The sequence below is a fragment of the Pseudochaenichthys georgianus genome, chromosome 21 (genome assembly GCF_902827115.2).
Source record: "Pseudochaenichthys georgianus chromosome 21, fPseGeo1.2, whole genome shotgun sequence".
Taxonomy (NCBI): Eukaryota; Metazoa; Chordata; class Actinopteri; order Perciformes; family Channichthyidae; genus Pseudochaenichthys; species Pseudochaenichthys georgianus.
The window spans coordinates 9,538,133-9,826,490 of NC_047523.1; the positions used below are offsets into that span (position 1 = coordinate 9,538,133).

General features: G+C 41.9%; 1 protein-coding gene and 2 non-coding genes across 4 annotated transcripts; all 3 read right to left on the minus strand.

The window, feature by feature from the left end:
• Positions 1–5,958: 5,958 nt before the first annotated feature.
• trnas-aga (transfer RNA serine (anticodon AGA)) lies at positions 5,959–6,040 on the minus strand. The gene has a single exon. It is a non-coding gene; the product is annotated as a tRNA-Ser (tRNA).
• A 3,866-nt stretch (positions 6,041–9,906) lies between these two features.
• On the minus strand, positions 9,907–9,988 carry trnas-aga (transfer RNA serine (anticodon AGA)). The gene has a single exon. It is a non-coding gene; the product is annotated as a tRNA-Ser (tRNA).
• Positions 9,989–31,043: 21,055 nt separating this feature from the next.
• tmeff2a (transmembrane protein with EGF-like and two follistatin-like domains 2a) lies at positions 31,044–171,127 on the minus strand. 2 transcript variants are annotated; one of them, XM_034110344.2, is made up of 10 exons: positions 170,389–171,127; positions 156,433–156,542; positions 114,195–114,324; positions 97,756–97,782; positions 56,620–56,716; positions 42,522–42,670; positions 40,454–40,501; positions 40,063–40,192; positions 35,151–35,309; positions 31,044–31,569 (listed from the first exon to the last, which is right to left on the minus strand). In XM_034110344.2, exons 1-10 carry the CDS (start codon positions 170,576–170,578, stop codon positions 31,473–31,475), a joined length of 1,137 nt encoding a protein of 378 aa, XP_033966235.1. In that variant the 5' UTR covers positions 170,579–171,127; the 3' UTR covers positions 31,044–31,472. The 2 variants fall into 2 exon arrangements, with proteins under 2 accessions (XP_033966235.1, XP_033966236.1); XM_034110345.2 differs by lacking the exon at positions 40,454–40,501.
• Positions 171,128–288,358: the final 117,231 nt, after the last annotated feature.

The window sequence follows — 288,358 nt, forward strand, 5'->3', positions numbered from 1 at the left end:
TTGAGTCATTGTGCTCCTCTTTTTGTGGAGCTCACAGTCAGCCAAGTACTCTATTGTATGCCTTGCCCACTCCTCGCTGTGGACTTCCTCCAGTGCTTGCTGCAGGTAGCTGGAGCTGTTCCCTACAGTCCGAGGTTTAAGCACGGTCACACACTTCCTGTCCAGAGCCAGCTGTGCTGTGAGAACTGCAGGAAACCCGTTCCTGTGAGCAGGATCTAACTGAACCAATAAATCCGCACTCCAAGGACACACAGGGATCATGCACTTACTGCACCGAGGATAGTCACCGCCGACCAAGTAGTACCGTGAATCAAGGTCGATGACTTCCCGTACCTTAGGGTATATCCCAGAGTGATGCATCTTCCTACCGCACTGAGCGCACTTCAGTGGAATACCCCACATCCTCATCGCTGCCTGTAGCAGTTCATGGGTTCAGGTGGAGCAGTTGTAAGTTTTGGTGGATGTGGGGGATGGAACCAGTTCTGGGAGAACTGTTGCCTAAGCTGTTCTGTGGGCTCCTGGTCGACTGGTTTGATGACCCGCTTGAACTGGTTGGGGAGAAACCTCACCAAATTCACCTCTGGCGGCCTCAGATGAACGAGAGATGGAGATGTGTGATAAAGAGGAGAAGGAGGAGGTTGTGGCTGTTGCGGTATAGGAGTCGGTTGTGTTGGTGGTGCTGAGGTGTGTTGTGGTGGTGCAGAGGTGTGTTGTGGTGGTACAGAGGTGTGTTGTGTTGGTGGTGCAGAGGTGTGTTGTGTTGGTGGTGCAGAGGTGTGTTGTGGTGGTGCAGAGGTGTGTGGTGGTGGTGCAGAGGTGTGTTGTGGTGGTGCAGAGGTGTGTTGTGTTGGTGGTGCAGAGGTGTGTTGTGGTGGTGCTGAGGTGTGTTGTGTTGGTGGTGCAGAGGTGTGTTGTGGTGGTGCAGAGGTGTGTGGTGGTGGTGCAGAGGTGTGTTGTGGTGGTGCAGAGGTGTGTTGTGGTGGTGCAGAGGTGTGTTGTGGTGGTGCTGAGGTGTGTTGTGTTGGTGGTGCAGAGGTGTGTTGTGGTGGTGCTGAGGTGTGTTGTGGTGGTGGTGCAGAGGTGTGTTGTGGTGGTGGTGCAGAGGTGTGTTGTGTTGGTGGTACAGAGGTGTGTTGTGGTGGTGCAGAGGTGTGTTGTGGTGGTGCAGAGGTGTGTTGTGGTGGTGCAGAGGTGTGTTGTGTTGGTGGTGCAGAGGTGTGTTGTGTTGGTGGTGCAGAGGTGTGTTGTGGTGGTGCAGAGGTGTGTGGTGGTGGTGCAGAGGTGTGTTGTGGTGGTGCAGAGGTGTGTTGTGTTGGTGGTGCAGAGGTGTGTTGTGGTGGTGCTGAGGTGTGTTGTGTTGGTGGTGCAGAGGTGTGTTGTGGTGGTGCAGAGGTGTGTGGTGGTGGTGCAGAGGTGTGTTGTGGTGGTGCAGAGGTGTGTTGTGGTGGTGCAGAGGTGTGTTGTGGTGGTGCTGAGGTGTGTTGTGTTGGTGGTGCAGAGGTGTGTTGTGGTGGTGCTGAGGTGTGTTGTGGTGGTGGTGCAGAGGTGTGTTGTGGTGGTGGTGCAGAGGTGTGTTGTGTTGGTGGTACAGAGGTGTGTTGTGGTGGTGCAGAGGTGTGTTGTGGTGGTGCAGAGGTGTGTTGTGGTGGTGCAGAGGTGTGTTGTGTTGGTGGTGCAGAGGTGTGTTGTGTTGGTGGTGCAGAGGTGTGTTGTGGTGGTGCAGAGGTGTGTGGTGGTGGTGCAGAGGTGTGTTGTGGTGGTGCAGAGGTGTGTTGTGTTGGTGGTGCAGAGGTGTGTTGTGTTGGTGGTGCAGAGGTGTGTTGTGGTGGTGCAGAGGTGTGTGGTGGTGGTGCAGAGGTGTGTTGTGGTGGTGCAGAGGTGTGTTGTGGTGGTGCAGAGGTGTGTTGTGGTGGTGCTGAGGTGTGTTGTGTTGGTGGTGCAGAGGTGTGTTGTGGTGGTGCTGAGGTGTGGTTGTGGTGGTGGTGCAGAGGTGTGTTGTGGTGGTGGTGCAGAGGTGTGTTGTGTTGGTGGTACAGAGGTGTGTTGTGGTGGTGCAGAGGTGTGTTGTGGTGGTGCAGAGGTGTGTTGTGGTGGTGGTGCTGAGGTGTGTTGTGGTGGTGGTGCAGAGGTGTGTTGTGGTGGTGGTGCAGAGGTGTGTTGTGGTGGTGGTGCAGAGGTGTGTTGTGGTGGTGGTGCAGAGGTGTGTTGTGGTGGTGGTGCTGAGGTGTGTTGTGGTGGTGGTGCAGAGGTGTGTTGTGGTGGTGGTGCAGAGGTGTGTTGTGGTGGTGGTGCAGAGGTGTGTTGTGTTGGTGGTGCAGAGGTGTGTGTTGGTGGTGCAGAGGTGTGTGTTGGTGGTGCAGAGGTGTGTTGTGGTGGCTGTTGTTTTTCACTCCTGCTGGTGCTCAAAAGATGGCAATCTTCAATGTGTTTGAGTAGCTCCATTGCACCCCTGGGGCCTATGCTACGAAGCTGGTTCAACCTAACCTGGATATGTTTGAGTTAGCCGGTTGGCCTAATCCAAAACATACGCGCTGTCGCTAAACTGTACTACGACGCTGGTTATCAAGTGGATCGCTCAAGCCAGCCGTGTCCTATCTAGTTAGGTGCGCGTTCACATGAAAGGGGTGGTATTTGGAGCATTCGACCAATCACAAACATGGAGAAGCGCACTGACAGCGCAGCGTCATACTTCCTGAATGAAAAGTGAACTTTAATACTAGTCAAAAATGAAGAAGTTAAACTTTAAACATCCATGACTTAAACACTTTATCCAGGATCAAAGCCACATAGCTGCACCTGCAAGGTGAATACAGCTGGCAAAAGAAAAAGTGTTTGAATGCGTACATTAACAGGTTTATGATATCACTGCCCCGTCTAAAACACGATCTGACTTCAATTACATTTGTCTCGAGTGTTTCGTCAACTTATGTGTTGCTTAAAATAATACTTCTGCATACAGTATGTGACACTGTGAGTGTTGCACGGCCAGATACGGCTCAGCTGACTCAGATAAGGAGATATATGATACATTATGAAGTGATATGCCGCGGACTGTACTTAATGTACTCTGATCCGGTTACTTATGTTGTGGCCGATATTTAAGTAAGCTTTCTTAACGCTAATGTTATAATAGTCAGATTGCTCTGAAGATGGAGGTGATATTCTATTAATGTTCACGTTCACACAGTCGGTGATTTTTGCCGGCCGTCTTTCCTGCGACGGCAGTTTTTCTGTATTTCCTTTCTCCTGTAATATGACTTGATCGCTTTAAACTCCGCACACTGAGCTCTGATTGGTCAGCAGGCGGTGCTTTCACTGAGTTGAGCTCTTAGCCTGCAACCTAACCTGGTCCCGACCAGGTTAGCTGCTTAGCATATATTACCATGGAGATCTAGCCCGCTAAAAAGAGAACCAGCTTCGGATGACCGGAAAGCCGGAGTTTTCCCTGAATTTAGCCGGCTAAGCGAAAATCCTGCTTCGCAGTATACCCCCCTGGTCTTCTGTCCACACTGCTCACAACACTGCTCTGCGTGAAAGTCAGCCAAATGCTCAAAAAAGTCTTCAGCACAAATATCCATACTACAGAGAGAGCAGTTGATATGAGTGCTTGAACTGCTCTGTGTGGCGGTGACAGCTGGAGGGCATGATGCACCTGAGTTGCTCTGTGTGGCGGTGACAGCTGGAGGGCATGATGCACCTGAGCTGCTCTGTGTGGCGGTGACAGCTGGAGGGCATGATGCACCTGCACTGCTCTGTGTGGCGGGGACAGCTGGATGGCATGATGCACCTGCACTGCTCTGTGTGGCGGGGACAGCTGGATGGCATGATGCACCTGCACTGCTCTGTGTGGCGGGGACAGCTGGATGGCATGATGCACCTGCACTGCTCTGTGTGGCGGGGACTGACTGCTGTGTCCCTGAACTTGAGCTGCATGCTGCCTCCAAGTTCTGACTTCCTGATGCAGCACCTGACTGTGGAAAAATAGAGGTTATCAAAGTAATCAAAGTCAACTTTATTGTCAATCTTCTGCTTGTATGATACAGACAGGGAGATCGAAATGCTGTTTCTCACAATCCCGAGGAATACATATACATGTGTGTATGACTACATAAATATGACTGAATATACATTTTGAATGTTATTGTTAACAAGAGTAAAGCAATTCAAGCATAGCTATTAGGGACATAATTGCAAACAATGCATTTTCCTGTGCAGACACCTAAAAGTGAATACACATTGGCTTATGGCAACAATCGTCCGTGCAGGATTAACTTAAACTGAATTATCTAACTTAAATATAACCATCACTCACCACATGATATCCACATTTGCAGAGGATTCTTCTGCCGAAAGATATCAATATACCGGACTGGGAGGTTGAATTTAGGTGTCAAAGGACAGGCGTCAATATGCTGAATGACAGACTTCCATTTCTTGGACTCCGGTCTCTGTCCCGTGCTGAACCGGTGCTTCCCCTGGGCATACTGGTGCATGATACCAGCCCAACAACCGTCAGGTTTACCTGTCTTCGTCATCACTGAAATATCAAGGAAAATGTCAGTTGGTGAAATTAGATAAATATACATAGAAAAGGATATATATACTGTAAACATGACATTGTATTGTCATTGATTTGTTCTACTTAGCAGTATGTAATTAAATAAGCGCCAGCCACATTTAGCAGCAGCAGCAATATTAATTGAAGAACACAGTAATGCATGAATAGTTATTATGAAGTGTTATAATATGTATTAAGCATATGAGAATGTAAATGCAGTACCTTTAGCTGTGATTATATTACTTTAACTGAATTAAAATATCTGAGTAGTTCTTTTCTCCACCAAGACAATACAATATGAGATATACTAGTGCAATATTGCAAATGTGCTGTAGGTGGGACAGATATTAACAGTATGCCACTGTAGCACTAACGTTATAGGCTATATAACGGCATTTTATTTTTAAGTCCGCACACTTCTAAAATAATCGTGTGTACAAAGCTACAAATTCTCCGTACAGTTACAGCGAGCAAATCCACGGTTACTACCACACAACATTTACCGCTATTTTTATCTTTTCAGAAAGAGTTCAACTTTGAACTATGTGTAATCAATAATATCTTCCGCTATGTCGGGTATCCATTCTATGCTACAATAATTATGACCGAGGTTGGTTTATTATAAATGTCAGACAGATATAAAACGTTACAGCGATATAAAACGTTACAGCGTTAGCATGAGCTAACTTTAACAACGGGAGCTAGAGATGCGGCGCATCTCGGAATAAACACGGTGACAACTATTACAAATTACTTTCCCCGGATGAAAATATCATGGCCAGCTTTCAGATAGAGTATTATCGTGTAATTAATACAAGTTAATTGTTATTACCTGTTTTTATTTTCTTCGTCTTCTTCTTGCGAACGCTCTCTGAGATGGAGAGGGGAGGTGCGAACCTTTTGCCCCATGTCACGTGTAGGGGTAGCTGCCCTGTCATTGGGTGTCGGTTAGGACCGGTTAGGACCTGGGTCGGACCTTCGTTAGGAACTGTTAGGAACTGTTCGGAACTGTTCGGAGGTGACGAATGCTACACAAATATGCTATATAATAATGCTATACAAATGCTTCCTTATTTCAGATTAATCACATAGAGACCGCGGCATATAAACACTTACAAGTGTAAATGCATAATTGCTTTACTTACCATACATGTGAAATGTATTTACATGCCTTAATAAATACACCTTCATATATAGTTGACATGTGTAAATATCTACATTTTTGTAATGTACTAAATGTATGTATTTCCGCGTTTATATGTTAATGAAGTAGATCATCACTCGAGCTCACACATCACAAAAACATCTCTGACCCTACCTCAGATTTTATTCGAAGGGGACCGTCTCTAGACGGCTTATGCATTGAAGTTTCTTCTTTGAGAAATCAAACAGAAAAGATACGTTGTCGGCAGGATTCGAACCTGCGCGGGAAGATCCCAATGGATTTCTAGTCCATCGCCTTAACCACTCGGCCACGACAACTTAATACTAAATGCGGGTTGGGCATCAATTTTAACTCGGCTCAATAATAATACCCCTAAACCGAATCCTAACAATTCCTTCCAATTCCTTCCATTTCCTAACAATTCCTAACACTTTACCGACCCAAGTCCTAACAGGTCCTAACCGACCAATGACAGGGCATTGCATCGCCACGTGACATTGAACCGGATGGTACCGCCCATTCCATCTCCAACAGTGTTAACAAGGAAATCACAGAAGAAAAAGTGGTATTTTCGAGCAAATTATAATAAACATGTATGAATATCAGCGTTATTGTAAGGGACACGTCGCTTGCAACGCGGAAGATGTTAGGATTACAGGTACTCAAATTCTTCAGTAACGATGTAGTAGCGGGCAATGTTGTGTCAGCGATTATCATGATTGGATTATTGATTGCAGATCGGGCAGTCGGTGCCATACAAATAGTACAACTTGATACCATGGCCGTCATAAAGTTGGAAGATAAACGTAGTGATAAAACGTTTTACTTCGAGTTGCTGAGTGATATTAAACTGGAAAAAATCATGCACAATCACTCACACATTTAGCTTCTAGAAATATTGCCTGGAGTGAAAAGCTGCTGTTAAAGGGAGCACAGCACCATCTAGTGGCGGTGTTTGGAAACATGTTGCTGATTAACATTCAGTGACGTTTCTCTTTATATGCACTCCACATTCAAACGTTGGTTAAAACAGCGACAACTGAACACAATATGTCGAGGCCACGATAAAACATGAATGTATATAGGATGATATCTTAACCAGTTTTGCTGCTCTCATTATTTTTGATGAAGCTATTTCCTGTTGGGTTTGTGGGGTTTTGGAAACTGAGTGTCAAAATAGATACGAAGAAACAGTGGTGGAGGCGATATGAAGAGCCTTTGCTTGGTTCGCATATCTGTAACAATATAAACAGTAATAGATACGAAGAAACAGTGGTGGAGGCGATATGAAAAGTGTTATTTAAGTTAAAGTAGTAGTTTTAGAAGTACTCAATGCAGAAAAAACGTCCTAATATAGTATGTAAACAAATAAATCATAATGTAGTATGTTGAATAAAACCAAATATAATATTAAGATAAGATGTCAAAAAAAGTATGCCAGAAAAATATAGGCTATATGTTGGGTTCAGAATTCCAGAAAAGACAGACAACTTCTAAGTTAAACTATTTACTGTAAAGAGAGCAAAAGACATAATTACTTGGCCAAGGACTCATCATGTCTTTGGGAATCACAGGCAGCAAAACTATAGGTTACTTACGTAACCCCAGGACTCAGAGTAACATGAAGTGAGATGTCTCACTATGGGATGCGCCTCATCACGGAGCAAACAGAAGCATCAATCTCATTACGCCAATCCTGATTGGCTGGTGATCTTGACGTCAGCGTCAGGGGAAATCACCCCCTATAAGTAGCCTGCGCCACGACGCATGCGTCATTCAAAATAAGCACCTCTTCTCGCTTCACCGTAGCAAGGAGGGCCGTCTGGTGAGACATCTCACTTCATGTTACTCTGAGGACTGGGGTTACGTAAGTAACCTATAGTTCTCATTCATAACACTCCGTTCGATGTCTCACTATGGGATATTGTAGCTCCCGTATTGCCAGACGAGCTTATCTCGAAGATCACCGATCAACCAGAATTTAACAGGTGGAGTCCCGACTCAACAAGGTGCCCAGCACTGCTCGGGCCACGCTTGGAGCGGAGACGTCCAGCCTGTAAAAGCAGACAACAGTGAGCGGCGATGCAGCCAGACCCTGATTTGAAAGAGCTCGCGGACCCGAAGGTGCCTGCAAACTCTGACTCACAAGGGTCTCAAAGCAATAGCCTCCACACGACAGTGGGAGAACCGTTGCTTAGTAACCGGCTTGCCCCCCTTTAAGGGTTAGCCCAGGACACCAGGAGTTGGTCATTATGACCAACACCCCTGATCTGTCCATACAGGTGCGTAAGCACAAACTGGACACAGCAAATCCCGCTGCTGTTCCCCGTAGGGACCCAGCGGCTGAGGAAATGTCTCAATATCCATTGGGTACATGTACAGACAGTGCATGAAAACATTACTGGCTCGCCTGGCGGAAGTCAGGGTCAGTAACCTCACTATATTAGAGAGACCTGGTGTAGGAATCTCTCGCACTCTGAATAGTGTTAACACCCTATGAGGGAGTCTCAAAAACTATCAGAATAAGTGTGTGGCGTTGTTCCCTCACTCTTGCCAGAGTCTGGGGAATCAAAGCCAAGGGTGGGAACGCGTACAGAAGGCCCGAAGGCCAAACGTGTGCGAGTGCGTCCACGCCTAACGGTGCGTTTAGGTCGCGCATCGAAAAGAACAGCTGGCACTGAGCATTTTCTCTTGATGCGAACAGATCCACCGTGGCTCTGCCATAACGCACCCACAGCTGGCTCACAATCCTTGGATGTAAAGTCCAGTCTGCATAAAGTGGTGTACCTCTGGACAGCAGATCTGCCCCGAGGTTCGACACACCCGGTACGTGCGTCGCTCTCAGGGAGAGGAGACGCCCGCTGCTCCATAGGATCAGTTTACGTGCCAGCATGTGTAACTGGAGAGAACGCAAACCCCCCTGGCGGTTTATATACGATATTGTCGTCGTATTGTCTGTCCTCACGAGGACATGGTGTCCTCTGAGAAAAGGCAGGAAGTGCTTTAGGGTGAGGCACACCGCTAAAAGCTCCAGGTAATTTATGTGTGCCCGCTGGAGGTCTCTACTCCAGAGACCCCTCGCCGAGCGGCCTTCATAAATACCTCCCCAACCTGTCAGACATGCGTCTGTGGTGACCACCCTCCGTGAAAGGACAGCACCCATAGGCACGCTCCGTACTAGAAAAGTCGGGTGCAGCCAGTGCCGTTACGCATTTCACAGTAACCATTACCCTCCGCGCGCCATGACGCGCGGGGTTTAGTTTTAAGGCGGCTACCCAGCGCTGAAACTCCCTCATGTGTAAGTGTCCTAGTCGTACGACTAGGATGGCTGACGCCATGAGCCCCATCAACTCGCACCTCCTCTGCATGGAAGCGAGAGCGGAGCTGAAAATTCCCTCGGGAACGATGGGCATATCCAGCACATCTTCTTTTTCCCGGTCTGGGAGGTTGGTGAGGTTGAGCCATCTAGCTCTTTCCTGCACCACCATGATCCCCAACACTTTGCCCGTGGCCTGGACGACGCAGCGTTGGACACGGAGACAAATGTCTGTGACCGCTGCTATCTCGTCCAGAGTGGCCGGTCCAGAATCGCTCGACAGATCCTCACAGAGCTCCGCTTGGTACGCGGTTAGCATCGAGGAAACGTTCAGAGCTCTGGCGGACAATGCTGCAGGCTTGTAGGCCCGTTCCGTCATGGTCGACTGGAATCGGTCTGTTTTTGCTGGTAGTGTGGGGTTCCTGCTCGGTGACGGGCCCATCCTCGGTAGGAGGTGGGCTGCCACCAGCGGTTCCATAGGCGGTATGTGGAGCAGGCCGAGCCTCTCCATACCGTCACAGTCAAGGGAGGAGGCACCCTGGATTGGGGCCTTGTTGCTAAAGGGCCGGTCTCTCCACGAGACCGACACCTCATCCAACATCTCCGGGAAGACCGGGAGGAGTTGCCTCTTCGTCCTCGTTGTTTGGAAAAACAGTTTTCCTTCATAACGGGACCTGGAGGTCTCCTTGGCCACTTCGGGCCATGGGATGTCTAGTCTGGCCGCAGCACGTTGACACACGGCTCGTAGGTCCATGCTGAGACAGGGCGAAGCTGGTGTGCTATCGCCCAGGGGACTGTAACCGCTCTCTAGACGGCTTATGTCTGGCCATTGAAGTTTCTTCTTTGAGAAATCAAACAGAAAAGATACGTTGTCGGCAGGATTCGAACCTGCGCGGGAAGATCCCAATGGATTTCTAGTCCATCGCCTTAACCACTCGGCCACGACAACTTAATACTAAATGTGGGTTGGGCATCAATTTTAACTCTGCTCAATAATAATACCCCTAAACCGAATCCTAACAATTCCTTCCAATTCCTTCCATTTCCTAACAAAGTCCTAACAATTCCTAACACTTTACCGACCCAAGTCCTAACAGGTCCTAACCGACCAATGACAGGGCAGTGCATCGCCACGTGACATTGAACCGGATGGTACCGCCCATTCCATCTCCAACAGTGTTAACAAGGAAATCACAGAAGAAAAAGTGGTATTTTCAAGCAAATTATAATAAACATGTATGAATATCAGCGTTATTGTAAGAGACACGTCGCTTGCAACACGGAAGATGTTAGGATTACAGGTACTCAAATTCTTCAGTAACGATGTAGTAGCGGGCAATGTTGTGTGATAACAAATACAGTGGCTCTGTCCAAGGTGGTGATGTGATTGAATTAGGTCCATCTACGATGGACAGCGATTATCATGATTGGATTATAGAATGCAGATCGGGCAGTCGGTGCCATACAAATAGTACAACTTGATACCATGGCCGTCATAAAGTTGGAAGATAAACGTAGTGATAAAACGTTTTACTTCGAGTTGCTGAGTGATATTAAACTGGAAAAAATCATGCACAATCACTCACACATTTAGCTTCTAGAAATATTGCCTGGAGTGAAAAGCTGCTGTTAAAGGGAGCACAGCACCATCTAGTGGCGGTGTTTGGAAACATGTTGCTGATTAACATTCAGTGACGTTTCTCTTTATATGCACTCCACATTCAAACGTTGGTTAAAACAGCGACAACTGAACACAATATGTCGAGGCCACGATAAAACATGAATGTATATAGGATGATATCTTAACCAGTTTTGCTGCTCTCATTATTTTTGATGAAGCTATTTCCTGTTGGGTTTGTGGGGTTTTGGAAACTGAGTGTCAAAATAGATACGAAGAAACAGTGGTGGAGGCGATATGAAGAGCCTTTGCTTGGTTCGCATATCTGTAACAATATAAACAGTAATAGATACGAAGAAACAGTGGTGGAGGCGATATGAAAAGTGTTATTTAAGTTAAAGTAGTAGTTTTAGAAGTACTCAATGCAGAAAAAACGTCCTAATATAGTATGTAAACAAATAAATCATAATGTAGTATGTTGAATAAAACCAAATATAATATTAAGATAAGATGTCAAAAAAAGTATGCCAGAAAAATATAGGCTATATGTTGGGTTCAGAATTCCAGAAAAGACAGACAACTTCTAAGTTAAACTATTTACTGTAAAGAGAGCAAAAGACATAATTACTTGGCCAAGGACTCATCATGTCTTTGGGAATCACAGGCAGCAAAACTATAGGTTACTTACGTAACCCCAGGACTCAGAGTAACATGAAGTGAGATGTCTCACTATGGGATGCGCCTCATCACGGAGCAAACAGAAGCATCAATCTCATTACGCCAATCCTGATTGGCCGGTGATTCTTGACGTCAACGTCAGGGGAAATCACCCCCTATAAGTAGCCTGCGCCACGACGCATGCGTCATTCAAAATAAGCACCTCTTCTCGCTTCACCGTAGCAAGGAGGGCCGTCTGGTGAGACATCTCACTTCATGTTACTCTGAGGACTGGGGTTACGTAAGTAACCTATAGTTCTCATTCATAACACTCCGTTCGATGTCTCACTATGGGATATTGTAGCTCCCGTATTGCCAGACGAGCTTATCTCGAAGATCACCGATCAACCAGAATTTAACAGGTGGAGTCCCGACTCAACAAGGTGCCCAGCACTGCTCGGGTCACGCTTGGAGCGGAGACGTCCAGCCTGTAAAAGCAGACAACAGTGAGCGGCGAAGACCCGCTTGCCGCTGCACAGATGTCTTGGATGGGAGACATCCTGGACAGAGCCCAGGATGCAGCCAGACCCTGATTTGAAAGAGCTCGCGGACCCGAAGGTGCCTGCAAACTCTGACTCACAAGGGTCTCAAAGCAATAGCCTCCACACGACAGTGGGAGAACCGTTGCTTAGTAACCGGCTTGCCCCCCTTTAAGGGTTAGCCCAGGACACCAGGAGTTGGTCATTATGACCAACACCCCTGATCTGTCCATACAGGTGCGTAAGCACAAACTGGACACAGCAAATCCCGCTGCTGTTCCCCGTAGGGACCCAGCGGCTGAGGAAATGTCACAATATCCATTGGGTACATGTACAGACAGTGCATGAAAACATTACTGGCTCGCCTGGCGGAAGTCAGGGTCAGTAACCGCACTATGTTAGAGAGACCTGGTGTAGGAATCTCTCGCACTCTGAATAGTGTTAACACCCTATGAGGGAGTCTCACTATATTCAGGTTGTACCACCCACGGGCCAGGCCCATAAGGCCAAGCGCTCTGGGTGTGGGTGAAAAATCTCACCCCCCGCCTGGGACAGTATGCCCCTGTGTAGTGGGAGCTGCCATGGCTGCCCGCACAGCAGCTGATAAATCTCCGCCAGCCAGTACATAGCTGGCCAGTGCGGAGCTATCAGAATAAGTGTGTGGCGTTGTTCCCTCACTCTTGCCAGAGTCTGGGGAATCAAAGCCAAGGGTGGGAACGCGTACAGAAGGCCCGAAGGCCAAACGTGTGCGAGTGCGTCCACGCCTAACGGTGCGTTTAGGTCGCGCATCGAAAAGAACAGCTGGCACTGAGCATTTTCTCTTGATGCGAACAGATCCACCGTGGCTCTGCCATAACGCACCCACAGCTGGCTCACAATCCTTGGATGTAAAGTCCAGTCTGCATAAAGTGGTGTACCTCTGGACAGCAGATCTGCCCCGAGGTTCGACACACCCGGTACGTGCGTCGCTCTCAGGGAGAGGAGACGCCCGCTGCTCCATAGGATCAGTTTGCGTGCCAGCATGTGTAACTGGAGAGAACGCAAACCCCCCTGGCGGTTTATATACGATATTGTCGTCGTATTGTCTGTCCTCACGAGGACATGGTGTCCTCTGAGAAAAGGCAGGAAGTGCTTTAGGGTGAGGCACACCGCTAAAAGCTCCAGGTAATTTATGTGTGCCCGCTGGAGGTCTCTACTCCAGAGACCCCTTGCCGAGCGGCCTTCATAAATACCTCCCCAACCTGTCAGACATGCGTCTGTGGTGACCACCCTCCGTGAAAGGACAGCACCCATAGGCACGCTCCGTACTAGAAAAGTCGGGTGCAGCCAGTGGCGCAGTGCCGTTACGCATTTCACAGTAACCATTACCCTCCGCGCGCCATGACGCGCGGGGTTTAGTTTTAAGGCGGCTACCCAGCGCTGAAACTCCCTCATGTAGTAGTCGTACGACCAGGATGGCTGACGCCATGAGCCCCATCAACCGCAGGCATGTTCTGAAGAGAACATGTTTGCGACGCTGGAATAAAGCGAGACAAGCTCTGAAAGCTTTCACTCTTTCCGCTGACAGGCGAGCTGAAAAGGGCACCGAGTTCAGGTGTAACCCTAGGAAGAGTATAGTCTGCGCGGGGCACAACATGCTCTTCTCTGTATTTATTATGAACCCCAGGTTGAGCAGGTGCTTTACGAGAACATTTGTCTGCGTAACAGCCTCCTGCTCCGACTGTGCGAGAAGCAACCAGTCGTCCAGGTAGGTCGCCAAGCGAATACCCTGTTGTCTTAACGGGGCTATCGCGGCTTCCGTACATCGTACAAACACTCTTGGACTGAGAGACAGGCCGAAGAGAAGTACTCTGTATTCGTAACAGATCCCCTGAAATGCGAATCTCAGATATTTCCTGTGTGGATAATATACTGGGACGTGGAAATACGCATCTTTCAGGTCGACTGATGTAAACCAATCATCTTGTCGCACGAGACGCAGCAGAGATGTGTGAGTGAGCATTCTGAATTTATATCTTTTTAGATATCTGTTCAGAACCCTCAAATCCAGTATTGGCCGGATTCCGTTCCCTCCTCGTTTGGGGACGAGGAAGTACTTGGAATAAAAACCACTCTGACTCTGCTCGGCAGGTACAACAGATATAGCTCTCTTTTCTAGAAGTGAGAGGATCTCTCTCTCTAGAATATGGGCTGACTCTCCTCGGGCTTGTGAATACAAAATGCCCGAGAAACGAGGGGGGGTGACAGCGAATTGGAGCCTGTAACCCCGTGTTACTGTCTTGAAAACCCAAGCAGATGCTGCGAGCATCTTCCACTGTGTGCTCCTTAGAGCCAGCGGAGATGTCACCTCTCTTGCCCTCTGAGACTCTGTTTGTTGTGTCATGGGGCCCTCTAGTGTCTGAACACGGTGGTACCCCATTTCAACAGTCCCCACCGTTACTGCGCACGCACGTAGCGGTGGCTTCACGGACCCGTCAATAATCCGTCCTTTGAGAGATGCCGTAGCTGCTCTCGAAAGGGAAAGGATTGACGGGCCGCTCTTTACAGCTCTAGCCGGCACTGCGTGCGCACGTGGCGGTAGTGCCCTTAAAGCCCCAACCGGCACTGCGCATGCGCGTGGTGGTGGTGCCTTCACAGACCCGTTTATTATCCGCCTTTTGAGAGAGGCCGTAGCTGCTCTCAGAAGGGGATTTATGGTTAACGGACTGTTTATTGTCTTTCTTTTCATTTTTTTGAGCTGCGCCCTTGGCCGAGGCCTGGATGCGTCAGCGAAAAATGGTTTATTTAAACAATAATGATGTGACATGTGTTTTGTGCGGACTTGAGGATGGCGTTGAGGCATCTCTCGAGGCAGCGGGAACACAATTCGAGCCGGAGAAGGAACTTCCAGCTCTGTCACAGAGGGGAGAAGGAGGGGCTGTCATGCCGCTCGCTTCTTCCTCCTTGATTGCTGGCCGAAATTCTGGGTTGGCTGCGCCTGGGCTGCGGCCGGGACCGGAGATTTTCTAGACCAACTCGCCCTCGTCTCCTGCCTGGGCTGGGGACTCGGGGCAGACTGCGACCTCTGCTGATCTGGTACTCTAGATCCAGCAGGGTTCGGAGCAGCTTGGGCGAAGGGTCGCTGTTGCGGAGGCAGCGGTTGGACCCTTCGAGGGAGACAGAGGTGGAGGGCCTCGTCTTCCTTCTTTTTCGACTCGCACCTCCTCTGCATGGAAGCGAGAGCGGAGCCGAAAATTCCCTCGGGAACGATGGGCATATCCAGCACATCTTCTTTTTCCCGGTCTGGGAGGTTGGTGAGGTTGAGCCATCTAGCTCTTTCCTGCACCACCATGATCCCCATCACTTTGCCCGTGGCCTGGACGGCGCAGCGTTGGACACGGAGACAAATGTCTGTGACCGCTGCTATCTCGTCCAGAGTGGCCGGTCCAGAATCGCTCGACAGATCCTCACAGAGCTCCGCTTGGTACGCGGTTAGCATCGAGGAAACGTTCAGAGCTCTGGCGGACAATGCTGCAGGCTTGTAGGCCCGTTCCGTCATGGTCGACTGGAATCGGTCTGTTTTTGCTGGCAGTGTGGGGTTCCTGCTCGGTGACGGGCCCATCCTCGGTAGGAGGTGGGCTGCCACCAGTGGTTCCATAGGCGGTATGTGGAGCAGGCCGAGCCTCTCCATACCGTCACAGTCAAGGGAGGAGGCACCCTGGATTGGGGCCTTGTTGCTAAAGGGCCGGTCTCTCCACGAGACCGACACCTCATCCAACATCTCCGGGAAGACCGGGAGGAGTTGCCTCTTCGTCCTCGTTGTTTGGAAAAACAGTTTTCCTTCATAACGGGACCTGGAGGTCTCCTTGGCCACTTCGGGCCATGGGATGTCTAGTCTGGCCGCAGCACGTTGACACACGGCTTGTAGGTCCATGCTGAGACAGGGCGAAGCTGGTGTGCTATCGCCCGAGAGAGCAGCCATCGCTCCAGGCTTTGCAGCCTGAGCTGGTGACATGAAGACGTCGTCTTCCTGCTCGTCCGAATCAGACAGGAGGAACTCAGAGGCATCCTCTTCGTCCTCCATGTAATTTAATTCCAGGACATCCTCCGCGGGTGAAACCATGGTGAGGTCCAGCCGGGAGCCCCAGCTTGGTATAGCGTGGGGTCCCGTTCCCGCGTCCTTTGCCGCCACCGGGGCCCGGCCTGATATGGCGCGGGAAACCGGTTCCGCGGCTGCCGCGGTTGATGGGCCCCAGGCCGTGAAGGCGAGGGGCTCAGTCTCTGCGGCGGACGCCCCCGTGTCTTGGTTGCCAGCCGGCCAACCAGTGGACATGAGGGGATCCTGTCCCGACAGGCTAGCTTGTCGTGCTAACCGTCGGCGAAGGCTCTTTATGGTGAGGCGGGCACAATGCCCGCACGAGCCGGGGTCGTCGATAGCCTCCTGGGCGTGTTCCAGCCGGAACACGCAGGGCGAGCAGACCTGGTGTGAGTCTGTGCCTGCTATCTTCAACCCGCAGTCGCAGAACCGAGCCTTCGAGTCCCTGACTCCTCTGGTGTGAGGGAGAGAGGCGTCCATGGAGAGGACCCGCTCTTAACAGGTATGTCGAAAAAAGTGTCCCAAACTGTCCTTTATCCGGAGAAAAAGGTAGTGTGGGTCTTTTCCTCTCAAAGAATATTACCTGGTGTGGCAATATTCTTTTTTAAATCCTTTTATCCTCCGGGGAAGAAAAAAGAATAAAAAACGTCCTCGCTACCGTGGTGAGGGAAAAAAGCACAAGCTAGCAACTGGTGTGTTGCTAACTTGCAAGTCAAAATCTTACCTTACTTCCAGAGGAAGAAATCGGCGAGGTTGACTATGGTACTTCTTCTGAAAGAGAATAGGGTAGCCGGCTAACGCCCGTCGACCGAAAAATTAGCTTGGGTTCAGTCTGTGGACTGTTAAGCTAGCCCGGCTACCGTTCGAGATGTGCTCTGAAGCGAGAAGAGGTGTTTGAATGACGCATGCATCGTGGTGCAGGCTACTTATAGGGGGTGATTTCCCCTGACGTTGACGTCAAGAATCACCGGCCAATCAGGATTGGCGTAATGAGATTGATGCTTCTGTTTGCTCCGCGATGAGGCGCATCCCATAGTGAGACATCGAACGGAGTGTTATGAATGAGAACTGTAATCTGTAACCACCAAATCCGTCAAGAGCCTCGAACCTCATGCGACAATACATTTTATTACACAGGGCATTGCCCGTACATTTATGATTGGTCAAGACCAGGGCCGTATCCAGGATTTCCTAAATACCGAGGTCCAAACATGCTAGGGGGGTTCGGGGGATACCCCCCGAGATTTTTGGGTGCTTTTTAAGTCCTGTGGGGGGTCACAAATTGGATAATATATTGATTTCAAACCATGTCAGTGGGCTGCAGCATACATTATTTTTAGGGATGCACCGATAATTATCGGGCCGATAATTATCGGTCCGATATCAGGAATTATGACGTCATCCCGATAAACCCGATACCAGTAGTAATAGCCCCGATAATATACAATATATTTTTTGGGTAAAAAAAAAGAAAAAATACTGCAGTGTGGGTGGATTGGGATGAGGGGCGCTTGTTTTTCACTCGGCTCCTCCCGTTTTGCCAGTACTGTGGTATTAGTGGTTTAGGAAGAGGGGAGTTCTTCACAAATCCAGCGCTCCCTAATACTTCGAACCTGATCAGTCACCTGAAACATCGCCATCGCTACGATGGTGTGTTAAAAGCGTACGAAGACAATAATACAATACTGCGTGTGTGTGTGTGTGTGTGTGTACACGCGTGCGCGCATTGGAGCTATGTGCAACTCAAGGCATATGCTCGAACCGGAGCTGCCTGGAAGCTGCAATAATGTTCATGTATCCGTGCTGAGTGTGCTGACTTTTCGTACAATATCCCACTGTCTGGCTTCCTGCATAAAGTCAAGTGCTCGGCGCAGTTGTGGCGAAATGTCGCTCCTCTGTTTTCATTTAAACAGCTCCTTATATCCGTTAGCGCAGCTAGCTAGCACCAGATGCTAACAAGAACAAGGCACGTAAGGTCTCTCTCTCGCTCGCACGGGCCACACATACACACACCCTCCCGGTCCTCCAGATGGCCAGTCGGTGCCTGCCGGTGAGCGTGGAAGTGTGGTCTGCCACAAGCGGGCGGCAGGAGCGGGGCTGTCAGCATCAGCTTGTAGATGGTATTTTACACTCGATGCGCTCTGAAACTACGGGGCGGCCAAGGAAAAAAAATACATGCGTTAAAATAATTAGTGGGGTAATTTTTTTTTTAGTATCGGTATCGGTCTTGAGAAACAGGAAGTTATCGGTATCGGTTTCAAAAAACCAATATCGTGCATCCCTAATTATTTTTGAAAGTGTAATGCATAAGAATCAGTTGATTGTTACTATTAATGATCTGGACATGCAGAAGAGGCTAAAATGATCACAAAACATTGTCAACATTCATTTTCCAGGTCTCTCTCCTTTCCATAACCTGCACCCTCTCTTCCATCGTCTTTAGTCTCTCTGTCTTCTTCCTGTTCATTACTCTCTCTGTCCTCTACTCTTTCTCTTTGTTCAATCTCTCCCTCGTTGTTCAATGTTTGCTCCTCCTCACTTGTCGCTCCTGCCAGTGAATTCAAAGCAATTCAGCCATTTAGTTAATTTCACTTGTTTGTTTGCACTTTTTGTTTTATTTAAATCTGTTTTGTTTGATTCTCAAAAGAGAACAAAGATGTAAGCAAATTGTGTTTTATACAATTGTATGTTATTATGACATCATAACTGCAATAGATGTATGTTGTTTAAAAATTATGCCTATTGTAAATGAAGACTATTGTTATAGATGGATGGATGGATGGATGGATGGATAGATAGATGGATAGATTACATTACATTACATTGCATTTAGCTGACGCTTTTATCCAAAGCGACTTACAATAAGTACATTCGACCAGGAAGACACAACCTTGATGAAAACAGAATCATATAAGTACATCAGGTTTCATAGAGCCAAACATTTCAAGTGCTGCTCAACTGGCTATAGATAAGCCAGTCCTTTATTAGTATATAAGTGCTCTGTTAGCAGTTCTTTGTTAGTAATTCTATCGGTCGAGGTGGAGTCGAAAGAGATGAGTTTTCAGTCTGCGCCGGAAGATGTGCAGGCTTTCTGCTGTCCTGATGTCAATGGGGAGCTCATTCCACCATTTTGGAGCCAGGATAGCAAACCCACGTGTTTTTGCTGATGGGAACTTGGGTCCCCCTCGCAGCGAGGGTGCAGCGAGTCGTTTGGCTGATGCAGAGCATAGTGCACACGCTGGGGTATACAGTTTAACCATGTCCTGGATATAGGAAGGGCCAGATCCATTCGTAGCATGGTATGCAAGTACCAGTGTCTTGAAGTGAATTCTAGCAGTTACCGGAAGCCAGTGGAGGGAGCGGAGGAGCGGAGTGGTGTGGGAAAATGTAGGAAGGTTGAAGACCAGACGAACCGCTGCATTCTGGATGAGCTGCAGAGGTCGGATGGCACATGCAGGTAGACCAGCCAGGAGGGAGTTGCAGTAGTCTAGGCGTGAGGTGACGAGAGCCTGGACCAGAACCTGCGTGGCTTTCTGGGTCAGCTGGGGACGTATCTTCCTGATGTTGTAAAGCGTGTATCTGCAGCAACGGGTTGTAGCAGCGATGTTTGCAGTGAAGGACAGGTTGTTATCTAGGATCACACCCAGATTCCTTGCAGTCTGAGTCGGGGAAACAACAGAGGTGCCGATGTTGATTGTCAGGTCAAGAGTGGGACAATCTTTTCCCGGAAGAAAAAGCAGTTCAGTCTTGTCAAGGTTGAGCTTGAGGTGATGAGCAGACATCCACTGAGAGATGTCAGCTAGACAAGCAGAGATGCGTGCGACGACCTGGGTCTCTGAGCGGGGAAAGGACAGAATTAATTGGGTGTCGTCAGCGTAGCAGTGGTACGAAAAACCATGCGGGCTAATGTCTGATCCGAGCGAGTTTGTGTACAGGGAGAAGAGGAGGGGACAAAGAACAGAGCCCTGAGGGACCCCTCTAGTTAATTGACAAGGGTCGGAATCGGACCCTCTCCAAGTTACCCTGTAGGTACGGTCTTTGAGGTATGAGGTGAGGAGGGAAAGTGCAGAGCCTGAAACTCCAAGTTCTTGGAGAGTGTGAAGGAGGATCTGATGGTTCACCGTGTCGAATGCAGCTGGATGGATAGATGGATGGATAGATAGATAAATAGATAGATAGATGGGGTTATTATCATACATATGCAGGACTTACACACGCCTGTTATCTAACCGACTGGTCCGCACGCAATCTCCAGCCGAAACTCTAATAAGCATTCATTCACAAACTAAATCAGGAGACCTTTAACGTTTTACGTCCAATTTGCTCCTTTTTCCTCGCTGTACACAGCTCCAGTTTGGGCTGTCATCAGATTGTATTTGTTGTTGCTGCTGTTTAGTACAATTATTTTTGATTAAATACTCCAAATCTCCACCCTCCATAATTGCACTTGCTTCAGTTGCTTGCTACTTTCTAACGGCGGTGAGAGTGGTGCAGTGACGCTATCTATCTTCTATCGATTAGATTTATGATTCGAAAATTATAAAAGTAGGGTGTGGATATTATCCGACTGAACAAAACGTGCATTTATCTAACAGGTTGGTTTTCCACTGACCTTATTTCGAGCTATTTTCCAAAATCCTATGGAGAAATCCCATTGCTTTTTTGTCGAGGGAAACATGAGGGAAACCGAGCGCAGCTTACTTCCGGGTTTTAGGACGCATCACTGCTACACTTAGTTGATGCGATTTGATTGGATTGTGAGGCAAGGGAAGCCAGCCGCCTCTGGCTTCCCTTGGCATGGCCTTGACTAATCACAGGTTGGCAGGGGCATGACGTGAGCCCTGTCTGATTGGTCAATCCCTCCATTTTTTTTCACCAAGGGAAGCCAATTTCGGCTAGCTATCCTCTCGCAACAGAGAGTGCAATCTACTGTTTCACCATAACATCTAGAGGGTCGCTGTTTGACTCTTTGTAAAATACTCAATGAGAATGGGGGAGAGATGGACCGGCAGCAACACACAACAAAGAATTTCTGAAACTAAACAAAGTGTTTTTATTTATTTATTAAAATTATAACTACAATCCGAAAAAACAGGGGAAGCCTGGCTTCTCTTGGCCTCCAGGAGAAAACGCCACTGTCTGCTGGTCATATGATGTCCTGATGAACAGAAACACAAGCAGCCCGCTGGACTCACATCTCTAGATACTTCATCACTCCTTCGCTGCTCCGATACAAGTCCGGGCTGCGGTGGTTTGTTGATACATGTCGTCTTCTTCTGTTTGCTTTAATCGAGGCTACGTAGTTATGCAGCGCCCTCATCGGCAGTAAATGGAAGTACTACAAAGAATCCCGTTTAGTGCAATTATTTCACAAGTTTTGTTATACACAGCTCGGAAAATATTACCGAGGTCCGGACCTCGGTGACCTCAATGGTGGATACGGCCATGGTCAAGACTAGCTGAAGAGATACCGCGGTTTAGACTTGGTTCTCTTTGGTTGGTGCACAGACTCAGATAGAGTCTCTTGGCAACACGATCCTCTAATCAGCATTCAGCCGGCCTGTAGAAGTCCCTCCCTACTCTGGCACCATCATACTATTTGTTTTCTCTAACATTACTTCAGATATAGCCTAGGGTCCTTCTCACTTCGGTTAAATGGATTCCTTGCATCCCTCACTCGCGTCGTTTCCGTGCGACTAGTCCCTCCCACCAGGGAAGCATGGAGAGACGCAAGGAAACCACGAGAAGCAGGGAAATGAGTTTTAAGAGCAATGGGACGTTGTTTCCTCCGGGGCGTCACGTGAAGCGACGTCCGTTTGTGATGACGCCGCACAGCTGATCGTCTGACAGCAGAGGCCTATACTACGAAACTGGATTTTCCTAACCTGGATATGTTTGAGTTAGCCGGTTGGCCTAATCCAAAACATACTCGCTGTCGCTAAACTGTACTACGACGCTAGTTATCAAGTAGATCGCTCAAGCCAGCCGTGTCCTATCTAGTTAGGTGCACGTTCACATGAAAGGGGTGGTATCTGGAGCATTCGACCAATCACAAACATGGAGAAGCGCACTGACAGCGCAGCGTCATACTTCCTGAATGAAAAGTGAACTTTAATACTAGTCAAATATGAAGAAGTTAAACTTTAAACATCCATGACTTAAACACTTTATCCAGGATAAAAGCCACATAGCTGCACCTGCAAGGTGAATACAGCTGGTAAAAGAAAAAGTGTTTGAATGCGTACATTAACAGGTTTATGATATCACTGCCCCGTCTAAGACACGGTCTGACTTTAATTACATTTGTCTCGAGTGTTTCGTCAACTTAATGTGTTGCTTAAAATAATACTTCTGCATACAGTATGTGACACTGTAAGTGTTGCACGGCCAGATACGGCTCAAGAAGCTGACTCAGATAAGGAGATATATGATACATTATGATGTGATATGATGTGATATGAATGATAATGGGACACATCGACGTCTGCACTTCTACTTATGTTGTGGCAGATATTTAAGTAAGCTTTCTTAACGCTAATGTTATAATAGTCAGATTGCTCTGAAGATGGGAGGTGATATTCTATTCATTTTCACGTTCACACAGTCGGTGATTTTTGCCGGCCGTTTTTCTGTATTTCCTCTATCCTGTAATATGACTTGATCGCTTTAAACTCTGCACACTGAGCTTTGATTGGTCAGCAGGCGGTGCTTTCACTGAGTTGATCTCTTAGCCTGCAACCTAACCTGCTCCGGAGCAGGTTAGCCGCACAGCATAAGTTACCATGGAGATCTAGCCCGCTAAAAAGAGAACCAGCGTCGTAGGACCGGAAAGCCGGAGTTTTCCCTGAAGTTAGCCGGCTAAGCGAAAATCCTGCTTCGTAGTCCAGGCCTCAGCTCTGTCTCCGTTGTTTTCACAAACACCCCTGCCTACACATTTACTGACACAAACATTTGTATCATCTGTTGTTGACCCAAATAAATAAAATCAAATAAGAACTCATTCTCAAAAAAGATAAACGCCATTCTTAAAATGTATAAACGAACATTAGTTGATTAGAGTGCACAATAGAAATAAAATAATTCAGAGAAGAAAAATAGATATCTATCAAAACCCAGTTAGATTAACATTCATTGGATTGCACTCTTTGTTTGTTTGTTTGGATATGTAGCACATTAACATTTTAATAGCACTTAATGACTGACTGAATGGAAATGACAATAAATGAAAATGTAAAACGAAAAAAGCGATCATGAAAATGTTTCCAATAAATGATTTTTGACCACTTTGTTGTTCAGATATATCACATATTTGTAACTAAATGATACATGAATTGAAACAAAACACAGACTGAGGAGTGACTCTCGTGAATTTCATGTATTTTCTTCACTCCGCTGGGAAACTGGTCTCATGTCAAGAAGCATCAGATCAGTGCATGCACTGCCTCGTTCAATCAGTGAGCGATACACAGTAAGGGGGCGGGGCGAGTGTCTGAGGATTTCATCGAAGGATAGTCTGGTGGTTCCTCGATTATAGCTCCTCCATTATCGCTCCTCGCTCCCGCTACTCAAGATGGCGCAGACAAATCAACTTCCGGTGAGACCGAGACCGAGGAGCGAGGAAATGACAAATAAGAGAAGTGAGAAAGGGCCATAGTGGGAAACCATAATGTTGCTTCCTAGCTTTGCGGGGGAGCGCGGCTCCCATACAAAGTGAAGGCCGGTGCGATGTGCTGTTCTGACTACCTCTTTGTGTTCTCTCAGTATCTGCACTCGACCTTGCTACTTTCAATATTGCAAGCTAAACACTTTCTCATGTAACTTTTCCCTTCGTTCCTCACAGCCACGTAAAATGAGCACAATAAGCTTATAATGTAATAATAAGAATCAGTCTTTTTAATGTTATATAAAAATAGACTCCACATATAACACACAACATAATAAAAAGGTGACAGTATGTCCAAAAAGATCTGAAAAAGGACTTAGTATGTCAGAAATATGATAAAGTCATAGGTGGCGTGTGAGGCTCAGGTTTGGGAAGGCTGAATAACTTGTTTTACCTGACGCTGCCCGCCTCAGGCGTCTATAGAAAAGTGATCAACTCAGTGAAAGCACCGCCTGCTGACCAATCAGAGCTCAGTGTGTGGAGTTTAAATCTCTCAAGTCATATTACAGGATAAAGGAAATACAGTTTAAACTGCCGTATGCAGAGAAGATGCCGACGTGTCGCACTTATCATTCATATCACATCATCAATCAGATCATCGATCATATAATATCATAATATATCATATATTTCCTTATCTGAGTCAGCTTCTCAAGCCGTATCTGGCCGTGCAACACTTACATTGTCACATATAGGCTACTGTATGCAGAAGTATTATTTTAAGCAACACATTAAGTTGACGAAACACTCAACTCAAATGTAATTAAAGTCAGATCCACTCGTGTCTTAGATGGGGCAGTGATATCATAAAACTGTTGTACGCTTTCAAACACTCGGTAGTTATTTTTTAACCAGTTGTTATATATTCACCTTCCAGATGCAGCTATGTGGCTTGTATCCTGGATTCAACAAGTCCTCCAACTCATACGACCAAATGGGTCGATTGTTCAAGCCCTTATTACGACCAAATATGTTGTTTGTTCAAGCACTTAATACGTCCTATAACTACGTTTTAAAGTTGTCGGCCTCGAGTGCTCACGTTGAATGCAAACGTTACAGAGGGTCGTTTATTTACAAATAACCCTCTCTGTAAAATCCTAAATTGTAGGATAGTTTGGCCATTAAAACGCTTTTTGATTCAATTTCTAGCGAGAAGTATATATTGTACTTTTAGAATCCACGTCCAGTCGATATGTAGGATCTATAGTTTGATAGATATTACGAAGATGATTTGAGGTTTCGTCAGGAGAACGTGTATAGGCCTATGCGGCAAGCTTCCATGTAAAGTTACGGGTTGAAAACAGTATTTCCGGTATCGACGTTTTCATAATAAAACCAATGATCAAATGATTTAACAGTGATATCTGCAGTAGGCCTACTCATCCACTAAAAAACATCAGTTTATCCTAGTTAATTATACGACATTTATTGGTTTAAAATGTTTACAATGCTTTTGTGTTTTTCCCATAGGTTTTTCTCTTTCGATTCTGAGAGACACATTTATTTTTTCAGAGGTTTTGATAGGCTAAAATCACGCCGCAATGCACGTCGGGATATGGTGTTTATGTGATATGAAATCTGAAAGAAACATTTCTATAGAGAGGCGAAGTCACGCCCATCTACTTCCGGCCCATGGGACCCCGGAAGCGAAAAATTAACATTGAATTCAATGGAGAGAGAACACGTATCTTTTGATCCCGTTTGAATTGTGCCACGAACTACACATATGATGTTTGTCAATCTTAAACAATAAGTTCCATGTCAAAAAAGTCACATTTTGTCGTAAAACTGTTGAAATATAAGACTATGAAAAATACGCGACTACAAAGACTACAAATCCCAAATCCCATTCTGGCTCGCGTAAGTGATGTCACAGGCGATAATTCTCCAAGTGGTTGCGACTCGTAATTAAAGCGAAGAAGAAGAAGAAGAAGATCTCATAACCGATTTATTCCCTCCAATAAATAAGAGATTGCTAAAAATAAATTCACTTTTACAAGATGCATGTGTGCTTTGTACCAGGTTGTAATCACATAAGTGATCAAACCACTTGCTCGTTCTATCGCTTCCCGTCTGATGAAAGGACCAGGAGTCGCCGGATCAGACATCTCAGGTAATATACATGTTGTGCATGGAACACAGTCAAGTTAGCTACCTAGCTAGTAGCGACGAGTAGCGAGCACGTTAGTTAGCATTACATTACGTAGCCTTGTCATTTTTAGTAGCCTTACCATGAAGTTATTATTTTATTACATGAAGTAAGAGTAAGAGTAGATGGTAAGCATTTCGTGAAACATTTGAAGAGTAGCCGACTGCGCCATCCACCGGGTGCTAGGGAAGCAGTCAGGGAGAGTCGAAGGCAGGCAGGGAGCTTTGCATGACAGATTCTTCTGGACGTGTTTCATTGTGATGACAGTAAGGGTGAGTCAATCTGTTTGTTGGAAAGACAGTAGTTGAGTGATTACTGAGAGAAAATTATTAGAAGAGATAATTATTCAAAGTGTTACTGTTGTGTTACTTTAAAGTGTTGTTACTGACCTTTTTCTCTTTTATTTCCTTTCCCTCACCTGTAACTGCTGAGACCCTGAGGAACATGCACACTGACCTGCTCTGGCAACCTGATTTCCACTGTACGTAATAGTATTTGGTTATGGTATATTATTTATATACATCAAAGGCACAATGCACCCCCCAGAGACACACATGTATTGAGTGTGATATTTTGCATAGGTCAAGTGAAATCATCTTTACATACTAGAAAACTGTAGGAGCGGCAACTTGTTTTGAAATTGAATTTTTAATATCCGAAAATGAAGTTGATCTGTTTTCTTTATTCTTCTCTCTTCCCAGCTCCATCCATCACCGTGCTCTGTTCCTGCAGGTCCTGCTTGCTAATCATTATGCTCATATGTTTTCACACAATTACAAATAAAGTCAATGTATTGTATGACATGAAGTTGTGCTTCATTCGGAGTCAATAATACATTCATTCTGCCTTCAACTGCACAATGACTGTGGACTGCACCGACATCCATTTAGCTGCCCCCAGTAAGATGAACCAAGCAAAGAGGGTCGCCATCATGCCCAAGGACATCCAGCTGCATCCGCGGAGAGAGGGCTTAGACTGACCTGAGACCAGCACACCCAAACACAACGGCTCTTTTAAGAGCCACCTACAGTTTCAAAGAGTTGCAATCCTACGTTGTTATAATGATCAAACCGGTTCATGTGTCACTTAGTTTACTGAACCGTGATGAATGAAAGAAATGAGTGAGGTAGTGGTTTACTGAAGTTACAAAGACATTACTATATGAGTAACAGGTCAGTGTAAACACAAGCTTCTGTCAATTATGGATCATTCAAACTATATACAAATAATATGTAATAAAGTTCTAAAATAAGTATTCGGTATATTCCTTGATAGCTTTTGGAGAAGGTTGTTTTTAAGTTTACTAAAAATCTATCGTTTCAACTGTTTCACTTTATAAAAAGGAACAGGTGAGTAGAGCATTATTGAGTTTCTTATTCTGTCAGTAAATTATCCAAATGAAATGTTTATCATTATTTTAGTCAACCCTAAACAAATTGATTGTACCTTTTTAATAATGACCTTACATGGTCGGCAAAGTTAAATTAACTTCAATCAAATCTGTTCTGAGAAAAAACTAATAAATGTTTAAAGATAGGAACTTGCCATCCCACTGAAGAACAGTCCGTAGAGATTTAAAGGCGTAGTTGTAGTTCAGTCCAACGTTTCATTTGGATTCATTTCGCCAACAGGCAACTATTTTCATAAAGAATATATATATTTTTCAAAGTCAACTTTATTGTCAATCTTACTCAGTTTGTGTTTATAGACAGAGAGATCAAAAAGACGTTTCCAACAATCCCAAATACGAAAAATTAAATTATACAATTTACAGATATGTAATGTATACAAATATATATATCCTATATACACCATCATGTATAATGATGGTGTATGATGTAGAAGGAAGTGTGGTAGATAACAAGTAAATATAGAGTTGCATACAATGTATGTACAGCAAAAGATGGAATAACTAAGAAACACGCAGTATAATAATAATTACATGCAACAATTAAATAACTGCTCAGCATCTCCACCACAATCCCAATCTGCTGTGTCCTGTTTTCCTCCCCTCTGCATAACACCCATCGCACATACGGAACACAACGCAGAGTCTGAGGGTGTTAAGAGTATGTTTATTTAAATGTCCTCCTCTCTACTGGCCAACACAGGGAGCATATGCTGGGTGTAGAATTGTTCCAGGAGGAGGAGATTTCCATGCCATGCAGGGTCTTTGGGGATGAGGATGATGATCGCCTCCTTCGTGGTCCACACAACAAAGTAGCAGAGACTCCGGTCTGTGATGTGCAGCTGCCCTTGGACCTGGTGCCAGTATGGGTGATATATGACCCACCCTCCTCACGGAGACAGAAGGATGGTAACTGGACTGCCTCCGCGATGGTCATGTTCATGTCACCAAAATCCTTGAATCTACACACAGCAAATAAACTCAAATGACACATCGAGATGTAAAAGGAGATCACACATACAGTATAGAATATCCTGTATAGGCGATATAAAACTGGCCGCTTCAATCTGAAGAGCAACTAAAACAAAACACGGGAGTTTACCTTGTTCTTGTGAACACTAATGTTATCCACAGCACACACAGACCACGAAGTTCTAAAGGAGAACACTAGTTACTGAAACAAAACACGTTAGTGTACCTTGTTAGCTAATGTTAGCTAGCTGACATTAACGTTACACATTGCACTCATATTACTCACCAACATCTTGTAAAGCCGGTCCCGCTGCTCTTACAGAACCGACTAACTCCCCTTTCGTGTATGTACAGCTCTCAACGTGTCCAGACTTGTAGTCACCTCGTTTTATACTTTTATTCTCATTCTGAAAGAAACAGGTGAAATTTGCTAACGTGACGGCCATCTTTGTGATGGTGACACGTATTGTGCGAGAGAGACCTGTAGTTCACTCAGCGGTTTCACACAAAAAAATGTGTAACTTCACAGTTTTACGACACATTTTAATTTTTTTGACTTGCAAAATATTCTTTTAAATTGACAAACATCATATGTGTCATTCGTGGCACAATTCAAACGGGATCAAAAGATAACCTTTCTCTCTCCATTGACTTCAATGTATAATTTTACGCTTCCGGGGTCCCATGGAGGCTCCCGGAAAGGGAGGGACTTCGCCTCTCTATAAAAGAAAGAATTATACACGTCTGTCTTTTTATGCCTTTAATAGCTACTAACTTGAATTTGTATTCGAATTAATCAATTATTTTTTATATTTTATTGTTATGTAGAGACAAGGCTTTTAGTGACAATCATGTATTGCGTTACAATTATAAGCCAAAAAACAAATAATAAAATAACAAAACAAACAAAAAAAAGTCTAAATATGAGATTTGGCCTCAAATCATCTGAGGCCTGGTGCCCCCCCTGCGACCTTTGGCGTAGGTTGGGAACCACTGCTCTAATGCAGGGGTTCCCAACCCCCGGTCCGCGGACCGGTACCGGGCGCGCACAGGAGACAACCGTTTAATTGCAGACTGTTATGTTTATGTGGGGAAATGGCAGTGCATACATTATTTGAGATATATTTCAAACTCGGACTTCATTTTAAGGACATGTCGGCCAGGGGTGTAGAGCTATATGTTTATTTTATTAGCTTTTCTTTTTAATGACTGATTTTAAATGCCATTTTCTTAATGTCTTTCATTTTTTTGGAAAGCACTTTGAATTGCCTTGTGTTGAAAAGTGCTATATAAATAAACTTGCCTTGCCTTTGTTTAAGCACCGGATTGGCAAAACAGGAGAGTAAACCAGTCTGCCTTGATCTGAATTCATGTCTGGGACTCTCACGGTATCTGCTGCCCGCAGCTGTTTTATAGAAGGACAACCTCCTTCACTTCATGAAATGGCTGCAGGCGGCATCAGGAGGCAGCGGGACGTGTAACTCCGCTTCCGAGAAGTGCAGCACCAGCGCGCCGAGAGCTGTGCCTTTTTACGCACCGCCTTCGCTGTGTTTACCTTCATCAGAACAGCGAGTGACTGCAGGCTGCTACGTGTTAACCACACACACCTCTACACACATCGAACTGCCCGATTACTCCCCCTTTTATTGTGGTATTATTAGTTTTATGAAGGAGATGTCCAGTCACCAAGGCGCATGATGTGTGTGTGTGTGTGTGTGTGTGTGTGTGTGTGTGTGTGTGTGTGTGTGTGTGTGTGTGTGCTCTGCTCAGCTCTGGGTTTGTGTCTCTCCGACACCGGCATTTGTTTTCAAATGACCATGAACAGTAATTTAAACACATCTGGCTAACTCCATAGGTAGCCTATATGCGGGTGTTCCCAAAATAAATTAGTTTAATCTTAATCTCGATGTAGTGCTAAATGCTGTCGGACGTGCACCGGAACGAACGTCACTATCATAATATCTTCTGAAAACAAATGCCAGTGTCTCTCTCACACACACACACACACACACACACACACACACACACACACACACACACACACACACACACACACACACACACACACACACACACACACACACACACACACACACACACACACACACACACACACACACACACACACACACACACACACACACACACACACACACACACACACACACACACACACACACACACACACACACACCCTTCATAATGCGCCTTCTCCTCGTTTTCCCATCACTGGATTATCCGTAAATCATACAAACAAAACCAAAACGTTGATTTATCTGTTTTCCCGTTTTGGTTTAAAAACTGAATAACGTCGGTTTTCCGTTTTTCCGAAAAACGCCACCGGTTCTTTTTTAAACGTTGTTAATATGTTTTGGATGCATATTGTTCTAGTATTTGTTCAGGCTGTTACATACAATTAGCCTCTGTTGCTTCCTGCTGGTGGTGAGTACATATTCAAATCAGTTAAAATTGACAACCGACATTTCTTTTGTAATGTATCTGCCGGTCCTTGGCACAATAAAGGTTGGGAACCCCTGCTCTACCTGTTGTTAATATGACAATAAAGCTTCTGAACATTGCATTTAGAAAAACAAGAAAAAACATGTTACCAGTAAAATTGCTAATAGCCTCTGTGTTAAAATAATTGTAAAATAAGAACAATGAGCGACACAGCATGTTACATTTCGTGATATAAATTATTTATTTACATTTACAGAAAAAATGACCCCATCAAGACAATGTAGTAATAACTATTGGAAATAGAACCCAAGATACAGAAGCTGGCGTTGCCGCCCAACAGAGAGCTCTATAGTAACATTGTGCCCTCTGTCAAAGGTCTCCTATAACACAAAGTGCAAGGCATCACGTGTACCCCCCCCCCCCCCACCCCCTACCGGACCGACAACACACCTCAGTTAAAGCCTGTTACCCTGCTTTGCACTACCCCGCTCTGCCCCCCCCCCTCATCTAGAAACGACAGACACCGGCTAGCCCGCCTCTACCAAAGCTCACACGTCTAATACACATTCACACACTCACGCTCACATTCCTCGATGACCCCCCCCCCCACGGCGCTTCATGGTTCAGTCCGTTTGAGAAACCCTGGGCGGAAGGTCCAGGAAGACACATCTGCATCTGTGTGTGTGTGTGTGGGAGGGGGGGTTGTCTCATCACTGTCTCTGCAGCACCACCGTCCTCCCCGGGCTTCATTAGAGTTCACATTGGGAGGAGAGGGGAGAGGGGGAGAGGGGGTGAAGGGGAAGCAGATCCTACAAGGAGAGGGGGGGGACATCTAACGCCACAGCGCTCCCCGTAAAGCGGAGGGGGGGGGCTCTGTCCGGTATGTGGGGGCTCAGATGAGCCGGGTGGAGGCACGCATGGTGTTCTCCGTACTGAAGTGGACATTGTTCTGCTTATGCCGGTTGATCCTGTTGGTCCGCGGGCACTTCCTGGAGAAGGAGAAGGAGAAGCATGTTACACCTGTACAAGTTCATTCTGAAGCAATTCTATTTTATGGACTGAATAAAGCCACTCTACCATTTGACAAAAAAAACCTTAACTACCAACGTCTGGCTAATAATTGGGGCTGCATGATTTGGAAAACTGAGTAGATTTACTCAAGTACAGTACTTAAGTACAATGTTGAGATACTTGCACTTACATTTGTTGCTACTTTGCTATGTCTACCACAATTCAGAGGCTTATCGTGTACTTTTACTCCACTACCTTTACCTTTAGTTGATGATGGGAAATATAATCAACTCTTAAATAAGACTTTAGTTACACCTGGAGTACATTTACAAGCTACCCTGCTGTATACAAAGTCATTAAAAGAAAATCTGATTACTCCTGCCACCTCTGGCTAAATGTTTTGCTATATGAGGAAATTATTATATATATATATATATATTTTATCAGTTTAACCTTTATTAGAGATAGATTTGAAAGGGGGATTTAAAGGAGTATCATGGTTTAAAAGAAAAATACCGTTATTCAAGGTTCAATACAATACGTATACAGCCAATAGACCAGACCACTCCCATGTGTAAAATTAAGGATCCAACAGAAAACCAGAACTTAAATACATGCAGGACTAATCACAGGACAACACACAGCTGGGGAGGGGGGGAGTGAAGGGAAACACAAAGGCACCAGGTGAACAGATCAGGTGATCAAACAGGAGGGAAAACACAGGGGGGGAAAGCTCTTCAAAATAAAACAGGGAAACAAAGACAGATTGTGACATTTGAAAATACAACAGTAAAAACACAGATTGAGACACGGGGATGAAATGCTTCATGTTCCGATTCTAGCCTGCGTCCAACTCAGCGGGGACTGACAGTATTCACATTATCATTGAAAAATGTATTGACACCATCGTGGTGGGAGTTTTAAGAGGATCTATCCCCAACAAGAATTGTATTACATTTGTAGAATACAGTTATTTTGCTGGAACTTCTCACAATACTTATTTGAGTATATTTTCACACATTTTGCCTTTGGACATTGCACTAGTCCATATTTTTAAATGATTTGTTCTTTTCTTTCTGTGGATGTGTCGACAGTAGGAAGGATACGATATTGTGGTAACAACATTATATCTCACAGTGAATCTCCTTCCAGCAGATTGTCATGTGACATGTGACTGACATGTGACAGGATGGTATAGGTGGCAAACATAGGATTGACCTTCTTCCACTTCCACATGTTTGACCTTTAAGTGAGCGGTAAGTCTTTATGATCTAACTTAAATGGAAGCCCTCTCCGTATGTCTGTCCATAACTATCCATCCACTCCACTCCACAGATAGTGGGCGTCCTGCTTTAGACCAGAGGAAGTGCAGTTTCAGGGTTGAGCTCTATAAGACATAAGTATTAGTTGTGCTTTACACTCAGTGGAGTGTTTAGAGTGGACTCTTATTAACCGTAACACTGCCAGACAGCATGCTGGGTAATGATGTGACTCGCCCTGCTAGTTCAGAACACAAAGTCAGTCTGTCCATAGGACAATAGGCACTCAAATCTACGTCTGTATAAACTGTAACGCTGCAACAATAGTCATTTAACAATTGATTACTCTTCAAAGTCGTTTTTCGTGCAAAGATCATGTTCGTTCTCTCCTCTTATATAAGGAGATGTGTTGCTTTTATCCGTTATATATAATTTCAAAGTTATTTAACTATATATTTTAGGAATAATAAGCTTCGGTCGGTTTTTTTTTCACTAACGACCGCCTTGTTGCACATCATCTCGCTTGTATCACGGCCACATACTAAATAAACCGACGACTTGACTCACAATATTGATTTTAAATGATTTTATTGACTTCAAAATATTTGCATTGCTTCTGCTAAGAAAAAAACGACTGTAACTGTGTTGAAAGCAACATAACTTAAAAAGACGGCCTCACTGATTGATGTTTTCTCTAACTGTCTGTTGACATTTTATTTCCCTTTAACCAGTCTTCAAACCATGTTCCTGTTAGTGTTTACTTCCTCTCTGTCTTCTTCTGTTGTTCCCTTTAGTGTTTACTTCCTCTCTGTCTTCTTCTGTTGTTCCCTTTAGTGTTTACTTCCTGTATGTCTTCTTCTGCTGTTCCCTTTAGTGTTTACATCCTGTATGTCTTCTTCTGCTGTTCCCTTTAGTGTTTACTTCCTGTCTGTCTTATTCTCTTGTTCCCTTTAGTGTTTACTTCCTGTCTTCTTCTGCTGTTCCTTTTAGTGTCTACTTACTGTCTGACTTCTTATGCTGTTACCTTTAGTGTTTACTTCCTCTCTGTCTTCTTCTCTTGTTCCTTTTAGTGACTACTTACTGTCTGTCTTCTTCTCGTGTTCCCTTTAGTGTTTACTTCCTCTCTGTCTTCTTCTCTTGTTCCTTTTAGTGACTACTTACTGTCTGTCTTCTTCTCGTGTTCCCTTTAGTGTTTACTTCCTGTCTCTCTTCTTCTGCTGTTCCCTTTAGTGTTTACTTCCTGTCTCTCTTCTTCTGCTGATTTATCTGAAGTCCAGTCTTTTAACCTCTTTCCTTCCCTTGTACTCTTTTTCTTTTCTTTACTAGGGACCGTTTAGCCATTAATCCAACGTTTTGTGCTCTCCACAAATATAACAATGAATGTTCAAAAAGTATTTCACAGTTTTCTATTTTTTGTCCACAACTGACGTTAAATCGACTTCTTTCTGTGGATTGATATGACTGCACATAGTCCATAAATCCTTCTTAGCAGAGGTGTGTAAGTGTTATTAACAACCTCTTGAATATCCAATTGACCAATGAGAATTGACTAGGCTGTGTAATAAATAACCAAAGCTGCTCCCTATCTCATTTGATCCTTTCTCCTATCGTCAGTTTTGTATAATATATTAATTAATTTGGCTCCACTGTAACAAGTGAGAGCAGTGTCATGTATTTATTTTACTTTTACAAGGACTATTTTTATACTCGTTGGCTTTAAATAAATATCGCTGAGCAGGAGGAAACATGAATGGAACAGTGGCTGTATTCAGTGGTCCTCTCTTCTTTTCTTTATCTCCCCTTTAAAACGTCTCTTTCTCATCTTGCCCCTCCCCTTCCTTTGCTCAAAGGAGCAGTTTCGTCTCGGCCAAAAGTCCTTAAAATCTTTTATTATAAGTCATAAATTGCTGAGGTCAGCTGGAGGCAGACAGCCGCAGGCTATATATGTGTGTGTGGGTCTTTACTGTGAATACAAAACAGATAAGAGAGTGCGCTAACCTACACAGATATCAGCATGTATCTGCGCTTGTATGTAGGTGTGTGTGACTGTGTGTGTGTGTGTGTGTGTGTGTGTGTGTGTGTGTGTTCACAGGGGAATTTGACAGTGCTTTCTCTCTGTGTTGTAAGCAAGGTGACCTTTCATCTGATTTCTCCGGAGCTCCACATTCCCCCCGTGACTCCCAAATACAGACAACATCGAAATAACTGCTGCCAGGTTCATTAGTGAGCTGTGTGTGTGTGTGTGTGTGTGTGTGTGTGTGTGTGTGTGTGTGCGTGTGCGTGTGAGGGCCATGACTCACCTGGTAATGCAGAGCACCACCACGCAGATGATCACCACCTGCAGTGCTCCGATGATGGAGGCGATGAGGACATAGTGCAGTTTGCCCGAGCCTGGCACCACGTAGAGCACGTTGTACTCTTTGATGTCACACTGGGGGCCACGGAACCCAGAGTGACAGCTGGGAACACACACACACACACACACACACACACACACACACACACACACACACACACACACACACACACACACACACACACACACACACACACACACACACACACACACACACACACACACACACACACACACACACACACACACACACACACACACACACACACACACACACACACACACACACACACACACACACACACACACACACACACACACACGCACGCAGAGAAGAAGAGAAAGAGAGGGGAATAGAGTCATTCACACTGAGAGACAGGTTAATTATTTCCGTGCTCCTAATGGAGACGTGGGTACCTGTTGAGGGGGAACAATGTGTGGCAGTGTGGTGAGTGTGCTTTTTCTTTGCCGGGACGGTGTAGATGACAGATAAGGTGGCGGTGTTAAAGGGAGAGTGTATTTGTGAAGTTAGCAGCGACATTCATCATGATTTTCTCTTGGTTTTCGGACTCTGTCAACACTACACCTGGACATATAGTTGTGTGTTCAGAGGTTGCAGGCTAGGTAACTAGGAATGGGAAGATAAATTGTGATGAATGTCCATTTTTGTTTACTGAATACAAACAGTATATCTATTACTTCATCACATGTATTGTAATATCACTTCTGTATGTTAGAGTATCATTTGAAGAGTTTTAAGCATATTTGTATTATCGGGATGATAGCGTAGATCGCAAATGTGGCTATACAAACCAGACACACACTTAACACCAGAGATAAGGAAGCTACGGCGATGCCAGCCACCGTGATTGGCTATCTTGGGATGCTACGGTCAGTAAAACACAGGACTGGTATTATGTCCTTGCAAATTGGTAACACGAATATTACGCAGAGTCTTGACCTCATATCTGTGGATAATGTCAGTATATTTTGAGGTTTTATATCTATGAGTATTTCACATGTAAACAGAATTCAGGTGTCGTCGTGACTGTATTTATCATATGAATGTGTGATCATAAAATAGGGAATAATAATATCTCTGTTCAGGAGGGGGTCACAGTTTGCCGTCTTGAATCCAAATTGTAACTGGGCTATATGAACTGCGTCACAGATGTTATGTGATGGTCCACAGTCCACAGCGTTGTTGCCTTTGGACCAAAAGAGGATGAAGAGGGAAACATTAATATTATTCAGTATTAGAGAAAAACCACCTGAAAAAGCATACCATCGCATCGGTGTTGTCCAATGTGGCCAGCATAGTGTGGATGAGATTTTAAAGACCACACACACACACACACACACACACACACACACACACACACACACACACACACACACACACACACACACACACACACACACACACACACACACACACACACACACACACACACACACACACACACACACACACACACACACACACACACACACACACACACACACACACACACACACACACCACACACACACACACACACACACACACACACACACACACACACACACACACACACACACACACAGAGAGAGACTAATGGAGATGATCTGTGTCCTCAGAGGAGCTAAAATGGCTCCCCTTTTAATCTCTCTTTCTCTCTCCATCTCCTCTCTATCCCCTGTCTTCCTGTCTCCGGGGAGGTTGTTACCCACCAACACATGCACATCCTCATTTAGCACACACACGCACACGCACACACACAGTCTCCTTCACATTCTCTATCCCTTCGACCTAACGCTGGGAAAGAGATCGACGTTGCAACCTTGTTCTGCTTGTGGTTTGTGCCCCGTTTCGCACTGTACTCGGCTTTCCTTCTCATTAGGACACACAGCCTCTAGCCTCCAGGGGGCAGCAGAGACCTTCCACACCCCTTCTCCGCTGAGCACTGCTCTGTATGCATGCAGGATGTGTGGCAGTACGAGAGAGGTTAGAGAGAGATAGAGGGAGGGAGGGAGGGATACCAGGACCCCCTGGCTGCTACACTATCAGGCTGGAAAAGACATTCAGTGTGTGTGTTTGTGTGTGTGTTTGTGTGTGTGTGTGTGCTGGGTATACCACTCCTCATTGTGCCTTTATGTAAATGCTTGTGGATTTTGTGTGAATATGTACAAGAGCTGTCATTTTCAGCTGTGAGACTGCTGTTCTGTAAGTGTGTGTGAAGTGTGTCTGAATTTGTGGCAGTTTCCAGTTTTTGTCTATACAAAACATGAACAGTATGTCCTTCAAAGTGATGACATTTTGCTGAACCATTTTTTAGAATAGAATGGGAGGGATTAAACCCGTTGTTAATGTCACACATGCAGAGCACACAGTGACATTTGTTCTCTGCATTTAACCCATCCTAGTAGTCTAGTACTAGGAGCAGTGGGCAGCTATTGTACAGCGCCCGGGGGGGGAAGGGGGTTGTCCGGTGCCTTGCTCAAGGGCACCACGACAGGGGAGGTGAACTGGGACCTCTCCAAGTAGCAGTCCACACTCCATATTTAGGTCTGTTCGGGGACTTGAACCGACGACCCTACGGCTCACAGTCCAAGGGAACTTCCAAGACTTCTCTCGACTAAGTTTAGTTCTTGTTTCTGTTTAAGGTGTGTGCCTCCATCACAGACTGACTTCCAAGCACACGGTTTCACTGCAGTGAGGGATTTCTACAGACGAGTTATATCTAAACTCTCGGTGTAGCCGAGTTTAAAACGTCTGAATATATTTTCCTTCAAAACGTTGAATGAATGATTTATTTGGTGCCAAACGGTGAGCCAACAACTGTTGTCTCCTTCAGTGAAGTGTTTTTTGTCATGCACCTGAGTATCTCTGCCAGGATGTGCGCACACTTGGTCCTTTTTTTCCAAAAAATCTTTCAAGCTCGTTTGGTGACAAGTTATCGTAGCTAAAATGCTGGCCAAACCAACAGAAGTGTCATCCAAGTAGGAATAAAGCCACAATCATTCTTAATGGGGATGGATTAAGTTTAGTACTAGAATTAGGGCTTGGTTTCCGCCAGGGTTGTTTGGCCACTTGGGAACAACGTAACAAACTGTTATCAACGCTTAGAATTGTACAATATTGTTACCAATGACGGTGGTGTGTTTACAGTCAAGTGTTATCATTGGCAGACATGACAGTGCAACACATTGTGGGTCCTCTCGATGAAATCATCATCAAATCAAAATGAAGCTTGTGTAATAAAACCATGATGTGAAGGGAAGGAGGACACACCAACATGATTCATTTGAAGCAGTGCAGAATTCCAGCCAGATCTCATACACTTCCCTTTCTTGGCTCTCTGGCTCGTATTCATTCAAGATAAACAAGCCTGATTAAAAATAAACAGGCTCTTACACTAAACGTTAAACTGACTAGCCATCCTACATCTTACATTTTAAGGAAGTAAGAGCATCGTCAAATTGGAAGTGAAAAGATAGTCTTCTTGCTCTATGTATGATTTGTTTATAGCCATAGTCAGTCAGAGATACAATGTAAAACCACTGTAGCCAATAATAACTTGGATGAATATGGTTTAATTGATTATTACATAACATTCCATGCACTGTAGCTTACAATTAGCTATTACAGATAGAGCCTTAATGATGGCTAGCTATTAAAAACCCATTCAACTAATTAAGAACTAGAAGGGCCAAGTCCGTTTCCATAAGTGAAAAGGAATGTGTGTATGCTCCCTGTGATATGGGTCCACTCCAAAAGGTCCACGGCCCACGCTACACCCCACAAGTTTTATGACGATAAGCCTAACAAGAAGAAATAATACAAAATAAATACAAAAACACCTTGGTGAATTTGCCAACTCAATTCATTATGCTAAAACTGAAGAATATAATAGAGGATATATAATGCTCCTTTTCAGGTTCATATTTGTATGTAGTGTCTCTACTGGGACATGTCTCCATGCTTTAATGTTCAAAAAGCTCTTTATTTGTCTCATACTGCCTGTGTGGAGTACTGCCATTTTTATCGCTATCTCCGACTTTTATTTTTGTACTCTATTTTATATTTTGATTTCTTATTATTATTACAATTATTTGTCTTTTATTATCTCAAAGCGTATCAGTATCTCTTGTTGTGAAGCACTTCGAGATTTGTCTTGGCAGATGAGAAGCGCTATATAAATTAAATATATTATTATTATTATGTGCTGCAGCACCTCTTTCCCCCCTCTGTCTGAAACCAGAGCCCAGTCTGCTCTGATTGGTTAGCTGGCCGGCTCTGTTTTGATAAGAAATGTCCCGTCACTTAGCTTATCACGTGTTGGAGTGCAAAGTGTTACGTAGTGATGTCATTATTTGGGATTTTGCTGAATGCACAAAAACCTTTATAACACACTACAGGAAAGGGGAAACCCCAAAGAGCATAATAGGGCCTCTTTTATGTTCTGCTTCTCATTTTTAAAGCAACCAGATTTCCCTCCGTTTTCAGCCCTGAAGCGTTGTATTGTTTAAGAAAGCCCCAAAGCTTCATAAGGATAATACAATCCAGTTTTTAAAAGGGCATGTTTCCCCAATACCACGATAGTGATATCATCCATATTCACTTTGCACCCTCCCTGCATGTGCTTTTTCTCTCCTAAGTATCATCACATCGTAACATTTACAGCAAAGGGAACAGCACAGATCAAAAGAGCTGAGTAGATTCAAATAGGTACGAATTCCAGGGTAAAAAGATTAGTAGCAGCATTATCAGAGAGAGTTTGAGTATAAAAGGAGTGAAGTAGCCAGTAATAACATGAATACATTGTAGAAACGTTTAAATTGCTCAGTGATATTTCACAGAACACTGTGTGTACCTGCAGGAGGGCTGGGCCACGATGCTGGGGAACTGACACTCGCCGTGCACGCAGTAGTTCTTGAAGTGGTCCGGACAGGGGATGTACAGGCCGATGGCCAGCCCGTTCCTCGGATCCTTTTCCTTCACCACTGCACAAACACAAACGGGACACACACCATCCATTAAGACTGAAAGCACATGTGCCCCAGGCTGCCTTTGAACATACATTACAATGCGCTGCATAAGAAAGGCGGCGGATAAGAGAGGAAGAGATAGATAACAAAGAGGTTGGACAGAAATGAAGTCTTGAGAGCAACAGATACAAAAATAATTGAGAGTCAGAAGTAATGCTGCTTTGAGTGGCAGCACATGTTATCAAGCAATGCGCCCCCGGGAACACATGCACTCACCTGTGGTGTCGGTCCTCGCGAAGTGTCCGTCTCCGCCTAGGATGTCGCCTGGAAAGGCCAAAAACACATTCAAACGGATCTCAGGGCACAACCTCTCCTGTAGCTGAAAGGCCCTCCATTAAGGGTTACAAGTGCAGAGAGCCGAATGTGAATTATTATCTCAACAAAAGGGTTCAATCGGTCGCTCGGCACCCGTCTAGTTCATGCGTATTTATGTGAACCATTCTCTTCAAAGTGAGAGGCCATCTCCCCAGAAGCATTAAGGTAGAATGGAGCAGAGCCGGGAAGAAAAGATCAGAAGGAATAATGTTTGTTTTTTTTGCTCGCCTTATTGCCGCATTGAATTCCTCTTTTCACAATGGTTAGACAACATCTCCCGTTCAATCATTAGCATTTTATAGTGATTGATTATGTTTCTCCCCATAAGCCTGTGAATGTATTGCTTCAAAAGGAGGTAGTATTTCCCAGGATTATGATGTGAATATTTCTTATTATTTATTGACTCAGACGACGATTACAATTTAGGAAACAAAGCAGTGTTTTAGCGAGATCAGAACCTTGAGTATTATATGTATTAAATACTTATTTATATTTAAAAATCAAATATGTGACTAAATTAATTGTAACACTGCTGAAAGGGGAGAGGCTAAACAAGACTACAGCTGCAAAAATGCCTTACTTTGAAAATAAAAATGTTCCTACTTTCATTTTTCTTAGCTCCACACAGCAAATTCATATTTCTAAGTGCTTTCATGTCAATTCGGCGAACATATGATACATTAAATGATCGTGAGGATGATGATTAAAAATCGTCTGAGCCGGGCTAGATTTCCTGATGAAAAAATAAACCGATTGTTTTTTTGTAGAATTGTAGTACGCTAACGTGGATTAAACAACATTATTTTGTTAAATAAAAACATGGTGAAGTTTTGTAAATGATTACATGTCTCTTATTTAGCACAGAATATGATCCTATCCGTGACATATGGATCTTAACAAAGATCCGCCATAGTAATCAGACATACATCTATCAGCTGTTTATTTCACATGAGTTCCAGTGTGGCAGCTTTTTAATCACTGCTTCCCCTGGTGGATCCATGATCCATTGCAGCTGGTTTCATTATCATTTATCAAGGGGGTTTTCCTTTCTGCGAGGATGGACTCCGTGCCGATCACGACCCCACTGCGGTAGGGACGTCCGAAATGAGGTGCTACATCTGTAGCTAACACGAGGTCTACTTTTACCTAGGTTTTAGTCCCTTGGTGTCTTGGCATTTCTTTCTCTCCCCACTGTCCCTTATTGAAACAGAATGCGTGGAGTGGATCGATGGGGGTGGTGTGAGGTGGGGGAATACAGATTTCTATTTGTGTTCCAGACCTGGTTAGCCCCGATTGCTTTACTCCCCATTACCTCTCAAAGCCTACATCTTGCTTCTCACATCTCGATCAATTGTCCTGTTGGTCCCCGGTGATGCCAAGCCAATCAAACGCTTGATTGTTCCCCTACACAATAAAAGCCCCCCTTCACTGCCTCCCTTTCCACCAGCGTTAGCTAGATTTCGTATGAAGCCAAATGAGTCCATATTAAGATGTTGGCTGATCATACCTCAAAGCAAATCAAATAAAAAACATCCTCAAAAGAACAATGTGCCTTTGACTTCTCCCATGTGCATTAGCAACGGGACTCGGTTGAGGGATTTAGCGCACAGAGATTATTAAAATAACATTATCCCCGGAACAAACAAAAACCGCACCCAAATAAAAGATAGTACACTAAAAAGGGTGGATTACCTTTCAGTACAATTATCAATATACATAGCAGAGGAGGATGTGGGATTTGGGGATTATCTTCGCACGCTATTCCAAAACATAATTGAGTGGAAGTGTAATTTTGAAATGTGTTTGGAGCTGCAGTTTGAGGGAAATATAGGGTGTGCTGCCTGTGTGTGGTCCCGTCTGTCTCCACGGCCTCACTTCACCCCGAGTGAACACCTGCCAGATTAAAGGCTTCCGCTGAGTGTTTGCAGGTGTTGTTGTGACTTTGGCAGTGATTGTTTGGGGCTCTGACCTTGGCATCGGCCCAGGTGCTTGACCTCGATGCGCTCCTGCTTCTGACAGGACGCCTCCTTCACCTGGCAGGGGTTGTCGTAGGAACGTCCATCTGAGGCACACACCTGGTTGAAACTGATGTGGGAGCAGTCGATGTTGCAAACACACCTGCGGAGCAAAGAAATCACGTCAGAGTGGTACGCTTCCTGGAGTTTTATTAAGTATCTATGTCAAAGTCAAAGACGCAATTGGGATATGTGAAATGGAACACCCACATTCAGATTTTGCCTGAATCTATGGAGTGCTTTATTCAAGGGGTTTTCAAACACATGACCAAACATAATCAATCACGATTGAGTTTGTGTTTGGGCCATGGCTCAGTTTGACATTTAAAGCAACACTTAGAATGTTTTCTCTGGCATGATTTGACATAAGATGATTTCACTATTTTTCAGAGTGATGTTTGTTCGTTGTTGTCACCTTTTAAATTAAATACCCCAACAACAAAACTAGTCCAACTGCTTAATGGTCCCAAATTGTGATCAGTAACATCGGTCCTTAATAGTTAAGATATAATAAACAATGAGACGTTAAAAGGGAAAATAAAAGGTACAAACTAAATGCATTTAATAAGAATAAACTTATTCAGAAGTTGTCAGTCATTTAGTTCTTGATTCTGACAGAATTGTGTGTTTGTCTTTTTAAGACCATTTTTGGAGCCACCAGTGAAACAGAGTTGAATGGGGTAGACAGAGGGGAAGACGCACAAATGGTCCTGAGGTTGGATTTGAACCCGGGGCCTCCGCAGCGGGGAGTGGGGCGCCAGGTCAACCGAGTGAACTATATGGCTGCCCGACTTGTGTGTTTGTCGGACTGCGAGGGACATAGACTGAAATTCGTTCGAGGATTACAAATGAGACCAACAAGAAGTAAACAGTACAGCTTGCACTCAGTCAGGACGTTGGACCGTTCATACTAGCAATCCTGTGCAAACTGGGTTTTGGCACATTCAATCTGACACAATAGCAAAATGGATTTAACTTTGCAAAAAGCGACAGGCTGCACAGAGGGCTGGATTGACAAATGATGTATTCCTACAATGGCAGGAAGCAATTAATAATGAAAGAATTGTAGATAACACAGCTCCACATTTTGTGTGTGTTGCAGAGTGAATTCTGGCCTCAAAACAGCCACCAGTCTAAAGCTGTCATTTATTTTAGATAACATTGAAAATAGCTTAAATGGAAAATAATAACTTAAGGGTTAATACTATCATAGTTCGCACTGAAACAGCTTGATGGAAAACAAAGTCAGTGAAGATTGCAGAACAGCTTGTTTCTGCTTTTACACTGTTTCCTTTTAATGTCCTTCGACAAAACCCACTCGTCTGAGACATTCTAAAAATGATCTGGGAGAAGACGAGGACGCTTGCAAAGCTCTGGCTTCGAGGCCACGGGCATGTCTGGTGTATTATTTTGGGAGCTGCGCACTAAAGTGTGGCCTACATTACCTTCAAATGGAATGGAAATGTAACATGCGCAGTTATTTCCACAAGCTAGTTATAATTACTGATAGCCTGTTTAAAATGCATTTGCTTCTCTCGACCTATGATTACTCTAAGTGCAAGTTGTTCGATTTAAAGTTTAAAAAAAGTCTAAAATGAAAAGTGTGCTCGTTTTTTGTCTTAGCTCCTTACAACCATATCATTTGTCTCCTCTGTAAATTGAATCAGTTACCTCCCTTTCCATGAAGCGGATGTATCTGGTGTGATTTAGAGACAGACTGTAATACATTCATTCATCAGTGACACCAGCGCTTACTTGATGCTTTTAGCTCTCGCAAATTAACCAGGCAATTTGCTGTCGCATCACCATTTTCTGTGAAATGTAAGTGTGACACATTCTGTATGTCTCTGTGTGTGGGTTTCTCACAACTGCACAAAGGAGAGTTAGCACGTGCACCTGCGTGCATGTGCATCCACGTCTGTGTGTGGCAAACATGTAGTGTGACCCTTAAGTTTATGTCAAGCCTGATCAGCAGAAATTACACCCAGATTGCCTTCCCTCTACAGTTGCTGCTGAGTAGCGCTCAATGCTAGATTCTGTAATTATAAATCTGTCATTATTCTCCCGGTCTTTTCATTTTCCCATGGTGCCTCCATCTCAGTAAAGCACAGGCATTCCGCTGTCTTACAACGGCATTTGCATACACCCCACGTGGGCTGCCACCGACTCAAAACAGTGTGCCCACACACACACGCAGACGCCTTCTCAATCAGCCATGATGATTCGTACTGCTGACATTGACATTGATTGAAACGGCGTGCAGCAAAGCGTGGCAGTGCTCAGCTACTGTTGTAATGATGGATCAGCAAAGTAAGAATGATGTGAAGAAAGGCTTCGTTGTGCCTCAGAGGAGACACAGAATGACCTGCCGCTGCACAGGGTCACACAAAGAGACTCTAACAACACAGCTTAAAGGGTCAATTCACCCACAACATATAAAACATATACTTCTTCTTACCAATTTAATGCCAGTTTTATTTGAGAGGTTTTGAGATATTTGCCCCAAGACCTCGCTGTCAACGGGTATATATGGAAAAAGAGAAATAGTCTGAATTAACTGTCGACGGCATTTTCTGTGTATTATCCTGAGAAAAGAGGATACTGTCCAGTGTTTCCCCCATTGTCTTGGAGGGCCATTCTGCACATGTGTTAAATGCGTTAAATACTTTAACACAATTAATTCAAAAAATTAATTACCGCCGTTAAGGCGATCATTTTGACAGCATTAATATATATATATATATATATATATATTTATAAAATGGACAAGTCAAATCAAGCCATCTGATTGGTTCTTAGCCGTGATATACTGAGCGTATACCACGGGTAGAATTGTAAGTTACTTTTCACAACAAGTCAGTATCCCTCCGCGCCTGAGAAAAACAGTATACAGTTGGGCTGAAAAGCAAACCGCATCGCGTCGGGCCGAACCACGCACATTAGCTGTGATATCATGAGCATATACCACGGCCTGTCGTGAGCTATTGCTTAAATATATATATATATATATATATAGCACCAAATTGCAAGTAATCTATATCTACTGTCACTTTTCACATTTAACATGTGCTCTTTTATTAAATAAACTAAACGCTTTCATTTGAAGTTGTGAGTTTAGTGTTTTTGACCCTAAGAAACACTGATGCATTCATCAATACCAATAATCCACAGCTCCTCTCTCTGCTCCAGAGGATTAAAAAAAAATATCCCAATGCCCCCCACCCCCAAAATAAAATTTTGAATGAGATTTAGTGGAGCTGTAAGGATATCCCAGCCTACAAATCATATTCTACAGACTTAACAAAACACACATTTGAACCGAACACATTTGGTCGGTACAGATCCTTATATTATATATACAGAGAATTATATCGCAATTGCAAAATCAATTGAAATAATCACAAATCATACAGCCCCAATTCTTTTCCCCACAACTTATGGCTTTACAAATTGCACACATTCACATTAACTGCCCAACTAGAGGTGTACAAATGACTTAAATAATTGGCAGCACTGATACCTAACCACATATCCAACACAAACTCTTTGTGACACATGGCAAAAATTGATTAAAAAAAACAATATTTTCAACACTCTCACTCCGTGTTCCTCTGCTTCTCATGTGTTTGCCACAATCTTTTTTCACAAATGCCTGCCAAGGTTTTATCCGAAAAGAAGTCCTTCAATTAAAGTAAGCTCAGACTCTACCATGTACAACACAGCCTCACATGTTTCCATTCAATTCTCAGCGTGCAAAACACTTATTGTGAAAATAAATGTACCGCTGGCAATATACATCCTGCAACAGGTGATTCCCCCTTAGAAGTTAACCGTCTCCTTACTCCAATTGGTTCAAGTCATATATTGAAGCCCTAAACTATTTAATTTTCAAGGACCTTACATATAGCAAACATGTACACATGCGAAACTCAGGTTTGTGACCTGGGTAGATCGACACAGTACTGATTTTGCAGGATTTAGGCAAAAACAAGTTCCCAGTTAACACTCCTTATGTTTATTAGGGCTGTAGCGATACACAAATCTCACGTTACGATACACGATATTCAGTCAACGATACGATATATATATCACGATATTCAGCCAACGATACGATTCGATATAATTCGATACACTTATATCATTGTCTGAAAGATTTTAAAGGGACAGTGTGATTTTGGTGACATTTTGTGAGTGTTCCATTGACTTGGATTGAATTAATTCAACTGAAAACTGAAAGCATCAATTATACAATATATGGCTCTGACTGACAGAGAGTCTCCAGTTTGCAAATGCTGGACAAAATGAATCAAAAGATGTGGTGAGAAAATTAGTTTCATTTATTGAAACAGTGAAACTGTAGCTTACAAGCCTTTGAAACGTAAAGTGCAGTATCACAATGGACAATGGAGAATTAAAAGGTGCAGCAGGTGGCGGAACACGGGGGATTTGAATGGGACTTGTTATAAATTAAAATCAATGTTTTGATGGCATAAAGTACCATAAACATACAGTACCGTCAGTTTAAATGCTGTTTTATACTGAAACACCAGAAGTTCTTGTGCACAACCAGTTGTTAAGCTTTTATTCTGAAAATCCTTCATCTCCGGTTAGCATTTAGCATGTGGCTAATATACCATTTACTATAGAGGTGAATTTAGTAGCGATATGAGACAGTGTTGCACACCGAAACCTACTGATTTCAACACTACAACTATAGACGTCGAGATATTATTATTACTGAATATTAAATGAAGGTACAGTTTATTTGAATACGTTTGTTTACAGACGTGGGTAGCATGAGACAACATTCGGAACTACCGGAAATGATACCAGCCGTGAGGTATTTTTGGAGTATTGATTACAGCGTTTAAAATGTATTAAATGAAAAGTCATGAAAGAGATAAGGAGGAGAAAAGGCGTGTTTAGTTATATATTTAATGTACAATGTCTGAATCCTCTGTAATGCGCAACAACGAACATTGGAGACGTGGAGGGCCGATCCCCAGCAGCGCCAACCGGCCCACAGAGGATATTTAACAGCTGGAAAGGTGGAGCTCGCTCTCTTCCCTTCGCTCACGAGAGCCAGAACACAGCTGTTTTTCTGACTGAACCATCTTCTGCTTCTAACATTACCGCGCTTTTTATTAATTAAAGTATACATTTGAACATTCTCAGAGACTCAATTAGTCTCCTTTTTAAAGCTTCTCTCCTGGACGCGAGGATAACGAACACAGTTATCAGACTTAATGTATCGATACCCGCGGCTGAAATATCGATACTTTCTCGGAAAACTAAATATCGATATATATCGCAGGATCGATTAAATTGCACAGCCCTACTGTTTATGGTTTACAGTGTCACAGTAGACATACTTTTCTTGAGTATCTCTCATTCAGTATTTGATTAAAATACAATTTAAAACATAATTTTCTCTTTGCCTTACAGATTCTGCATGGTAAAAATATAAACGTGTAGTTTGAAGGCAGCTAATTGGTTGATACGAAATTGGCTTTAAATCTCAATATATTGTATTGTTGCCTTAGACAAGGATGTTATGTTTTTGGTTGGTTGGTTTATTTGTCTGTGAGCAGGATAACAAAGAAACAGCTGTCTCCATTTTCATGGAACTTGGGGGAAGGGTGTATCATAGACTAGAGAGGAACCAAGTGTGGAGCAGATTTAAAATCAAGGGGATACACAAATGATGTATTCCTTATGGAAATGGCCCTGGCGGGATCTGCACTCTCCAAGTGTTCTTCAACAAAGGTACCTACTATCATTTTTGTATCACTACAGTATATCTAGAAAAGTATAAAATCCTCTAAGAGGGATACATCCCACGTCTCCCATTGTATTCGGGTGGATGCAGATACCACACAGTAAAATCCCAAATGATCTGCACAGCTACTTACCAGGAGGCAAGTGCGATTTCTAACCTTTAAAGATTATAAACCACAGACTCAAATTTTCGCAACAGCCACCCTCAAGACTAGATTAGGCATTTAATTAAAGTCTCTGCGTTATCATAAAAAGTATCTAAATTAGAATAGTTTTATCATGAAAGGCGGCAGTGAGAAGAATTGTGAGGAACTGAGAATCAGAGGAAGACATCTTAAGAGCTTCTGAGCTAAAAGGAAATGTCCACACAGGGGGTATAAGCTTTGTACTACACACATGTACATGCATATATGCACATCTCCCCCCCCACAGCTTCCCCTCGTAAAGGGCTCTCAGAGTCTCGGCCCATCCCAAGAGGCCGCTGTTGGTCGGTGGATGATGTCTGGGCCTAATACATTTTTAATGAGGCCTCTCACTTTCCCCACAATATGCACTATCGCGCTGGACTGCAGTGCGTCAACACATCCTAATGCTACTCGCACACACGTCTGAACACCTGCAGACAGGCGTGCACAGACATATACATGCACCGCTATGTGCTAAACCTCGTTTTCCCAAATCACACTCCAAATCATTCCTTCACACATTCTGCTGAGAGAAGAGAAGTGTTAGGTATGTGTGTGAACGTGTGTAGTATCTATCATGGTGTGTGTGTGTCACATGTGCGTGAGGATACTGTCTTAGCAGGATGTGTTGTATTGATTAGTTCACTGCAATTATTCCCCTCCCATCAACGCCCCCGCGCCCCCAGACTGTCTGCTGGCTACCAATGGAAAAGGCCCCTTTACACACATGTAAACATCACGCACACACACGCACGCACGCTGAGATGTTCATCATCCTTAGCCTCACATTTCACTGTAATACTTTGAGTGAGAGAGAACAACAGAAAGAAAACATTATATTTATTCACATGATTTAAGGAAGGACACATACCAACACACGGAAATAATGCTGGGGTGATTGGTGGAACTAAATGTTGTGAAATCAGGAATCATCGTAGGAGATCTGTTCTGTCTACCGGGAATGGACCCTAGGGCCAAAGGGGTCAGGGGGTCTTGGCCTCTGATTGAATTGACTGTTGCTGTAGCATTTATTGTTGGAAATGCAATTAAATGACTACAAAGAGACCCAAAACAACTACAAAGAGACCCAAAACAACTACAAAGAGACCCAAAACAACTACAAAGAGACCCAAAACAACTACAAAGAGAACCCAAAACAACCGAAACGAATACCAAATGAGTACAAAGAGTCATAAATCAAAACACAAAGGGATGTAATAAGACTACAAAGAGATGCAAAAGAACCTCAAAGAGACTTAAATGAGTGCAAGATGCCAGAAAAACAACTACAAAGGAGTGCGAACTGACCAAAGAGAGACAAAACAACACTGAAGACATGACGAATAAGCAGAAAGAGACACAACAAGTGAAACGAGTCTACGACAAAGGGATGAAATACAACCATCAAAAAAGCAAAAATACCGTCAAACCACAACTTCAAAGAGACGTTAAATAAGTGATGAGATTCAAATCTTACACAAAGGAAACAGGAAATGACCACAAAAAGACGTTATTCAAAGAAATGCAAAATGGATTAAAAGAAAAGTCTAAACTACCACAATTATTTATTGGCTCCTTGTTTATCAGTAGCGTGTTGTGCATGTCTTAGCCCATTGTCTCACAATGTGAATGTCAGTAATGTGAGGAGGGCTTCCAGTGTGTGTGTGTGTGTGTGTGTGTGGCTTCACCCAACTCAACAACAATAAAGGCAGTCTCCCTACTCGCCTGTTGGCCTGTGACTTGTCGTCTGTCTGTCTTTTTATTGAAATTCCCTTTTGCCCTCCATAGAATGAGCTTTAATAAGGACACAGGTGCCAGCTTTCAAAGGCCCTCCGCTCTTTTTCTCTGGAGGAGTAAACCCAGCGTTCACACAGCCCATCTCTTTGACTGTCTCGCTATTTGCTCCTCTCCGGCTTTAATTATATCAACACTGATGGGTGCTATTGATGGGTTTGAAAGCATGGGTTTTTCTGGGTAATTACAGTTTTACACCACAAATGGATCTAAATGGCTTTTGGCGACACTTTATTGATCCTTCAGGGGTAAATTGGTCTTTTTTGTCCAACTGAGTACACACAGCTACAGAAGGATGATGTAAGGATAGCAACGCTTCGCCACAGCAGGGGGGCACAAAGTGGTTCAACTTACATAGACCCTTTTCTTCACATCACTGAGCACATTTTTATTTTTCTTCCAATTTATATCCAGATTGTAAGTATTGAATGATTGCTATTATTACGCTGTTAAATGACAGACCATGGTACACATTTTTTTTAAATGATGATTGCACTGAAGAGTAGAGCGATGGTTTCTTTCTTTAGCGACAATATAAAATGTTGTCCATGCTACCAGCAGTTACAAGTGTCTTATTTTGAAAAGTAAGGCATTCATTTCATGTTTTTTTTTTAAAGTCCTTTGAGCTGTGAGCTGCTGCCCACATTTTAGAATAAATTGAAAAAGTTAATGTTGTGCTCAATCAGTCAATCAAAGCTTTTAAGGTGGGACAGGTCGTTTTTCTGTACCAAAGACGAAACAAATTGCCATTAAAATGTTGAAAAGCGTTGACAGAATCAACATTACATTTAATTTAGCTGACACTTTATCCAAATCAACACACAAAGTGCAATCAATTAGGACGCAAACAAAATACAGCGTTAAATAAGCCAAACCATTTTAAGTGCACAAACAAAAGGAGACATTTGTCTTTTGTAAGATTTGTATTGGCCAATGGAAAATGTGTGCTTTTATCAATGGCAAACATCGTGTTTAAATCATCAATACAGCTGCAAGGGTCCTTGTTTTATATACAATACTATACAAGGCAGGGGTGAAAGTCCGCTTCTCTGATGCACACCAGACCACAGTTTGTTACATTGTTTCATTTTTCAGAAGGTTCGGTTTGCGTTCACACAAAACTCAAACGGACTATAAACACAAGTCATGTGCTCGTAAATGCTGTTCAACCATTGGTCAGACATTAAGGGGGTAAACACGCAAATCCCGGCAATTTCTACCGGAGCCTCCGCCATGGAGCATCGGCACTTTCGGCAGGTTATTCTCATGCTGCTGTTAATCTGGAGATCAACAGACACTAGCGATCCGCGCATATGATTATATAATCAGACAACGTCCGTTAAAAAAACATTATAACGTAATGAGAGACGTTCTGCAGTAAGGAGGGGCGTTTCACCGACGACAGGTGTTCTTCTTTTATGTAGCTGACGGCCCCGTCTCAGGTCGACTATTTTCATTTCCTCGCTCCTCGGTCTCACCGGAAGTTGATTTGTCTGCGCCATCTTGAGTACCGTCCCATGGCACTTATTTCTGCCGGAAGACCGAGGTCCGAGGATCGAGGAGCGATAATGGAGGAGCGATAATGGAGGAATCACCAGACCATTCTCCGATGAAATCCACAGATACTCGCCACGCCCCCTTACTGTGTATTGCTCACTGATTGGACGAGGCAGTGCATGCACTGATCTGATGCTTCTTGACATGAGAGCAGTTTCCCAGCAGAGTGAAGAAAATACATGAAACTCACGAGAGTCACGGCCCGTCCACACAGCGGCGTTGGAAGAAGCTTCTGCCCATTCACTTTGAATGGGGTGACGTCACTTTTCGCCGAACTGCATTGTGGGAAGCAGAGCGGAGCTTTCCTGGTGTTTCAGGCTGCAAAAGTTGAGCAATGTTCAACTTTTTAAGCTTCTGAAGCTTTCGGTGGAAGCGTCAGCCAATCAAATCATATGCCAGTACAAGCTCTAGCCAATCAAACCGCTACTTGTGTGTCAGGGGCTGGAGATTCATGTGATTGGTTGTTGATCGAGCTTCAGACATGCCCAGCTCCAAGCTTTTTTTGAAGCTGCAGGGTGGACGGGCCGTCACTCCTCAGTCTGTGTTTTGTTTCAATTCATGTATCATTTAGTTACAAATATGTGATATATCTGAACAACAAAGTGGTCAAAAATCATTTTATTCATTTATCGCTTTTTTCGCTTTACATTTTCATTTATTGTCATTTCCATTCAGTCAGTCATTAAGTGCTATTAAAATGTTAATGTGCTACATATCCAAACAAACAAACAAAGTGTGCAATCCAATGAATGTTAATCTAACTGGGTTTTGATAGATATCTATTTTTCTTCTCTGAATTGTTTTATTTCTATTGTGCACTCTAATCAATATTAATCCAACTATTGTTCGTTTATATATTTTAAGAATGGCGTTTATCTTTTTTGAGAATGAGTTCTTATTTGATTTTATTTATTTGGGTCAACAACAGATGATACAAATGTTTGTGTCAGTAAATGTGTAGGCAGGGGTGTTTGTGAAAACAACGGGGACAGAGCTGAGGCCTGGACTACGAAGCAGGATTTTCGCTTAGCCGGCTAACTTCAGGGAAAACTCCGGCTTTCCGGTCATACGACGCTGGTTCTCTTTTTAGCAGGCTAGATCTCCATGGTAACTTATGCTGTGCGGCTAACCTGCTCCGGAGCAGGTTAGGTTGCAGGCTAAGAGATCAACTCAGTGAAAGCACCGCCTGCTGACCAATCAGAGCTCAGTGTGCGGAGTTTAAAGCGATCAAGTCATATTACAGGATAGAGGAAATACAGAAAAGCTGCCGTTGCAGGAAAGACGGCCGGCAAAAATCACCGACTGTGTGAACGTGAACATTAATAGAATATCACCTCCATCTTCAGAGCAATCTGACTATTATAACATTAGCGTTAAGAAAGCTTACTTAAATATCGGCCACAACATAAGTAGACTGAGTGCAGATGTCGATGTGTCCCATTATCATTCATATCACTTCATAATGTATCATATCTCCTTATCTGAGTCAGCTTCTTGAGCCGTATCTGGCTGTGCAACACTCACAGTGTCACATACTGGATGCAGAAGTATTATTTTAAGCAACACATAAGTTGACGAAACACTCGAGACAAATGTAATTAAAGTCAGATCGTGTTTTAGACGGGGCAGTGATATCATAAACCTGTTAATGTACGCATTCAAACACGTGTTCTGTTGCCAGCTGTATTCACCTTGCAGGTGCAGCTATGTGGCTTTTATCCTGGATCAAGTGTTTAAGTCATGGATGTTTAAAGTTTAACTTCTTCATTTTTGACTAGTATTAAAGTTCACTTTTCATTCAGGAAGTATGACGCTGCGCTGTCAGTACGCTTCTCCATGTTTGTGATTGGTCGAATGCTCCAGATACCACCCCTTTCATGTGAACGCGCACCTAACTAGATAGGACACGGCTGGCTTGAGCGATCTACTTGATAACCAGCGTCGTAGTACAGTTTAGCGAGAGCGCGTATGTTTTGGATTAGGCCAACCGGCTAACTCAAACATATCCAGGTTAGGAAAATCCAGTTTCGTAGTATAGGCCTCTGCTGTCAGACGATCAGCTGTGCGGCGTCATCACAAACGGACGTCGCTTCACGTGACGCTCCGGAGGAAAGGACGTCCCATTGCTCTTAAAACTCATTTCCCCGCTTCTCGTGGTTTCCTTGCGTCCCTCCATGCTTCCCTGGTGGGAGGGACTAGTCGCAGGGAAACGACGCAAGTGAGGGACGCAAGGATTTCATTTAACCGACCTGAGACGGGGCCCTGGTGTGAACGCAGTCCGCACCAAAACATAGGAAGCGTAGTATTTACCTGTCACAAGAACGCGGATGTCTTCAACAATCTTTAGCAAAAGAGTCTTTCAAGACATCCGCGGTTTTTTTTTTGGATTTGATTTGGATTTGATATACTTTATAATCCCCGTGGGGAAATTTTGTCTCTGCATTTGACCCATCCTAGTGTTAGGAGCAGTGGGCTGCCATTTTGAACGGCGCCCGGGGAGCAGTGTAGGGAACGGTGCCTTGCTCAGGGACACCTCGGTAGTACTTGGTCTTGCCGGGACTTGAACTGGTGACCTTCCACTTGCCAAGCCAAGTCCCTATGGACTTCGCCACCACCACCAGTTGTTTAGTTAAAGAGTGAAGCAGAATGAAGTGTTGAACAGTGTCGTGTAAAGTAAAAATGCTCCGTCAGCTACATAAAAGTAAGAACACCTGCCGTCGGTGAAACGCCCTCCTTACTGCAGAACGTCTCATTATAATGTTTTTTAACAGACGTTGTCTGATTGTATAATCATATGCGCGGGCCGCTATGTCTGTTGATCTCCAGACTAACAGCAGCATGAGAATAACCTGATGAAAGTCCCGATGCTCCATGGCGGAGGCTCCGGTAGAAATTGCCGGGATTTGCGTTTTTACCCCCTTAATGTCTGACCAATGGTTGAACAGCATTTCTGTGCACATTACTTGTGTTTAAAGTTTATAGTCCGTTTGAGTTTTGCCCGTGTGAACGCAAACCGAACCTTCTGAAAAATGAAACAATGTAACAAACTGTCGTCTGGTGCGCACCAGAGAGCGGACTATTAGGTGTGAATGCACCCTTCAAATGTCAACTCCTTTATAACAGAATTTAAGTTAATTTCTCTTCTGACACAGGTTCTACGTCAGTTGTAAAAAACATCGAGAGGAGGGATATATCACTCTCAACTAATTGGTTAAGGAAAATGAAAAACTGCTCTCCAACAGAACACGACTGACTTGGATACAACGCGAGTCTGAATGATGAAGAGAAAACAAAATTGTACTTCGGTCTGATTATCAGACTTCTTTTAGTTCTACATACCCTAAAACACTCAGTGTCTGAAACATCACTTTCCCGTCACCTTGCTTTTGATTACAGTCATCTCTCTCCACTCATTCTTTGATTAAGTGACGGTTTTGTTTGATTAAGAATCAGCTTCCGCCTGATTGGAATAACCTGTCATTTTAATCAAAATGATCCTACGCTACGCCAGCGGTTGGCTGCTGTTTGATGAAAATGACCTGCTGTTGGTTTGCAATCACATGTCTGATTGTTCACCAGAAACATTCTTGTCAAAACACCGTGGGGCCTTTGAAGGATTAAAGCGTAGTTTCCATTTTACATGAAGGCATGCTGAAATATTCATACATCTGTTTATGTGAAATGCTTTTTTAACAAGACACATCATTGACTTTGGCTGTCTCTTTTTTCTTATCCATTGTTTTCCATTGGAGTAAATGTTCTTCTGTATATATTGTGTAATTGTCTTTGTTCCATTTATGCTGCACATGCTTGAGGCTCCATTTTCTTTTATGTTTTCCGCTTTGTGTTCACCCATCAGTACATCACACTGTTTGTGACCTTATGAATTCTACCTTGGGGGATTAAAGAATGATCAATAAATCCATTCCTGCGTTTTAGGAGAATATTAAGGCGCATTTGTGAAAGTGGGTGGCATCAAGAGGAGTGTACTCCAGCTGTTTGGTATTTGCAACAAGGCTCAGAAAGCATCATGAAACCGTTCGTTGGCATTACGGTTATTGCACACTAGGGTACATTATCTTTCCATTACATCAGGCAGTTTGATAGAGTCATACTCTCAAGGCACTTCTAATTTATGGCGGTACAACTGGGATTTCTTCCTTTTGCTGATACCAGCTGATCCTTCTTCCACAACAACTCAGTAATGTTGGTTCATTTAAGCTTCATTCATGCTGTACAAGGCAAAAACACTGAAGCTACGGTCTGGAAACAGTTCACCAGTTGAGCCTTCATTTAATTGGACGCTTCCCCCCGCGGGAGCCGATAACATTACTTGCATCTGTTTCATGTGCAATAAATGGTTAAATCCATGACAAACGTTATTTCATCGCTGAACTAGTTTTCCCCCTTGTGAGTCAAAGTCATTTTTGGCCTGACATTGGCGAGTCCTGTAAGGATAGTAATTGGATTTCCAGAATAAGCGAAAATCTCTTTTCTCTCTGTGTCCTGCTCTAGTAATTGGGGTTAAATGAAATGGTCAACCATGCACTAAACCTCAGTGGGTGTTCAGCAGTGAATGTCTTCCGTATAAAAAGAAGAGTTCTCATCTAAATTCTTAGTGTGCAAACTCACTAAAAAGTCTCAAATGACAAACAAAGGAGGTATTTATTTTATAGAACAGGTTAAAAAAGATGTCTCAACATGACCTTGACAAAAAAAACATTTGTGTTGAACTCACCAAACATCCTCTGCGTCCACATCGCATTCAGCCCCAAACTGGCAAATATCGCAGGTGGACGTTTCCTTCTGCGCCGTTTCAGCTGAGCCATCCTCTCCTAGAAAAGGCAGAAAGAGAAACTCGGTAATCATTTGAGACAGATTTGTTAGAACGCATCTGTGACTATATTTGTCTTTCGAGGTTCATTCAGAGGGACTCCAAAGTAGTAACAAAGGCCCCTTACAATGCGTCTGTCAAAATGCAAAGTGACCGTGAGAATCATCCTTGGACAACTCAAGCACATTTATATTCTGCCATATCCCGCCATAATCCCACACAAAACCATCTCCTTCATCCTTTCACTCTTTCCCCTCTCCTCCACCCTCCACTGCTCTTCGCCTGACTCTCATCCATCACTCCCGATATCCCCGCTGATCTATCTGGAGTCCCTCTTTTATTTCATCACGCTGATTTCCTTGCGCTGTGAGTGTGACGACTCCTTGGCCGCGGTGAGGGTACTGGCATCAGGCTTATGGCGGCTTAGGGACCCCGCCGGTGCATATCACGCCTCATGAGCGGCCAAAGGTGGAGAAGGAAGAGGGGGAAAAAAAGCAATCTGGCCAATCTCAAATTGCATTCTCATACCACGGAGGACTCCTCAAGTCTCCGCACACTTCCGCTCTTCTTCGCTTTCCCCTCGGCACTCTATTTTTAAATTTAGTAGGGCCCGTGAGGACTACTATGGAAAAGAAGACAAAGAGGTTCTACTTGGCATCATTTCCACATGTCATATCTTTAACAAGGTATATGCAGGAATCCTGAAGTCAGATGTAATACCTTTTAAGACCCTTTCCATACATTTTAAGACCTCATCGCCACTTTGAGTTTTAACCGGTTACCTTGGCGACACACTTTACCTCACATGACTATACACAGTATTGATTGTCCTTCCTCCTTATCTTCCAACCATTTGGACGCAGACTTGCATTTCCCCATAACGATGTTGTTTAACAACCGGCGTAAACGGAGCTTCGCGCTATCGAGCAGTGAGCGTGCGATGTCCTGTTCAGATGACGTCAAACCCAACGGGATGCCATAAATAAACTACACAGAATCACACTACACACCTACGCAATGATTACATTCAGGCAGACTGTAGAATACTACCTCTTTGGACCATTTATATACTTATTGAAACAAGATACAAAATGTAATACCTTGGAAAATGCCGTTTAATAGTCTTAATTTTCGCTAAATTGATTGATCAACTTTTAATACTTTTTAAGACCCCGCGGACACCCTGTTTAATCTCCCCAACATACTTCGGCTACCATGCATTGCTCCCTTGTGTGGCCTCTTTCATTTCCCCTGCTGAAGCTTTTGTTATTTCTTGTGATCCCTGGTGACATGCTGGATGAATTGTAAAGAACTCTGGTAGAGAGGTTTAACCTGATCTTCTGCTGTCTAGCTTAAGTCTGGTTTGACTCTTATTTTAGGGTGAAAGCCGGTTAACGTGTCTTAGCTGTCGTTCACAGTTGAATCCAGTTTGCTTGTGACTTTCCTCTTCATAACTCTTGGCTGTTGGGTCAGATAATCCCAACAGCTTCATTCGATCTTTTTCAGCCCAAACTCACAATGCTGCCTATAAGATTGAAAAGTGCCTTTGTCGAAGATATTAAGCTTCATTCAAACGTCCAGCCTTTGCTTTCAATGTCTTTTCATTTTGAAGCTGTGTCTGAAGCTGCAGGTGTTGGAAGGAAGCCATGGCGGTGAGGCATTATGTCCTCTGAATGTTGAACATTTGCAGTTAGGCGGGGACATGTACATTCTGTATTCACAGCTTTGGGTCGCTTTACCTTCAGGTCACAGTACTACGAAGGTGTGAAAGCTGCGTTGGCACTGAACGCCTAATCATCTGCAAAAAGCAATTTCTGCAAATACTCCCATTTAATATTCTAGAGTCTAAGCTACTCAAAGTTTCACTGGAGCTTTATTTGTTTTCAAAATGTGACATTTTCCCCCAAAGTTTCCCTTCTCAAAAGATAACTAGCTGCTTTTTGGCAGAAATGAAGGTAAAGGTGTGAAGGCGTCTGAAAACAATGGCCTTTTAGTTATAAAAATAATTATGGCTTAAAGTTTCACGGCAATGTAGAGGTAGGTTTTAAATTCTCCTCTGTCCTTGTTAACTTTTGTATTTATATATATATATATATATAGTCAACCACATCATGTTTCTTTTTAGTCAAGTGTTAATTGACTAAAATGTGGGCATTATGTTCTTATCTTAGTCAAAGAAAACCTTATCAGTTTGAGTCTTTTATTCAAAGAAAATGATAAATGATTGAGTCATCAGATTATATTTAACATTCGAGTAAATCTAGTCTAGCAATAATGATTAAAATACATTTGTAATGTTTGGCAATTTTTTTTTAATGAAAGATGCATTGTATACTCCTGAGTCCTCATGACTGTGGTCATTAGTGATGAGCGGCGAGGCGAGAAACAGTGAGACGTTTTGGTGAAAAAATAACTGTATTATATTCCTGCTTTGTTTTTCACAGTTAGTGTTTAATGACATCGGTGCTGTAATGAACACAATGGTGTTATGTTCGTGAAATTAACACTAAGTGCAGGCAGGAAGAGCAGCAATTGTCTGAGCTCTGAAACATAAAAAAGAAGGAAATCATGTTAATATTTATGCTGTTGAAGCTACACTGAACACAAATATAAACGCAACACTTTTGTTTTTGCTCCCATTTTTCATGAGATGAACTCAAAGATCTAAAACATTTTCTTTATACACAAAATAACCATTTCTCTCAAATATTGTGTGATAGTGAGCACTTCTCCTTTGCTGAGATAATCCATCCCACCTCACAGATGTGGCATATCAAGATGCTGATTAGACAGCATGATTATTGCACAGGTGTGCCTTAGGCTGGCCACAATAAAAGGCCACTCTGAAATGTGCAGTTTTGCTTTATTGGGGGGTCCGAAAACCAGTCAGTATCTGGTGTGACCACCATTTGCCTCACGCAGTGCAACACCTCTCCTTCGCATAGAGTCGATCAGGTTGTTGATTGTGGCCTGTGGAATGTTGGTCCACTCCTCTTCAATGGCTGTGCGAAGTTGCTGGATCACGCTGTCGTATACGCCGATCCAGAGCATCCCAAACATGCTCAATGGGTGACATGTCCGGTGAGTATGCTGGCCATGCAAGAACTGGGATGTTTTCAGCCTCCAGGAATTGTGTACAGATCCTTGCAACATGGGGCCGTGCATTATCATGCTGCAACATGAGGTGATGGTCGTGGATGAATGGCACAACAATGGGCCTCAGGATCTCGTCACGGTATCTGTGCATTCACAATGCCATCAATAAAATGCACCTGTGTTCGTCGTCCATAACATACGCCTGCCCATACCATAACCCCACCACCACCATGGGCCACTCGCTTCACAATATTGCCATCAGAAAACCGCTCACCCACACGACGCCACACACGCTGTCTGCCATCTGCCCTGAACAGTGAAAACCGGGATTCATCCGTGAAGAGAACACCTCTCCAACGTGCCAGACGCCATCGAATGTGAGCATTTGCCCACTCAAGTCGGTTACGATGACAAACACGAGTCAGGTCGAGACCCCGATGAGGACGACGAGCATGCAGATGAGCTTCCCTGAGACGGTTTCTGACAGTTTGTGCAGAAATTCTTTGGTTATGCAAACCGATTGTTGAAGCAGCTGTCCGAGTGGCTGGTCTCAGACGATCTTGGAGGTGAACATGCTGGATGTGGAGGTCCTGGGCTGGTGTGGTTACACGTGGTCTGCGGTTGTGAGGCCGGTTGGATGTACTACCAAATTCTCTGAAACGCCTTTGGAGACGGCTTATGGTAGAGAAATGAACATTCAATTCCCGGGCAGCAGCTCTGGTGGACATTCCTGCTGTCAGTATGCCAATTGCACGCTCCCTCAAAACTTGCGACATCTGTGGCATTGTGCTGTGTGATAAAACTGAACATTTTAGAGTGGCCTTTTATTGTGGCCAGCCTAAGGCACACCTGTGCAATAATCATGCTGTCTAATCAGCATCTTGATATGCCTCACCTGTGAGGTGGGATGGATTATCTCGGCAAAGGAGAAGTGCTCACTATCACAGCTTTTCAGATTTGTGAACAATATTTGAGAGAAATGGTTATTTTGTGTATATAGAAAATGGGAGCAAAAACAAAAATGTTACATTTATATTTTTGTTCAGTGTAGTTTATCTTATATCACCTAGAACTCTAGACCTGCACTTATGATAATGTAGTGTTTTATGTTGTTAGACTCTCCCCTTTAATATAAATGTCCTCAACCTTAAGCAAAATGGGTACAATTCCCCTTCTAAACTCACGAATGCAACAAATACTTACAAACCCATGTTTTCTAATTCATATACTTTCAAGGTGTGTTGTCAGAGTTGTTCAAGTCTTCGGATGTACATGACAGTTCAATTACTTGGGCTTGTTTTGTTGTGTCGCATTACAGTTTAAGGTGCTGTAGACTCTGGGACTGCGGATTGAATAAGCCAGCTGGGACACTTTGACCGCTGACGTAAATGTAATTTCCCTCATTTCCACCCGTCATGTATTTTGCGGTGTGTGAAATGTTCACAGGGCTTTGGCTGGCACCGGAGCTAGTCAGTCTCTTGAGCTGTTCAGTGCTGTCAAATGATCAGCTCCACGAAAGGCTTGTGGGTAGGCAAGCATGTAAGCTCTCCCACGACTCTCCCCTCCTACGAGAAGCTGAACACGATTCTGTAACGCCTGCTTGTATATCCTTCATGTGTGCTTCTACAAATGCCAACGTTGTCTTCTTTCTCTCTTTTTTGTTGTCCTTTGCTCTCCAACGCTACATCTCGTATGCAAACTCTCACACACCCTCTTCCCCAGATCCCCGTGCTGCAGGCACAATTACCGGAGGTGACTGGGGACAGGTAGTGTTTTCCACTCCTCAAATCCCTGATAGAGTCTCCTGTAGCACTAACACAACATCTTCCCTGTTTCTGCACTTGCTAATCCCTGGAATCAGGAGACACGGCCGGGTAATGACTGAAATGATTAGCCCATCCTCTGCCCCCCCGATCAAACCCCCACCAGCTCCGTAACATCACCCAGTATCGATCTGCGCTCGGGCCAGACCGGCGGACGAGCCTCCTCGGTGACTACCGTCCTACAGCCTCACCTTCATCTCTACCAAATCATGTCCTGCCTTTGTTCCTCCCCTGTCACGCAGTTCACTTTGATAAACGCTTCTTTAAGTGTATAGATTTTCAACAACAGGAAGAAGGGAAAAGAGAAAGCAAAAGAAGATGAAGTCACCCAATAAGAGATCAGAGTGAAATGATGTTTTTAAGGGGAGATGAGCGGGATAACAGATAAAACGACAGAGTAGCAAAAAGTAGTGGATCATCCACATAGAGCTTCCTCCAGGGGTTAAAGAGTGACTTTAATCCCCTTACTGGTGTCTGGAGCTCGGACATGCTGTTAGGAGGAGACACCCGCGGTAAGTAGAAAAAACATACACTATCAGTGTTCTGAAATGTTAAGTTTAAATATATAAATAAGGCCTTACAGTATCTTATGAAATATGTTCTAAATTGCACAAAATAGAAATGTTAACATTAGTTAAAGCTTGTTGCCCTATTATGGCGGATTTCCACTGCAGCCGTTTAAGCGTACTTAATCGTCCTCAAGCGGCCAGGCCAGTTTTTGGTGGCCTTTCCATATAGCGTAGCACCGGCTAGCGGGTACTTTTTCCCTCTTTTTCCGGCCCCATAAAATCGTGGTTCTATCTGGCCAGGGCCAGGGCTGAACTAGTGACGTCAACACTCTCGACTGCTGATTGGTCAGAGAGAATCGTCACAAGATCACGGGCGAGATCATCCCTAGCGTCGCATATATATCTAGAAGCAAGCTGGCAGCATTTTTATACACAGCATTTTTGAAACGGAGGAGCTACAACAATGGCAACGTCAAAGAAAAGCACACCGTGGTCGACTGAGGAGGTGACAGCGGGAGCTCGACGGAACAACAAAGCCGATCGCTTTGCTACCCCAGGTCCTAAACTGTAATGGAAATGCGCCACGGCCTCGGACGGCCAGCGAGGCAGCCCGAGGCCTGAGCGAGGACGCTGAGGGATGCTTAAACGGGGCTACCCCGCTGCAGTGGAAATGTGCCATAAGAGTCAAAGATTTCTACAGAGGGAATCATTTATAATATATTTTTTAATCACTCCATAAGAAAATACTGTCTAAAGCAAAAAATACATCTATGTGTGTCATGATATTTTTAATCAAATGTTCTTTAACTCATGATTAAATTATCTTTTATAAATCTACGGATGCAAAGAAAATAAGTAAAATAAAAATGTTGACATGTATCTTGGACGTTTTCTTTTCACTAGAAGGAAGAATGTTATGGCAGCAAAGGCTTTTGAGCAAATCATGAAATAAACAAGTTTTTGCCAGGGGTGTAAATATTCATATAAAACACAACACAATTCAACACTGTGACATATAAGGTTTTTCTCTACCACTTGAAGTTGTAAAATAAAAGCAGGGATGGCCACTGTACTCCACAAACTATAAACATTTCTGTGAATATGTCAAATCATTCAAATAAATGCATTTTGAAAGATACAAGCAACACAGGTGCCCTTCTATATGCAAGTACATAATGCACATATGTTAGCTAGTGCTGTTAGCTAGTTCACTTATAAACAATCTCAAGGAACTCAAATTATTTATAGAACCGTCCTCCAGACTTCTCTTTTATTTGTATTTCCATACATTGAAGAATTAGGGTCATAGAGCCTTGGGATGAGTTTAAACAACTCAACTCCAACTCGATTCTCTGCACGCCGCCCACCAGGAATTTACTGTTCATGTCCGCCCATGCATTTGCATCGACTTTATCTGCAATCACAGCATGCATTGAGTCGGAACACACCTTGACACGAGTTAATAAAAAGTACCAACAGAGAACAAGGATGTCAACTACATCAAAAAATGCATTCAGAGGGAAGACGTTGTGTTAGAGCTTCTCATAAGTCATCATTTTGATATAAAGCATGGCTTTAAAATGAAGAAAAGCCACTGAATTGTATCAAGACTTTAGTGGGCTAAGATAAACAAATTGTAAAACTACATGACACGGCAGTAATTGTGCCTGAAGCAAACCCACAAAGAGCATTGGCTATTGAAGTAAAACTGTGCGTATTGGGGGTACACTTACATTAAACTGCCAAAAAGACTTAACATTTGGAAACAGACGTCTGTAAATCAGCATATAATCGTATTGAAATAAATAACTACCCAGTAACAACGCTTTTATAGCCCTGATTTAAATTAATAGGTTCAAAAGTTCTAAGATGTCCTGAAAGCCGAATCCAATATTTTCACTCTCCATTCATTTGACTGGCTCAAGAGGCCACGCTCTATGGGCCCAGATACAGTATGCGTATCCTAAATCTACAGTCGCTCCATTTTGGACTTTGCCACTGAGCAACCCTCATAGGAACGAACAAGGCCCCACCTCCGACACTGTACCCAGTTCTCTTTATACATCCATGGCCTGAAGATAGCATCAAGCCACTGTTGCCAGGGTGATTCACCTGTCACCTGCTTTCGGGCTGTTTCTATGCTCTAATGAAACCAAAATAGATAGTATCAAGAGTTCAAATTTCCCAGTCCTCAAGCAACCTTTCGCAGAGAAGAATGGGGGACTAACTGCAGTGTCCAATTCGTCCCCAAGCTCATCGACCTATTGACATAGACTCAAGGCTGTAACTGTTGCCAAAGGTGCCTCTACTGCATTGACACAAGGGCTGAATGTTCTTGTCTTTCTACGTCTTTGTCTTGCCCTTTTTTTTCCTCATCTCATCTTGCACAGGATATTACAGTTTATATTATGAGAGTACAGCATATTGTTTCTACATGAAGACACACGGTGCTGTGCTAGCAAGACTCCCTGCATGCATTTACATCAATACTTACACGCAGAGAGCACAAAGAACAAGAGAGAGTTTTTTCGGAGAGAGACAGGAAGAGAGATAATTCATTTGTGGCAGCATACGGAGAGAACGAGATAAAATGTCTTTGAATGAGCACACACCCATAAAAAGACACACACCCAAACACAGACAGGAGATTTAGGGCACTCTAGCATGCGGCTATCATACGAATGATGAATGAAGCCCACACACCCCTGAAAAACAGAGCAGGACCACTACGACCTTGGTTGCAAACACACTGGGGAGAGGAGGAGAAGATAACAGAGTGCTAGGGGGGGCTGAAACATCCTACCTGTGGCTGTGTGTGGCCGCTAAAACAGAGACAGTGTAAACCCCACATGGCCCTATTGTTAGTGAACCGCCCTTTAAAACCGGTCTATGCTAGGTTCACAATAAATGTTTTTAACAGTGATTTATACTAATTCCCTGAAGCTACGACCGATTGGTTTGGTTCATATGAGCAAGTGTTATAGCTATTATAACAATATGGAATTGGAAATGCAATAATTCAGCATTTTAAGCGAATAGGGTTATTGTACATGGAAATATCCAATTTACAAAAAACGATCTTTAATGATACGATTAATCAATATAGAAACACTCATGTCAAAACGTCCTTTATACAGTATTATATTGCCTACCTTCATTGATATTTATGACACAAATATTGGAAAGCCCTTTTAGTATAACAGCAGAACCAATGACCGTAAGGTTGAATCAACACTCTTTTTGTAGGCTGTTAGATTGGAATGCATTAGTTGTATCTGTGTGTGCCGAATACATTTCCCCTATATCTATACCCAATTACATTGAGTGTCCCGATAGAGTTGTACACAGGCTACAGAATAATTGTATCATACCAGCGATATAAAATGATGCCTATTGGCAGCTGTGATAAATCTTACCGAGCTCTGTTTTCTTCCCGTAAACGGACATGTGATCCCTGAAAGGTGATACAGGAAGCCATTAACATGAGCCAAATAGCTGATAATGGCCCGGGATGATGATACTGAATCCATGATACGGTCACATTGTATCTTCATCACACCGCCATGCAGTTTGAACTCTTGACTTAGATATAGTCTTCTAGTTTTGCGTGGAGCTCCATTAAAAGAACACTGCTGACAATTAAACTATGAAACCCATCAATCAAAATGGCATTATCAATGGGCCACCGTCCCGAGTGGCCCATCTGACAGGGCGAGCTGGGCCACAGAACACAAGAGTGCCAAATAACACATACACATAATGGACATCAATATTGAAAAGATGACAGATGAAACTGCCGACAGAGACCAGGATTCAATTTCTATCCTTTTTTCTTTGTGCGGGAGAACATATCGCTTTTCACAAAGTCATTCGTCAGCCATGAAGCTGTTAAGGAGAAGGTGAGCCTCTCCAAAATCTGAGCCAAGAGCTGTTGTTCCAGTGACGCAAAAGACACAATTAATCAGGCATGGGGCAATAATGACCAATATAAATAATCGTACTATTACAATTCTTGGTGGTATTGGCAGGGAAACACAAACTATGTGTCCTTGGGTATATGAAAGGCCTTGGGTATACATTTAAGTAATCAATATTATTCGTATTATTATGTAGCAGCTCACTTTTGACCAAAATAAAACCCATCCAGTCGTATTTCAAAAACGCTGGAGAGCGAGGACACAAAGCCCTTTTTATTCATTATCCTTGGACAAAAAGACGTCCAATATTGACTAGTTATTTGGACCAAAATGGATTAAACCATTTCAATCGGAACTTTGACAAGTCAAAGAGCCGGCTTTTTCAATGCCCAGCCAATTATGGTGGGATTGACCTCTCATTCAGATCATATTGATTGTAAATATCCTTCTCTATAACAGCACATTCAAATAAAACAAGCAGCAGAAAAGCAGGGTTGTGTGCCGCAGAGAATGAGTTATGCTATTGGCTATGTTTGGCCTTAACACATCATAATCAAGGGTTAACCTCAGCAGGGTGGATTTATTTTATCCACTTTATTTTAAATATTCATAAGGAGACTGAGCTTCTGAAATAAACTCGGTGGGACCTTTAGAGAAGTATATTTAGGAGAACACATGTTCAAATGAATTTGACTAAATGAGAATGCAACTGTTCGACACTAGCTAATGTATTTTGCACACAGCAGCTCAGACTTCTGACAAATTTGGCCTTTTGAAACTGTAGCCACTTCATTTTCAAGATGTCAGCTGTCCGGGCAGGTAAGCAGTCAGTGAAATACCTTGATGAAATACCACAATGAGCATGTACATTAGTTTCAAATTGACAAGTTTAGGCTACAATGTTTGTTAGCATTTCTTTGTGCGATGGATCTTCGGGATGCTAAATCAAGATGGTAAACTCAGGAAAGATCAGCTGTGTTCATGAATGTTGGGCTGAAATCCTGGATGATCCCTGAACAATCCAACGTATCAAGGTGTAGCTTCAGCCAGGTACAACCAGCATTGGTGGCGTGTGGCTGTTAACGAATCAACGAACGAGGTCCCCAACAGGGTCAGAGCCTTTCAGAATGGATTAAAAGGAGGAATTATGGATTTGAACATTCATCTTTCCCAGCTTAGAGAGGATTAGACCATGCATTCTGCTCTCCTCTCGCCTGGATAGCTCTGTGACTGTCTTCCAATGCTGTCACCTATCTGCAGTCAATAAGAGCTGTGGAAAAGTGTGTTCAGGTTGCTCAGAAAACTTTTTAAAAGCACACTGTGTCTACACTGTCTGTTTTTTTCATTCCGAACCAAGCATGAGAGTCAGAATGTGGTATACCTGTAGTTCTCACCATTAATAATATACAAATTATTATATTCCAAAAAGGTTAAATTCAGAGAAACTAATTGTTCCACGAGAAACTTTATTGTGTCCTTATGGCTGGAAATTGTAATATATTTGAAACTTGTGCAAGTTAAAAATAAATTGTTTGTTTTGTTTTACCGTTTTGGTAGAGATTAAACAAGTGACGTATGTGTTTATAAGTGAGTTTAAATGTGCTCGTATGCTTTTTTTTTAACTGACTAGTTGTTTCCCCTCCTCTTTCCAGTCTTAGTTAAAGGGGACCCATCATGCAAAATGCACTTTGTGATATCTTTTATATATAAATATGTGTCCCCGGTGGTTCGGGGAACTCACGCAGCGTCAGAAAATACAACCCTCTCTCTTTTCCTCCGTACCCAAATCTTTTAAAAACGGATGTACAACGAGCGGATACAGATTTCCATCCGAACTGACGTGTTCATCCGTGGTGACGTCGGCTGTGGACCCACAGAAAGTTGCTATCAGAAACAATGCCTGACGTGTTTTGGACGTAATCTCGTCTTTGTTTACATTAGCAAGCCTCGCTAACACTCAGAGCTAACTGTCACTACCCGATCCGTCCCCCTGCCCGATCGGTACTGCGCATGTGTGAGATGGTCCGCCATATTGGACAGCTCCGGACGGCATCCCACGATGGACACTTGACACAGTGGCTTTTAGCAAAGCTCAAAAAGAAAAACCGAGAGAGATGAGTTATTGTTATTACAACGTGACTTCACTATTATTTAACAACTCTTTTTATTGTGTTCTTTTATTTGGGGTTAAGTACATTGTCAGAATAAGTGAGAAATGGATTTAACTTCTGTTAGACAGCCATATGCCATACATTTTTGCATACATTCACAGTAAATATTTATTCAGTATGATAGCTGTCTAACAGAAGTTAAATTCATTCCTCACTTATTCTGACAATGTACTTAACCCCAAATAAAAGAACCCAATAAAAAGAGTTGTTAAATAATAGTGAAGTCACGTTGTAATAACAATAACTAATCTCTCTCGGTTTTTCTTTTTGAGCTTTGCTAAAAGCCACTGTGTCAAGTGTCCATCTCGGGTTGCCGTCCGGACTTCCGGACTTCCGGACTTCCGGACCATCTCGCACAGTACCGATCGGGCAGGGGGACGGATCGGGTAGTGACACTAACCTGTACTGGAGAGCACATGTGTTTAAAAAGCAGGAAATAAAAAAAGAACTCACCTTGTGATAAACCCGCAAGAGAAAAAGCATTTGAGCTCCATACTGTTTCAGAAATAATCCTTGATGGTGGTTTAAACAGGATTGCGTTTTATCACAACCAAAATTAACATTATCTCCGGTATAATTCTGATCAGGCATTAGCTCCGCCTCCTCTTATTTTATTTTTTTTAAAGCTAAGGACCCAAAATCTGTGTTTCTCTAACAGGGCTTCAAAAGAGGGGTTTGAGCAGTATGAGGCACGGCTACAATGGGTGTCTGTTTGGTATTTAAAAAAAAAAACGTCACAGACATGTTTTGTATGTTTTTGTAGGTATGGCCCTATAATATATTTTTCAGATATAGCATGATAGGTCCACTTTAAGCTAATCTAATCACGGCCTTGCAATTACTGAGAGATAATGGCGTGACGTGATTGATATTGATCTACCTATCTGACTCTTTGAGTTTTGTTACAATTATATTGTATTATATTATAATAATATATTATATAATTTACTTTTTTTTCTGAGAAAACATTACATATGTTACATAAGTAAACAATGACAAATGGTCAGTATTTAATGTAGTCTATGCTACCCATAGAAAACATAACCTAAATGATTCAGTGTTAAATGTAAAGAATGATGTTCTATGGTATCTCGACCTGGGCCGGAAAATGTTGAATATTTTTGAATATGTTCACACGCAGCAAAGAGCAGACCTCTGCAAGTTTGATCAGAACATCAAATACCAAACAAGTCATCCATAATTTCTTGCTGTTTCTGCTTTCAATCCTAGAGAGATATCAGAGTTAGTTTCTTTTTATAGTATAGAAAGAAAAATCACAATTTATGCTCTGTGTTAATGTTGATTTATAGCATATCAAATACAGTTTATGAGCTAAGCATAGGGCATATGCAATTTTGAACAGCTCAGGTTTAAACTAAAAGCATTTCACAGTGCCTTGCTTCAACAACAACAGGGTGTGGAATCAGCCTTTGTGCCTTTTTCTCTCCATATTTCCGTCAGCCCTATTTATGAACAGTCCCTTCCTGTGTTGTGTACAAGACAAGATTCCTGTTTTAATCCGGAAATAAGCTGAAGCAGCCTAAAGCAAGTCACATTGGACTTCAAACAACACAGAGAGAAAGCAACGCAGGCTATTCCCTTCTCTATTCCCTAAAGAGGACACCCTCCTATTTAAAGTCTGACTTTACCAATGCATAATGGCAAAGCCACCGCCCTGGCCCACAGCACGCTCTGTCTATTCAACTGGAAAAATTAATAAACTGCACTAAATAATTCACGCCTTTGTTTCTTCCTAATTTCAAGTCTATTTAATATTAAATGAATGTTGAAGATAGCACAACCAAGAAATCAAAATGCAACGGATAACCATTATTTGGTCAATGTTTTTCTTTTTGTCTATCTCTTTACTACTACATCCTTTACTACATTTATGTGTCCCTTATATACAGCTCACAAGGATTTTGCATGTCCAATCCATATCTCACATCAGCATGCTCATTGGAAATGCAATTAAATTCCCTCTCAGCTCGCACTAGCAGCTAGGCCTCTATAACGTTGGCATATTTACTCTCCGAGCCCCTGCACAATGTGAGGAAAATACAGGAATGAGCTAGCAGGGAGTAACAAGCATCCTCTCTTTCTCTGCCTCCATTGTTATCCATTCGCCCTACTGGAAAATTGTGATGGACTCCTGTTTGCCGAGTGGTCCTTCTGCAAAAACATATCCTGTGCCATATGGGCCGCAAGTAGCACGTCTTGACCAATGTAGATCCTTACTGGGCCGACACCTCGTTGTACTGACTGTGTGTTGAACATATCCACAAAACTAAGCAAATAATGAATTAAAGTTGTCCCAGGAACACTTACACGGATAGTGAGAGTTATGCTATTTAGAAATGACATGCGCTAATGTTTTCACCAGAATGTAACTCAAATACACATTTGGACATTTTAGAAAATGTCTTTTCTTTCTCGTTGAAAGTTGGATTGGAAGTTTGCTAGTCTCATATCTTGGCATTATGGAGTGCTGAGACGATAAAATAGCATAGCTTAAAAACGAGAAGCGAGGTAAGCTAGCTAACATGTTTTATCTAATTCCGTTCACCATCCGATATCTTAAAATGAGAAGTTGTATGGAAAGCTACCTGAAGTCTTGTGTCATTGTGAGCAAAGCTAGGCTAGCTGTTTGTCCACTTGTTGTGCTATCAATATCTTATGGGGGTAAACTTCTACGAAATGATCCTTTATTTAATTTTAAATGACAAGGACTCAAATGTTACAATTAGAGTTGTGCATATCAATCCAGAGCAGACCCAGTACCTTTAAGTATGTTTAAGCTTTTAAAAAAAGCAAAATAAAAAAAGGCCTTTATGCAGAACCACCTTTTTGAATGAAGGCTAGGTGAAGCACAAGTTATCTTTGAAACTTGAATAGTTGTATTTTTTTCATTTCAACAAGTGTGGTTGCTATCCATGTTGCTGGTTCTGGTGCTTCTTTTGTCAAGGTGGTGCTGGTGTCTATATTAATGGCTCAAAGTTCAACATAAACAAAGACCCCACTCTAAGTAGAAGCTGAGGCATATCTATATTTTGCGGCTTACTGGTTCCTAGCATTCAGCTGTGAACACAGCAGACCCCTATTCCTTTCTTTGCAGATGGTGAGCCCACATGGCAAACGAACAAGACAGAAGCTGACTAATGACTGTAAACTAATGCTACGTTTGACCAGCAAAGTAATTATGTACCGTGTCATTTGCTCTGGTTATTACTGCTAAACATGGCTAGCGTGGCTGCTTAATAGCTAGCCCTCAGAGCACATTTGGGGATTCAGACAATGTTTCAAGTGGTTTCCAAGTAGCCATTGCTCGAATTGTGAGTAGCTAATCATCACAGCAGTACAAAAGAGTCATATGTGTCCATCAGGGTTTCCATTAGCCGGTAATTACCGGTTTTTAGCTGGTAAAATTTATTAAAAACCGGTAAATTCAAAACCTGCCGGTCAACATGTCTGGTAATAATTAGGGAGGCTCCGATCGATCGGCCGCGGGTCATTATCGGCCGATATTCACTCTTAATAGTTTGATCGGTGCTCTCTATAAAGGCCGATCAGGAGAGCTGGGTCTGAGCGATATGGACATAAACGCGAGTGAAGTATAACCGGACGAGAGAGAGAGAGATCAGATCAGCTGCTGAGTCAGACGGAGACAAGCAGCTCTGCATAATCACCTGAAGCCCCGCCCTCTGTTTAGCGAGCTGCTTGAGAAACTGACGTGCTGTCAGGAGAGAGAGGGAGGGAGAGGGGAAAAGAGAGGCTCCGTTTCTCCCGTGTTATTATTCAAATGTAATGTAAACTTTTTAATAATGTACGTTATCTACTACAAGTAGTTTGTTTGAATGTAATAATTATGTTGTTTGTTGTTTGTGGAATCATTTATTGAAAAATGAATCTGAATTTTTCGATCTGTTACGATTATAAACTGAAGCAATATAAAAATGAGCCCGTGAACTGAGTTTTAAACTGAAGCATATCTGCTCATAGTCCGGTAATTACCTGCTAACGGCAACTCTGCTACAGAACTATTATTATTATTATTGAAATATGACCGGTAAGTTTCAAATTAGTCCGGTAAAATAAATTCTGCCCGGACATTTGACCGGGAGAAAAAATCCTAGCGGAAACCCTGGTGTCCATGTGCTCAAGTACTGCATCACTGTCAGTTAGTGGCGTTGAACTGTATCATCTTGTAGCAAAGATGACAAAGGTCAGACGTTTTTCTCTTTACTTTACCTTAACAAAAGCCTGGGCTGAATATTGAAAAGCAGCCAAATCGACCCTTCAAATAAATATATCCATCTTGCATAATGAAAAGTCTTCAGAATGACGATAAACGGGAGCAAAAGCATTGTGCGTTTGAGGTTTGTGTGTAATTCTTCATAGGAATTAAGCCAAGATTATATATGAGAATTAAAGTAAATGTATACAAGTGTCAATGCTCTTCACAGTTGAAATATAGGGTTAAGGGAACATCTTCAAAGGTAAAGTAATATGAATATATGGGTTAGTGTGAGTAAATGTGTTTTTCTGCGTGTATTATCAAGGCATATTCTTATGAGGGCAAGAATGTGGCGACATGATGCATAACATGATAAAGGGATTACAATTCAATATATTTGTGGCAATACAATTAGTTTCACAGGGATTATAGTTTGACATATATTTCCATACCGAAAGAAAGGCGATATATTGTAATTACTTTGCAGAACAGCAAAAGTCTAAAGAAATGACAGTACCACTTATAAGACTACCCTTATAAAGGATTCATAAAGGGTAGGGATGTCCCGATCACCTTTTTTTGCTCCCGATCCGATTCCGATCATTTGATTTTGACAATCTGCCGATACCGATTTTTCTCGATCCGATCTTTATGCAATGCATTAAGAGAAAAAAAAAAGGTAACAGATAACGGCTGGTCATCCAACGCGATACATTCAGCTATCTTGGCTGTTATTGTGTTGGCCTTTTCACTGTTCTGGGGCAGTTTCTCTTTCCTTTTGAAAGTCTCTGAAAGTGTCGGTTGTTTCAGTGCCGTTACCTGAGTGGCCGCTGTGTACTCGCTGTGTTGTTGTTGGTGTTTGTTTCTCAGGTAGCGTATTAGATTGGTCGTGTTGAACGTAGCTCTGTTCTTTCCACCACGCGGAACCTCTGCCTTGGAAACATTGCATCTGGCTGTTACACTGCCTTCGCTTTCAATTTTATAATACTTCCAAACTCCTGACATTTTCTCTGTCCCGACTCCCGAGTCACCAGCTGAACGTAGCCTCTCGTTAGCTTACTGCTACTATTAGACACTGCGCCCACTCTGTCGCCAGCTTTCAGAGGAATAAGCAACCAGGTCTATGAAAACAAGCCCAAAGAAAGCAACACATACATCATGTTGTGTCATTTTAAACCAAAACTAAGTCCTCAGGATGACTTTAAGACGTGAACATGGTCATTTTTGTTTTGTAACATTAAATTAAAAAAAAATATTTTATTAAAATAAAAAAAATAAAAATCCCGATCCCCGATTTTTTTCTCCCGATCCCCGATCTTTTTAAAATCACGTGATCGGCTCCGATCCCCGATCACGTGATCGGATCGGGACATCTCTAATAAAGGGTTTATAATTAGGTTATGAATTAGGTTGTAAACACTTTATAAATCATTAAGAACCATTTATAAACCAGTTCTAACATAGTTTTCATACAGGCTCAGTATTTGGCAAGATGACTAAGCTTTATATTCGTTACTTAGCGAGAATCGACTCAGTGAACAACAGATACCAAGGATGCTGGCTGATGAAGAATATGAAGTAAGCTAGGTAGCCAATATAAGGCTTAGCAGTACAGATGCATGTGGGCTCACTATTTGGCAAGCAACCGGTCACAGTTGCCCTGTTTATCTCATGTCTTATACAAGCTTATTCATGATTTATAAAGTGTTCACAACCTAATTAATAAATGAATTACAAACTATTTGTAAACCCTTTATAAGGGTAGTCTTATTGTAAAGTGGTACCGAAAATACAAATACCTTTATAAAATCTTAGTAAACATTAGGGGTGTAACGGTACACGCCCTTCGGTTCGGTACATGTGTGTACCGAACGAATATAACGTTAAACGTAAAAAAATTGAGAACGTGAACAACTTTTTGGAAGTAATCTCAGGTGCTGTGTCGCAGCATTCAGAGTAATTTGCTCACATTGGGTTCAACGTGTCATAGAGCGAGCAAGTAATTTAATTGGATGAGAGGCATACTATGAGAGCTGGTCATAGGGATGCGTTCAAATGTAGTCAGTAATTTGAGGAACTGTCGAAAATGAATGGCGAACGCAGATAAAGTTGAGCTCGAAAATCCTGCAGCATCATTGAAGTCTCCGGATTGGGAACATTTTGGTTTCGCAGTTACGAACAAGGATGACGGACAAAGACAGGTGGACCAAACCAAAGCTGTTTGTCGGCATTGTTCAACTAAAATTGGTTACGCGGCTGGCAATACATCAAGCTTGCACACTCTTGAAAAGGCATCACCCGAACGTGAATATCACCGGTACCAAAAGACTGAAGTGCAAACCCAACTCCCGCTAGCATGTAAGCCTCCACCACTCGCAAAAAGTTCAGACCGAGCCAAAGCTATTACAAATGGCAAATATCCTTATGTTGCCATGTTAGCAAAGCGCTACCTGGCTGTATCTGCTACCTCTGTCCCTAGAGAGAGGGTGTTCTCCACGGCAGGAGACATTGCTAGTGCCAGCAGATCTGCCCTTTCGGCAAGCAATGTGGACAAGTTCATCTTTCTTTAAAAAAACATGAAAATACAATGACAAGCAAGTCCTAATGTCAAACTGGCTGCTTAGGTGCTAGTACAGTACAGTTCAAATACAGATTATTTCAGTTCATCGAAATGCTGCACCTTAATGTTTATTTTATTATATTTTGTATTTATCTGAGTGAATACATTATTCACAGTTTAATAATAATAAAAAAATATATATATATATGTTTTGTGAAAAAAAATTCTGCTGTACCGAAAACGTACCGAACCGAACCGTGACCAAAAAACCAAGGTACGTACCGAACCGAAATGTTTGTGAACCGTTACACCCCTAGTAAACATGTATTTTTACTTTTGAGCCATTAACCCTAATTCCTGTCTCAGTTGAATTTGTTAAATTGGATTGGAAGAGTCAACTGGCTGAAGATAGAATACAACACTGCAGTTGGTATAAATGAACCACCAATTATTAATTAAATGTTGATAAAGGATCACAAAACATAATATCAAGTGTATCTTCATTTTCTTACACCACTAATGTATGTAGTGTATACTCAAACGGTATGCTTGTGACCCATGATGAAAAGCAGTGGCGAACCGTGTCTATCACAACTGGACCTTCTGTAGACACCAAATTCATGGAAAACCAATTTTAACATCATGCAATAACACTAAGACGACATTAGTTGCATTGAACTAATCTTTTTAATAAGTTGTACTTACAATGTAGTGAGAAACATGGGCTTGTGCTTCACTGAGGATCGTTGTCATTCTGACAGGGAGGCTGCAGTTATTACACTTCGAGTTTTGAAATATGTGTATATAAATGTTCATATAAAACCCACACTGCTCATACTTCTTTACTTTTCCTAAAATTGGTATATCTATTTATTTTGGGGCGTGGGGAATGAAGAGAACAAAATATATGAGCATTTTATGAGCATGGGATTTTGACCCCTCATATGCATAATGCTGCGCTATACTTTGTGGCCACACGCTGTTGCCAAGCAACGCATATTGTTTAGGTTCTTTGATAAGCAGGCAGTCATATCATTAACTAGAACTAGCTAGATCTGATAGATTTGGACAAAAACGCGAGTGAAGTCTAACCGGACGTGAGAGAGAGATCAGATTAGCTGCTGCTGACGGAGAACACGCAGCTCTGCATGATCACAGCTCCGCCGCTGTGACGGACCGTTGAGCGGAGCAAAATACACTAAGAGTTAGAACTAATACACTTAGCTAGTAAATCTACTCTGGAACTAGCTAAACTAGTTATAAATATATGTATTCTTTACTGTCGGGTCACTTATTTCAGGTTCAGCGAGCTGCACGAGACTGACGGGCTGTCAGAAGAGGGAGAGGAAAAGAGAGCACCCTGTTTATTTTTCCCATTTTATTATCCAGAGTTTCTGTAAACCTTTGAATAAAGTAGTTCATCTACTATTAGCAGTTTGTTTAAATGCATTAATTATGTTTTTTTTTTATTATTAACATAAAATACATCTCACGTACCCCCTGCAGTACTCCAACGTACCCCTAGGGGTCCACGTACCCCCATTTAAAAACCACTGAAAGAAAACGCCCATTGGCTACAAAATCAATATGATTGGTTGATCAAACTGTCAGTCCAAACGTACGCTCTCATTCAGTGCAACGGCCAGGGCATTCGATCAAGGATGTAGAATACCTTGGTTGAAGGATATTCTACCTAGAGACCCAGAACAAGATCTGATTAGTTGCTTTCTTTTCTAACACAAAACCACTGAAATGCGTAGTGCATGGTCAGAGAAGGACAAACAAATCAACGTAACACTGTAATATTACAGATCAACAACACGGATACGATTCTCATTTATTAATTTTATTTATATAATTAAATCGAGTTTGTTTTATCTGAGTGTTCCAGGGTATTCTCTGAGTACCTTGAATGCCCTGACGGTTCGCCACTGATGAAAAGTCAAAGTGGCAAAATAAAGAACATAATATTGTTTATTATCCTTAAAAATGCATTTCATGAAATGCTTAAGTGCATTGATAGTGGGCCGTTATGGTGGATATTGAAAGCCTTTACTGACCATTGATGTTGTTGAAAAATCAACTGGCATCAACATTTGCTCATTACAAAATGAAAACTCTCTCTTTTCCCCTCACCTTCAGCCTGTATTTACTTGCTGGTCCATCGCTGCAGTTCAGGATTGAAACTGATCTATTTAAACATAGCTTTCATACCGAGGCAGATATCACCAACAACTAGCCAAAAAGGCAGCAGTCCTCACGTAGGATGCTACTATTTAGAAGCTTTTTCTTTCACATGGACTTCCAGTATGATACATTTGTTTAAAAAGGTACATTTTCCTTCGCTACTTTTAGTGGAGCCATTTAGGAGCACTACGATCATAATGTGCATTTCTCCAGGGCTTTTAAAGTGCAGGGAAGACATCAGGGTTGTCACTTGGGTTGATAAGAGCTTCAGCATTATACTCCATAATTTATTATGTGTTAATGAGAAACTTAAATATACAGTGGTAGAATGTTACTAAAAACATTAACTCAAGCACTGTACTTGTGTCCTACCTAGAAAACCCATAGTCACAGAGCTACAAACTATACTTGGTTCTCACAGGACAACAACAAAGCTTCAATTATGTGATTATCTTATGGAATTGAATTAATTACTGCAGTAAATCTACCCAACCGTATACAAAGGAGAACAAACTGTCCAAACCTTTGACATCTACACCAGTAATTTCATTAAAAACATCATATTGTATAATAAACAAAACTGACGGGAACATTTTACTATACAATCAATCATTTTGATTAAATAAATGCAGAACTTGTACTTCCATAGAAATGCTCTGTTAATATTTATAGCAGCAGCCTGGTATTCACAAATATCAACATTCTATAATTCACCAATCAGAATCAGATATTCAACAAAGCCTAGTATTAAATATTGATATCAAATCATAGAAATAATTAATCACGACAGAATGTTTGCCATTAACAATGTCTGCACCTGCATGCAAACCTTCTCCTCGGACATCCCCATCTATTGACCCCTCTGTCCTTGGACAAACACACACTTTAGTAGTCTTGGCGCAGTATGCTCCCTTGTGTCCCCATCACCTGCTTTTCTCATTATGCAGGGGTGACAGAAATCAGGAAATGTCAGCCTCTAGCCTGCAGCTATTCTGTATAAACTCCGGTGTCGTCCGGCGGGCCTGCTGAGCCCCACCGTCTTATCTCACCGCCAGCCTGTGAGGACAATCTCACACCGCTGAGTGCTGGAGAGGAGCCTCGGACAGCCGGACGGCGGGTTAGCAGTGGCAGGGTTTTGGGGAAGAGAAAACTACAGGCCTAATGGCTAATCCTGGGTGCACAAGACTGCCAGAAAGGATTGGCCGGGGCTAAAGAGAGAGCTACAGGGGATAGAGGACTGGGGATAAGACCAGGCGAGAGAATCTGGGGGAAGGGAAGGAAGAGTAAAGCCGTATGAGGGTGCGAAGGTTATGAGTGGGGGAGAGAAAGATGAGTGGAGCTGGTAGTTGAGATATGCACTGTAACAAAAATATTAACAAAGCAAATGTAATGTAATTATTGAGTGGTACAGAAATTAGGCCTGCAACCTGGAGATGATAAATCATTTGACTTCTTCCGGTATCCTCGCCTCAAAGTCAACTGTTTTTTTAACGTGTTCGTGGTTAGAAGCCTGCAATTATATCTATGGTTGACACAACTTGAAGAAATGTTCGCGTTTGGTTCTAGAAAATAAAATATGTCAGTAAATACCCCACTCGTGAATATTTCAAGCTTATGTGTCTTAAAAATGGCGGTTGCCAACAAGTTGATGATAATCCTAACGTTGATGATATGATGATTCCAAATCCACAATTCCCATGGTATTTTTCCCTAACCTTAACCACTTTTTTATCAATTTGAGTCCAAACCCTTGTTTTTCTGTAAACTTCAAGGGTCGTTTTGTACCTAACCCTAACCAAACCTTAACTAGAGTTCTACAATGCAACACAATTACTTCATAAATACAGTCGTTTACACAGTTAGAGGTGTATGAACGGAAAGCTTTGTGTGTCTTTCTCAAGGACAGTTATCAATGTATTTTGGTGTTCCATTGGAAGGGCTTGATGTTGGGTCTCCTTCATGTCCTAAGATGAACATCTGGCCATTTAGCAGTGGAAGAGTCCCCTTGTTCCACAGGTAGTTGCTAGATCTTTCTCTCTGCTATTTACTACAGAGTAGGTAAACCATACAGGGTCTTTAGCACACATACACAACGCCCTGTCATTTTACAAGAAGTGCCAAACAGCTCTCAAAATAGCTCAACTTTAAAAGAGAATGTGGAAGCAGCATCGTAAACACTTTCAAGCCATTTCTACTTTACCTTCCCAAATGTAGCCTTATTCAACGCAGTTATTGTTGAGAATGTCCAATAAAGAACATTCATGCATTCCTTCAGACTTATTGCATGTATTGTATCCTTTTACCTTGAAGCAGTTCAATTCGATTTGTTCCCTCCTTTTCAACATGTGCCCTTTTTATGATTTGTTCATCTATGTGGAATATCAATTTAGACACAAGTTGTCCATGAAACACTTTGTTTATAGGTTGGGTTGATTGTGTAATATTACAACAATGTTCTGCCAAAGATTGTTTCTATGGCAGTGCAAAGCATTGTAAGGTAAAACAATAGGGCAGGGCGACATTCAGGCAGAGAAAAGAAACTCAGAGAGAGAGAAGTACATTTGTGGCGTTTTTTTTGCCTTTTCATGCTGGGGTTTTATTGTCATTTATATAATGCAAAGTTTACGAGGCTAACGGAAGCAGTTCTTCAAAAGGTGCAAAATCATCATAAAGAGTGTTAATTGTCTTGGTGGCTTTACCATCATCGCCTATAGTAAAAACGTCAGTAACAGTTATTAAAAACAAACCTTGCGGTTGTGTGAAGAGAGGGTAATCTGACACCTATGCAATGTGTACTTTCAAGAAGCCTATTATTGAAACAGCACATAACAGAAATAATGATTAAAAACCAGAGTGGCAACTACTCATTTATTTTCATTAACTATTTATCTGCCCATTATTTTCTTGACTTCGGTCGATAAACATCATAAAATAATGAAATATGCCAATCCTATTTTCCTAATGTCTGTGTAGTCAGTCTGAACCCACATATATTAACTTTAATGTGATAAATCTCAATAATAGAGAGGCTGAACGCAGAATTTCTGATATCTTTGCATGAAAATACATAATTATCTTAATTGAAAGTGAAAGTCGTCAATTATTTTTCAGTCAAAAGGCGGTTTTTATACAAAGTTTCCCCCCTCGACTTTCATTTGGCAAAATTAGAAGTAACAAAAAGTGATGATTTGAAATGGTAATTTGGTAATTTTGTGATAAAGCCATACTTTAAAAAGGCCACTTTCTGATGGAACATGGCAAGGACATTGAACTTGTTAGTGCTCACGAGAAAAACAAATCCATTCTCGTTGTAATATATGTGCAGTGGAGCTTTGAAGTTTCAACAACACACTTTCAAATTGAACACAGTCGGCTTCCAAATGATAACTGTGATCACACGTATCAAACTGAGACTAAATGCGACATTCCACCTACAGTAGATGTGAGACACAGCGTCTTAGAGTGGATTTCATCATCCGGCATAGTGACGCTCAAACATCACAGTGAAGAACAGATGTTATTTTCCATCTACATTTACAGACAGGAAGAAATCCAACTCAAGAAGAAGCAAAGACGCACATTTGACTACAGAAAAACCACAAGATCTCCACTCATTATAGAGTAAATGTACTTGAGAAGTTGTAAGAAGTATTAAGGGAATATATGTAGAGATTGTTTTGAACAAACTGAAGTTGATGGAGATGACATCTTATGAACACATGTCATCCCGCAGGACTCTCCCACTGCGTCAGTAGATGCATCTTCAGAGAGTAAACAAACACGTTGACTGCTCCTTTCCATCCAACCCTCAATATCCTCTGCTTCTCTAATGTAAGCAAACCGCATTCCCAAAGCACCACCTATAAGTTCTGCTCTCAAAACACAAAGCCATTAGCACACACCTCCCCAAGAGGGACTCGGCCCATCCCCCGAGAGAGGAGTGTTGAAGCCCAAATATAAACAGCCTTCAGATGTTTCCAGACTGAGCTCGACGCTGTGGAAGGCCCGCAGAGAGTGAGGAGAGCTTATTTGCACTGCTGATGAGAAAAATCACAAAAATAACTGTAATATGGGCCAAGCAAGTTTAATACAATAAAATAAATAATAATGGTAAGGGTTAAAGATAAGAGTAATAATAATAAATAACAATACACTGAAAAAAGGGGGGGGGGAAAGGAGTAAAGCTCTGATATTGCCGGTGGTCATCTTTAAAGAAAATGTTGACCGTTTTCAATTTGACATTGAGGATAGAATAAAACTAAAGAGACAGTCTATATGTTTATGGTTTCTGATTTCAACAGTACATTAAATGCACTAATTGAGTCAACTTGTGAAACACGTGTTATATAATCATGTCTATTATAACGGCGTACTAAGTTAATGGCTTCTGTCAACAACGAGGTGAGAAAAAAAAAAACGATCAAACAAATATCCGCAAGCTGTCCGGCAGATAATACACCTCAGCTGTGATTATACTGTGAGCCCCATTTGAAATGACCTGTTCTGGGTTACTGCTCAGCTTAGCATCAGCAGAATAATAACTGCTGCAATTATCTTCAAGCAAATGAGAAAATGTTCTCTCTAGTAGAACGACTCACTATCTACTCCCTCTCTTTCTCTCCCCTCTTCTTCTTTATTCATATCTGGAAATGAGGCCAATATCTCTCTGTGAGCCCTTAACTCAAATTGCTTTGCTAGCATCACCCAGCCCCACGCAGCCTGTAATGAGCAGAGCTAGCTTGCTGTGCTTAGAGAAATCTGGGACATGACCAAACTAAAAGTTGTGGGACATAATTTGGGGAGGGAGAAAGTATGAACAAAAAGGGAACATCTATTGAGCTTGGAATCCATTATCCAGAAAGTAAAATGTAATACATTGGTTAACTGAAAACCTATGAAGTTATGCATGATTTGTAAGGCATGCCCAAATTCTCTTTTATGGTAGTTTTATATCGTAGTAACGGTATATATGACAATACAGTGAATACAGTGTTCTGTACACTCAGTTAACAAATGGTTTGAATAACCATAGACGAGAACAACGCTAGATCACTGTCTGGCGACCCTCCCACTTTCTGGTAAACAAAAACAATTGGTGCCAAGCAGAGATTTTCTATACTTTGACATTAAAACAATGTGGCCATCCACGAAGAGGACGAAGATCATATCCAAAAGGACCCGGTCAGTCATGGTCGTCTATGGGAAACACCTCATCACAGATAAATGATGATGCTAATAAGGGTAACGTCAATCATCAAGGTTAAGCCAAAGTTTGTAATGTTAAAAGTCAGAGAAGAGACGGTAGAAGCTGCATTGAAATATAAAACACGGACAAACCAAGGAAATCCCAGTTGAACTGTTAGCCTGCTGCTCATAAATCGACGCCGATCATCCATCTCATTGACGTTACGGAATTGTTTGCCTGGCTGACAATCATAATGTGGGTCCTTGTAGATAAAGTCTTCTAAATCATTTGATGTGGTTGGCGACAACTTGAGAATCTGTATTTACCGCCAGACAGCGAATATTTCCACCCAAAAAGGGGCGCAGCCGAGACGTTCGGAGATGGGTTGCTCCCATGTATACTATACTTCATCACATTTTATTATTTTTCTTGCCTCACATGAGACAACACAATAAAGATATCATTGATTATAAACACATTATTTCATATTTTGTGTTCCTTTGTAACACAAGAAAAATGAAACAGATAATCTAGTGGACTTTTTCAGCTTTCATTTAAAAAATCTGATAAAAAAAACAGGCAAAATAAACTCCTCTGTATTCATACTTTGCTGGATTTGCGAGTTCACACAAGGTCACAACAGATTATGTGAGCATAGCTATCACGGTGGAATCAGTATTGCAAACCTCACCAGTGCACACATTTCTACTGTGTATACAGTATATCCAGAAATAGAGAAACTGAGCTGAGCGTTAATGTTCCATTACAAGTGTTTTCAGCTGGCTTACATAAGAAGGCCTGTCCTGAGATCCCCAGGGGGGGGCAAAAGGGCGGCCGATGCCTCCACTGCTGCTGAATGAAGGATTATGAGCCTTCATTTATCCGGGTCGTCCTATCTGTTTCCCTGTCTTTAAAGCCGTGACACTCACACCGCAAGACTGTGTACAGCAGATGGTTATGGCACTATATAACTGAATATCACTGAGCTGATATACAGTGCGTCAGGTTTGGGAAGATGAAGATGCAATCTGTCCTTTGAGTTATTATCCAGTGTATGTTTTAGCACGTTGAAGAACTTCTGCTCTATGTGCACTTTTTACAATCTACTTTTCTTGAGGTAAATGCTGACTCACACTTAAAGGTCCCATGTCATGGCCATTTCCACTGATCATAATTCCATTGTTGAGGTCTACTGGAATAGATTTATACTGTGCAATTTTCCAAACTCACATTGGTTTCGCATACAGCATCTCTGTAAACTACGTGTATTCACTCTCTCCACTAAACGGCTCGTTGCAGCTCTTGCCCCCCCCTCCCTGTGAGCCCAGTGTGCTCCGATTGGTCGGGACCAGTCGGGACGTTGTGAATCGCGCTGAGCTCCGTGGAGGTGTTGTTTCCTTGTTTAGCGATACACAGCGATACACAGCCAAACTCACCCTGAGCACACACAAAGTCACAGCCGAAGTAAAAACAATAAGTGTGGCTTGATATTGAGTAAGAAAAAGGTTGATGAACGCTGTGAGAATGGGTCTGCAGAGAGCATTTTGCCGCGATCCCAACTGTCTGTTATCAGCCTGCAGCCAGGGAGGAGAGATCAGCAGAGCTGCCTGCAGCACTGAGTGTGAGGAAGTCCGTGGATTGGTCAATTTGGACCAATCAGCGGGGGCTTAACGTAACGGCTCCGCGGACGTAACGTAACGGCTCCACGGATTGGTCCATTTCTTTCCGGGGACGACATGACATCATGATGTACCCGGAAGAATCAAATGGACAGTGACGTATCTCCAACGAGGCGTTTTGGGGAGGTATTTTCTGTTTTAGAGTTTTACTCTCTACAGGGTGTACTTTGAGGGTTTTGACTCTGCAGACCGTTTACATGCATACAAACCTTCATAACACACAATGGGACGGGTACTAACCAGAAAAGCATGACATGTCACCTTTAAGACTGACATTGGCAGTGGTACTTTATATTAGTTTAAATCATTCTGCCCCTTAACACACACTCAAAGAGTGATGCAGTAATGACCAGTGGAATGTACAAAAGTACTTATTTGAGGTACGTCAAATATATTGTTTTTGTTGTGACTTCTACTTATACACTACATTTTGGAAGCCAACATTGTACTTTTTACTCCAATAGATTTATCTGACAGGTTTAGTTAATTTACATATTTAAATTAGCTGATACAAAATATAAATGTAACTAATAAATAAGCATTGACATATATCCTGCATACAAGCTGTTATAGACACATTAATGCATCAATAATCCTAATTTAATACGTATGATTCAGAAATGGGCAAAGGACTTTTACTTTGTATTATTAATTATATATTTTGATGGCAATACTTTTGTAATTGTAATCTTAAATAAGATTTTGAATGCAGGATTCTTACTTGAAACTGTGTATATTTACAATAGAGTATTGCTACATTTACTTAAGTATGAGTACTACTTATATTAATGATATATTTGTGTATATCAGGGTCGGAAGACACAGCAAGACACATCACCATGCTTATCAAAAAGTGGATTCATTTTCAGCATTTTCTTTTTTAAATACTAGGAACAAAAGCTTTAGACATTTGCAAGTAGGGTATCTACTGACATATTTTATGTTGTAGAACAAAACATGAATATCTCTTAAGCTTTGTTAACCAGCGACTTTATTTCAGGTCTCGCAACTCCATTCACACAAAAGATAGCTTTCTCAAGATAGCTTTTTCCCACCTGTTGCCCTTCTTAATCCCAGTCAAATCCTACCATTACAGAAAAAAGTCTATCATTTCTCTATCCCAATATCTGTCCTTCCATTCTTTTCCGTGGCCCCCAGTTCGGCCCAATCTCACTCCCTTCCCGCGCCACTGTCTCCGCATCAGCCTTGTTCCATTATTTTCAAGATGACAAAAAAAAATTACAATAAAAGTCCCTGATGCCGGTGAGAGCGAGGGCTGGCCCAGAGGTGACCCTGCTATTCTCATCAGCCTCCGTCCCACTTCCCCCCCGCCTCCACTGATGGATCTGACACACGACGGCTGCCACGTCGCCACTTACGCTCCCATCTCACACCAGACACAGTCTCACCACCGCCCTATCTCATCTCATTCAGAGCCCCTGCTGCGCACACACACACAGGTGATGGAAATTCTTAGAATAATTTCAGAGTGGTATGATTGGATACGTTCCCGTGGAGAGACGGAGGAAAAGCAAAAGCAGCGGATGTGAGAGAGAGTGAACGTGTGCGGATGAAAGGATCTGACTGACTTTGCTTCAATCTCATTTGCAGATCCCATCCCTCTCCGTCTATATTACCGCGTTATCCCCGTGCCAAAGTAAAGGCTTACCGGCCAAGCCTCTCTCATGCGTGTCTCCTGAACGTATGTCAAGTGAGATGTGAGATACATCGGGTTGGACGTAAGTACTATCTTAGTTTGCATTACAATATGTTCTAACACCCCTTCCTTTCCATGTGCAACATGTTTACCAAGAAAAAGTTCCTAAACCCTTTATCTTTGTTCTGCAATCATCAGCCAATCTTATATATTGATTTTCTCACGCTGCTGTACCAATGAAGAGATAATTGTTGCAAAGGAGTGACATACTGTAGTTTAGCCCGAGGCAATGTGTATCATGCACAAAGCTGTTGGATTTAAAAAGTTTTAAATTACCTATTTTTTAACAACTGCATAAAATAATTATGTGCAGTGCCTCCTACGTCACCCATAAGATGGTTGACTTCCATTTTTTAAGCGCAGATTTCAGCATTTTCATCTTGGATTTTGGTCGTGCAATCTCAGTGAAACTAGAGGTGTTGCTAAGTACAATAACTAGTTACCAAGACATTTTAGGCATCCAAATTGTTACAACCAACTAGGGCTGCACGATTTTGGGAAAAAATTGAATTGCGATTTTTCTGACAAATATTGCGATTGCGATTCGAATTGCGATATTTGTTTTTAAGCAACCCAACGGAAGTTTATTGTAAAATGCAGTCATAACTCCGGCTAGGAAGGTCGTATCAACGTACTCCCGTCTCTAGCACCCCCGCAGCCTGAGCTACGAGTGAAAGAACTAAACTTACATGAAACTTCCGTTGGGTTGCTTTAAAGTCAAGCTTCAGTTTAAGATTCACTGTAATAGAAACATGTGATGGAGCATCACTAACCTGACCCAGATGGTTTGTTTCACCAAACCATCTAAAGCTCCATTGGAAGCCATTTGGAAAGGGCAGGCACTTTCAAATTCACTTGGCAGGTGATTGGATCAATCTGTCTATCACCTTCTATCATGGGCCGCTTCTGATTGATTAAAAATGGCTGGTACATGTGGAGCACAGCACTTCTGATTTGTGTGGATGACTGACACACAAGAAAAAAAAAAAAAAAATCGTAAAAAGAAAAAAAAAGATTGTAAAAAAAAAAAAATGTTAAAAAAGAAGGCTTTGCGATTTGATAATCGCATCATTTAAAATCGCGATTTCGATTTAAAATCGATTAATCGTTCAGCTCTACAACCAACGTGCATGTACTGAAAACACGTTAAAGTACAGCCAACCCTTAAACTGTGGCAGTGACCTGTCAATCACAATGTAGCCACGCCCAAAAGCAAACCCTGCTTTATTGTCTATTTTACTCTAAATGGGACCATTATTTACCAAAATAACATCATGCTATATTGACAAGCGATTGAGACCAAAAACGTATTAGGAAAATGTAACTGAGGTAAACTCAAGAAAGTTATTTTCTCATAGACTTCTATACAATCGGACTAAATCTACCATTGCCGCGGTCGATATAAAACACAAACACACACACACACACACACACACACACACACACACACACACACACACACACACACACACACACACACACACACACACACACACACACACACACACACACACACACACACACACACACACACACACACACACACACACACACACACACACACACACACACACACACACACACACACACACACGCGGGTGGGCTGGCTGTGGTGAGCCTTATCGCTGGGCCACAAAGTGGGAAGATTAGATTACTCACTTCCCTAAACCTCTAACTTGGTTACCATAGCAATAGCAGTGTGACCGGGGCAGCAGCTGGTAATTGTGGAGGCTGCTGGAGAGGGAATGGGAGGTGGAACAATCACCAGGGGAACTGCAGGTCAGATACTCTACAACCATGTCCTAGAATGTTCCACTTGTTTCCAAAGTCAGAGGGGGAAAATGAGCTCATCCTATTTTCACATGTTTCACAGTATCAGCAGAGATTCTTAATTCTAGCTGATATAAGGCCTATGACTAGTATTGACTGATCTTGTTTCACCACAATATCTTTATTAAAGGTCACCTATCATGCTATTTTTAGGGAATAGCAAAGGTCTCAGATATAGAAAAAAATATAGAAAACATGTCTATGAAGTGTTTTGGTCAATAAACCAAACATATCCCCCATTCTAGCCATGCCTCATATCCCTCTATTTCTCTTCCTGTTCCAAAAGTGCTGATTCTGGGTATAAACAGGTCTCTCTTGAGATTTTCACCTGCTTATGCCGGCTCATGCGGGACCTGGCAGATACTGTCTAAAATGCTGCGGTGATGAAACGCAAGGATTATTAGATCAAAGATTCTCTCTGAAACAGTCTGGAGCTCAAAGGCTTTCTCTCTTGCCGGTTATACCACAAGGTGAGTTCCTTTTTACTTCCTGCTTCTTCACACACATGCTCTCCAGTACAGGTTAGCTCTGAGTGTTAGCGATGCTAATGTGAACACCGACCATATTACGTCCAAAACAGTCAGGCATTGTTTCTGATAGCAACGTTTCTGATAGTGCCGTGGGTCCGCTGCCGATATTACGTCATATCGGCCGCAAATCTGGATCCGCTCCGTTGTATCCCCGGTTTTATTTTCTGACGCTGCGTGAGTTCCCCGACACACCGGGAACACATCTTGATGTATAAAAGACACAAAAGTGCATTTTGCATGATAGGTCCCCTTTAAAGTCGATACAATAATGTTACGAGTGCTGCCTCATGTTATCAATGTTGTGTATTGCTGCACGCCGACGAAAGGGAGATCAATTGAAATTGAAGTCATAATTGCACCATAGTGGAGCCTCGCCCTATAATTCAGATTAATGAAGTGCTTGCAAATCCATAGTGTTGTGGGTTTGATCATGAGATTAATTACCCCAATCAGGTCATTGTATTTCAATTAAGCCAAGTACAGTGTTTTGCTCTCCGTAAGTCAACACTCGAAAGTGCAAAATGAAGGTCGGGCATGTGCACAAGACAAATATAAAATCTTCATCTATTTAGAGACACTTTTGTGGAATCATCAATGATAGAATGACACAATAGTGACTTTAGGTGTTGATAGTATTGAAGGACCGGTGCTTAAAAAGTCTAAGCCTGAACGAAGCTCAGCAAATAATTAGAGAGCAACACTCAGGTGGCTGAAAAGAGACGAATGCCTCATACATACTAGCTTTATTACACCGATTGATGATGTCCCGTTGCCGCTAAAGGCTCATAATGGGGCTGCTTATTTTACCATTCAAACAGAGAACTGGCTCCGATAAGTTACGGGACACTGCTTTGACCTTGACAAAGCACTTCATTTAGATAAGAGTTACCCTTCAGAAAAAAAGCTGCAGTGGAATTAGGTCACATTAATGCCGGAAGCCAACAGAGCATGACAGAGCTCTGTAACTTCGGGGCTTGAGGCAGAAGTGTACTGCTTGCTACTGAACAGTGTGATAGTTCTATTTAGGACTTTATTGGTTCTACTAGGCAAGTGTGTGTTTAATTTGGAATGAAAAGAGCCACAGAAAAAGGCACAGATGTAAAGTAAAGTTAGATCTTAGAAAAGAGAAATAGCAACAACAGGCTGCAATCTTGCGAAAAACACATTTTAGAGATATTTAGCGTTTTTTAAGTCATGCCATGATGGCAATGTTCGTTAGGACACCACAGCCTAGGATATTTCATTGAATGGATTGCCATTACATTTTGTTCAAACTGTTGGGGTTCTATCAGTTACCTATCCATCCCGGTTTAGAGAGATATACAGTGGTCCCAACACAAAAGCAAAGCTATGTAGCAAAACGTATTTACGACACATAAAACATTTGTCAATCACTCTTACGGCCCGTCTACACTACAGCGTCGACAGCGTCGAAAGCTCCAATCTGCTCCAATCTGCCCATTCACTTTCAATGGGGTGACGTCACGTAGCCGCGCTTTTTCGCCGAACTGAATTGTGGGTAGCAGAGCGGTCCGTCTCCGCCGGAGACGCCGGAGTAGCCAGCGCCAGCCAATCAAATCCCGTGTCTCAAAATCTGACAGCTGAAGCCGTAGCCAATCAAACCGCGTCTAAGCTGGGAGAGATATCCCGCCGTTCATTTCTATATTTCAAAAAAAGTCGGAGGAGAAACTAACTATCGCCGTAGCGAATCACCCGGTTTTGTATGACCAGACCCTCTTCACCTACCGGGATACAAACCGGAGGAACCAGGCATGGAGGGAGGTGGCAGAGACAGTGGGGGAAACTGGTAGGTTTTCGCCTGTTTGGGGAGTTTATATATATATTGCTCGCATAAAATCCCCGGGGTTTTTTGCTTTGTATGTCGGGGGCGGGAGATTCATGTGATTGGTTGTTGGCCGTGTTGCTTGAATAAAATCCCCAAGCTCCAGACACGCCCAGCTCCAAGCTATTTTTGGAGCTGTAGTGTGGACGCTCCGTTAGTGTATGCTAGAATATTTTCCTGGCTTTAACTTCTTATCAGACGCACTTTTCTAATGGGTACTGCATGTGATACACTTGTTCCCTTCAACAACTCCATTGACATTGAAAAACCTACATTTTCCCACGCAGAACACGGGAGATACTGGTTTCTTGCTAAATTTATCGGTTAGCTATTGGGTAAGTTGAGGGTAAACGTGCATTCAGTCACACAACATGCAAACAACAGAGAATCAAACCAAGTGGTCGAGGAAGCGGTAGACAAGCAGTCCCCTTGTTTTGCGAGAACACATTCAAATGTTTCCAATTGCATCTCGCTTTTGGAAGAGACCGTATATAACTGCTTCTGTAAACCCTTGCAAAAGGTCTAACTGACAGCAAGGTAGAGGTGTGAACACATTCTAGTATTATGTACACTTTTTGTCGCTGCTTTTAATTGAACTATTCATATCTTAAACTGCACTGTAAATTGTATCCATGTATTTTTTCTTTTAATGTTTATTTTATTAGCTTTTCTTTTTAATGACTGATTAAATGCCATTTTCTTAATATCTTTCATTTTTTGTAAAGCACTTTGAATTGCCTTGTGTTGAAAAGTGCTATATAAATAAACGTGCCTTGCCTTATAGATATTTGTTCTGTTTCGCTGATCACATGGCTCTGGTTCCTTGCTAATTATTGGGTTTTGAAAGTTATTTAATGGTAATAATACACATACTTTTCCTAATTACCTCATATAACCCCACTTAAAACTATCCCTTTAAGGCTTTGCTAGTCCTTTGCCCCCCCCCAAATCATGTGAGTGCAATTCAATTTCTCCACTGTACAATTTGATTTGCACAAATGTCTGATTCAGACTAAAGGGTCCATGTGACCAGACTCATGTCCGACGGGCATCTCCCTTCACAGTTGGCGTGGTCTCACTTATTAGATAAAAATACAATAAAAAAACCAGACACTCTAACGGGCATAAATGCTTAACTATAGCCTGCACCCTACGCACACACATTAACAGCCAAGAATCTGGCAACTCCCCAGCTGACCGGAGTTGTGTGTGTAGATTTATCATTAGCCATTAAAATACATTTAATTCTCTTCTGGCTGGCTCGCCAATGCTGGCTTCCTCCATAGGAGTCAAACTCACCTTTTACAACCACTTTCTTTAACCTTCTCCCCTGCTCATAAAACACCAGCAGCTCTCTCTTCCTCCTCTGCTGACTCCCCCTCCTCCCCTCCCTTCTCTTCCACTGTATCTCTCCATCTGTTTGACCTCTGCTATGATTCTATCTTTATAGCTCGTGTTTGTGTTCCTCCTCCTCCTGTCCTTGCCCTCTTCTTTCGCCTCTCACTCAAATAGCCTCTCTGCCCCCGAGCTATTTCTTCTTAATTGTCTCTTTACCTCCTGAATGATCGATTCGTCACATGTGTCTGACAGTTAGAGAATAAGGACACTTCTGCAGCTTTTATTTTACACCAGCCAGAGGTCTCAAAAGGTGAGCAGTCATGATGAGCGTCCGTGGGGATATTCAGAACAAAACCTGTCTGGCTTTAATGTGGATAATGACACTAGACTCTTCGCCTGCCTGATGTTCCATTTATGTGGCTCACAAAGTGAGTTGTTATTCATTTCTAAGGGAACACATATGTTCTGAATATATACACTTTATTACACAAGGACACATTCTCTTGTTCCAGCTATACTTCCAGTTTGTATTTAGACTTTCCATGAGGAAGCTTTGCATGTTCTGCGCTCTGTGTATCCCATGTGTTTGGCCATGTTAGTGGCTTCAAACAAAACGAGAAGTAAATGCAAATATATTTGATCATTTTCGTAATACAAGTTTTATAGACTTAGAGTAAATCGCCTCATTACAAGAACAGTGTGGTGAGGCATATATGAGCAGGTCTGACCTGCAGTAAACTGTTGGGACCCGGTTAGCTATAATGCATCACTGTGTTCGTCACAGACTGCCTTTATGAGAGAGAGACAACTCATTTGTATTTCTTCCTCCCAAGCTCTGCAGCCTCCACACATCTCACTTTAACAGAGGTAAGATTACTGATTGTATTTATAACTGAGTGTTTAATTGTTAACATTACAAAAGGTAATACGTCTTTCAGAATGAGGAATCTGTAGCTAAAGATCTCTGGTAACTTGGCTGGGGCTAGTGGAGTGTGAGCTTCGCCAAGTTGAATTAAGAGTAGGGCCGCTGTTGTTGAGCTTCTTAAAGCATAAAGTACAGGCTCCAACACATTGGATGTACTACATGTAAATCTACTCACTGTATGCATGTAGCACTTACGTAAAGCCAATGCAGTCGCACTTATACTGGTTGGGCTTTTGAAAGCCAAAGTATCTCGCGTCTTCCTGGTTGATCCCACTTATTGGAAGCCGCTTTGGACAAAAGTGTCAGTTAAATCAAATATAATCAAATGTATAAAATAGGGCTGTCAGTCGATTAAAATATTTAATCGCGATTAATCGCATGATTGTCCATAGTTAATCGCAAATTAATCGCACATTTTTTATCTGTTCTAAATGTACCGTAGAGGAATATTTTTCAAGTTTGTAATACTCTTATCTACATATGAGTGGACAAATATGCTGTATGCTAATGTTTATTATCATTTGAACAATGACAAATATTCTCATGAATATTAAACACAACAACCTCTGAACATTACAAATATTCGCCTCAATTCAACCTGGAACCTCTCTCATACAATACAAATGGGGTGTGTGTGTGTGTATATATGTGTGTATATGTGTGTGTGTATATATGTGTGTATATGTGTGTGTGTTGGAGCTATGCAACTCAAGGCATATGCTCGAACGGGAGCTGCCTAGACGCTGCAATCATGTTGCTGCAATCATGAGTGTGCTGACTTCTCCTCCAATGTCCCGCTGTCTGGCTTCCTGCATCAAGTCAAGTGCTCGGTGCAGTTGTGGGGAAATGTCGCTCCTCTGTTTTCATTTAAACAGCTCCTTATATCCGTTAGCGCAGCTAGCTAGCACCAGATGCTAACAACAACAACAATGCACGTAAGGTCTCTCTCTTGCTCGCTCGGGCCACATTACACACACCCTCCCGGTCCTCCCGATGGCCAGTCGGTGCCTGCCGGTGAGCGTAGAAGTGTGGTCTGCCCATAGGGTCTGCCACAAGCGGGCGGCAGGAGCGGGGCTGTCAGCAGATGGTATTTTAAACTCATGCGCTCTGAAACTACGGGGCGGACGAGGAATAAAAATACACATGCGTTAATCGCGTTAAAATAATTAGTGGCGTTAATCTGAGGCCATGGTTCTCAGCAGGAAACCGATGGACTGTCCACTCCAAGTAGGGAATGAGTCCTTACCCCAAGTGAAGGAGTTCAAGTATCTCGGGGTCTTGTTCTCGAGTGAGGGAACAATGGAGCGTGAGATGGGAGAATCGGAGCAGCGGGAGCGGTACTGCAGTCGCTTTACCGCACCGTTGTGACGAAAAGGGAGCTGAGCCAGAAGGCAAAGCTCTCTGTCTACCGGGCCATGTCCGTTCCTACCCTCACCTATGGTCATGAAGGATGGGTCATGACCGAAAGAACGAGATCGCGGATACAAGCGGCCGAGATGGGTTTCCTCCGCCGGGTGGCTGGTGTCTCCCTTAGGGATAAGGTGAGAAGTTCGGTCATCAGGGAGGGACTCGGAGTTGAGCCGCTCCTCCTTCGCGTCGAAAGAAGCCAGTTGAGGTGGTTTGGGCACCTAGTTAGGATGCCACCTGGGCGCCTCCCTAGGGAGGTGTTCCAGGCACGTCCAGCTGGGAAGAGACCAAGGGGTAGCCCTAGGACCAGGCGGAGGGATTATATCTCTTCGCTGGCCTGGGAGCGCCTTGGGATCCCCCAGTCAGAGCTGGTTGATGTCGCCAGGGAAAAGAAAGTTTGGGGCTCTCTGCTGGAACTGCTACCCCCGCGACCCGACCACGGATAAGCGGGAGAAGATGGATGGATGGATGGTTAATTTTTTTTTGCGTTAACGCGTTATTAACGCGTTAACTTGACAGCCCTAGTATAAAATCATTATAATGTTTTATTATGTTATAAATAATGACTTGCTTTTTGGAATTAAGGTACTTTTGAATGCTGATACCTTTTACTATAATAAGATTTTTAATGCAGGACATTTACTTGTAACTGAGTATTGTGGTATAACTCCTTTTTCAAATGATCTGAGTACTCCACCTCTGGAGACACGGATATTCAAATGTAACCCCACAATGCCCCTTGGACATGGAAGTATTGTTTGGTTTCCTTTAGGTAGTTAGCTATTAGCCAGGCATGCTAACGTGTGCAGCCTAACTTCAAACACTATTGCAAACAGGTCATTGATATATTCATACTACTGATACTATAAATGACTCTTTTCTGTTGTAATAATTGTCGACAGTCATAATATGGTTATATTTATTTATATTCATTTGATTCATATCTTTGTTTTGCTAGAACAAATCCGGCTCACTTTCTCCCAGTTGTATTCTCTTTTTGTTGTGAAGCCAGAGAGTATTTAAACAAGAGCGCTGTGAATGCTTTGTTTATCTACAATTGCAGGGGAAGTTATGACGGTGCCTTGCAATAAAAACGCTGAAAAACACTCCCGGGAAGCGTGATCCTTATCCAATATGCAACAGTTAGACCTAAATGGCATTGCTTGATGGAATAAAAACAAGCAGACGTTTTTTACAACCCGTGTGAATACCGAATGCAAATTCTTACCGCGCTGCGTCAAAAGCATCCTTATATAATTCAATGCAAAGCAGAAGAAACAGTGTGTACAGGAGACATATTTAAAAATGTATCATTTGTTTCTTCTTCTGCATGTTTCTTATCACGGTCTGCCCTCCTCCGCTCCACTCGCTTTCTGTTCCCTCAGTTCTGTTATCTATTTTTGCGACTTTCCTCGGGGCATTTCTTTGTCCACCCCCCCTCTCCGCCCATCCCTCTCTCTCTCTCTCTCTCGCGCTCTGGTTGACCTAGCACCACTTTCATTTCCGCTCGTTCATCCGTCTGTCTGCCGTCTTTTTTGTATTTATTTGGAAGCTAATCTCTTTTCCAATCTCTCTCTCATATATGCTCGGTGAGGCTCCGTGCATGAGTTAATGAAGAGCCTGCATGGGTAAACACACAGGGGCGACGGATAGACACAGACGGAGTAAATATATGCATGAGGACGGACGCGCACTGACAGATGAGCCCGACTCCCGACCGCGTGCAGTCTGGGCCGATGTCTTGTTAGTCAATTAGGAAACACATTACAGTCTTTCTCGAATGGCAGATTATTAATCAGCTGGATGATGATTAGTTACTCATACAAAAAGTTATTCAAAGGACGGCCATAAGCTCGTCTCCATCTTATTTCATTAACTCTTTCTCCCAATCCTATTACAGATCACTGTTACAGTGCCTTTGGTAGAAAAGCAGCCACCGTGGCTTTCATTCCGCAGCGTGAGAAGGAACACCATCCTAATGAGAACGTTTTCCGTGACATTGGTTGTAAGCGCCGTCTTGGCAGGCCTTTTTGAAATGGAGTATTTTCAGTGGGACACTTCCAGAGGCAGTGCACATGTGCTGTAATAAGTGGATTTGTGTTTTAACCTCCCAACATAAAAAACAACATTGGTCAAAATAAATCAGTTGGAGATTAGATTCCCAACAGACTGTGCCCATGCAGTGAACACAAACGTCTCCGAAGCATTATTTCCTGCCTCCAAGGCCATCAATTCCAGGAATATGGTCTTGCCGAGACTTGAAACTAGCTTTCGACAGCAAATCCATTAAAAGCCTTTTTATTATTGTTATTATAATTTTCTGTCACAGTTGCATTCTCATTCAAAGCACCAGCAAAGACCCTTTACAAGAAACTCTCTTTTATGATGCAATCAAGGCCACTTTGATATGTTTTTTTCTCTTTGTAACCATTCCCTGCTTTCTGCTGAATAACCGTGAAAACATAATAATAAAAGCCATGGAATGTGTATTGATATAGATATAGCCAAACGCAGAATGTTGGCAGGCGGAGGAGGCTCTTTTGTAGCTTGGCAGTTGGCCCGTCTGGCGTCAAATTAGAAAGCTGAAGAAATATTCACGAAGACTGAAATAACATAGACTTGCTGAATCTGCTGCCATTAATCACACGACTGTCGCTTTACTTTGCAGTTGTTGTCTCCATATGCTTTCGTATAGTAATTGTGTTTTATAAATAACCCTATTATTGATATATTTTGGGTTTTTTTCCCTGTATTTTTGCTATCCCTGTGCTGCTGGGATCTATAAAGGTTTATCTTGTCTTCTGTTATCTTTTCTTAAAGTAAATGCTTCGTGGTATCCCGCTGTAAACACCACATTAACATATTGTCACATTATAAGGCCTCTATGGCAAACTTGTTAGCAAACAGCTGCTCCTTTTTCACATCTAGCAGAAATAGAGCCACATTAGCATTTCTATTTGGTGATGCGTTTCTATGAGAGCCACATCTAGCTGCTAAAGTCTCCAAACAAATATGTTTTGTTAAGTCTGTAGAATACCCTTTGTGGCCAAGGATATCTCCGCAGCACCACAATACTTCATTCATAACGTTATTTAACACATTTAGCCCGTTATAATATTACAATATTGGACTATTTAGATGTTTTTGATCACATTTCGATTCATTGTGCAGCTCTAATTGTGGTGACACTGAATCAAAACAAGACTGTGGGACTTGAAGCCAAAACAAAGAGCTCAAAGACGCTAAAACAGAAGACCTGAGGGGACACTTTCCCAGTGGACGCATCACTACTAGAGACCCCTTCACATTCAAGGAGTCACGTGATCATACTGTACATAATATACCGTCATTGGTTTCAGCAGTTTAAAATGAAACCATAAGGTGTACAGTATAAATGCAACTAAATGAATTTGTACCGACCTAACAGGGTTAGTTATCAAAATGACCTAATTTAATGTTTTATACTGTATTTCAATCTGTTTGTTATTCGAGAATCGATATTATATTGTTTTCCGAACATTATTTTGTTTTATATCGAAAGCTTCTCTCATGTTTTTTTATTGAAGCTTTCAATGTCTGACCTGTTATTGTATGATGTCTTCACGTTGAAAAAAGGGGAGGGATAGATTTTCTTTGTCATTAAGGTTGCATACATGTTCTTTATGGTGCTGTTGAATGTCTCTGTTAATACAGGTGCGTGCCTCGCACAGAGTGCAGCCAGTACCGCGAAGACGTGTTTTTTGAAGGCTTAACGGCAACAAATATGAATTTAAGCTCAACATTTGATTTGAGAATGAGAACAACAAATAGTATAACACATAGTAAAACAACAACCTGCACAGCAAGCGAAAGTTGATTTAAAATGAGTATCTCAACGTTGTGAATGAAACTTCAAATTGTAGGTTCTTCTCTACAATTGCTTAATGCCATAAAATACACTGATTATTCTTTTAAAAAACGGAGCTTGTCTTAGCTTTCAGTTCTGTTCATATGCTGTTCAGTTGTCAGCGGAGGAAGGCCTTGAGCGCAGAACATTAAAAAGCAGCGCCTGTGGATTAAGAACAGAGAGAGGGAGGTGAGTAATCTTACCGTCGTCTCCTGATCCTGAGCCGGCATCTGCGGAGGAGAACAAACAGTTATTAACCAGAGGCTCACGCAGCCAGACATGAGCTGAATAAGTATGTGTGTCTGCATATGCAACTGTGTGTCTGAGCCAGAGTGAAGATCTGCTTGTGAGTGAAGAGCAAAACACTTTGTGCACTGGGTGGATGCATTTGGGGCGAGGCGAGATTTCTCCACAGACGGAGCGGAAAGTGATGCTGGGAGTCAGATTTCAAAAAGAGGAGTGCAGGGTGCCCTGGGGCTTCTAGCACCAGGCATCTTCTCTTTTGTACAGCAGCCCATTGAAGATAGCACCTCCTACTGTGGACCTTTCTGTGGTGGGACTGCGGGAAATAACTGTGTTTCCAGCAACTCCTTCTCCGCGGCTCGAGCACTGCGCTCACTGAACTGTTTAACAATATGGCTGTGAAAGGGATACTGATGAGCACTTGGAAGAACAGGCACCGTGTAACTTGAGCCGCGGCGTAAAGCGATGTGCTAAAATGCCCAGGGCCAGAGACTCAGCCTCTGAGGACTGTAGGAGGATAATAGCTCAGCTCCATATGGATACTCATGTGAGAGGGCTTTATAAGAAAAGGTGCACACACTTAGGCGCACGGAGGCCCACCAGCGAGCGCTACTGATACTTTAATGACGTGAGCTTATGGTCGATGAAATACATTTGTGATGGGATAAAAGTAAGTCTCTAGTGTGATGATTCTGTGAGGTCAGTATATCAGATGGACAGTTGTGCCATGGGAAAGTAACTAGTCGAATCTCCTGATTATACCGGTGGGGTGTGGGATGTGTACACCAGTGTGGTGCCTCTAGAAATACACAAATGTAAGGGAGATTTTGAAATACATTTTTGGGGAAAAAATATTTCCTTGATTATTTTTAGCACCATCAAAAAATAACAATATTTTTTATAAATAATTATTAGTTATGCTGATATATGGTATAACAGCAAGGCAAATAGAACACATTCTAAAATCTGAAAATGATATCACTTTACTGTTAAGACAAGCAATATTACACCTACGATATTACGCCATCTGCAATCTAAGACAATATTTAGTCTCATGTCACAATATAAATATGTTGCCCAGCCCTGAATGGCACCACTCCTTCCCTATCCGACCCGGAGGCCCTGTAGCTTACGGTTCTATCCTCAGTACACTAGATATGCCAACGGGAGCAATTTGAGGTTCAGCATTTTGAAGATCTAAGGGTTTTATTGGCATATGCACAATAGCTATAGTGTAGTTCTGCCCAAGGTGACTCCGACATGTTGACTGCATGGGGTGGGATCGTACCTCTGACCAACTTATTTGCGCACACTAATCCCCTGAGGGATCAGCCTCCAATGGAACTTGCTATATCAAAACATATGTCAACATTCAAAGACTACTCCCACCTACTTAAAATACAGCTAAGAAAATATGCCAATGAATAAGTTGTCACATATTTCAAAAGTATTCAAGAAGCTTCTTTAGAAACGACTACAGATAGGCCTACTGTACATCACACACAGGCAAAATACATCTTTTATAATTTTATTTCCCAATGTGTTTTCTAGTAATAGAGATTTGTTGTCATGTCATTCTATGCACTTGGAGTAAGGATGAGATTGTTACATAGTTAGTATTCAAATTATATATAGAATGTTTCTCAATGTATGCCAGGAAAAGTTGTTGAGTTAACGTCCTGAACAGAGGGTATATAGTTCCTTCCTGAAAGCTGTATTCATTCAGCATCCCTCTCAAAAGTTCCAGGTGTGTTAAAGTTCAGTCAGACTAAACTCTGCATGTGTTGAATGAGGCAAAAAACTATTTAAGGCGAGTAGCTAGATGCAACTCTACACTTCTTCCTATTTTTGTGGAACATAATGAAAATAAGAGTAGGGGATTGATCTTCCATAAAAGAAAACACACTGTTTTTGTTATAGTGCCCCTTGGGGCCACTCAAGGTTCCACAGGAGTGAAGGTTACTTCATGCAGAACACAGTGAACAAAAGTGCCAACCCACCATTAAAAAGGTACCCCGTGGACTTTTTATGCTCGGGAGTTTTACGAGTAGGCCCCTGTTCTGTTTGTATAACGCTAGAGAACACATCTCTGCCACCGGATTAACATCATTTTACTGATTGACTATTGGCGACGTCAATGAATGGATAAACATGAAAAAGGATTTAAAAAGACTTGGGCAAAAGGTAACCTGTGGATGTATGGTTCGTTTTATGAGTAAGTCTCTGTTTGCTTTGTATTATGCAAGAGAAAACATTGGCACATCTGCAAATGCATATTCCTGCCACCGGTTTACATCATTTTAATGATTAAGAATTGGCGACATAAATGATTGGATACCCGTACAGTAGCAAAGCTCCGATAAAGGCGAAGAAGAAGACAGCCAGCCAAACAATGTACAATTTAGAAGATGGTTGTTGGACTGACAAGGATACACAAAAAAATGAGCGAACAGAAGTAAAATATAAACTTAACCCATTTTTTGTACATCCGTTTCAAGTAAACGCAGCAGTTCACCTTGACTGTAGGAATACAAATGTCCCTGTGCACCTTCTGCAGAAACTGCCCTCCACTTTCTTACTTCCTTTTAAATCTGCAGAATTTCCCTGACCTTGGTACTGTACACGTGGGACACTAAATGTGCAGTGTTTCATGAAAAGGCTTAGCTGGAAGGATCAGGCTGAAGTCAGAGGGGGTTCACGAGAGATCAATATAAACCTTTAGTATCTGCAAAAGGGCACAGGTTTTGGGAAAGAAAGACTGGCATGAGAACATAGAAGGAAATGGCAAAGGAGATAGGCACAAGCATGCTTTTCTGCCCGCTTGTCTGCCAAATGGAGGGTCACAAAGAGGAGATACCACACAATTGTACTGTGAAGAGCGAGGAAGAGAGCAGAGGAGGATTGCCAAGAGAAAAAATAGTTCCCTCGGTAGACAGAATGATGGAGGGTGATTTTCTTCAGATTCGGAGCGATTGATTAGAAGCGCCTAGAAGGAGGGGAACAGCTATTAACCTTACTGTGCTGCTAACATCAAAAGATATTGCAGACACACCCCTACTGTAAAAGCTTACATGAAAACACTTTCCGCCTACTGTAAACAAGGCTTGAAATAATGAAGATGTGGCTGCAGAGACTACTTGTGAGTCCTTGGAAGAAAATTATGCTCACTGTGAACCCTGGTTAATGGTGTGTTTTATGATGAACAAGTAGCACCACATCTATCTTTGTATAAGAACTTCAAATCCCTAAAATAGGTAAATGCATACGTGGAGTACTCGTATACTGGCAAACACAAACCTTGTGCTTTTCTGACAGCAACGAGAGGCAGTTATTGTAATGTTGGGCCGGGCTATGTACATATCCCAATCTTTGTTCTTTTACTGGTCTGCAGAGAAGCAGCACTTTTTTGAACATTTGGATTTTCGTTCTGTCAAACCTACGGTGGCCCACTGGTGGAAACCAACTTAAAGGCACATGTGTAGCATCAAGAAAATATTCACCAACTTGACGAAACATTTACTAAAAGTGCTGTATAGACGGAATGCTGCAAATAAAAAAATGCTGCAAGAAGCTTAAAACACAAAGGAAACCTTTATGCAACGCTTTTAGTAAAACATGCGCATGTTTTTACAAGTTGGTAAATGTCTACTAATTGTTGTGCATATGTTGTCAAGTTGATGAAGATTTCTCTTCATTTGGGAGTGTTTTAGCCTCGTTTCTTGAAGCTGCAGCACGTTTCTCGTAATGGAAATGTTTTGGGCAGTTGAAGCGCGTTTGCACCTGCAGGCCACCATACGATCAGAACTCGATAGAAACATTTCAAGCTCAGAAGACAGCATTGGTTTGGAATCTGTTGCCCCCAGGGATCCTGGAAGAATCCAATTATTTTACTTCCAACATCACAATCTCGTAAGTACTGGACCATCCAAAACTCACTGTATGACACTATAATTGCAAAACAACATTATATTTATATGTTTCTTATTATTTTAGAATCTGTGTTTGTTGCCTGTGGATGTTTGCAGTTTTGCTTTGTTTCTCCTGTTTTAAGTCTGTCCTTTAACAATAATAATTGCTTTCTAACTTGTAATTTGCCGGAACTGCTGACGATTCCTCCCTGATTGCCATTGGACAATACCTTTCAGGTTCAAAGCCTCAACCAGCCCAGTATCTCAAGGATTTATGAGTACTCTTGAATGAATAAGCATGTTGTGTTTTACGTCCAATGCGAGCATTACATTTATGTAGCAAGGGAGAATGTATTAGTGTGGAGGTCTAGGTGATAATTGGCATCAGAGACCTGCAATTACATTACCATGTAAGATATTGCATAAAGCACACATTGGTATTTGGATGTAAAGCAGGGTTTTTCAAAATCATCAAACACTGACATTTCACTCTGTTGACATGCTTGTCCGAATGCAAATTATCATTCAGGAAGACCTTAAATCTCCTGTGGTACGTTTCTCATCTAGACCTCTGACCTCGCTGGACAAGAGCAAGCAAAAGGAAAATCTCCCTACAGATCAATAAGGTAATGCATTATCATTACTTAAAGTACTTACAATCCAGATTTGCAACCAATTAGCACTGACTAGACAGATTTGTTTGTACACAGAGACTTAATGGTGTATTGATGTTCTCCTGTACTGTATGTGGCTTATACTGACACTGATTCTCATTTGGCTCCTGGTCTACTTCTTAAATCATCACAGACATATGGCTCCTGTCATCTGTTGGTGCTCTGGGATTGCAGCGCGACAAAATAGTGATTAAACATGTCATCAACATTTTAACAATGCGTCAATTAAACATTCTCCGACTCCTCGTTTAATGACTTCAAGGAAGTTATACCTCAGTTCACATTTGTGAACTGAGCTAGAAAGTGCTATGTAAGCGCTTGCCTTAGCTAAACTCTCTCCTGGTAGTTTGTTTCACTTCGATAAGCTAATGCTTCACATTAGCTTCACTCTGCTGGGCTCGCACTTGTTGTGATAGAAATGTAGAACCATCCTGTGTTAATCAGCGTTCATTGGCTTTGTACCACTAAAAGCACTTCCTGTTATCAGCATTGAATCAGAATTTCCTTATCTGTTGGTGACACGAAGGGATACAATACTAGAATGTATTGGAACAAAGGAAGCAGAATTTGCTGTAAAAAAAGGTGCGCTGATGGGTCAATAATGGGCAAACCACATTTTTTTTCAAGAAGCCGTTATAATATGCTTTTCCTTGGGGACAAACAAGCAGAAGGCCATGGTATCATGTTTGTCTGTGCCTCAGTGTTGTCACTTAGCATGAAACTGGCACCTCAGCAGGCTTCCTGTTTACTGTTTGGAATGACAGCAGACTCTAACGTCTGGCCTCTTGGCCTCAGCAGCATCCAGGAGGGTTAATGAGAGCGGATGAAACTGTGCTGTCAGGTGGCTGTCTGGTTGGGCAAACACAGAGGAGGATCCTGCGGGGTCTGTCATGTACAGTACAGTACAGAAGCAGAGGCCTGGTAATGTGAGGAGATGAGTCACAAGGTTTTTCAAAGGTTAATTCAAAAATGGAATGTGAATTCTTAGCACTAGGGATGGGTATCGTTAGGATTTTATCGATACCGATACTGCTTATCGATACCGGTATTTTTCCATACTCTTATCGATACTTTTCAATAATTTGGTGCTCAAAATTATAGACACGATTACAAGATGTGAAGATTAAACAACAGTAATTGTATTGTAATTTATTTGTATTTATTATTTAAAGGGGACCTATCATGCAAAATGCACCTTTGTACGTCTTTTATACATGAATATGTGTCCCCGGTGTTCCAGGGAACTCACCAAGTGTCAGAAAACACAACCCTCTCTATTTTCCTCCTTCGCCAAATCTCTAAAAAAGGGGCTGCAACGGATCTGAAAAAAACGGATCCACATTCCAATACTTTTCCACGTCACAAAGAAGTGCTCCGCTTATTGGTTAACTCTCCACCTATCAGGGGAATGAGCCACGGCCACGTGCATTGCCAAACCTCTCATTCGCATCGGCAGGCTAAATAATCAACACCCCAGTCACATCTGTGTTTTTGCCTGCTCTTGCCAGGATGTCTAAGCCAGTTAAACGTTGTGCTGTTGTTGGCTGCAAGACTCGGGACAGGGGACTGCATGCAATGCCATCAGTGGAAAAAGAAATGAATCTGTGGCTAGACTTCATTTACAAGGGACATGTGCCAGAAGACCACGGAAGATTTCTGTTTGTGTGTTCCAAACATTTTACCACGGACATGTTTATTAACTTCTCTCAAGTCCAACACGGATATGCCTCCAAACTAATGCTAAACCCGGGATCAATACCAACCATCCGGGACCAGGCCAGTGAGGACACATCCAATTTTGAAGCTGTACGTTTTTATTTAGCGGTGTTTTTCCTGATAAAGCTATCTCTAGCTTGTAGCATGTAGCATGTAGCTTCGCCGCATCAATGTCGCCTCAAACCCAAATAGTAATCATTTTATTTTATTTTGTACGCTCCGCAGTCTTTGCTTTGTCATTTGAATTATCAGGCATTTGCTAACATGTTCAGACATACTGCCGTAATGGCGATCTGTGTGAAGGCTGTAAAGCCACGCCCTAGGCGATAACACAAGTATTTATTCTCCTATTTATTAGTATTTTGTATCCTCTACAATCATATTGAGTAAGTTATAATAACAAACGTAATCTTCTGTAGGCAAGTGCCGTTTTTTCCAGCGTTATATGTAAACGCTTTTGTGATTGTAGTCTGTAAGAACGATCAGATATCATCGATCTGTAAGCTAAGCTAAGCTACGCTAATGAGACATGCCGTGTTTTGCAGCGTTATATGTAAAAGCTTTTGTGTGTTTACTTGTTTGCGCACATGAATATAAATGGGGGTGTGTTAGGATACAACACTGTGTATGTATGCGAGGGGACACACACACCACGAGTAAAACTGAGCTAAAGCCCCGTCGGTCTGTTGTTGTTGACAAGGCCTTACCTCTAGCAACAGGCTAATTAGTGGCTAGCACTCATTACAGTCAGTCTACTGAGCTCAGCCCCTCTCCAACACATCACCTGCATTGAGTCAGAAACACAGCATGCACGTTACGGTTCAAAACTAACTCAGATTGGAAAAGGCTAAGCAAAGAGCTTTGCTAAATAGAGAGCTTTGCTAAGAAGTTTCAGTTTTTTACATGCATATACTAATCTAAACCACATTTTTTGTTGTGCTTTTTTTACCATTGCACAGCCCTACGTGGCCAACTTGATGGACCTCATCTTCGACCAAGTCTTTGTGGACCCTGCACCATTATGAGCGACCTGACAGGGAGGAGGTCATCGCCGGGTATGCTACACGGTTCAATTTGGCTGCTGTCTGAACCCAACATCGACATTTCACGGATCAGGAAACTCCCTGCGTATCCTGAGGACAACGCAGGCCAGAATCACCACTCTGATCCTGCGTCCAAGGAAGCCCCAGCACCAGCTCACAAAGCTTCTGTAAAAATATTTAGTGTCATTTATACAAAATACAAGTAGGCTACATTTAGTTTTTTTGTATGGGTTTTTTTAACCGTTGATTTTAACAATAAAGTTCCAAGTTGATATCAAAATGTGTCGTGATTATTCATGTTTGGATGGGTAAAGAATATTCTGATTTCAAAAGCATAAGGTTGTGTGTGTGGACCTTTTTGTCGTACACATGGGTGTGTTATGCCATTGCTGTGTAGTATATAATAGTACAATGACGTCGTGGCGCAATTTGCACAAAGAAGTCAATAACTGAGCTTTTAAAAACACATGAAACTACACACATTGCTGACAACTGAGGTGTTGTTGGAGTTATACTTTTTATCATCCTAAGTTATTCAACTTTCCAACGGTTGTTGCAGGATGTTGGAAGAAAAGGACTGTAAACTATTAAACGCAATGAGGCCATTGTATATATGCTGAAAATATGAATGTCTCCCTTTATAAATATATATATCGCTGTTTTTGCGTTACAAACTGTACACATTGCATTCTTGCTAATTAGCCAAAATATGAACGGAATAAGGAGCAAGCATCGTAACAGAGTAAAATAAATAGGGACAACAGCTTGTCAGCTAACCATTCAGAAACGTCCTGCTGCAACCGAGATTTTTGCACCTCCACCAAAACCTCCGCTGCTTCAGGGTCAGTTTCTGGATCAAATTGATAGTATGCTTGAACACATGAATTGCTCTGAGATGACATGTTTATTCGACACTCGTAATCACAGCAAGAATGGTAACGTGACTCTCGCCGGCTCATGCCTGCTCTTCTGCAGGGGGGCGTGGTCAGCTGCTGCTCAGAATTTTCAAAGACGGGCTTGGAATAAAGCGAAAATGAGCGAAACGAGGCATGTCTAAAAAATGATCTGTTTGGTATTTTGAAAAATAAAATGTATAAATATACCTTATATAGGTATGGTCATACACTATCATTTAAATATAGCATGATAGGTCTCCTTTAATGTAACGTTTTCAATGTCATACCAAGCAGGTATGAGTGTGTTTGACAGTGTGTCTCTGGAAGAGGGGCGGTAATTAGGGGCAGTTCATAAATCCATGTAAACATGACCATTATTCAGTTACAACGAGACGCTGCGTGCGCACCTCCTAAACCGGAAGCTCCGGTCGGCTAACCATTATAATCCGTTTATTGCGTTTATTATTTAGAATTGTAATGATGGATTATCAGTAATCATTTTAAAGTTACACAGAGACATTGGATTAACTGTTTTTATGCCCGTAAACACAAAGGTAAAACCAAATTATCATCATGGCTACGTAAAGTGAAGTTGTTTTCTTGCTCTTTCCTGGCTGCTAGTTTGGTGAGGTTTGGTCGTACAGTGATGATACCTATACCAATGGAATCTGTGGAATCTCAGCTTTCATGTGATATGTTGTTTGTTCAGATACAATGACGTAGAAAAGATCGCTTTAGCCAGTTATGTGCTAAAGTAGCCGTTAGCCGCGTTAGCCCGTTTTGCTAAGTGTTGATTTAGACTCTTGGTGTTGGACTTCTGTTCTGTGTAGGTAAAATGGTTAATATTGTCTGTTAGCTGAGTTTCTTCCCGTTAAGTGGGTATGCATCATTAATAGGTTGTTAAATGTTAAGAAGCTTTGAGACGCTGTTTCTAGCAAGATGTTGCGTCTGCCCCTATGGTCTGCCCCCGGGAGTCTCACAATAATAAGAGCACCGTTAGGAGAGATGACGAGCTGCATTCACAGTGGCCAATCAGAGTGGTAATCAAACTGGATACGTCACACAGGATGAGGGTTCCCAACCAACCAGAATTGTTTAAACTAAGGAAGTAGCGTAATTCATATACCAATAGCAGCACCGTTTGTCCAGGGCTTAACGGTATACCAATACCGTCCAATCAGGTACCGGTACTGACTTAGTACCGGTTCTCGATACCCATCCCTACTTAGAACTATTCTTTGAGTTGATTTACAGTGAAATCTCTTGAACCTATTTTTATACCAGCTCACTACCCATTGCTGACAATAGTGGCTGTACAATTACGGTGTTCACCAGCATTGCCAGATGTGAGATAATTATCGTATTTGTACAATAATGATGTCCTATGCACGATCAATGACGCCAATAAGTGGCATAATGAAAGATTGATAATTTGATCTTTTATTTTATTTTATTTCTGGATAGCAAAACATGGATCCTATGTCAGGGTTGAATAATGTTTTCTCACAACCACTATCCAGGCAGTCATGTATGCTTTTTAACGTTAGGCTATATGCTATAATAAAAAAGTAATAAATAATATATGTGACTCTGGTTTTTTGGCAAATGTGCATGCGTGTCAAAAAGAGATTTCCTGCCGGTGCCTTCGCCCTCGGGCCCGGCCCCCTGACTCTTCCTGCCGTTGCCTTCGCCCTCGGGCCCGGCCCCCTGACTCTTCCTCCTGCCGCTGCCTTCGGCCCTCCATGGTCCCCACCTTGGACTCTGTCTTGACCCCGGGCCATCCGCCCGAGACCCCTTCCTGGTCCTCTGCCTTGCCCCCGGGCCGTCCGCCGAATCCCCCTTTTTGGACTCTACCTTGACCCCCGGGCCGTCCGCCCGAGACCCCTTCCTGGTCCTCCGCTGTGTTCCTGGGCTGTCAGCCCAAGACAGTCCTCACACTCAGGTCCTCCACCCACCCTGCTTGAGGTTTTGTACTTTTGTGGTTTTTTTTTTTAGGGACGTCTGTAATCCGTCCCTTGAGGGGGGGGTTCTGTCACGATTCTCATGTTATGTCACGTTTGTAGTTTTGTCTGTGTTGGTGTTTTTCTTGTCTTTGGGTTTCCTGTCTTATTGTGTTAAGTGTTCACCCCCGTTTCCTGCCTGTCTGCTTTCTGTCTGTTTCCCTCCCTGATTACCCGATTGTGTTCACCTGTTGTCCTTGTGTTTCTCCTCCCCTGCCCGGCTGTTTCTCGTCTCGTGATTACCCCTCCCTGTATTTAGTCTTGTCTCTTTCTGTGTTCAGTGTTGCGTCGTTGTTTTGTTGGTGACTGAGTTCACCGGTGAGTGTTCCTGGTTGTCATTCATTTTTCAGTATCCTTGAAATAAAGGTTTTCTCAAAGTTATCTGCATTTGGGTCCTGCTTCCTTCACTCGCCCGTGACAATTGCTGAGTTCTCCAGTGATACCTGTCCACTTCCTAGAGCTGTTTGCACCTGTTTGGACCTTTTTAGTGGCCACTACAAACAGAACATAACAATGGTCACATTATGAAAGTTACTACTGATGACAGAAGGAAAGGAATAAGTAAGTGGAGAAAAATAATGAATGCAGAAGCTACAAGGACTCCCTGAATGGTTTGATGGGTTGTTGAATCATACAGTCTGTCCTTCACAGTCACCAGAGCGAAGTCAATGTGTTCAGTTTAATTAGCAGTGACATTCCAAAGTGGCAGTTTGATTGACATGCGTCAGAACATGTACTATATCATTTACTGTTCATATTATTACCGGTCACTTAAGTGCAAAACCTGTTTGAGAGGACAATCTGTATATGATACTGCATCAAATTAGGTTTTGTATTGTTGTACACAGACTCTGGAGCAGTGTGCAGCTACTATTCAGCACCCCAGGAGCATTGTGGGAGATCGGTGCCTTGCTCAAGGGCACATCCTCAAAGGAAATGGCACCTCTGACATGTATTTACGGGCTGAGATACTGCTGCAAAGTGTGTATGTTGGCACTTGGAAGCAGCCACAGTCTTTGCGAAATATGATTTCTAACCAGGAGACCAATTTGTTGTCATTTTGAACTTGTCACATGGAGGCTCGGCCAGAAACCATTGGCTTACCCTTTTAACACACTGTGAAGTCCTAAGCATGACACCATTATTCTCTATTACCCTCAAGGATCCAAATCATTACATCTGATACACAGGCCCGGTTCCAGAACAACATGACTCAGGGTGCATCTGAGATTAGAGAGGGTGCAGTGTTAAAGTGCTATTTTTATAAGTGGGGAGTGGACCTAACACCCTCTAGGGGGGTCCTCACCTCCTCTAGGGGGGTCCGAGGCCATGCTCCCCCGGGAAGATTTTTTTTTTTAATATTGAAGTTAAAAGCATCAATCTGGTGCACTTTGAGAGCAAAATGAAGAGATGTATGGATACATCTCAACACCCATATGAAACCGAACTGTAAACAGATTTACTTTTAGTTTTCTCCAGTTGTGCTGCATTTACAAGAGTGGAAACCTCTGTACCAGTCTCACTTCTTGCACGCCTCTCCTTCCAAAAAGCCACTGACTTCATGTGCTCTTTGCTTGATTCATGCCTTCCCAGTCCCTAATCACGTACAAGAGCATGGCGCCAGTTGTTGTAGCCAGTTGTGGTGAAGGCATCTGATGTACTTGAACCGAAATGTCTACATGCATAGCAGAGGATGGCATCTTTTTTACATGAATATTCCAGCCAATCTCTGTTTTGAAACCATGAGCTGCAAAATGAGCGCCTTACCCCACTGTACAGGCGAGTTGGGTACTTTCTTAAATATATCTGGGCAGGTTCTGTTTCGCCGAGGTCCTCTGGCACTTGCGGGCCGCCGATGGGTCGCGGTGTTTGGGGCAACGAAGACGGCTGCGGCTGCTCCACCTCCGTGGGCGAGTCGGGAAAAGCTGGCGAGTCGGGCGGGAGGACGTTATTGTCCACGACAGTGGCCGCGGGTAACGTAATGTCCCCATGATCTGAACTGTTATTATCTGCAGTAGATGCAGTGTTACTGCTGGCGATAAGGGCTGGTTGTTTTAACCATTTTCTGAGTTCCATCATTGACTGCTGTGTAAGCACCTTGCAGATGACGAACGCGCAGCGGCACAGGTCACGCGCACCTGACATAACATTACTTACCGTTTTTAAATTGACCAAATAAATGCAGCAGACAATGTTATTTAACCACAATTACAATTTATTTTATTTCAACTATATTATTCTTATTATTATTGTTATTATATATGTAATTTTTTTCACTTTAATTGAATTAATTTTTTTCACTTTTAATTTGTCAAATGAGGGTGCATAACGACTCAACTGAGGGTGCAATGCACCCCCGTAGAACCGGGCCTGCTGATACAGTAAGTCTTGTTGACCTTTGGTTTTTTACCGAACACGAGCAGCGCTCTCCTGGGTACAAGACATGCATTTATTTGGCCCACCCCTCTATCCCAAATACCTACCTACTTGGACTTTGTTGCTCTTTTTTACTACATCAACACATTAGTACGTTTCCCAGCTGCTGAATGAAGAAAGGATGTATTGAGGAGTTGCTCTGAGCCTCTTGTGGATGTTTTTACATTGGAGGTAGTTGAGAGCGTGATTTGTCATTATTCGACGCAGGAGTCCGTGACATAATGTTGGTAATTGACCAACTGGCAATGAGTGGATTAAAATTGGACTAAAATTCCAAATGAAGACCAGGTGTATGCCCTCTTTCCTCTATGAAGTTTGACCATAAAAATACCAAAGTTGTTGTTTTATTCCAAAGGCAACACACTGTTTTTCTATCAGTTAAAATAGTCTTTCATTATGTTTATTTATTGTTTCTGGGCCAATGCTGCGTTAATTACATCAATTTATCTAAAGACATCTTTTTCAGTCTTTCATCATTTGTTTTTCTCAAGGTTACATATAATGAAGTTGAACACAACTATTTATTTTCACTGTGTCACAATTATTAATGACTTCAAGTCACAAAATTAAACAAATGTTTTATTCAATATTCAAACCAAAGTGCTATTCTGTTAAATTAGTAAATGACTATCCTCTGAAACAAACATTGTTAACTGTGGCCTTGTTCTAGCTTATTACCAGAATAAAGTGTACGTCTGAGTGTCACATTTGACCCTGAATAAAGAATCTACTGTAGAACCACTGTTACGGTCTAATTGTGTGAAGACTTCACCACAAACACATCGTTGTTTGAACCCGGCATTCATTTCTCAAAAGCACTGCTTGTTGCTGAGAGAAAGGCATCTCTATGCTTTGAAAAGAAACACAAATCCATAACACACACACACACACACACACACCACACACACACACACACACACACACACACACACACACACACACACACACACACACACACACACACACACACACACACACACACACACACACACACACACACACACACACACACACGTCTTGACAATGACCTCACACACATACCGGCCACAAAAGGCTGGACTTTTAATGTGAATGTACACTTTTGAAAGGACTTCTGCCTGCTGCCTGTAACCGAGGGTAACTGACTCAGTGACTGCATGCTCAAATCAAGCCAGTGGTACTACCTTACCCTCAGCAGTGATTCACATATTCCTCAGAAACAGTCAACATCGCCCTGCCAGTGGATTCACTCATTCACAACTAATCGAATTACTCTGAACATGACTCAGTAATGGGTAGATTCAGAAAGAATTCCTTTGTGGGTGCGAGGGAATGCTTTTTCCGAACTACATCCATTTCATTTTTCCTCATTGGAATTAACACATTACATAGGACAAACCTAATTACACATGTTTTAATGGGATACAAACCGCCTGCTTTTGTTTGAAAAGGACTGCTTGTAAATAGAAACGTGTATTATATGTCATTAGATTAGAAGAGTTCACTCACAGTTTTTGTGAAGTCAAGTCATCAGGATGACAATGCATTAATTTGATGAGGATTTTAATTCATTGATTTATTTCATATAACTTTTTTATGATTAACATTAACTTGATGGCACTGCGTACTCCGATCAGCACTCCTGGTCTCCGTAACACGGCTAATGAAGTGCTTGACCTTTTGCGACTGAAGACGCCCACTCAGCTGCTTAAAGTCCAGCAAACTATGTCAGCAAACAGTCATTCCAATTACATTGGAGAATTACACAGAGTGCTTTTTTCTTTGCAGCCAAAAGAAAGATGAAAGCAATTGGAAAGGTATAAAAAAGGAAACTTTGCTCTTAGTTACTAAAATATCAACAACAAAAAGGCTCATTGATGTGAAGCAGAGAGGGATTGCCTCAGTGGAGTATTGTTTTGTTCCAGGAAAAGTTTTATCCTGCTTGTAAAACAAATATTCTAGATGATTACATCAAAGTGTTTACAGATGTAATTAAAGACTTCACAGACTCAGTCACGTTGAAAGCCAATTCTACCACAAACAGAAAGCGTCACAGATTAGAAATGTCAGTGCTTTCACCATAAACTGTATTCACTGGAACCTTAGCATCAACATACACGTCGAATGATCCAATGAAAAGCTCTTTGTACCTCAGTTAGCATCAGGAATACAAAAAGGGTCCCCAGTGATCACTCGTGATAAGATTTCACTCTCTCTATCTCTATATGCAAATAAAGATGTACAATATTTCAATTTCCAAGACCAAATCTGTTGCTGTTTTGAAACATTCGTTATAAATAGAGCTTGGCAATATATCTGTGTTGTATTGATTTAGTGATATGAGACACGGTATGGTCTAACACTTTAATATTGGAAGTGTTGTGTTGTTCTGGTTTCCAGGGCTGCATTACAGTAAAGTGATGACCCTTTCTGAACTCACCATGTTGTAAATGTTCTGTATTTGCATTTACTATAAACAATACCATCGGTATTGTTTATAGTACTTTGTGAAAGCATTAACAGAGAACCCTACAATATTGTCACAATATTGATATTGAGGTATGGTGTACCGGTGCATACCTAACCGGCACACCAAACGACGACAAAACAATTAGTCCTTTTCAAATATCTGCCAATACAGATTAAATCCAATTAACAAACTAATACAATGTTTACAGACCCTCAACCTTTTTACATGATTGAGAATTTCTTGGGATAGCTCTACTTTTTGTCCCCTTAAATTGGACTCACTGCAGACTCAACGCTAGACAGGACATGCTAATTAGTTAAATAATCATTTCAATATTTCTGCCGCACACAACATAAACATCTTACACATACTGTCAAATCTGTTACTAAAGCTTTGATACTTTCTTACAACTACACAACAAAAGATGTCTGGTCAAATGCATCTTAGACCACCTTGGCGAGAGGTACTCGTGATTGTGTTTGGTTAAAACTACGCTTGTATTTCCCGCTGCCCACCTCTGATCTGATTGCCCATGATGCATTCTAAATAATTGGTTTAACAGGGTCTCATGAAGAACACAAAAGCAAAATACATGTCCACATATCCCAGAAAAAGAATGTAGTGGCCATCAAGACGATGTGTGATTCAGCCATTCCATTTTCCGCTTTGCTGAACATGCCTCTTGGCAACAGTGTTACAGTAACTAACTATGACAATTCGCCAAGTATTTCTGTTGTATATTTTGACACATATTTACACATTGCAAAAGGAAAGGTCATCGCCGTCAAGCTTTCTTCTACTTTGTGTTTAACACCGCAGGTTGAAATAAAGTGTATAATGAACAGCAATGCAGGTGTCTGCTGGGGACATTGTGTGGCTCTGATGAAATCTTCCCGCTCAATGAGAATGGATGCCACTGTCATTGTAGCGGTGCTCGTTACAATAAACTAGAGAACATCACATTCTGTCCGTCACCTCTAGCACATTTTTCATCATTTGGTTTGAGTCCTTTAAAGTAATGCATCACTCTATAATTACTACTGAACCCCATCAACTGGAAGCATGTGCGTGTATTGATCATTATAATAATTAAGCCTGAAAAAAGCAGGTCATGCAATGTTCAGATAATATTTCAAGCACGCTCACTTTACACCATCCGCATGTATATGTTGTGTTCACTGCAGGGGCATGTTAGTGTCAGTGCTCCTCCAGTGTGTGTGTGTGTGTGTGTGTGTCTTTATAAATCTGTGTAGGCGCCATAATGTAAATGTACATACCAGCAGGACAGGCGCCCTCTGACATAATGAGTACTTCAGACTGCTGCTTGCAGGCATCCCTGCGCAGGAAACACTCGTTCTGGTAGTTCTGATTGTTGGAGCCGCACACTGGGGCATAGTCATTGTTGCACTGTGGAGAGGAGAGAAAACAGGAGAGAAGGTGAAGGATAACAAGTCGAGGACGACACATGAAGGCATTCTGAAAAAACAATTCTGTAATAAAGGGTTCAATATTTAATTTCACGATAGATGCCATTGTTTGAAGTGCTTGAACACATGCTCTTTGCGAGGCCATGATAAGAGGTCAACTTCATTTTATTGCTGCCACTAATAAATGTTAAACTGGTCTTATCATTGTGTTCACATTATGCTAGCCAACTTTTTTCACCCTATAGAAAAACCAAACAAATCTACAAATACGATCTAAGAAATAAAAATCTAAATACACAGCTTACAATTGAAAAGGCAAATCAAGATGTAGTTGAAAATAGACATTATTTTACCTTTTTTTGTATAAAAGTGGATTTTGTTTCGCACAATATTTTGGTTTAAACTCTAAACAACATAAAATACAGCCTTTAACCTTCATACGATATACATATATCACAACACAGAGTTCCTGTACAAAGTTAAACAAGCAACAATTCTACATAATAAAGAAACAAATGAAATCAAACACGCTCTATTTGTATAACAACTGGTAATGTCATACGAAGTAGAGTACATTGTTTAAAGGAAGGGCAAGGCACCGTTCAACACAAGGCAATTCAAAGTGCTAAACAAATAATGAAAAACATTAAGAGCATTAAGATATCACATTGTAAAATTATAACTATAAACATATAAAACTGGTCATTAAAAAGCGAAGAGAGCTTTTACGATGCTAACATCCAGGTCGGTATAACAAACTAAGTCACATGGTGCATATGGAAATAAAGTCAATGAATCGTCAAACCACACCCTGGCTATCGAGATGAAGCAGACTGTCTATTTGAATCTTAAATGATTGACAAGTAATACCTGTGTAGGATTGTTACTTTGTTGTTGCCTATTTAGCCTGTTTTCTTACCACATTTTGCATTCACATTCTTTTTAATGCAGCATTAAAACCCTTAGAAATCTGCTTCTAGTGTGGATCATCTGGAGCAGCAGCAGGTAAAGTGACTTGCTCAAGGGCACTGAGTTAGTAATGGTTGCTATGCTACAAGAGACCCTTATCATTCATTCCCCACATGGTTTGTTGGCTTCAAAGCAACTCTAGATTTCTCACACGACTGATGTCACTAGAGCGCCGGATCTCACAGCCGTTTTCCTTTCTTCGGGCCGTGGAGGAGAGATATTCATTTGATTTCATATTGATTCCCCCGTGCTACATGGCAGGAATAACAAACGTGATTATTCAATTGAGAGATATTCCCCTCTATTCCCTGGGAAGAAGGAAAGGCTATCAGACGGTCCAGAGAAATTGACGCTCGGCAGTCACAGCCCATATCCTGATTTCATTTAAAAGTGCTGAAAAATGAGCAAAATGTGAAAATGTGTTGCTGCTGGTTGTGACATCACAAGGACAAAGGGGCTCTTTGGGTGTCCCACCAGGACTGAGGCTAAGGAGCTCAGGGCTCTTTGTCTCCACTGTTGTTCCCCTTTAAATCTCTAATGGATTGAACTGGAATCTGTCCTCATCAGTGTGTGACCTCGCAGAACACTACATGGCTCACACAAAAGCACATGACTACAGAGAAGCATTACATGTGTACAGACACATGACACTCCCATGTATAACATGCTAGATACAGGCTGATTGTCCATCCACTAAGCCAGCATGAAAATACACTACATTTTTCCATTCTGCCCTTGACTCACAGTAAGCCGTTTGAAGACATTCGCCAAAGTAAATGGATTTTAAAATGTAGAGTAGGGGTGGGCGATATGACGATATATATCGTCGTGACGATATTAGGTCTCCACGATATGCTTTTTCAGAGATATCGTCCTATCGTGATTAAAAAAAAAAAAAATAGCGGGAGGGGGAGAGGCTCTCCGTGCGCGGCGCAGGGGGCTATGACAGCGGACGGAGAGCCTCTTCCCCTCCCGCTCCCCCAGCCTCACCTACTGAGTTTAATTTCACCATATATCAAGCCCAATCGATTTCACAATGTCAGCGCACCTCTGTTTTCGTTCAGTCCGAGTTGTTTGACACGCTCCCAAAGTCCCCGCCCCCTTTCTTTGCAGCGAGGGAAAATACACTGTTGGCAGTCTGCACACACAGCAATAATGGACGGAGAGTCAGATTCTGATGTAGAAGAATTAGATTTAGTCCCCAAAAAGAACTCTATGTCTGTGGTATGGAAATATTTTGGATATAACACAACAGACACGGAGCAAACAAATGTAATTTGCAAAATGTGCAAAAAAGGAAATTTCAAAGCGACAGATGGCAACACGTCAGGCTTACGAGACCACCTCAAACGCAAGCACCAGAAAGAGCATGCAGAGACTGAGTGCAAGGTCCCCCGCGTGTGAATGCACAATCTATCGCAGCGACTGCACCAAAACAAACTACCATAGGGCAGGCATTTCATAAAGGGGCTCCTTATGAAAAGACTAGCAAACGGTGGAAAGACATAACTGACGCGTTGGCGTTTTATGTTTTTCCCTTCAGTTATGCTAAAGTCTTTTATTACACTTCAAGTCTACTCTAAAGTTTACATTTTAATTGTTTGGCACTGACTTTTCCTCATTGATGTTTTACTTAGTAATGTTTTACCCTCCTTTTCATGTTTATTGATGTTCACTGCTCACTTGTTCATTCAGGGATTCATTTCTGAAATACAATTAGCTTGAAATGCTATTTTGGTCTGTTACTCCTTTTTGTTTTAGTTTCTGTTACCTTGTAGGTGCTTGTTCTGTTAAGTAACTTGAAAAATAACCATAATAACCGACATGAAAAAATATCGTGATATATATCGTCTGTCGTGATACTGCTTGAAAATATCGTGATAACATATTTTCAATATCGCCCAACCCTAATGTAGAGTATGTTGCCTACTAATGCCTAGAGTTTTAGTTTGGACAGAAAGAAAAGAAGGGAGCTCACAACATCCTCCTCACTCTGGGTTCGGGGGTCCTGAGCTATTAGCTTCACCTTAGCATGTGTTCTTTGCAGGTGCTTGTTGAGGTTTGACGTGGTGTCACAGCAGTGGATAACAGCTTCTGGCCTGGACACAGTTTGCACCTCACCGTCACATTCCTGTCTATTCTTGGGACGAACTCAAAGTAATGGGCACACCTCCACCCCTCGAAAGTTATCGCTGACTCAGCCATGTTTATGCATCACTACACGTAGTGATGTGGACGCGCAGATTACGTATACATATTTAAACCTGCGGCGGAAACCCCTCTTGCCTGTCAGTGTGACTATGACTGATTTTAGTAAGTAACGAAGTAACGCGTGTCGGGGCAATGTTAGTAACTGTAGTGTGATTACTGAATTATAAAAGTAGCGCGTTACACTACTCCGTTACCGACAAAAGTAATATTATTACAGTAACGCGTTACACCCAACTCTGGTCGCGAAGTAAAACTTTTATTTTGAAGGCCCCATTTTCTAACGCTGTGCATGCAGTTGGCGTTGGACTGGAAGTACCGGAGACCATAAACTGTTTTGAAAACTTCTGTCACGTAGTGATCATCTTCTCAATAAAACATCTTTGCTGATGTTTTTTCGAGTCCGGCCAATCAGAATCAAGATTGTTGCCGGAGGTCCCCACGGAGAATAACTTTGCGGTATTCTTTATACATCCATGTGTACAACTTCAGATACAAATGAACACATAATGAAATGTTTGATGATTGACAGGTCACAGAACAATGGGAGCTATCTACCCTTACCCACAATTTAAAGTAATTCACACAGACTCTCTCCTCTTTACTCTTCTCTCTGTGTGGAGCAGCAAGTTCAGCTGTCAGAACAAAGTGAAAAACAAACAATGGCATAAAATATTATTAATATGTCGGGGAGTGATAGATGTATTTATCTTCTTCTCAGAGTGTACCAGAATGCGTAGTTTATGTTAGTATTTCAAAAAATCTCGGGTTTTCAGCATGTGTGCCTTTTGATGTTCAGCTTTGATTCCATCATCTCATGAAACCTTTTTAACGCATACTTTAGTTCTGTGAAGGGATATAAGGGATATATGCACTGTACTCCACTTTAATTCATATTGTATGCTGAAAAGCGTATATATTACAGCACGATTTTTTGTTGAATACATTTGAGTGGTTCAAAAATGTCGAGTCGCGATTTATTGACAAAGTAAAAAGTGGGTACCGAGGCCTGACCAGTTGAGAACCACTGATTTAAGTGACATTTCATCCAGTAGTAACTGTTCACATGGGTAGAAATACAGATGCACAGGACCTATAAACATTCACGTTTGAATACACACATGCATTTTTGTTATGGAGTGGTGTCAGAGCAAAGACACTGCCAGTTTTGGTCAAAGCTTTGGAGGTACTGTGCTCAAGCCTCAAGGGCACCTCGGCAGTGATCAGGAGGTGAACCGCCACCTCCTCAGCTACCAGTCAACACTTTTTATTTCAGGTCCGATCAGCAATTGAACCGGAGACCCTTCAGTACCCAAGCCAAGTCCCTACAATCTGAGCTACTGCTGCTATTATATTTTGGGGGGAAAAACTCAACAAATAACAAACATGTCACCTCTGTGCTGATGCGTCGAACCTGTCCAGTCTTCTATATCTCTGTCCAACCCGTTGTACTCAGAAGTATTTAGAGTATGAAAGCCTGTCTCACCAGTTGAAACTTCTCGATAAAAGCTGAGAACTCAAAAATATAAATACAAAAAGGTCCACAAACATATATCTATCTCTTGTGGGTCATAATAACAAAGCAGGAGGTCATTTTTTGCTTAAGTTTATGGGTTTAAGTTCCCCGTGATTAGCATCAAAATGTAACAGGTTATTCCTTTGCCCATGATACTCTTCTACCAAGTTTCATGAAGATCGGGCCGGAAGTCTTCCTACTCTTCCTGACAAACAAACCAACATACTAAACCGAAAAAATAACCTCCTTGGCGGAGGTAAAGAAAATAATATTCTTACGTTCTTCATTTTTTCTTCACTATGTCATAACACAATTCCGCCTACTCAGACTTTTGGACTCTAGTAAACTCCACAAAGGACACCAATTCTGAAAGAACACATTGACGTCTTTGATTATGCTGTCAGTTATCAAATATCGTATATCTTATGTTGTTTCACCACCAACAAAGAAGAAGAGATTCAGAAACTTCCCTTTGGTTTAGGTGTTTGAGCGGAAGACTTGAAAACAGTAGTGTGAACACACATCGTTTTCACACATTGACTGACTTTCAAATGTAGCTGGCTTAGTGAGAATGTTATATGAGACCCACACACACGAGGTCTGATGGCCGCAGGGAGAGGCGCTAAAATAACCACACCATCGATTCAGGAGCATCCGAAGGATTCTGTGTGAACACTGTCTTTAACCAGCTGCGAGGGAGAAAGATGGCACACAAAGACAGCCAAAAGATGAGGAGTGAAGAAGGGAAAGAGAAACCGCATGCATGGCTGTTGATGAGAGAGATTGAGACGCAGGAAGTGAAGACGGTGTAGAGAAGACGAGAGGCAAACACCATGAGTGAAATTGGGCTTCAGGGGGAGAAGAAGTCAGTGGAAATGGAGAGTGAGAAAGAGAGCTCCTCTTTCTCACTCAAAGACCCAGTATGACCCAGTTGACGGGTTAATGGATGTAGAGAGAAATACAGAAGTGAGATGTAGACGGCCACGGGGAGAGATTGAGGCCTGGCTCAATAAACTTGGCAAGATAAAAAAGAACCATAGTGCCTGAAGGAACTGCGGCACGCAAAGAAAAGAACATCACGAAATAAAATATAAAAAAGAATGAGGGGAAGAAACGGGGACACGGACAGACAGAGAGGAATAGAAAATCCCCTCAAAGGAGAGAATGAAAAAATGGCAACCCCACAAAGGCGCTTGGAATAGCTTACTGCAGGGCCCGCACTTTTTGTTGCACTCCTCTATCCCCCCCCTCACACACTCTCCCATCTGGCTCAGGCTGTTCTTAACCTGGGGACTCTCGCTTTATGCCAGGCATGATGCAACGGAAGGGAAAGCTGCCCGGCAGAACCCTACGGGTATCTTTTTAAGAGAGCCTTCGTTTGCATGAAAACACCCCCCCCCACCCCCCACCTCTTGATCTTCTCCAGTATTTGGCGTTCCCTCCTTGCGGAAAGGAGAGGAGTGATGAGAGCATGGCTGATCTAAAACCTCTGTATCCCTGAGGAGGACGTGCAAGACGGGTGCAAATTACAGTCTTACCCAATATTCCTACCAGGGTTTGAAGGAGGATCCTGCGTCTCAAAGCATCTCTTTCATATTTCAGATGAACCGAGTGATTTAGACAGGTATGGGGCGGAAATAGATTGCCGACAAGACATAAAACATTGTCTTTATATTGAGTCTCTCAACTGATCTTGAACCGGCCCACTTGAAAAAACGTGACACTCTGCCAAGTTCTTATTTATTTATCTGGGAATGCTCTTGACGTGACAGTGAGGAAGGGTGCGAGCTGAGGTGATGGATTTCAAGCTTTTCAAACTGACTTGCGTTTCTCTGCGTGGCAATGCTTTACACAGCACATGACCGTATTAGAGACAAAGGCGTCCTTGTCGAAGCCCTTCGTCGCAGCTTTGATCATTGAATTCCTTGATAACTGGCAGCGTGTGATGCCGGCGGTCTGCTAGCATAAGCTTCGTCAGCTGTTGCACTTTACCGTAAGTCGGGGCAAGAGGACTGTCAGATACATGTTAATGGAGGAAAGGAGAAAGGGCCCAACAACAAAGAAGTGTTTTTGAAAGATAGGGGAGGAAGTATGCAAATGAGACAGAAGGAGAACATGTGATTCTTCATGGTTCTCTGCAGACAGGGTAGCAGGGGCCATTGGTCAGGCCATATGGTACGGCCTCATGTGCCCGCTGGCTTAAGCTCCGCAAAAGTTGCAGACATTGCCCCACACCTCTGCTGTGACACAACCTGGACAGTGGCGTGGCGTCTCGACCGAGAACACAGCAAGAGGTGTCAACAGTCCTGTGTTGTTGTGCTCATTTTCTTTTGTGTACGTGCACCTGGTCATACATTCATGTTCCCTAGTTGCAGCATCCGTTGTGCTTTTTATTTCCATTCTTTGATTAGTTTTATACCCTTTCCAACCCATTCTGTGAAATCTTCCACTATCCTCCTGCAGGGGCTGCTGTGGTTCTGCCTTCCCTCAACTTCCAAGAGTTAAGCTTTGGGACTGCAGCCAGGACCTGTTGTCTCTCTACCTGCCTGGGAGCGCTGCATCACACACATGCACATACACATGCACACATACAGCAACCAGCACTTTTTTCCGTATGAGCGTTTTGTACCAATGCACAAAAGCAAATAGGCATCCGCACCTTACCAGGTCACAAGTCACAACACACAACAACCTGGCAAAACAAGCCCAACAATCATCATTCATTTGGTGCCTCCAACAGCTCCCAACGCTGACTTCACAGGAGGAGGAGGAGGAGGAGGAGGAGGAGGAGGAGGAGGAGGAGGAGGAGGAGGAGGAATGCAGAGTGAAAAAGCAGGTTTGAAGAGTGAGGAAAAACGAGATGTGGGGCCAACATGGTGGGGGGTGGGGAGGAGTTAAGAAGGGTGAGATTGAAAGGTGAGAGAGTGGAAGTGATGGAGGCGGAAGGATGACAGGAGTGTGGCGAGGAGAACAGTGAGGGGGAGCGGCGAGGGTTCGCACAGCAGAAACGGCACGAGAGGAAACCGTACGAGTTGGAGACAAAGGAGAGAAGGGATGCAAAGCGAAGGCGAGTGCACGCATCAGCGTGACTATGTATCGGAGGGAAGCAGCCTGCCCATTTGAGGGGTAGAGCTGTGCGGAATGCAGCCAGAACAAACATGACAGCATATCAGCATCAATGAGCGAGAAAACAAATGATTCAACCGTCCGTCCAACGGAGCGCCGCTCCAGCCCAAACCACGCAATCTGCACATATGCAAAAATGATCATCGTTCCAAGCAACAATTAGTCAGACATGCCATCGGTGCAGATTGGAGTCACACTGAGGTGTGTGTGGACTGCAGCACAGCAGGGGGCATCATCTTGGAGTGAGATATCAACTGAAAACATTCCTTATAGTTTAAATACGTATTCTACATACAATAATTGCCATGAAATGTTTAATTGTAAAGTAAAAAGCGGAACTACAAGTCAACATTCTAACAATAAAGCTTTGTATTCTGAGCAGCATGCTGATACATATGCAGCTCCCTGACAGCAGAATGTGTATTTGATGCAGTATGATGAACAAGGAAAACCATTAATCAACACCTGTTAAATATTTTTGACAATTATGTGGTTAGTTTACAACCACTTTTTGACTCCGTATCAGTGCACCTTAAATATTGATCACCAATAAACAGCAAGTGAAAGACACTACATGATTGACTATTTTGCAATCCATCTGGTCGGACAAATATGGCAGAACAGTAGGTATGTGCCGCTAACTTAATGAGATCTAAAACATGATGTGCTCGCTGCTGGGAGTCCCTTCAGACTGATGGTCCCTGCAGTCTGCCCCGTGGGTCTGATGCCAGGTTAATAGTACTTTAAATACCTTTTAAAGGGAGGCACCCAGGGGGACAGCTTCACCAGGTGCCTGACGCTCTTTTTCAGATGAGGTAACTTTGTGTATTTGTTTCAGGGCTGAGCCATTTGGAGATTTGTTTGGAGCAAATACCTCAATATTAAAATTGTGACGATATGTTGGCGTTGACTTTTGGTGCCTTCACAAATAACACCAAAATGAGACTGTTCAGAAAAAGATCCTCAGTAATAGAACAAGTAGAAAGACCCCATCTACATCAATGTAGTATACATATATATATTGCCCAGCCCTACTATGTTTAAATAGTTCATCCTGACTGACATACTGTAAATGCAGTAATTTGCCGTAGCTCTCATTTAATCCCAGGATCCTTGTTACATTGACTTGAGGATATGCTGACACTCCCCACCGGACAGCCACCACGATAGATACAGGAATCTCTACTCTTCCCGTTTTGGCGAGTGTGGACACAGCACCCGATCTGGCCTGGGTCAGAGCCGTGCCATGCTGTCCAGAGGACATTCCCCACGATGTCTGCTTTACATGTTATGAGCCCAATCTTATTCCAATTACATTCTTCATTACTATGTGCTGACACCGAGGCTGGTCTAAACACATACATTATAAAACAGCTCAATGGCACAGTTAGAATGCATTGGCCTACATTTATATTACTACACAGTAGAAATTGGGTTTCTTGACAGTTGCTCCATGTGAGAATAAAATAAATAAAAAATAGAATACAAATATGAATAATAACATAAAAAGTTAAATAGGAAATACAAATAAATAAAGATATGCAAAGGAACATAGGAAGTTCAACTAAAATATCCAAATATTTATATAAACGTGAAGTAAAAATGTGCAGATTGTTCTACAATATATAACACGTACTACAATAAAAACGGTGTACTACAGTAGTAGTAAAACAATATCATAGCTGAATTGCAGAGTTTAAAATGGTTTGGCTGCTGATGGCAAAGTAAGCAGCCGAATCAGTAGTTAGCGATGCGGCATCTACTTTCTTCTCCTATGCACAGTTTACCATGTGTATAACTGGCCAGAGAATGAGCAAACAGATGTCCCTAAAGGAGGATCTGCATCTACAAAGCATTCCACCAAGACAGCAGGTGCTGCACTGGTACTATTACTGAGCTCTTCCCGTGTTATTGCAAACTGCAGGGAGAGTCAGCAGCAATCCTCTGAGGCAGAAGACAACGTCCATGGCTAATTTTGAGAGCACAGATGCTGCATAAAGATGAGTGGCTCAGCCTCTGGAGCCTTGTTAGAGGGTTCAGTGTGTGATCATTACGTAACGGGTTACAATACATAACGATTTGTGGAAATTCACGAGTGGAATTTCAAACAACAGCGTGAGTGTGAAACTGTTCGGTTGCTTACTTTGGACAAACTCGGCAGAAAGCCAAAGTTGTGTTTGTGTTCAGGTAGAACTCGATATATTGTATTTCATGCCTGCACTTTGCAATGGAACATTTGCCATGAAATGTATCATGTTCCATCATTGTCAGGAATACATCATTTCAGTCCAGTGTTTCCCCTACCATTGTGGCGCTGCGCCCAGCCAACGGAGCCCCGCCGCGCCAACGGAGCCCCGCCCCGCCAACGGAGCCCCGCCCCGCCAACGGAGCCCCGCCCTGCCAACGGAGCCCCGCCCCGCCAACGGAGCCCCGCCCCGCCAACGGAGTCCCGCCAATGGAGCCCCGCCAACGGAGCCCCGCGCCCCCCCTAAAATTCAAGGGGTTTAAAATAAATAAATAAAATGTGATATATATATATATAGCACCAAATTGCAACTAATCTATATCTACTGTCACTTTTCACATGGCACATGTGCTCTTTTATTAAATAAACTAAACGCTTTCATTTTAAGTTGAGTTTAGTGTTTTTGACCCTAAGAAACACTGATGCATTAATCAATAACAATAATCCACAGCTCCTCTCTCTGCTCCAGAGGATTTTAAAAATATATATCCCAATGCCCCCCCCCGCTCAGGCAGTACCCCCCCGAAAGCAGTAAACCTAGGGGAAACACTGCAGTCTTATACAGTCTTAGATAGGCTACTTGAGCTCAGGACAGATCCATGTCCCATATTGAGAACTGGCTAAGTGAAGCGTATGTGAAAATAACAAAAAAAGAAACGGAAATAAATAACATTGATTTCTATCCCTTAGTGCTTTTCCTCTTCAGTACACATTCTACAGGGGTTAATTAAACATCATGAATAAGAAAACATCTGTACAGACCAAACATCATTGACTCTCAGCTGTCCATATGTTGCCCCTATGGAGTACCATGTCCACCACCAGAAGCTCCACAACCAACAATCACATCGATGAACGCAACTAATAAGCTACAGCCATTCTTTCTACACTGATGGCCAATCACGAAGAACCTGCAGATGTTCCACAATCAAACAAAGTTGATTGTGTTTATTGACATTTCAAATGACGTTGGTTTTAGGGACTCTGGAAGTGGAAAGACCAAATGTGAATATACATGTACGTATATTTTCTAAAAGTGTATTCTAGGGCTGCGAAACTATTCAAATGTTAACAAAATCGCTAAATGGGCTTGCGTAATTTGTAAACAACAATAAGCGCAATATTTGGTAATGGAAAAATATGTCCAAATATCATGCTACAGACTTAATAATACAAATATTTGTTGGTACATTTCCTCAATATTATATATTTTGTATTAATAATGTTTCAAAAGTTTCATATATTTGCAAAATAATTTTCTCTTCCAAATCTTGCAGAACCTAATTTGAACAACATTTATACAGATATGCAATTCTTAAAGGAGTGACCATCTATAAATGAATTAAGAATTATGTAAATATTAGATATGGATCTAAGAAAAACATTTGCCCTTTGAGTTGCAACACACTTTATTACTATACCTAATATAATAATAGCTGACATTAAACATTGAGGTAGTATTATAGCACATATGCCAGTCTGCAAGTTTTCTTTTCTATACAAAGGCTATTTTTCACCGAGTGAAAAAAATATGTCGCTGTACAAGCGCTAAAGCAATGACAAAATGTCCAAGGTTATAAATGATTCACTAATTGTCATCAACAAGAGATTACAGGCAACTCACATTCTTGAAAATATATTCTAACATTGTCCTCGAGCACAAGGTCTCCAGATCTCCCTGTCACGTTGCATTTAGACAGCAGCTGCACAAGTATCAACAGAGGCGGTATCACAGGCTCATGATATGACTGGCTCAGTTGGGCAAAAGCAGAGTGCTGCTATGCTAACAACAAGGCACTGGTGCGCATGCAGCGATGCAATACCTCTGAGAAGGCCTTAACTGAAATGGACTCACTGTGGCTGCCTTTCTGTCAGCGACTCTCAGTCCCAGGACGGCTACTAGTATGGACTTACATCCAGGCTGAATGCCTCCACTCCCTGTGTCTCACGCACAAGACTAATGTTTAAATAGGACCATCTATCTAAATGACAGGTCTGCAACTTAAAACCTGTGCAAAGTCCATGCTGCCTTTAGACTCACCATCTTAAGCATTCTGTGTCCACCACATGGCTGACTCTGAACAACCACCATCACCATCTTTCTTCAGCCACAATGTTATAATATATAGTCCTCACAATAAAGTGTGTCAGTATTAGTAATGATGTATTCTTGCAGGTCGACCAAGACAAAAGCAATAGTATTTCACCATTTGATTTTGGAGTATTGTAGAAAATAAGGTTTTGTTCTGCAGGATAATCTCCACATGTATATTAACACCACGTTGATATAGTTGAAGCGTAAATGCAAATGCCAGAAGTAACAAATGAAAAAGAAAGTTATTCTATATACAAACTACATTAAGGTCTCATGACATTTCGTAATCTTATTTAGCCAATGGTTAGCACCACCGTTTTGTAACCTACATAAAAGGTTCAGACATTCAAGTGTGGGGTTGCTATTAACCTTATATTGACCACAGACCATCATTACAGGCGAGCAAGGGACCACTGAAGGTTAAAAATGCTAACTAATTTCTGGCTTTAGGTCTCATACTGCATCAGTTTATAGTCGTCTCACTACAGAGTTCATAAGAGGTTACACTGTACTGTCCTTTTTAATATTTTAGTTGTAAGACGATTTTGAGTAAGATCTGAATTTTAGGCTATTTAACTATTTCAATATATATTTTTGCTGCTGTAGTTGTTATTTGCTACAATTTTAAGTGAAGTAAATCACAGAAAAGTGTGGCACTGTTTCACGTATATCCAGGGGTTAAGTTGGGATTTGATATGTGGGGGGGGGGGTGTGTTTTTTTGGGGGGGGGGCAATATATGATGCCCAATCCTAAAGCAACTGCTCCTGCATCAGATGCACTATTTCATGCCACCAATCGAGAAAGTAAACCTAGAAAGTATGTCAAATAGACCGTCTTTTTATTAGTATTATTTAACTGGAATGAATTTACATTTGAAATTATTAATATATACACAAACATTTTTCACAAATTACAGACCTTCAAATTGCCATTTTAAGTCAACATTTCTCTGCACACTTAATCAAGAACATTAAAAAACAACTATGTGAGTACAGAGACATATTATCTGAATTGATTGAGGAATGAAAGTCCACATCAATATAAGCAGTTCAACAACATTACTGTATGTACGACCAGCTACTTCATCAAATCCCAGATGGGCTGATAGGGGGAAGCCTGTGTAGTCGTGCATCTTTGTCTACAGCAGGGGTCTCAAACTCAAGGCCCGGGGGCCAAATCCGGCCCGCGACTTCATTTTATGTGGCCCCGCAAGAGCTTGCAAAGAATATAATAAGTTTATTATACCGGTTACATGCCACTTTACAGAAGCAGGTTGCCCATAAACTACATGTCCCACAATGCATCTCGTTTTGTGACATGCGCACTGAAGAGACCTGAACTTCTGCTTTCAGACGTAGTTAATTACTAAGTTATTATCCTATCCGATAATAATCCAATTCAGAGGCAATAATGTAATATCATACATTATTTTATATTTATATTATATATTTATATCGTTACAACCGGCCCTTTGAGTGCAACCTTTATGCAAATGTGGCCCGCGATGAAATTGAGTTTGACACCCCTGGTCTACAGGTTCTGGTAGCTACCCACTTCCTCACATATTTTGTGGGGTCCCAAGAGGTAAGAGGAGGTCCAACCATTTGAATGAACATTAGAGCAGAGACATTTTGAGTTTTCAGTTGTGAGCGCATTGATGTTACAACTGCATTCCTTTCTGAGAAACCCCTCTCACACTCTGCACTGCTCACAGCAATGGTTTCCACTGCATTCTTAAGCTTTAGAAGGGACATGTGCATTCTCCTTAAAGTCCCTATAACTTTGCTTAACACCAGAGAATCCGATTTTCAAAAGAGTGCACAGCTCTCTTATTTCACACTCACCATACATTAATGGTAGAGGGCTTGGCCATGTCTTTGTATCAAGAACATTGACCTTTTGAAAGAGGGATTCCTCTTCACTTGTGACCATCCTTGTTTCCATGCTTTTGCATAGTGCTGCATAACACTTTGTGGGATCTATTATCTTCTGCCTTGGGTCATTGCATAGTGCTATGCCATTAGAACACCTTGCTGCTCTGCCTCACATGCGGTTTTGTAGAACAGACCACCGCCTGGGTTCCTGCTCATGGTTTTAAAAACATCTAGCTGTCTTTTTATCAGATGTACTGATTGAGACAGTCTAATGTCTCTCGACTGTAGAGCCTCAGACAGGTCTTTCAGCTCCTCAAGGGCATCCATCATCAGTCCCAGGTTTTTAACAAAAGCAACTGACGTCAGCTTTGCTGCTAGCCCCTCATACGTGCATCTATCATTTGAGGAACGGTTCACATCTACACTTGCAGATGTGAGGTGATGATAGAGTGCAGCATACATGGTCTAAACAGCATTTACTGTCCTAAAAGATGAAGCCATCTTATCCCGAGGACGCGACCAATCTTCCTCAAGCATACACCTACTTTAGAGACTGCAGTATCAAGCTCTCTTAAGTTCTTTGGTGACTGATGATAGAGACAGTATAGCTTATCAAGAAAAGCTGTGAAGTGGTTGGTTCCGGTGCAGTGCTTGACTGCATCTGACACAGACAACTCCAACCTATGGTTTAGACCAGTGGTTCTCAACTGGGGACCCACTTTTTACTTGGTCAATACATCGCGACCAAACATTTTGAAGCACTCAAATCTATTCAACAAAAAATCGTGCTGTAATATATACGCTTTTCAGCATACAATATTAATAGAAGTGAAGTACAGTGCATATATCCCTTATATCCCTTCACAGAACTAAAGTATGCTTTTAAAAAAGGTTTAATGAGATGATGGAATCAAAGCTGAACTATATAAAAAGGCACACATGCTGAAAACCCAACCCCAGCAGGGGGTCTGGGGGGGATTCTCCCCCAGGAGATTTTCAGAAATACTAACAAACTATGCATTCTGGTACACTGAGAAGAAAATAAATAAATCTATTACTACCCGACATATTAATAATATTTTATGCCATTGTTTGTTTTTCACTTTGTTCTGACATCTTGCTGCGAGAAGAGTAAAGAGGAGATAGTCTGTGTGACTTACTTTAAATTGTGGGTAAGGGTAGATAGCCCCCATTGTTCTGTGACCTGTCAGTCATCAGACCGGGGGTCATATTTCATTATGTGTTCATTTCTATCTGAAGTTATAACCATGGATGTATAAAAAAGAGTTCTACCGCAAAGTTATTCTCCGTGGGGACTTCCGGCAACAATCTTGATTCTGATTGGCCAGAAGACTCGAAAAAACATCAGCAAAGATATTTTATTGAGAAGATGATCACTATGTGACAGAAGTTTTCAAAACCGTTTATGGTCCCCGGTACTTCCAGTCCAACGCCGACTGCATGCACAGCGTTAGAAAATCGGGCCTTCAAAATAAAATGTTGACTTCCCCCCCCCCCCCCCCCCCCCCCCCAAAAAAAAGAAATTCCAAAAAAAAATTACATTTTTTTTTTTCTTCACTCACACATCCGCGACCCACTCGAAACGGATCCGCGACCCACCAGTTGAGAACCACTGGTTTAGACAATGCCAGCCTATGAGGCCTGGGTACTTACTTCTCAGTTTTGTGTAGACGCCATTATTTCTGCCTACCATTACGGAGGCTCCATCTGAGCAGAATCCCACCAGACATTCTTTCAGAAAAGCATCATCAAGACCATATTTCTGTAGACAGTTCAGTAGTTGACTAATGATTCCATCTGCAGTTGTACTCTCTAGCTCGAGAAGATCTAGGAAGAAGGTCACTGGCTCTGAGCTATCAACTGACATTCTTAGGTACACAATAAGACAAGACTTCTTGCTTAATGATGTGCTTTCATCCACAAGAACAGTTAGCTTTGGTCGGGTCACTTTGATACTTGCCAATAGGGCTTCCCTCATTTCTTTTGAGATACAATGTACAATGTCTGTACATGTAACATTTGAGTGGAGTACTCGGCCAACATTTACACAATTTATCATTGGTATTTCTATTAGTCCAGGATGATCAGAGTATCATCAACCAGAGGTTATTTTTTGCAATGTAGTATGCCGTTCTAAAGACATTATGGGTGGAAGCCAAAATGTCTTTTTTTTATTTTAAATGTTTTTAGAAAGCTTGATTTTAAAGCTTCTTCATTTTGTCTTTTTACTATGTCCTGTGCTAAGTTGTGACTCTGTGAGACACTATGTTCATTTATTTTCTTTCTCAAAGATTTCATTTGCTTCTCATTGCTGTTGCCATATGGGCCTACCCTACAGTTCTGCCATTCAGTAGAGCAGTGGTTCCCAAACTTGTTGTGCCCAAGGCACACCAAAGAACAAGTAAAAATCTCAAGGCACACCTATTGTGCAAAATAGCCTTATAACACGTGTTATCACTCATATCATGTAAAATATCTGTAAATGTGCATAATTATTTACTAATGCCAAATAAAATGTGACAAAGACAACTATATTACTCATGAAATATTTATTAACGAAATATTTCAGAAATTAATTTGAAACGTTATCAAATTAGGCTTCATCAAAGCAGCAACACACTCATTTAAACCAGAAAGGCCACAACATTAAAAATGAGACAAAGGAAATTCAGCACAGAGAACTGTCAATGCAAGGAAGCTGCATTGTCCATGGTCCTGAACTACAAATTATAAATGTAACATTTCAGCAGAGGTCGTTACTAAAAAAAAAGTAACATATTACATATTACACTACTTCGTTGCTCTCTACATAAAGTAACTCGTTACTTTACTCGTTACTTTACTCGCAGGGCCGGCCCGCCCCTCCCTGCAGGCAGATCACGCAGACTGCTAAAGTTTCAAATGTTCTCTTTAGTTCAGTTTCCATTGTCGCATAAGACTGATCCAGATCCTGAATGTTTTCCTATCTGACCATGGCTGTTCTCTGTCTCCTGCTATCTGTATATTTTTGCGCAGTCTATCTCTGCTCACTCTGTTGCGTCGGCGTGTTCTCCTGCGTGTTGGCCATGTGTTGCACTGGAACCAGACACCGCAAAGACTTCAGCCGAGCACGTACGAACTGCGCATGCGTGAGTGGCAATAACTCTCTTTACCAGCAGGCGGCGGTAGTGTGTATTCGTCATTCAAAACAGGCAACAACCGGAAGACAGAGAAGAAGAACAGACTGATATAAACAAACAACAAATAGCGTGTGCGGTAGCTCCACCTTAGCATGTGTTCTTTGTAGGTGCTTGTTGAGGTTTGACGTGGTGTTTACAGCAGTGGATAACAGCTTCTGGCCTGGACACAGTTTGCACCTCACCGTCACATTCCTGTCTATTCTTCGGATGAACTCAAAATAATGGGCATACCTCCACCCCTCGAGAGTTATCGCTGACTCAGCCATGTTTATGCAGCACTGCACGTGGAGATGTGGACGCGCAAGTCGCGCAGATTACGTACATATAAACCTACAAAGTACTGATATAGTAAATTAAAAAATAATTATTTTTGTGTAGTTGTATATTGCAATAATAACGTATGGTTGTCACAAAATCCCACGGCACACCCGGACTTGCCTCACGGCACACCAGTGTGCCACGGCACACCGTTTAGGAACCACTGCAGTAGAGAATGAGTACCTGTTTCCCTGTTCTCATTGCCCCAAGGGATCCCGCTTCCCTGCATGATTTGCATCCTATTTTTTTTAATTCCAACTATTAGAAATGTATATTTCTGTGTAAAATATTCCAATTGACTTTGATTACAGCAGTCAGGCAAGTTGTCAGCCTTTCCTACACTGCTTCCCTGCTCTGCTCCTCTGTCCTCCTCAAACTGCCGTGCTCCTCTGTCCTCCTCAGGCTGCTCTGCTCTGCTCTCCTCAGCCTGCTCTACTCCTCTCCTCTGCTGAAGTTCCTCCACTCCCTTCCCTTCTTTACGCTGCTCTGATCCTCTCTCTTTTCCAAGCTGCCCTGCTCGCCCATCACCTGCCTTGTTCTGCTCAACTCTGCATTTAAATGTAGGATAATTAACAAAGGAACTTATGGTGAATAAATAAAAGATACAAATGGCTTTGACACGCTAAGTAGCAGTGATGTCTTGCATATCTTTTAAAGAAGTCTGTAAGTTTCCTGCTTTTTGCTTCACTCATTTCTGCATCATGCCTCACTTTAAATAAATATATGCATATCTCAGCTTTATACACACACATACATAGCATCAGGCTGGGGCCAACAATAAAAGCGGGTTAAATTGACAGACAGTATAAAGTAATTTTGTAAAATAAACATAAAATACAATAATTGGTATTTGTTTTGGTAAATTTAAGTGACAATTTAATTAAAAAACATAAACAGTATTAGCTTTTATAAGGTAATGAACAGTTTAATCTCCACTGTACATCCGGGTCTCTGATTTGATTTAATTCCAATAAATCGTAATATTGTAACCTTTTTTTGGAGGGTTTGCTCCCCCCCCCCCTACAACCGCCCCTGCATAGCATGGTTTAGGAAACGGGCGCTCTGCACGGAGGAACCGCAGCAGAGTCCCGCGCGAGGTGCTGCGGTGTAAAGCTCACGATCGGAGCAGAGACACACGTTCACTGACAAAGCCGACAAACTATAGCTGGTCGCAGAGATCTGCTATTCTAAAATAAAGTCAACAATATCGACCATTGGCTGGTGTCTTTCTCTTAGTTTAAGAAACGCTTGATTTGATCAAAAGTTAGTCAAACAAAAAAACGTTATTTAACTTAATGGTAGTCGAACGTAAAACTATAGGTTACTTACGTAACCCTGGTCTCAGAGTAACATGAAGTGAGATGTCTCACTATGGGATGCGCCTCATCGCGGAGCAAACAGAAGCATCTGATTGGCTGGTGATCTTGACGTCAACGTCAGGGAATCACCCCCTATAAGTAGCTTGCGCCACGACGCATGCGTCATTCAAAATAAGCACCTCTTCTCGCTTCACCATAGCAAGGAGGGCCGTCTGGTGAGACATCTCACTTCATGTTACTCTGAGAACTGGGGTAACCGTCGCAGTTTAGGGAGGAGGCACCCTGGATTGGGGCCTTGTTGCTAAAGGGTCGGTCCCTCCACGAGACCGACACCTCATCCAACATCTCCGGGAAGACCGGGAGGAGTTGCCTCCTTGTCCTCGTTGCTTGGGGAGAATGTTTCCCCTCATAACGGGACCTGGCGGTCTCCTTGGCCATTTCGGGCCACGGGATGTCTAGCCTGGACGCAGTGCGCTGACACGCGGCCTGCAGGTCCATGCTCAGACAGGGCGAAGCTGGTGTGCTATCGCCCGAGAGAGCAGCCATCGCTCCCGGCTTTGCCGTTTGAGCCGATGACATGAAGATATCTTCTTCTTGCTCATCCGAATCAGACAGGAGGGACTCAGAGGTGTCCTCTTTGTCCTCCATGTAGTCTAATTCCAGGACATCCTCCGCGGGCGAGACCATGGTGAGGTCTCGCCGGGAGCTCCCGCCTGGTGAGGCGTGGGGCTCCATTCCCGCGTCTCTTGTCGCCACCGGGTCCCGGCCTGACACGGCATGGGATCCCGGTTCCGCAGCTGCCGCTGTTAGTGAGCCCCAGACTGACACAGTGAGGGGCTCAGTCTCTGCGGCGGACGCCCCCGTGTCTTGATTGCCAAACGGCGAATCAGTGGACATGAGGGAGTCCTGTTCCAACCAGCTAGCTTGGTGTGCTAGCCGTCGGTGGAGGCTCTTTCGGGTGAAACGGGCACAATGCCCTCACGAGCCGGGGTTGTCGATAGCCTCCTGGGCGTGTTCCAGCCCGAGGCAGGACGAGCAGACCTGGTGTGAGTCTGTGCCTGTTATCTTCAACCCGCAGCCGCATGACCGAGCCTCCGAGTCCCTGACTCCTCTGGTGTGAGGGGGAGAGGCGTCCATCTTGTTCGCCTCGTGGCGTGGAGAGGACCCGCTCGTAACAGGTACGTCGTTGAGAGAAAAGTGTTACCAACCCGTCCTTAATCCGGAGAAAAAGGGACGGTGTGGGTCCTTTGTTCTCAAAGAATATTGACTGGTGTGTCAATATACTTCTAATCCTTTTCTCCTCCGTGAGAGAGAAAAAGAAAAGCGTCCTCGCTACCGTGGTGTCGGTAGTAAGGGGAAGCTAGCTAGCAACAGGTGCGTAGCTAGCTTACTTTCCGGGGAAAGAAACGGCGAGGTCAATTTTAATACTAACTGGCGTTAGTATTACCGTCTTCTTGCGAAGCAGAAGGAGTAGCCGGCGATCGCCCGTCGACTGAAATGTTTTGGATTTGGGTTCAGTCTGTGGACTGTTAAGCTTGTCCGGCTACTGTAGAGATGTGCTCTGAAGCGAGAAGAGGTGTTTGAATGACGCATGCGTCGTGGCGCAAGCTACTATAGGGGGTGATTCCCTGACGTTGACGTCAAGATCACCAGCCAATCAGGATTGGCGTAATGAGATTGATGCTTCTGTTTGCTCCGCGATGAGGCGCATCCCATAGTGAGACATCGAACGGAGTGTTATGAATGAGAACCAGAATATCAGACGAATTCATGTTAAGAAACCTGTCAGCGTATTAGCCTACCTATGTTTCTCCACACTTTTTCCCGGATTCACCTGTCACTCTGCTGGCTGTCTGTGTGACTGACGGAAGAGACTGTGTGGTCGCCGATCAGCCAATTAGATTTGAAGAAAATAAAGAAAGGGGAAACCCGCGGAAAATTGGAAAAGTGCAAGTCATCGTAGCGTCATCTTATTTATGTTCCCTACAGCTAGAAAGAGTGTTTTATTGATTTTTCGAATTATTAAGAACCTTAAACATATAGAAAGAAAAGTTTTAACATGTATATATTTTTTGTGTAAACATATGATATAGGCATGCTGCCTATACATTGTTAAAAATATGCGAGGGGCATGACGTCAGAGCATTTTCCTATTTTCCGGACAGCCCCGGCCCAATTTAACCCCTGCGTATATCTATTAGTTTTCAACTTTGAATATCATTAGTACATATCTTGGTCAAATCTCTTTAACAACAACATTTAAGGTATACTTAAAAGTGCTTAAATGTCAGATGACAAATAGTTTAATCGAATCAGATCAATTATTCATTCAATCATTCAATCATTAGTTCCGGCTTTGAAAAAAATCAGACAGATTGTAGTTTTGTTAGTTACGTCCACTCCCCAACTTGTTTGAAAGAGATAAAATATTTAATAATGGTAGACCACAATTAAAGATTCATAAAGCCAACGATAAAAGTAATCTACGGTATACACAATAATACAGAATGTTTTACAAAAGGGCAAACTCAACAGCTTTTACAGGAATGCTCATTCCTCCAGAGAAAGATAGCGCGTGTGGGCTTGATGAGTATCCTCATAAACACGGAGTCAGTGGCTCAGAACTGCTGAAAGGGGATTTCATTCGACTGAAGGACACTCCTGGGAACCTTTCCTTGCAAGCATCTCAGGCACTACCCCAACAGGGGTATGAAATGCTTCACTACACTGTCCCTTCATCAGCATGTGTGGCATATAGAATGAATTTCAATGACAACTTGACATTTTCTGGGGGCGCAGAAAAGTGTTTCAAGAGGATGGAATCCACTGATCCCAGCTGAGAGCTAAGGTGCTATGCACAAATGTATTACATGGCCTTCAAATCCTTCCTTTGAAACGTCTGAGCATATCCAAAGACATCTGAGGGGAGACGCAGAGGCATATAGAGCAGGTAGCAGGTAGAACACTGTTTGTGCATCCATAAAATACACCCGAAAGAGTTCATCCACCCGTCGAATCCCCTCAGCCTAGGATGATAATTAGACTGAAGTTCAATGTAGTTTCACCTCAAATGGATGTCTGCAACTGTGATGTCTAGCTGTAGATGGACTACAATAAGCCTCACAACACTTTTTACTGTTCAATATTTTTCCCTGGAGCTGCCAGGCTGCTCCAGAACAGTGGATCTGCATTACAAAACAGCATTGACATTTCAGCAATAGGGACAAAATGTTTACATACTGTATAATATATTTTTACTTTCAAGCCTTTAGCAGCCGGTGGATGTTGGACTTGTGGATGGGGAGGAAAAGGAATGTAGATAGCTCTGCAGTGTATATATTAGGGATGGGAACGATTAATCGAATATTCGAAATTATTCAGGTATTCGAATATGAGTTATGAATATTTTTATTGTAATTTGTTTTTTGGGAGGGGTGCCTAAGTTGATTGCATATTATCAAATGGAATAATTCAATGTATACGACAGTGCCATAGCTACGTGTGTTAGGTCTAAAGGTGTGTTTTGCTTCGCACCCGGCTCTCCCCTGAGTAGACATGCTCATATTCTTAAACAAGAATGGTTATTGAATAGCTGCATTCTGTGCATAGGCCCTCTTATAGGTTGTTGATCTCTGTTGTAATAGGGTTAATTTGTTCCCACATTATTATTTTTTATAGGATTAGGTTAATCGGTTAACCGTTTTTTTTGCTTTCAAATTCCCATTCCTAATATATATATATATACTCCCACCTTTAATACTTCCCACTTGCTGCTATATTGTTAAACTGTTACCGGTATTGGATGTGTATATTGTAAATTGTGAAATCTCTAGTTTTATCTTTAATATTTGTATGCATTCTTCTTTATTGATATTACATCTTTGGCTCTTTAGCAGGGTTGGGTATCGTTTGAATTTCCACGATTCTGATTCTACTTTTCGATTCCGGTTCTTAACGGTTCTCAATTCTGATTCTTTGAGGGGCAGGGTAAACATGATACATGCTTCTTCCACCAAAAAAATTACATTTATTTGAGAAACTTTTACACAGGTCAGTTTACAGTAATATTCACATTAATCAGTCTGTTTATATTCACTGCTATGTAACTGTAACCTGAGAACCACTGAAGCTACAACAGTGCAACAGTCCAACTTTTAAAGGAACCCCCCCCCCCCCCCCATTTAAAAACAGTTCTTGTTGAGAAAAACAAACATATCTGCCTTCTCAGGCATACCGGGAAGAAATGTTTGAACATTTTAAAGTAAAATGCTTCAATCTGGTGCACTTTAAGCAGAATGACTAGAGACTAGATCTAGGGGGTACAACTCTAAACACCCATATGAAAAAGATCGGTTTACATTTCAATAATCAAATAAGTATGTGAACATAACCAATAACCTACCATAGCCAATAACAAATACATGTAACGTATTTTATTTTTGTTGTTCATTCATATCTTATTTTACTATTTTATTTATGCATATTTTTTTATCTCTCCAGTTTAAAACGATATGTCTGGTTTACTGTCCTATAGTACACATTGGAATGATTTCAAACCTGTTTTATCCCAATCATTATAAAGGAGTGCCTTGGAAATATGTGTTTACATAAATTGTGATCAAAACGTTTGAGACCCACTGAGATAACTTAGACTAAAGTGAACTATCTAAACACTCAGAGTCCTTTACCTCACTGAGCTGAAGTTATCAGCCTCAGTCTGACTGGAGAGGACTCTCCCTCCACATCATTGTAGAAACATCTTCTTCTTCCCACCAGATGCTAATAGAGAACCGCAGTGACGCGTTCTAAAACCCGGAAGTAAGTTAGCATTTTACCAGTGCACCCTCCCTTTCTCCCTCACTCGCTTCCACGCTCCCTCGCACTTTGGCTGTGAGCTGCGGGTGACAGATAAGCCAACATCCCCCATTTTCATCACTGACAGCGCCATATCGTACAGGGCAAATTAAACGTGTAACCGGGGTGAAAAAGGGTGTTACATTTACTTAATTATGAATGTTGTTACATCAAGGCCGAAAATTAGGATGAGCACCAACGGTCAAAACATTTTGTTTTCCTCCCAGAGTTGTCAGCGCAGCGCCTCCCCAGATCTGGCGCCCTAGGCGAACATCTATAATGCCAGTGCGACGGGCTGGCCCTGGTCTCAGGTTACGCTGTAGGAAGTGTAGGTACAACCAGAGCCATATAATAGTATAATATAATATAATATGGTGCTGGGTACAACCATAGATATATATAAACACATGTTTATATATATATCTATGGGTACAACGCTACATTTCCCGCCTCGCCGCAGTCATACAGTAGGCTACGGAGAGCGACGAGAAACATTTCCTCAGGCATCGACAAGCGGAACCGAAATTCACATGTCTAAATGATGCCGTTGGAATCGAAATGTTGGAACCGGTTCTCGGTACCCAACCCTACTCTTTACTTGCTGTTACAAATGTAAATGTTCCCCCTGTGGGATGAATACATGTATTCTGATTCTGATCAAGAATGACTGCAGAGGGAATCACGGTGGATGGAAAACATTGGACAGTAAATTCCCTGTTCCTTTCCCATCAACTGTCAACATGAGGTTCTTCAAACCATGATCAATCCATAACTGTGGGATTTGACGCCAAACCATGATTGGTCCCTAACCAAACCTAACTAACCTTATTGGTTAGTGTGTCAGATTAGATCACAGCTTTATTTTTTAAACTGATAGGTCACTGACAAATATTGTTTCACTGCTGATAATGGATCATCAGATTACACAGCACTTAACTGTTGTTCTGCAGGGCCATGTCTTTTGTTGTTTAATTGGACTTTTTACAGTTTCTATGGTTTTTTCAATTGTATTATTTTAATAATTTTAGATTATTATTAGATTATCTAAAAAATAAATTAATACTTGTCAGGAAGAACTGAATGCTTGATTCTCATCATGCTCGGATTTTTATTGTCAATGGCCAGTCACTTAAACTTAAAGTCAGGTTTTTGCTGAACATAATTCAGGTGACATACTTATAAGATACAAATATATTTATCCCGAGGGATATTGCTTGAGTGATCAATAATACATGGTTTGTGTAATGTAGGACTATTCAATCCATCCTTCTAACCTATTTTTTCAAGTGTGCCATATTTCTTTTTCTGTATTTATTTGTCAGATGGTATTCCCAGACTCCTTGACCTAGAAATCCACAGGTTTCTGGGTTAAGCCGTGGATATCCACTACACCTAGAAACAAAACTGGTGTTTGTGATAATCTATTTTCTCTAGAGATGTCCCGATCCGATCACGTGATCGGGGATCGGAGCCGATCACGTGATTTTCAAAAGATCGCAATCGGGAGAAAAAAATCGGGGATCGGGAATTTTTTTATAAAATATTTTTATTATTTTATTTAATGTTACAAAACAAAAATGACCATGTTAACGTCTTAAAGTCATCCTGAGGACTTAGTTTTGGTTTAAAATTACACAACATCATGTATGTGTTGCTTTCTTTGGGCTTGTTTTCAGACCTTGCTTATTTCTCTGAAATCTGGCAACAGAGTGGGCAGGGCGCAGTGTCTAATAGTAGCAGTAAGCTAACGAGAGGCTACGTTCAGCTGGTGACTCGGGAGTCGGGACAGAGAAAATGTCAGGAGTTTGGAAGTATTATCAAATTGAAAGCGAAGGCAGTGTAACAGCCAGATGCAATGTTTGCAAGGCAGAGGTTCCGCGTGGTGGAAAGAACAGAGCTACGTTCAACACGACCAATCTAATACGCCACCTGAGAAACAAACACCAACAACAACACAGCGAGTACACAGCAGCCACTCAGGTAACGGCACTGAAACAACCAACACTTTTAAAAGGAAAGAGAAACTGCCCCAGAACAGTGAAAAGGCCAAAAATATTACAGCCAAGATAGCTGAATTCATCGCGTTGGATGACCAGCCGTTATCTGTTACCTTTTTTTTCTCTTAATGCATTGCATAAAGATCGGATCGGGAAAAATCGGTATCGGCAGATTGTCAAAATCAAATGATCGGAATCGGATCGGGAGCAAAAAAAGGTGATCGGGACATCCCTAATTTTCTCCCCATCATTTTATTTTTCCAAACACACAGGCGTAAGCAGCAAAACTGCACACCAAGTGATCAATACTTTCGACTCTACGCTTGAAAGCAAACTTGACAATATTGCTCCACTCAGGACAAAACATACATGATGTGGTAAGGCATCACTGTGATCAGGCAGGTTGGTGACGTTTTTGAAAAGAGCAGCAGAGCAGCAAGAAGAAAATGGAAGCATTATGGTATACAGTATATAAAGAATCAATAGTTACATTGAGTACAACGATGCTGTTCACTCAGCAAGTGGAGATAATGTCTGCAGGGTTGTTGCACAGGCTTCTAGCCCCCATTTCCCAACCAAACCCACAAGTCACACATTAGAGCAAAGTCACCACTCCTGCAGACTTTTCTTATTGATGCTTAATTAACTGTCCAACAACAAACATAAGCACCGCTCCATTTCAAAGTAACTGAGAGATCAAATGAATGAAATCAACAACTTCCTACGTGAAAATAAAAATGATGTGCGTGGTATACTTTCTGTCACTTTGCGGAGTTAATTGCAGCACACGCTGCGCTGACCGTAATAATTAGATGTGACATTTAACACATCAATGTTGATTCTTTCAGGTTTCACAGAAATGTGAATATTACTGTGCGTTTGAGACACATATTACTAAAGGAAAAATATTGTGTTAGCCATGAAGGATATACTTACTGTATGCCTCAGTTTTATGTTTCTACAAAGTACTTTTATGACACCACTTGATTTACAAAGCTTGGCAGTTCAATTCCTCCGGATAGTCAGATCTTTGCTTTGTCATGTGTCAATGAGAGGATAAGTGTTATCCACACAGTCCACCAATAAAGGTATTTTCACTTATCCTGCCTGAATGCACCCCTAAAGACTATGTGGGCGTGTAAAGAAGGTTCATGATAAACCCTCTCTATTAAGAAAGTTTTCATTCAACTAAACTGCATTCGAACTTACCTTTTGAGGGAAATGCTTTTTCTGTCAGATTGCAAACCTCTTTTGTCGTATCTGATGTGTCCTCCATGATAATATCTGGCAGTTGGATCTAGTATGCTGTGTTGCATTTCATGTTGTAAGTGCTTTCAAAAAATGTGATTCAATATTTAGTTTTTTATTATGAGTGAGTAGCAATAAGGTGAAGACCAGACCAATGTAGACAGTATTTAGAGTAAGTGGACAAATACAACTTAAGTACTCTACTGTAATTAAATCCTAACTTGATCTTTTGTACTTTTAGGAGTGCACCTTTGTTGCATTATATTTAAATATGAAAGCAAATGATTTCAAACGTATTTAGAACTTGGCATTTCACAGACCATTCCTCTGAGACTGCTGGGTTTTTCCTGTGTGTTTGCGTGTGTGTCTAGGTTTCAGAACCCTGTGCTATAGACTCCCGATGGGAGAGCCCTGCAACCTTCTATCATTATTTATTTCAAGGCTGTGACGAGATTTACCCTTTAAAATGTAAAAATTGCCCTTCCTTAGAATTTAAATGATGCATTTCAGTTGAAGTAATCACAACAACAGAATGCATATTATTAGGGATTCTCTATACGCGCTGGCGGTTAGGTTGCTCAGCCTTAGCGCAGACACACAAAGAGGTACGCACACACACAAACCAACCAAGACACATCCTTCATCCACAGAGACCTGACTGATAGCCTGATCCATTTCCTGTATCCATTAGAGGCGACTCTAGATTATGCAATCTATCCCAAGGCTATCATCCACCTCTATCAATAATAAACATCTCCACGAAACTAGGGCTAGCCTCGGAGGAAGTAGACGGCACCGCCCAGCACGTTCTACTTCTGATGAAACCCACTCACTGCTACTGAGCCTCGCATTTGCTTTCTACACGACTTGCCTTCAGTACCCGGGGCCCGAGGCACAATCTTTACTTATGCCTTCTCGCACTTATCAAAGCTGCAGCTTTATCAGCTCTGACAGAGACGTCTTTAGAGCTTCTGGTGGTGGCATTGAGCACCTGTGGCTCCTGACAAGGGACAGACGCTCTCGTCCAAGATTCCTCTGCGTCCCTGATGCGCCTTCTTTCCTTTCTATCAGCAAGACCCGTACAGTATGTCATCTGAATGACATCTGGGACAGCATTCGTGACATGACCTTATGCCGGGGTGAGGTAGTAAGGGAGCTAAGAAAGGGAAGAGTGTGCATTAAAATTGCTGTGCTTGAAGTAATTCTATTTGAGATTTTCATATGAAGATCCTGTCACAGGTTAATCTATTGCATCACTCACTGAGGCCAAGCAACCTGAGTCTTTACAAAATATAAAAAAAAACAGATGGAAAGAAATGTGAAAAACGTGATGGGAATATGGAATTTATGGTAAAACGTATTGCAAAGACAACATGAAATGGAAAACAATCAGCTCTAACAAAGAGAGGAAATAATAAACTTGCTTGCCATGTTATTTGTGTTTTTGATTGAAGCAATCCTATTTTCTTCTCATGAATGTTATTACTGTTATGTTATTGTATTATTGTAATTTACTTATGTGAGATGGGAATGAAATCTTCCTAACACTGCTGTGTCCTTATTTGTGTCTCCTGCCTGTGTTAAATAAGTAATAATTAAAAAAACTAAATGAATGTATGCTACTTAAAGTACAAGTTGTGCAGAGTTGCTTTTCTCTACATTTCTTTGGCCCTTTATTGATCACTTTTTTTAATTGATGATTCAAATGATTTACCTGAATGACGAAAACACATGTCCATAGCCTAAATACGGTATTCATACTTGGGTAAAAAAGAAGATGGATCAAGTCATTTCTTTAGAGTTTACTTCCCTAAGATATGTATTATGGTGAGCCACATCACTGCCCTTTTGAAACAAGATGTCGAGAAGTCAGGTCGCTTGTAACAAAGCATTCAACTAATTATCTTCTCTAACATTCGTCGATTGAAATGAGATAATGACACCTGTAATGGTGGGGAGAAGGTTCACAATGTTAGGATTGGACAACATGTGTTGAACACATAAAGGTCAACCTGTTGTTTCCCGTGTCACTGTGTTGAAACAGGTATTTGTCAGATTATTAGCCTCATGCTGTGGGACTGACCTTCTTACATGTGGGAAACCGGGGCAACCAACACCCTAATGATGGTTGAGTGTGGAAGAAAAGCAGTAGTGTGGTAAATGTGTCTGACATAATGATCTCCGACCGAGTTGGGCCAATTATATGAATCAATTATTTCAAACTTGGTTTCCCGGAGAGATTGGTTTTGATGTAGTGCCAACTGAAAAAGAGTTGCAGACAAATGCTACATTCCACAGGCCAAGCAAAGTGTTATCTTCCTTTAGAAAAAGGTGAGCCAAACCATTCCAACCATACCCAAGACACTCAGAAGCAGTCGATGTGGAAGAAGGTGAATGTAAAAAGAAACCAACAAAACCTACAATAGATCCCTGAGGAGCGCCGTCAGAGTGACACATCTGTGGCACTGTGTTGTTTTCCACTGACCTCCTGGACAGAGGGTCAGTCAAACGCTGTCGGGATAAGTGACACACTCTTCTCCCACGATGCCTTGCTCTGTTTACGAACATTGGTCAAGTCCAAACACAATGGAAGGAAAGACAAAGAGATGATAAAAACATTGCAGGGTGAGCTATTTGGACAAGCGAGGGATAGACAGGGGGAGTTACTGTGACAACGGGAAGATGGAGAGAGATAGAGGGTGACTGGGAGGTGGCTGGCTTGTGCTTCTGCTCTTTAACTGCTTGGCAGTCTACTCTTGATTAGGGGCTAGCCCGCAGGTCCCTGCGGAGTCTCACCAGCAGAGTCACATGAGACCAGCTCCTCTGTAATAGTGTCTGGCAGGGCAGCAGAGCCACAGTGGAGCTGACACAGATGCTCCGTTTTTCAGGAGAGACGCCCGGCACAATTCCCGGATAAGGCAACATACCCAAATGTAGTAGAAATGAATAGTCATTGATAAGTGTATTCAATATTCAGTATGCCTTGGTGATGGAGTTGAGGTGAAAAGAGCCAGCCTCTCTTGGGCAAATTCCGCCTCATTGCGGTGTTTTATTCAAATTCTAATTAGGAAAAAAGAATCGAATTGAATAACGGGATCAAAACCTAATCCAATAGCGTACCGTGCATTAATACAGATGCCCTGAGATGATAACAAATTAATCGTGCATTTTAAAACTAATAAGTTAGGAAACACAACATCAAAGAGAGTGCAATCATTGAGGAAATGCAACATCATGTAAAAACAGAAAACATAACAAAATAACAAACTAAAAGATTGAAAGTCCAGAAACACTACATTTGATAATGTCAATGTGAGATAAAAAGGGTACCCTCCTGTGTTTTATATGTTAGCAAGATACTTTTGTTTGTCTCAATGGTGCTACAGGAAATGTTTAAACATAGTTTACGGGTTGTTTAGTGTTATAAAACATATAAAGAGATAGGTAAACGTAACTCAATTAATCAGTTGATTGACAGAAACCTTATTATTACTTTTTCATAATCAATATATTTGATTTTTCAGAAAATATTACAGACATCTGCTGGTTTCAACATTGTACATTTAAGGACGGCTTCATTCTGTTTTACATAACTATAACATTAAGATTTAAGATTTAGTTTTGTACTGTCGTTCAGACAAAGTAGTTAAAAATGTTCTGACGTCATTGCAAAAATAATTAATTCATCAATGTATTAATAAAAAGGTGTTGTTTGTTGCGGCGATGCAAACATATAACAATCAATGCACTTGAACACTTAATTAATATCCACACATTAATATCACTTAATCTTCCCCATTACTCTGTTTGCAGCAGCACATTGCACCTCGGGGTCCACACACATTTATACAAATCATACATGCTGTTTCATAAATTATTAATAAAGAAATCCCTGTCAGAGAGATAATGTATGGTAAACTAAATTGTACATAATGGCAAACAAACTAAATATTGTCAACAGCTCACTCCATGAAACACACCAGCGTGTGTCAAACGCTCAATTCCTTCATTATCACCTGCTTTGTTAGCGATGCTATGCTATATATAGCATGCAGCTATTCAGCCCGAGTAAATGGGGTTCAGAAACTTGCCTCCTGGGCTAACTCATCTTGCTCACTGTGATTGGTATATTTTCCATGCAAACACAAGAGGAGGTGTTTTCTCACCACAGAGAACGTTGGCAGGAGAAATGCAAAAACCTGAGCAATTAATTCACCTCAATTACGAGACACACTTTCTCACAGTTGTTGTTTGGCCCTGTGGATCATTTTGGTGTTCTATTCTGTGGTGTTGAGATATCCAACTCTGACACTTCTGTAGCCATTCTAATAGAACTGAAGAGAATCGGAATTCACCTGTCTTTCACAAAAGAAATTACAATGTAATACTCAGTAACCTTTACAAGAACTATTGAGGATAATCAAAAGTGCTCCACTTTCTGTATAAAGTCATTTCAATCATCTTAAAGCAGAACAAAATGCTTAGAACTACACAATTTCAATCGCCACAATTTCAATGCAGTTGCAGCAGAAATCTCCGAAGGATATTTTAAAACCTCAGCAGATAAAACCAAAACCATCTGCATGGACGGAAGCCACTAGGAGTAGATTGTAAAATATGTATTTTGTCATTTGGATGAACTGAAAATCAAACGCTTTTAACACTCTTACAAGCACAGAGAGTCTCGCTTAAGGACAACATGCAGTGCAGAAGACATTGGGAAAAGACAGGGAAGGGAGGGATGGCTGGCAATGTGGAAACTGTATGATATGCAAGGTTGAATGCGTTGGGACAAAGAGGATTAGGCTATGTTAAATACTGATAAATAAATCCAGTGTTTATCATTTGTAAAAGAGGACAAAATGAATATGCTCAGCAAAGAAAACAGGGCATTGAATCGACTTTATTAACAGCCAACAGCATTATCAAATCAGTTGTAGTTATCTTTCTAAAAATGTCTTTGTTAGCGTTTGCAGAATTGTAAACAACCTCAATAATCTAATGAAAGAAGACAAGTTGGATATAAATGCAAATACCTCCTAAATGAGCACTAATCGTTTTGTTGTTATTAGCAACACCTAGGAAACATGAGGTACATGTAACGCTACAGTTATGAGAGTATCTTAATTTGTATCTAATATTGTGTTTCTTGCCTGAAAAAACTGCTTCAAAATCATTTTCATGTGTTTTGTTCTCGCTATGATTTCTTTTAGAAGCTTTGCCTCATCTCTCTGTGATTTACGGAGTTTCATGATGAACAGAAAGCTTATTGAGGCTAACTGCTGCTAACAGTAGCTGTAAGCTCAGTTAGTGATGCTGCCACGACTTAGAACTCACAATAAAGCACTGGAGCTTTGGACGAAGGATGTTTTCAGTCCTACGGCAGGGGGATTGCGCCATTGTGGTGCTAAAACAGTAGCTAGTCGTGTGGGCAACAGACCTGGTTAGTGATATAAGCTAACTAGCTGTGTCTTGTGTTGTTGCACTTGAATTCAGTTTGGCTGTGTTAGCAAAGTTGTCCACTTGCCCGCATTTGATCATTAATGGAATCATTATAAATGCACATCTAACATTACGGCTGTATCTACCGCAGCAGTGTGGAACTGAATTGCACACTTCAGGGGCACTCAATCAAAAGGAAACTGATTTACTGTGGAAAAAATAATTGTTTTTACGCTTGTGGATGCTGGAGATAAACTTGCTTTTACATGAAGAAATATCACAGGTATCAAACTACCATTGGGTCAATGTGGCCATTAAACAAATCAACAGTAAGCAATCTGCAACAAAAGCTGTTCAAAAAGTACTTATTTTCAAAAAGTCGGGCTTATCCAATTGCCTTTAGCCTTTAGCTGTGGCTTCAAAATAAAGTGAAGGTCCTTCTTCAGCGATCTCATTGCAGTAACTGATTTTGTCCAGCCCTGAGATGATGTTGGCATTTTACATTCTGTCTCGTTCGTCACAGATAAATGCTTATCATCATCTTTGGCAGGGTCCCTGCTGTTCCAGCTTCCAAGTGCAGCCGCTTATATGGGCCTGCATCAGTCAAATAAATTCACCATTACTCAAAATCTCAGTCCCTGTCCGTTCACATGGCCTTGGATAAAAGGATGGTAAATGAATGCAAATATATGGAATGGGGTCTGCATCAGACGCTGGTCTCAGGACCACCTGGACCTCTGTGAATGTGTGTGGAACACTATCATTATTTTACATGTTATCATATAAGCCTATTTGTGTGGAGGTGGTGTGTAAAAGGAGAGTAAGATGGGGTAAGATGGACGGAGGGTGCGGTTTAGCACTTTGAGGAGCTAAGCATTTGTGGCCTGTGCGTGTTTTCTGAAAGGTGCACTCCAAAGCATTTTCACAAGTCCTTGTTTAGTACGATGTGAAGGACGCACTGCCCTTCCACACCCTCCCATCAACATCATGCACCCACATTAGCGCTCATTCCTCTTTGAAGTGCTGCGAGCTTCAGCAGGCCAGCCATCACAACCCAAACATTAGGACGGCTTCCGGCAGTGAAAGGCGGGAGAGCAATTTGAGGTCAGGCATTACAGCGAATAGTAGCCACATCAAATAATCAGCAGGGAGCATATTGAAGACCACATGTGCTGCCAGCATTACCCAAAGTTCTTTTATATGAAGTCAATAACCATGCAATGCTGACTGGATGTACTTTAAGATGTCGGATGCTCATTATGATGTCAGAGGTTACTATCTCCAAATGACTATACGCCATTAATGTGTGAACTAATGTGACATAAGCTGATATGTTCCCAGTCTGTGAAGCTGTGTAGTACATTTACTCATCTTCCCACGTCTACATATGCACACTACGACCTGATCAATGCTAAGGGTGTACATCACTAGTTGAATGCAGATATGGCACAATATCGATTCTAGCATCGGACAATGTCTGCCACAACAATACAACTTTGATTCATTTCATTTCAGTGGTCTGTTATCAATGTGAGACCGTATCGCATGCCCATTTCACACCATCAGTTACATTTATATCAACTCACAAAAAGCATCCAAATACGATTTTACAATTTTAGGACCTTGCTCTGTAGAAACCATTGGAATCAAATGATGAAGAACGTGCCATGGAAACTTCAAAATAAAGGCATTTATTAAAGATGATATATATCGATTTGGTTGCTTTTTATAGATGATATTGGATTGTTGACGTTTACATCAATCCAGATCGATGGATTGTTACAGCTCTGATCAATACTGGATTTAAAAAACACAGATATCGATATTTGGGAATGGAAGAAATCTGATGTAGTATTTGTAATTTTAGAATTTATTGGACGAAAGTCATTTCGTTTTAACATAAACACATAATATACTTTTTTTGTGACTATGATACGTACTGATGGGACATTTTAAAATCTAAAATAGAACCTCACAATGTTCTCTGGTGGACAATTCAAGGAATGGGGAAACTGTTTCAAAGTGACTCTAAACCTAGTTTGGTATTTCTGACTGCAATGTGTTGTAACTCATTGTCAAACGGATACTTATATATTTCCGCAATCAGCTTTTATTTGGGATTATATAACCATAGACATTACTTTTTTGGCAGGAAATGAAATGACAGAAATTGAACCCCAGATTTAGCTGTTAAATCCAGTGAGATTAGTTGTATCCGGGAGCTAACATCCCTGACATTTTTGAAAAAGCAGGCTTAGAGAAAAAGGTACACCAAGTCTAAATGACAAAATGGGACGACAAAGTTAAGTTGAGGCAACTAAAACGATTTGGTTTTAAAGTCAGGTGGAGATCACGGTAATGGTTTTCTTTTGTGGCAGAACAACATTATCCATTAAAACATGTTCATGTCTGCATTTGTGTTAAATGTTCCAATATAACCAATAATACTGCAAGTGTTTAATTTATATGTGCTCCGGCAAAATCAGTGAATGAAACAAATAATACATTTATGTGAATAATGGATGTTTTACTACACTATTCGAAGCACTTTTGAATAAAATCATCAGAGCATTTCTGTTTAAAAATAGCCCCAAGGAAAAGACATCAAATTCTCAGAGTTAACATTGATTTTATTGCCTTTTTCATTTAAATATAACTACCCCATAAACACTATCCTGCACCCATACCACTATGGTGGATATTTTCTTTAATGCAGTTTGAAAATCTTTCTTGAAGCGTGCAGTCACAATCACTATTGCCTTTTGCTTTTAATGGATCACCTGTTCATTATTTGTAGTGCTTTTACTCACAGAAATGTGGAAATGCTCACAGACACAACCATTCATGTGCACTTGAATGAACATTTCTATGTCATTTAGCCCACATGACAATCCTCACCATCATTCAATACAGTGTAATGAACTGAACTACCCCAAACAATCCCAACAAACAAGCTCCACGTCCTCTACGACGACATTTTAAGCATCCTCCCTACAAGCCCAAAGCCAGAAACAGGGCCTGGGAAATCAAACCACACCACCATGAGCCAGTGAATCACTGCTTACTATTGGGAGTATTTGTCTTGTTTATTCTGCAAAACATTCAAAACAACACAGCCCCATTCGTGGGTTGAACCCAAAGATATCCTACCAGGCTGCAGGCTATGTCTCTGGCGCCACAATTCTGTGCCCTGTCTGTGAATCAAAACTCATGCAGACATTATTAAGCCGTATTATATCAGGACAACTCAGGTCGTGCGAGGTTACTCCTGCCGACCACAGAAAAATAATTTGCAGCGAACTTCAATGTTCTCGTTTCATTGACACATTTAGTGCATTTGTCCTATTTAGAAAACTGGATGTACTTTTGGTCTGTTGTCAGCAGCACTGAGCTGTAAATAATCCTGACTTACGTCACCCATTAATGTCATTAATTCACAATATTTAATGCACAATGTTCAAAAACGTATGGTCAACTACTGTCATAGATGTTTTTCTTTAGATTTCAACTTTCTTATTAACTTCATAGTTGAAAAGAATACTAAGTTGGAAAATGATGATATAAAAAAGATGGACAATATTAATATTTACAGTTTTAATTGAAATCCTATTCCAGAGCGTGCATGTATGGATCATTTTGCTCCTCATTGGTTAAGCCCCTGTCACACTGTACCGAAATGGACACCCGATGGACACACGATGAAGGAAATGTTCAAATTCGGCTGTGATCGTAGCAACATCGGGCCATTCGTGAGGGCGTCTAAGCCATCGTATGACCGCCGGTGGAGTTTCTCAGGCTCCGGCACAACTTCGTGAGCGGCAACTTCGTAAGGCACTCGTGAGGGCATCTTGTCAAATCGTGTCATCTTCGTGTTATCATCGGTGCATTCTAGTGTTGTCACGATACCAACATTTTGGTTTCGATACCGATACCAAGTCAAGAATTGCGATTCCGATTCTTTTTCGATACTTTTCTTAAAAAAAGGGAAACACGGAATATCGGCTTTAAAATTAGGAATAACAGATGATTTTAGCAGTCAGAACAACTAAAGCAGCAGTGTTACTAAGAACAGAAACGCCAAAGAGTCACGTCTAATATAAATATATATAAAAGCATTTATTTTAATTGTGTAGCAGTGAGTTTATCATTTTGGCAGCACTGTTGAGCATTTTGAAAATGTATTTTCATGCCTCTGTGCAAGGCTTAGTCTTTCTATCTTTATAGCCACTGGTGTAAAGTAACTAAATTCATAAACTCAAGTACTACTTGGGTACAATTTTGAGATACTTGTACTTTATTTAAGTATTTCAATGTTTCTTTTGCTACTTTGTACTTATAATCCACTACAGTTCAGAAATAATGGTGTACTTTTCCTCCACTACATGTATTTAATCCCTTTAGTTACTTCACAGATCTGGATGAATGATGTGAAATATAATCAAGTGTTAAATCAGACTTTAGTTCCACCTGGAGTAAATCCACCAGCTACCCTGCAGTCTACAAAGTCATTCAAACTAGCTGAACATTTATCAGCTTTGAGAACACTTTCATGATCAATCATTATAAAACATATCATATATATTATTCTGAAATGGACCAATCTGCACAATGACTACTTTTACTGTCGCTACTTTAATACTTTTACTTGAGGAACATTTTGAATGCAGTACTTTTACTGTAACAGAGTATTCCTACACTCTGGTGCTTCTAGTACAAGACCTGAGCACTTCTACTTTTACTGTCGCTACTTTAACTATATTTTGATGATAATACTTTTGTACTTTTATTTGAGGAACATTTTGATTGCATGATTGTTCCTACATTCTGGTACTTCTACTTTAACTCAAGTACAAGACCTGGGTACTTCTACTTTTACTCAAGTACAAGATATATACTTATACCACCTCCGTTTATAGCCTATGAAAAAAACTAATAGAAAACGAAGGCTAAAGCTAACGTTAGCAGATAGTGATGCTAGTTTGCTAGCTAGCTAGCTCAACGATAATATTGCGACATAAACACTTTTCAGTGCACATCACGCTCTGCTGCTCCGACAGGAAGCTCTGCTCTGAACACCTGAACGGCCCGTTCACAGACTTCTGGCGTCTTTTTTGTCAACAAGCCGAGGCGCAGCGGCGGTTGCACTCCCACTTGCAGCCATGCTTCTCGTTTTCTCACATGCTCTGGCAGCTAGCGCGTGGCCGCGTGCAAGAGAGAGGGGAGGGACTTAGAACGTGCTTGAGAGGAGCGGGACAGCAGGCACGGCTGCAGTGCAGGGAGTGGAAGCAGAGCGGCGTTTTTTCACGGGAGTACTTTTCCCCGTCATTCTTAAAGTACCGATACTAATGAAACGGAGGAATCGTACCGTTTTTAACGGCAGGGTATCGCGGTACCTTTCAAGTATCGGTACACCGTGCAACACTAGTGCATTCACACTCACTCTGATCGGGGCGAATGCCCGATGGCACCGATGATAACAAGATGCCCTCACGATGGCCTTACGAAGGGCAACATTGACACACGAATTCAACACGCAAATGAACCTTCGCAAGGTCCTTCGGCAATTTTTTGGCATGCCAAAGATTTTACCACCGCTCACGAAGTTGCTGCCGGAGCCTGAGAAACTCCGCCAGCGGTCATACGATGGCTTAAGATGCCCTCACGAATGGCCCGATGTTGCTACGATCACAGCCGAATTTGAACATTTCCTTTATCGTGTGTCCATCGGGTTGTTTTATTGCACAACAAAATAATGTAAACATATTATGTAAATAACCCAATTTGTGTTCTGTGAAACTAAAAAGGATATAATATATTATTTTGAAGGACAGTTGACAGGAAGTTGTTGTTGTTATGGAAACAACATTGCGGAGAAAACGTAATATTTTCTACATATAAAGACGGATAAAGTAAAGAACAAAGTCTGAAGATATCAGTACAGTATCATAGTACTGTAACATAATTGTTTTTGTTACTTTCGTTGCAGTTGTATGTCTTAAATGTAATGTAAATGTTGCCTTCGTGTGTGGTTCGGGGCCATCTTCGTGCGAAATTCACAATTCCATATTCGTGTGTCCATCGGGTGTCAATTTCGGGACAGTGTGACAGGGGCTTTAATGGGTAAATTCCACCAAGTATTTTTGAGAAATGACTGCCCAATAAACTTTTAAAGATACACATTTGCACACTTTTTATTGGATACATTTGTCAAGGCAACAGCTTAATGTTATGCAATTAACTTGTCAAATGTTAGCATACCAGAACACTTTATGTGGTGGGTAGGCCTGTCACGATAGACAATTTTGTTGATTGACATTGTCCCAGAAATAAATACAAAGAATGTTGTAAAATGTATGAATTTGATAATGATAACATAAGAAAATATAATTTCACCTTTCACCAAATTCACCTTTTCAAAGATCAGTGAAATCTAGACATTGGAATTGGGATGCAACATTTTTTTTAACTAAACAAATCATAGAAAATGGCTCTGTTGACATTATTATGGATGTCTTCCCAATGCCCAAGACGCCAAGGAAAAACCTTGTTGGAAAAATATTGGTGACAATTATATGTAAACAAACACATGGCTAATATAGAGGCAAGTGCAAATTATTGAGGTAATGTCTATATATTGTACAATAAGTCAATAACGTAATCGCAACAGGACAATCTGTTGGCAATGGAAAACATTTCTGTATCTTGTATCCAACCTGCATTCATATAGAACTCTAAGCAACATTTTCTGTAACAAAATATAGCAGAAAATCAGAGCTGCATACTGTACAGTGTTGTAATGAGAAACACTGCCAGTGGCTCCCAAACCACAGGAATATATTACAAAGCACCAGAAAGGAAGGAGATGTGCCATTTAGCCTTTGGTGGGCAGTTCTAGTTGAAGTGCTTCAGTGCCATGAGCACACATATTTTTAGAACGGACGACTCTTTTGGGAATCAGCACTGTGACCTGACATTAACAAAACCAAAATGGCAACAATAGCTATCCGCAACAGCTACTGTGAGATGAATTACAAAGGACTGTTAGTGATTAGTCAAGTTCGTAGAAAAAACTCATTTTCAGGTACGAGAGAGTGCGTTGCTCTGTAGCTATTTGACTCCGCTGAGTGAGTGAAAGTCTTGGCTCTTTCAAGGGCCAGTGTGAGACGAATCTAATGCATCTTGGCAATGAATAGTGTCCATTGATTCCACCACATCAAACTCACTTCCTCCTCACAGAGCTCCTTGCATGTCTCTTCCTTCCAGTTTTTCTTCTGTGTGTGAGAGTTTGCACGCACACATCCATATATTCTGCTAGAACAAAGAAAATCCATCCAAGAGGAGAATGTATACAACTTTCATGTCCCTGCTAACAGTGCTCAATGAACTGCCGCCATGAGACGAATCTTGAACCCATTTATTTGACACTGATCGAGAGTGACTGATTATTCCGGTACAAAGCAACAGTTGCTAGGATTTACGTTGACTGATGAAACAAAGGTATCCGGTAAAACCTCCCCCACAAACAAACAGAAGATGCATGGATGAGTTGACCTCAGACCTGCGGTATTAAGCAAGAAATGGTGGTCTGACCTGTTATTTTCTAAAGGCATAGAGAGCTGCTCGGTGTACAGTGACAGCACTATCAGTGTGAGATCTCCTGAAGAGGAATGGAGCTGTAATGTCATCTATCTGCAAGGCCTCTGTTAACGTTGGCTCCCAGGGAAGTACGAAATTGAGATAAAAGCTGGTGACCAATCGAGTGTCAGCCTGCCGAGTGCCTGGCTGTGCTGATGACGATCTGATAAAAGCGATGGACGAGAACACATGCTACGTCTTTAGATCTCTGCGGCTTCATTTATGTAGGGCTCTGCATAGCGTATTAGTCTGGCAAACGTTACACTAAAATCAATACTCGGCTGACTGGTTTGCTCCTTATTTATTATCGGTGTGGCCGTAAAATTAAGTATGAGTCATAATCAAGAAGGGTATAATTTCCCAGATTCATGCCATTAACGAGGGTCTTTCAGTTTTAGCCTTATCGGGGGAAGACTTGTTTATGAATGTGGAGAGTGAACAGTGGTCCAACATAGTCTAATGACATTTCACAAGGAGCCGTAAACCACCACCCATTGGGGTGGTGGTTTTTTATTGTCCAATCAAGACAATGGACTTCGATCTATGTTAATTGTATTTATACTTGTAACCTTTCATCTCAACCTTTTTCAAGTAAGTATATTTTAAACGTAAGCTTTTTTTGCTCTTAAAGAGCACTTTCTGTGAATATCACTATGTGAACACTTGACAATTGAAACCTGTTAAGTTTCAAGTAGATACAGCAACATAATACAATTTAATAAAAGTATTAAACTGATCTAAGCTCCTCTGTTTCATGCATTTACTCTGTTGTTGATGTACAATGCAAGCATACACTAACCTTTGCTATATATTGGGTTCTAATCAAACATTTTTAGACTATAAGAAAGATGATTTATCTATTTGGCAAAATCTTGGACGAGTAACGTGGCAACCCACAACACTTGATTAATCGTTGACTAAACCAGATGTTATCGGTTATGGCTAATTACCTATTAAACCTAACTTTGGCTCGATGGATTGGTTAAAAAATGCTGTATTCCCCTCACTTGTTATTATTTTCCACTAACTAAAATGAAGTAGCCACTGTTACGTCATCCAATGTTTTGTGAAAGACTATTTTGAAATCTAGAATTTGTCCTTTTGGCCAACGCCATCTTATTTTTTATGAACCAGAAGAGACATGAGAGGGTGGACCCGACAAATGAACACCGAACAACATTGTTTTGCCAACATAAATATTACAGTTTGCCTTCCTGAATGAATAACCTGCTTTAAAAAGGTAAAGGTTATCAGACTAAAACATCTAACTGGATGTTAGCCATGCCCTAAATCATACCCATTTGATTGTCTCTTTGTACTAAATAGGACTTTAATCAACAAAATAAACATCATGCTTTACTGAGGAAGATTTGAACAGGAAAATGTTGAATAAATCAAGTGAGAAGTAGGGTTATTTTCTTGTGGACAGAATACAAATGGATTATCTAACCCAGCCAAAAGCGTAAAAAAAAGCTTTTAATGTTGATCTCCAGACAGTGGAGTAATACTGCTCAAAGAATATGCCAGTCATAAACAGGGCTTTTTTAACAAACAATAAGAGCTATAAATGAAATATCCGTGTAAGTAAGACTTTGTTACTACAGTGTTTTTTAAGCTAGTTAGTAATGCTAACGATTGCATCTTGTGTAAGTATATAAGACCCCGTTTAATCCATTCTTAACACTTTTTTTGTGCTTTTGCTTTAGAGTTGCTTTAAAAAAAGACATACATTTCTCAACTAAATGCAGAGTATTGTTCCTTCTACAGCTCAATGCACACTGCTTCCACATGTAAGGAAATCCAAAGCTTGACAGCCCGTAAGCATTTACAGCTAAAGCTATAATAAGACAATCTGTCTTCCTAGTGGTTTAATGTTATGAAATGTATTCTCATAAATTATGCGGTAAGCAGAAGGACAGAATTACGTCCAAACTGAGGCCGTTTTGCATTTCTGTAGGTTGTTTAATGAACTGCCAACTAACACCAAACACACCTCAAAAGGAAAATAGAACAGTGAAACAAAAGTATAAAAATATCTTACCTTGAAGTCGCAAATGCATGTCACCATGTTCCCAATTCTTAGACATTCCCCATCGAACTTGCATGTGTTGGTGTCGCACAAGAACAGGTCTGTGTCGCGGTCATCAAAACCTGGAGGACCAAAGCCAACAAGAGACATCAGTGACTAAGTGTTTCTGTGTTCAGGCCTCAAGCAACTGTAACCTCGGCCCATCCAGGGTCGTCCATAATGAGTGTCCACCATTAGTCATGGCTCCCAAAGCACCATGCACTCTTTGATCACTTACTGTGCACTTTAAAAAAGACAATGCTAGTACACATGCTTGTCCTTAGCTGCCAAAATGATGAAAGACGGTTACAAAAAACCTGTCTCTGGAGGGATGAACAAAAGTGAATCCTTCATTTGATGTTTGGATGATGGTGGTGGACAGCACTGATTAAATATATCGGCCCACAATGTCACATAGGCGGTAGCATTTGATTCTCTACTCGTTTATTTAGGTTTGTCCTGTGATATTTGTTTGTGTACAACAAGGTTGACTCTTGGGCGTTGTCCTGGAGAGGCAAACCTGGCATATGATCCGATTCAGGCTGCGTTAGGGATCTCAAATGACTCCAACAAAGCATCCTGAATCAAATCAAACAGTCACATGGGCATGAGACTAGACTGAGCCCGGGGCTATTAGTCTACCTGAACTGATTGCTTACAAAAGACAACCTTATGTACATGCAGTCTTTTGCATTTCAAAAGTACATCTAAATTTGATCGAATTCCAGCTGAAATAGAGTCGGACATGTTTATTGTTGGAGCATTAGGATTTATCCTTGGGGGGAGTATTTGGCCAGCAGTATGATCTCATTAATTTGGCAGGTAAAAGACGCAAAGGCTTTATTCCAATTTGCTATGTGGCTGAAGATTTGGCACAGAACACAAAACATTTCCAGTAGCATTACTTTTGATCAACTTTAAGGGGGGTTTATGAGCAAAAAGACTGCTCTGTTTATAATGGCGAATTACTGACTGCTGATGATAACACACAAGGGTCGGATTACAGCCTGATTTGGGACGTTGTGCAGTAAATCATGATTTTTTTCTCTGAATATCAGATTGTTTAAACTATTTTTGAAGGGCTTAGTCTAGAAGTCATTATTATGCATTATGCATCTATACAATCTGCTGCATCAGCTTTAAAATACACTAGAGCCTGACTGATACAGCAGTTATTCAAATAAAAATTACATTGCACTCAGGAATGATATGCTGCTTTGCTGTTTGGAGTTAACCCTTATTTTTTCTTATGTTGAGCATCTTTGTTTAGCATCTATAATAATTGATTTGCAATTAAGTTTAGCATCGCATTTAAGTATCATTGCCAACTCTCTCTGTATTTTACTGTTGGCCTTGAATGTTTATCGGCCAATTTGTAGTTTCATGACGTAATTTAACTGTCACTTTAGATACACATGTGTTTCTTCCAAAGCGTCTTATTTGTATCTAAATTTGATGAAATGTCAACCACTGCAGTAAATCAAGTGCATCAGGGACACTTCAGCTCCTATATAACATATCAGTGTCTGTGTCTTACTATTTTGTGTCTCACTCACCTGAATTAAAGAGAAATACATATGTAGCAAGGCAAGGCAAGTTTATTTATATAGCACTTTTCAACACAAGGCCATTCAAAATGCTTTACAAAAAATGAAATACATTAAGAAAATGGCATTTAAAATCAGTCATTAAAAAGGAAGGCTAATAAAATAAACATTAAAAGAAAGAATACATGGATACAAGTTACAGTGCAGTCTATGATATGAATAGTTCAATTAAAAGCAGCGACAAAAAGATAAGTCTTCAGCCTGGATTTAAAAGTAGTAAGAGTTGCAGCGGACCTGCAGGTTTCTGGGAGTTTGTTCCAGATATTTGGAGCATAATAACTGAATGCTGCTTTACCATGTTTAGTTCTGACTCTGGGGACAGCAAGCTGACCAGTCCCTGAAGACCTGAGAGATCTGGATGGTTCATAATTTAGCAGGAGGTCAGAAATGTATTTTGGGCCTAAACCATTCTGTGCTTTATAAACCAGCAGCAGTATTTTGAAATCTATTCTTTGACACACAGGAAGCCAGTGTAAAGACTTCAGAACAGGAGTGATGTGATCCACTTTCTTAGTGTTAGTGAGGACTCGAGCAGCAGCGTTCTGAATCAGCTGCAGCTTTCTAATAGATTTTTTAGTGAGACCTGTGAAGACACCATTGCAGTAGTCGAGTCTACTGAAGATAAAAGCATGGACAAGTTTTTCCAAATCCTGCTGTGACATTAGTCTTTTAATCCTAGATATATTCTTTAGGTGATAGTAGGCTGATTTAGTAACTGTTTTAATGTGACTGTTGAAACTCAGGTCAGAGTCCATGACTACACCTAGATCTCTAGCTTTATCTGTTGTTTTGAACATTGCAGACTGAAGCTCAGGCATAACTTTTATACGTTCTGACTTGGCTCCAAAAACCATTACCTCAATTTTATCTTTGTTTAATTGGAGAAAGTTCTGACCAGTTCTGATCCAGTCATTGATTTGTTCAATGCACTTACTCAGTGTTTGAATTGGAGCATAGTCTCCTGGTGAAATTGTTACGTACATTTGTGTGTCATCCGCATAGCTATGGTAACTTATTTTGTTGTTCTTCATTATCTGAGCCAGTGGTAGCATGTAGACGTTAAAGAGAAGAGGCCCCAAGATGGAGCCCTGAGGTACCCCACATGTCATATTTGTCAACTCAGATGTGTATTTACCTATAGAAACAAAGTTGTTTCTGTCCTTTAAGTAGGATTCAAACCAATTTAGAACTGTTTCCGAAAGTCCCACCCAGTTTTCCAGTCTGTCTAGTAATATGTTGTGGTCAACAGTGTCAAACGCAGCACTGAGATCTAATAATACTAACACTGAAGTTCTGCCACTGTCTGTGTTTAAGTGGATGTCATTAAAGACCTTTACAGGAGCAGTCTCAGTGCTGTGGTTTGGACGAAAGCCTGACTGGAACACATCGAAACAGTTATTTAAATGCAATAAATTACTCAACTGTTGAAAAACAACTTTTTCAATGATTTTACCTAGAAATGGGAGGTTTGATATGGGCCTGTAATTGTTCATTACTGAAGCATCTAGATTATTCTTTTTTAAGAGCGGTTTAATGACTGCAGTTTTCAGGGCCTGTGGAAAAATACCTGAGTGAATAGATTTGTTTACTATATGAAACATCTTTGAAAAATCCTGTTGGTATAATATCAAGGCAGCAGGAGGAGGACTTCAGAAGTTGTATAATGTCCTCTAGGTTTTTATCATTAATCTGATGGAATTGTGTCATGGTGTTTGAATTGATGTTAAGTAGACACAGAGACAACACATTTGCTGTTCCTGATGCAGAGGCACTGATTTCCAACTCTACAGCAAAACAACAAAGAGAACTGTGGAAACTGATACAATGATAACAATGTAACACCTTATATATTACTGTTCCAGCTGATTAGGAGAGTTTAACTTCAAATGTGGTTTTGCAGCAGCAGCGTTTGGGCTTGGTCGTTTTAAACATTTAAAACCGTTTAATTAAACATTAAATATGACAAATATTGTATTTCAAGAAGAGCCTGCAGTCCAGAATGTGTGGTGTGATTTGAATTTCAAGCAAAGGGTGAACAAAGATACTTATCTTTGATGTTCAAAGATGAACAATGTGCGGTTTGTGCCTTTATTTGTCTCAGTTCATGCTTGTAGCCTGACTGGAAATTGTTGCATGCAAGCTATTTTACCTTTTTGACTGAGATCAAGCAAATACTAATTGATGATCCAACATCTCTTAGAAGAAATATATTTGAATGTCAGGTAAATTACCAGGCTGCAACTCAAGTATGAACAAACAACTTCTAATTGAGTGTTAAATTGATCTCATACAGATACACTCTTTTGTGATTATGTTTTTAAAGTAGGGATGGGTATCAATAACCGGTAATAAATTGGTACCGGTACCTGATTGGTCAGCCCTATGATACCGATAAGCTGCTGGACATCATGGCTGCTATCTGTATGTATGTTACGCTACGTTCCGGTTGGTGAGAAACACTCATGTGACAAAGGCGAACCATTTAAAATACTACTGAGCCTCATGTTTTAATGCTTTGATTCATTCTGAAATACCACAATAATAGCTGAATAAAAAACACATGAGACATCCAAAATCTTAGTTTATAAGTTATTTTGTTATCTTTTCTTTTTGTTCTTCTCAAAGACTTTAACAATACAGTTATTTATGTAAATAAATATATATTGAATCTTTCACATATTTTCACGCAACATCACGTTGTTATTATTTGCACAAAATGATGGAGGTATGAGTAGAGTATCAATAAATACCAGTATCAATAAGCAGTGATGGTATCTATAAAATCCCAACGATACCTATCCCTATTCCACAGGGAGCAAAAATGTCATGTTCAGCTTTAATTGCTCTCTTGGAGAAGGTATGGTGTCACTGTCAGGCTCAAGGACACCTCCGCACCATGTCCTCTGACTCTCACAACCCACTATCACAGCATGTAGCTCTACTGTATGTTTTAGTCATACTTGGGTAAGGTTCAACCATCCTTCAAATAGTTGTATTCAAAAGACAGCCACCACACAATCAGTTGGCACAACAGAATGAAATAACACAAAAAGACATTCACAGTTGGACTGCACAAGTGATTCAACTCCATCAAAAGGAGCACTTTGAAATCACCCTTTTATATTTTTGTTCCATGTCCTAGTGTACTTCAAGTTTAATGGTACTACATCCCTATTGCCCTGGTAAAAAACCGACAGATTCAATCACCAAAAGACAGAAGAGAAACTCAACATCATCACGCTAGTCTTATTATATTGGAGACAGACTCTGCACCTTCTGTAACCCGACTCTAATAACCAATGCCCCTTTTCCACTTCTAAAAACCCTCCTTGGCATGGAACAACCCATCAGGCAATAATACCCCATGGAAAAGAGGCCCAGTGTTAAATGGCCATAAAGTGCAAGCTCTCCATGCAAATATACAATCATTGAGCCAAGTACAGGGATACAGTATGAGAGGTATTGACGCTTGGGGTGCTTGGGTACAAAGCCCTTAGCCCAAAGAGGCCATACCAGGCAATCTGGGTAGCCCAAAAAAATTGGCACCCAGGCAACTGGCACTGTAATACCCACTGGAGAGAGGCATTGTTATAATGACGATCATGCTGCTGGCTAGGTATATAAATGGTTGGAACATTTCACTTTTTCTCACAAGCTTTGTAAGATGGGTTTGTTTTTGGTGGAATCACTCCAAGCTACTAATTTCATAGTTTGATTATTTTTTTTGGATAGCAGGCAATTCTTTTTATATGAAAGGAAAAAGAGAGAACGTGACTCTTGAACATTCCGTTAATCTGTCTTCCTTACCAATAAACAGATGTGCAGCTTGGATATCTTCAGCAGACATGAGCAAGAAGAACACATGTATCACTTGTGAACAACAACTTAGGTATTCATTGCAGCTGGTTATATGAGCAACAGAGCAATCAAGACTGATAGATGAAATAAAAAGGACACTAGAATGACAAAAGAGTGTTCCGCGAAATGTTTACAAGGACACATCAGCTTTTGTTAGGGATGTCAAGCCTCTGAGTGAAACAAGTACATATAACATAATAGAATAAATGTCCCAGATGATCACCTCTCAGAAAAATCTGGGCCAACAGAATTTCGGTTTCAAAGAAAATAAACCACCAATCTCAATTATGTATATGACATTGATTGCTTTAAAGCGCCTGGAAATATAGATTTACAGAACTGTTACAACCTGGGAGGCAATTTATCATACTTCTTGGGAACGCAATATTATTAAAAAAATGTTGTTAGTGTCACAGTTATAAATGACACACAATCACCCACACATGCAAGTGCTACAATCCGTTTACAGAGAGGTAGAAACTGTTTCAAATTCAGCAATCGGACTGCATCATTTCAGAGAACATCAACATCACTAGAGCAAGATTTGTTGTAAAAAAGATTTCTTTACCCCACTAAAAGTCATTGCTAAAATAAGGGGAGACTCACAGCAGAGAAATGTACATTGTCTCAATCTAAACATGATGAGTGCATTTCAAGCCGTTAGCTCCTTTTTAAATTCTTCACATTTACTCTGCTTCTTGGGTTTTCTAAACACAAATGGTTTTCCTTGTTGAGCAGGTAAAGAAATGGTTGCCGACAGCTCTGCAGACCCATGGAGTTTTCCGAGAGGAGTGTAGCATCCACATCCACACCATTTAACAAAGTAAAGCATTTACTGTTATTGTCTCCAACACCTCAGATCCATTTCCGAGCTAAATCTCAGTTCTGACATCTACAGGGAGCCTGTCCAAAAAACTGCAGAGATAATAACGTGCCAGTGTAGGTAAGTATAAGTATTGCAAAACACTTTCCTTCAAACACTTTGGCAAACAAAATCATGATTAAACTAAATCCTCAAGATATGAATTATCTTTCAAAGATGAACATTCCCGATGTGCAGAACTATGATCATCCCAAGATATAAATCCACCATAACTGTCAGTATGGGAGCTCCATTTTTTTGATGGTTTCGGTATCGAATAAGTCTTGATAAGTCTTGATAAATCAGTTAATCCGTCAAAGTTTTTGAATACCAAACCCTTTTTTGATACCAGGGGCTTTATTATTTCAGAAAGTGATTTGTTAAGAATATTTTTAGACAAATCTATCGCAGTACACTTTATTTACATGTTTGTGAGGTACTTTTCTAACTGTAAACAAAGCAACTAGATGTGGTGTCACATGTAAAGCTAGATCAAGTTATACAATATGAAATCTGACTCCTAATGCTAGTTTTCACGCTGATGAAGTAATAAATATGTATCAATACGCACAAGATGGACTATATTTTACAAGCATTTTACCTGTGTTAAGTGGAAGTTGTAGTGTGTCATGTTTTGACATTTTAATACACGTAGTAAAGTTAGCAACCACATTACAGGCAGTACCAGAACTTTGTGAAAATAGTAGTATTGTATAAGAAAACTATGAAATAGTCTACACTTTTGTTGTCTTATATTTTGTTAATGCGGGTACTGATTGAAAGGAAGTTGTGTCTCACCTGTGAAAGGAAGTTGTGTCTTAAATACACAGGCCTACTTTACAATAAATTAAACACAGCACTTGGGGAGTCCTCTGCACATTTGAAGGGGAAAAAAACATTATTAAAATGGGCCCACTTTGAAATAAATAAAACATATAGGTGCACCCTAAAAAGAGTTAAAGGTAGGGTAGGTAAGAATGGAGAAACCAGCTCGAGTGCGCTAGAATTTGAAAGTACACAACCGGAAAAAATCTGCCCCTTCCTTCAGACTTCCTTACAGAGCCCCTCCTCCAACACACACGAACGCGCACATGACCAATGAGGGCACGAGATAAGTTTGTGCACAGATGGAAGGCTGACAGGCAGGTAGGCCATCCAGTTACTTTAGCCGGGCCGGCTCAGATGATTGGTCGTGCTTTTACAGCGCTACGGCTTCCAGAAATTAATTTTTGTATGTATTTATTGTCAAAGCATTTAATATATTCATTGCTATCGGGACGTTAAGAGCATTCCATGGAATATAACAAAAAGTGTTTTCTGAAATAAATTACATACCCCATTGAATTATGACTGAAGAGCGTCAGCTGGCTTCCTCTCCCGTGTTGTTCCTCGATACGTAAAGGCTGCACCACCGTTGACAACTTCTCTCTACATATCAAACATACCGGTAAACCAGCATCGTTTGCTGTGAAAGCATATAACTCTGCCCATACAGAATTAAATCCTGTGTTCCTCCGGTACTTTTCTTTGATTTATCCATAGTTCGCTCATCGAGCCGGGGGTCAGGTTATTCACCTCCAAGAAAAGGCGCTCGCGCGGGACCGTAGCAGGATATGACGCATATTTTAGTTGACCTAATTAAAACCGTTTTGTTTTTTAGTTATGTGTCACAGTATCACCTCAAAATACAAGATACGAAACATTTTCGAATAATCGATTATTATTCGCCAGGGCTGCCGAATAATCGATTTTGATCATGGTCAGTTTCTGGCAACCCTAATCGGGATGACGTCATAATTCCTAATATCGGACCGATAATTATCGGCCCGATAATTATCGTGCATCCCTAGTATTCGGATCAAGGGGTCACAGGTTCAAACCCCACTGCAGTCAGCATGTTGTTGTGTCCCTTGTGACCCTTCACCCCAAATTGCTCCTGTGGGGGTTGCCCACAGTATTGAGTATGTAAGTCGCTTGGATAAAAGCATCTAACAAGTGACATGTAATGTAATGTGCCCATAATGCAGGCACACTAGAACTTCCTTTAACAGCTTGGTCTCAGTTTGCATACACACTTCATTATGACTAGGAAAATAACTTTTGATTCGTTAAGTAGTTCAAACTTTTAGAACATAATTATGTAAATTATTAAGTGCTATTTCAGTGTTCTTATTTGTGGGCCAATTGGCAAAATGTGACGGACTTGGAAGATCTAAGTCCTCGGTTTGGCCAATATGTCAAATTGGTTCGATGCCTGGCGCAGTTCTCAAGTTCTCTTTACACATCTATGGTCTCACACATTCAAAATACAATCTGACACCCTTTTATGGTGCACACAGCACAGTACGAGAAAGAGACAAACTGCAAAGAGAGAGAAATTATGTGTTTCAGATAAAGCTCTGGGCGGAAAAGCTAGCACATTTTCTTAGGAAAATTGTGGACATTAGGGACTGGAATTTGCGCAGCTTGTACAATATCAAAAGAAGATTTAAGATACATACTTAAACTAGTCCAACAAAAAGTAATACATTACTACTGGTATGACACAGCTGTGTGAAACCAACTCAAAATAATGAAACAAAGTAATTTTTTTGACCAAATTTCTGCTGTTATGGCTATAACAAATATATAATTTACTCTTATTGAGTTAGATATGAAGTATTTCTACCTCAAATATTTGCTTTTTAACATGTTTTTTACATCTAAAACACTCTAGAAATGGAACATACTCTTATTCCGACATCATTAAATGTTACATAAATCAATGGTAGGGACATATTCCTGTGCAATAGTGTTAACATACAGTATGACCCGCCGTTGTTTACATGTGTTTCTCGGTGGTTAAATCTCTAGGTGGGGTCTTGTTCATTTGTTTTGTGTGTTCTTGTCTTATTACGATCTTGAACAATTCTTGTTTATAATTGATACCGTTTCACAGTAAGCGCACTGATTAGAGAGCAAACTCCCTCTCGCATACCGTCTTCCATAAAATGCTGCTGGTTGATCCGGGGGTTTCTGGGCACAGCCTGAGTTGCCCTGTGTCAGAGGCCTGGAAAACGAACACTTCCTGCCGTTCCAGGAGGAGATTACAGTGAGCTGAATAATTAACGAAAACAAGCTAGCAAACATCAAATATTGAAAAGGGAATGTTTATATGCTAACGATTAAGATGGCGAGCGAAGCACTTACTTGTCTAAAAGAGGGAGCTTGTCAGCCAAATGCATCTCCTCCTCCTTACCTACCTGGAATTTCACAACACTAAAGAAGCACCAGGAGTCCTTCCTCCCTGTCTTAAGCATTGTTCTGATAAATAATTAAGTAGGCTACATTAATAATGTAGGCTGAACAACCACAGCGGTGAGACATCCTTTCGTGACCTCCCTTATGCCAAGGGCCCTTTATTCTATGACTTTGCAACAGGTTTTCAAATAGGGAGAGTCACAGTTCAGCCATTATTATGTTATTAAAAGTTATTAATGAGCTTGAACAGAATGGGTGCTCTAATTACAGCATTACATTTAGGAAACAAAGCAACAAAACAACTCTCTCCATGCTTGTTGCTAATTAGTAACTCTTCTGATTAGACCTTCCTACTTGTCTTTATTCATGTTTTTCTGCCGCAGTTTTCTCTCAAAGGTGTGGACCTGCTTGCAAAGGAAGCTTTCTTGACCTCCGTGTTGACAACTCTTGAAAGCAGATGGCCAATTCTCTCCAGACTACTGGTAATTCACTCCACTTGATGGGATTTACAGGCAGCTTTGCATATTCTGCACTCATCCCTGTCACTTCAACTATATCAAAGCGTCACATGGCCTTTCAGAGTGAAAAAAGCAAGGGTGGGGGGGGTTCAGAGAAGAAGGGATTGTGGCTCTTGCTCAGAAATTCTGCCACAGGGAATGTACGGTATCATATCATTGGATTGAAATTCTTGGTATACTGCAATCATGGAATCCTAAAAATGAAATGGGAGCAACTGGTACTGGAAGGCAAGAGATTAATATTAACACCTAAACTTGTTTTTGATACGGATGAATAAAATGGCACAAAGGCATGAGCTGCTTTTTGTCCAAATTCATTAAGTACACCTTTTAAAGATAACACAGACTCTGCTTGTTTATTTAAAGTAATAGGCCTATAAGCCAAAAAAGACTATAGGCAAAATACCACCACTGTGATGATTACACAAAATGCTGAATACACAGTCAACTGTGCCGAAAGGATATAAAAAAACCTGTCCAATGAATTTGAAAAGATGTGGTTCCCCATTACCATCCCATGCATAGATACTTAATTAATGGGGCACCAGCTTTTCAATGGAGGTATAAAATTAGCATCGTAATAAGACCTCAAACACTACATTGCTTATTTGGCTTGTGAAATATCGAACATGAATTTGTCCTGAACCCGGAGAAAATTATCCCCTGACTCAGCGGTTTTTGAGTGTTTTAGCGTCTTTCAGCACAATGTTTTGGTCTACAGACCACAACTGTTTAGGTTGAGTCCCATGGCTCTCATCAGTGTTACTGCCAGCAGTACAGACATTTGATTTCAGCAACAAAGCTCTGATAAACGAATGGGAACATTTCACAAATAACTAGTAGGGGTGTAACTGACCAAGAATACATAAAGTAAAATGTAATTGGTCAACTCTTGCCTATTTTATACTGATTGTTGAATCACATTGTTGTGTCTTTGTCCTTTTTCTAGTGGAACGAAGCAGTTTTCTTACGTGTAAAAAGTGCGGGACAGATGCCAGCCAGATACAAAGAACCACGTTTTCCCATCAGTGCGATGATTTGACTGTGAGATTGGCATTTAAATCAGGCTCTTTAGATTGAATATTTGGTGTGAACATGTCTGGTGAAATATTGTATTTCACAATATATGTACAGCATTTTGTGCTGCCCTCTAGTGGCCACAAAAAAACTTGATGTAACATAAATGTTAAGTACTTCAAATGACTTTCCAGCTTGTAATGTGCACCCACAGAATGACAGAACCAGTGCCACGCTTCCCCCCTACAGTAAGGTATTTCTTGTAAGAGTAATCTGTTAAAACAAGTATATTTTCCTGGTTAAAGGATGTAGGAAATTCCAATCTAAAACAAATTGAAAATCACTTCTTTCCAACCATCAGTACTATTCCAGTATGCCATGACAGTGTGACAGTGAGCCAGCTTGATCAATATTCTAAAACTGAATAGCTAAATAACATATTTATTATGTATGCTTTTGGCATGTCAGAAATGTCTTCAGAGAAAATCACTTCATATGTTGCCTGGTGACAGAAAGGTTTCACAGTTCCTTTAGAAGACTTGTGAAGTTTTACTTTAACACTTCCTATGTATAAATTACGGGTTCCATTACCCAAACATAACATCAGCAAATGCATTAATTTGCAAAAACATACGGCATGTAAAGATATAGGAACAAATGTTGTTTCTGTAACAGTTTAGTCGATCAAGATGTATTTTCCGGAACACTCCTTATAATGCATGTATCTCGTTGACACACTCTGTTCACCACAGACATCTCAAGACCAAGTCTATCCCTGGGCTCACCACAGAACAAAGATTAACTTGGTGTCAAGATCATTTTGGGATGCTGAGATCTGCCTCAGTGAAGCCTTCAAATGACAGTCATTCATGGCCATCCACAGATACAAACCAACCAGAATGCCAATCTTTGTCAACGCTCTTCCCTTTCTCTTCTATTCCACCAAACAGAATCTCAGTCATCCAGAGTTCAAAGCCAGTACTGCTCAAATTGGTAACCCTATCCCCATTTTAATGACACTACAGCCCATAATTATCTGAGTCTTAGCACCGAGGTGACACGGAACTCATCACAAAGCTGTTTTCCCAGCCTGGCTCATTCTCCCTAGCTGAATACTGTCACACATTAGTGTTGTTGTTAAAGTGCATGATATGCAGGAAGGAGCGGATAATTAAGCCCGGTGCAATTACCGTGAGTTTTTTCTTTTATAGTTATTATTTCTGAAAGGAGTTTTTTTACTCCACGTGTCACCTGTTCTGTCCTATTAATTGTAATTGATGCTGGGGGCATGTGTGTGTACGTGTGCTTTGTTCTCAGTATATGCACTTAAGCCTCCTCAAGGCATGTTGGATAAAAGCCTCGAGATGCATATGAGTGTCAGGAAGTGTGTACATACAGGATGTGCACTATTATCAGTCACGAGCAGATCATCAGCACCAGCGACAACAACACTAAAGCATCCTCCAATAGAATCATTATGGAGCATCTAAATAAACATATGCTCACACACCAAAAACCACTACAAATTAACATATTAAAGACAGATCAGCTCATGCATCACAACCACTGACATTTGGGATAGATTAATCAATCAATCGACTTTTTTTTATTTAAATCTAAAATTGTGCATTTAAGGGATTACACCATGCATTTTGAAGCTTTACTTTTAGGGAATTATCCTATTCTCAACTGTTGTATACCTTACCGGGGTGTCTAATTTCATATTTCTCCATTATGTTTTGGGATTTTTTTAAACTAATGAATTGTTTTTCCTTCTAAATCACTAATACATTAAAACCCTCACATGTTTGAGTTTTAGTTCATTCTAATTAGCTTATAATCATAATCAAATCTCTTGTTTCTTATACATAGATTTGTTTTCTTGAAACCTCCTGCCAGCTCTTTCTATGATGTTTGATATACATCAGCACTCTCTTTAGATCAACATCCGAGCCTACCCTGCTGGTATTTGGATCTGCAAACGGCAGTCATGATTCCATATTGACGTGTGGCTGTTATGAGCTATAATAGCAATACTGCCCGTGGCCGTGAGTGTGTGTGGAATTGGCTCGGAGCTATTTTAAGGGCTCAGACTTGGACAGGCGACAGGGGAAATATATGGCGGCACAGGCTGATTTACAGAGGGAGTCGCTGCAGCCCGGTCCGCTCCTGCTGCTTTTATCGCTCTGGGCACGGAGCAGAGAAAACAAGTTTACTGCTCGATGTCCCATAAAAAAGAACAAGTAGATTTGTATTTAAAGGAACACTTGATTGAAGGATAATAAGATTTATCGGTGCGTTTTATTGAAATTAAGGGAATTTAATGCATGATTAGTATAAATATCTCCAATTTCACTATAATGTAAGTGACAGATTAAGTACACAAACCTCAACTATCACCTGTTAATAACAGTGTTGGTTTTATTATTGTGGCGCACACCGCGTTTTTCCCGCTTCCCAGTCCTTATCCAGCTACATTTCCCGTTAAAATGCCCCTCACTGCTGCTGTTTCTCTCGGATCGAAATAATTGATCCGTGCCTGCCAGGTGATAATTTTGACATGCCTCGCTGCCATGCTCCGAGACACACTCAACCAGCACATCCAGGCAACCCCCCCCACCCCCCCCCAAAAAAAAGAATCTGCATCCTCTCATCACGGGGCTTTGCGGAACTCGGGATCACACCGCAGAGTCCAAACACACGGGGGACAACGACCCACAATAATATCTTATCTGAGAGGTCCTCTAAACTTTGCAGAGTCAGAACACGCGTCTTTATTGTAAGGCACACAGATGGCAAAACTCTGCCCGTATGATAGGACTCTCACCGGAGCAGTTCCAGCCTGTTGGCGTCTGGCAGTCGCTGAGGGAGGACGGGAAGGCGCGCAGCTGCTCCACAGGTAAAGTGGCGAGGAACGACACCAGGGTGATCCGGAGCCAGCCTCCCGCCGTCCCGCTCCACTGGCGCGGCCGCCGGGGCTCCGAGAGCGGTGCCTGCGCCGCCACGGAGAGACCCATATCTCACTGGCCCAGACCGCACGGGCGAGCTGGAGAAGAGACGCAGAATCGCACCGACAACTCCAATCCCGGCAGGTTCAGCGGGGCGCCTAGAGACCGACAGCAGACCATTTTCCGAGCGACACCGTGCGCCCCATGTAGCAGTGCTCCCCGGGGGAAGAGTGGCTCCAAGGAGAGGCTGCAATAAGAGGGTGGCGGTGGTTGGAGGTGGTGGTGTAAGGGGGGGAGAACTGCCGAGGGTTGGTGAGCGATGGAGGAGTGGGATGGAAAAGTTAGCCAGGCAAGGTAGAGGTACTTGCGGGAAGCCTAAGGATGCTCAAGGGTGAAAACAGGGGAGGAAAGATGAGAAATAAAAAAAGAAAAGAAGCGGGGGTGATACAAAAAGGAGGAGGAGGTAGCCAGAAAAATCCCACGGAGAGGTTTTCGGAGACGGTTGGGTGATAGTATCCACGGGTGACACGAGCAGAACTCCTGCACGAGCGGAGCGGTCCTCTCGTTTACTATGTGTGGTGCGTTCAGTGGCGCTGCGAGTTTCTCCCTCTCTCTCTTACCCACTCTCTCTCTCTCTCACCAGCAGCTGGTTTCTACTGTGCTTATGATCACGTGATGTGAAAAGGGAGGGGGAGCGGCTGCTCCTGTAATAATTGGAATATCTTACTGGTGGAAAAAAGAGAGTTAGTCAGAATGAGAGATAGCTAGGTGAAGAAGGAAAAGGGACCACAGTCCTGGTGCTATCAGTTGGTATTGGCTACACCCAGAATGGGGAGTGGGGAGGATAAGAGAAGGGAGGATGCACTTGCCTTTATAATTGGCTAGGAGCATTTAAAAAAAAGTCTGCAGAAATCGATTCGTCCAGCCTGGCCTCGGATAATTGCCCCGCTTTGAAACGACACAGACGCTATTTCTGGGTCTCTGCCTCCAGGCATTCCAGAGAGACCTCAATATTATTCATATTTTTTTTTGGACATAACCTCTCGGTGTCACGCGGGGCAGGCATGATGCGGCCAGTAATTGACTTGCATTTGGCCAGGAAAAAAGACGTAGGAAGGGTACGGCATCTGTGCAGAGCTAAAGGGGCCAACATCAGGTTGAGAACACTCACCCTCTTTGAACCGCGGAAATTAGAAGCCACACGCATGGAAAAGCCCAGGAAAACAAAGGGGCTGCTGTTAAGAGCCTTAACGACTATAAAGACACTTGACCTCATGATTATGAGGAAGCAAAGCTGCAGCTGCCTGTAAACAAATACATCCTTTATTGCTTTTCACTTTAAGGTCATTACATGCAGGGCCGCCCCTGGCCAACTTGGGGGCCCATGCGACATTGTGAGATGAGCCCCCCCCCCCCCCAACCGACAGGAGTAAACACTTTTTTTTTGGAAACAAAGTACTTTGCAAATATAATTCCTGTTTATTATTATTATCAACACAGTTACTTTGTATACAGTGAGGTAAATGGTTAATGTGCATGTATGTCGTTCAGTGTGCGTTTACAGGTGAATACGTCTGCATTTCCTGCCAAATACTAGCCTCAAAAAGATTAAAATATAATTAATGTAAATAAACTACTTATACTAATGATAATAATAATCATAATCAATTAAATAATGTAAATACTATATTTTATTATAATATAGTTGTAATATGTGACCTGCTCCATCGAAATCAGTCGCATTGACCCGAAGACACATTTTGAGTTGTATACACGGTTGGAAAGAGGATATTCCTAGCTTTCTAATGATATCAAGATTGTTTTTGTACTCCAAATATTAAGCGAAATATATCACATTATATAATGACTGTCACAGAGTCCTCATTTTGAGAAAAAGGCCTTTAAAGTTTCCTCTTCTCTGGAATCCATCGATCTGATTGATTATTAGTGGAGCAAATGATCAAAATACTACGGAGGGAAGATATTTTCGTTTGGAGGGGAAGCTCGCGAGTGTGTGTGTATACGTGTGTGCGTGTGTGTGTTTGTGTATTTTTGCGATTGTGTGTATTGTGTTTGTTTCCCCGGGAAAACCCTCACGAGAAACACCGGCTGTTGTTGTGCCTGCTGTGGCGTTAAATTACTCCGTTCTCCGCTTGTAATTATGCCGTTACAAGCTTCAAAGTTATATTTATCATCTGAATTTGCCGAAACAAGTTTAATATTCTGAAAGCCAAGACTCTGTTTAATTTAAATCAGATGAAAACAAACTGTAACGGATCCTGCCGTGTTATCTATGATTACTTTACTCTTACGTTCATAATGTCAGCCGGAGGGAGGGGGGCGGCGCTGCTGGAAGAGCAGAGTGCGAGTGAGAGGTGCCTGTCTTCGTCCCTTCACAAGCTTCAAAAATGTACTTATCGTGTGATTTTGGAAATAAAAGTTTCATATTCTGAAAGCCAAGACTTGGTTTGTTTAAAATCAAACAAAACACTCGAACCCTGAAAAAATAGTTTTTTACGTAAATCCACGTTTATTCTGAAATGAGCCGTTGCGACTTCCGACTGATTTCGATAGAGCGGGTCACATATAGTCAAGACAAAACATGCTTATGACATGCTCAAAAACTGATATTTCTTAAATCTGTATTCAAACGTAGTTCCCTCTGTCAGCAATGTATCAACAACTACACACACATTTCTATCAGTATTTCTCTGTGTTGTGGTTGACATGACGATGACTGTTACGGCCCGTCCACACAGCGGCTATGGAAAAATCTTGCCGGCGGTCGTGTCTGAAGCTCGACCAACAACCAATCACATGAATCTCCCGCCCCGGACACACAAGCAGCGGTTTGATTGGCTAGAGCTTGTACTGGCATATGATTTGATTGGCTGACGCTTCCACCGAAAGCTTCAGAAGCTTACAAAGTTGAACATTGCTCAACTTTTGCAGCCTGAAACGCCAGGAAAGCTCCGCTCTGCTTCCCACAATGCAGTTCGGCGAAAAGTGATGTCACCTGCAGTCAAAGTGAACGGGCAGAAGCGTTGGAAGAAGCTTCCAATTCCGCTGTGTGGACAGGCCGTTAGGAGTTAAGGGGAGAGGCTGAGCATCACCATTACATGTGCAAATTGACATAAAAGGGGGAAAAATGCTCCATGTTTTTTAGGCTGTAAACTTGAACTGTTATGTAAGCCAACTAGACAGACAGTTTATCACTCTTCCTCCTGTACATTAGCAGATAAAAGGCATCACATACTTGAATGAATGTTAAATAAAGAATGCTGGAAATAACTGCATCTCCATTAGCCTGTATGCTCTGCAGAGACTGCCTTCTTCATGTCGTGAATTGCAGCTGATGTTTTAATGGCAATTGGAAATTTGACTTATACAACATTCGCAAGTTGTACATTTGACTCATACAATATCATACAATACAATATACCCACCTTCGAGTGATGCTCTAGTTTCTTCATGTTTTGTTTTTTTCCCCTCTTGCTTGTGCCGGACTGAAACTGTCTTTTCACCGACATCTCTTCACCTGCATAGTGGCCGTATCAAAGCCGTGATTGGTCAGATGTCGATTCATTGCAACGGTGTCGAGTAACAGACGTGCTCCCCTTGTCACCTCTCACTCTCACTCTCGCGGGGGGTGCGCGGAGAACTGCGCACAGCAGCTGAGGCCCTCTGGGCGGGGCCCCCTGCGCAAGGCGGGGCCCCATGCAGGCTGCGTGATTGGCCTGTAGGGAGGGGCGGCCCTGATTACATGGGAATATCTGTTGTTTGTCTTCGGTAATGGGGTCATGTTTTATCTGCCACTGCAACTAGTCGCATACGGACACACATACCTGCACGCTAGAGGTATTTTTTGGCATCGTAACATTTGAGGAAAAAATATGCATTTCTTTACACACAAACACACAAAGGTGCACCGAGACGAATCTCAAGTGTTGGTGATAATGATTATAAATGACTGTCACACGATTCCCCCCCATCAACAATCTCATGCTGCAACTCATCTCATGTCAGGTCTCCATTTGCACATTAGGAATTTCTTTAATTGAGTGTAAATATCTTTTGACACTTATTGGTTTAAGGCTATATTTGTATTCTTAATGGTGTCATTGAATCAAATTACTGTAATGTGAAGTGCCTAAGTTGGTGAGAATTCCCACTCAACACTGCTGTTCTAAAAAGGTTTCAGGCATCCTTTAAAGTAATAACCTTTAATATTTTAATTTCTGTCTAATCAATATTGCCCATTCATGTAACCTTATAGTGATGGAGCCTAAAGGGGCCTCCACACCAAACTGACACCAAAGAACACGTCCCGACGGAACACGACTGTTGTGTCGCCTCACGTCTCCTGCGTCTTGGCCAACAGTCGCACTGAAACACACCGCAAAGACTTCAGCCGACAGCCAAGTAGCACGTACAAACTGCGCATGCGTGAGTAGCAATAACTCTCCTTACCAGCAGGCGCGGTAGTGTGTATCCGTCATTCAAAAGTGGCAACAACCGGAAGACAGACTGCGTGATATAAACAAACAACAAATAGCGTGTGCGTTCCATTTTCACTCTACAGCGAGAAGCTCATGGGGCTTTCCCGAACCTGTTGAGAGCTGAAGTTAAATTAAATCTCAGATTTGCCTTCTTAAAGGTCCCATGTCATGCTTTTCCGGTTATTACCCGTCCCCTTGTGTGTTATGAAGGTTTTTATGCATGTAAACAGTCTGCAGAGTCACAAACCCTCAAAGTACACCCTGTAGCGAGTAAAACTCTAACGCAAAAAATACCTGTCTATGCTGCCCCAGAACGCCTCGTTGGACATCTCTCTTTTTCTTCCTGGGTACAGTGACGTGCCCATACCCAAATGGACCAATCCGTGGAACCGTTACGTTACGTCTGCTGAGCCGTTACGTTAAGTCCGTGGATTGGTCCAAATTGACTGATCCGGACTTCCTCACACACACACTCAATCCTTTCTCAGCTGCAGCTCCGCCGATTTCTCCTCCCTGAGATGGTGGGACGTTAGTTTGGGTGCCTCACTTCCGTTTCGCTTCTCATGCACTGATCCGCTAAGCTGAACAGCCAATCAGAGTGATTTCTTTTGCCGACGGCCTTTAGCCGACACCCTCCCGATTCAACATGTTGAATTGGGTGCGGAAGGTGTCGGCGCGGCCGAAAAGACACGACGGGGTGGGACACATCAATCTGAGTAGGGCGACAGGACGCTCATCGACGGCCTGACTTCTCGACGGCCGAAATCAGCTTGGTGTGTAAGGACCTTAAGCCTCACTAATGAAAGTATTACAATATTGAAGTATTTGCAGTATTATGAACCGGGTGTCTTAGGCGACATTTCCGGAAATTATGCAAGGCAAGTTTATTTATACAGCACCTTTCAGCACACGGCAACCCAAAGTGCTTTACAAAATAAAATAAAAGACAATTAAGAATAAATACAGTGGAAGCACAGTATAAAATGACATTTAAAGACAGGCATTTAAAAAGCAAAGATAATAAAATAAACACAACAGGTTTAAAATAAATGAATAAAAGCCATACTGCAGTGTGAATTTGAACAACTCATCCAAATGCAGCATCAAAAAGATACGTTTTTAATCTCGATTTAAAAGTATTAACAGTTGCAGCTGACCTGCAGGATTCAGGGAGTTTGTTCCAGATGGTCGGGGCATACTAATCGCTGCTTTTCCATGCTTAGTTCTGACTCTTGTAACAGAGAGCAGACCCGTCCCCATCCCTTTCATTGTGACGCGATGTTTACAGTGAGAACAGCTGCTGAGGTCAGTGCAGAAAGCAGAACAGTGTGTATCATATATATCGCTCAACAATATATGTAACAGGCCTAAATTACACCCTTTATTTGCTTTAGGAGATATCAAACAGTAGATATTTTTCATGAAACCATATAGTGCTTCACATAATAAAATATACAAGGGCTGTAGCCTGATATTTATTATATGCTTTAGGAGCTGTTTGTGTTTGTTGTACAGTGTGTATGTGGTGTGTTGTACATTGTGTGTGTGTGTGTGTGTGTGTGTGTGTGTGTGTGTGTGTGTGTGTGTGTGTGTGTGTGTGTGTGTGTGTGTGTGTGTGTGTGTGTGTGTGTGTGTGTGTGTGTGTGTGTGTGTGTGTGTGTGTGTGTGTGTGTGTGTGTGTGTGTGTGTGTGTGTGTGTGTGTGTGTGTGTGTGTGTGTGTGTGAGAGATTGAACACTATCAAAACAGATTGAACCTATCCACCAAAATCTGTGATATTTGGATACATGAGAGGTTTCTCAATACTCAAATTTCCCCTCCTCGACTCCTATCCTCGATACTTAGTCCCGCCCACAGGAGATGCGAGCGGAGGACTGATGAGGGGAACCTAGGAGAGAGGAGTGGAAGCAGCAGGCGTTTAGAGAAATGAGAACTCCTCTCCTCTGAGCGGTCATTTTAAAGAGACGTCCATTAATGATGACAGGAGGCACATCAGCCCTCTGTCTGATGGACAGATGTGTTCATGACCACTTATATATTTACTTTTATTCATTGACAGTGCGGTATAATGAGACAATAACAGGCTACAGATGCGGACACACACACATATTTATATAAATATATACAATTTCAGAATCAAACAAGTATGAGAGCACTCTCATAATAATGTAACACAATCAGAGACTGGATATATCCCCCCCCTCTCTCTGGTCGCTGAAATGGGCAATTGAAATTACGGGCCAAAAGTTGTATTTACAAGTATTAAAGTAAGCAGAGGACACCAAACCAACTGAGACCCGTCTGTCCGCTGCATCTACACACTGTACAACACACACACCTACACACTGTACCACACACACACCTACACACTGTACCACACACACCTACACACTGTGCCACACACACACCTACACACTGTACCACACACACCTACACACTGTACCACACACATACACCTACACACTGTACCACACACAAACCTACACACTGTACAACACACACACCTACACACTGTACCACACACACCTACACACTGTACAACACACACACCTACACACTGTACCACACACACCTACACACTGTACCACACATACACCTACACACTGTAACACACACAAACCTACACACTGTACTACACACACACACCGACACACTGTACAACACACACACCTACACACTGTACTACACACACCTACACACTGTACCACACACACACCTACACACTGTAACACACACACACCTACAGCTCCTAAAGCATAATCAGGCTACAGCCGTTGTGTATTTTATTATGTGAAGCACTAAATGGTCTCAGAAAAATATGGACTCTTTGTTTGTAGATATCTACTAAATTAAAGCAAATAAAGAGAGTAGGCCTGTTATACTCAGTGATATATATTATACACACTGCTCCGCTTTCTGCATGGACCTCACAGCTGTTCTCTCTGGAAACATTGCTACGCGATGAAAGCAGTTTCTAAAATAATATCCAGGGGATGCATGCAGAGCTGTCATTGGTTGAGATAAGTCCGGCCGTGCGTCACGCCTCCACCGTTCCCGTAAATGCATCTGTGGAGGAACCATTAGTGTTTCCTCGGTTAGATCTCCTCCAGAGAGCCTCCTCGACGCTCGATCCTCAGTCCTCGATGTGCATTAGAGAAATGAGATGTCCTTCAAAATGGCGCGCTGAAATTAATTTCCGGGTCACTACTGGAGGACCGAGGAGTCGAGGAGGGGAAATTTGAGTATTGAGAAACCTCTATTGTTATGTTATGAGCATTTCTTTCTAAGCCCCGCCTTTTTGCAAATATGTTTTGATTAATGGCGGCTATACTTATCTACTGAACATTCTCATTAATGTGTCTGACCCTCCACCGATGCTGTATACTAAGTTTGGTGTCGAAAAAAATTGAAATGTAAGTGAATATTTCACTGTTTTGAACAGTATGCTAATAAAAAAAAAATCAAAGTAGGCGGAGCTCAGAGGTTCAACAGGACCAAATGTAGAGCAGGTCCACCCGGATAAGTGTGCAAAATGTCAGGTCAAACGGACTTACGGTGCGACTATGTAAATTGTTCCAAGATTATTTACATATAGGTGGCGCTAGCGAGCGTGTTGGACAATTTTAACCCATTGACTCCAGAATGTACAATTTTTCACCGGTCCTGGCGTCCGTGCAAAGTTATACAATGTTTCAAGGGTCCTAAAGCCCTCAAAAACATGTTTAAAGCGCAGGAAGAAGAACAAATCCGAGGATAACAATAGGTTCCTCGCACTTCGTGCTAGGACGCAGTTGGGTCCTAGCGCTCTCGTCCTCGGGCCCTAATAACGGAAGCTTTTGGCATATGTTTTTCAACGGCTATGCTCTGCCCTTATGCAATAGTAGAGGACCCTGGCTTTTATTGATTGTGATTGAAAGTGATTGAAACACTTTCTAATTATTTATTTTGTAATATCTTCAAGACATTCTTTTTAGTTTTACAGCTTATTGAACCTTTTTGTTTGACAGCCATTATAGATAATATGGCCACCTGAGTGTGTGTGGTACTGTTTGTGGTTTGTTTTAACTGTGTAATAAAGTTAATTATTCAAAATGTTAGAGTTCCTTATTTTGAAACGGAAACTTGCACTACTGTTCAAAATAAATCAACACACTCTCACTCCATAATCGTCCAGGAGCGACGTTTGGTCAGTGTCAGTGGCGTGCAGTTGTGACGCTCCTAGGCTCCTTCAGCTTCATAAAGGGACGCAAATAGCTTTCAACTGATTGCAATGTATTCCCATCTGCGTCGGGATTTGACGCTCATGGAAGCACGGCATTGTGTCGGCTGCCCTTAAAGGCAATGTGAGCGTCCATTCTCATTGGATAACGGAGAATTGTACACCCGGAAGTAAGTATTCCCCTTACTGTCGATTGATTTTACAGTGATATCTGCACTACTCATCGACTAAAAAACACCAGATTATCCTTTTAATTAAACAACATTGATTGGTTTAAATTGTGTACAATGCTTTTGTATTTTTCCCCTTCGATTTGGAGAAACAAATATTTTTTCGGAGTAAAGGATGGCAGAAGACACTGTAATATTCTGTTCTATGGACATGTAAGTGTCTACATAAACAGATGAAGCGGACCACTTCTTTCATTCTGAGTGTCCATCTTTTATTCCACTGGCGCATAACATGCACACATACCTGACGTCATTCACGTGATCTCTGTAATCAAAGATCTTGTATTCACCAAGATGTTACATCCCCCTTCTTTAGAAAAGAACAGTATAGCTGCCATAACAAATTATAACATATGCATTTAAAATAAATGTACATCTTGAGGCACTATATCTACTAATTGTGATTACTCTATCACTGAGGGAATATTATAAGGCTGGTACATCAACATTTAGTAAACACTTCTGCAGTTTAACTTATCTTGTTGAACAGCTGCCCAGAAATAATTCTAATAGAGCATGTAGTACTGCTTCTGAAACAAAACTGTTGAATTCAATTTCTAAACAAAGAAAAATCACAGTGCATTGTCAGTGTTGCATTTCTCTCTTCTTTTTTTTTTACAGATTTCTTGGCTTCACTATGCGGCCTGATCTTGTGATCTTATTGTAAACAATGTGTGATTGCTCTCTGGGGCCTGTTTGTTTCTCAGTGTCCTGATGCAAAGTCTTAGTGTCCTCAGGCTCCAACTGCTCGTCTGATGGAGTCTCCTGATCTGTGTCACTCTCACACGTTTGTAGAAGGTGACGCCTGTCAGAGAATATTTTAAGGATATCTCTTTGTGTTTTAAGATTCTCAGTTCTTCTTGCCTGTGCTCTGTCTGTAACTAGAGGAGGACAAAGGTCAAAGTGGTCTTCTGCTTTCCTGTGGGTGAGGGGTTTAAAGGCACATGCAGAGTTGCATATAGAGATGTCTTTGTTTTTAGGCTCTGGTGTTGATTACCAGAGGCGGGAAAATAGGCCACTCCGTATGGATATACAGACCATGTATTTGAGCTATGTCTTCAGAGATTGCAAGGTGGCCGACATGAAAATGTGACTATGCTGTGTAATCTCTCCCGGCCGTTGGATCTCTCAATAAATCCCAGTGTTTGACATTCAGAATTCCTGCTCCTCCCGTGTCTCTCTGAGTCCTGATTTCCATTGCAACAGAAGTTTCCCTTACAAATTGGCGTCACGGAACAGGATACCAAAAGATCTTCAGAGGCTGGTAAGTACATTTCTATTTTGAGATTGCTTGCCAGTATCTGAGGTTGACGGTATCATAAAATTACCTGTAAAAAGAACTGAGCTGCAATGTGATAGATTTGTAAAAAGATCGCCGAATTCTGGAGGTCTCAGTGGTCAAACTGGTTAAATTAACAGCAGAAATCGGCTCAAATCTTCCTGCAGCTGCTGCTGGGTGTGTGTGATTTCACCCCCACCCCCTGCGGAGAGCAGACAGAGAGGGAGAAGCGCAGAGTGCCACATATTCTTTTCCTCACACCATTTTTTCGATTTGGAACAAAACAGAACGGCTATAAGACGGGAAGGGTGGTATGCGGGAAATGTGACATGGAGCTGTGTTTCATAACTGATGAGTTGTTAAATTTGGCTGTGGTTGGAAGACAGGGTAAATAAAAGACTCTGCTCGCCGGACGGGACGAGCAAAGCACCACTAAATTAGCATAGTGGTTTTTGATTTGAGAATAAATTAGTTATTGCTCTTCAACAGATTGGAACAGCACATAGTCATTGGTTCCGCGATTATTGCCATTTTTGAACTAAAGAAAGTGGTTGAACATGGTCTGGGAATGTCATATATGAATTGCTGAATATGAGTAAGTAGGAACTCATAATTAAACAGATATTTCCCTACCCCCTCTGAGACTCTCCCCTAATTCGGATTAAATTAAGCTGGAAGGGTTTTTTGTCATGCTGGCGATTGTTGAGAGTTCATGTCTGTTTGTATAATTGTTTCGTGTTTGTTTGTCTACCCGCCGTCTTGTGCATGCGTTGTAACAACTCATAATGAATCAGTCCACAGCCAGGGTAAAATGAACTAAACTTTAGTTATCTCACCAAAATTAAATGACTTCAGAAAAATAAAACAATAATGTAAAGATGAAAAGCTCAAACAGCTCAATGTTGTATTATTTGTTTCATTTATTCTTAATCTATGTATTATATGGTAATAATGAATAACAAAACTTAATGTATTGAACACATTCCGAAACAAAGAAGATAAGACAGAACCAGACTCAGACATGAGGACTGGCTTATCTATAGCCAGTTGAGTAGCACTTGAAATACTTGGCTCTATGAAACCTGATGTACTTTATGATTCTGTTTTCTTCAAGGTTGTGTCTTCCTGGTCGAATGTACTTATTGTAAGTCGCTTTAGATAAAAGCGTCAGCTAAATGCAATGTAATGTAATGTAATGATACTCAGACAGTAATTGAAACTTTTGCGCTGTTGCTGCAAAATGAAAACCTTGTTGATTGTCTGTTTCCAACTGGCCACTGGAATCAGATAATTTATATACGTTGAAGTTCAATATAGTTTAACATTCTTTATTAAACTGTTTCAAATTATTTCTAGTACAATTGGTCTATACAGACATTACTACAATCCTAATAGTTGTCAAATACTGAGCTTATGAACAATAGAGTAAAGGTCGCTGGTTAAGCCAGGATCAATATACTTGTTGAGGTTTTATTGTGCACATAATAAATGTGTTTAAATGAATTGCGCAATTTTTAAAGGAGTATAATGTTGCAATTTTTTTAAGATAAGTAATTGCAGTTCAAAGATAGATGTTGTTTTCTCCTTCTCTCGTTCACGAGCACACAAAATAAATCATAAACATTTCCAAATCCGAACAGACAGAGAAGTAAACTAAACTATTTTGCTCTTCATTTTTTTTTAAATGGGATTTTCCGCTACATAACAGAAGACTTAATACAGGACTTAAAGAACGTTTTAAAGACAAGTCAGGGACAGTTAAAAAAAAAAAAAAAAAAAAAAAATGGTGCTATTTGACACATGGAGAGGTTTGCATTTTTGGACGGAATCTCCCCCTTCCTCTGCTCCTAAAGTCCTGCACCCGAGGTCAGACACAGGTGTGACCTCTGGAGGGGAAGAGAATCTGAGCAGACCACAGAGCGACCATTGGGTTTTTTTTTATGGCCTAAAGGCACAAAGAGGAACATCTGGCTACCCCCAAACAAACAAACACACACACACACACACACACACACACACACACACACACACACACACACACACACACACACACACACACACACACACACACACACACACACACACACACACACACACACACACACACCACACACACACACACACACACACACACACACACACACACACACACACGTATAAGTGATTTACAGTTACTAAATCAGCCTACTATCACCTAAAGAATATATCTAGGATTAAAAGACTAATGTCACAGCAGGATTTGGAAGAACTTGTCCATGCCTTTATCTTCAGTAGACTCGACTACTGCAATGGTGTCTTCACAGGTCTCACTAAAAAATCTATTAGAAAGCGGCAGCTGATTCAGAACGCCGCTGCTCGAGTCCTCACTAACACTAAGAAAGTGGATCACATCACTCCTGTTCTGAAGTCTTTACACTGGATTCCTGTGTGTCAAAGAATAGATTTCAAAATACTGCTGCTGGTTTATAAAGCACTGAATGGTTTAGGCCCAAAATACATTTCTGACCTCCTGCTAAATGATGAACCATCCAGATCTCTCAGGTCTTCAGGGACTGGTCAGCTTTCTGTCCCCAGAGTCAGAACTAAACATGGAGAAGCAGCGTTCAGTTATTATGCTCCAAATATCTGGAACAAACTCCCAGAAACCTGCAGGTCCGCTGCAACTCTTACTACTTTTAAATCCAGGCTGAAGACTTTTCTCTTTGTCGCTGCTTTTAATTGAACTATTCATATTTTAGACTGAACTGTAACTTTTATCCATGTATTCTTTCTTTTAATGTTTATTTTATTAGTTTTTCTTTTTAATGCTTAATGTCTTTCATTTTTTGTAAAGCACTTTGAATTGCCTTGCGTTGAAAGGTGATATATACATAAACTTGCCTTGCCTTGATCCACTTTGTGTGAGGAGTGGCAGATGGTTTTGGCGGGCAGAACAACTGAGGCAGCAGGTAGTGGTGGCAGAGGTGCCAGGGAGTCACATCTGATGGAGATGGATAGAGGCATTTATTTTAATTGTTGCAGTCAGTTTGTGGTTCTGGCAGCACTGTTGAGCATTTTCATAGATGTGTTTTCATGCCTCTGTGCAAGGCTTAGTCTTTCTATCTGTATAGCCACTGGTGTAACTAAGTTCATAAACTCAACAGGTACTATACTTGGGCACTATTTTGAGATACTTGTACTTTATTTGAGTATTTAAATGTTTTGCTACTTTATTCTTCTACTTCTACAGTTCAGAGGTACATGGTGTATTTCTACTCCGCTACATGTATTTCATACCTTTTAGTTACTTTACGGATCTGGATGAATTATGTGAAATATAATCAAGTGTTAAATCAGACTTTAGTTCCACCTGGAGTAAATCCACCAGCTACCCTGCAGTATACAGAGTCATTCAGACTAGCTGCACCTTTATCAGCTTTGAGAACACTTTCATGATCAATCATTATAAAACACATCATATATTATTCTGAAATGGACCAATCTGCACAACGACTACCTTTACTGTCGCTATTTCCACTATATTTTGATGAAAATACCTTTATACTTTTACTTGAGTAACATTTTCAATGCAGTACTCTTGCTGTAACGTAGTATTCCTACACTCTGGTACTTCTACTCAAGAACAAGATCTGAGTACTAAAGCTAACGTTAGCCAGAACATTTTTTCAGTTCACTTCACGCTCCGACAGGGAGCTCTGCTTTGAACACCTGAACGGCCCGTTCTAACAGCTGTTCACCAGCGGTCCAGTCTGTAAGAGTCACTCCGGACCGCATAATATGGGAGGAAGAACACCATGCGGCAATGTTGGCACAAAACAGCTCGCGGCTGCAGATTGTCACGTAGTGATCGTCTTCTCAAATAGGACATCTTTGATAATAGATTCTGGTCTATCAGAATCGAGGTGGCGGCTTGGTGTTGTTGCAGGAAGTCCCGACGGAGAATAATTTTGCGGTAACACATCTCTATATACATTGATACAACATTACGTGTTGATAGAGATCGTCACATAATGAAATAGGACCCCACGGTTTGATGATTGATAGGTGTGTGGGCTGTCTTCCATTTTCACACACAGGACCAGGAGCGGACTGGCCATCGGGACGTTCGGGACGAATCCCGATGGGCCGGTACTGAAGTGGGCCGGTCGGACGATGTGGGCCGGCCAGTAACCGGCAGGGCTCGACATTAAATGGCCCGCTGGCCCGGAAGCACTATTTAGACACCCCGGGCCAGCATAACGTACTTTCCACTTGCCCGCTCGGGCCACTAAAAATATTGCTTTAAAAAAATGGTCCTGCAGTATAGGTATTTTGACTAGCAATTTAGTTAAATTGTTTCGTTTATTAACGCTACAACATAGCATTCCGTGAGTCGGTTGTCTTTGTTGGGTGAAAAGCAAACAGCTGTTTGCTGCTGAGTGCAGCGTGAGCAGGCTCCCGTGAGCGCGCTCCTTCAATACAGACTATCGCGCCGACATTCGCCAAAATGTTTTTAATACCAGCGGTAACCGGACAAGCGCCGTGCAAAAAACAATCTTCAAATAAAAGAAAGTCACTGGAGGAGTTAAAGAAGAGTGACGGGGAGCATGAGAAGAAGAGGGAGAGGAAGTTTCTGCTTGATGGATGGAGTTGGCTTCTAGTGGCAGTGACGCGTGCTAAAACCCTTTTTATAATCTATCGATTAGATTTATGATTCGAACATTATAAAAGTAAGGTAGACATGTGGAGATTATCCGGCTGAACAAAACGTGCATTTATCAAACAGGTTTGTTTTCCACAGACCTTATTTCCAGCTATTTTCCAAAACCCTTGTCGAAGGAACCAGCACCTTACTTCCTGGTTTTAGGACGCGTCACTGGCTGCACCTGTCAATATGATGCCAGTATAAACAAGGTCTTCTGTCGGCTCTGTACATCAATGCCGACCTATGCTGACACAAGTAAGTGAAGAGTAGACAATATAAAGGTATTGGCGAAATGTCCCAGCAGTTTAGGATAATGAAGGTTCTAATCAAATCAATTACATAGCCATTACATGTCTAACTCCTAATGACAGGAAGGCAGAAAGCGCATTATACAAATAATAATACTCATAATAATAGCAGACATTTTTTAACAATGACCACAATATCATTATTTTAATAAACCAAATATGAACAATTGAGGAAAATGTGGAAGAACTGATGATTCAAATGTTGTAGTAATGTAGTTAGTGCATAAATTACTATTGCAACAAATGTGTTAATTTTCTTCATTATTAGTCGATTTTTTTTGTTGGACGAATGCTCTGGGCCAGTGGTTACAATGGTGGGGCCAGTGGTAATACAAGTCCATTTTACCCCTGGCCGGCGGTACCGAAGTGGGCCGGTCGAGAGTCCCGGGCTGATTTGTAGTCCCAGTCTGCCCCTGCACAGGACAGTGGGGGATATCCACCCTTATCCACAAATGTAAAGTAATTCACACAGCCTTTTTCCTTTGTGAGGAGCAGCAGGTTCAGCTTCATTTAAATATGTCGTGTAGTAATAGATGGATTTATTTTTCATCTCAAGAGAGAATGTGTATTTTATCATGTCAATTTTGTCACACAAATGTGCCTTTTTATTTCATACAGTTCAATTTGGATTGAGACAGGGAAATAATCCAAACCTCATGCGTGGCGTTTCACCGTCAATGTAGCGTGTATGTAATTACATTTCAAATACTGATTTGAGCCCCACCACTGTATGGGTTAGCCCTACCATAGATTACCCAACACAAATACTCGGGAGCTGATAAGTCAATTAATTGCTTATCATGACAGGCACACAATAAAACAGTGAAAACAAACATGTGTTTGACTTTCATTAGTGAATGAAACTGTGTGCCAATATTGTGCATTTGTATATATATTATGTATATATCCTAAATATATGCTAAGGTCCCGCTACTGACACGATAGCAGTCATTTCGTGCGCATGTGTGTAGTTAAACCCATGATATCGAAATCTCACTCCAGCCAGGTACCCAGAGTTGGCAACCTTGCCCACACCCCAATAATATTTGTATTGCAGATCTACATGAATCACACAAACGACCTATTTTGGATTCAAAAGGTGACAAGTTTGCATCCCTGCTTGTTATCCTTTCATTACAGAGCTGGGAAAATTGTGTATTGATTGGATTCTGATCCGTGAAAGTCCTATTTTAACTGACTTTAGTTCTAATATTAATGATAATTATTTAAATTAACTCAACATTTCACATGATGGATTAGTGTTCCACATTTTTCCCACTAATTTCTTTTATGATTGAGCCACTGGTAAAGAGAGACATTGATGACTTTGTGTTCCTTTTGTTGGTTGTTCCTCGGACGGCTTCACTAAAAGTCACCCAGCTCTGCCCTACTACAGTCCAGCTGAGTGCAGTCACAGAGATGCTATGGCTGCGCTACATGACATTAATGGTCTGGTCCGAGAATGGACACCATTTCCTGCTCCCAGAGAGAATGACATTCCTCAAACTGAACTCTACAGGCTGTTGATACTGTCTCACATGGGTCTGCTTCCCCCCCACCGAGCCATGAACTGAAAGCTTGACGTCTGCTCTGAACACTTGGAAGCCTCCCTGTCACACCAGCACCAAACCCTTGGGTCAGTCAGATGAGACTAACAGCTTCACTTAGGGCATAAGGGTCAGAAATATGACTCTCGTTACCACGGAGTGGTTTGTTTGTTTTTTTAAGGCTATCCATACTGCTATGCAGAGGATGCCTGTAAGATTGGCAAGCTGTGAAAAGCCCCTACCATTTTTAGTATAGGTCTGATGTCAGGGGCCTCTTACTGTCTACTACACATATTTACCATTTTTCCACCTGGTGAAACGAGAGGCTGCACGGAGCTTAGGCTAAAAATTCAACCATTCTGTTCTGCTCTAACGATTCAATTTATAGATTCTATATCAAAATAGTTTGTTTTTATTGTTTCCAATGATAACGTCACCTTAAGTGGAGGAATGCAAACCTGTTTTCAAATGTAAGGTTTTGAATTTGTTTGACATTTCTCAGTAAAGACACCCTCAGACGCCCACTATCATTCATGCTCCTTCAGTGGTAACTCAGATGTTAAGGGGGATGAAGCTTTTCCTCCCAAATCAGAGATGCTTTGTTTTTGTTTTTTTCAACAAAGGTGTGCATTTCCTGCATAATATATGGTTCTCACAATTGTTTTTGTTAGTTGCGCACAGCTGATTCTGAGTTTTCTCGAGTGATGGATTATGACCTCTACCATGCTTACATGGACTCCTATGTTTTATTTCATATCTAACTGAAGTAAGAGAGAATAGAGAGAGCTGTGAGAGAGATGGGAGATGAGGATGTGAGAGGGATGTGGAAGAGAGAATAGAGAGATGAGGATAAGAGAGGGATAGGAAAGAGAGAAGAGTTATTTTCAAGTTGCATGCTGATACTGAGTTTTCTCGCTTAATAGCTTATAGACGATACCATGTTTAAATAGACTCCTACGTTGTTATTACATTATGTGACATAAGTAAGAAAAGGGAGGGGAGAGTCAATTATATTTGAGTAATTGATCTCATATTGAAACATTCATTTCTCAAACAGGAAATGTACTTCTGATAAACTAATCTTTTATAAAACGGTAAATTGTGAATTAATTTAACATTTAGAATCATTGAGAACGGGTTATATCCACAGGGACTAGCTCACATTTAACTTAAAATAACATTTCTTTGCTTTGGACTGATGAGTATATGATTCTTGCATGTTAAATGACAAACACTCTGAGGCTCTGCTCTCAAGCAGATAGCAGAAGGAATGCAGGCAGATGAGCCTCTGTTTCACTGGGAAATCATAAAGTGCTCACTGAAATGAGCCACAAAAGCAGAGCACTTGGGGGGTTTGAAATATGGTGCTCTGGTTAAGAAGAGTTTTGAGCCAATCAGCACCTCAGTGCTAATCTACAGTATCAGGATGCCTTCACACACCAGACATTCTGTGTCATAAAGAAAGGAGGAGAACGAGTCAGGAGGACATGTTCTTCTAGCTCTTGTACAAAGATAACATTTGAATTGAATGACCATATGATTACAGATGTACAATTAATGATTGTTTTTATATTTCCGATGAACAGATATGTGTTAAATAGTGGTGACAAATATATTTTGTCAGATCAGATTACATTTTCACACTAAACAAAATAAATTAATTGATATTTTCAGATTTATAAGGTATTGAACAATAAGATATTTCTAATATTATAACAGACAATGTTACTATCCTTAATCATTACCAGGTCAAATGTACAACGAGGAAACCAGATTACCAGGTTCCCAATCCAGGTGCTACTGCATGCTAAATTTAGATAGAAAAACAAATGTTCTATCCACTCCACTTAAATACTCAGCAGGTGATGTAGATTTTTCAAAAAGGGCCTTAATCACTCCTTTTAAACGAACTAAAACTAATTCTGCAGCAAGTTTAATGTTAGACTACGCACATGAACGCAATATTAGCAACTGTTTGCTGTGCCAAAATATGCCAGAATCTATGCATTCTCCTATGTTTAGCCCAATTCCTTTCACGAAAGCTGGTTTAGTGAGCTGGACATAGCATCCAGAATTAGCGATGAGGCTGAGGATTGGTACAACTTTTCCCCATAGATTCTGAGCAATCTTTACAGTACGAGGGCTTAGTCTCTCTCATTGTTGATACAGTAAATACAATTACCTGCCTGACGGTTTCAAACGAATAGATGTTTTGATTTTTCCTTGAATAAAGAACAGATGTTTTTGATTTTTCCTTCCTCAGGTTGTTACAATAAAATGCCTGACTTTTCCTTTTCAGATTTTGAACAAATGTATTTGAATAAAATGTATGTAGTAAAGTGCCTTACTCTTGAATAAGTGTATTGAAGTAAACGTAAAGTAATGTTAAAGATTGAGGACACTGTACCTTTACAGATTACAGATTGATCGATTCATCACTGTGAATTTATACCTTAACTGGGAATCTTAACTGGATCTCTCATAATTCTGATTTAATACCTCAATTGGATTTCTTATAATTCTAAATTCTAATTGTGTTTTAATAAGTAATTGCCTTGAAGTAAATCTTTAAGATGTAAGCTGATTTTGAATTTGTGTTTGATGAATGAGATTAACTGAGTGATAAATGATAAAAGATCTTATTTTGAAACATATATTTTACTATTATATTTTTGTATTTCATGTGTGTTTATTATTGTGCTTTTGACAAAAGAAGTCAAACACTGAAGAGAGATGATTTTTCTATTATAATTGACTGTGTTCATTCATGGTGATTGAAATGTTTTCAATGTTGTTTTACTCTTTGATGTAATTGATGTATGTGAGCCCACACAACTCTGAAGACGCTTATTGATTAAGGGACTGAAATATTCTAAGACTAATGTTAATTGGTTATCATAAATTGATAAAAAAGGGAGTAACTGTCAGAGAATATTTTAAGGATATCTCTTTGTGTTTTAAGATTCTCAGTTCTTCTTGCCTGTGCTCTGTCTGTAACTAGAGGAGGACAAAGGTCAAAGAGGTCTTCTGCTTTCCTGTGGGTGAGGGGTTTAAAGGCACATGCAGAGTTGCATATAGAGATGTCTTTGTTTTTAGGCTCTGGTGTTGATTACCAGAGGCGGGAAAATAGGCCACTCCTTATGGTTATACAGACCATGTATTTGAGCTATGTCTTCAGAGATTGCAAGGTGGCCGACATGAAAATGTGACTATGCTGTGTAATCTCTCCCGGCCGTTGGATCTCTCAATAAATCCCAGTGTTTGACATTCAGAATTCCTGCTCCTCCTGTGTCTCTCTGAGTCCCGATTTCCATTGCAACAGAAGTTTCCCTTACAACGCCTGTTGCGCCGAAACATGTGACCTCCGTCCGTGCAGATGTTGTAGGATCTCTGGGTACCTGCTGGCTCGACTACTGTTGCAGGTTTCCATGTCCCTGTTGGAAGCTGGAAGCGGATCGTGGCTCCCACTGGTAGTGCAGGCAATGGTCTGGCATTCCTGTCATAATATTGTTTTTGTCGTGTTTGGCACTGTTCTCTCCTGCTGTGAACGGTGCTGTGACAGGCAAGCTCTGGTTGTAGATGCTTTTCAGTGGTGGGAACGATGGAGCGCAGACGCTTGCTCATGAGTAGCTGCGCTGGCGACTTCAAACCATCCACTGGTGTGTTTCTATACTCCAACAAGCTGAGGTACAGGTCAGTTCTCTGAGCGTGTGCTTTGTCCATGAGAGCTTTGGCAGTCTGAACAGTTTTTTCTGCTAGCCTGTTGCTCTGTGGATACAGAGGACTGCTTGTGACATGCTTGAAGTCCCATGCATGAGCAAAAGCTTTAAACTCTTGTGAACTGTAGCAAGGTCCATTATCGTTGACTAGTGTCTGTGGTATTCCAAATCGAGCGAACATGGCCTTCAGCTTTTGGATGACTACTGAGGATGTGAGGCTGGTGATTTTTTCTACCTCAAAGTACCTACTATAATAGTCAACTACAACTACATAGTCAGTACTGTTCCATGTGAACAGATCAGTGGCTATTACCTGCCAAGGTTGTTCTGGGATTGGGTGTGACATCATAGGCTCTTTTGGGAGTGAGCTGCGTCGCTCAAGGCAGGTGCTGCAGGTCCCTACTAGTGTCTCTATCTGCTTACCCATCCTTGGCCAGAACAGCACATCTCTTGCACGTTGTTTGCACTTTTCCATCCCTAAGTGTCCTGTGTGAATGCGTGAAAGCATTTCAGCCCTGAGTGAGTGTGGCACGATGATTTTCTCTCCTTTCAGTAGGATGCCATCTGTCTCTGATATCTCTTCCCTATGATTCCAATACTCTGAGACTGCAGGTAGACATTTTTTGATTTTCTCGGGCCACCCTGCTTGGATCACCTGTCTCAGCACTGAGAGCTGCTCATCTTTGGCTGTAGCGGCTCTGATCTCTGCCATTTTGCGGTCGCTTACCGGAGCGTTGCTGATCACAGTGTGTATTTGGTAGTCCATGCCCTCACTGATGGAGCAGTCGTAACACTCAAGTGGCTTTCTGGATAGAGTGTCTGCGACAGGGATTTGTTTTCCTGGTTTGTGCTCGATAGTGATGTCATATCTCTGTAGCTGCAGTATCATGCGTTGCAGACGTGGTGGTGCAGCTGCTAAGGGCTTACGCATGATTGACTCAAGTGGCTTATGATCTGACTCGACGATCACCTGTCGTCCGTTACAGGTATTGGTGAAACCGCCTACATCCAAAGAGCACTGCATATAGCTCCTTTTCGATCTGAGCATAGTTCTCTTCAGTTTCTGTCAGTGTCTTTGATGCGTATGCGACTGGTTTCTCTTCCTGGAGCAGGACAGCTCCTAAGCCGTGTTTGGAAGCATCGACTTGTAACTTCACATCCTTTGTGTGATCGAAGTAGGTGAGTACTGGGCCAGGCTCCTGTGTTAGGATGTATTTTACTCGTTGAAAGGCTGCATCATGATTTGAGTCCCACACAAACTCACTGTTTTCCTTTAACAGTTTCCGGAGTGGAGTTGTTGCCTCTGACATTCTCGGGGCGAACCTGGAAAGGTAAGTGACCATGCCCAGTATGGTCTCCAACTCTGCCTTGCTTTGTGGGTTAGGCATTTCTTTGATGGCCTTAATCTTGTTGGGTCAGGGCGGATGCCTTCTCTTGTCAGCTTGTGCCCAAAATAGCTTACCTCAGGCACACAGATGTTGCACTTGTCCTTATTCAGCTTTATGCCCTTTTCTCTGGTTCTCTCCAGCATGGCACGCAGGCTGGCGTCGTCCTCCTCCTTGGTGCGGCCGTAGACTATGATGTCATCTACGATGGCGGCAATGCCTGGAAGCCCCTCATAGGCCTCATCCACTCTCCTCTGGAACTCATCCTGTGCAGATATGCTTCCAAATGGCAGTCTCTTGAAACGGTACCTGCCGTAGATCGTGTTGAACGTGGTTAGCATAGATGAGTCGTGTGTGAGCTTTATATTCCAGTATCCAGATCTGGCGTCTAGTACACTGAAATACTGTGCTCCAGCCAGTTTTGGTGTGACGTCATCTAGAGTAGGGAGTGGATAGTGGGGTCTTTGGATAGCTTTGTTCAGGGCGCGGGGGTCTATGCATATTCTCAGCCTATTTGTTTTCGGCTTTTCCAACACTACTAGTGCATTAACCCATTCAGTTGGCTCTGTGACTTTTTGGATAACGTCCAGTTTTTCCATGTCGTCCAACTCATCCTTGAGCCGGTCACGCAGAGCATATGGGATGCGTCAAGGTGGACATACCACTGGTGGTACAGAGGGTTTGAGTTGGAAACTGCATTCTCCAGGAAACAGTCCGATGCCTTTAAACACATCAGCAAACTCTTCCATCATGGTTGTGTGCGTTATCGGCTTTGCATCAACTACATGTATCATTTTGACTAGGTTTAAATCTAGACATGCTCTTAAACCTAACAGAGGTGGAGCATTTGTATGGACTATGTAAAAACCTACCATGGCTGTTTTCTCACCATGTTTACATGTCAGTCTACATGTTCCTTCTGCTTTTATCCTGTGCCCACCATAATCTGAGAGTTTGCTTGATGGGGGGCCTAGTATTACACTTCCATATATCTTGCGGAATGTGTCTGCTGGTATAATACTAGTCTGAGCACCAGTGTCCATTTTAAACTTCAGTTTGTTCCTCGCTTTTCCTATTTCTACTTCTGCATATGCCTGTTCTCTATCTGTGTTTTCATGCTCTTTTATGATAGCATCAATATAGAGTTCTTCTAGTGACTGTTCTGCACTGTTTGAGATGGTATGCAATTTTCTGGGATTATATCTCGTCTGTGGCTGCTTTGTTTGTGACCTACACACTTTAGCAAAGTGGTTGGGCTTCTTGCATTTGCTGCATTGGCGACCCTTTGCTGGACATTCCTCAGTGCGACTGTGCTCCCTCCCGCATGCTCCACATTCCTTGCTCCTCACGGCGCTGTTACGATCATTCCATGTCGTCTTGTGCCCACGGGATGCTTGGTCTGCTCTAAAAGGTTTTCTGCTAACCGCGTGAGCAGAGCGACTGTCGTGGCTAGCAGCAGGGGTTAGCATTGTCTTTAGCTGCTGCTGTGATAGCTCATGTGAACGTGCAATGTCAATGGCTTTCTCTAGCGTCAAGTCTGGACCGTGACATAGCAGTTCTTCGCGCACTCTTTGTGAGTTTGTAGCAAAGACAATCCTGTCTCTAATAATTTCCTCACTGTTTGGGTAGAAGTCTTTACTTAGCAATTTTAGCCCCGTTACAAACTGGTCAAAACTCTCACTGTCTTCTTGGATCTTTTCATGAAATATATAGCGCGCAAATATGGGATTTGCTTTCGGAGTTACATAAGCTTCAAAACCGTCATAGTACGTTTTTAGTACCTTACTTTAGTCTTCTGTGAGAGTCCATGTATAAAAAACATCTCTGCCTTTTTCCCCAATCCATAGGAGTAGATAGCTACATTTTTCCTCCTTGTCTTTAGCATGTAGTGGGCCTGAAAACATTAGCTGCACATGCTGCCGAAACTTTCTCCATGCGTCCGGCAGATTAGACGAGTCCCAGTCCATTCGTGGTGTTGGAACGCCTGTGTTCTCCATCTTCCGTCGTCAGGTCGATGATAAATGAACTAACTCTGACACCATGTAATATTCTGTTCTATGGACATGTAAGTGTCTACATAAACAGATGAAGCGGACCACTTCTTTCATTCTGAGTGTCCATCTTTTATTCCACTGGCGCGTAACATGCACACATACCTGACATCATTCATTTGCAGGTCTCCCTTGAAAAAGAGATCTATGATCTCAATGGGACCAATCTGGTTAAATAAAGGTTTGAAATGAAATGAAATGAATTCACGGGATCTCTGTAATCAAAGATCTTGTATTCACCAAGATGTTACAGACACTACACTACCCATAATCCCCAGCTATCATTTAGGACTACACCATGTGCTCTGTTTGACAAACCCCGTGATTAGTTCTCAAGCTCTGTGATTGGTTGACCTCCAACTGCATTCAATATGAAAAAAAACGTTTCGTAAAAGATACAATCATACTTTATTCAGCAGTGCTTGCTTTACTCTTTGAAAGTCATCACATGAATGCATTGTAATAAATGGTTTGGCTGCATTAAATATTACACATCTGTCTTAGTTCTTTATTTTTATTTATCTACAGCAGTGGTTCTCAACTGGTCAGGCCTCGACCCACTTTTCACTTGGTCAATAAATCGCGACCCAACATTTTGAAGCACTCAAATGTATTCAACAAAAAATCGTGCTGTAATATACGCTTTTCAGCATACAATATTAATTAAAGTGAAATACAGTGCATATATCCCTTATATCCCTTCACAGAACTAAAGTATGCTTTTAAAAAAGTTTAATGAGTTGATGGAATCAAAGCTGAACTGTATAAAAAGGCAGACATGCTGGAAACCCAATCCCAGAAGGGGGGTCTGGGGGGATTCTCCCCAGGAGATTTTTAGAAATACTAACATAAACTACGCATTCTGGTACAATCTCAGAAGAAAATAAATAAATCTATCACTACCCGACATATTAATAATATTTTATGCCATTGTTTATTTTTCACTTTGTTCTGAAGCTGAACTTGCTGCTCCTCACAGAGATAAGAGCAAAGAGGAGATAGTCTGTGTGACTTACTTTAAATTGTGGGTTAGGGTAGATAACTCCCATTGTTCTGTGACCTGTCAATCATCAAACCGAGGGTCATATTTCATTACGTGTTCATTTGTATCTGAAGTTGTACCCATGGATGTATAAAGAATAGTTCTACCGCAAAGTTATTCTCCGTGGGGACTTCCGGCAGCAATCTTGATTCTGATTAGCCAGAAGACTCGAAAAAACATCAACAAAGATGTTTTATTGAGATGATCACTACGTGACAGACGTTTTCAAAGCCGTTTATGGTCTCCGGTACTTCCTGTCCAACGCCTATTGCATGCAAAGCGTTAGAAAATCGGGCCTTCAAAATAAAAGTTTGACTTTTTTCCAAAAAAAAGTCGAAAAAAAGGCGAAACAGGTCCGGGACCCACTTTTGGGTCGCGACCCACCAGTTGAGAACCACTTATCTACAGAGATCGGGCTCAGAATAGACCGGAAACTATTCTTTTACCGTTCAGTTTGAATTTCACAATAAAGTTAGTAGTAATATTTTGTTTTGATATTATTGTTTTTTATTAACTACTAGACCGCTGGGTCATGTTAAGACCATCTTTTCTGTGTTGCTGTGGGTTTTTTCCATCGCTTTTGTGTTACAAATATCAAAACAATAACTAAATATATCCGTCGTAAACTAAACCAGAAACAGCAGTATATTTTATTTTGTTAACACTGTAAACTTGAGAGCTTTTTTACCCAAACCACCTACTGGTTAAAGCACATTATTACACGTTTAGAGTAATGCAATGCAGGTAGATTGTGTTGCTTTTTAATGACTGTTTAAAATGCCTTTTTCTTAATGCGGTGGACCCGTTCAAATCCAGTTTTGGACAGTCTGCTGTTGTTCCATCCCATTTCAAGTGCTGTTCGACGCTCGGCGTAACCCTCGGAGCACACTCTCCAATCACAGACCTTGAGGACTATCACGGGGTTTGTCAAGCGAAGCGGAGAGAATACTTACTTCCCGGTGTAATATTCTCTAAAGCAAATGAGCTGCTCCGACCCTCGGTCCTGACGGACTCCAACTTGTGTTTATTAATCAAACAAATAAATAAACACAAGGATAATAATGTGTTATTGTTGAGTAAATGGAGAATTGCACAGGGGAAAATAACGTAGGCTATCTATGCCACAATTTTAGATGCGGATTTTGTTAAACTAATACGTTTGCGCTGTGGACCAACACTATACATTGACGGGGAAGGGGGTAGCAATAAAGAAAACACCATTAAACAGTTACACAACATAACAGAAATAATATCGATAGCAGCGTCCCTAGCAACCACCTTGGTAACAATGAAAATGTGCTATGGACGTAATTTCCTGAAGTAATATTCGTAATAACTAGCAAACTAAAGATCATGTACATCCACTGCACACATAATCTGAAATAACAACTCATATTTCTCGCATCTAATGACATCAAAACGCATTTTAATGGCCAAACTAATTTTAAAATAGGCATTTTCCACCGAGAATAAAACGAAGTTCGGCCATGTTTTTTTTTTTCTGCAGGGAGAAATTTGAAGATCATGTGACAGACGCCAGCCATTGGAATGAATGGTGAAAAAAAACGGGGTTTGTCAAACAGAGCACATGGTGTAGTCCAAAACGATAGCTGGGGATTCTGGGTAGTGTAGTGTCTTCTGCCATCCTTTACTCCGAAAAAATATTTGTTTCTCCGAATCGAAGGGGAAAAATACAAAAGCATTATACACAATTTAAACCAATTAATGTTGTGTAATTAATAAGGATAATCTGGTGTTTTTTAGTCGATGAGTAGTGCAGATATCACTGTAAAATCAATTGACAGTAAGGGGAATACTTACTTCCGGGTGTACAATTCTCCGTTATCCAATGGGAATGGACGTTCACATTGCCTTTAAGGGAAGCCGAGACAAACGAATGCCGTGCTTCCATGAGCGTCAAATCCCGCCGCAGATGGGAATACATTGCAATCAGTTGAAAGCTATTTGCGTCCCTTTATGAAGCTGAAGGAGCCTAGGAGCGTCACAACTGCACGCCACGGACACTGACCAAACGTCGCTCCTGGACGATTATGGAGTGAGAGTGTGTTGAATAAATAACAACAAACCTGGAATTATACATTTGGGACTTTATTTTGCTTTTTCTTGTACCGAACCCGTACCGAACTGTGACCCCCAAACCGAGGTATGAACTAAACCGTTACACCCCTGCAGGAAAGGCATTGTGTTTGTTTGTTACATTGACACTGACCGCTATTGTTTATCAAAAATGTGTCTTCACAAAAACAAGACAACGGTCATTTTGTACATTTTTTGACAGTGGATCAGTTGAAATAAATATTATATTTATAAATAATATATATGAATATATTCTTATCTTCATATAAATGACGATGAAATACTTTAAAAGGGCCCTATTATGCTTTGGGGTTTTCCCTTTTCTGTAGTGCGTTATATAGGTTTTAATGCATGTAAATGGGCTGCAAAGGCTAAAATCCCAAAGTTACTGTAACATAGTGACATCACCATGTAACACTTGTGCTTCTATTGGCTGGCGGCCGCTCCAACACATTGTACGTGATCTCTAAGCAGTTAACCAATCACAACAGAGCCGGCCAGCTAACCAATCAGAGCAGGCTCTGGTTTCAGACAGAGGGTGAAAAGAGGTGCTGCAGCACAGGCAGTATGAGGAAAAATAAAGAGCTTTTTGAACATTAAAGCATGGAGACATTTCACAGTGGAGAAAACAAATACAAACATGAACCTGAAAAATGAGATTAATAGGGCCCCTTTCACACTCATGATGTGTGCCGGATAGAATCAGATCAGAATCTTGCTCACAGAATGACAGAAAAAAGTGTGTAATTAAAAGTGTGTGACCTGTAGTATTAAACTACATTTCCTGTTACCACAGCAGATAGAGTGTCACCAAATCAACCAGGACTAAGATCTTAAAGGAGACCTATCATGCTATATTTAAATGATATAGTGTATGACCATACCTATATAAGGTATATTTATACATTTTATTTTTCAAAATACCAAACAGATCATTTTTTAGACATGCCTCGTTTCGCTCTATTCCAAGCCCGTCTTTGAAAATTCTGAGCAGCAGCTGACCACGCCCCCCTGCAGAAGAGCAGGCATGAGCCGGCGAGAGTCACGTTACCATGCTTGCTGTGATTACGAGTGTCGAATAAACATGTCATCTCAGAGCAATGCATGTGTTCAAGCATACTATCAATTTGATCCAGAAACTGACCCTGAAGCAGCGGAGGTTTTGGTGGAGGTGCAAAAATCTCGGTTGCAGCAGGACGTTTCTGAATGGTTAGCTGACAAGCTGTTGTCCCTATTTATTTTACTCTGTTACGATGCTTGCTCCTTATTCCGTTCATATTTTGGCTAATTAGCAAGAATGCAATGTGTACAGTTTGTAACGCAAAAACAGCGACAACATTCATATTTTCAGCATATATACAATGGCCTCATTGCGTTTAATAGTTTACAGTCCTTTTCTTCCAACATCCTGCAACAACCGTTAGAAAGTTGAATAACTTAGGATGATAAAAAGTATAACTCCAACAACACCTCAGTTGTCAGCAATGTGTGTAGTTTCATGTGTTTTTAAAAGCTCAGTTATTGACTTCTTTGTGCAAATTGCGCCACGATGCCTTCTGAACGGAGAATGTGTGCTGCATGGAGATACCACAGGTAACATTTTTGATAGCTTTACTAAGTTGTCCGTTTAAATACATTTTTCACATGTCATTCAATATATGTTTATCACAATGTGTCAAGACGGATGCAGTAACTTGAGGACTCTGAAACCTGTATGGTGGACCATCCTGGATTGGAGCCTGTGTGCCTAAATGTGTTCTCCCTGCAGAATGCGTTGCATATTTACAGAGCTGAACATGGTGGACTACAGTTGAGACAAATAGAGCAGTGAGTGGTTTGTTTGTTTTGACTGAAATTGTAAAACGAATGCTAATATTGTTCATGGAAATAAATACTGGTGTATATGGCTTTATGCAATCTTTCATTCTGTCATTGTACTATTATATACTACACAGCAATGGCATAACACACCCATGTGTACGACAAAAAGGTCCACACACACACAACCTTATGCTTTTTAAATCAGAATATTCTTTACCCATCCAAACATGAATAATCACGACACATTTTGATATCAACTTGGAACTTTATTGTCAAAATCAACGGTTAAAAAAACCCATACAAAAAAACTAAATGTAGCCTACTTGTATTTTGTATAAATGACACTAAATATTTTTACAGAAGCTTTGTGAGCTGGTGCTGGGGCTTCCTTGGACGCAGGATCAGAGTGGTGATTCCGGCCTGCGTTGTCCTCAGGATACGCAGGGAGTTTCCTGATCCGTGAAATGTCGATGTTGGGTTCAGACAGCAGCCAAATTGAACCGTGTAGCATACCCGGCGATGACCTCCTCCCTGTCAGGTCGCTCATAATGGTGCAGGGTCCACAAAGACTTGGTCGAAGATGAGGTCCATCAAGTTGGCCACGTAGGGCTGTGCAATGGTAAAAAAAGCACAACAAAACATGTGGTTTAGATTAGTATATGCATGAAAAAACTGAAACTTCTTTCTAATTTTTTTATTTTATATTTGTAAATAGTTGTATAATAAATATTTTAAACACTTACGGAATGTGGGGTCAGTCTTTACTGGTTTTGCTCTGCATTCTCCCTTCCTGGCCTTTGGGAACTGCAGTTAATTAGTAAGTATGTGAGGTGCTGGCCTGTAAAGAAGAACACATAGTTAGAACAAAATCATCTCAACTTAGTATTCAGGATGAGAAAATACTATTTGGATAAATATAGTCTGAAATCCCAAAAGATGGGGCTAAAACTCTCTATTTAGCAAAACTCTCTATTTAGCAAAGCTCTTTGCTTAGCCTTTTCCAATCTGAGTTAGTTTTGAACCGTAACGTGCATGCTGTGTTTCTGACTCAATGCAGGTGATGTGTTGGAGAGGGGCTGAGCTCAGTAGACTGACTGTAATGAGTGCTAGCCACTAATTAGCCTGTTGCTAGAGGTAAGGCCTTGTCAACAACAACAGACCGACGGGGCTTTAGCTCAGTTTTACTCGTGGTGTGTGTCCCCCCTCGCATACATACACAGTGTTGTATCCTAACACACCTCCATTTATATTCATGTGCGCAAACAAGTAAACACACAAAAGCTTTTACATATAACGCTGCAAAACACGGCATGTCTCATTAGCGTAGCGTAGCTTAGTTTACAGATCGATGATATCTGATCGTTCTTACAGACTACAATCACAAAAGCGTTATACATATAACGCTGGAAAAAACGGCACTTGCCTACAGAAGATTACGTTTGTTATTATAACATTCATTCATCACCTATTGATTATACACAGCCAGTCTTCTCCCTGACAGAGACTTCTGAATCCAAAGTTAATTCTATAATTTCTTCTTTAAACAATTCCAAATCAAAAGACACTTTTGGACTGGATTCTCTGTTTCTAAAGAAACATGCTACTACCCTCACAGGGACAATTACCAAAATAATTAACACCTCTTTTAGGGAGGGAACATTCCCAAAAGACTGGAATTTAGCCATTGTTGTGCCAGTCCACAAATCCGGGGACACAACTGATGCAAACAACTATAGGCCCATTAGTATTTTACCTGTCATGTCTAAGATCTCTGAGAAATGTGTAGCTGAGCAATTGACTGGACATCTTAACAGTAGTCCTTTCACACTACACCCCATGCAATTCGGCTTCCGAGCCAATCATTCCACTGAGACCGCAAATTGTTTCCTTGTGGAAAATATTAAATAAAAAATGGACAAAGGAGGCATTGTTGGAGCAATCTTCTTAGATCTTAAGAAAGCTTTTGATACAGTCAATCATCAAGTACTCATTCACAAAATGTCCTATTTTAATTTCTCACCCAGTGCAATAGACTGGATGAGCTCCTATCTGTCAGACAGAGTTCAGTGTGTAAGGGTAAGTGGCGAGACATTACCACCCCTGAGGAATGAACTGGGTGTACCCCAGGGATCTATCCTGGGCCCAATACTATTCAGCCTTTATATAAATGACTTGCCCTCAGTGGGCACTGGATGTGAGGTGCAAATGTACGCTGATGACACTGTCATTTATGTCCATGCAAAAACCAAGGCCCAAGCTGCGGCCAAATTAAATGATGCAATGGTTCATGTAAATCAATGGCTTACTGACTCACAGCTATATCTGAATGTTAAGAAGACAGTCTGTATGTTTTTTAGCAAGACCAACACTGTATCACACTGTGAACCCAAGGTCTATGTGTCTGGGGAGGTCATTCAAACAGTTACACATTTCAAATATCTAGGCATTATCCTTGACACTACTCTATCCTTCAATAAACAAGTGAGAAAGGTAATGCAAATAACCAAATACAATCTAGCAAATTTTAGATGTATAAGGAACTGTTTGACAACACCTGTTGCAAAACTCTATATGACTGCCATGATCCTTCCCCACCTAACATACTGTATGACCAGCTGGACCCAGGCGAATAGCACATCATTAAGGCCTATCCTGTCACTTTACAAGCAAGCTCTCAAAGTTTTTGACAGAAAACCTAAGCTATACCACCATTGCAAAATCCTGGACAAACATAACCTGCTCAGCTGGGAAAATATATTAAAACACACTGATGCATGTCTCATTTTTAAAATTCTAAACGGCAAGGCACCCCCACCACTCTGCACTTTTATACAACAGAAAAATTAAAACAGCAGAACCACAAGGTCTGCCCTAAGAGGGGACTGTGTAGTCCCTCTTAGGTCCAGTTCCTTTGGCAAACACTGTTTCTCTGTGAGGGCATCTACACTCTGGAACACAATACCAATACAGATCAGGAATAACACCTCTTATCATACATTTAACCACAATCATAAGAACTGGCTTTTAAACAATCAAAAATGTGAACACTTTTAACTGAATCAAGGTATGATGATATTTCATCTGTTTGAATGTTTGTTTGTTCCTCTCTATTGTTGTACTACTGTTCCTATTTATTGTTGAACTGCTATTTATTTATTGTTGTACTGCTATTTATTTATTGGTGTACTGATGTTGTCTGCTGTACTCTATTTAATTATGTTTTTATTTTCTAGTCTTGTTGTGGTCAGTTAACATCTTGCCAAGGACAACAGTTGAAAATTAGCCTGCTGGCTAATACTGGCTCATTTACAGCAATGTGAATTAATGTGCACTGTCCTTTAAATAAAATAAACAAAACAAAAAAAAAAAAAAAAAATGTCCGTGGTAAAATGTTTGGAACACACAAACAGAAATCTTCCTTGGTCTTCTGGCACATGTCCCTTGTAAATGAAGTCTAGCCACAGATTCATTTCTTTTTCCACTGATGGCATTGCATGCAGTCCCCTGTCCCGAGTCTTGCAGCCAACAACAGCACAACGTTTAACTATCTTAGACATCCTGGCAAGAGCAGGCAAAAACACAGATGTGACTGGGGTGTTGATTATTTAGCCTGCCGATAGCCTATATGCGAATGAGAGGTTTGGCAATGCACGTGGCCGTGGCTCATTCCCCTGATAGGTGGAGAGTTGACCAATAAGCGGAGCAAAAGTATTGGAATCTGGATCCGTTTTTTTCAGATCCGTTGCAGCCCCTTTTTTAGAGATTTGGCGAAGGAGGAAAATAGAGAGGGTTGTGTTTTCTGACACTTGGTGAGTTCCCTGGAACACCGGGGACACATATTCATGTATAAAAGACGTACAAAGGTGCATTTTGCATGATAGGTCCCCTTTAAGATTGGCAAATTCTTGCTGGGTGTTTTGTTTCAGGAGCTGATCCTCCACATGGCAAATACAATACAAATACAAATGTTTCTGTTTTTTGGATGTTCAAACTTGTATTAACTGATTTGTTGAGCCCTTTGGGGGAGTGGAAACAAACTGTAAACAAAACACTGACATATCTCCTTTTAGGTTGATACTGCCAACTCATTAGCGAAACAGTGGCTTATTTACACATCTATCAGATACGTAGCAACATTAACATTCATTGGAGTCATGTTTCCGGATACTTGATGTGAGTCTCTAGTAACTCCTGAGGGAAATATATGGCTCTGTAACTTCCAAATGATCCACTATGTTCACCCAACCCAGTCTCACGGCATTTCGTGTTCACCAACACGATTTGTAATCTATTGATTCGTGTTCACCAACACGATTTGCCCCTTTTTTTCGTGTTGCACAGCACAATTTTAAAAGCAATGTATTTCTACTGCCTGCAGCATGTCTTTTTCTCCGGTCGGGTCGAGGAAGACCGGAAGCTGTGTGGTTCATAAAAACATGTTCTTACTCAATATCAAGCCACAGTTATTGCTTTTATTTTAAATCGTATAATTTCGGACTTTTGTTGCCGTCTGTGAGGAAAATAAATGGGGCTCAGAGCCTCAGGATACTGAAATCTGTATTTTTTAAATCTTTTTTTCCTTCTAATTTGTTATTCTTTTCAAAATAACACACTGTTATTTACTCACCGATAACACTCAATTATCCTTGCTTTTATTTATTGGTTTAATTCCATAATCTCGGGCTTTTTTGGCGTCCGTCAGGAACTGAATTTCAAAATAAAAATAACCGGAAACAGACGTAGGCATTTCGAGCGATTACCCAAGATCCTCAGCTATGGTTTTAAGCTCGCTTATTGGATGTTTTAGCCGCAATGCATGTGGGGTTTGGTGTTTATATGATATGAAATCCGGAAAACATTTTAAAAGAATAAAATAATACTTAATTCCGAGTGTTCTTGCTTTTCTCTTTGAAAGTCATCACATAACGGCATTGTAATACACGGTTCGGCTGCATTGTATATTACAGATCTGCCGTAGTTCTTTATTTATAGAGCCCTGATGAGAAGACCTTTGGAAAAACTGAGAAAATGCCGCCGAAACTGAATACTTGACGTGGATCATAAATATATTCAACAATTAAACAACATCTTCAATTTCTCTTCACACAATACGTCTCCTTGCAGTATCAACACTAATTCGGCTGACTTTTACATTTGATCTAATTCACAGATAGGTTATATTTACACCATAACGGTGCACAGCTGATATAAAAGGACTGTAGTTTTTAAAGATATTACTGATTTTCTTTGAATGTAAGAATGTAAATACTGAGTCTGAAATAGTATAGCAATATGCTGTAAAAGCATATTGCGAAACGTGTCCTACACTAATAATACAAAGTTATTATGGCTGTGTGTACCTTGTGTGCACCGCCTAGTGGTTAAAGCACGTTATTGAATTATTGTTTTTATGTGTTATAATTAGGGCTGGGACTTTAACGCGTTAATTAAGATTAATTAATTACACAAAAATTAACGCGTTAAAAAAATTAACGCATTTTAATCGCACTTTAATCGCACTTATTTTTGCACAGCGGAACGTTTCTCACTGGATGAGTTTCAGGCGTACCGATTATACTGGAGCACCAACTAACGTTCATGACTTCAGCATGGGACTTCAAACAACAACAAACCACGGTGAACAATAGTAAAACATGAACGAACAAGCTGATGAGACGGCTTTGGTCGGGCAATGAAGCCTCACCTGCTGGTTGCCCGATCGGGCAATCTATTATGTCAGTATCATGCAGCTCGCGGATCCAGTAATGAGTGACCCGACAGTAAAACTAAACATATCTATAACTAGTTTAGGTAGTTTGAGAGGTAATTAAAATAGCTACGTGTGATATTCTAACCTGAAGTGTGTGTTTTGTTCCGCTCACCGCTGCATGTGCTTATGCAGAGCTGCGTGTCGAGTCTCGACTCGTCAGCAGCAGCTGATCTCTCTCTCCCGTCAGATTAGACTTCACTCGCGTTTATGTCCATATCGATCAGATCCAGCTAGTTCTAGCTAATGATATGACTACCTGCTTATTAAAAGACAACTACACAATAAGTTTCGCTATGCAACTGGATGAGGCCACAAAGTATAGCGCAGCATTATGCATTTGTTTACATGCCCACCGGAACCCTGAGGCATTACCAACAGATCAACGCACAATCAACCCATACAGGACATCTCTTTCTACACATTAAGTGTTAGACATTAGAGTTGACTATTCTTGTCTGTCACATACTCTTCTTGTCTGTCACATAAGTGGCGCAACTGAAGCGGTATTGCTCTAAAGGGAAATTATTTTGACCGAAGATATTTAGATTTGCCGGCTAACGGGAACTCTGACGTGTGTTTCGCGGATGCGCTCGGCTCCTCTCGACTGCTGCTCGGGTCTGCTCGGTCAGCTTCCGGATGAGGAGGCATTCGTTCGACCAACTTACAGTAGTTAACATTACAAACATTTTTAACAGGGGCCATAATAGTGTAAATAATGTTTGTTTTGGCAGTTATAACTGAATGTAATGTTTTCTACTTTTTTCCATCTGGGAAGGCATTTGCCTTCATCAGATGGAAAGTGTTTTGACCAACAACTTAAGTATTTCTTATAGCTATGCAGGGCATGCAAGCGAGCAAACACAAACAAGTGAAATGAAGAATAAAATTGAAATTGTACAATATAATATTGTGGTGGTTCATCTTATAATTCAGTCTAGAGAATGCACCAGACAGCATCTAAGACCTGCACAAATCAAAAATGTCTAGGGGGACGGAGGCCCCCCAAACCCTTCGTGCCATTTCGTCCGCGTGCATTTTTCAGGGCAATCTCTATTGGGCTCAGGGCCATCTGTAAATTAGCTTAGATGGCCCACAGGGCCATCTCCCAAAATCCTTAATGTCATGCACTTGGACTGTAGACCACTTGGAGTAAAATCCATGTGAAAATTGCTTCTCACTGTTCTCAGGTCAAATATATATATTTGATTAAAAATGCGATTAATTTCGATTAATTAATTACAAAGCCTCTAATTAATTAGATTAATTTTTTTAATCGAGTCCCGGCTCTAGTTATAATATAACACATAAAAACAATAATGTACTAAAAATATGAAGAGTACATACTTTCATAGGGGGAAAGTAGAAGGTCTGTGATAGAAATATAGAATATAAAAAATCAAGAAGATACTATAAGTGATCTCTACAATAAAACAGTTTAGTGCAGGATGTACAAAGATATTAATAGGAGGAGGTGCAAAACAGAAAAACGAATTAACCTTTATTTAGACATTAAATAACAGATTAAGGTCTTCTTTTAAATAAGAAAAACAGTTTGGAGGTATCTATCTACAGATAAATATTAAGCCTGACAAAGTACTTAACGTCTAATATATTGCTTTCCTGCAATGTTAACTATGTTGAAGCACTTATTTTAACTGATATTATACATATGAATTATACTCTTGTGTATGTAGATAGAATAAGAAATGTGCAGAATATGACAGTTTAATGGTGGAGGTACACACATATTGATAGATGTCTTGTAATGCACTGTTGAGGAACCTGTGACCCAAGTGTTTCATTCATTGCATAACTACACCGTAGTTGTGTGTATGATATGTCAATAAACCTTTGAAAATCTTGAAAGGGATGTGCAAAATAGCCATAATATACAGTCTTTAATTAACTATTAGTAGAGAATAACGAGTAATGAATATACTTTATTACTTGTTTCCATTCATGTCAATTGCAGATACATGTTTAGTCTTCTCAAGCACCAACTATCAAATATCTCTCCTGATTGTTGGCACTTGACAATCACCTTACCTGAATTTTACTCAGGTGTAACTAAAGTCTGATTTAAGGGTTGTTTATATTTCACATAATTAATCAGAATCTGCAAAGTAACTCAAATAAATGCAGTGGAGTAAAAATACCAGGTTAACCTCTGAATTGTCGTGGAGTAGAATTACAAAGTAACAATGAGCTGTCATGTGGGTATATATTAATGCTGCACATTATGGACACAAGCGATTTTCACCCATTTATTAATTATATGTTTTACATTTGATAACACCAATGTCTTTAATACTGGCAACTTCTAATTGTGGGAAAAACGAAAACGTTCAGTAGAGACGTCCCATAGAACATTTTGAGAAACACAATAGCCAGCATGTGTAGTTCTGGGGGGGGCGTTCGATTCCAGTTTTGGATAGTCTGGCGTGGTTTCGTTCCATTTCACACAGCTGTTTGACGCTCTGCGTAACCTTACGGGACTGTAGTCCTAAACGATAGCTGGGGATTATGGGTAGTGTAGTGTCTTCGGCCATCCTAAACTCAGAAATGTTGACAATCGCAATGATGCTCGAAATGTCCCTTATAGGCCTACGTCTGTTTCCGGTTATTTTTATTTTGAAATTCAGTTCCTGACGGATGCCAAAAAAGCCCGAGATTATGGAATTAAACCAATAAATAAAAGCAAGGATAATTGTGTGTTATTGGTGAGTAAATAACAGTGTGTTATTTTGAAAAGAATAACGAATTAGAAGGAAAAAATATTAAAAAATACAGATTTCCGTATTCTGAGGCTCTGAGCCCCATTTATTGTCTGAGCCCCATTTATTTTCCTCACAGACGGCAACAAAAGTCCGAAATTATACGATTTAAAATAAAAGCAATAATTGTGGCTTGATATTGAGTAAGAACATGTTTTTATGAACCACACAGCTTCCGGTCTCCCACGACCCGACCGGAGAAAAAGACGTGCTGCAGGCAGTAGAAATACATTGCTTTTAAAATCGTACTGTGCAACACGAAGAAAGGGGCAAATCGTGTTGGTGAACATGAATCAATAGATTAAAAATCGTTTTGGTGAACACGAAATGCCGTGAGACTGGGTTGGTTCACCAGGTAGTTGCTAACTTTATCTGTCTGTTGTTTGGTGCTGGGGAAGCAGTGCACAGTGGGATTTGGAGATTTTTCACTGGAAACTGTTGCCTGCTATATCTGAAAGTTATGCTTGGAGAGCTTGAACCAAAACAGTAAAGTTGTGGGTCGTAGTACAAAAACAAAATCAAAGTTTTAGTTTAAATGTTCATTAGTTCATTATTCAACCTTAAGCAAAATACCAATTTTACTGTAATCTTTTCCAGAGCTTTCAGGCCAAGCTTCTCATGGATTTCTTTTGAGTTTGAACATTTGACACAGAGATGGATCAGTTGTAATGACATGAAGTATGTGAATAAAGATAGATGCATATGGGAGATTGTAACTCAATCCCTACACTAGTCTATAAAACATATCAGAAAAGTTAATTGTAAATTAAACTTTTCTAATATATATTTCTTGAAGAAATATAAATGTAGTGTGTACAAATCATGGTGTGTTCGCTGCAAGCCCAGATGTAACAGCAGGCTGGCTGTTAATCACAGAGCAGGCGATTTAATCCTTGTGTCCTTGAGCAAGACACTGAACCCTTGATTTCTCCTGAAGCGCTTTGATGTGTGGGAGAAATGTAATTTGCTTTAGACAAAAGCATCTACCAGATGAATCATGCATTGTTTTAAAGGAAAACAAAATAAAGACATCTATTCTTTGTCTGCAAATTTGTCAGGCAAACTCAGAGCAAGGACAGTATGAAGTTGGCTGAATATGTATAGAGTAAGCCTGAAACTTTGACAAGAAAAAGGAAAAGAGAAGGCTAACTAGCCGAATAGTGGCAGGAGAGCCTAAGTTCTGCCTTTGTACTGGCACTGCTAATTTGGAATTCAAAACAAGGCTTCTCTCTTTTTGCTTCCAGCAGTCTTGACTTTGTCCATTGAATCATTTGGTCATACTGTAGGCCTACTGCTGCTTTCCAGGCAACTTTGTGTATAATCTAGTGTGTGAACTAGGAGTACAATAGAAGAAACCGGAGTTAAATATGAGTTTAAGTATAATAGCTTTATGACATTGGGTTCTCGGTTTACAAAATAGTTTTTCATTTTAAGTGTGGGCATTTTCAGTAGCGCTGCTGTAGAGGGAAGCTTTAGTTCTTGCTTAGATCATTGACATCTGTAACATCAACGCCAAATTTACTTCCACTGTGAGTCCTCCTAATTCCTGGCAGAAGGAACGAAAACCTTCTTGCCAACATTTTGTTTTTGAGCAACCACCAACAGGACCAGACTGGCCATTTTGGACCAGGTTCCTTGTGAGCAGTTTCATCCATTTTGGCTGATGCAACACATTGCAAGGGAAAGAAAGAAAGAATAATGTCAACACCTGGGGGATGTGACACTGATGAGTGGCCCAGGCTAGCTGTGGGGTGGAGAAAGCTATCACATGGCCATAGGTCATGATCACATCCTTTAGCATATGGTCATAACTCAGCTGCTATCAATACTGTTATTTAACACAAGGCCATGTCAGTGTATGTTGGCTAGACTGAGTCAAAGGCCCAAGAGCATTTTTCAAAGGCCACTCTGATTTGCTTGCGTATTCCAGAGGCCAGTCGCCACCATATTGATTTATAACAGGTATGGTTGATTTAAGAATAGAGAGGGTTCACTTATTTTGGATTAATTTTATTGGCAGGCGATGTGAAACAAGCAGCAGTTTTCCTTGGCTAGGATGTACAAGGGGTGAACAAATAAAATAAAAAGTAATCTTTGAAGAGTTTCTAGTCATATTCAAAAGGTTTGGACCAAGGTGACAGCATCTGGTTTGTGACAGAGACATCACTGACATATCATATGCACACAAGTCTAGCTCTACAAACAATATAACCCAATGGATAACATAATTACAATATCCTGAATAATGACAGATCTTTAAAGGGGCCTGTCAACAGTTTAAGATATTACTTTTATAATGGGGAAATCTTGAAGCGTGGTATTAATTAAACAATTAGACTTAAACAAAAGTGTAGTATCACAACTGTATGAGAAAGTGTCGAGGGAATAAGAAACATTTAATGATTCAAATAAAATGTGGGAAGGAATTCCGTATTTTCATTAAGGATTGGAATGTTACGATTTTGACGATTCAATACTTTATCGATTCCTGATAAATTGTTGGTTCGTAAAACCCACAGATTTATTGGTGACACTTTTTTGAGTGTTTTGTTACTCTTTACCTTGGTTCCGGTCCCAACTAATATGTATGAGGTAATTTAAGATGAAATTGAAGATTAACTTTTGTGAATCCCTCTTGGGGAAATTGTTTCTCTGCATTTGATCCATCCTAGTGTTAGGAGCAGTGTGCTGCCATTTTGAACAGCGCCCGGGGAGCAGTGTGGGGAACTGTGCCTTGCTCAGGGACACCTCGGTAGCACTTGGTCTTGCCGGGACTTGAACTGGTGACCTTCCAGTTGCCAAGCCGAGTCCCTATCGACTTCGACACCACCGCCCCATTTAGATGCGAATGTAATAAAGAAAGCCTTGATAAGAGGAAGCGACAATCACAGATGATTATGTTTACATGCAGCTGCAGTTCCAACTAATACAGAAACTAAAATGAAAGACAACCAGTTACTAATTTCTGCTTAAAATGAAGTCAAATATAGGCATTACTTAAGGACAACATTCATCAGTGCCAATACAAGTCAAAATACCCACTGCTGTTTTCCTTGTAAGCCCACACACTGGTGGTTTCTCGAAACCTGTTATAGCAGGTTAATGCATGGCTTTTCTTCCCGCTATATCATTGAACTATTCCCCAGTGTCAACACAGATCAACTTTCCAGAAACTCCAGTGTTTTATACTTCCTCTGCAACAGGTGTATCAAAGCCAGTTTCAGGTTCAACACCAACCAACCTTGCAGTAACCTTGTGATTAAGAGACAATCTGCACTACCTCCTGAGTCACAACCACCTCTTTGAGAAAGACATGTACTAATGTAGCTAAAGCAATGATAAATGGCTTAATAATGACATTGGTGGCAGCCACAGATTTGGCCTCTGGCAAAGGTAGTCGTTTTGTCCCATTAGCGTTGCGTCTTGACTAGAGTCTGAAAGTGCTTTTAAGCCCAGTTGAGGGTTGACCAACAACCAATTTGTCACACACACTGTATCATTCTTGCTCAAGGTTAGAGATGCCCTACTTGCTAGAAGCTAAAGCATCCGTCTTCCTTTAGGTTACCTCTGCAGACAGTTGTCTTTCTTTGCCTGATATAGCGGCAAATCACACCTTGACTGGTGAATGCCTTTGTCGCGAGCAAGATTGTAAAAAAAACAAACATTGGTGAAGTGCACCATGCTAATGTAACAAGGCTAGCTTAGAATCAACACATTAGATCAGACTTTTAGTGAAGAGTCATTGGTATTAGGAATTGGACATTTTGAGTCATGCATAGTGATTTATATATCTTTAAAGGCATAAATGTGTGCTGATTCTTGTCCTTGAAGGCAACAACAGAACATTTGGTGTTTATTGTCTTGACACTTCTGCGAGGTAACCTTGAAGGTTATCGAACCCTGCATTTAATTTGTTAGCAGGACTCTAGAGAGAGTTTTATTCTCGTTCTCATACTGCTCACTATTAAGAGCTTTTATAAAACAAGTTTAACATTACTTTTGGATCCTATAATACAAAAAACAAACATGTGAACGTTTTTTGTCAATGTATACGTGCATGGTTTTAACTTTCTTTCAAAGGGCCAGAGTGCAACATCTTTACTTCAACATTCCTGAAGCAGTCAAAAGTATGTGTGGGGGACCCTTGTAGAGCAATGCCTTCTATGCTTGAGTCAATCTTTGTCTAAAGCCTTACCCACATGGATTAAAAAGCTGTAAATGAACAACCACCTTGGTTTTTGATAAGCTCTACCTTAAGGCCAGACAGTTGTTCTCTGCTATCCCGCACAACTCCAATAACTGATGTTATTAAAGGCCTGAACACAACAGATTGTTATGGTTGCCTCTTCTTTTGATTTCTCCAGAAGACTGTTCGAGAGCTGGCTGCAGAAAATACAAGTTTCCCAATCTTTGCCCCGCGGATCATTTATCCGTGCATTAGCCTGACTGAATACCTATTCCGGTTTCAGTGACGCCCCATGCAGGCGTTGTGGGGAGGAGGTCGGCCTGAACGCAGCCTCGCCCCGGGCTAAAGGCTAATTACATTTCTGACTTGCTGAAATGTACACCGTCTCCTGAGAGAGCATTCTGGAATAACACTCAACCCTGTATCAGATATCTTATGATTGATTTTTACCTCATAATTACTCTAATGTATTAATAAATCATCCATTTCTTTAGTAAATCTAGGAGATGACATTGTCATGGGAAACATTTGCTGGTGTATATTACTCGTGCCAAAAGTTGAAAGGTCGGAGTGCATAAGAAGGCGTATGGTAGATAAGTGTGTTATTCTGATTGCTAAAACGCATTATAACGACATGATACCCGAATTTTCGCTCACAATACCCGGCTCTTGAAAGCATTGGCAGTTTCTTGGGTTTGTGGGTGTAACTGGCGAGCCTTGTCAAATTAAACTTTTGTCTGAGCACACACACTGATTAGAGTCATGACTCCAATGCGTGAGTTTCTCTTTGTTACTTGGCATGAGTACTTTCCATCTATGATTAACTGCATGTTCTTTGGAAGAGAGTAGGCTTCCATGTGCACAATTGCTGTCATAATCATCATCACCATCACCACCCTCCAGGCATCATTATTCATCATAATCGTCACGTTTATTGTAATTTGCTTTGCTCATTCTCAATCATTCTTCTTCTTCACTGGCCATCATATCTGTCATCGCAGATGCATTCGTTCAAAAATGCATATTGCTGACAATAACGCAACACATATGGAAAACCTGCCCTCATTTGAGTCAATTGTACCATCAAACAACACTGACATATAAATACAATATTATTATTATTATTATTATTTGTATTGAGACTGTATATTATGCAACCATACAATACATGTGTGTGTGGTTTTGAGAGAACAACGCTGCCTTTTTTTATTGTTATGCTATTAGCATAAAATGAACTGTTATGGTTACTGCAACACGGTCTTCTAGCAATGTTGTATACAGGCTACTGATTTGTTTTCCCAATTGTGTTTTGAAGGGAATATAATTGCAGCATGGATCATGTTCCCTAGATACATTTTTTTCAAGGGAAGGAAGAGCTTTTATGTAGCGTATGCGAGCCATCGGGAGGTGGTCTGGATGGATGGTGGGCGTTCAAAAGGCAGGACTCTAACCTGTGAGACAGGGCATCTTTCCAGTTGGGGAAATACAATAACCATATACAAAATGATGCTTTTGTTGCTACCAATGGATATTGTGGGAAAACAAAGGATATGCGTTCTGGGATTTCTTGTATTTGTTTGCACAATAAAATAAAGCACCAGAAACACAACAAAAGAAAAACAAGGCTTATTCATTAAATAATACGATTTTTGTGTCTGTCGTGTAAAAAATGTAGTGCTTTATGTCTACTAGCTTGCATATACAAGGTACGTGGAAAACAAAGATAAGAAACAGACAAATTAAAAAATATTTCACCTAAAAACTGTATCTTTTCTCCAAGGCTTTCTCTAGATAACGGGCTAATTTAAATATATTACCTGTGAACAACCATTTCAGTCTTTGTGCATCATCAATATTTACAATATGTTTTACAAGTATTGTAGCAAAGCGCTGTTCATGTTAAAAACTACAGCAGAAGACAAAGTTGGACTCATTTTCTTTATCGTTTAAACAACAACTTTGGCAATCCACTTTTTATTTCTAGATGAATACACTTTCTAGTTTCAACAGATGCTAAAATGGTAAAATACCAGATCCCAACTGAGCACAGAGATCTTTGCTTTGTGAAAGTGGTTGCTCATACAGAGAATCATTACCTGAAACAGCAGCCCCTCTGGGCTTTATGGAGCCTGCGTTTCAGCTCTCAGTTAAGCTGTCAAAATCGCAACTCTACTGCGTTTATTCACTCACACCACTCTCATAGGGATGTTCTCGACCCCAGCAGGCCCTCTTTTTATGGGATTAGTTTTGTGTCATAAAGATAAAGCAACACTTTCTCAGAATAAAGCAAAACTATGAGTTTAGAAGAAGAAAAAAACTGAGTCAAGCAAAATAAAAGACATTTCAAAAATAAAACTAAGTTGCAAACAAATCATTTGTGTAATCATGTAAACTATAAGTATTTTTTCTTTGTTTTAACAGGTTTTTGTTTGCAGTTCTTGTTTCTTCTTTCTCAATGATCAGACTTTTGCTCTCGCTGCAGCTCTCTCGTTTGCGCTCCCTCATTTTTTGTTTTCGATTTTGACACAAACGTCCCAGGTGGGCGGGACTTTCAGGGGTGCGTCCCCATTGGCTACTCGGTTTTTGAGTGACTGCCCACTACACCACAGATCATACAGTGCAACTCATGCAGCAAACTCCGGAGTCCACTCGGCCACGTTTGGCTCCTGGGGAGTTTTCATGAAAATATCGAACTTATCTTATGGACTTGTGTTGTGTAGTTTATACTTTATTCCAACTTTAAATATTTTAATACCTTCAACAATGAAGGCTCAATAATCAGCTCACGGCATATATAGGAAGGATAAAGTGCTATTTTTTATAAGTGGGGAGCGGACCAGCTTCCTGGGCTGAAGTTAAAGTTAAATTATTGAAGCTAAAAGCATCAATCTGGTGCACTTTGAGAGCAAAATTAAGAGATCTATGGATACATCTCTCAACACTCATATGAAACAGAACTGTAAACAGATTTCTTTATGGATATTTTACTAATTACTCCCCTTTTAAACTGTATTCTTGTTTTACTGTCATAAAGTATTTCATATCGGTTTTTCATTTATGCTCTTATTGTTTTATAGCCTAACTATAATGGTCATATGAACGTGTGCCTCGGAAATACTTGTTTACATAAATGGTGATCAAACAGTTTTGAGACCCACTGAGATAACTTAGACTAAAGTTAACTAATCTAAACACTGAGAATAAACAACTTGTGTTTTACTTTTAGGCTGTCTGAAGGTATGGACAGCTATCAAAGCTACTATACATCACATTAAGAACGATGTACAAATGAAAGTCGGACACAAATATATAATTTAAATGATTTATTCAAGTTTGCAATGTTTTGAACAGGCATCCACAGTCACCTACTTTGTAATTTCCGATACCTCCCTGGAAGCGTCACGATATCCACCTCTCACCCACAACCTCACATACGAGTACTGAATGTGCATCAAAGTGATCTTAGAAAGGCAGATATAGCAAAAGATGAATGTAACGACAAACGAGGCGATCAACATGTTTATTTCCTGGTAAATCCACAATGGGTCCTCAATGTACACGACCCGGATTCCTGTGACGAAAATAATAGAATGCCGCCAGTTGTCATGACTCAAGTTATACTGTAAAACCTGCACTGTACAATCGCTGGAGGACTGGGCTGTCACTCAAAAACTGAGTAGCCAATGGGGACGCACCCCTGAAAGTCCCGCCCACCTGGGAGGTTTGTGTCAGAATCTCAAACAAAAAGTGAAGGAGCGCAAATGAGAAAGCTGCAGCGAGAACAAAAGTCTGATCATTGAGAAAGAAGAAACAAGAACTGCAAACAAAAACCTAATGGAGCCGGCCAGCTAACCAATCAGAGCAGACTTGGCACTTGTTTTAAACGGAAGCTTTTGTTTCAGACAGAGAAACTGGTCCAAACCCTTTATGAACATTAAAGCATGTAAACAGGCCTAAGCTACATATTTTAAGGTAAGCATGTTTACTAGACAGTTACATGCTGTAGACTTGGAACTTTATTGTACCTTCAAGCAGAAAAGAAGCGTATCCAGATGCTTTAGTGTTCACAAGGTAGGATCCGTCCATGAATAAAAAGAGGAAAGAGTACAGCCATCCCTGACACAAAGCCATTCAGTCCATGAAATATCCATCATAAATATCCCAGTGCTTTCAGTCTGAAATATGCTCGAAGGAATGAATGTAGAAGTAGCATTTCCCTCTTTACCACTCATGGGAACTAATAGAGTTAGCCTGAGGGTAATAGCCTGCAGTAGAGGAGAAAGGCAGCAGCAGCACAGTAGTTGCAGTCAAACTATACCACTTGGTTGATACTTATACCCCCTCCGAAAGATGACCCCTTACATTTTTAGAATGGATGGTACCAGTGGGAGTAAAGCCAGGGCTCATGGCAGTATTAGTACATCCATAAGCCTGCACATGCCAGCACATTCAAGGAAACTTTTTTATTTGAAAAAAACGAAAATGCTCCATTCGCCTGTGGGCAGTTGACATGAGATGTGCCTCTTCAGTTTTTACAGAACCCAAAACTTTCCTTTATTGAATCCATCCCATGTTTTACTTTTTTGTTCCTAACTCTAACTACCAACTATCCTAACTCTACATTAAGTGTTGTAGTTGTTAGAGAACTTTGTTTGACTCAATATATATTAGACACCAGTTGACCTAATGGAAAATAATTTTGAGTTGTCAATCTCTGAAATATAAAATGTGTACATAGACCCTAAACAAACAAAGAAAAAGTTACTAAATTCTACATGTTAAATTCGTATGATTTGGCCTCCTTTGACACATTTTTGAGTGTCTTGCGATGCTAAAAGAAACACAGGCGTCACTGGAAAAATAGTTTACATGGGTGTTGGGCTTTGCCAGTAGGCTCATTAGCACCCTCCAACAATTTTTAAATAATGCACCCATCTTCAAGTTTCACGTAGATTTATGAACTTGGTAGGTACAGATGTAGCACTCCAGATCAGACTCAAATGGGTGTGTCCCAGTCAAAAGCCCAGCGGATGCCAGTGGCTGGGGGTGTTGCCAAATTGCTAGAGGGCGTTGCCCAATTTCCCTATTTGTTCAATTACAGGATTTAACCATGAGATGGCGCTTCATTCACAAAATACACAATGGGTGTTGTAGAAACATCAATATTTTAGATCAAATAAAGTATATAGTTTGCTTTATGCAGTATATTTCTTGTAATATTGTACAATAGATTGAAGTAAATCAACTTATACATTAAGATAAGATAAGATGGACCTTTATTAATCCCATGGGGAAATTCAGTAGTTCAAACAGCAACAGGGTGAGAGTGAAAAACAGGACAGCACAGATTCACACAGATTAATAAAATCAAAAATAAGATGAGCGATAAAAATAATAATAATGAGAAACTATGAAATAAGAAATGAATAAAACTAAAATGTAATTATCATATCATATATTATAATGTATTGTATTATTAAGTAATATCATACATTAACCCCATTATAGCAGATGCCACATTGAATGGATGAACACATGTATGCATCAATAATTACAACAGAGTATTTCTAAATACAAGTTGTAAAAATACTTATATGTATTTAATATTAACCCTTTGGAGTCGACCGACACGCCGGCGTGATCAGATCACATGACCTGTTCAAGCCGGTGCCGCATAAAAACAACAGTCCGGACAACATTGCCATGTATTTCTGTCGAAAGTACTGGCTTGAAACTATATCCCAGTCTTTGTTTCATGCAAAAAGACCCAGTAAACACGGAGATACGGTGATATAAAGTTAATACAGATATATTTCAGAAGTATGAATAATGGAAGCACATATTTTAATATCTTCGCCGTATTTGATCATTTTACGAAACGGAAAATACTGGAAACTGTAGATTCTGCTCAACAGGATGTATTTACCAGGGAGGGGGAGAGGTAATCAGTTAAACGGAGTGATACGAAACGAGACGAAAAGAGACGAAGAGGGACGGCGGGAACCGAAGAGAGACGGCGGGAAATGGAGAGAGACGAAGATATACGAAGACAGGCGGCGGGAGACGAAGAGAGGCTGCGGGAGACTGCGATTGAAGTAAAGTGACAGACAAACATTGAGAATTTAGATATAGTTAGATTTTGAGTTTTGAAGACTCAACTATGATGAAGAGAACTCTGAACGTGAGTCAAGCTTTAAGCTTGTTTTTTGACATGGAGGAGGAGGAATCTGTGATGTTGCCCTCTGTGTCGTAGTTGACAGAAACCGCTTTGAAGCATGGCACAGATAAAGACAGAAAAAACAGATTGTTGTACATAATGTGTATATATATATATTTGTATTATATTTATAATAACACTTTTGCCTTATCAGAATGAAATCCCATGCTACCTCAATCAAACTTTCACATTATCATAGTCACATCCCATGTATATATTTCCAGCTTTTAAATGGTTTCGTTGTGTATGTTTGTGTTATGAAAAATAAAATCATTTTCAAAATCTGTTTTTACGTTTTTTTTGTGATTTTGGGTCCAACATGTTCATATAGTAGAAGATCACTGCTCTAAACAAAGTCAAAAATCCTACATCCAAACGAAATAAATATAATTAATTATGATGAATATGTTAAGTCTTGTTCATTGTTTTTCATTTTTATTAAATGTTTGATATTTCCGGTGGAAATGGTGGACTATCGGACATTCAAAATGCAGCATATTTTCACTCTTACACACATATATTCTCATTTTACATACATACATTTTCACTCTTACACATGGATATTCTCCTTTTGCTCTCATGCGAAATCTACTAAAACAAAGTATGTCATGTATATTTAGTTTTCGTTGATGAGACGAGACGGACTAAGGTGTTAATGGTGGACTATCGGACATTCAAAATGCAGCATATTTCCCCCAAGTGTCTGTCAAAATGCATTTTACGTTTCTAACTTGCAATATCATTATTTCCGCTCTCTTCACTCCAGAAGAGCGATCTCCCTCTCTCTCTCTCTGTGTGCGGGGGATCACAGGAGGGGGGAGAGCTGTGGAATGTGACTACACACATTCCGATGGCCAATTAGTTTTAAACAAAGGGTCCCCAACATACATAGGACACATGGGGGGTTGGTTGACTCGGTATGCATTCATAAAGAATGCACAAACGTGTTTAATCGTTAATGTCAGATATGTACTAAGTACATAGCCTACATTAGTTCCTGCTCAAGATTAGATTCAACTTTATTGTTATTGTACAGATTACAGGTACTGAGACAACGAAATGCAGTTTAGCTTCTAACCAGGTACAACAAGCAGTAAAGTGAAAAGTAATCTTCACAATCTACAGAATAAAATATATAATGAATTGAATGATGAATAAACAGTGAGGGGTATGAATACACTAGATATCAGCCTGTGAGCAGTATGTTAATCGTTTGTCAGATATGTACTAAGTAAATAGCCTACATTAATTTCATGATGGATTAAAGCACATTTATTTCGTTAAAAATAAAGAAAATGATTAAATGTAGGGTGAATTGCCCTAATGTGGAAATGTTTTGCATTTCAGACTTCGGGAATATATTGCGACATGAAGCCGATACAATAAATCAAAATCCAGTAACATTCTGAAATCCCCAGGATGTGTCCTAATCAAACCAAAAGAGATCATGCAGATATTAAACTCATAAAAGAAATGGTAGACATATTAGTACTCTTAGTGCCAAGTTGTCTCAGACAATCTGTTTTCCTAATGTGGGACAGTTCTGTGCAAAATGTAGGACACTGAAAAGTCTATATTAAAAAGCCTCAGTCACCTTCATTCATGTAATAAAAAAATCTCAGGCCAGTAACACTCAAAGCTATACTAAATGTGCAATACCATGCTATGTTATTATTTATAATGTTATTGTTGTTACAACAGAAGATGTTTTTATTTAAATTGAAGTTAAATGCATCAATCTGGTGCACTGAGGGCAAAATTAGTAGATTTGTGGATACAGCTCTCAACACTCATATGAAACAGAACTGTTCTTACAATGTGTGTTGGAAGGTATTAAATTACTATGCATATTTTATTGTGTAAACACACAGCTGATCACCTGAGAGCTGCCGTTTCATTCTGAGCGTTTAAAAAATACGACGGTCTGATTTCAACAACTCAATGTGTGATTATTATAGCAGTAATATTAGACACTAATAATACAGTACACTATTTACACTGTACATATTATTGTTTGCCCGTGGGATTAGGGTGATCGGTAGTGAGAGCCGCTGCATTTTCCTCCGTCGGATGTGATATAAAAACAAAGCGATTATTGTTGTTGTTGTAAACTCACGTGGATTAAATGTAGTGCATTCATTTCAACTCGCGAACATATGATACATTAAATGAATGCGAGGATGACGATCGAACATCGTTTGTTTGACCCTGGATGCATTTCCTGATCTAAAAACATAGCGATGGTTTTGTACTTACGCGGCGTAAGTTACACCAACGTGAATTAAACATTATTTTGTTAAATAAAAACATGGTGATGTTTAGTAAATGATTACATGTCTCTTACTTAGCACAGAATATGATCCTATCCGTGACATATATGGATCTTAACAAATATCCGCTATATCAGATACCTGTAGATCAGCTGTTTATTTCACATGAGTTTCAGTGTGGCAGCTTTTCACGGCTCCCCCTGGTGGATCCATGATCCATTGCAGCTGGTTTCATTATAATTAAATGTATTTATCAAGGGGGCGTTTCAAGTCCTGCGGGGGGGTTTTCCTTTTGAGCAGGGGCCCACCCCGTGCCGATCACGGACCCGCACGGGTAGGCGTCTGAAACGAAGCGCTACATCTGTATGTGTATCATATCCAGGAAAAACCTTGGTAGCTATAATGTAATTCCATTCTCTGAACTTTAAGGAACGGTTCCCAGAGAATCAATCAACTTCAAATTGAATGAATAAATGCATTCTAACAAAATTGTCCGCCTAAAATGCCATGAAAAGTCATTAAAATCGTCAAAATACGATGTTGACTACGATGGCAGCCTTTTCGAACGATTTGCCCTAATCCAAGATGTTGTTGACACTCAAATGTACAGTGTCCAATCTGGCAGTAAATCATTGCTGTAGTTACACATTTGGTAATTGAGGTTTCAAGACCTTCATGATGCTGAACTTCAAAGCTTTATTTTGAAATTTGGATCCATTTTGATCAAATTTGATGGTCTAATACTACAATTCATTCACTGGTGTTTGTAATGCTAAATGTACCAGCTTAGCTTAATACAGTACTTCATTCACACAGTTATCACTAGGGATGCACGATATTGGTTTTTTGAAACCGATACCGATAACTTCCTGCTTCTCAAGACCGATACCGATAACCGATAGTAATATAATATATATTAAATGTACCTGTAGTTTTTGCACACCTGGTGGTAAAAAAAAAGACTAGTAGTGAGCAAATGATATGAGCATTACTACTATGAACAAAACTAACCCTGGGGTCGTCTCTGGCAAACTTCTTGCCTTTTTCAAAAGCCTCGTCGATAGGTAAAAGCCCCGGTGCCTTTGCAGCTGGCTTTGGATTCGCTAGTTTAGCAGCGCAGGCGTCTTCGTATGCTTTTAACACACCATCGTAGCGATGGCGATGTTTCAGGTGACTAATCAGGTTGGCAGTGGCGTTTTTATATGTACAAAAGTGGTGGGGCACAAAAAACTTAGATGTCTATCAGGGGCGGAGCTTCCTACAGGCGATATAGGTGGTTGCCTAGAGCGCCTCCAAGAGGGGGGCGCCAAAAATTGGACCCAAAAAAAAACAAAAACATTTTTCTTTTTTTTTTTACTTTTACTTTTTTTACCCCTCTATATCTGCAACCATTATTCTTACATACAAAAACAATATTCTAACATAAGGGGAAATGAGCCAAAAATCTAAAACGGTCGGTCGGTCTAAGAGCCTCGGCTTTAGGTGTTCACAGTCAGAACATGCTTGAGCGCTGTGCATCGGTCAAGTGTTTATAAAATTAAGCGTTGAGGAAAGAAAGACTAACGTTAGAGAACTATGAAGAGGCAAAAGCCATCCGGGGTGCAGTATAAAAACAGAAGAAAAGAAGAAGAGAAACGTGCCAAGGTGAAAGGTTTTGTATTTATTTGTTTGTTTATTTAGCATATTATATTTTGATTATTTGATATGTGTAACATATTTTACATTTCTTCTTAATTTTCTTTGAAAGCAAATTTGCACATTCTTTTATTGTTTGTTATTGTTGTTGTTATTATTATTGTTTGTTAGCTAAGTTGTTTGTTTTAATTCTTTAGTGTGCACTTTACATTTATTCTTAGCTCTTGTTCTTGCTTTTAATAAATAAAGGTGCAGTACTGTCACAGCAGGATTTGGAAAAACTTGTCCATGCTTTTATCTTCAGTAGACTGGACTGCTGTAATGGTGTCTTTGCAGGTCTCACTAAAAAATCTATTAGAAAGCTGCAGCTAATTCAGAACGCCGCTGCTCGAGTCCTCACTAACACTAAGAAAGTGGATCACATCACTCCTGTTCTGAAGTCTTTACACTGGCTTCCAACAAAATAAGTTACCATAGCTATGCAAATTACATTTCTGACCTCCTGCTAAATTATGAACCATCCAGAACTCTCAAGTCGTCGTCAGGGACTGGTCAGCTTCCTGTCCCCAGAGTCAGAACTAAACCTGGAGAAGCAGCGTTCAGTTATTATGCTCCAAGTATCTGGAACAAACTCCCAGAAACCTGCAGGTCCGCTGCAACTCTGACTACTTTTAAATCCAGCAAGAAGACTTTTCTTTTTGTCGCTGATTTTAATTGAACTATTCATATCTTAGACTGCACTGTAACTTTTATCCATGTATTTTTTCTTAATGTCTTTCATTTTTTGTTTTTCTTTTAATGTTTCTTTTATTATCTTTTACTGTTTTTAAATGCCTTTATCTGAATGTCTTTCATTTTTGTAAAGCACCTTGAATTGCCTGGTGCTGAAAGGTGCTATATAAATAAACTTGCCTTGCCTTGCCTTGCCTTGCCTTCCTGTGTGTCAAAGAATAGATTTCAAAATACTGCTGCTGGTTTATAAAGCATTGAATGGTTTAGGCCCAAAATACATGTCTGACCTCCTGCTAAATTATGAACCATCCAGATCTCTCAGGTCTTCAGGGACTGGTCAGCTTTCTGTCCCCAGAGACAGAACTAAACATGGTAAAGCAGCGTTTAGTTATTATGCTCCAATTATCTGTAACAAACTCCCAGAAACCTGCAGGTCCGCTGCAACTCTGACTACTTTTAAATCCAGGCTGAAGACTTTTCTTTTTGTCGCTGCTTTTAATTGATTCACATCTTAAACTGCACTGTAACCTTTATCTTTTAATGTTTCTTTTATTATCTTTTCTTTTTAATGATTGATTTTAAATGCCATTTTCTTAATGTCTTTCGTTTTTTGTAAAGCACTTTGAATTGCCTTGTGTTGAAAGGTGCTATATAAATAAACTTGCCTTGCCTTGCCTTACTTTACTGTATAACTGTTAAGATGTTTTGATTTTTTTTGGGGGGGGGGCGCAGTGGTGAAGCTCGCCTAGGGCACCAAATGTGCTAGGTCCGCCCCTGTCTATATATAAGCTTCTGCAGTGAGGTTCATGGCTGGTGAGGTACTGACTCTTCAGGTTTACATATATTTGACCTAAATCAAAATATAATATTATTTTCAAAAGCTTTTTTTGTCTGATGCTTCAATTAATTTTAAACAGACAGTTCAACAAAAGGATACCCAACAAATTTAATTGTATCATTTAAATATTGAATTGTTCTCTCTTAGTAAGATCCCATTTTCAATAAAATTGCAGTCTTACATGAAGATGAAGTCCATTTTCCTATCCTTCTGGACAAAAATCTCTATTACTTTTTTGTAAAAGTCCTCCTTATCTTCTTGTAGTTTCAAAAGTCTATCATAAATCTAATCTAATCAATAGATTTATGATTCGAAAATTATATAAGTAGGGTAGACATGTGGATATTATCCGGCTGAACAAAACGTGTATTTATCTAACAGGTTTGTTTCCCACAGATCTTATTTTGAGCTATTTTCTAAAATCCTATCGAGAAATATCATTGCTTTTTTATCGAGGGAAGCCATGCGCAGCTTACTTCCGGGTTTTAGGACGCGTCACTGCAGCTCTCTCTCCTCCTCTTCACACACCACACTTTTCGCGGCACACGTACTTACAGCCAATCAGCTCTGAATTATGTGAGATGACGTATGGTGGGGATGGCAGCACTATGCCCCTATGGTCATTATTTTTTTGCTACACACATTAAATAGGACAATACTCTGAGCATGCGCAGTGTAGTTTTTACAGTCACCATTGACTTAAACAGGGAGAGGGAGGGGCAGGATCGGGTTTTGTCCCACATGGCTCTAAACAGCTCAATAGGCACACACTGTAGACACTAATTAGAAGAGCACAGACTAAAACAGCAATGTACAGATGAATCAGATGATTAAACATGATCTTAGAATATATTTGATATATATTTTAATTTATTTGTTGCATTTTTTTTGTAATCATTATTTGTAATACTTTCTGCTGACACTAGGTGGGGCTGTGCCCCTAATGACCAGTCGCCACTGCAGGTTGGAAGCATTATAGCTCGTTGCCTTTTTCCCTCCTCGTGGAACTTCTGCATTGCATTTGTTAATACAAATAGAAAGCGAACTATCTAACTCTGAAACTTTGAAATAGTCCCATACTACCGACGACATGTTTGTTTACTGTCCTGGCTTCACGGCCGCACACCATTTACGTCACAGCCAGGCATGAGTTAGGGAGCGCTGGATTTGTGAAAAACTCCCCTCTTCCTAAACCACTAATACCACAGTACTGGCAAAACGGGAGGAGCCGAGGGAAAAACAAGCGCCCCTCATCCTAATCCACCCACACAGCAGTATTTTTTTCTTTTTTTTACCCAAAAGATATATTGTATATTATCGGGGTTATTAATACTTTTATCGGGTTTATCGGGATGACGTCATAATTCCTAATATAATAATAAGATAATTATCGTGCACCACTAGTTATCACCACTTGTCATACCATCACATAAATCAGACCTAAAATCATGCTATAATATAAATATACTCAGATATTCCTGTTGGACATACTTTACTTGGGATGTGCGTGTAGGCATGTGCACATGGTGTAATGAGATAGGAACAGATGTGGACATGTGCGGCGTGTGAGCCTCAGTGCTTCAGCAACTTGCATACAGAGTGAGCCACCCGTACCTACACACTGGCCACCTCTCTTTGAACAGTGATTTTAATGAGCAGGTGCAGCCTGGGCACAGGGACAAAAGGCATTAAGCGGCTCGTCTCTCCTGATTGCAGGCAGCCTTGCTCCTCTGAGTTAGATGCTGAGGGAGGGAAACTATTGTACTTTCCACCATCCACACTGGGTTTCGTGTGGGTCACCTTCTGTTTGATTACACAGATTGCTTTGGAATAACAACCAGTTGCCACACTAACAGCGGCTTTGAGCAGGGGTAGTGTTCTTTTGTTTATTGTGGAGGTGCATTGCTGCTTTTAGGGAAAAGCATACCATTATGGTTGTGGTATTATATTTCGTCCGCCCAAAATGGCATGCCCAAAATGGTCTAAAACCGACAAATTGAAGGTGCTTCCTCTATGTTAGCCTTCAAAAAGATACAATATTCACGAGTCAAGCCACTCACAAAGACTCTACTGGTCAGTCTCCAAAAAAAAAAAAGAGTCTCAAATGAAACCTATAGTATTCCTTTAACAGTCTGAAAAATGTGTTTTTAACTTGATACTCAAAAATGTAGTGCAGTTTACTCGAGTAAAAGTACCACTACCACAGGGTAGAAGTAAAATGAATCTATTCGCTTAAATATACTTACAGTATATTTTGGTGATTCTTTTATTGGTGACTATATTAATATAGTCAAAAGGCCAAAAGAAAGCTTATCCATTTTTTTTCACTCATATTTTTTAAATATCTATATATAGAGTTCCATTTGTGTGCTTAAACTGATCTCGATGGAGTGGATATAGGTTGTATCAAACAATAACGTAGAGTGAAAAATGGAAATGTCATGGATTATTACTCAAAATGGTTTCATGTGATACAAAATATCACTAGTAATGCCAGTATCAGTAGCATCAGAAGCAAGAAGCAGAACATGCAATTGATAGAGTTCATGATCTGTTCCTTCAGTTGTTTGTCTGGTGTTGTTATTGTTTGTACACAAGGGAAAAAAAGTATCAAGCAGAGTGAATGAATACAAAGCGTCTGTCAGACAAAATAAATGTAGAGGGAAAAACTACAGAAATGTCTCAAAATGCTGCAAAAGATAAGAAGAAAAGGTATATAAATCAAATAAAACCAGCCATGATGCAGATAATGGTAAACAAACGATATGACTGTGTTCATGTTTGAGAGATAGACTGCACCTGTCTTCAGATACAGACTGGAGAGACATGATGTGTCATATTAATCGTAAATTAGTGTCATGTTACTGAAAATAAATTGTAACAGGGAGATTCATTAAGGAGAACATGTGCACTCAGAACCATTCAACTGTGAACTTCATTAAAAAGTCTACTGCTTCAGATAAACAAAGGGATACATGTCTATGAAAACCTGGGATAGGCATAATTCCACATATAATTGACATTTAAGACATTATATAACCAGTTCGATGATCATTTTAGAAGGCATTTGAAGAGCGTATGAAAGACATTCTTGTTGTGAGGTTGGAAATCCGTCCATCCATCCATTATCTCTAACCGCCTATCCTCAGAGGGTCACGGGTGGCTGGAGCTGATCCCAGCTGACATTGTGCGAGAGGCGGGGTCCACCCTGCAGGTAGCCACTCAATCACAGGGTCGGACACATAGACAGACAATCATTCTCCATTTAACCTAACCTGCTGGAGGACTCTGGGTTTGAACCCAGAACCATCTTGCTATGCGGTGTTGTTGGCTACACACAATACTGAACATTGTAGGGTATGGCTTGTTAACCCTCTTATAGTGAAGTGTTAGATATTTCCAAAGTAGTCTTTTTGTTTGTCTCGTAACAAATGAATTAAAGCTGGACCTTTTGTCTCCCCCTTCTGCTAGTGAAGGTAAATACCAAAGATATATAAAGAGAACTGGAGGCGGGGCCCCGTTTATTCCAATAAAAGTTGGTGCATTGAACAGTGGAGCATGAAGCCAAAGTGGCCTGACCGAAGACGCAGTACATTTCAGGACTATGCTCCCATCGAGCATGGCCCTTGCTTTTTCCTTAAACCACACCTCCAATCCGCAGTATTATGGCAACAATGACTCAGGTTTTAGCACATTTAGGAACTATGGATGTAATAGTTGAATTTCATAAAGGGTTTGCATGATTTACAGACGTGTCTTTCCCAATGCTCAATGGAAAAAAGTCTATTTGTGCCCTAGGATGTCACCGACTGTTGTAGTTGTTGTAGTACCACCGTTTGGCCACTACGAAAATGTGCTCTAACGGCGGCGATCTTAGTGCTGGGCCAAACATTGAATGTATGTAATGTATTGTGGCTTGTGGCTTTATGTTGTATAAGTATCCTCTTATGCCCCACGGACCCGTATCCGGGCCCGAAATCGCTTAATTTGCAGGAAACAACGTCTAAGGAACTTTTATATTTAATAAACTATGAATTATTTATATCCATATAACGGAAAAAAACTCATTTAACTGATCTTTTTCATTTAAAAAAATATATAATAAACCTCAAAATGCTAACAGTGAGCCTCTGAATTAGCCCGAGCGAAAAATGCTAACCTATTACTGCAACGGAAATCACTCCTAGCACCCTTATTACTTATCCTAGTTTAGGATTAATCGATTTAAAATCGAAATCGCGATTTCAAATGATGCGATTATCAAATCGCAAAGCCTGCGATATTTTTTTCCAATTTTTTTTTTTTTCTTCTTGTGTGTCAGTCATCCACACCAATCAGAAGTGCTGTGCTCCACATGTACCAGCCATTGGTAATCAATCAGAAGTGGCCCATGATAGAAGGTGATAGACAGATTGATCCAATCACCTGCCAAGTATTTTTGAAAGTGCCTGCCCTTTCCAAATGGCTTCCAATGGAGCTTTCCTAGATGGTTTGGTGAAACAAACCATCTGAGTCAGGTTAGTAATGCTCCATCACATGTTTCTATTACAGGGTGAATCTTAAACTGAAGCTTGACTTTAAAGCAACCCAACGGAAGTTTCATGTAAGTTTAGTTCTTTCACTCGTAGCTCAGGCTGCGGGGGTGCTAGAGACGGGAGTACGTTGATATGACCTTCCTAGCCGGAGTTATGGCCGCATTTTACAATAAACTTCCGTTGGGTCGCTTAAAAATAAATATCGCAAATCGCAATCGCAATATTTGTCAGGAAAATCGCAATTAGATTTTTCCCCAAAATCGTGCAGCCCTATCCTAGCTGCACAATCAACACATCGTGTATGATCGTAAGGAGACACAGAATCTAATGGTACCCACCTCAACACTCAAAGATTACAAATTCACGGAGAAAATAACAAAAACCTACATCAAAACATGTGGCGCTAGGTAGCCCAAAACGCTAACATGGTTTACCTTGGTCTTAGGTCTGGTCAAAACTGGTCTTCAATGGCATTAAAACAATAACAACGATGGTGTAGTTAATCCATAGGTTAATCCAATGTGTCTGTGTCCCCTTTGAAATGTTCTAATAATCCATAAGCAATAAAAACTGCTCTTCCGTTTCCAGAAATCAGAGCTGGGATATTCCTACGCTCTGCAACAAGATTGCATGCGCAGAGACGCCAGCTTTTATTTTTAACATGAGTCTATGGGACGATTTCCCTTCGATTCTATTGGCTCTAACGGTCAGGAAGAGATGTCACATGTCAAAATCGAACAAGGGGGGCCAGAGATATGGAATATCCTCCGAAATGGCCCCAGAAGAGTTTTTTTTTGGTAAAATCTGTCTAAAAAGGTCACATATCACTTGTTTTGCATCAATCTTGATACAGGGTACTTATTATCTGTTGTACTCTGGATTCCTACAGCTTTTAGTCTACTAACCCATCATCCAAGGTTAGTTTTCACTATAAGTACAACATATTATAATTTACAGTTTTTTACCGTGTTCAATCTGAATTTTCTTTCAAATAAAAAACATTTATATTGATTCTGACTTTTCTACATCCAACTCACAGGTTTATCATTACTTTGAGAAAAAAGATTATTAATTTAACCCTTTTAGAAGGGAAGATATGGTCATTTGTTCTGGGAATGTCATTTTCGAGCCTGAAACCTGAAAAACAGGCTTGGGGCTTAACAGGATAAGGTAAATGACGGCATTGCCAACATCGGGAACAAATATATCTCGTCATTTCACAAAAAATGTATAATATAAAATAGGGGTGTAACGGTTCACAGAATTCACGGTTCGGTATGTAACTCGGTTTGGGGGTCACGGTTCGGTACGGGTTCGCTACAACAAGAAAAAGCAAAAAAAAGTCCCAAATGCATAATTCTAGATTTGTTTTTTATTTATTTTGAACAGTAGTGCAAGTTTCAGTTTAAAAATAAGGAACTCTAACATTTTGAATAATTAACTTTATTACACAGTTAAAAACAAACCACAAACAGTACCACACACACTCAGATGCCCAGATTATCTATAATGGCTGATGTCAAACAAAAAGGTTAAATAAGCTGTAAAACTAAAAAGAATGTCTTGAAAATATTACAAAATAAATAATAAGATAGTGTTTCAATCACTTTCAATAAAAGCCGGGGTCCTCTACTATTTTTATTATATATTTTATTCTCCATGTATTTATTTTTAATTGTTTTATCCCACTTTATGCTTTGCTCTTCCTGTTGTTTTACACTGATTTTATGTCTTATTTCTTACTGATGTAAAGTACTTTGAACTGCAATCCCCTGTATGAAAGGTGCTATACAAATAAAGTTATTATTATTATTATTATTACTATTGCATAAGGGCGCAGCATAGCCGTTGAAATATATATGCCAATAGCTTCCGTTATTTATTTTGGTCTCTCGGCTTTCATGTCTATTGGCTTCTTAAAAACAGCGGGGATAAGCTGTTGAACTGCTGTTTTCTTTTGCCGGGTTCCGGTGATTGGCAAATCTGGGTGATGCCTTCTGATATGATTTAGCGTGTTTGGCGTGTGTTACCATTAGCATACCGCACCGTTGTCGAACAATGCCGACACACCGTCCTCGTCCGATCCACCACTCGCACTCCATCGTTATTGTAGTCCACAGGGAACCCAAAATGTTCCCACACAGCTGATTTAAAAGAATCAGGTGGGTCAGGTCTTCTAGCTCCTGTGTGTTATTATCTGAACTCCCAATACTAACTTTTCTTCTTCTTGTATTTTGTTTGTTTTGTTGTGTTTTCTTCTTCTTCTCTACTTGTTGTTTAAGCGCGGCTGGCAAACAGCTTTTAGGCGCAATACTGGATTATATATAGTGTAGTGCAGTGGTTCCCAACCTTTTTTCCCAAGAGCCCCCCCAAATGCCCCCCCAAATGATGTTGGAAGTTGCGCCCCCCCATTTTTGAGACTATTAAACTTGAATTGGGCGCAATAGCGGTAATTCAAGTTTAAAAGTCTCAAATATGCTACAACTACTGTCACAAACTAGATGAATGTGAAGTATTTTGTTAAAGGAGGATGAAAGCGTAATTAAGGAGCACTATTGGAGTGACTTTGATTCAAAAGTCGTAAATAATCTACAAAATGGAGGAGACCGATCTGATCGGAGCAACTGTGACAAATAATCCAATTGAAACCGGCATGGACAACGACTATGTTTTAAAAATGCGCTTATCCAGAAACGCCTGGTTTGGACACTTTACGGACAGAAGAAACATTTCTATTAAAGGAAAAATTATACATTTCTGTCTTTTTACTTGAATTTTTATTCAAATTAATTAATCAATTATTTTTTATATTTTATTGTAATGTAGAGACAAGGCTTTTAGTAACAATCATGTATTGCTTTAAAAAAAAAAAAAAGTCTAAATATGATATTTGGCCTCAAATCATCTGAGGCCTGGCACCCCCCCTGCGATCGTTGGCGTCCCCCACTGGTGTAGTGGATACTGCCCTGAATGACAGACTTTTTTCCCACTCGTAATAAAAGGCGTATTCGTCGTGTGACTGCATGCACCGAACCGTGACGGTACGGGACGAATACGGATACCGTTACACCCTTAATATAAAACATTTATCAGTCACCACTTGTCATGCTGAAAGCAAGCACACTTTATTACTCAAAGTACAGACTTTAACAAGTGAGTTTGTAACTCTATTTAAGGTTGTATATGACTACAGTTTATGTACTACTTTGGAAACACATAAAAGCAGTGGTTGGAAGAAGGTTGAAGATTCAGTGTCAGACTTCAGAGTGTGAGCCAGTGGCGGCTGGTGCATTTTTCTCCAGGGGGGGGTCTCTACCAAAATGCAAGCAAACTTATACACAAACCCAAAACATATGTCATTACAACGCAGGGCTAGCTCAAAGGCACACAGCACTTGATACAGTCTATTATTTGAGCGCCTGTTTTTGTCAACCTCCTTACTATGCTTACAGATCCCTATCCTGTAGCCTTCATTGGACAGCTGTGTTTACTTTCCTAAACATGGCTAGTCGCATAGCATCATCCATGTGGAATCTAGTTTGTTCACGCTTTTTAGTTTTTTCTGATATATGCTTTAAGTCACTAACATCTGTCTTTATCCATTCTGGGTCTGGTCCAAATACTGGTCTGATCCTGATGTTTGAAAAGGGAGGCAGGGGAAGCAAAATATAGCACTGGTTTTACTACAGGTAGTTAGCAAAGTCTTCTTGCTAAACCAGCTCCTTGAAAAAGAGCAGGTATACTGCCTTCCTCTGTCCTTAACTCCTGCCTATGTCAGGCTGATCAGGTCCGAACTCTTTTACTTTCAGCTTTCTCTCCAGTGTCCTCCTCTCAAAGGGTGTTTCTTTAATTGATTAAACATAATTTTCCTTCTCCATATTCACGATTCTACTGTACAGTAGCTGGAGCTGAACAATGATGCTGCACTACACACTCAATGGTATAGTTCCCTCTCTCTTTATCTATAGACATAGATAAATACATATATTTAAGAATAATCAGTAAAAATGTGTATTAAGATAAAAATACTCCCGTTTTTACTGTTGTACCATTAAACTGTATATTGCATCATTAGATCGTTTTTCATTTAAAAAAAATGAAAATTAAATGAGCATTAAATTGTCAGATTTTTGAAGCTGGAACCATGAAATTATTCTGCTGAAAAAATACATTAGGCAATCAATCCATTAATCAGTTACCCTTATCAGATGCACTTTCATGTATTGTTTGCATCCTTTATCTGTCAGAGAAATGCATCGGAGTTGTGCATTGTAATCTTCTGAAATATTGTGGAGTATAATTATAAAGTGTCATTTTAGTACTTTAAGGGGCCCCCCTTTTCTGTAGTGGTTGTATGTGAATGGTCTGCAAAGGCTAAAATCGCAAAGTTCCCACCGGAGGGAGTTCTCTTCCACTGCCTGAAATGCTTCAATTGGACTTCTTTCTTTCAGGCCGTAAAATAATGACATCACTATGTAACACTTGCTCTTTAATTTGCTAACGCCCCAATACATTGTATGGGTTGTCTCTAGGCAGTTGACCAATCACAACCGAGCCGGCCAGCTAATCAATCAGAGCAGACTTTGGTTTCAGACAGAGGGTGAGAAGAGGTGCTGCATGAGAAAAATAAAGAGCTTTTTGAACATTAAACCTTGTGAACATGTCACAGAGGCGGTACAAAATGCAATTATGAACCTGAACATTTGCATAGTATGTCTTTATGTACAGTCCTTGATTCAATGTAAACCTATATGATTCTAATGCAACTACATTATGGAAGTACTTTCAAGGTATTTGAAGGTACGCTTGGTTGAAACTGTGGTTATTGCCCACATAACAACTTAACCATCTGATTTAACTTTTGTATTTTTTATTTGCTTATCTTATAACCTTGTCCATGCTCATCACAGCCATGAAACAAAATCCTGAAAGGTCAGTGAGGACAGGAGTGAACAAAAATCAATACCACTGTCTGTGATCAGAGGACATTCTGAGTTGCAACCGTTTTGTCACTTTTGTGGCATGTCAAGTGTTTAAAAGTCTGTCACCACAATTATAAAGATTAATACAAAAATAACTGACTTTTATCTCCAATACATTGAACAGATAAATACTGTGACTCAAATGTGTAGATGTTGGCCGAATGGCTCTGTATATTCGCGAATAAAGTGCTTTGGCTGTATCACCTTCAGTGCAGCACACTCTCTAATGAGGTTTGTAGGGCACTCAAGTTTTGAGTGACAGCAGGCAGTTATAAGAAATTAGTGAAATAGCCAATGGCAAAAGGAAATAACTGTTGAGTCAAGGTTATCTAGGCTACACTGCCGACAGAAGGAGAAGGAATCTGTTGCTGTCACGCTTGTGTCTTCATTTTCTAGGTTGACCTGGTTGACTTGTTTTTGGAACAGCTGACACTGACTCATTTCTCAATCACATGGACGTGGAGAGAGACAGACACTTGTCCCCTCGAGGCTTAAAGAGAGTGCAGGGCAGGGGTATTTTGCTCTCTTTGAGTTTGAGTTAATGAACCGCCCTTGTGTACAGCGTGATCACGATAGGTAATTTTCCCCTTGGTAAATAGAGCTGCAACTATTTGTCAATCTACAGAAGACTCCAAATGTTTTGGGAATTCAAATATTTTTTCGTGCAACAAAGTGGCAAAAAACGGTTTTCAGCTTCATGAAATTATGTCCTGCTGTATCAAATATGGACATAGTCAACGTGACGTAACCCGTAGTTCTATTTCGTCCCTACTGACCGCCAGAGGCGGTGCTTTAGCACTGGATATGTCCATCGCGCGCATGCGCAGCTCGAGTACCAATAACAACAAAGTCACCTGTGACCCACGTGACACCAGCTATATCAGCCGGTATTGTCAGAGGATCTGTTCCTTTCATCTTCTCGCTGCGCGAGGGTACCGTGGCTACGTTTTTGTAGCCTACAGCGTTCAGGTTTAAACGTTTGATCTGAGGGATTTCTCTGCAAACAGCTGGCCGCGTGCAGCTTCGCGACTGACAGTCGGAGCTACGGGTCATTAAACGCGTCCTCCAGGAGCTGCGGCCGGCTGTGCGCTGTGCAGAGCCTCGACAGACAGGTTTGTGTCAGCTTGTTGCTGGTGATGGCTGTGTTTCCACACCCTTTCCCAGCCAAGTTGTCCTGATTACCGTCTTATTGTTTGTGGCTTAGACTTTCTGGTGACGACAGTGTTCCCGCTTCCTCTCCCATAAAGTTGCCCTTATGCTCTTTTGAAAGTTCTGCTTGTGGCGTTGTGCCCGAGCTATCATTAGCATTTGAGTCCCAGCTTTGGCTGCGTCCCTCATTCAATTTAGTATGGAAGCCCAGAGGGTCATACTTTAAACCCGTTTTTCGTTTAGATGCAGAAAGGTAAGTACTTTCTATTTCTTAGAAGCTATTATCTGGTCTTAACATTTGTGTTCTGACTTGGTCGCTTGATTGTTAGCAGCAGCTGCTTGGCTAACACCTTGCTGTTGAGCTTAACTATTAACTCAGGGCAGTGCTCCCACTCCCTGTAGCATAGGGTTTGATTGCAGTAGCGCTAGATCGTTGTATTACTGCTCCTAGTACTAGACTCCTAGCACTAGGATGATATGCAGAGAACATCTTCACGGCGGGTGCTGTGTGCTCGGCATGTGCGTTTACTACTGTAACCAGGCACGGTTCTATGCGGGCTGTTCTCTTTCTTAGAAGCTAATTATCTGGTCTTAACATTGTGTTCTGACTTGGTTGCTTGATTGTTAGCAGCAGCCGCTTGGCTAACACCTTGCATGTACGGTTAAGCTTCATTATTTAACTCAGCCGGTGAGGGCAGTGCTCTCGCTCCTGCTCCCAGTAAACGCATGGTATGGTTGCAGTAGTGCTATATCGTTGTATTTACTGCTCCTAGTACTAGACTCCTAGCACTAGGACGATATGCAGAGAACAATCTTCACTGTGTGTGCCGTGTGCTCTGCATGTATGGCCATTAAGGAGGATTACATCCTCCCAATATTATATTGTCTAGTGGGCAGCCGTTGGCTGACGCTTTTAGGCACCGGCCACAGTTACTATTGTAACTAAGGTTCTAAGCCGTAAGTACTGGCCATAATTACTACTGTAACTACGGTTCCAAGCTGTGTAAGTACTGGCCATAGTTAATACTGTAACTACGGGGTTAAGCCGTAAGTACTGGCCATAGTTACTACTGTAACTACGGTTCCAAGCCGTGCACGTACTGGCCATAGGCAATACCGTAACTACGGCTCTATGCTGTGTAAGTACTGGCCATAGTTACTACTGTAACTACGGTTCTAAACTGCCTTGTTTTTCTGTTAAGCAGGTAGCTGGTGAAGGCTGTGTTCCCGCACCCGCTCCCGGTTACGTTGCATCTGGCATTCGTCTCTAACTCGACCAGTGAAGGCAGTGTTCTCGCCCCCGCTCCTGGTAGACGCGGAACTGCCTTGTTTCCCCGTTAAGCAGGTAGCTGGTGAAGGCTGTGTTCCCGCACCCGCTCCCGGTTATGCTGCATCTGGCATTCGTCTTTAATTTAACCAGTGAAGGCAGTGTTCTCGCCCCCGCTCCTGGTAGACGCTAAACTGCCTTGTTTATTCCGTTAAGCAGGTAGCTGGTGAAGGCTGTGTTCCCGCACCCGCTCCCGGTTACGCTGCATCTGGCATTCGTCTTAATTTAACCAGTGAAGGCAGTGTTCTCGCCCCCGCTCCTGGTAGACGCTAAACTGCCTGGTTTCCGTTAAGCAGGTAGCTGGTGAAGGCTGTGTTCCCGCACCCGCTCCCGGTTACGCTGCATCTGGCACTCGCCTCTAGCTCAGCCAGTGAAGGCAGTGTGCTCGCCCCCGCTCTTGGTAGACTGCCTTATTTACTAATCCAGCCAGGTGAAGGCTGTGTTCCCGCACCCGCTCCCGGTTACGCTGAATCTGGCATTCGTCTTTAATTTAACCAGTGAAGGCAGTGTTCTCGCCCCCGCTCCTGGTAGACGCTAAACTGCCTTGTTTATTCCGTTAAGCAGGTAGCTGGTGAAGGCTGTGTTCCCGCACCCGCTCCCGGTTACGCTGCATCTGGCATTCATCTTAATTTAACCAGTGAAGGCAGTGTTCTCGCCCCCGCTCCTGGTAGACGCTAAACTGCCTGGTTTCTGTTAAGCAGGTAGCTGGTGAAGGCTGTGTTCCCGCACCCGCTCCCGGTTACGCTGCATCTGGCACTCGCCTCTAGCTCAGCCAGTGAAGGCAGTGTTCTCGCCCCCGCTCTTGGTAGACTGCCTTATTTACTAATCCAGCCAGGTGAAGGCAGTGCTCTCGCTCCCGCTCCCTCTGCCGGTAACGTGGGTGTAATTACATCCCTCTTTCTGTTCGGCGAGTAGCAGCAACGCTCTACTCTTTCCATTAAGCAGGTAGCTGGTGAAGGCTGTGTTCCCGCACCCGCTCCCGGCTACGCTGCATCTGGCTACCTACAGAATGGTTCATTCATGTAGCGCCTGTATGGCTTCTCTTGAGCCCGAGGACGGCCACGACCGCTGCCCCTCCTGCCTCGGCCGCTTCTGGCGGTCAGTGGGGACGAAATTCGAGCATCTGAGGGAGGTTCTCACGGTAAACGCCTGCATGAGCTGTAGCTGCATGCCTCGGGTGCTCAGAGTGGCTAGAATCACTGAGGTGGAACGTCTGGCAGCAGCCAACAGACACCTCTCCTTGTCATGTCCTCCTCCAGATCAATTCGGCCGTTCCCGGCGACTTGAGGGAGCGATGGCTATGTGTGCTCCCCCCAATAGAAGGACTAGAAACAGGCTGTCCTCTAAAGTGGATCGGCTAGCTGCCGATAGGGGCATGATGAAGTCGCCTCTTGGCCCTTCAGCCTGGGCCCGGTGTAGGGGCTGCTAGCGGGCCGCCTGTCCCCCCCCCCCCTCCTTCGGTTGGCGCCCCTCCTTCGGTTGGCACCCCTCCTTCGGTTGGCACCCCTCCTTCGGCTGACGCACCTCCTTCGGTTGACGGAGAGTCCTCCGTAGCGTACCAGTCGAGCCAGGGGAACTGTTTAGATCAGCTGCCCTGGAGGCACTGGAGCGTGCCGCCCAAGCTAGGCAGACCAGGCAGCAGCACTCGGGTCCTCGCAGACCTGTGCCCACTCCCAGCAGGCCCAGGGGCCGCTCTAGCAGCCGCACTCAGCCGCCGGATTACAGGGGTGGTCTGCAGAGGTCTTAGCGGCCCACTCAACCGCCGTGCCCCATGTCGCCCGCCTTCCAGGCGGCCTCGTGCCCCAGAGCCTTACCGGAACCCCCCAAGAGGCTCCAGGGTCCGGGGGGCTGGGCTCTGAAATCCCGGGGGTGGTCGGCGGCTGCTTTCCCAGCAGCAGCTCAGTTTCTGGGCAGTCTGTACTTCCGTCCCTTGGGTGGTTTTCACCTTAACCCAGGGGTACGGACCGCAGCTCCGGCCCCTAGCCTTCGGCTGGGTCTAATTGACAGTCGTCAGCGATCCGGCAGGGGCCCTACCTCTGGGCCAAGAGTTGTCCGTCCTTTTGTCCAAGGACGCAATCAACCCAGTAAGACCCTCTGCTTAGCCAGGGGGTTCTACTCGGCATACTTTCTCGTGAGCAAGAAAGTCGGTGGATTTCGCCCGATCTTGGACCTCAGAGGAATCAACAGATTCCTGAAGGTGCTGCCATTCTATATGCTGACTACTGCATAGGCACAGGTGGAGTGGTTCTCAACCGAGGGATGCCTACTTCCATGTGGGCCGGGCAAGAGGGTGCCTTATATTCAGTTCCTCCGGCCCTTGGGCAGACTGGCAGCTGCCTCGGCCGCTGGGCCCTTAGGCCCGCTGTTGTTGCGCCCCATGCAGATGTGGCTGAACAGCCTTCACTTGGACGCCAAGTGGCACAGTGAAGTCAGGGTGTCGCAGCATTGCTCCACTCTCCGTCACGCTGGAGGGGCAGGGCCTATCTCCTGGTAGGCGTGCCCATGGGCGCCATCCCATCCCGCCAGGAGACAATCACCATAGGTGCATGTCTCTCAGGGTGGGGTGCAGTGCAGCAGGGCAGGACCGTTCAGGGTCAGCGGTCTGCCCAGCAGAGTGCACGCCGGGTCAACGTGCTAGAGCTTCGGGCCGTGCAGCTTGCACTCACGCACTTTCTACCCCAACTGGGGGGCAAGAATGTGCGTGTTCCTTGGGGACAGCATGTACATTGTTGCTTAGACAACAGTCCCTTCTAGATAGTGGACTTTCTCACTCCACTCTGAATTTATGTGGCTGCGATTCTGCCCGACAGAACGGGTCGACGGCGCCATGGCGGGGTCGGTGTCCCTCTTTATGAGAGGGGCTTTACGGCAGCGTCCCCCTTGCACCCCGAGGGCTCCGTCTTGGGACCTGCCCTTGCTGCCGGATGCCCTATCATCTCCTCCCTTCGAGCCCCTGGCCCAGGTGGGGCTTAGGTGGCTGCCCACGAAGGCAGCATTTCTGCTTGCCATAGCCTCAGGGAAGCGAGTCGGGGAGTTGCATCTCCTCTCCATAAACAATACATGCCCGAGGTGAGACTCTCAGGCGTTGCCCTTTGTGCAAATGTGGCATTCCTGCCCGGGGTCCTTCCATAAACTCACTTCAATCAGCCTGCCCAGCTGGCACGCTTTGACATTCAGGAGTACGGCACATCGAAGTTGCTGTGCCCTGGGGGTGCCCAAAGGGCGTATATCAAGGCTACTGCCTGTAGACGGCAGGAGGAGCAACTCTTGAGTTTGCCCTGGCGGCACTAAAGGAGGTTAGGCCCTCTAGCCAGTGGCTGCCCCACTGGGTTGTCGATACCATCTCACAGGCATACGGGGCCAGTGGCCGCCCCCTGCCATCAGGCTGAGATGCCACTCTACAAGGAGCATCTCAACATATTGGGCTGCCCTGAGAGGGGTGCCCCTGGAGACCATCTGCGCCGCGGCGTCGTGGGCGTCTTCTGGCACATTCTCCAGTTGTCATCAGGTCAATGTCGTCCTTTTGCCGAGCTCCGCTGCTTCCAGTGGTGAGCAATGGCTTGGATTCTTCATGACATTGTTGGTATAAGTCATCCAGTGCTAAAGCACCGCCTCTGGCGGTCAGTAGGGACGAAATGGAACGATAGTTACGGCTGTAACTACGGTTCTATGAGTCCCGGATGACCGCCAGAGTTCCCTGTCACTCAGAATTCTTGTGTGCTCACGAGAAGATTCGGGGAACAGATCCTCTGACAATACCGGCTGATATAGCCAGTGTCACGTGGGTCACAGGTGACTTTGTTGTTATTGGTACTCGAGCTGCGCATGCGCGCGATGGACATATCCAGTGCTAAAGCACCGCCTCTGGCGGTCATCCGGGACTCATAGAACCGTAGTTACAGCCGTAACTATCGGTTTAAGTTTAGGGTTAGCCGTTTTAAAAGCTCAAAGTTGGTGTCTCCGGGCGTTGCCATCAGTGGAGTTTCTGTGGGTCTGCTGAAAGCTAGCAGCTAGCAACCTGACACGGAACCCACATGTCACTCCAAAGGAACCATGGCAGTAATAATGCTCTATGCCTTGATATTATAATAACTAGTTATATGGAAATTAACCTGTGCAACTTAAATAGCTTACGAAATGAAATATAATACTGTTCTTATTACGATAATATATACTATTATTAATGGAAAATCATTCTTCATTAATGACAATATGCCCGCTGTATTTATAAAACGTGATTTATTACAACTTTCCATGCTCGCTTCCGATGTTACATTACATTACATTACATTTAGTTGACGCTTTTATCCAAAGCGATTTACAATAAGTATATTCGACCAGGAAGATACAACCTTGAAGAAAACAGAATCATATAAGTACATCAGGTTTCATAGAGCCAACATTTCAAGTGCTACTCAACTGGCTATAGATAAGCCAGTCCTTTATTAGTATATAAGTGCTTTGTTAGTAATACTATCGCTCAAAGTGGAGTCGAAAGAGATGAGTTTTAAGTCTGCGCCGGAAGATGTGCAAGCTATCTGCTGTCCTGATTTCAATGGGGAGCTCATTCCACCATTTTGGAGCCAGGATAGCAAACCCACGTGTTTTTGTTGATGGGAACTTGGGTCCCCCTCACAGCGGGGGTGCAGCGAGTTGTTTGGCTGATGCAGAGTGAAGTGCACGTGCTGGGGTGTACGGTTTAACCATGTCCTGGATGTAGGAAGGGCCAGATCCATTCGCAGCATGGTATGCAAGTACCATTGTTTTGAAGTGGATTCTAGCAATTACTGGAAGCCAGTGAAGGGAGCGGAGGAGCGGCGTGGTGTGGGTACATTTTGGAAGGTTGAAGACCAGACGAGCCGCTGCATTCTGGATGAGCTGCAGAGGTCGGGTGGCACATGCAGGTAGACCAGCCAGGAGGGAGTTGCAGTAGTCTAGGCGTGAGATGACGAGAATCTGGACCAGAACCTGCGTGGCTTTCTGGGACAGCTGGGGACGTATCCTCCTGATGTTGTAAAGCGTGTATCTGCAACAACGGGTTGTAGCATCGATATTTGCATTGAAGTACAGTTTGTTATCTAGGATCACACCCAGATTCCTTGCAGTCTGAGTCGGGGAAACAACAGAGGTGCCGATGTTGATTGTTAGGTCAAGAGTGAGACAATCTTTTCCCGGAGGGAAAAGCAGTTCAGTCTTGTCAAGGTTGAGCTTGAGGTGATGAGCAGACATCCACTGAGAGATATCCGCTAGACAAGACATGTGTTCCGCTCCGAACAAAACAGGTTTTGCTGGTTAGTGACGTCACGCACGTCACGGTACGTCACGAGTAGAACACTTGTTGAATAATACACAAACTATATGGCTGATGTCGGACTCTGGCTTGGATATTTCGACAGAATTCGAGTGACAGTGAGTCGTCAATAGACTCGGTGCACTTTCAAGAAGAGGAGGATTTTATTGAAGAGGATGCCGGTGTGGTGGAATCAGACCATGCGGGCGAGTCTAACGTGGTGGAACCATACCAGTTTGAGCCACAGTATTCAAGTAGCGGTAGAGAGCGAACATGGGGATGATGATCCTGGATTTGGCGGAGACCCGGAGATTAATTGATATATATATATATATATTAGCTGTACACTTTACGAATATAATAGTTTTTTTATGGACAACTTTACCATTTAATCTCGTCCAACTGATCTTGCAGCTGTCACTCCTCGGCTCTTGGTAGTTCAGGCATTTATCAAACCTGGCAACTACGGGCTTCCTGGCAGCTGTCAATCAAAGTCCAGTGGCTCCGCCCCAAAGTGTCAGAAACTTATCACGCGCGCGTAGACAGACTCCGCGAGCGAGTGAGGCTGACACTCCCGCGAGCAAGAGGGCTGTCTCTCTCGCGAGCGCATAGCCGCTCACGGGGGTTTAATCTGCGCGCGAGGGTCATTTAATGCGCGTGTAAAAGCACATTTTCCGCTCGTGAGTAGCTTGTTTTACGCGCTAGAATATTGACCCAAATCTGACTCCATAACTTTCCCTTCACATTGTTGTAGAAACAGCTTCTAATATCCGTTAGCGCAGCAACAACAATCTTGCTCTCTCTCTCGCTCACTCGTGCGCTCTTGCCACACACACGGAGCCGAGCTTGAATGAAACACCCAGAAGTAGGCTACTTGTACTGTAGCATATCATTTTCGAATCAATCATTTTTAAAATTATGAATTTCACATATATATATATTAGGGCTGTCAAACTATTAACATTTTTAATCAGATTAATCACAGCTTAAAAAATAATTAATCATGATTAATCACCATTCGAACTATGTCCAAAATATGCCATTTATTTATGTATATTGTTGTGGGAATGGAAAGATAAATGAAAGAAGGCGGATATATCCATTTAACATACAGTATCTATGTTTATTATAACATTGTTCTGTGTGTCAAAATGAAAGACAGCCCACACACCTATCAATCATCAAACCGTGGGGTCTTAATTCATTACGTGTTGATATCAACGGGGGAGTAGGCTACTTCAGGAAAGTCGACAGAGGGGGAGGGCTAGTGGAGTACTTCGTGACCACAGAGTGTGAACGTTGTGATCAGCTGTTTTAGCGCAGTTCTCCAGTGAAGGGGGGAGTCTCCCTCCGCAGCCGGTTGGCGTAGTTTTGGCACAATTCCGTTGTACAGACCAACGTTAACAGCAGCCCTGTCTGTGCACACGGAGACCGACTCTGTCGTCCGGTGATCTAACCGCCTTCTGGAAAAGCTTCACAAGTACGTCGGTACGCAAATGCGCACCCCTCAGAGCCCTGTACTACAGCAAAAGTATTCTCCGTAGGGACTTCCTGCAACAACACCACGCCGTTATCAAAGATGTTCTATTGAGAAGACGATCACTACGTGACAAAAGTTTTCAAAACCGTGGCTGCTGAAATCAATCTTACTAACTGCTGTCTGTGCAATTTACTCCGCGCGAGTTGGCAGACTTTATTTTGCTTACTTTAAAATCATTTTTCATGGTGGGCCTAAGCCATTTCTTGGTATGGGTGTAGCCTACCCCAGCCATACCCTGGCGCTGCCACTGGTGGCACGTATGGGGCGGGCCATTCTGCACATGCGTTAAATGCGTTAAATATTTTAACGCAATTAATTAAAAAAATTAATTACCGCCGTTAACGCGATAATTTTGACAGCACTAATATATATATATATATATATATATATTAGGGCTGTCAGTCGATTAAAATATTTAATCGCGATTAATCGCATGATTGTCCATAGTTAATCGCGATTAATCGCAAATTAATCGCACATTTTTTATCTGTTCTAAATGTACCTTAGAGGGATATTTTTCAAGTTTGTAATACTCTTATCAACATATGAGTGGACAAATATGCTTTATATGTGTGTTTATTATCATTTGAACAATGACAATTATTCTCATGATTCAACCTGGAACCTCTCATACAATAATACAATACAGTGTGTGTGTGTGTGTGTGTGTGTGTGTGTGTGTGTGTGTGTGTGTGTGTGTGTGTGTGTGTGTGTGTGTGTGTGTGTGTGTGTGTGTGTGTGTGTGTGTGTGTGTGTGTGTGTGTGTGTGTGTGTGTGTGTGTGTGTGTGGAGAGAGACCCTGTGATGGATCGTTGGAGCTATGTGTAACTCAAGGCATATGCTCGAACGGGAGCTGCCTGGACGCTGCAATCATGTTGTGCGCACTATCCGTGCTGACTTTTCGTACAATGTCCCACTGTCTGGCTTCCTGCATAAAGTCAAGTGCTCGGCGAAATGTTGCTCCTCATATCCGTTAGCGCAGCTAGCTAGCACCAGATGCTAACAACAGCAATACACGTAAGGTATGCCTCGCTCGCTCGTGCCACACATACACACACCCTCGCGGTCCTCCCAATGGCCAGTCGGTGCCTGCCGGTGAGCGTGGAAGTGTGGTCTGCCGGGTCTGCCACAAGCGGGCGGCAGGAGCGGGGCTGTCAGCATCAGCTTGTAGACTGTATTTTAAACTTGATGCTCTCTGAAACTACGGGGCGGCCGAGGACAACAAATACACATGCGTTAATCGCGTTAAAATAATTAGTGGCGTTATTTTTTTTTTGCGTTAAACGCGTTATCTTGACAGCCCTAATATATATATATATATTAGTGCTGTCAAAATTATCACGTTAACGGCGGTAATTTTTTTTTTTAATTAATTGCGTTAAAATATTTAACGCATTTAACGCATGTGCAGAATGGCCCGCCCCATACGTGCCACCAGTGGCAGCGCCAGGGTATGGCTGGGGTAGGCTACACCCATACCAAGAAATGGCTTAGCCCCACCATGAAAAATGATGTTAAAGTAAGCAAAATAAAGTCTGCCAACTCGCGCGGAGTAAATTGCAAAGACAGTAGTTAGTAAGATTGATTTCAGTAGCCACGGTTTTGAAAACTTTTGTCATGTAGTGATCGTCTTCTCAATAGAACATCTATGATAATGTCTTCTGGCCTATCAGAATCAAGATAACGGCGTGGTGTTGTTGCAGGAAGTCCCGATGGAGAATAATTTTGCTGTAGTACAGGGGTGCACATAACTGGTACGCAGGTTATGTGCATAATCTGAAATGCGTATTTGCGTACCGACTACTTGTGAAGCTTTTCCAGAAGGCGGTTAGATCACCAGACGACAGAGTCGGTCTCCGTGTGCACAGACAGGGCTGCTGTTAACGTCGGTCTGTACAACGGAATTGTGCCAAAACTACGCCAACTGGCTGCGGAGGGAGACTCCCCCCCCCCCCTTCACTGGAGAACTGCGCTAAAACAGCTGATCACAACGTTCACACTCTGTGGTCACAAAGTACTCCACTAGGTTGTCTTTCATTTTGACAAGCAGACATTTTTATATAATAAACATAGATACTGTATGTTAAATGGATTCTTTCATTTATCTTTCCATTCCCACAACAATATACATAAAGAAATGGCATATTTTGGACATAGTTCGAATGGTGATTAATCATGATTAATTAATTTTTAAACTGTGATTAATCTGATTAAAAATTGTAATCGTTTGACAAATAACAACAGCTAATATATATATTAAAAAAACATACATTTCTTGGGGTTGATTAGCAGTTGCTATGCCAATTGTTGGTGTTGCTGTAGCAACTGCAAGCTACCGCCTGGCGCCGCCCCTGAACAGAACACAGACTGGTATACATTTGACTATAATTCATGGAGATTCTCAATAAATAGTAAATAAATAATAACAACTCTGCTGAAAAAAACAGCTTAGATCAATTTAGCTGGTCAGGCTGGTATAAATTGACCAGTAGATATTAGGCTGGAATGGTTGGCTGGTTGAGAGGGGTTTTGGACACTTTAGCTGGCAAATTTGACCGGTCCTCTTTTAACTGCTACTACATTAACACAAAAACCATTCATCATCACCAAAAACTATAAATATTGTATCAGACTACTGGTATACATGAATAACTGAAGTAAATATACAAAGAACAGACACTGAACATGTATTGCGTGTGCCAGGTGTGATCCATGTGGGGGGATGGGCACATAAGAGCGGGAAATGTGTCAAATTGTTCTGTGTGTTTGTGTGTGCCAGGTGTGATTCACATGGGGGGATTGGACACATAAGGGGGGTGGGAACACATCTAGAGTGTGTGTTTATCTGATCCGGATGTTAACTAATTCCTTTTCTTTATGGCGGTCCGGGAACACCATGGGTGTTACAAAGTTGACTAAATCATCCAAAATTCAATGAAAGTGGTGATCAGAAATGTTATATGTTCAAATGTCTACTGTGAAGGATATCATAAAGCCTTAATGCAATCGAATGTAAACCAAAAAGTAGTACATCGGTCAGATTTGACCCGAAGACAGCAGGAAGGTTAAGTGAGCTGCCACATAAAGTACAGCTTAACATGCTAACCTTTGGTGAGCTACAGCAAGCTAACTTCATGTTCAACACAAAACCTTTAACATGCATTACATTGACGATTTTAAACAAATCTTAAGATAACGTTTAGTTAACTTACCCTTCAATCAATCAATCAATTAATGTTTATTTATATAGCCCAATATCACAAATGTTACATTTGTCTCAGTGGTCTTCACAGTGTGTACAGAATATCAGTATGACAATACGACACCCTCTGTCCTTAGACCCTCACATCGTACAAGGAAAAACTTCCGGAGAAAACTCAGTTTAATGGGAGAAACCTCAGGGAGAGCAACAGAGGAGGGATCCCTCTCCCAGGACGGACAGACGTGCAATAGATGCCGTGTGTAAATTGAAAAGATAATACATTTGCAACATAGGTAGTCCAAATGTTTGGAAATGCATGTGTGTGTATAATAGGAAGATGAATCCACGAGGATATCCATCCAGGACCTATGATCCAGGACCACAGCCACGACTCAAGATCCAGGGCTCGCCATCCAGGACCCAGGACCGCAGGATCATCCATGACTCCGGATCCCGGCGTATATAGACACCAAAAAGAAAGACATTTGGGGAAGCTGGGTTAATCGGAACATGAGAGTACACAGGTATAGACAGAGAGAAGGAAGAAGTAAGATGTCCCCGACAAACTAAGCCTCAGCAAAACTAGGGGCTGAATCTAATCAGCCCTAACTATGAGCTTTATCAAAAAGGAAGGTCTTAAGCGCACTCTTAAAAACGGATAGGGTGTCTGCCGCCCGAACACAAACTGGAAGCTGATTCCACAAATGTGGAGCTTGATAAGAAAAGGCTCTGGCTCCCATTGTACTTTTAGAGACTCTAGGAACAACCAACAACCCTGCATTCTTGGAACGCAAGGCCCTAGTAGGACAGTAGGGTATAATGAGTTATTTAAGGTAAGATGGCGCCTGCCCGTTAAGGGCTTTGTAGGCGAGAATAAGAATTTGAAATTCTATCCTGTGTTCTATAGGGAGCCAGTGTAAGGCAGCCCGAACAGGTGTAATGTGGTCCCTTTTCCTAACTCTGGTTAGTACACGAGCTGCAGCATTTTGAATAAGCTGAAGCGACTTGACTGACTTCTTGGTACTCCCTGATAATAAAGAGTTAGAATAATCCAGCCTAGAAGTAACAAATGCATGGACTAGTTTCTCTGCATCGTTTTGAGGCAAGATATGCCTGATTTTTGCAATGTTAGGTAGATGGAAGTAGGCGGTCCTTGAAATTGATTTTTTGTGGGCGTTAAAGGATAATTCCTGATCAAATATAACACCAAGATTCCTTACAGTCTCACTGGAGGCCAAATTAATACCATCCATAGGTAGTATATCTTTAGATAATTTGTTTCATAGATTCTTCGGGCCAAGTACAATAACTTCAGTTTTGGTCGTGTTTAACATCAAAAAGTTTAAGGTCATCCACGTTTTTATGTCCTTAAGGCAGTCTTGAATTTTATTTAGATGATTAATTTCATCAGGCTTGATTGATAAATATAGTTGAGTATCATCCGTATAACAATGAAAGTTTACAGAATGATTCCTTATAATATTGCCTAACGGAAGCATATATAATGTGAACAGAATAGGTCCGAGCACTGAACCCTGTGGCACTCCATGGCTAACTTTGGTTTGCGTGGAAGATTCATCGTTAACACGTACAAACTGAGAGCGTTCAGATAGATAAGACCTAAACCAGCCTAAAGCAGTTCCCTGTATGCCAACTAAGTGCTCTAGTCTTTGCAATAGGATATCATGGTCGATAGTATCAAATGCAGCACTAAGATCGAGCAAAACAAGAATAGAGACAAGTCCCTTGTCTGAGGCTATTAGAATGTCATTTGTGACTTTAACCAGAGCTGTCTTTGTGCTATGATGTGTTCTAAAGCCAGACTGAAAATCTTCAGATAAATCATTGTTTTTTAAGTAATCACACAACTGTTTTGCGACCGCTTTCACAAGAATTTTTGAGAGGAACGGAAGATTAGAAATAGGTCTATAGTTGGCTAAAACCTCTGGATCGAGGTTGTGCTTTTTAAGAAGCGGTTTTATCACTGCTACTTTGTATGATTGTGGAAGATAGCCTGATAATAAAGACATATTCATAATATTTAATAAAGAAGTGCTAATTAATGGAAAAACTTTCTTCAACAGCTTAGTTGGAATTGGGTCTAACATGCACGTTGATGGTTTAGAAGAGAGAATCATTGAATTTAATTGTTCAAGGTTAATGGCTGAAAAGCATTCTAGTTTACTATCTAGTGTAATATTAGAACTTACGTTTCCGGGAGCTGTTGATAACACTATACTGGTCAAAGGCAAGAGGTCATTAATTTTGTTTCTAAGAGTAACAATTTTATCGTTAAAAAAAGCACATCAAATCATTACTACTGAGTGCTATGGGAATAGAAGGCTCAATCGAGCTGTGGCTCTCGGTCAGCCTGGCTACAGTTGTTAAGCTCCGTGATCGCTTTTCAGGACTGAACCCACAATACAAACACGGACAGAAAAACAGGAGTTTGTAGCAAAAGGTTTTATTTCTAATCGTGACAGGGGATACTAACTGTGTTAATATAGTCCAGGAAAGGGGATACAAAAACTAGGGAATGGAGATCGTCAGCCGAGGCTCCGGAGTGAGCTGGGGATATCGCCAGGCAGATGAGAGGTGGCTAGAGCCTGAGTCTGTACGCTCCCGAGAGCGAGTAGGTTGGAGTAGGAGTTAGTGTTTGTCCTACCAGACAGGAGTGTGGCGAGCAGGGGTTTCAGAGCCGAGGGGAGCGAGCAGGCTGGAGCTGGTAGCGTGGAGAGCGGATTAATCCGACGAGGAAGTGGCTGGACGTGGCTAGCGGAGGAGGTGATGATGGGTTCAGTGTAATCTTGACGACGAACTGGTGAAGACTGGATGAGGAGACCGGGTTAATAAGCAGGTGTGGATGAGTAGATGATCAGGATGAATGAGAAGCAGCTGCGGAGATGAATTGGCAGGAACCAGAAGTAGGTCAGCCACGCCCAGCCCGGGAGACACAGACAGACATACAGACAACAGACAACAAACAAAAAGGGAAGCAGAAGGAGGGAGTACTGCAAATCCTTACAACAGTGCTGAAAATAAATGTTGCATTATTCTTATTCTCATCCATTAATGAAGAGTAGTAGGCTGCTCTCGCTTTACACAGTGCTTTCTTATATTCATTGAGAGTAATATGCCAAATTAAACGAGATTCTTCAAGTTTAGTGGAACGCCATATCCTTTCAAGTTGTCTCGACTTTTACTTTATTTTGCGGGTTTCGGCATTATGCCATGGAGCTAATCTATGTTGTTTTATTTTCTTCTTTTTCAAAGGAGCAACAGAGTCTAATTTTATTCGCAGCGCATCTGTAGCACTATCAACAACATGATCAATTTGGGGTGGTGTACATTTTGTATAAGTTTCCTCCCTTACATGCAGACATGCTATCGAGTTAAGTATTGGTGGAATCTCTTCCTTAAATTTGGCTATAGCACTAACAGATAGGTTGCTGCTGCAAGAGCTTTTGACTAATGCTTTGTAGTCTCGTAATAGCAGAGATGTTCACAAGTCTTTTTTTGCAAGTCCAAGTCAAGTCTCAAGTCTTTGTGGGGTGAGACTTGATCAAGTCTCAAGTCTTTGGTCACGAGTCCAAGTCAAGTCTCAAGTCTCTAAAAAAATAAAAGTCTCAAGTCTCTTCTGGTTGTAATAAGCCTTCTATTGTCTGCTGCTATCCAGTCTGTTAAGAATACTGCACAGCTATATCTAAGAAATTCAAAGCATTTACTGTGTTATTATACACTGGGTCTCTAATGACATCTTTTAAGTCTACTATTAATAAACATATTCCTCTATCCTCTCACTCAAAGCCAGTGTCATGGTAACCTGATAAACCTGTAACATTAACGCTACGTGGTCAACAATAAACCTGTAACCTGCCTATAAACCCACAGATGTATTTATGTATGTAACTATGTATTTTCTACGTTTAACGTTAGCCAGTAGATGGTGGCAGCGGAACGTAATGATTAACGTTACCGACCTTTTTGATGTCATGTCAAGAGTTGGATGTCAACGCCACTCAACTCAAACAAGTGTGACAAGCAAACATTCACTCATCTTTTCAAATATTCAGTTACAAAGCTAGTAGCAAGCTAAGTTAACATTACATAGCTGATGCTGAGCTAAACATGTTTGCTAACCGTCCATGCGTTAATGTGACTGACCTCTCCGGGTGACTTTTCAAGTGCCTGATGAAATCCGACGTTGTTGCGCCAGCATCCTTGATTTTGCGGATTGCAGACTTTGCAGTGTGTGCTCCTTTTGTTGGTGCCGCCGGCGTTTTGTTCTAAGTGTTTGTAGTTGAACCTAATTACAAGCGGTACAGCCGCAGGTGTGGCGCCGGTCGCCATGGTGTTACTACGAGGTAGTAACAGAGGCGCGCACGTCTGCGTAATGAGCCCGGCTAAAATAACTGGATGGCCTACCTGCCTGTCAGCCTACCATCTGGGCACAAACTTATCTCGTGCCCTCATTGGTCATGTGCGCGTTCGTGTGTTGGAGGAAGTAGCAGCCTCTAGCAGATTATCTCCGGTTGTGTATTTTCAAATTCTAGCGATCTCGAGCCGGTTTCTCTCAAATGTACCTACCCCACCTTTAATACGCCAAAAATAGAAAACACAATGATTGTTCACGAGTCCCAACACACGAGTCCAAGTCGAGTCTGAAGTCTTTTGGTCACGAGTCCAAGTCAAGTCTCAAGTCTCTGTGTGTGCGACTTAAGTGCGACTCGAGTCCGAGTCGCAGACTCGAGTCCCCATCTCTGCGTAATAGTACTTCAAAAGTTACTAAGAAATGGTCGGATAAAGCAGGATTATGCGGTTCGACTAATAGTTGCTCAATTTCAATACCATAAGTCAGAACAAGGTCGAGAGTGTGATTATAGCAGTGGGTTGGTTTATTTACACTCTGACAGAAACCAACATAATCTAATATAGAGTTAAATGCAACAGTAAGGCTATTTTTATCATCGTCAACATGAATATTAAAGTCACCTACGATAATTACTTTGTCTGTTTTAAGAACCAAAGTTGATAAAAACTCAGAGAATTCTGATAAGAATTCTGAATAAGGACCTGGTGCAAGATACACTGTAACAAATAAGATTGGCTGCAAAGTTTTCCAGGTCGGATGTGTAAGACTAAAAACGAGGCTTTCAAAGGAGGTATAATTTAATTTTGGTTTAGTATTGATAAGTAAACTTGAGTCAAAGATTGCTGCAACTCCACCTCCTCGGCCCGTGCCTCGAGCAATATGAGTGTTGACATGGCTGGGTGGAGTGGCCTCATTTATGCTGACATATTCTTCATGTCTCAACCAAGTTTCAGTGAGACAGCATATATCAATATTATAATCTGATATTAAATCATTTACCAATATTGCTTTAGATGCTAGAGATCTTATGTTTAAGAGACCACATTTAATCTTCCTGTTTTGTTGCACTGTAGTAGTTGTTACATTTACTTTTATTAGGTTATTATGTATGACACCTCTATTAGGTTTTACCTTAAATTGTCCTTGGGCAGACACACACACCGCTAATATTGGGTATTTTATTGGGTTCGGGATTCCTATGGATGACTGCCTAGGAGCGCAGAGAAGCGTGTAAGACTGCGACTATGCCTCCTGGTCTCAACTCCAGTTTGTCATGGATTAAGTCCACAAAGCCCTGACATGTTTGCCGAAATGAGATCTGCACCTTCCAAAGTAGGATGAATGCCGTCTCTCTTAATCAGACCAGGTTTTCCCCAGAAGGCTGTCCAATTATTTACGAAGCCCACATTGTTTGCTGGGCACCACCAAGACAACCAGCGCTGAAATGATGACATGCGGCTATACATGTCATCATTGATCAGATTGGGGAGGGGACCAGAGAAGATTACGGTGTCCGACATTGTTTTAGCATAACTACACACCGACTCCACATTAAGTTTGGTGCATTCTGATTGGCGTAAACGAACATCATTACCACCGACGTGAATAACAATCCTACTGTATTTACGTTTATTTTTAGCCAGCAGTTTAAGATGCGCCTCAACGTCGCCCGCTGTGGCCCCCGGAATGCATGTGACTGTGGAGGCTTCGGTCTCTAAATTAGGGGTGCAACAACTAATCGACTTAATCGATTAAAATCGATTACCAAATTAGTTGCCAATTAATTCAGTCGTCGATTCGTTGGTGACGTCATCACGTGTGTTTTACGCCCCGTTAAGCTCTAACTTTATTGGTCTTTGTATCGGTACTGGAGACATTTAAAAAATATATGTCATGTATTATTGCTACAAAGACATTATATCGTAGTCTTAGTGTCGCCAACTCGTTTCTAATATGCAAAAAGACAAACAAATGCGTCTATGATGTATTTGCGATCTTTCTCTCCCCCGCCTGCTTGCGAGGGGGCGGGGCAGTTTACACACGGGCAGCTGCAACATGCAGCAACACACACACGTGGGAGATGGCGGAGAGAACGCGCTCCGAGGTGGTTAAACTTTACCCGTCTCGATGTGGAGAATGCTCGTTACCAAAAGTGGAATAAGAGTTTAGCATGTAAGTGCGGTAACACGAGCAATTTGTCTAAACATTTAGCAAAAGTGCTCCACATCCAGACGGAGGAATGCACCAGGTTCGACTGTCTTTCTAGTAGCTCTGTAGCCCCGTCCACGAGTAACGTTTTCACGTCAGGTGTTATGTATCCTAGCAGCAACACACGGAGCTAACTACATTATACAAACATAATGATTAGAGGTAACAGAGTTATTTGCGGACTTTTGGTGACAGAGCCTTCAGTGTGGCATCCCCCACCCCGAAATCCGCAGCGCCCCAACCCTGGACATTTTCAAAAAAGCCCTCAAAACGCACCTTTTTACCAAGGCTTTCCCCATTGTATAGTTAGTTTAATAGGTTTATTTGTCCGTTACTTCCCCCCCCCACCCCCTTAACCTGTCTGCCTTTTTTCCCCTACTCCCCCCCCCCCTACCCGACTTGTAAAGCGACCTTGGGTTTCCTGAAAGGCGCTATAAAAATATTATATATTATTATTATTATTTAGTTTGTTAAAGTTTCAGCTATTCTGTTTACAGTTCTGTCATCAGATTATTTAATACGATTTGTTAAAACACTGTTGTTTCTTTTGATGTGAAATATTATTTATTTAATTTGAATAAAAAACAATGTTAGTTTTGTTCACAATTTAAGTTATTTCAATAATATATGTATTTTGGAATCAAGTATTCATCTTTATTGTCTTCATTGTTAGTTTCCACATGCCTAAAACAACCTCAAGCTAAATCTAAAAGTTGATGGCTAAATAAGAGCGTTTGAGAAATTGTGAAAGGCATACAGTAATAGTCCGAATAGTCGATTAATCGATTATCAAATTAGTCATTTGTTGCAGCCCTACTCTAAATTCACGTGTCTCATAATAGAGCTACCAATAACCAGAGTTGGCTTCTCAGTGGGTGTCTCGCTGAGTGGGGAATATCTGTTAGATACGTGAACGGGTTGGTGGGGACCTGCGGGTTTCGCGTTATGCCCCTTCTGAACAGTCACCCAGTCTCCCTGCTGCTCGGGAGTTGCCGGGGGACGGCTAATAGGAGCTACCTTTTGCCGGTCGGCACTGGCTAACATGGGCTTGACTGTAGCTGAGTTACTTTCTAAGATGCGGAGCCGGGCTTCTATGGCTATGATTCCCGCCTCCAACCTAACAACTATACTACATTTAACACATGTATCGGTACCAGTAAAGGAGGCAGGGAAGTAACCAAACATGAGACAGGAAGAGCAGGAAATAACATCCGAGGGTGGGGAAAGAGCCATGGCTAGCTATCAAGCTAAAGTAGCTACCGTTAGCAAACCCGAAAAGAGTGTAGGCAACTGTGGAGTTACAGTCGCTAAGAGAAGGAGAGTTGTGAGTGCTTAAGCTGTAGTAACGTGTGATTACAACGTCAGGCAGTTGCCGTGATCAAGAATTTTAAAACGATCGATTAAGTAAAGATAATAAGCTATCAACAACAGAACAGGCACACGGGATACCCGGAGATGACAACAACAACAACCGGAAGTTACAACATGCTTAGCGCAATAGTGGTCCGTGTAGAAACTGAACCTCAGCAGGAGATAACGTTAACTTACCCTTAAATCACGTTTTTCAGTGGAAACACAAAATGCAGAAAACGTTAGCTGCTAACGTTTTCTTAGCACTTTTTTTGTCCATATTCGCGTCATTTAAAAAAATGTTGGCCACAAAAACATCCCATAGCCAGATGTTGAGACGGCCCCACATCCCCATACAACACCCCGCTTGCCGATTATTCTTGGCGTCTTATTGCTGGGCATCCTTTGTCATAATATTTGGCCCTTCAATGCATTCAAACGGGACTGAGCTGAGCTGTGTTCTACTCATGATGTCACCGCCGGAAATGACCGAAGTTGATGTTTGTGGTGCGACGAACGATTTGTACTAACTGACAACTTTTGTATGCTGTTATAATTGTGATTTATTAAAAATACATCAATAATAAAAAAATCATATGGCACATTTCACAATACAAATGCAACCTCTATCATATACGAAGCCCACTATCAGGTGCTAATAGCATTTCGTAAGCTCTTTAAACCAACATGTCAATTTTTCCTGAACTCCCAAGTGGCCATTCGATGTACTGCAGTTTTTGGCACTTGTGTCGGCCTAACTTATCAGCACCGGAGGCTTGGAAAATAAAAAGTAAATAAATAATGCAAACAGTTGTTAGTTTCAGCCCTATTAGTAGTGCTATTGTGTGCCTGTTGTTTTGTTTCATATGCATCACATGTCATTGTTTTAGCTGACTAAAATCACGTTAGAATTTCTGTTCATCTGATTTTTGGGCTGTAAAAAAAGGAATTGTAAGATCTTAAAGGTCCCATGACATGCTTTTCCAGTTATTACCTGTCCCCTTGTGTGTTATGTAGCTTGTTATGCATGTAAACGGTCTGCAAAGTCACAAACCCTCAAAGTACACCCTGTAGGGAGTAAAACTCTAACATAGAAAATACCTGTCTATAGGCGCATTCACACTGCGGTACTTTTCCCACAAAGGTTCATGCGAACTGAGTTCATGCGAACTCTTTAGTTCGCATGAACTAAGTACAGATCGCGTTCACACCGGAAAAAGTCCCTGGGGGTGGATAAGGCAAATTAAGTCGCTGACGTCACTTCTTCTTCTTCTGCTTTGGGCTTACTGGCAGGCCGCAAACCACTTCACGGCGTATACTGCCGCCCAAAGTCCCCGGAGTTGGGGACTGGCTTCAGTAGAAGCTGCTGGGAGCCCCAGCAGCGTTTCTGCGCTGGGCTAATGCTAATGCTAATAATGCTAATGCGAGGATAATAAAATGGCGGCTTCACAACACTTTTTGGGAGTTTTACAGGGGCGTGGTTTGCAATCTGCCCAGCCAATCAGAAATATAGCTATTTTCTCACAAAAGAGCCGCTCGAAAGTCCCTGCTCTCTAGCAGGGACTAGAGCATTAAAATGCAAGATAGTGGTATTTTACCGAAGCAATGATGATGATCGTACCCTCTGTAAATTCCAGACAGACACCCCCAAAAGAGATAAAACTGTGTTTTTATTCCTCTTTCAGAACCACTACTATGGTGTCAAGAACTTGAAGGGGTTTTTAGGTTCTTCATACGTCTGTGAACATTGTTATACAGGCTACAGCTCTCAATGGAGTCATACCTGTACTGGTCATTGCTATGTCTGCCTAGATCCCTCATGCACTCTAGATGAGTTTAAACCCATCTTTTGTAAAGACTGCAACAAAACATGCCGTACAGTCGGCTGTCATTCTCGACATAAAGAACAGAAACAGAGGTTAACAGACATTGCTAGCAACTGTGATTTACACAAAAAGTGTGTAGATTGTCGAATCTCTTACTACACCCCCAAGAGTACAGCAGATAAAACACACAAGTGTATGACGAAAAAATGTAAAACATGCGGGGAAAAACTACCATCTGTTTCTAAACTCGGGTGTGAAGCACATTTGTGTTACATAGGAGTGCTGCCTAAAGAGACAGAACACAATGACAACATTGTGTTTTATGATTTTGAAACAATGGCTGGGGCAGATGGGGTACATGTACCTTTCTTGGTGTGTACAAAAACCTTGGGGGGTGAAATTTGGGTCGGAGAGGGAGTCAACTGTGCACAGCAGTTTCTGACACATTTTAGACGCCCAAAGTTCAAGAATGCAACATTCATCGCTCACAATGCTAAGGGCTTTGACAGCTATTTCATTATCAAAGCAATGATTGCACAGGGGTTAAAACCCCCGTTAATAATGCAGGGAAGTAAAGTGATCTCTTTTACTGACGAGGATTTCGGGCACAAGTACATAGACTCACTGTCTTATCTGTCTATGCGTTTAGCAGACATGCCAAAAGCTTTGGGATTTGGAGATAAAATCAAAGGATACTTCCCTCACGGTTTCAGCTCCAAGGCTAACCTGAGTTATATAGGCCCTTACCCGCCCGCACACTGTTATGGGGTTGAACGCATGACAACTGGTGAAAAGAGTGACTTTTTCACGTGGTATGAGACGGTACGCCAGGGTACTTTTGACTTCCGAGAGCAGGCAATGCTTTACTGCAAAAACGATGTGGACATTCTTGCCCAGGGGGCCACATTATTTCGGAAAGGTTTTCTCGGGGAGACAGGAGTTGATCCTTTTAGTCGCTCGACTATAGCTTCTGCCTGTATGAAAGTTTTTACCACAAACTTTCTATCGCCTAAAACCTTAGCAATTCCCCCACCCGACGACTACCGCCGTGAAAACAAGACATACTCAGATGCAGGTGTTCAGTGGTTGGAGTGGGTAGCTCAGACTGAAGGTGTTTTTATTCAGCATGCGTTGAATGAAGGAGAGAAACGAGTGGGACGTTTCGTCGTAGATGGTTTTGCCGAAGTTAACGGGGAAAAGATTGTCTGGGAATTTCTTGGTTGTTTCTATCACGGATGTCCCTCTTGTTATAAGGGGCATGAGAAAAATCCATTGTTAGGTGACACATTTGAGCATCTCCATGCTGTTAGTGAGGCAAAACTGCATGAGCTGCAGTCTGTTCACAAGGCCAGAGTGAACGTTATGCGTGAACATACCTGGGTTGAGATGAAAAAATCCCATCAAGATTTGAAGGCTTTCCTCAAGGTATACAAGGCACCAGAACCGCTGACCCCTCGCGATGCTTTATACGGGGGGAGGACATGTGCAGTAAAGCTGAGACACACAGCAGCTGCAGATGAATTGGTTCATTATTGTGATTTCACCTCACTCTACCCTTTTGTAAACTGCACAGGTCTATATCCACTTGGACACCCTCAGATCATATTCCGAGATTTCAAAGACCCTCGCAGTTATTTCGGGTTAATCAAAGCCACAGTAGAACCTCCTAGGGGTCTATACTTTCCTGTCCTGCCCCACCGAACTGCAGCTGGAAAACTTGTGTTCACTCTATGCCGCACATGCGCAGAGTTTAACAACCAACAGGGGCCCTGCATGCATAGCAAAGAGGAGAGAGCATTAACAGGGGTTTGGGTGACCCCTGAATTCACCAAAGCCCTGGACATGGGATACAAGATGACTGAGATCACAGAGGTGTGGCATTTTGAGAAGAAAAGTGACAGCATTTTTGTAGACTATATACACGCATTTATGAAGGGTAAACAAGAAGCGTCAGGTTACCCCTCAGAGGCCTCAGATGATGAGAGTAGACAAAAGTATGTGGCAGACTATCATGCTAAGCAGGGCATCTTGCTGGATGCAGATAAAATCAAATCAAACCCTGCCAAGAGACAAGTGGCAAAGCTATGTCTCAACAGTTTCTGGGGTAAATTTGCGCAGAGAAACAACCTGACTCAGACTAAGATTGTGACCAAAACCGAAGAATTTCTCAACCTCTTGTTTTCAGCTAAACATAAGGTTAAGTATTTCTCATTCCTCAACGACAGGACGGCTCTTGTTCAGTGGTGTTACGGTGACAATTGTTACTCTACTCCCAATAAAGTGGATAACATATTCATCGCAGCCTTTACCACAGCGTATGCCAGGCTGAAACTGTACAGTGAATTGGAGAAATTACAACACAGAGTATTCTACTACGACACAGATAGCATAATCTATGTCACCAGACAAGGAGAGAGCCCCCTACCGATGGGGGTCTATCTGGGAGACCTGACAGACGAGTTGGGGGGTGATACGATTAAAGAGTTTGTTTCAGCAGGCCCTAAAAGCTATGCTTATCAGACCAAAAACGAAAAAAAAGTTGTGATGCGCGTGAAAGGCATCACACAAACGCACGAATGTTGTGAACGAGTGAACTTTGACAGTCTGGCCGACCTGGTGGAGGGCTACGTTCAAAACCCTGAGAGGGGGAGGATAATTGAGGTCCCGCAACACAACATTGTGAGGAATAAAGAGGCTTTCACCTTGAGAAATGTGTCATTCACCAAAAAGTTTCGAGTTGTGTTTGACAAGAGACATTTATTAGCGGGGGGAAATACTTTGCCTTTTGGGTATTGAGAAAATAATTGAAAAAGAGACAACATGTTTTCACCAAGTCAAATTGATTTTGACCCTCGACTGCGTGTTCCTTTTTCCTGTCTAGTAGTGGGCCCTAGTGGGTGTGGAAAAACTTTTTTTGTCAAGAATGTATTACAAAATTGTATTTATGTGATGGATGTCCAGCCTCAAAATATTGTGTGGATTTACACTTCCTTTCAGCCAATGTATGCTGAAATGAAGGAAAATAATAAAAATATAAAGTTTGTCAAGGGTCTGCCTGAATCATTTGAAGATGAATCGTTGTTTCCGTCTGATCAGAGTCATTTGATTATATTAGATGATGTTATATTTCAGGCCTCTGAGCATCCTGAAGTAGTTAGACTTTTCACCCAGTACCGTCATCATAGAAATATGAGTGTTATGATGCTTACCCAAAATGTTTTTCACCAAGGAAAAAACAGTCGTACCATTAGTTTAAATACTACTTACATGGTCTTGTTTAAAAACCCCAGAGACAGATTACAAATGAATATACTTGCTCAACAAATACATCCTGGTAATAAATCATTTTTCCTACAAAGTTTTGAAGACGCCACCAAAGAACCTCACGGCTACTTAATCGTAGACATGACCCCCACCTGTCCAGACATCTACAGGCTTAGATCGGGAGCACTACCTAATCAATGGTTAGTTGTTTATGTACCAAAAACGAAGACTTGAAAAACAGTATGTCGGCCCGTTTAAAAAGAAACATACCTCTGCTGAAGGCCTTATGTCAAGCCCCGCCTTCAAAGCGCAAGGATATTCTCAAGAACTGCTCCACGGATTTTCTTCAATCATTCTGTGAACTGTCTCTAAATCTTTTAAAAGGTAATATCCCCCTGTCAGGCATTCAGTATAAGAAGCTCAAGAAGCAAAAGAAATTTTTCAAACTCTTGGCCAATAAAAAGACCAACTTAAAAACTAAATTCAAAGCCTTAAGAAAACAATCTGGAGGTTTTCTTTTGCCGCTGCTCGGTGCTGTGATCCCCATTCTAGGACAACTTTTAGGGGGGCTCGTTCGATCATGAGTCAAAAGATGTTTTTGCTATCACCTCATCAGTTTAATCAACTCAATCAGAATGGTGTAAACAACCCTCATAGTAAGGAAGCAATGAGACGTACTGCCGAAGATGTTCTGGATGAAAAAATGAGAGCCGTGCTAAATGAAACAGGATTACCCCCTTATGAAAAAATAAGAAAATACAACACCCTTCTACAGAGATATCTCGCCTTACTCAAACAAGACGGGGTTGAGGAACGAAATATTACTCTAACTCTACCTGAAGACAAGGGGGTGGTAAAAAGAGAAGAAAAGGATGCCACGTCCATTGATAAAATAAAACATGAGGTACTTCAAAACCTCCCTATGCGTTACCGTAAGAATGCCGATTACGTTATGAACAAATTAACCACTAGTACAGATGGATGGACACCGACGGGGGAATTTGTAGAAAAGGGTACAGCTGTAAAAGGTTCACACATGTTAGATTTATTTAAACATTTGTCCTACGCGTATAAAACAAATGTCCGCGAGCCTAAAGGCTGGCGGGTTTTTCTAAATAGTCTGAATGAGCTCAACATTCCTTTATCAGCTTTTCAAAACCTGCACGCTCGTGAACAATATCGTATAATCAGAGAGGGCGAAATAAACGGAGAGAATATTCCCCTAAAAAGAAGAAGAAGAAGAGGAAATAATAAATCTTGGGAGATGGCTGGAATCTCGGACCCCGCAGAGGAGGAAGAACCTCCGAGTGCCCCTCTTAAGAAGAAGAAAAGAATAAGGAAAGATAGAATATTAAGTCCTAGCTGGTTACATTTTACCTCCTAAAGTTGTATTTTTTTTTTTATTCCTAATAAAAAACAGAGCCATCAGAATTAATTTTGTCTCCAGACCTTTTTTTATTTTCTACATTTTGTAACAATCTTTAAACATCTGCAGAGAGCCAACACTGTGATTAAAAGGAGTGTCTTTATGACGTCTCTCACACCGTTGGTATTTTTTCACAAAATTCGTTACAACAATATCATTTTTTATCACATCATCCTGGTACAGAGATAATACATTTTCATATGACAATCCCGACGCTCTTTTACATAGATAGAAAACACAATGCTGACCACAGGCTGTAGACATGACATTCTGAAGTTGCCGATTATGGTATAAAATAGTTTTACATTGTTTTTCTAGAAAATGTAAGATGGATTTTGGGTAATAATTCATTTCTGGCGATAAACCGAACGAATCAAAAAAGGTTCCAACCCCTTCCTCTTCCTCCAAAGTCACTGCTAGCCAGTGTTCTCCGGGCATATGGGATGGGTGGGTGTTTACAATCAGGTAAACAGGATATCTAAATGTTTGTTTTCCTCGGGGGAGCTGGTCTGAGGCCCATACCCCCCCAAAAGAGTCCCCCACCATATGACGCAGGAGACTGTCCAATTGATGATTATTCATGTTGTAGTCTTCTTAGTAATAATCTACCAACACTTGACGTTTTGAATTAATCTCCAGAATCGAATCAAAACAAGAATATACGATTAAAGTGGTAGTCTGTGGCAGCGGTACTCTGAACCTCATTTCCAATCTTAAACTGCCGCTCGTGATGGGAGACAGGGCTTCAGCGTCTTCCGCCGCAGTTAAATTAAACACAAATAATGAATATCCTTGTTCGAAATCATCTCTGTCTATACTCAGAGGTAAGTCTTTCATGTGTCTCCCCGTAGCAGTGAACATGTTGTAAAACTCTCTGACTGACGACCCACGGTTAAATTGAGGTTGAAATGCTTTAGCCGGTACCTGCCTACCATCTTGACACAGAGCCATGTATTCTATATCATTATGAAGGAAATTAAAAGGTGAAAGCTCTCTCCTACCAGTGAAGGCTTCGTGATTTACCATACCCAAAACTAGGTATTTTGGCATATTACCCAAAAAGAGATTTTCTTGGTTGCATATTCTGGAATTCACTGGTATACTATAGGTTTTGATGTTTACTCTTGATAAGGGGTAGAGGGCGTTTCCTCTCATCAGAGCCGCTGCGTGCCCCAATCGCACAGCAGGGGAGATGGTGGCTTTTTTGATAAAAAGTGAAGCCCCTAGTATTTTTAGACGGTATGTAGAATCATTAGCACACATGAGAGTAAAGGCATCGTTAGATCTGGTGAGTTTGATTCTCAAATCTACAGAGTTCAGGAGAAGCCTCTCGCTGAAAAAAATATCCGTGTGTAAGGCTCCCATCAGATGAAGCTCTCTGGATTCTGCTGTGAATGTAGATCTCTTTACCAAACCCTTGTTTGGTCCATCGGCAATCATTACAGAGTCCATAGCTCCCGCTGTGTCTTTATAAAATAAGCCGGCAGTGAATTGAGTTTTTAAAGTAGAATCAGAGTAATTCAATAGCGTTTCAATCATAGCACGGTAAGGATGAGTTGAGCTAGATTGAGAAATTAGCCTGTCCCCTAGAATAACGTCGCATTGGCTAAAAATGGTATTCAGAGGATAATTAACCAGGGCCACGGGGGCATCAGCTGCCAGATTAGTCCCATTGGCGTTGGTTATTTTGATCCTGAGATGTATCAAGGTGTCATTCATATCTAGGTATTTATCCCCGTCCCCGGGAATAAAAAATTCAATCGGTCCGTCCTCCGTAATGGCAGACAACGGAAGGACCTCTGTGTAGTGTTTTTCATCGATAGAAAGTTGTGTCATAGGGGCAGAAAATAAATCCAGTTCTGCCATGCTGCATTCTGCAGATTTATGATGTAAAAGAGCCATATTTAACACTCTAAAATATATCTCCTCCCAATACGTTCCTTCTCCGAGGGTGTTTTTTGCTTAATGATTTTCTTTTGACAGAGTGTTTTACTTTCTTGACACCCCTCGGAATCCGTTTGCCTGGAGGTCTCTTCCTGGCCCTTCTTGCAAAAACCATCAGACCACCTGATCCTTCTTGAGATTCGGGGTCTGATTGGCGGCCGAATTTACGGACAGCCTTACCGATGACATCTGACGCAATATTTTTGGCCGCCGATTTCAGATGAGGTTTAGCTATGGCGAACCCTTTTCTCACCAGGGGTGCTACAAAACGAAATAATCTCGAAAATATAGAGCCAATGCCTCGCCCGTACATCACCGGGGCTCCATAAAAACCCGGCAGGGATCCCCCCGCTTGATTTTCATAATAACTCACAAAACGCTGGGGGTCGTGATCAATCATCGTTTTGTAAAAGATTGTCCTGCTTTTGACGGTCGGAAATGAAGTTTCACTACACTCTTGCCGTAGGTGAAATTTACTGGTTTGTTCTGATCGTTTTTTATTTCTATCTGTATATTCTCGATGTGCGTTCTGGTTACCGGTAAGTAATACGCAGGATTAAAATACTGAGTTACGGTATCGCCGAATGATCCTCTTATATCTACGGTTCTCAATAGAGGAGCAAAAGCATCGCCAACCCTCTGATGACTGACCACATTGGTATAACAGTATAGATGTGTTGAGCCAGCATTTATATCTGCGGGGTAGGCTGCTGATTTATCATCAAATTTGAGCCACTGGTCTGAATGTATTCCAAGCATGTAAGAGAGGGGTTTTGGAAAGCGGAAACGATACTGGGCCCCTCCTAGAAATTCGATTTTCCTGTGAATCGGATTATAGTATAAACTGACATCAGAGTCAATTTTTTTGAAGCAGGACCCTAGTTCCTCCATGAGCTGAGTTATGCTATTATAGTAACCAGCTCTAAACATATGAAGCCTTAACTTGCTATTCGGGGTCATATCGGGGGGTTTTGATTTCTTAAACCACTCAAACCATGCTGCTTCCTTAGGTAAGTTATACCAGGTGTGCGGGTATGATATTTCTGTCAGGGCGACCTGCCACGAACCATCTAAGTGTAAAGGTTGTGCCAGGTTCACTTGATAACTAGAGCTTGTATTGTTTTGAAATACCTCTATGCTAGCATTGGACGGCAGCGTAATGTAGAACCCTTCATTTATCTCCATGGCTGTACTGAAGGACTGAGCGCTGATTCCGTATGCTTTTATACTTCTTTGATTTCGCCTGCATCAACCCAGCTGTTGAACTTTTCGGGCCAATTATGCCAAGATACAAACATTTGTTTTTTCCCCCTCACCACACGCCTTTTTAGAATTTTCTCGACTTGAAAAGCCTTGTCATTGGTTATCTTCACTTTTTGTAACTCTTTCTCATAAAAAGTCCCATTGATCTCTTCTCCATCATAATCTTTGAGCTTGTAAACAGGTGGCTGCCGAGGTAAGCCTTCAGACACCGTAAATAGTTCGTCAGTATAACTCTGCTCATATTTTTTATCAAATACCCCTCTCAATTTGGATATCCTTACAAGCTCGCCCTCCTTAAAGTTAATTTTGACAGCAGCTTTTTTACGTTGGCTAGAGGGGTTATACAGGTTCCGAAACACTTGAGCCGCATTTTCCTTTGTCACCTGCATTGGTGTCATTTTAATACTCCGGTGATAACTATTATTGTAACTTTCAATTAGTTCGGGTAAGATGTCTATATATCTATGAGTGTTTTTAGCTGTAAAATACCTCCACATTCTAGTTTTCAGCGTACGGTTAAATCTTTCTATCACACATGCCTTCATGTCACTGGCTGTTGTATAATGTGCAATACCTCTTTTCTTCAACAAGTTTTGAAAAACTTTATTAAAGAATTCTTTCCCCGCGTCTGTTTGTAATTTTTTAGGGATCTCGCTGTGTGTTAAAACTGTATCAAAAGCTTTGGTAACCTCTATACCCGTCTTTTTCTTTAATGCTTGAGCATAGGCTTTTTTCGAAAACACATCTACGACTGTTAATAAATAATTAAAGCCATCATTATATTCGGACAGCGACTGCATATCACAGAGATCTGCTTGAAATTGTTGCAGCGGTCTGAGTACGAAAACTCTGTTTCTTGCAAAATGCACCCTTGCCGGTTTATGCAAAGTATATGCATCTTGCTCAGATAAATATTCTTTGACTTTCTCTACATTTATTTGTTTACCCATTTCATTCTGTACAGCTCTATGGAGTTTATCCACACCTCCTAAACTCCCTGGATTAGATGGATTGTAATACACCCTATGCATAACACGTTTCTCAGACATGTTTCCTGTTACAGCCCCGATGAGGTAATGAGTACGACAGTTTTTCTTACAATGCATTTTATTGATATGTCACACCCATGTATAGAAAAACATGTTACAAAAGAAGTAAAATATAAAAACAGATCAAAAATAAAACATACTTTAACGAAAAAGTATCGTATTAAAATAAAAACTCTTCCTAATGCTGCCAGAAGGCCCAAGCTGCTCTTGTAATCTTCATTTGGGTTTCGTCGTTCTCTACCAGCTGTTCGTATAGTTTCTCGATTTTAGCCTCAAAGAGTCTGGTGTTTCTGAGGTTGTGCAGAATCGCCTCGGTAGCTCCAAAGACTCTCCTCTCTGACACATGAAGGTGGTTCTGGTGCAGAGCGTCCCGAATGGCTGGAATGAAACGAACGGTCCACAGTCTCTTTACCACTTCATCATAGTGTCGATCCAAATAGTATTCATCGGTAGGGAATAAACACTCGTGCTGCCTCTGACTGGGGTGATCGACTTGACATCCGTTACATGTTTCCTTTCTGTAAAGGTACACGACTCTATCCAACAGATGAACTACAACCGCTTTTACCGTGTTCAGGAATGCCGATGTCCTAATACGTTCTGTAGCATCACCCTTGGGAGCATAAGGAAAGCATGGCGAATCAATGCCTACTGTTGTTGTTGATTCCTCTGGAGACTTGGATGGAGGTTGAGGCATATCCAGCCACCCCGTGATATCAATGTCAGCCATAGCGCTGTCCAGATCTGGTGTCCAAAATGTTAGTGAGGTCCTGTAGGCGTTTGATCCAGGCTGCAGATCGTGGTTTTTCTCAGATCCATGGTTGCTGCTCTCTAAAAATGTCCTTGCGGGGTCCTTACTTTTTAAATGATCTGCTGAGGTGGGTGGGACTTGTTATGTTGACTGGGGGGCGGAGTCCTCTGCAAAAGTGAGGGTCTTTTTCACCAGTATAATGTCCACCGATGTCTGACTTTGTTTAAAAAGTTCTTTAAGCTTTGTAGCTTTTCCATCAATCATTTACATCCATGCAGTCAGAGGCACCCTCAAGGACGTTTGAAATACCCCGCAGGTAGAATTAAAATACTCCAAAACAAAATCATCAGAGGAGTCCTTACCCAACGTCACCAAACGGCTTGAGCGGTAATACCAACGCCCAGAGGGTCCGCTTTTAGTTTCCCAGACGGTGCCTGTCAGGACTCTTCTCCCCTCTGGTTGTGTGGGAATATCTCCTTCTTCTTCCTCCACATTGAGGGGTAAGGATGCAGGCTCTTCTTTAATCTCGCATGCTGTTTGTGTTTCTTTGTTTTTCTTTGCAAATATCTTGTACACCTCTGGTTCCACGATGGTTTCTTGATGCACTACTTCTTCCGATACAATGGTTGCTTGTAGATCTCGGAAAGACACCAGAGTTAACACAGCCCAATCTGTTGAGGTCAGTGTCGCTTTAACACTACGGGGTCCATACGTTTCTCCATTCTTCAGATTGTAGAAATGCAGTTCATTAGCCATATAGTTGAATATATAACCCCAAACATCGCCATTTTTTAGAATCCATTCTTCGTGAAGTTCTTCGGCTGTAGGCATCTGAACCCGGCATACAAACTGCATTCGTTTCTTGATTGGAGCACCCAACGGATGGCTGTAAGTTGTCACCGGTGTCTCGCTGATTAAATTCATATCAAGACGTCTCTTGGCCATTTTCTCTCGACTTGAAAAATATTTAAGAGTGACCAAAGACGCTGGCTTTTTATTTAGACAGAGGGTGAGGGGCGGGGAAAGTGTGTGTGTGTGTGCGTGTGTGTGTGTTCCCCCCCTCCTTCACCATATGTTTTCTCCCCTCATGTCCTGTCATGTCCTGTTTGCAAAAACAGAGAGGTTTAAATATGTGTTTTTTAGATGCTTTTACTTTTGATTAATTTCATGTTATTTGCAAGTATTTGTAAGTTACATTCGATACTGTATACAGGATTAACCACACAGGAAGTGGTTAGGAGGCGGGACATATATCCTAGACATATTAATTGATTGAATACAACGGCATATTATTTTTCTCATTTTTTAAATTTTAATTTATTTTTTATTTTGTAAACCGGAAGCGGGGGCGGGACATCCGCCGGAAGCGGGGGCGGGACATCCGGTCGAACGAGGCGGGACTTCCGGTCGAACGAGGCGGGACTTCCGGTTTTCAAAATAAAAATAAAAAGGCGGGATTTCCGGTCGAAAAGGGGCGGGGCGACCTGTCACTTTTTCTGCATACAAATGAGATTGATATGGCATTTGTATTACTACTTACACACACTCACTCAGCCTTATCTTTTCTCAGCCGCGGTGCTGCGTGGAGCTCCGTACACACACACACACACACACACACACACACACACGGAGCTCAGGCTGTGTGTGTGTGCTCAGGCTGAGCTCTGCTGTGTCTTGCTGTCTCGCAGACCCCACGCAGCAACCAGGAAACGACACCAGTAATCCAGCTCACACTGTCCGCTCCTTGAGCCTCAAAGGGCGGAGCAGCGAGCCCCGCAACGTCCCGTCAACACGGCACCCAGACCCCCCAGCATTCTCATCTGTTTGTCATTACTGGTGTCATTTTCTGGTTGCTAACAAACGCCATTGTAACACTGATGTCCAGCTGTAATGGTGGTTGACTAATCAGAGCACAGTGGGCTCATAGGGAGGTGGGGGGGCAGGAGTTCCAACAAGGCATGTTGGACTGAGTGTGAACACACATACTATACAGAGATGCTGTATGAGAAAACCAATGTGATTTTGGAACATTGAACAATGTAAATCTATTCTAGTAGACCTCAACAATGGAATTATGATCAGTAGAAATGGCCATGGGACCTTTAACAAAATGGTATTTTGAAATGTACACACCAGTGACAGTATTAAACAGAACTTAGGGCAAGAGGATTAAAGTCTTGCACCAATGCCCTGACAGTTCCTTTCAAAATGATACAAATGTTTTTGGATTTAATTCACCCGAATTTGATGTTGTTTAAACTAGAGTAAGAATAATAAAAAGAACAAGTAAACACAAACACACGCCGGTGGTTGAGGTTACGGGGCCTGCAGCATATTATTCAGTGACAACACATTTTGTGTACGGAGGTTTGCTTAAAGGTCAGGGACACACTGAGCATAATAATTCCTTCAACAACATCCCAGTCCCCCTCAGCTCAAAGGAGAAAAGCCCCATGGAGCAATCACCCTGTATTCAGCATTTCACAATCAGACCGAGCATGTTTGCCTGTGCAAGGAATTTGACCCTGAATTTGAATATGTTTTGAAAATGTACTTTGCTTGAAGGACATGTTTTGTTGGGTTAGAATTTCACTTTGGAGTTCAACTTAGGAGAAGACACACCTGTGCACTACTGCTTGTTTTCAGGACAGTACATTGGAAACCGTAGTCTGTGATAGAAGATAAAACAATGGTTAAGCATGTAAAACGTCAAACAGTGGGCACAGTCCTCCCACACAACAGGACCTAAAGATAATTGGCCTTCTATTTTTGGATGCTATTTATGCAGTGAGACCATTTACACAGCAGACCACTTTTTTCACTTTGAGCATCTCCACACAACACACTCTCACTCCCTAAGCGTCCAGGAGCGACGTTTGGTCAGTGTCCGTGGCGTCCAATTGTGACGCTCCTAGGCTCCTTCAGCGTCATAAAGGGACGCAAATAGCTTTCAACTGATTGCAATGTATTCCCATCTGCGTCGGGATTTGACGCTCATGGAAGCACGGCATTCGTTTGTGTCGGCTGCCCTTAAAGGCAATGTGAGCGTCCATTCCCATTGGATAACGGAGAAGTGTACACCCGGAAGTAAGTATTCCTCTTACTGTCGATTGATTTTACAGTGATATCTGCACTACTCATCGACTAAAAAACACCAGATTATCCTTGTTAATTACACAACATTGATTGTTTTCAATTGTGTGCAATGCTTTTGTATTTTTCCCCTTCGATTCGGAGAAACAAATATTTTTTCTGAGTAAAGGATGGCAGAAGACACTACACTACCCAGAATCCCCAGCTATCGTTTGGACTACACCATGTGCTCTGTTTGACAAACCCCGTTTTTTTTCACCATTCATTCCAATGGCTGGCGTCTATGTCACGTGATCTTCAAATTTCTCCCTGCAGAACAAGAAAACATGGCCGAACTTCGTTTTATTCTCGGTGGAAAATGACTATTTTAAAGTTAGTTTGGCCATTAAAATACGTTTTGATATCATTTGATGCGAGAAATATGAGTTTTTATTTCAGATTATGTGTGCAGTGGATGTACATGATCTTGAGTTTGCTAGTTATTACGAAGATTACTTCAGGAAATCGTGACGTTTTCATTGTTACCAATGTGGTTGCTAGGGACGCTGCTATCGATATTATTTCTGTTATGTTGTGTAACTGTTTAATGGTGTTATCTTTATTGCTACCCCCTTCCCCGTCAACGTATAGTGTTGGTCCACAGTGCAAACATATTAGTTTAACAAAATCCGCATCTAAAGATAACCTACGTTATTTTCCCCTGTGCAATTCCAGTCTCACATCTCACAGCACATCGTCATTAACAAATACCGGAAACATTTAAAAAAAAAAAGATAATACTTTATTCCGAGTGTGCTTGCTTTTCTCTTTGAAAGTCATCACATAACGGCATTGTAATACACGGTTCGGCTGCATTAAATATTACATATCTGCCGTAGTTCTGTATTTATAGAGCCCTGATGAGAAGACTTCTAGACAAACATGAGGAACTGAAAACGTGACGTGGATCATAAATATATCAGCCATTAAACAACATCTTACATTTCTTTTCACACAATACGTCTCCTTGTAGTATCAACACTAATTCGGCTCACTTTTATATTTGATCCAATTGGTAGATAGGCTGTATTTACACCATAAAGGTGCACAGCTGATATAAAGGGACACCTAGTGGTTAAAGCATGTTATTGAATTTCATTATTTTTATTATTAGATATTAATAGGATCCCTATAAAGTATATTCATTACTCGTTATTCTCTACTAATAGTTAATTAAAGACTGTATATAATGACTATTTTGCACATCCCTTTCAAGATTTCAAGATTTTCTAAGGTTTATTGACATATCATATAGGCCTACACAACTATGGTGTAGTTCTGCATTGAATGAAAAACTTGGGTCGCAGGCTCCTCAATAGTGCATTACAAGACATCTATCAATATTTGTGCACACCTCGAGCAATGTTAACTATGTTGAAGCACTTATTTTAACTGATATTATACATAATGTATTATACTCTTATAAGATGTATGTAGATATTTCATCTCGGGCCTTGTCAGGTATTGAACAATCAATAAATAAAGAACACAGAATTGTTAAATATAAAACACAGAATTTGTGTGATTATACTAAATTATTTACAAATAAACACCACTGCATACAACTGTTACACATGCTGATGTAACGCAAATGTTCCAACTTGGGATCAATAAAGTATATCTTATCTTAAGCTGATCGATGGCTACTGCCATATTTGCAAAATTTGCCTCTGAACCTTGACAAGTGCATGTTTCAGGCTTATCAATTAATGTAATGTAATGTAATGTTATCAAAAACATACGACCAGCTGTTGAATAAAGCTCTTCTGACCTTAGCTGGCATGTGTGTACATATTAATGCTGCCCATTATGGGCACAAACAATTTTCACCCATTTATTAATTATATGTTTTACATTTGAGTGTTTCCTATCCCCTAAACCTCCAGGGATGTACACAGTTTAATACTGGCAAGTGACAACTTCTTATTATGGGAAATACGAAAACGTCTTTTAAACCTACAACTCCCAGTACGTGCCATAGATAGAGAACATGTTGCGAAACACAATAGCCAGCATGTGTAGTTCTGGGGACGGGGTGGGGGAGGGGGGACGCGGTGGACCCGTTCAAATCCAGTTTTGGACAGTTCCATCCCATTTCAAGTGCTGTTCGAGAATCTGCGTAACGCTCGGAGCACACTCTCCAATCACAGAGCTTGAGGACTATCACGGGGTTTGTCAAACAGAGCACATGGTGTAGTCAAAACAATAGCTGGGGATTCTGGGTAGTGTAGTGTCTTCTGCCATCCTTTACTCAGAAAAAATATTTGTTTCTCCGAATCGAAGGGGAAAAATACAAAAGCATTGCACACAATTTAAACCAATCAATGTTGTGTAATTAACAAGGATAATCTGGTGTTTTTTAGTCGATGAGTAGTGCAGATATCACTGTAAAATCAATCGACAGTAAGAGGAATACTTACTTCCGGGTGTACACTTCTCCGTTATCCAATGGGAATGGCCTTTAAGGGCAGCCGACACAAACGAATGCCGTGCTTCCATGAGCGTCAAATCCCGACGCAGATGGGAATACATTGCAATCAGTTGAAAGCTATTTGCGTCCCTTTATGACGCTGAAGGAGCCTAGGAGCGTCACAATTGGACGCCACGGACACTGACCAAACGTCGCTCCTGGACGCTTAGGGAGTGAGAGTGTGTTGCTCCACACCCCATATTTTCAAATGCTGCCTAGGTGCCACCTTGGCTCGAGCTCGGACTGCATCCAGTTAATGTGACTAAACCTCTGAAGCATCCCCAACTTCTCCGCAGATCCAATTACTTATTATTTTACTTATTTTACTTATATTTAAATGTATAATTAACATACAGAAACTGTTGATAGATTATGCATTTATTAGGGGATTAAGAGAAAAGATACACAGAGACCATGCGCTCACTTTTCATGTCAATACCACAGGAAGCAGATACAAGATTATCCCCTTGGAATGAGTGCGGAGGCCACTAAAAAAAAGACACAAACCAAGGTGTTTTTGTGTCTTTGCCTCAAGAAAGAAATTCTCATGGCCATTTGAATTTTGTAATTTAGGCTGAAGCCACTCTCTGCTGCCACTATGCAGACTAGAGTTAGCAGCACCACCTAAGACAAAGTTTTGAAGTCAGGGACATTTCTCACAAGAAGGTAGTAGGAAGTTGGCCATACTCATTGAAAGTGGCAATTCTAGAAGACAATCCTGCAGCTGACCACCTCTACTGAACGGGAAATACTTAAGGTACTGTGGTAGTATTTCAATGTGAAACCTCGAACAATGGTATAATGCCGTCAGTGTGCCAACCTCTCAAAATTACAGACAGCCTTCAGAGTCTTTCTGTACAAATAGGCGCAATTGCTTAATACCTGGTTGCACACTACATGCCTCTGAAAGGGAGTAATCTCCATAAACTCTCCTGTTATAAAGGCCAACTTTACAGGGAAAGTTAACGTGTTTAAACCTGCTACAAAAGACAGTTTGGTCTCACTGCAGTGCCACATACTGTACATATGTCCTACCTACTGCCTTTTGACGTAAACACATTATTTGGGTTTCCCGAGACTTGCAAGCATATTATAAACGTGGCCTCTAAAATGCTGTATGTTCATTCATAATAAGCGTATACACATTTTTAAATAGGGATGGTGCCCTTTTTTTTATTTAGAAGAGCAAGTTGCCTACAATTTCAATTTGGTGGGGGATGAAACTCTAATTTATTTGATCAATGCTGTCGTTATACAGGTACTGATCCATCGTGCTTCAAACCTACAGTATTGAGGAAAAGCAATCCAAAACTGTATGTTCACTTCTCAGAAAGACGTTACAGTTTTTACAGCACCTCAATTCATTTATGAAGATCTTCACACCAACATCAGGATCTCTCTCGAGGCCAATGCAAGGATAGTAGGAGGATAAATAGCATAATAAAAGGGAAATAAGCCTTTCTACTTGGTGCTCTAGTGGAGTTCTGACTTGCAGCTATCATAGGTCTGAATTGCATCATTATATAGTAATAAGTGACACCTTCACAATAATATTCCAATCCTCTAAGCCATTTCAAACTCTTCAGGAAGTGGTCTAGTTAAAGTCAGCTGTTCTGGTAAAGGGTCAATTGAAGAAACTACATTGTGGCCCCAGAGGGCAGAGAGGCTACTTCATACTTTCAGGCCCCTTAAAGTAATTAATGTTGCAGTTGGCTCAGTAACGGAAATCCTTCTTAAATCTTCTCATCTGCGAGGGAGGGCTCCTGCAGACCTGCAGCAGTGAAGCAGCCACACGCTGTTGTTCATGTCATTAGCTCGAGCAGCCCACTCGGCTAATTGGTAAGGCAGAGTTCATTTGGCTTCCTCGCTGATTTGGCTAGCCACTGGGGATAGGAGGAGTGAGTAATTAGAACCTCAAATTAAATGTAGTTTTCACAAATGGCTCAGAGGAGACCAATGGTTTCAAATGTGACTGTAGGTTAGCTTAATGTGTGGTAAATATCTTAAAAACCAAAAGCTCACATGTTGCCAATCAATAAAATTGAAATTCGGAATTTAAAAGATGGAAAGATTTTCTGTTTTGGAGAGAATGACCGAAAGTAAGGAGGAGATGGTGGACTATTAAATATATGTTTCTGTAATTAATTGAAAAGCTAATCGTAAATCTGTTTTGTCAGTTGTTCAGACTTACATGTACGCTTAGCTAGTTAAGGAAAGCGGAGCAGGGTGGAAGCAACTGCAGGAAACACTTTTTAATAACAAGAAATCTGGGCAGGAGAAGGCAAAACCGAAGAGAACTTTCCAGCACACAACAAACGAAAAAAGACTGAACTAAAATACAAGCAGAACTAAACATGATAGACAAAACACAGCTGGAGAGGCAAACACACAAGGTTAGCAGGTAAAGGATTCAGGGCAGGGCAGACAATCACACAGGTGGGAAAACACAGTGACAGGAAGACAGACATGGCACAGGGTGAAAAGCTCTCCAACTAGAACAGTAACAAGGACAAAACATAACCCAAGATTGTTATGAAATATTCTCTGCTAGTTGACAATCCAATGAAAAAGGGGTCGAAGAAGATATTTTTATTTGACAAAAGTACAGCAAATCCTAAAAGGAAGTTATCTTGATTAACTTCTAAAGAGTATGTCCAATTGGACGTAATTAAATGTGTGGCTGTCAAATTAAACTTGAAGTTAAATGCATATGGGTACTAGGAAAGATTGTGTATTTAATGTAGTGCAGCTCACATAAATCAAGTAGCTAAAGTGATATAGGGGATCCTAATATGCTTTTTGGGGCTTTCCCTTTCCTGTAGTCTGTTATATAGGTTTTAGTGCATGTAAATAGCTGTAAAGACTAAAATCCCAAAGTTCCCTCCAGAGGGAGTTTCTCTCCCACAAGTCCCCCCACCCACCCTCCAGCCTGAAACACCTAATTGAAGTTCCTTTGTTTACATCAGTAACATAATGACATCACTACGTAACACTCACGCTTCTATTGGCTGACCTCCAACACATTGTACCCCGGTTAGTGCGCTGATGTTTCGAATCCGAGGATAGCAAGTTCGAGTCCCACTGAAGTCAGCATGTCGTTGTGTCCGTGGGCAAGACACTTCACCCCAAATTGCTCCTGTGGGGATTGCCCACAGTACTGAGTATGTAAGTCGCTTTGGATAAAAGCGTCGAACAAGTGACATGTGATGTAATGTAATCAGAGCAGACAAAATTCAGACATATTCCTCAAATAAGAATATGTCCTCTTTAAGACCCTAACTGCTATTACTATATTATAGTTTTAGTATTATTGTATTCAAGGTTCACCTCAGGACGGCTGTTATTAGGCTTTACAAGTGCCAGGCGAAATGTGAGTGCGGATGTAATAGGTGCATAAAAGATCAGATGAATGTGGATCTAACCTAACCTAGCTTTAAAGGGATTAAAGGTACAAAGCAATTGTCCAGCTTTTGAAATGGAGCTCACTCTTCTCTTCTCATATTACTCCAACAGCCTCAGCAGTAAAATATTTATAATAGTGAGAGGAGAGACGATTTCCCTTCATTTTTTATTTTCATCCAACAGATAACTGAAGCCAATGTATTCTCTGATGAATTTCAATAATTGAAACTCTTGTTCAACATATTTTCAGTTTACGAAGAGATTTGCATTCCTGAGGAAGGTGTTGATATTCCATTTGCAAATGAAGTGTAATGTAATGCCTATTAGGATCCTGGCCACTGCATGTCTTTGATCCAAACTGCATACTGTCAGTTGCTCCTAAAAATAAAGATGCTAATCAGTGGACAGAAATGTTACACCAGATAATTTCTCGGAAGAAGCTGAACACTTTGAGGCTGGCTCTGTGGGAGTGGAACCGGTTATGCCCCTGCAGCCCTTCCACAGTAATCTGACATATGCAGTGCTCTGCACTATTACAAGCTTTGAGGCACTGATCAAAGGAACGCACTCTAACAGGGCCAGCAAACAAGAAAAGAAACAATGATGTGTACCTCTTGCTCATCACAACCTCTCCGCCTACTGACTTCACACAGCCATCTCCTTATCTAATTTTCTCCACAATCATGTCCTCCCCATCCACCTCCTCCCCATCCACCCTCGATCACCCTTCCTGTCGCCTGTTTGACACAAATTATTTCCTTCAAAGGAATACTATTGAAAGCTTCTGGAATCCAGTCAGTGTGGTTGAGAGGCTGACAGATATAACAGCATGGCCAGCATTATTGGTCAGGTCCAGTACATCAAGTGTATAAGATAGAACTCTTTAATAACCCCATTTAAAGACTCCATGCGTTTTAACTTAAAGCTATAAAACAATTTCAAAGCTCAAATATTGAAAATTGTTCCAGCAAATATGCAGAGAGGCATTTCATTGATGTATCGAAGTATCATCTAGAATATTAAGACGTTTTTTTTTATAAAACTTGCTTTATATTGACGGCAATCAGCCAAATGCTGGTGTCTGATATAACATTCAACTCAACTGCTTCATCAATGTATCAAGGGAAATATATTTTCCTCAACAATGGAACAAAATCATTATATTTGTTAAAAACAAGTGAACCTTGACCAACACCAACACTGGGTAAGAGTAGCATATTTGTTGATCTATTCACTTTGGCTTCCTAACAGTTTGGACTTCCTCTGACTTTAATCATAAATGTATATGAAAGTTATAACGAAGCTAATGTGGGAGAAACTAAGTTACCCTCGGAACAGTGGTGGCTGGTGGGATTTTTTCTAGATAGGGCTGTGCCACATGCAATCAATTTCAGCAAACACCCAGTATGACTTAATGCAAAAAAAAACTAGAGTTTTCACTGTTAATTTAGTCTTAAATTGTAATGCCTCCATAAACAATTTAAGCATTTGAGACGAGGACTATGTACACAAACTTAAAACAATGGCATTAGCAATACTTATATGTATGTATGAAAATAAATATATATATATATATATTCTTAAAATCAATGTGGTGTGGGTCTTTGACGTGCCTCAAGGCCAATATTATGGCTGTCACTGTAAAGTAGCTCTCTGTACCCCTGGAGGTTCATCTATTGTAGTACCAGAGGAGGCATCAGGTGGATAATTCCTAAACAGCTTGTGCTCTCTGTACAGGACAGACTCTGTGGACTGACTTAAGTGCATACTTGAAAGAACATTCTGTACGCACTCAATGACTTTAAAAGACATTACACTCCGTGTTCTCTTTAGCTGGGTACGGTAAGACATCTGCACTGACATTTCTGTGCCATTCATTGCTGCTTTGGATGCGTCTGAAAATGGGTTATATTTGTCATCCAAAGCTGCGGAGGTAAGGACTAAATCCCAAAATGTTCATACTGTCAAGACTGAATTGACCATGGAGAATTCACATGGTCGTTGAGCATACATAGACCAAAGAGAAAATTGTACTTCCTCTCTGTCATGCTGTGCACTACTTGGCCAATCTACCAGGACTTCAGGGCAGGATAGGGTGAAAGCCATTGCCCAAGAAGGTATCACAGGGCTGGGATATATTGACCGTATTAAAGAGGTGTGAGAAGACAGTTGGGTGTGCTCAGCTGGGTGTGCTCAGCTGTGTAACAAAGGGCCTGTAGAAAAATATATTAAACTTGTTAAGGATACACAGAGATTGCTAAAAGGGACATGTGAGCACTAGAGAAACAAGCAGGGAAGCTTGAGGGAGACAGAAAAAAAACACTGAAAATACAAAAAAAAGAAAACAACGCAGCAGCCCCATTAAAACCAAGCCATATGGGGAATTCAGAAATCAGCAATCTGCATGTGGGTATGACACCTAAAGCAGGATTGAACAGAGGAAAAGAGACAAACTAATTAGTGTAGAGAGCCGAAGGAAACAGGTTTTACTGTGTAATTAAAATACAAAGCCCCAAACCTGTTTGGTTTGCATGAGCCCACTTATATCGTTGCGTTGAAAAATGTTTATCGAGCTGTGGTTGGACCAACAAGAAGACCAATTCAATTCTGGGCGATCTCATGTACAGTTTGTGTAGAGTGAAAAACAAATGGGTGCGTTTATGAGATGGTGATTCTCAGATCACAGAACTTTGAAATTTAACTTCTATTAAATCCATCTGCTGATTGTCCAACTAGTTCTCTTTACCATCTATTCACATAAGGACACTTGGTCAAGACACCTTGTCGTCACTTTCAAATGTACTAGGAAGCATTGGTAAATTCAAACAAAAACCTGAAAGTAATTTTTAGTGCAAAAGATTTGGGTGAAAATAAGTGATTTATTGTAACATCTGTGTAGACTAGAGTGATGTTCGTTTGACCCGCCCTTGGTGGCCTGGTTCATTGGTTTCAGACAGTGAGAGCCGTGACTAAACGCAGTATTTGTCTTCTTCAGAATGACCTGGCTGTTTTTTATTAGCAATGTGTAGCCTATATTTATAAAAAGTTATTTGTCAACACTGTGAACACTTGTCTCAATAAAATGCAATTATTTTAGCATAATAAAAGTAAATGCAGCATTTACTTAGTACAACATTTGTGATTTTAGTGAAACATACTTTATGCTTCCTCTGCTTGCACTTGTTTTTTGTCAGAAGTCCATATGTACAGAAAGAAGACCACATACTAAAATGCATCAATTTATTTTGTTAGTCTTGAACTAAGCTTGCACTTCCACAGTTGAAAGATATAAACTTTTGAATCATGATAAATAACCCTAATTACATAACAGAATTAATTTCAAGAATGTTTGATTCAGTTATTTTGTTTCCAATGTAAGCAGATCAGTAGGAATGCTGTGCAAGCAAGACAATGATGTAATCCCACTCATGCCATGGCCACTTGTCAACAATCTGACATACTATGTGCCATCAAAAGAAAATATTAAGCCTTAATTATATAATACATTTTTCAAATCATCAAGCCGCTGATAGAGTCTAACGGGTTTCACATGTGTGGCTTGGCACCCACTCTAGTTGTTTTGATCAATTTAAAATTGGGTTTCATTCCACACAAGAATTCAATTTTGACAATTTTCTTCAATTACATTATGAACACAAAGTACAATAATGAATGATGCTGTATCTGGCCGCAATATACTATGACTATCTTTCATCCTTGGATCATTCAATTAGAATCAGATACTCAAAAAAACCAAATAATTTCTAAACCCCTTGTAACAACCAGAAATGTAAACACCGGTAGGCACTTACGGTAACGCCCACCCCGTCAGTGATTCGCTGTTGGTTGGCACCTCCATTAAATTATTCCCTGATAATAGAGTGGCGAAGTCCCTCCCCTTCCGGTGGACCTCCATGGGACCTTATTTCGAAAAAATTATGTATTGAAGTCAATGGAGAGAGAAAGATTATCTTTCGATCCCGTTTGAATTGTGCCACGAATTACACATATGATGTTTGTCAATTTAAAAGATAATTTTGCAAGTAAAAAAAAATAAAAATGTGTCGTAAAACTGTGAAGTAACACATTTGTTTGTGTGAAACGCTCAATGAACTACATCTCTGGTCTCGCAGAACAACACACATCACCAAGATGGCCGTCACTACTGTCTTGTCAACACAACGATTGACTACCCTCACTATCACCACAATGAAACACGTCCAGAAGAATGTCATGCAAAGCTGCCTGCCTGCCTTCCTTTGATTCTCTCTGAACTGCCTGATCTCTTTAATGTTTAATATCAACCATTTGTGCAGATAGCATGAAGTAGAAAAGATCGGCGATCGCCGATGGTAGAGAAAGAGAGAGAGAGAGTTTCCCCGTGCCGCGGGTGTATATCCGATTCCTGCCTCCTCCTCTCATTGGCTGCTTCGACGATGGGCGGATCTTCCACCCGGCTTCGTTCCTCTGGATTGATATTGCATCAAATAAGGGGATTTAGACATTGTGTGTTTGTTTTATAACCCCACAATCATTTTCTCATTCATGACTTTTTATTTAATACATTCTAACGGCTGAAAACAAAGATAACGTAAAACCGGAAGTGACGTCATGTAAACAACCGCGTTTTCCTTCAAAATAAAGCTTTTCAAAATAAAACTGTCCATTCATTTAATATTCACATATCATATTGATTTTAATTTCTGACAAACTCCAAAACACTCACAGAGTTAAACTTGTGTCCATGTCTCTGTCCGCCAAACCTAGAAGTGTAACATCTGCAATGCACAGACCCGCTTGTAATTAAACACCTCAATGAGCAGATTACGAGTTTCCCCATTTGGAAATTTCATTACCATTTCCATAATTGGATTCCAAATTTAATTAGAGCTCCTGGGCTACACAGCATGTGATCCGAGGGTAAATGCAGATGCTGTCAGAGGTCTTGAACACTGCTTTAAACCTGCCTGCTCTTCTGACACCTTGGCAAGGAACCAATTGACCAGCACATTGCAGTAGCCAAGTAACTTGCTTTTCTTTGCCAATCACACATTTCAAAGGCAAACACATTTAAAGTAATTAGCTCCAATAAATAATTTCCAACATCTGACTGAGAAGGAAATGTAATAAGTTGAGCGGAGGATCCCATGTCCAATAGGTTTAAATAGGATTGTCCTAACTAATTATTTTAACGCGATTAACTTATGTGTATTTTTTGTCCTCGGCCGCCCCGTAGTTTCGAGTTTAAAATACCATCTACAAGCTGATGCTGACAGCCCCGCTCTTGCCGCCCACTTGCGGCAGACCACACTTCCACGCTCACCGGAGACTATTGGACTTCACTCAGTAATGAAAGTTACCTCGGGGTCACAGCGCATTATTTTGACCCACAGTGGGAACTTCAGTCTCATGCGTTGACAGTTATGAAAACAGAGGAGCGGCATTTCGCCGACAACTGTGCCGAGCACTTTATGCAGGTAGCCAGACAGTGGGACATTGTCAGAGACGGCGCGTGAGGCCTATGACAACTCAGGTTTATCAAGTCATATTACAGGATAAAGGAAATACAGTTTAAACTGCCGTAGCCTATGCAGAGAAGACGCCGACGTGTCACACTTATCATTCATATCACATCATCAATCAGATCATCGATCATATAATATCACAATATATCTGAGTCAGCTTCTCGAGCCGTATCTGGCCGTGCAACACTTACATTGTCACATAACCTACTGTATGCAGAAGTATTATTTTAAGCAACACATTAAGTTGACGAAACACTCAAATCTAATTAAAGTCAGATCCACTCGTGTCTTAGATGGGGCAGTGATATCATAAAACTGTTGTACGCATTCAAACACTGTAGTTTATTTATTTTTTAACCAGTTGTTATATATTCAACTTGCAGGTGCAACTATGTGGCTTGTATCCTGGATTATATGTTTAAGTCATGGATGTTTAAAGTTCATATTTGTCTAATATTAGTTTACTTTTCATGAATGAAGTATGACGCTGCGCTGTCAATACACTTGTCCCCGTTTGTGATTGGTCAAATAACCCCGCCCCTTTCACGTGAACGCGCTCTCAGCTGGAGAGAGAAACCCTGGCTTGATTTACCAAGTTGATAACCAGCGTCGTAGGACCGCTTAGCGAGATCTCGTTTGTTAGGGTTTGTTAATATAACGATAGTTACGGCTGTAACTACGGTTCCATGAGTCCCGGATGACCGCCAGAGGCGGTGCTTTTAGCGCTGGATTTGTCCATTGCACGCATGCGCAGTTCGTGTTAGGATTTGTCTGTGTTGGTATTTTTCGTGTCCTTTTCTATCTTTGGGTTTCCTATTTTATTTTGTAAAGTGTTCACCCCCGTTTCCTGCCTGTTTGCTTTCTGTCGGTTTACCTCTCTGATTACCCAATTGTGTTCACCTGGTACCTATGTGTTTTCTCCTCCCTCCTCACCTGTCTCGTGTTTATGTGATTAGTCCTGGGTGTATTTAAGTTCTGGGTTTTCTGTCTCTCTTTGTCGGTTCGTCTTGTGATTTGGCTTGTCCTCGGTGAGTGTTCTGTTCTGCCTCTATATATATATATAGCCTTGAAATAAAGGAATTATTGGATCGGTTCCCGGAATCTTCTCGCGAGCACACAAGAATTCTGAGTGACCGGAAACTCTGGCGGTCATCCGGGACTCATAGAACCGTAGTTACAGCCGTAACTATCGTTCTATTTCGTCCCTAATGACCGCCAGAGGCGGTGCTTTTAGCACTGGATGACTATACCAACCATGTCATGAAGAATCCGAACACTTGCTTACCTAGCTGGAAGCAGCGGAGCTCAGCAACAGGACCACGCCCAAAGGATGGGGAGTGGCGACATTGACCCGGTAGAACCTGGAGAATGTGCCAGACGATGCCCAAGACGCCGCAGTGCAGATAGTCTCCAGGGACACCCCTCTCAGGGCAGCCCAAGACGTTGAGATGCTCCTTGTAGAGTGACATCTCACCCCTGATGGCGGGGGGCGGCCACTGGCCCCATAGGCATGTGTGATTGTATCCACAACCCAGTGGGACAGCCGCTGTTTGGAGAGAGCACAGCCCCTTCTCGTGCCGCCATGGCAGATGAAGAGCTGCTCTGACTGTCGTATATGGGCCGTAGCACCACTATACACCTCTAGGGCACGCACAGGGCACAGCAACTCAGTTGTGCCGTTCTCCTGTGGGACATTAAAGCAAGCCAGCTGGATAGGCCGATTGGAGTGGGCTAGTGGAAGCACTTTGGGCAGGAACGCCACGTTTGGCCAGAGGGCAACACCCGAGCCATCGGAGTTCCACCTCAGGCATGTATCACTCACAGAGAGGGCATGTAGCTCTCCAACTCGTTTCCCTGAGGTCATCGCAAGCAGAAATGCTGCCTTCAGGGACAGCCACTTAAACTCCACCTGGGCTAGGGGCTCGAAGGGAGGAGATGACAGGGCATCCAGCACTAGGGGCAAGTCCCAAGCTGGAGCCCTCGGGGTGCTAGGGGGACGCTGCCGTAAAGCCCCTCTCAGGAAGAGGGACAATAACCTGTGGCGCCCCACTGTGGCACCGTCCACTCCCCCATGACGGGCAGATATAGCCGCCGTATAGACCTTCAAGGTGGAGTGAGAACCACCACTATCTAGAAGGGACTGCAGAAACTCTAAAATGGTGGCCACCGAGCAACGCTCCGGATTCTCGGCCTTACCCGAACACCAGTGGCAGTGCCTCGATTCTTCCGAGGCGAAAAGGTCCACCTTGGCCTTGCCAAAAAGGCTCCAAATTGTCTCCACCACCTCTGGATGAAGCCTCCACTCCCCTGATGGGGGTTTGTGCCGAGAGAGCAAATCCGCAACCTGATTTCGGTCTCCTGGTAAAAAGTCTCCCTGCAGACTGGTCAAGCGGGGACAAGACAAGACAAGAGGTTCTGTGAAAGCTGGAGCAGCTGCACGGACCTGGTGCCCCCTTGGTGGTTGATATGGGCAACGGCGGACATGTTGTCCGAACGAACAAGCACATGCCTGCCCGCCAGTTGGGGTAGAAAGTGCTTGAGTGCGAGCAGCACAGCCCGAAGCTCTAGCACATTGATATGGTGCGCCCCCTCCTGGGTGGACCACTGACCCTGAGCAGTTCTGCCCTGCCACACTGCACCCCACCCAGAGAGACATGCATCCACAGTGACAGTCTCCCGGCGGGATGGGACGACGCCCATGGGCGCACCCATCAGAAGATAGGCCCTGTCCCCCCAGCATGACAGAGAGCAGAGGCACAGCTGTGACACCCTGACTCTCCTGTGCCTGTGCCACTTGGCATCCAAGTGGAGGCTGTTCAGCCACATCTGTATGGGGCGCAAAGACAGCAGGCCTAAGGGCACAACAGCTGAGGCAGCCGACAGTGTGCCCAGGAGCCGGAGGAACTGGATGTAAGGCACCATCTTGCCCAGCCTGAAGGTGGGAAGAAGGTGGGAAATGTCGTCCACACGACGAAGTGTCAGATAGGCCCTCATGGCTAGGACCATCCCAAGGTAAATAACCTGTTGGGCAGGGTCCAGACAACTCTTCTCGATGTTCACTCTCAGGCCCAACCGGGCTACGTGAGACAAGAGGCGCGCCGTATCCTGGGCCACTTGAGGCCGGGATGGCGCGCAGACCAGCCAGTCGTCTAGATACGGCAGGACCTTTACGCCCTGCTTTTGCAGGGGTGCGAGAGCTGCCACCACGACCCTGGTGAACACCCTTGGAGAGAGGGAGAGACCGAAGGGAAGCACCCGGAACTGATAGTGTTGGCCCTGAAAGGCGAACCTCAGGAACTTCCGGTGACGGGGTGCAATCGGCACGTGGAAGTAGGCGTCCCTCAAGTCCACGGTTGCGAACCATTCCCCCTGTGTGACAACACGAAGGGTGTCTGTTGTGGTCAGCATATGAAAGGGCAGCACCTTGAGAAATCTGTTCAGTCCCCTGAGGTCCAGCACTGGACGGAATCCGCCGACTTTCTTGGTTACAAGAAAGTACGCCAAGTAGAACCCCTCGGTCTGAAACAGAGGGTCTACTGGCTCGATTGCGCCCTTGGCCAAGAGGATGGATAACTCTTGGGCCAGAGCTAAGGCCTTCACCGGGTCGCTGACAACTGTCATTCTGACAACTGTCATTCTGACCCGGTTAAAGGCTAGGGGCCGGCGTCGGAACTGCAATTCGTATCCACGGGTTAGGATGGAAACTACCCAGGGGTCGGAAGTACAGGCAGCCCAGTAACTGAGCTGCTGCTGGGAGAAGCAGCCGACGACCGGCCCCGGGGCTTCAGGGCCTCGCCCCCCGGCCTCTGGAGCCCCTTGGGGGGCGCCGGTAAGGCGCTGGGGTAAGAGGCTGCCTAGAAGGTCGGCGATCGGGGGCCCGAAAGCCACTGGGAGGCAGTTGAGTGGGCCGCCGCGAACCCCCACCATACGCTAGTGGCTGAGTGTGCCTGCTAGAGGGGCCGCTGGGCCTGCTGGGAGTGGGCACAGGCCTAAGAAGACCCAAGAGCTGCTGCCTGGTCTGCCTAGCTTGGGCAGCCCGCTCCAGTGCCTCCAGGGCAGCTGCTACAACAGCTCCCCTGGCTCGACTGGCACGCTACGGAGGACTCTCCTACATGTCTCCGTTAGAGGAGACTGCGCCAGCCACACCTGGTGGCGAGTCTGCACCAGAAAGGACATAACTCGCCCCAGTCCCCTAGTCATTAACGCAAAGGCCTGTAGTGATGCATCACTGAGGCCCAGCAAGGGAGGCTCAGCCGGAGCCTGCTGCAGAGAGGTGGAGACGGCCAGCATTAACTGGGAGAGGGAGTTCCCGATACGACCCATGCGTGCCGCTGCGTCATAGGCCCTGCAGTGCAGTTCGTCTGTGACCCTGCACTGAGGCCGAGGGCACCTGGCATAAGGCCTTAGGGCCTCATCAGGAGCCAGAATCAGGGAGGCGATGGTGGGCTCAATGGGTGGCATGCGACCCAGCCCCACTCTTGCCGAATCCTGCATGGCAGCCAAGGTCCGGGCATCAGAGCCGGAGTGTGAGAGGGCCTTGGTGTCCCTCCAGCATGCATGGAGCTCCCTCAGGTACTCCTCTGAAGGAGGAACAGTGAGGGGGACAGTGGCAGGGCTACGCCTGAAAAAGGCGCTAGCCTGAGCCGGATCGGCCTGCGGAACCGGAAGCTGTAAGCGTGTCAGGGCCGCACGAATAATGGCCGCCATATAGGCGTCCTCCTCCTGCAGAGAACCCTGAGCAGAGGAGTGGGAAGCCTCCTCGGGAGTGAGCAGGGCCTCGTCCTCCACCTCTTCGTTGAAGAGGTTAGCCAAAGCCGCTAGAGACATGACGTCGTCATGTGAAGGTGCGACAACCGAAGGAGGGCCGGGCGGCAGGCTAGCAGCCCCTATACCGGCCCCTGGCTGAAGGGCCAAGAGGAGCGTCTTCATCGTACCCATGTCGGCAGCTAATTGATCCACTTTAGAGGACAGCCTATTTCTAGACCTCCTATGGTGACAGCCTATTTCTAGACCTCCTATGGTGACCCCATAGCCGCCGTTCCCCCGCGTCGCCGGGAAAGGCTAAACTGCTCTGGGGGAAAATGTGACGAGGAGAGGTGTTCGTTGGCTGCCGCCAAATGCTCCACCTCTACAACTCTAGCTACGAGGCATACAGCTACAGTTCATGCAGGTGTTCTGTGTGAGACCCTCCCTCAAATGCTCGAGACCAAGGCAAGAGGGGCAGCGGTCATGGCCGTCCTCGGGCTCAAGAGGAGCTATACAGGCACTACATGAATGAGCCATTATGTAGGTGGCCAGATGCAAGGTAACCGGGAGCGGGTGCGAGGACACAGCCTTCACCAGCTACCTGCTGAACGGGAGAGTAGAGCAATGCTCCTACTCGCCGAACACGACAAGGGATGTAACTTTCCTACACCCAAGTCACCAGCAAAGGGAGCGGGAGCGGGAGCGAGAGCACTGCCTTCACCTAGCTGAATAATACAAAACAGAAGCTCAACAGGCCGGCTTAGCCAGCGGTTGCTGCTAGCCCCGCTATTGCTAACTAGCTAACCGAGGAAACAGAGCTAAACTGTTAACTCAAATATGCCAATAATAGCTCGGCAGTACAAAATAGCACAACAAGTGCAACTCCTGGGAGAGGGAGCGGAACCACTGCCGTCACCAAGAAAAAAAAGTTAAAGCAAAATAGTAAACAAGATAGCACGGGTAATCCCGGCGTCAGCCAACGCTGCGCGCCAGGACACAGTTAGACTGAGCGATGCTACTGCTAACTAATTAACAAAGAAACACAGCTAAATCTGGAAACTCAAATGCTAATAATAGCTTGGTACAATGCCACGGTCAGCAGAGATACAAAATAGCACAGCAAGTCAACTCCTGGGAGAGGGAGCGGAAACGCTGCCGTCACCGAAAAAGTTAAAGCCAAGTAGTAAGCAAGACAGAAATCAGGACAGCTTGGCTGGGAGAGGGAGCGGAAACACTGCCATCACCGACCAAGCCGACACCAACCTGTCCGTCGAAGTTTTCCGCGTAGCCGGCCACAGCTCCTGGGGGACGGGTAGCCCGTAGCCCCGACTGGAATAGTCACGAAACTGCACTCAGCCGGCTGTAAGCGGGGAAATCCTTAGATCCAACGTTCCAACGAATGTTTGTAGGTTACAAAAATGCAACCACGGTACTCTCGCGAAGCGAGAAGATGAAAAGGAACCGATCCACTAATGACGCCGGCCTATGTAGCCGTAGTCACGTGGGTCACAGGTGACTTTGTTGTTATTTGGTACTCGAACTGCGCATGCGTGCGATGGACATATCCAGTGCTAAAAGCACCGCCTCTGGCGGTCATTAGGGACGAAATAGAACTCAAACATATCCAGGGTCTGTTGAACTGAACACAAAACTTGGACCACCAGGGTGGGTGGTGGGGGTCTGGAGGACGGGTTTTGGGCTGACAGCCCAGGAGCACAGCGGAGGGCCTGGAAGGGATCTCGGGCGGACGGCCCGGGGGCAAGGCAAAGTCCAAGGTGAGGGTCTCGGGCGGACGGCAAGTTTATTTATATAGCACTTTTCAACACAAGGCAATTCAAAGTGCTTTACAAAAAATGAAAGACAAAGAAAATGGCATTTAAAATCAGTCATTAAAAAGAAAAGCTAATAAAATAAACATTAAAAGAAAAAATACATGGATAAAAGTTACAGTGCAGTCTAAGATATGAATAGTTCAATTAAAAGCAGCGACAAAAAGAAAAGTCTTCAGCCTGGATTTAAAAGTAGTAAGAGTTGCAGCGGACCTGCAGGTTTCTGGGAGTTTGTTCCGGATATTTGGAGCATAATAACTGAACGCTGCTTTACCATGTTTAGTTCTGACTCTGGGGACAGAAAGCTGACCAGTCCCTGAAGACCTGAGAGATCTGGAAGGTTCATAATTTAGCAGGAGGTCAGAAATGTATTTTGGGCCTAAACCATTCAGTGCTTTATAAACCAGCAGCAGTATTTTGAAATCTATTCTTTGACACACAGGAATCCAGTGTAAAGACTTCAGAACAGGAGTGATGTGATCCACTTTCTTAGTGTTAGTGAGGACTCGAGCAGCGGTGTTCTGAATCAGCTGCAGCTTTCTAATAGATTTTTTAGTGAGACCTGTGAAGACACCATTGCAGTAGTCAAGTCTACTGAAGATAAAAGCATGGACAAGTTTTTCCAAATCCTGCTGTGACATTAGTCTTTTAATCCTAGATATATTCTTTAGGTGATAGTAGGCTGATTTAGTAACTGTTTTAATGTGACTGTTGAAACTCAGGTCAGAGTCCATGACTACACCTAGATTTCTGGCTTTATCTGTTGTTTTGAACATTGCAGACTGAAGCTCAGCGCTAACTTTTATACGTTCTGCCTTGGCTCCAAAAACCATTACCTCAGTTTTATCTTTGTTTAATTGGAGAAAGTTCTGACACATCCAGTCATTGATTTGTTCAATGCACTTACTCAGTGTTTGAATTGGAGCATAGTATCCTGGTGAAATTGTTACGTACATTTGTGTGTCATCCGCATAGCTATGGTAACTTATTTTGTTGTTCTTCATTATCTGAGCCAGTGGTAGCATGTAGACGTTAAAGAGAAGAGGCCCCAAGATGGAGCCTTGAGGTACCCCACATGTCATATTTGTCAACTCAGATGTGTATTTACCTATAGAAACAAAGTTGTTTCTGTCCTTTAAGTAGGATTCAAACCAATTGAGAACTGTTTCCGAAAGTCCCACCCAGTTTTCCAGTCGGTCTAGTAATATGCAGTGTCAAACGCAGCACTGAGATCTAATAATACTAACACTGAAGTTCTGCCACTGTCTGTGTTTAAGTGGATGTCATTAAAGACCTTTACAAGAGCAGTCTCAGTGCTGTGGTTTGGACGAAAGCCTGACTGGAACACATCAAAACAGTTATTTAAATGCAAGAAATTACTGTTGAAAAACAACTTTTCAATGATTTTACCTAGAAATGGGAGGTTTGATATGGGCCTGTAATTGTTCATTACTGAAGCATCTAGATTATTCTTTTTTAAGAGTGGTTTAATGACTGCAGTTTTCAGAGCCGGTGAAAAAATACCTGAGTGAAGAGATGTGTTTACTATATGAAGTAGATCTGAGGCCATGCAAGGCATATTATTCCTGTTGGAATAATATCAAGGCAGCAGGAGGAGGACTTCAGAAGTTGTATAATGTCCTCTAGGTTTTTATCATTAATCTGATGGAATTGTGTCATGGTGTTTGAATTGATATTAGTTGGACACAAAGACAACACATTTTCTGTTCCTGATGCAGAGGCACTGACTGCTTGTCTGATTTTCTGAATTTTTTTCAGTGAAGAAGAAGGCAAAATCATTGCACGCCCTGGTGGATAGCAATGCAGAGGCTACTGACACTGGGGGGTTAGTTAGTCTGTCGACGGTAGCAAACAGTCGGCCGTCAGTCTACACTCGTCGATCAGAGCGAGCGGAGTGCATTTTCGCGAGCGGAGCACATTTTCTCATCCGCCTCACGGAGCGTG

Excerpts from the sequence above, each read along its gene's own strand:
- tmeff2a (XM_034110344.2), bottom strand. The coding sequence starts at position 170,578 with ATGGGTCTCTCCGTGGCGGCGCAGGCACCGCTCTCGGAGCCCCGGCGG. Across the intron at positions 42,671-56,619 it reads GTGGACGCAGAGGATGTTTG|GTGTGTTTGCAACATCGACT; the intron begins GTGAGTTCAACA and ends TTTGCTCCGCAG. Across the intron at positions 40,193-40,453 it reads CGCGAGGACCGACACCACAG|TGGTGAAGGAAAAGGATCCG; the intron begins GTGAGTGCATGT and ends GTGTTTGTGCAG.